The sequence below is a fragment of the Mustela lutreola genome, chromosome 1, assembly GCF_030435805.1.
Source record: "Mustela lutreola isolate mMusLut2 chromosome 1, mMusLut2.pri, whole genome shotgun sequence".
NCBI lineage: Eukaryota > Metazoa > Chordata > Mammalia > Carnivora > Mustelidae > Mustela > Mustela lutreola.
In genome coordinates, this window is record NC_081290.1 from 245,091,246 (window position 1) to 245,379,603 (window position 288,358).

At 44.8% G+C, this 288,358-nt stretch overlaps 2 protein-coding genes, 1 non-coding gene and 1 pseudogene across 6 annotated transcripts; 3 read left to right on the top strand and 1 right to left on the bottom strand.

Annotated features, from left to right (window-relative positions):
- Positions 1-2,633: 2,633 nt before the first annotated feature.
- LOC131822014 (calcitonin gene-related peptide 1) lies at positions 2,634-7,566 on the top strand. The gene is made up of 5 exons (XM_059158391.1): positions 2,634-2,845; positions 3,890-3,984; positions 4,233-4,379; positions 6,527-6,711; positions 7,173-7,566. The coding sequence occupies exons 2-4, from the start codon at positions 3,899-3,901 to the stop codon at positions 6,684-6,686; spliced, it is 393 nt and encodes a 130-aa protein (XP_059014374.1). The 5' UTR covers positions 2,634-2,845; positions 3,890-3,898; the 3' UTR covers positions 6,687-6,711; positions 7,173-7,566.
- Positions 7,567-30,434: 22,868 nt separating this feature from the next.
- On the top strand, positions 30,435-150,892 carry INSC (INSC spindle orientation adaptor protein). 4 transcript variants are annotated; one of them, XM_059137026.1, is made up of 14 exons: positions 30,695-30,713; positions 62,924-63,024; positions 77,710-77,840; positions 85,409-85,754; positions 86,754-86,806; positions 87,940-88,063; positions 101,666-101,779; positions 107,917-108,042; positions 126,633-126,804; positions 130,743-130,921; positions 138,431-138,497; positions 142,576-142,731; positions 144,221-144,297; positions 150,321-150,892. In XM_059137026.1, the coding sequence occupies exons 4-14, from the start codon at positions 85,419-85,421 to the stop codon at positions 150,447-150,449; spliced, it is 1,533 nt and encodes a 510-aa protein (XP_058993009.1). In that variant the 5' UTR covers positions 30,695-30,713; positions 62,924-63,024; positions 77,710-77,840; positions 85,409-85,418; the 3' UTR covers positions 150,450-150,892. The 4 variants fall into 4 exon arrangements, with proteins under 4 accessions (XP_058992985.1, XP_058993009.1, XP_058992993.1 ...); XM_059137002.1 differs by lacking the exon at positions 77,710-77,840 and having other exon boundaries at positions 30,435-30,713; XM_059137010.1 differs by lacking the exons at positions 30,695-30,713; positions 77,710-77,840 and adding an exon at positions 32,175-32,634.
- Positions 46,058-59,209, bottom strand: LOC131818812 (CGG triplet repeat-binding protein 1-like; annotated as a pseudogene).
- Positions 77,372-77,478, top strand: LOC131822853 (U6 spliceosomal RNA). Its single transcript, XR_009350340.1, has one exon. It is a non-coding gene; the product is annotated as a U6 spliceosomal RNA (small nuclear RNA).
- Positions 150,893-288,358: the final 137,466 nt, after the last annotated feature.

A 288,358-nucleotide genomic window follows, 5' to 3' on the forward strand; every position in this document is an offset into this window, starting at 1 on the left:
AACTTGGCTGCGGATTTACTGCTGATTCTGACTGTTATGAACCCATGGAACTCCACACTCTTTCATCCTCTTGCTGACTCCCCCTTCACCGAACATTGGCTGTACACCTACTGTGCGACAGACACTGTGCAAAGACAGGAGAGAGAAGACCATGTCAAAGAATTCTGGATGCTTACAGGTGAAATAGCCGGTCCCTTTGCAGTGCGCAAGAAGATACTCAAAGCGCGGACCCAGGTATTTTGGTGTTGTTTGCCTGTCGGTGGGGTGCACACCTTACTTGTCAGAGGCCTTTCAAGAAACATCCCCGGACTTTATCCGAGGTAGCAGCTGTTTGCTGGACTGTGGGCGACCTAGTTCGCGCCATGGGGGCAGAGGGCACAGCTGGGGACTCCTGTTGGTGGCTGCGCAGCTTGTCCCAACACTTCAGGAAAGCCCGGTCCTCAATCCCAAACTTGGAAAACTTGGAAAATTTTTCCCCAAATTCTTATTTGTGGGCCTCCTGGGAGGCCAAACCCCAACCTGAATCCACCCACGCGCCCCATCTGCTTCCCAGGCTCGGGGCGCCACTAGCTTCGTCCGGCTAGGCAGCTTGGGGCTTTAGGGTCTGAGGTCTTCAGGAACTGCTTTCCTACTCTTTCCTCCTCCCCCTCGTCCCCTAAGTCGGCCCAGCTATTTCCGCAAGTTCCCCAGAGCTCGGGGGAGATAGGTGCAACCCTGAGCTCCTGGAGCCGGTTACAGGCTCTGCCAGACTTCAGAGACCGTAGCAGCCGTCCGGGAACAGGCGGTGTAGAGGGCAGAGAAGTTAGTCAGGTGGTGCCTCCCAGCTGTGCCTTTCCATTCCTGCCAGAATCCGGGAGAGAGGGACACAGAAGTCTCCTGTTTCTGCAGGGCTTTGGGAGAAAGGGGCCGGCTTGTCCTAGCGGTCCTCTACTGCTCTGAGCTACTCTAGGCGCAGCGTACCGGGCTACGGGCAACCTGGGTCATGCAGCCACTGTGCACTCTGCTTGTTGGGGTAGCAAGCAGGCCCGGCAAGAGCCACCGGATTCCAGGATCAGGATTCTTTGGGGTTGTTACCTGGAGTTTAGTTGCCCAGGTGCAATGGCAAATAAGACCCAGAGGGCCCAGACAGGCAGCCCCTGAGCGCCCTTCTGATCTGCAGAAGCAGTAAGCACCGGCAGGTGGGATCCCGTGAGCCTCTGGCTTCACCCTCTGCCCTTCACCACCAGCCGAGGCTATTCGAGAGGCTTCTGAGCTCAGGATGGGCCAGAGGGCGCATTTGGGGGCACAGCCCTCACCCCTTAAAAGGACCAGCCAGAGGCCCCGAGGTGTGTGTGGGGGGGTAATCTTCACTTCTTCCTACTGCTTCTATCCGCCAGCCCACTCTATGGCCCTTCGCCAAGAGCTGAGGATCTCTCCGCGTCCAGGTGGGGCGAGAGCCCGCAGCGAGGGCTCCAAGAACCCGGCTCTCCTTAAAGAGATAAAGCTGAGACAGGGTGAGTGCGCGCGTGCTTAGGGAACAATGTGCACCCCTATGTGTGTAAAACGTGTTTGTTACCCAAAGCAGAAACTGGCAGGGTCGCTTTTGGGTTTGGGAGACGTTGGTTTAGCTTGTTGGGCGCGCGCTCATTTGCTAACAACGGGTGGAGGCGCGTTAAGTTGCAGCAAGTACTGGCTCTAACCGAGTGTCCGCGTGTGAATGCGAAAAGCCGAGCGGTGGCTGGGGTCCAGGTGTGTCAGTGCCGGACGTGCGCCCCGCGCGCAGCGTGAGTGCACTCACCAGCCCGCCTGTAGCTGAAAGAAGCACGAGTGTGAAAGTCCGAAGGCTGCCCTTTGGGCTTGCAGCACCGGCTCTCCTTTGTGGGACCGCGCAGGAGCCCCACCCGCTCCGCAATCAAGAGCTTCAGAGAAGTGGGGTCGGGGTGTGGTGCGACGCAGGTAGAAACCCGGACACAGTCTGTCCCAGCGCAGCAGCTAGGCAAACAGAATCTTGAAGCACAGGACAGCTGTGTAAACCAGCCCAGCGATGCAGTGGAGGGTCATGGGTTAGAGTGGAAGATGCTGAGCCGGCAGTCCAGGTCTCGGGAGTAGGAGGGAAATGCCAGCTTAGCCCCTTCCCCTGTCCTCCCTCCCACTCCCAACCGTCCCAGAGGAGTGAGGCCAAGGTGGCTTTGCTCGCCAGACTAGAAGCAGAACAACTTTGCGTGGCGCAGGTGGTGTGGGGGGTGAGGGGAGAGCAGAGGATATCTCAGGAGTACCCAAGGTGGTCCAAGGAGATCAGTCTTCCAAGTTCCTCCCCCCTGCCCCCACCAACTTCTTCACAGGGGACTATTTCAGCTGAGATTTCTTCATAGGACCCCAGCCTGCTGTTTAACTTCCTGGGGGTCTAGGCGGCCAGTCCGGATGATGGGGGAGGAGGGTCCCATACTGGTATAGTAGGAGGGGTTTCGAGATCGGACGGAGTTCAGGCACCAAGAAAGTGAGAGAAGCTCTGGCACCTCACCGTAGGTAACGCCAAACTCCCCGCTGGGCCCCCACTTTCTGGACGTCGAAAGCGCTCCACCCCTCCACGCCCTCCCGCTCTCCAAGCAATGACCTCATTGCAAAAGACAGCCAGAGCGGATGGTTCCCCTCCCTAGAGAACCAGTGCAGGGAGGGCGAGCAATGACGCAATTGGAGCTGGATAGGTCCTGGCCACTTTGGATTGGCCGCGCGGACTCGTGGGGACCCCCCTCCCACTATCGCTGGAATAAGAGCCCAGAGCTCCGCGGGGAAGACGCCCGCAGCAGGCGTTGTGTCCATCGGGGCGGACCGGCCGCTAGAGCTCTTCAGAAACTCCAGTATCCAGGTGAGGAACTTCCCACTCCGCTAACTCTAGTAACTTGCCTCTGGATTAGTTCATCTGGTTTGCTCCATCTATCTGCCTTTTGCCTCTCAAGGCCGTTGAGGCCCACCTGCAGGCAGGTGCTCCTAGTTCTCTGTCCGGCTCAGGGGAAGGAAGGTGGCTGTTAGAGCGTTGTTTTCTAATTAGCGCAGGTGGAACTCCAAGCATTCCCTGGGCGTCGCCTGGGCTCTGGAAACTCCGCCAGCCCGGGTAGGCGGGTCTGCGGCCCCTGCGTTTGTGCACCTTGGCGTGCAGGATCCAGCCTAAGTTTGGTCTGGGAGTACCCTGCGCGATCTGTGCCCTGAGGAATCAAGTTTGATTCTCAGGACGGCGGATCCTTGAGACTTCCTATGAGGGTCCGCCAGCCCACGAGCGTCCTGAGACGCTGGCGGGGACCTGGGCTGTGCAGTCAGCCGAAGAGGGCAGGGGCTCACCTCCGGAGGCTGGCGACCAGCAGCAACAGCTAAACTGCACTCCAGCACAGGGGGCTGGGGTGCCAGAGCCCAAAGGCACCAGTAACTGGCAGGTTAAAAATTTCGCCGAGTCCAAACTCACTGAGAGGTCAGTGCTCCTTTCCAAGGTACCCTTCCCACTTCCCTCTCCCACGCATTAGCGGGGAGGGGAAGGTGGTCGTGGATTTCTCAGTCCCTGAGAAGAGTGGCACAGTGGGAGAACAATTGTGTGTTAGGGTGGGCCCTGCTTGGTCACTGCAGAAGGCAGAAGGGTGTGCATGTATTTGCAGGCACTGGTGTGTGGTTTCTCCCTGATTTTCCACAGAACTCTACCAGCCCCAGGACACCTGTTTCTGCTCTACAACCCCTTTCATTGCTGGTATCTTTTGAAATTCCCAACAGCCCTTCTGGCAAGTGCAGGGAAGCTGGGGGAGGCGGGGCAACTTGACTGAAGCCACAAGGCAGTTGTGACTGAGGCAGCACAGGAACCCAGGTCTGTGGGCTCCAGGCCTTGCTGGGTCTTGGCGCAGCGTGTAATGTCTTTCTCTCCTTACAGAGAGGCATCATGGGCTTCTGGAAGTCCTCCCCCTTCTTGGCTTTCAGCATCTTGGTCCTGTGCCAGGCAGGCAGCCTCCAGGCGGCACCATTCAGGTGAGGCAGCCTGAAGCCTTAGAACCTTCCCCTTCTACTGTCCCTGGGATCAGGCAGTCCTTGCTTCTGAAGTCACCCCTACAGTTAAGATGCTTGGTGGACACTGAATTCAGCCCTGCAGCAGCGGTGGGGAGTAGAAGGCATGTCCTCAGGGAAAGTCACAGAGACCAGGAAGCCTTGCTGCTTATCCTGGGGAGGAGGCAGGCAGGGGCTCAGAGCCTCTGTTGGGTTTGCTTCCCCTCCCTCAGGTCTGCTTTGGAGAGCCTCCCAGACCCCACTGCGCTCAGTGAGAAGGAAGGCCGCCTCCTGCTGGCTGCCCTGGTGAAGGCCTACGTGCAGAGGAAGGCAAATGAGCTGGAGCAGGAGCAGGAGCAGGAGGAGATGGAGGGCTCCAGGTAAGCCTCCCCACTCCGCCCTGGCACATCCGGAAAGACGTATCCGAGAGAGGTAGGAAGAACAGCCTTTGGCCAGAAGGAGTCCAGCAGCCTGTGGTTGTTCACCAGGCCATGCAGTGCTGCCGTCCTCAGGCTCGTGGAATACCGGTCCCGGTGGAGCCGAAGAGACTGTGGTTAGACACATTAAAAAGGCCCATTCCTGAAAGCTGTTAGGAGATAGAATGGGGAAGTGTAGAACCCCTTACATGGGGCATTGGTCTTGCCCTACTGAGGAGAAATTCCAGCATCGGTTGGCTTGGGACTGGTAAGTGTGAAGCCAGGGGATGGACTTGGTATATCTCAGGATGTTTCAGAAATTGAACCAGTGTGTTCTTTCACACTGACAAGGAGCCTTTACTGCAGGTTGGCAAGGTGAAACCAAAGGCCTTTGCGGAGGGTAGGGTTTGTAGGGCACTGTCTGAGGTAGGTCTGGGGTCTTTAAATGTGTAGGCTGTGCAAAGATGCGCACGTTGTCGGGGGGCCACATGCCCTGCTCCTGCCTCCCCTCCCTGCGTCCCCTGAGCTTGGAGCACACACCAGCCCCGGCCTGGCCGTGGCCCTGCTGGCTCAGAGGCATGAGATACACAAGCAGCTACCCTGCAAATCTCAGTGCAGAGCATGACGACTGAGGTATTGCAGCATGAGGAATGCTAGAGAAGACTACCCCTTCCCCACCACAGTCCTTCCCCACCCTGCCCTGGCTCAAGAAACCTCTAGGTTCTCCTACTGGTGGATTGAGAGCTGTGTGGCTGCCTGCCCCTCCTGCCTCTGCTCCAACTGCCCCCCTCCCTGGCCCAGCCTTCTGCATGACTGCCCTCTGAGGCAGACCCTGGGCATGGTATTGTCTGGCATGTCTTTTCCCTGCAGCCTGGACAGCTTCCGAGCTAAGCGGTGCAGTAATCTGAGTACCTGTGTGCTGGGCACATACTCGAAGGACCTCAACAACTTTCATACATTCTCTGGCATCGGCTTCGGGGCTGAAACACCTGGGAAGAGAAGGGACATAGCCAGCGGCTTGGAGAGGGGCAGTTAACCCCACTTTGGGGCGCCCCAGGATGCCAACTGAACTCCCACTCCTTCCTGATTTCCCTTCCTTCTCCCACTGATGAACTTAGCGCATGCAGATTTCACTTCGGCAGCTCTTTAAGCTGGTATTGGCAGCTTTGCTTATGCCAGAGAATGCTGGGGATCTCAGGGTGGGAGGGAAGAGGGCAGGACTCCTAGACCAGGTTAGAGGTAAGAGCAAGGGAAGCTTTGTGAGATCCCAGAGGATTTCAAAGCAGAGCCCTCCCATTTCTGCTTCATCCCTCATGCTTCACCATTGATGAATAAACCTATTTTCTACAAGAATTTGCACTGTGGTGGTCATTACTCTGGTCCCTGTCTGAGGCTTGAGAGTGACCAGAGCCTATGTTCAAACGTAGCTTTAGCCTCAGGGTAGCCGGATACAGGCCTTGGTGAGTGGTCCCTATGAACCAGCTCCACCATCAAGAACAGGTGTGCTGAGGAGCAGGTAAACACTTCTGGGGGAGGATGCGGCATCCGTGCTCTCTGAGCCCCTTCCAGGTAAGACTTCAGGGGTTTTTATTTTCCCACGGAAAGTGGTTTTGTTGGTGTCTGTGGCTGCCGTCGGGCTGCTGGTTGCTCCTTGCATGTCTTGGGGGTAGGGCTGCGCCTTTGGTCGTCCCTTCCTCCTGGTTCTAAAAGAATTCGATGTAAGTGCCAATAACTGTAGGTTTTAGTACGTGTGTCCTGGAGTCTAGCTTAGCACTGGGTTTTTTCTTTTTCTTTTTCTTTAAGTTTTTCTTTAAGTTCCAGTTAGTTAAAGTGCAGTGTAACATGAGCTTCCTGCATACCCTATAGTGATTGTACACTTCCGTACCATTGGCGTGGGGTGTTTTTCATGAAGGTCTTTGGGCAGGGCTCCTAGCCAAAGCTGCCAGGCCATTTCTCCTAACAGCTTTGATAATTGCATTTAGGAGAAACCCTTATTCTTAAGTGGTATGTCAAAGAGCTGCAATTCTCTTTATGAAGGCCCCATGGGGCAAGCTCCTGCCTCTTGCCTCTCACTGACAGGACTTGTCTTCTTTCTCCATCCTGCAAATCAGCATCACTGCCCAGAAGAGATCCTGCAACACTGCCACCTGCGTGACCCATCGGCTGGCAGGCTTGCTCAGCAGATCTGGAGCTGTGGTCAAGAACAACTTTGTGCCCACCGATGTGGGCTCTGAAGCCTTTGGCCGTCGCCGCAGGGACCTTCATGCCTGAGCAGCTACTGGACTCCAGGAAGAAGGTGACCACCCTTGTATTGTTGAATGGGAGGGGAAGGAATTTGGAGGTTATGATCCACATTTTGAATCCACTGGACCTGGTAGGGTGTTCAGATCCCTTCCTTCCAATAGCATTCTTCTTTCTGAATAGTGAGTTTCTTTTGTACCTCAGCCTGAAATCAGAGCACTGGGATAGGCTGCAGACATGCAGTGTCATCTTTCTAAGAGGAGATATGAAAAAAAAAAAAAAAGCTTGCTGATTGATAGTTGCTTTTTTTTATTTTTGCTAAAAGCCTATTGATACCTCAGACCCATACTTTGTAAATGCTATTTAAGGAAGCACTCCCGTAAATTTGTTTTCTTTTTAGTAATAATTGTGAATGTTCCCTTCTTGTCCTTCTTATTCTCCAATTTATCTTTCTTCTCCTCCACTTCTTCCTCCTTCTTCCTCTTCTTTTTTTATTTTTATTTTTTCCCATCTCAGGTAACCATGAAGCTGAACTCACCACTTCTATTAATTTCTGTTGACAACACTGGTGAGAAGGCCCCATGGAAGATATACATGTTTGCATCCCAATAGATACTGGAAAAAAAAAAAAAAAGCACCTTTGTCACTTGAAAGGAATGAAACTGAATGCAAAATAAGCTAATTCCATATGTATTGTGTATTTTTTTTTAATATATTTGATTATGTGTGCAGTGTGATGGCATCTATTATTGGCTTATCTGATAGCAAATGGGTTCTCTGAGAGCTATCCTGTTGATCATGGTGGCTCTGTCAAGCCTTAGCGGGGGCAATAAATCATTGCCTTCATGGCCTTTAGGACACATGGGAACAGTGATGCTTTGCCTTGTTGTCTAAGAACATGATTGTATACTTTGTTTAAGGAAATCTCAATATTGTACCATTTGTGAACTTCATCAAGATTAAAAACATATTTTGGATACATGTGTTTTGAGACCCTGGTGGTTCATTTCAACTTGTTTCCCAGTGTAATAATAATAATAGTAGTCATTGATGTTTTTTGAGTGCTAACTCAAAATAGGCCAGATGATATTCTAAGACAGTGTTTTATACCTATTAATTCATTTAATCTTTATGACAACTCCATGAAGGAGATGCCATTATTATTTCCACTTTGTATCTGAGGAAACAGAAGCCTGGAGAAGTTAAGTCCAAAGTCACATAGATCGTGGCAGACTCAGGTGGTGGTTTCCAGAGTCTACGGTTGAAACCACTGTGTTGTATACTTCTCGACAGTGGCTTCTGACATGTTCCAGAGACCCATGCATTATTCTTTGACCTAATGGCCTGACATGGTAGATTTTGAAGACAAATGGAAAAAAAACCCAAAACATACAAACAACCTAGACTTTATATAATAAAATGCGTCCCCTCTGCCCCATTACTTGGTGGTACAAGTTGAAAGTTGGTGTCCCTACCCCCCCCAAAAATTGTATATTGAAACCTCACCCCCAAAGTGATGGTCTTGGGAGGTGGGGCATTGGGAAGGTGATTAGGTCATAAGGGCCATCCCTTGGGGAATGGGATTTGTGTCCTTTCAAATGAGGATGGAAAGGAATCCCTTGCTTTTTTTGCCATAAAAAGTCACAGTCAGAAGACTGCTCTGAGGGAGGAAAGGGGCCCCCACCAGACATGAAATCTGTGGGTGTCTTGATTTTGGATTTCACAGGCTACAGAACTGAGAAATAAATATTTGTTATTTAAAAGCCACCCAGTTTGTAGCATTTTGTTATAGCAGTCCCAATAGACTAAGACACTTGGCTTCAACCATGATCCTTTTATGGTCAATGTTGTTACATCTATGCATCATCTCTTACACCCCCCACATGTATTATAACATCAATGTAACCATAAATACTTCCCCATACATGGGAAGGACTTTTTAAACATAATCACAACTAAAGTAAATTAACAGTAATTTCTTAATTCCTATATCTTATATCCAGTCATGATTCAAATTCAAATTCAAATCCATAAGATAATGTGCATATATAAAATCAGGGCTCAACTTATATCTTCACACTGTTGTGGGTTTATATGTTTTTGTTTTTTTCTGGTCTATATGCTTTAAGGCCCTTTTGATCTAGAGGTTGGCTGTTCCATTGTTTTTTTCCCCCCTTGCAATTTTATTTGTTGGAGAAACTAATTATTTGTCCAATAGGGCTTTCCACACTTTGAAGTTTGATGACTACATTTCTGTGGTGAGGTTTAACATGCTCCTTTATCTGCTTTATTTCTTGAGAATCAGTGAGTGAGGAGAAAGAGAAGTTAGAGGCAAGGTCAGAGAAGTAATGAGAAGGGCAGATCATGTAGGACCTTATAGGGCACAGGAAAGACTTCAGCTTCCTGTCAGCTTCTCTTCAGTAAAGCAGAAACTGCATCAGTAATTTTCAACAGAAAGTATAATTTAAGAAACTGACGAAGCAGGTAGTAGAGTTCTAAAAAAGCAAAAGAGAACAAGAGTTAGCACAGAGATAGAAAGTGAAGGAGGCGGCTGCCATCCTCAGGGGCTGGGGAACAAAGACAAGAGTTGGGGTGCTGAAAATCTAGAACCTTGGAGAAGGACGCTCAGACCACTAAGAGGGGGGATGGGCTGATGCAGTATCTTTGCAAGGGTGTGACAAAACTGCTCAAGGAGTATGGGAAAACAAAATAAAACTGGAAACGACTTCCCTGCCAGAGTAAACTCTGAAGGTGATACTGACAGAGACAGAAATCAAAATGGGAAAGAGCAAGTTTCTTTTTCTTCATGCCTTCTTATCTCCTTTAAGTGTTCCCAACTGGCAGACTCTGAGATCCACCTGACGAAGGAAAACACAGCTCTCAGAGTCCCAGCTCCGTCCCTCTGTTACAGCATATTGTTTTAAATTGACGTAGAGAAAGGTCAATTCTTTTTGGTGTATAGTTCTATAAATTTCAACAAATACACCGAGTTGGGCAATCACCACCACAATAAAGATACAAAGACGTTTCATTGTTCTTCAGTAGTCTCCCACGCTTCTCTTTTGCCCCCTTGACCTCAACCCCTGCTAACAACTGTTATGTCTCTGTCCATCTAGTGTATTTTTTATATTTACCTTTTAACATTGAGATATAATTGACACATAACACTGTATTAGTTCTGTGTGTATGACATAAGGATTTGCTATTTGTAGATAATGTGAAATGGTCACCGTAATAAGTCTAATCAGCATCCATCACCACACATAGTAATAATTTTTTTCTTGTGATGAGACCTTTTAAGATCTACTCTCTTAGCAACTTTCAAATATATAGTAAGGTATTGTTAACTATAGTCCCCATGTGTACATTACATTCTCCAGGACTTACTTACCTTATAACTGGAAGTTTGTACCTTTGGACCCCCTTCACTGACTGCCCCTGCCTCTAGCGACCACAAATCTGTTCTGTTCCTTTGAGTTTGGTTTTTGTTGCTTGTGTTTTTTTTTTTTTTTCTTAATTCCACATATAAGTGAGACCATCCAGTATTTGTCTTTCTCTATCTGGCTTATTTCACTTAGCATAATGATCTCAAGGTCTACTCATGTTGTAACAAGTGTCAGGATTTCTTTCCTTTTTATGGTGAATAATCTTCCGTTATACCTATATCTATACATTTCTCCCCGTATATATAAATGGCATATATATCACATCGTCTTTAACCTTTATCTGTTGATAGTTTTTTTTTTTTAACATCATATCTTCTGTATTGTAGGTATTGCTGCAGTGAACATGCAGGTGCAGATACCTTTTTGAGATAATGATTTCATTTCCTTCAGATAAATACCTAGAAATGGAATTGCTGGATCATATGGCAGTTCTATTTTTAATTTTTTGAGGAACCTCCATACTCTTTTCTATTGTGGCTGCACTGATTTCCATTCCCAACAGTCTGCAAGGGTTCCCTTTTCTCCACATCATTGCCGACATTTATTATTTTGTATCTTTTTGATAATAGTCATTCTAAGGGTTGTGACATAATATCTCGGTGTGATTGTGATTTGCATTTCCCTGATGATTAGTGATGTTGAACACCTTTTCATGTTTCTATCGGCCATTTGTATATCTTCCTTGGAAAATATCTATTCAGATCCTTCTGCCTTCTCCAGAATGTCATATAAATGAAATTAGTACGTAGCTTTGAGTCTTTTACTTAGCATAATGCATTTGAGACTTATCCATGTTGTTGCATGTATGAATAATTTGTTTCCTTTTATTGCTGGGCAGAATGACATTGTAGGCATGTACTACAGTTGGATAATTCATTTATCTGTTGAAGGATACTTGGATTGTTTCCAGTTTTTGGCATTTATGAATTCAGCTCCTATAAATTTCTGTGAATAGATTTTTGAGTGAAAATAAGTGTAGTGGGATGAATGGAGCTCCCCAAAAATATATGTCTATGTTTTCTGATCCTTGCAGTATGTGAATATTTCCTTGTTTGGGAAAGGGTCTTTGGTGATGTAATTAAATTAGGAGTCTTAAAATGAGGTCATCCTGGATTATTTAAGTAGGTCTTAAATCCAAGGATATGCTTTTATAAGAGATATGCAGAGAAAATACACACAGAGTAGAAGGTGATGTGAAGACAGAAGCAGAGAGTCACAAGCCAAGGAAGCCAAGTTAGCCAGCAACCTTTAGAAGCTACAAGTGGCATGGAGTGGATATTCCCCTAGAATCTCTGGAGGGAGTAGAGCCCTGTTGGCCTCTGGAATGGGAGAATAAGTTTCTGCTGTTTTAAGCCACCAAATTTGTAGCAGTTTGTTATGATATCCCCAGGAAACTAATAAAGTATTTACAATTTTTTTTTTTTTTAGGTAAATACCTTGGAATGGGATTGCTGTCATTTGGCAAGTATATTTATTTTTTTCCTTAAAAAGTCTTTTATTTTTATAATTACCTTCTAATCTCTGTCCCCATACAGTTACATGCTTGATAATTGTTACCAAATAATCTACAGATAATACCTTATATTCTGCTTATTATTACATATACTATAATAAACATAATTATATTGCTTAATTAAGCAAAGTAAGAAAAATGAATTACAAAAGCTTGGAAAAATCCAGCCATGATAACAGATTTCAGTAAGTTTAATTCAACCATAACTTTTGTATTGTTTTCCTTTTATGGGTTTATTTTACATAGTTCTGTACTGCTGTATTTTATTTTATTTTTTTAACTGACCATTCTATTGTTTTCTTTCTTTCTTCCTTCCTTCCTTTCTTTCTTTTAGTTTTATAGCCATTATGTCTGCTCTAATCTTTTTTTTTTTTTTTTTTTGTCTGCTCTAATCTTTATTGTTTCCTTCCTTCGGCTTGTTTTGTGGGATTTGGGGTGGGGGGGCTTGGGTTCTTCTTTTTCTAGCTCCTTTCACTGTAAGGTTAGGTTGTATATTTGAGATTTTTCTTACTTCTTGAGGCACTTCTATTGCTATAAACTTCCCTTTTAGAACTGCTTTTCCTGCATGCCAGAAGTTTGGGGCCTTGGTGTTTTCATTTTCATTTGTTTCCATGTAATTTTAAAAATTTCTTCTTTTAATCTCTTGGTTAGCCCATTCATTCTTCAATAACATGTTATTGTACCCTCCATGTGCTCATTCCAGATTTTTTCTTGTGGTAGGTTTCTAGTTTCATAGAAAATATGCATGATAGGACTTCGATCTTTTTGAATTTGTTGAGACTTGTTTTGTGGCCTAATATGTGATCAATTCTGGACAATGTTCCATGTGCACTTGAAAAGAATATGTATTCTGCTGTTTTAGGATGGAATATTCTGAAAATATCTGTTAAATCCATTTGGTCCAGTGTGTCATTCAAAGCCACTCTTTCCTTGTTGATTTACTGTGTGGGTGATCTATTCATGGATGAAAATGGGCTGTTACAGTTCCTTACTATTATTGTATTACTGCTAATGAGTTCCTTTATATTTGTTGTTACTTGTTTTATGTATTTGGTGCTCCCATGTTGGGTGCATACATATTTACAATTGATATATTTTCTTTGAGATTATCCCTTTTATGACTATATAGTATCCTTCTTTGTCTCTTGTTACCATCTGTGTTTTAAAGTCTATTTTGTCCAGTATAAATATTGCTACTGTCTTTCTTTTGACATTCATTTGCATGATAAATGTTTCTTCATCCCCTCACTTTCAATCTGCAGGTGTCTTTAGGTCTGAGATGAGTCTCTTGTAGACAGCATATAGATGGTTCTTTTTTTTTCTTTTTCTTTCTTTTTTTTTTTTTTTTTTTTAGAGAGAGCTGGGTGGGTAGGGTGGGGCAAAGGAGAGTAAGAAAGAGAATCTTAAGCCGGCTCTATGGCTAGAGCAGAGCCTGATGTGGGGCTTGATCTCACAATCTCAAAATCAGGACCTAAGCTGAAATCAAAAGTCATACACTAACCAACTGAGCAACCTAGATGCCCCAGTGGGTCTTGTTTTTTTAATTTACTCTGTCACCCTATGTCCCCTTGATTAGAGTGTTTAGTCCTTTTGCATTCAAAATAATTATTTATAGATATGTATTTTTTGTCACTTTGTTACTTGTTTTGTGTTTGTTTTTGTAATGAGCTAAACTTCAGATTTTCAGTTGGACACTTAACATGTTCAATTTGAGAAATTAGAAAAGAAAAGTGGAAAAAACCTAAAGAACATGAAAAGGAGATGATAAAACAGAAATTAACTATGAGATGAGGATTAAATAAAGAAGATCAACAAAGCCAAAAGTTTGTTCTTTAAAAAGGTAGATGGAATTGACAAATAGTGAGGTTGAGCAGGAAAAAAAGAGAGCATACACAAATAATACCAAGAATAAAAAGGAGAACATGCCTATAGATAGAGCAGAGATGAAATTATAGTAAAAGAATATCACAACTATCTTTATGCCCCCAATTTTTATAATATTGGACAAATTCCTAGAAAATGGACAAATTCCTAGAAAATCTGAAAGTATTAAAACTCACTTGGTGGGAGTGGAAATCCTGAATATGTCTATAACTATAATATATTGAATCAGTTTTGTAAAATCTTATCACAACAACAGCATAGACTTGCTGAAGTTATGATGAATTCTCTCAAATAGTCAAGGCATCAATTCCATTTATATACAGAATTTTCCCAAAAATAGAAAAAGAAGAAATATTGCCTAACTCATTTTAGAAGGCCAGTGTGACAAAGATATTAAGAGCAGAAAATAAGTTCATGAGAAAGAAAAAATTCAATTCAATCCCACTCATGTACATAGATGCATATATCCTAACCGGAACTATAACAAACAAAAATAACAGTATACCTAAAACAATGCATCATGACCAATAATTGCTTGCTTCCCAAACATAAGAGTGATTTGACATCTGAAAATCCATTAATCCATAAAAAATTAATAAATTTAGTAATATTATGATTAGCTCAGTAGATAAAATGATCTGAGAAAACCTCAGAGTAATCAGGGAATGGAAAGGAACATTATTTTCTTTTTTTTTTTTTTATAAATGTTAGTGATTTTTTTTTAAAGATTTTATTTGTTTATTTGACAGAGATCACAAGTAGGCAGAGAGGCAGGCAGAGAGAGAGAGAGGAGGAAGCAGGCTCCCTGCTGAGCAGAGAGTCCGATGCGGGGCTCGATCCCAGGACCCTGGGATCATGACCTGAGCTGAAGGCAGAGTCTTTAACCCACTGAGCCACCCAGGCGCCCCGGAACATTATTTTCTTTTTAAAGATTTATTTTTTTACTTGAGAGAGAAAGAGACAGGGGAATGGCAGAAGGAGAGAGAATTTCAAACAGACTACCCACTGAGCATGGAGACTGATAGGAGGTTTGATCCCATGATCCTGAAATCATGACCTGAGCGAAAATCAAGAGTCATGCCCAACCAACTGAGCTATCCAGGTACCCAGAAAGGAACATTCTTAACCTGATTATAGACCAAAAATCTGCAACAATTATCAATCTTAGTGAATAACATTAAAAAGAATCCCTTTAAAATCAGGTAAAAAGTTAAGAAACCAACTATCACTGATTCTATGTAGCAATTTACAACAGATTCTAGCTAATTCACTAAAACAAGAAAGAGAAAAGAAGTTTTTAAAATGGGGGAGAAGTTTTAATAATTTTATATGTTGAATCCCCCAAACAATACAGAAATAAAATTATTAGAGTTGATAAAAATATTTGGAAAATGGCTGACCATGAGATTAGTAAACCTTAAATAGACTGACTTACAGTAAATGTTTTGAAAATATGGTAAACAAGAGATACCAATGACAATAGCAATGTGTATATGTGTGTGTATGTATATATATATACATACACACATATATATGTGTAGAATCTAGGAATAAATTAAACAAATATGTGCTGAGAAGCCATCAGACTTTATTGAGAGATGCTAAAAAAAAAAAAAAAGAGAGCAAAATAGTAGAAGAAACATCCTATGTGCATAGCTGAAAAAACTCAGTATCTTAAAGGTGTCAAATATCTCATAATTAAATTCAAAGCAAATTTGAGAAATACTAGGGTTTTCCTTAGAATCTGGCAAGTTGATTTTAAAGTTATATAGAAAAGAAAATGGTTAAGAACAGGCAAATGTTCCTGAAAAAAATAACATTTTTTGAGGATTGCTTACCTTATAAACCTATATCAACTAAAACAAAGGGGTATTGATCTAGCAATTACTCAATGGGAAATCATCAAGACCCCAGAAATAGATTCACACATATGTAAAATTTTGCCAGAAGAACTACCCAGTAAATGAGTTTGGACAATTGGTTACACCTTTGGGAGAGAAAATGAACTTGAATCCTATCTTGAACCTTGAAAAATACCAATTCAAGATGGGTTGGGATTCTACTGTGAAAAGAAAATACTTAGAACATTTAGAAGAAAATATAAGGGAAGTCTTTCTGACCTCAGAGTAAAGAAGTCATCTTAACCTCAGCAGTGCTAACCATAGAAGAAAAGTCAATAAATTAAAAAAACTCCTATTTTTTAAAAAAATGCAACAAAATGAAAAAACAATTGGCAAACTAGTAGAGGTATTTGTAACACATATGATCAATAAAGGATAGCATTGTATCATATAAATATAGGAGGTATACATCTATCTATCTATCTATCTATCTGTCTGTCTATCTATCTGCCTACCTACTTACCTGCCACCCATCATATGTAGTGGACATGAGAGAAATAGGCCCTCTCTTATAAAGTAAAAGTATCTTCAAGCAATGAAAAAATAACCTTCTGAACTGGGTATGGGAGGCTTATTTCTGAGGTATAAGAGCCTCAATAGAAGAGTAATGACTTTAAATATTTGAAATCCCCCTGAATCTATTGAAAGATCTCCTTTCAGAAATCTCAGGATCATCCTCATTCCTGATTAATGTCTTAATTTCATATAGGACACCTGGTGATCATATGATATAATTCCATAAAGGCAGGCTTAAACTTCAAGTTTGGATTTTGGTCATTTTGGTCCTACAACTGATGAGAAATTTCTTCAACATTATCATAGAAAACCCATAGTCCTTGAGTTTGAGAAAACTCAAAGTCTTTAAGTTCACACCTTGAGTTTGAGAATTTGGGGATTGTAGGGACATAAGTATCCACCTCGACCCTGAGATTCTTGGATTACCAATATCCTTGCATTTAACGGGAACTTGGTTCCAGGTAACCAATTTCTTACGAGTGTCATAGTGCTGTATTTCCGTTCTGGAATGTGAATGGGCTTTTATGCTATTTACCTATTTCAGCTAAATAAATATCCTAAATTTCCTAAATTTAAATATTCTAAGTTTAAATATCCTAAACTTGGGATTTAGGATATTTAAATATCCTAAATTTCCTTTTTCTGAACATTTCCCTAAGTATCTGTCTCCTGCATTCCATTCATGGCATCAATCTGCGTGTCAGTAAAAGTTCTTGGCTGGAAGCAATAACATTGGACTTGGGTACTGTCATGTGGGAAAGAAATCTCTTTGGAAGAATATAGGAACCTCACTGAATTCCTGAATCCATAGAATGTGGGGAAGGCTTAGCTGAATGAGTGGTTCTGGCTCAGGGTCTCTCTTGAGATTGCAGTTAAGATATCAGTCAGAGCTGCAGTCTCCAAAGACTTAAATGGAGGGTCTTCTCTAACCTCACTCATGTGACTGTTGACAGGAGGTTTCAGTTTCTTTTCATGCTGCCCTCTTCATAACATCATTCATGTTGTGGTTTATCCCAGAGCAATTGATTGAAGGAGGAAAATGGCTGGGTTGGGGGAGAGAATGAGAGTGCAAGATGGAAGCTGCAGGGTCTTTCATATCTGAATTATTTCTGTTATATTCTGCTCATCACACAGACCAACCCTAGTACAATGTGGGGGAAATTACACAAAGGTGTGAATACTAGGGGAAGAGATCATTGGGGGCTGTCTTTGAGACTTCCTACTGCAATGGAAGTGGAGGACAAAGCTAGGAAACAGGAAGAAAATAGGGATGGTCTTGAAGGCCAGCCAGTAAAACTTCAGAAAATGGCACAGTGGGAACAGAGATCTTTACATTGTTGCCACTGTGATGAATATAACCTTCAGTCATTCAGCACTGTTGGTCACTCATTCAAGATTTAGAATCCTTAGAGATTTTTGAGACTGCTGCATGTGCTTGCATCCCCACTGTGACGGGTTAAGGAGACATTCAGCTTCTGTTGGGAGAAACAAGAACCATCTTCCACCAAGACTACACCCAATAAGGAATTCTTCAGATGGGAGGTCAGGGTGCTAATATGAAAGAAAGTTTTAAAACTAGATGTCTCACTGCCCCCTCCAAAAAGACACTAGACACGTTAGTCAATAGACAATATTCTATATAGTCATATAGAGTTGAGGACTCCTACGTGGCTAACACAATCTATAGCTTTTATTGACCTCTGCTGGTAATTAGATGTGGTAGTCACTGGAATTTGAATACAAGGTAATGCAAATGTAGCAAGTGTCTTTCAGAGTTTGTTTTGGAGAGGAATAATCCTTTCTAAATAATAGCATCCATCCATCTGATGATTCTTCAGTTGCCTCAAATCTGAGCCTCAAGAAAAAGAGTAGAAGTCATTCTACTTTAATCTATTGCAGACAAAGAGACAAAATTTCCAATATTTTGTATGTCTTGTGTTAGGGAATGATATTCTGCTTGTATAACCTTTCATTCTTATTCAATGAATATTGTGTTTGGAGCTCACCTATAGGGATATAACAGTAAAGGATAAAACCAGAGCCCTTCTATTAGAGATAAGGTCTCTCCTATAGAGTAAGCTTATTCCTTGTTCCAGTTATCTAGGGAAGCAGGCCTGCTTCTCCAATAAAACTAATACTAGGGAGAAGTGTCCCAAGTAACTGGAAGGGAATTGATCTCATCTTTGGCCTTGATTTCAGAGAAGGGATGTTAGGATGGCTAGAAGGAGGTTCACTGATGCTGGGTGTTAAGATGACACTGACCACAAGGAGGCAGGCTGGGAATTGAGAAGGCAGGACCCCAGGAAGGTGGCCAACCTTTTGAAGCTAGTTGATGGTAGTCTTTCTGGGATGGAAGTGAATTGTTAAAGGCCTTTGAGCCCTAGGAATGAACTCCTTGTGGTAATCCCAGCCTTTGGCAATAAAGCTAGACTTATTATTCCCCCAGCTTTTATTTACCTGTTGTTCTCCGTCTGGATTCAAAAAAATCTGTGAAACTTCTGGGCAGACTCAGCTGGGTACCTTAGAAGAAGAGCCTGTGTTCTGCATGAGCTGGAGACGTCATATATATGTAAAGCCACAGTCCACTTTCTCTTGACTGTTGGGGTTATTTGCTTTGGGAATGCAGAATGAGGAAGTAAAGCTTAGTGAGAAGCATGAACATATACTATATCTCTCTTATCTCTCTTGAGGCTCATATCTGGAACATCATGAGCCAGACTGTGTGCAAATTCTGGTCCCTGCTCTGGCTGCCTTCTTGAGACCCCAAACTTGAGCTGATATTGACTGGAGCAAAGATCTGGACATTTTGTCACTAAGATACCAGAATAATGAGCTAAAGGCCTAAAAACTTTTCAAGGACCCATGACAATGCTCAAGTTTCCAAAGTTAAGTGATTAGCTCCAAAATATGAAAATTGTGAAACATTGAAAAAATGTTTATTTAAATATCTACATGGACATTGGTCTACTCCAACTCGACTCTTGTGTAGTTTTATATAAACCATATTTAATGTTAGGTGCAGGTGCATTTTAATATAATGTAGGGTGAGGATGTCAACAATAAAAGTGTAGGCCACCTGGCAACATCTTAAAATACCCTGTCTCCCCCAGGCCCTTCCTCGGAGTGCAAAGCAGCCCCTTCTCCACCAGAGGGCGCACAAAGCAGGCACTTAAATTTGTTCTGCCAGGACCCCTTCCACCCAGTCTCTCCAGCAGGTCTCTCAGATTGACCTCTCATTCTTCCCTCTCCGAGCCTTGGTTTTCTGGTCTATAAGTTTGGGATAATAACGACTTCCTCAACATCCTATCGAAGGTACTCAGAATTCTGGGGTAGATGGTAGTCCTTTAGGGAAGAGAGAGACTAGAAATTTCTCCTTGTCTGGGGACCTGGTCTGAGATGCCCAGGGACTAGAAAAAGGGCAGCCATAGTGAGACTTGTTTGGTTACCTTCTATGTCCCTCAAAGGACACAGGCTGAGACAGAGATGAAGGAGTAGTGGGAGCAGGGGGCACCAAGGACATGAACTCAGCATCATGCATTCCGACACAGGACTGGTCTTCCTCCTGAGTCTCTTTTCTAAGATTTATTATTTCAAAATGCTGTCTGAGCTCAGAGGAGGCATAACTATCTCCTGTCTGGAGTTGGGGGATTGGGTGAAGGCAAAATTAGGTTTTATGGAAGGTTTTTGGAGGAGTTAGTCTTGAACTCAATGCAGAAGTGTTGGCAGGGTTGTTTTTTTTATTTATTAAAAAGGTTTTTTAATTAAAAAAATTACTGAGAGGAGCCTGAGGAGACATGACAACTAAATGTAATGAGGTATCCTGGATGGGATCCTAGAATAGGAGACATTCGGTAAAATCTAAGGAAATTTGAGTAATATGGGCTTTAGTTAATAATAATGTATCCACAGTGGCTCATTAAGTGTAACAAATATGCCATACCAATGTAAGCTGTTAATAATAGAGGAAGCCAGCTACATGGTAAATGGGAAGTGTCTATACTGAAAATTTTCTGGAAATCTAAAACTGTTTTAAAATTAAAGGTTTATTTTTAAAAATTCAATAACTTCTTTTTGTAATTACTAAATAAAAATAACAGAAAATTTAGAAAATACAAGAAAGCAAAAAAAAAATGAAGAGGATGGACTGTGTTTGTTATTTATCTTACATGGCAGAGAAATCCACTATTAAGTCTGGTGTATAGTCTTTCTTTTATATTCTGTGTACATACTTCCTTGAAACCTGTCTTTTTCAATGTATATCTTTCTATATCATTCAATATTCTTATATTATTCTGTATGTCTATTTCACATTCCATTGAAGAAATGTGCCAGGGTCTATTTAATCAATCCCTTGTGTACATAATGTATATTGTATATTTTTACTTTTAGAGAGATTTCTATTATTGTAAAAAGTGCTATAATAGGGGCACCTAGGTAGCTCAGTGGGTTAAAGCCTCTGCCTTCGGCTCAGGTCGTGGTCCCGGGGTTCTGGGATCGAGCCCCGCATTGGGCTCTCTCAGCAAGAAGCCTGCTTCCTCCTCTCTCTGCCTGCCTCTCTGCCTACTTGTAATCTGTCTCTCAAATAAATAAAAATCTTTTTAAAAATGCTGTAATAATCAGCTTTAGAGCTAAATTTTGTAAAATATGGCTATTTCCTTAGAGGGAGTGTACATGGACACAACCTGGGATCATCTTAATCCAATTTTAATCTAATTGATATAATTATTTTTTATCTTTTCTGAAGTGAGATTGTAGAGTCAAAGAGTAAATGCATATCTAACTTTGCTAGATACAGGCACTGTACCATATTGCATTCCACCAGCCATGTGTGAGCATCCTTGTGTTTCCCAGTCTCGCCTCCTGGATATGTTGTCAAATTTCTGGATGACTTAACACAGGGAGAGATGGAGTGACATAAAACACAGACACAGAAGTTAAAATATAGGAGGAACAAACAGGAAGAGATAAGGATACACTTCTAACAATCGGAGCTAACAATAGCATAGGCTTCTCTGGAAGTGGTAGGCTCCCTGTCACTGGAGGTATTCAAGGAGAGGCCAGATGACCATTCAATAGAATTTGGTGCAGAAGATGTCTGCTACTTGGCATCAGGACTGAGGACCTTCAATGCCTGGAGAAAAACACACAGCTGTATTCATTGATTGCCTCATTTTAGATCCCTGAATCCATGAGCCTGAGCCTTAATTGGTTTTATTTTGTTTTGTTTTGTTTTGTTTTACTGCCAGGAAATCATATGTCTTTAGTCCATTCACTCTCCCATATACTTCTAGATCATTATTTCACACCTTCTCCTCAAAAATCCCAATACCTCCTCCAGCACCTGACCTTGCTTCCTACTTCATTGAGAAAACAACATCAATCAGAAGAGACCCTTCAAAGACTCCACCAAAAGTGCTATACACTGGTATCTGATTCCTGGTCCGCTTCTCCCACTAGTTGCTGTAGATGAACTTTAACTGCTCCTAGCTAAAGCCATTTCTTCCATTTGTGCAATAGATCCCATTCTCTTCCCATGACTCAAGGGCATTCCTCCAGTTACTCTCCATCTCGCTCTCATTCTTTCCTATACCCCTCCCTCCCACCCTTGCTTACTTTGCTCCAGTTCCCTAGTCTTTTGCTCTTGCTTAAACATTAGATTCATACTTGTCTTAGAGTCTTTGCTTGGACTGTTTCCTTTTCTTGGAAAGCTCTTCTCCCAGATAACCAGCTGAGTAGTAACACATAAACCCCTTACTTCTATATACATTGATTGGATTTAAAAAAGAGTCTAACTGCAGGTTCTTCACAAAAAATATCAAAATGTAGGAATATAAAATGGGCAAAGGAAAGAATGCAATTTGCCATAAAAAGAGTAATCAAAATAATGGTAATCTAGCTTTATTAATTTTGAATAAATTTGACTTTAAATCAAAAACATCACAGAGATAATGAGGCCCTTATAATAATAAAACCCAACATTTTCTGACAGGTTGTAAGAATTCTAAACGTATATGCTCCTAATAACATAACCTCAGAATGTATAAAGTAGAAATCCACAATTATGGTGAGACATTTTGATACACCTCTTTAACTCTTAGTATGGGAGTGCTTTATTTATGTTTCTTTCCCCACTCTTATACTGTGAAACATCCCAAGGTCAGAGACTGCCTTCTTCACTTGCATCCCAAGTGATGTGCATAGTGCCAGGTGCAGGGCTAGTCTTCATTCATTGTTTGCTGGACTAAATATCTAGCAATAGTGAGATGATTATGTTCTGAAATGGCACATTCTTTCTTTTGGAATGTTCTTTGTCTTAGAAGGGTCTTAGTCTTCTGGACTAAAACCTGTCCTCTCCCCTCTTTCCAGCTTTTCTAATGGGACTTGGGCATGGATGGGTTCTGGAGAATTTCCCTCCAGGAAGAATGGGTGTGTCTGAGGTCAGACTTTTTATTTCTTAAATTAAATTCATTTTTTAAATAATGTAACAGACACATACTTCCCATTTTACTTTAAATCCTAAGAAAGCTTATCATTTGAGGGGCACCTGGCTGGCTCAGTGGGTTAAAGCCTCTGCCTTTGGCTTGGGTCATGGTCCCAGGGTCCTGGGATTGAGCCCCGCATTAGGCTCTCTGCTCAGCGGGGAGCCTGCTTCCTCCCCTCTCTCTCTCTGCCTGCCTCTCTGCCTACTTGTGATCTCTGTCTGTCAAATAAATAAATAAAATATTTAAAAATAATAAAAAATTTAAAAAAGTTTATCATTTGAAATATGTATTTGGGGGGGGAGTATGGAGTTGCATATTTAAAATATTTTCTTGTAGAAATAGACAGAATGACCTGGGTTTATAACCAAACCCAAGTTCATCTCCCTAATGCACAAAAAGATAATCACTGAGGCACCAAGGACTCAGCAAAGAAAGGGTTTATTTGATTGGCAGCCAAATGAAGAGATGGGAGTGCAAACCTCAAATTTGCTTCTCCCTGGGAGAGTCAGGAAAATTTAAAGGCAAATGAAAAGGTCTATGTAAAAAGTTGCAGCTGAGCTTGCTAGTCTAAAACTGTGAACAGTTAGTCCCATTAACCCTTTGGTTGCTGGTTTCAGTCTCCACTGTCCTTTGATCATTCCTCATTCTTGAGGGAATTGGGACAATGACCATTCTAGTTACTTCTTGTTGAGATGGGGCGAAGAATGGAGTCAGAGGAATGGAAAACGTCTGTATGACTTTAGAAATATTCTTAGCTCCAGGATGAAACCCAACATTCTGCATGACCATTAGTTTTTCTACTATTTTTTATCTAGGGCCTTAGTGGAGGATTTGTTGTAACCAAATAAGGTGTGTTTGAGGCCAGACCTTTTAAACCAAAGGTGGGCATTAATTGCAGGAAATTTAAAGTAGATCTATTGGGGGATTTTTTCCCCTACAAAGTCCTAGGCAGGGTATGGTTTCTATCAGAAGGGTTCTTTCTAGCTAATTATCCATTCATTCTCAATAATGTATCTGGAGGTTGGCCAAGTTTTCATTTACTGGTGAAATTTTTCTGGAAGGTCTTGTGGCAGCTGTTGCTTGTGCTTGATCCATAGCTAAAGTTCTTGCCTCTGTCTTTGGCAAGCTCTTAGCCAAAAGCTGTAAATCTGGGTCTATCAAGACCATTATGGCAATTTAGTGGCTTCTTGGACAGTTTAGTGCTTCTATAGAGAGATTTAAATGAGAGGGAAGATGTGGAGATTGAGAGCATTTGTAGATCATGGTTATTTTCTGGGTCTGGTTGTTTTCCATTTACACTGTACACCCTCCCCAACAGCTTCCCCAACTTTTCTTGCCCTGTATTCTGAGGAGCTGGTCCTCAGATCATACCACCAGGCCTCTCTGGTTGGATTCTGTCAATGGAGGCAGTGGCTGGGGATTAGAAAAACGAGAAGAGGGAGGTTAGGGAATTCCTTCCTTGCTTGTTGCTATGGTTTTGAGATGATCTCTTTCATGGATGCATAGCCCCTTCCATGGTTCCACTGGAACACCTGTGAGCTATTTCCCCTCTGTTTCTCTAGGCTTAGAGGTGATAACAGCTTCCCCACTTGTCAGTACCTGGGTGCCTCACAGCAGGTGTTCTACTCTTAACCCTGACATAAATAGCCTTTCATTAAATTGTCTTCCATATCCCAACTGAGTAGATTTCTTTTCCTGCTGGGACCTGCCTGGGCTATGAAAATAAATAGAATATACATTCTGCCGAATGATAACTTTTTTCCTTAGTTCATGACCTCAGAGTCCTTGTCAGATATACCTGAGAGGACTCTTAGACCAAATATCAAATGGTATAGAGTTGGCAACCTAGTGAAAGCAAGACATTGAGTTATGGTCACAGCGAGAAAAGATAAACCTAGGAACCTTATCTCCTGTGCTGTGCTCTTCCCACCAACTGCTGGATCTTCTCTTGATGCCATATTCACCAAAGAGACATGGGGAGAATGTATAAATTAGTACTTTTTGACTTGTAAGCAAAAGAAAAAAAACTCAAGCCAGCTTAGGAAAATTTTTTTTAAAAGTGTCATCTCATGGAACTTCCAGGACGGGGAAGCTTTTGGGTCTCATAAACCATGGATGCAAATGCTCTTCTCAGGGAAAATTTTTGGAAACCCAAGTGTTCTTCCTTTTAGGGGCTGGGTGTCTATCTGGATCCCTTTATATTTTCAGCATCTGGTTCCTGGGTGATCTCTGCCACTTCTCTGCTCTGTTACATGGGGTTCCACCATGCTTGAACCATTCCACAGAAGTTTCTGGTACTTCTAATATGTGACAGGCACTGCACTAGAAGATAAGGCCTCTGTTCTTGTGGAGCAGAAGGTGAGAGAGGCAATAATCAAGCAAGTAAATAAACAAGAAAATTTCAGAGAGTGATAAGTGATATTAACAGGAGAATGGCAGGGGAAGGTTCTTTTTTTTTTGGGGTGGTCAGGGAAGATCTTTGACATGATCTGAGACCCTAATGGAGAGAAGAATCATGTAGAGTTTTATGAGCCAGAGTAAAGGGTCTAGAACTTTTATTCTAAGTGCAAAAATAAGAAGCCGTTGAAGACTTAGGTTGGAGGAGAATGTGATCTCATTTATATTGTTAGAGGATGACTCTGACTGCTTTGTGATTAATGGAGTCTAGGAGGTTATGGATTCAATATGGAATTAGAACAGATAGGATGGACTGACTAGCTGGATGTTAGGAGAGGGCAATGATGAGTTAAGAGGAACTAAAAAATGACTTTTATTTTGTTTTTTATTTTATTTATTTTTTTTTGATTAGCTGGGTAGAGGTGGTGCCTTTAATGACTTGCCTTAATTCCAAGTCACAACCATTTCCAGAGCCTTCCACTCTCTGGGAGGGGAAAGTTCTTTCCACCTTGACCACCTCTATTGACAGACCCTATTCCATCTGAGAATCTGGGCCGTGTTCTTCCAGGGCTGGGGACAAAGTTCTTCAGAACAGCTTGGGCCACACAATGCCCTACTTGGGACATCCCCCAACCATAGTGAGGCAGGGTCCCAGCCATTTCCCCTTCTGCCTTTAGACGGTAAGCTCCTTCCAATCCCCATTTAGGACACCTCTCAGCTCTTATCTCCAAACTCAGATCTAGAGTTACTGAGTTTTGGCTTGTGTAATTGCTCTCCCTAGCTTCATTTCAAATGTCTCTTTTTTAACTCTAGCCTGGCCATGATTGTCATTCCTAATTTGCTTCTTCCCCTGCTTCCTAGGGGAGCTGGCTGTTCCTTCCTCGACTCTTCAGGGCTCTGTCCCTATTTTGGCCTCGCACTATAGAAAAGGTCCCTCCCACCTCTCCTTTCCATCCCATCTGAGCTAGCTCTTGCTATCGGTCTCAGCAGCAGGTGTCCTTCTTCCTGCCCTGGGTGAACCTTTGCACTGTATTCTTGTGTTGTACCTTGTGAAGTCTGTAGGGTCTAGAGTCTGTCAGACCTGGGTTTGAGTCTTTGATCCTCCACTCCCTGGCTATGTGATCTTGGGAAAGCTACTTCATCTTTCTTAGTCCATGTTTCCTTACCTCTACAGTGGGGATAGTTATAATGATATCATTAGATCATGATGAGACATAAACTAGGTAAACCATGATACACAGAAAGAAGTCAATTCCTGTCCAAACAGTAGTAACTCTTTTTATTATTATTTTGTCCCTCTTCCAAAGACCTAACTTTTTTTTTTTTTTTTTTTTTTTTTTTTTTTTTTGCATGTAGCCCAATGTGGGGCTTGAACTCACCACCCTGAGATCAAGACTTGAGCTAAGTCGTACATTCAAAAGACTGAGCCATCCAGATGCTCCAAGACCTCACTTTTTAAATTACCCTCAATTCTCATCTTCTTCCTGAACCTGGGAGCAGAGAAGCAGAGAAAATAGTGGACTCACACTGAAGAGGCTGAAGCAGCTTCTAAGGCCAGGCTCTTGGCAGGCCTCTTTCTAGAAGGATTCCTGAAGCTGTCCCCAGGCCAGCCAGAGCAAGCTTCTGAGAATTCAGAGGGTCAGGCAATGTCCACTGAGTCACTCCCTCAACCAGACACCAAGACAGTGACGGGAAATTCTCTACTGTATCTCTGATGAGCTTGTCCTGCTCTTTTTGGAAATATGTTGACCCCTTAGACTTTGAAAAGAGGGTCGCTGTCTTAGCTCAAGATGCATGGCTACAGCTCTGATACCCCAAACTCCCAGGAGCATGGGGTTAAGGAGGCTGGCCAGGAGGGAGTGTGACTGGTCACATAGCTGGCTCTGGTCTTGGCACCAGGATGACCTTTCCTCTGGAGCCAAACAGCCTTTGATTCATTGTCAGGGAGACAGAAACTACAGCCCCTCCTTTAGAATGGCAGTCTTTGAAATTTAGGGGGGCATCAGTTTCACCTGGAAGGTTTGTAAAGCCATAGCTTTTTGGACCCTAGCCTCAGAGTTTCTCATTCAGCAATTCTGAGGGAAGACCTGAGAATTTGCATTTCCTATACAAGCCCAGGGTCACTGATGCTGTTGGTTGGGATCATCTTGCAAAAACCACTGCCCTGGGGAATTGCTTATTTTCATGTTCACTCATTCCTTTGCAGCTTGGACATAGGGGCAAGACAAAGGGGTGGGGATCCTGGATTCTTACTTCTATTAACTTGCTCTGTGGCTGTATTTCTGGAGGTTTTGGTTAGGAATAATGGCAAATAGCTTTTTACTTTAAGGCGGGGAATTTGTGGGGAGGATCTCTAAATTTAATGAAGAGATGAACAATTCAGGCTTGGGAAAGGCAGGGCGGCCCTGCAGCCCTCCATGCCTGGAATTCATGGATCTGCTCTCCAGGGCACTCCAGTTGAATGATCTGGCCATGAAGAACCTCTAGTCCAGCCTATTCAAATTCCAGATGCTGATAAGAGCATATGATTGATCCACAAAGGAACCCTTCCTGCATTGTCTCTCTTAACCAACAAACCACCACAGGTGTGTGGTGAAAAGGCCACAGGAAAAGGTCTAGAAAACAGGCAGGACTGCCCCAAGCTCCCACTGCTCTGAACTGAGAAGCCATGACCCCACAAGGGACCTACCACAGTGACGGTGACTGAGATTCTTCCCTTCTTTGAGTCTCAGTTTCTCTATCTGTAAAATGATAGGTTTGGGTTAGAACCTCATTCCTGGATCAGTGTTTCTTTCTCAAAATGGGTCTGCATCACAATTCCTTGGGATCCTTGAAAATAGAGACCCACATGCTTCATGGTGTACTAGTAAATGGTCCACCACAGAATTTCCAAAACAAAGCAAAACAGTGTGTAACAAAACAGAACACCCCAATTTGTAATGTTTGCCCAGTTTCTGTGATGTAAACAAACATCCCACCATGGCCAGTTTCAAGCTAGCAAGGTGAAAGTCACTGAGCAGGGAGTTGGGAAGAGAGGTGCCCTTGTGGCCCCAACTCATCACTGGCTAACAAAATCAGGATCTCTGAAGGAACCCTGGGCATCTACATTTCCCCCCACCCAGGTGATTCTGGTGGCTAATACAATTTCAGCACCCCTGCGCTTAGAGATCTCTGAGGATCTTTCTGGCCCTAATACTGCCTCATTCTGATTATATCACAAATTCTCACACTGGCTCTGGAAGTTGGGGCAAGTTTTCCCTTTTGAGAACATCGCAGAAGACATCCTGGAAAGATTGGTGGGCCTAGTGTGTCCCGGTCTGGGACTCTGGGGCCAGATTGAGCTCTTCCTATTCTCCCAGAGTGCCCTGTCATGCAATCACACCCAGAGGCAGGGCACTGCCTTGGCGTGCATGCCTCAGGGATGGAGACAGGGGTTACAGGACATGAGGGAACAGCCGTGGTTCCTGGGACCCTTTCCCAGCTCTCATCTCTCTGGGTGCCCTGGCCTTCCTGCTGTCAGCATGACCTTGTGATCTGATATCTCCAGCCACCTTGGTTGGCAGTGATTTCTGTGCAAGTCCCTCAACCTGATAACCTTCTCTGAGCAGTTGGAGTACAGAGTGGAGGATACTGTCTCTCACTTGGGAAGTGCCAAGGCAGAGGGGCCATCATGGAGCCCACAGGAGACACAGTAGTAATGTAGTAATGGATAGCAGGGCTTGCACAGAGGCTGGGAAGATGGAGCTCGGGGAGGGGGGGAGTGGAAACGACCCCTGGGATGTGAATTCTTTTTTTAGGGACCTTGCAGAAGGATCCATTTTCACCTAACTTCAGTTAGGTTGCACATTTACTTTTGAGCTGGAGCGACCTCTGACTTTCTCTTATTCTATAAAGCAGGAGTTCTCATAGCCTGACGCCCAAATGGGGAGCATCTGAGAACCTTTTAGAAAGGCAAATTTGCACACTCAGAATGTCTCCACCTCTTGAGCCCTTGCCTGACAATGTGATGGCAGGTTCCTTTGTGGAGGTTTAGCATTTGTCTCCCCTAAAACCCTTTTCCAATCCAGATGCTCCATGGGGCTGCCCTGCTGAGCTGTCCTCAGACCACAGAGGGGATGGGCTTGTGACAGCACACTGGGGATTCTGGACGGCGATGGGGAGGCGGTGAGAAACCACAAGAGCCAATGGATATAAGCCTATGACAGACCTTCCTGGGTGGTCTCTGGTGGAGCTGCTTGGGAGGAGGCCCAGGGCCAGGGCAGCCTCTGTTTTGGGGGTGTCTAGCTTAGCGTGGAAGCTTCAAACAGTGGACAAGTTCTTGGATGCTAAACTCTTCTGTCCTTCTGCAGGCCTGTTCTCTTAACTCCCTGGGCTCTGGACTTGGCTACTTGTCCTACATCATGGCCCTGCCTTGTCTTCTGCTCCATTCCCCCTCCCACCAAAGTCTTGCCATGTCTGTACTGTGGCTCCAGTTCCCTTGGGCAACATGTGCTCTTTTCTGCCTGACACTCTGGTGCTGTACCCGGTCTCTGGGGCTCGTCCATCCTCCTCTGGCCCTGGCAGCCAGAAGCCCTCCTAGGCTAGATCCTCCACAGTGCCCAGAGTCTCTAAGATGCTCCCGACGATCTCTTCAGGAAAGGACACATGGGTCTTCTTCCACTGACCTTGGAGTGGGTGCTGGGCAAACCAGATTCAGCACCAGGTTGGGGGGCTGACTGCTGACCTGGCTGGGTAAACTATAAACCTGAAATCTTCCCTCCATTTAGCTCTGAACTTGTCCTTCCTAAAGCAATTTGTGAAGCTGGTGGAGCTGGAAAGGAAGAAGAGCGTAGAGTTAGGCTACAGGGGACTTTTGCCTAAGGCAGCGCTGGACAATTCCTCAGGCTTCTTTTGGTAGAAGAAACTATGGTTGTGCCTCTATGTGTGTGTGCACGTGTGTGCATGCACGCATCTCCTTACCTGTGTGTCTCCATGCTCCTCTGTGCGGGTTCCTGTGCATATCTCTGTAAAGTCTCCTTGCAGCTTGCAAGCTGTGAGGCCACAGGCAGGTGACTTAAACCATTTGACCTCCATTTTACCTGTCTGTATAATGGGATAAGAGTAACTTCCGTGAAAAATGACCGCAGTGGCAAAATGAAATACACATAAGCCCCTTCCATAGTTCTTAGCACCCACTTGTCAGACTATTGCAACTAGATGCCTTATGCAAATGACTTAGCCTCCCTGTGCCTCAGTTTCCTCATGTGTACATTGCTGATAATAGCAGAACCCAGTGTTGTTGTGGGGATCAGAGAAGTTGCTATCTGCAAAGTCTTTAGCACCATGCCCTAACTATTAGTGATTAGGGTGCCTATTATCTTTCTGTATACGGTTGTATCTGGGTGAGAATTTCTGAATTTGTGAATGTCTCTGGGTAAGTCCTCTGCTCATGTGTGTATACACATATGTGCTTATGATGTATCTATGTTTATATGGTCAGGCAGGCTGCTTGTCTCTGGGTGGAGCTTGCTGTTGGCCCAAACCTGGATGCCATAAGCCAGCCAGGCCGGCGCTAGGGATGGAATTTCCATTAAGAATTAAACAGGACAGCACTGGGAAGCCAGGCAGACAGAGGGGAGGGGGTCGAGGGGGATGATGTTCCAGCTCTGCGCTCCCTTGGACAGCCTCAATTCTGAACTGCCTTGGAGAAGGTCTCTGCCACCTTTGCCTTGAGTTGCAGGCCTTGCTGGAGCCATGGCCCAGAAGGAGGGGCAAGGAGAGAGGAGTTGCCCACAGGGGCCTCCGTAGGGAGATTTGGAGTTGTTGCAGCCAGGACCGGAGCCATGAGATGTCCTCCTGGGAATGGAGAGGCGGCCAGCGAGGGTAGAGGCAGCTGGGGCCTATGGGGCCGACAGGAGGCCAGGAGGCTGAACTGTGCCGTATGTATCTGGGAAAGTGTGTGTGTTTGTGTGTGTGTGTGTGTCAGGGAATGCAGGGTGGGAGACATTCATACAAGTGCACTAAAGGAACCTCTAGCAAACCACGTCTGTTCCTCTCTTGCTTTGAAACCCAGGCACAAAATTTGGTCCTGGAAATAAAAGATTTCTGAGGCTTTTGCCAGTAGTTATCCTGTTTATGATCTAACCTCATCCCATTACTTGCATACTAAAAAATATCTTGGCTTTCCAGGTAGTTTTACATTCCTGATCTCATCTCATACTTTTAACACCCTCTGAGCTAGGAGAATTATTATGATTCCCATTGTAAATACAGGAAAATAGAGTCATAGAGAGGTTAAGTGACTTGTCTAAGGACACACATCTAGAAAGCAGTAGATGCAGGATGCAAAGTCAGATCTCTTTGAGGAGCAAGTCCAGACTACTTTTATAATACAACCCATTTACCAGAAACGGACTCAGAGAAGATTCTGCAAACCATGCCCATTGGAGGAAGGCTGGGGCCTCAGAGTCAATGCCCAGCTGGGTGGCTGGGGCCCCAGTTCTGTTCCCAGGCCCTGAGACAGACATGACTGAGATAGGAACTGAAGCCTTCAGGGGACTGGGAGTGGAATCAGGCTCTCCTGGAGAGATGGATGCTGCCGGCGAAGCTGGCTCGTCAGAATGACTCCAGCACCCAGAGCTGGGGTTGGGTTCCCAGAGAGCTGATGCAGTTGAGTTAATGACAGGGTAAGGGTGTCCAGGGTAAGGGTGCATTTGTCCTTGTTAGCCCAAGGCTGGAAAAGGGAACAAGGGTACTTGCATCAAGGAAGAGGAGGCTGAGTTGGGACCTGAGAGCAGTCCTTCTGGCGTGGAGATGGAGCTGGCCTTCTTCCCTCTGAATGCCTAGTGTGAGCATATTGATACAGTTTACACATGTGGGATTTAGGTTAGATGCCAAGGAGAACTTCCTGCCAACTAGAGAGTGTGAGCTTAGGAACGGGGTCCCCAGGGAGGCTAGGGGCTGACTTACCTTGGTGATCTCCCAGAGTGGGTAGAGGCCCTTCAGGCCCCACTGGATTCCGGGCAGGGTGGAGGGACTTGGACGGAATGACCTTGCAGCTTCCTTCGAATTCAGGAATGCAACATTCCTGAGCTTTTGGGTAGGAATCAGCCTTCTTTTCTAGACTTAGCCATCTGACACAAAGACATCCAGAGGGGAAGACTGATGTGCTCCAAGTTAGAAGGAGGCTCAACAAACAGGTCTGTGGGTTTTGGCAGGTCGGTGGTCTGGAGGTCGGTGATCTTTTATGGGTGACTTAGCTTCCAAAGGGAAGCACCTGTGGTCAATAAACCCAGGCGCATTCCAGGCTTTTGGGGACTGCTCAAAGCTTGGCGGCTCTGTCCACAGAGCCTGTGAACCGCACCCAAACCCCTCCTTGTTTTGTTTCAGCTCCAAGGGAAGCGCTCGCCTCTCCTTCCCTTCCCCTCTCCAGATGTTGGCCTATGGGGCACACGTGGGCACCCCTGCCTCATGGGCTCCCGGGTGCTTCCCAGCCCCGACTCCTGCCGGGTCCCGGGGTGAGCCGGGCTCTAATTCAGCCTGACCGCGTCCCCATTCCAGCGCTCCCCGCAGACCAGAGAGCGACGTCTCCACCGCGGGGGCACCAAAATAGCTTCGAGGCCGAGGCCGGGTGGAGACTCCGGCGGCGGTGGCTGACACGGGACCGGGACTGAGGCTTGGCAGGGGGCGCGCAGTCGTGGAAGGTCCTGTGGCCGCCGGGGAGTGGGCGGGCTGGGGCTAAGCGGGGCGGGGGCGCAGGGCGGCGGGCGGCCCTTGGGCTGGCCCGGCCTCTGGAGCCCCAGCTGCGTCCTGCCACCGCCGGCTGCCGCGCGCACCCGGCTCCCCGCCCGCTCCCTCGAGGTGAGTAACCCCCCTGGGCCAGCTGATTGGGGCCCTACCAGGTGGGCCAGCCTAGTAGGGGGTGCAGCATGCTTGCGACTCTTTGGACAGTAGGTGTAGGAGTGGCAGTGGGCAGTGGGAGGGAGTGCCTGGGTGGATGTGTTAAGCCTGTGGAACTTTCTAGCATGCGTCCCAGGGTAGGAGTATGAGTTCTGAGAGAGTATGTCCCTGTGTGTGTGTGTGGGGGGGGGGGGGGACGGGGCGGAGAGGAAAGTATCCACAGGTGGCATGGGTGTCCCTTTCCTGTACTTACATTCGTGTGGGGTAGGAAGCCTGCAGGTGGGCTGAGAGAGGGCACCCGTGGGGACGGTTGACTCTGTGTGTGAGTGAGCCCATGAAGACAGAATAAGGATAAAGAGTGTTATCTGAACTCCGACTTTCTAGGGTGACCAAACTTGTCCCCAGCTGGGGTGCCTTCTCTGTGGGTCACTTTGGCGGCTTTGGTTTCTCAGGGCTGTGAGCAGGGAGCGAGCTCAGTGTCTTCCCCTGACACTGGAGTAGATGGGGCTCTGAGGGACCCCAGCGGGCTGGCCAGGGTGAGGAGACAACTTGGGGTACCCACTGTCACGACAGAAGGAGCAGGAGGACAGAGAGAGAGGATGGGCAGACCACATAGTTGTGCATACTCACAAACACAGAGAGGGCACTCACACCCACACACTCACAGCTGCCCATGTACATACATTCCTACACACACACACTAGCTTTGCACGCGCTTCCAGTCAGGACATCCCATGCAGATACTCACGCACTTCCAATACATACACTTGTGGACAGTGACATGTATGCAACACATGTAGAATGTGCATATGCATAGATATGCCCCCCTGGCTTAATGTACTCTCAGCCTCCAGATCCCCTTTTTGGGTCCCCTTTAACCTACCCGTAGGACCATGGACAATGAGTCCAAGAAGCTGGCCACAGTAGGGATGATCTTAAGTTAGGGACTTTGGCTGCGGGTTCTTCAGGGAAGATGGTACCACAGTGTCTTTGGGGTTTCCCATTTGGTCTAGAACTGAGGCTGCCCACATAGCCTGGGGCTTAAGGGTCTGGCCTTAGAAACAGCTTTTACCCTCTTATAAATGAAAAGGCCAGGCTTGCAGGCTGAGGCAGAGCACGGCACCTGTAATTTGTACTGGGCTCTAGTTTGCACTCTGGATTCTCCCTGCTGTAGAAAAACTATGAGTCTTCTATGGGCTGGGGCCACGCAGTCATTTGACAGAGAGGGACAGTGAGTTGAGCTGGGCTGATTCTTTGTCTTTGGTCTTAATCGGTCCTGTGTTGAGTCTCTCATCTCCGCTAGGCTGGAAGGGCTGCCTTTGGCTTTGCTCCTCCCCCTTCCCCCAGTGGTTATCCCTTCCCTGGACAGAATCTTTTTCTCCCTGATCTCCTTCCTCTGCGGACCACTGGGGACACACTAAACTGTGCTTGGAGGGGTAGGTGACCCCAAATCAGGTTGTTGTTGTTATTGTTATTATGGCTTCTAGACCTTTTCCATTCAGGTCATTCTCCTCTGGACAGGCTTCAGTGGGGTGCCCAGACTTATGTGCTCCTTCAACTGGGAAGTTAGAAAGATGACATTAATTTACCCTTACTTAGGGTTTATGGTTTAGTCCAAGGAGCGCCTGAGCTCTCACCCCACCAAATCTCCTTGTATGCGGGGAGAGATGATCTTCAGCCATTTGTTGAGTGGGGTGCAGGGATCTATTCTCCCCTGCCCTGGTCCTCAGCCTAAACCCTGGGGATGGTTCAATGAGGCAGGCTGAGGTCAGCCTGGCAGCCTTCTTGCACAGTGAAGAAGTCTGCCTACTTTCTCCGGCCTTACCCTTTGTAGGGCCCCAGCCACCTTAGGACTCAAGACAAGACTGGAAAACTGGAGGACTCATAGGGACTCAGTCCTGATCTATCCCCCCCCCCCTTAATCAAATACATATACCTGCCAGTCAGAACTTCAGAACAACAATGTGGAGCATCAGGGCAACCCCACTAAGTTCACATAGTTCCAGTTTAAAAAGGAGAAATCAGACAACAAAGTAATGGTAATAATCACATGTGTCATAATGGTAATAGAAACATACGGACTGAATCTTTAAATCTGCTTTATTTAAAAAAATCTGCTTTATTTCATTTACTTTTCACAACAACTTTCTTAGGTTAATAGTCCCATTTTTTTTTTCCTGATAAGGAAACTGAGGCAGAGAGCACTCAAGGGATTTCTATAGGTCTCCGTGACTTGAGCGCATGACCGAACCTGTGGGTTTCTCTTCCTACTCTAGCTGCCAGGAGGCTCTTAGTCTGTCATATTGCTCCAGCCTAGTAATTGTGTTCATTGGAAATCTGGCTTGACTTCTAATTTCTGCTTTAACAACTACATAGTACACACATCTTTAAATGTAAACTCCCACATCCTTTGTAGAAAGAGATCAGAATAAATAAATGAACTAGCAATTAAGCCTTTTATTTGCCTGTGAGGATGGGAAGTGTGCTGCCTGGATTTGTGGGGGGACAGCTCCAATTTCAAATATTTCGCATGGTTTCCAAGCCATGTTTCAATTTTGGCTTCTGTATCTTTGGCCTTGGATTCATGACTGTGTCTTGGGGCTATTCTTTCTAGTCGCTCTGAGTGATAATGCCTATCTCTGTACTGGCTCAGACAATGGGGATTGTTGAGAATGAATTGGGCCATTGATAAATGCCCCTTGCTCTGAGGACTTCAGCTGCCAGTGCTTCCCTGTCTCAAAAGAGTGAGTGTCTGGATGCCCAAAGGAGTTTGACCCCTGCCCTAAGCCTGGCCCTGACCCCATGGCCACCCCTTCTTCATATGACCCTGTCTAGGCCCAGGGCTCTGCTGGGAGGTCTGTGTCTTTTGGACTTGAGCTCTGCCTCCCCCACTGTGGACGACATGGTCTCCGATCATGATGGCTCTTCTATAACCAGAGCTCAGGTTGAGGAGTCTGGGCTCTGAAATGTGGAGGCTTTTCTGCCCCCTTTCCTGGACCTGTGCAGGCATAGATAAATGCTCACTTTTTTCTCCTTCCCAATGAAGGGGTTTCAAGTCTATCAGGTGGTGAGGGCATCATTTGTCACCTCTTACCCATAAGAGATGTTGGTCACCAGGGGCCTCTGTATGCAGGGCAGGGCTCGGGCTGCTTTGAAAGTTGATGAGACTTCTACTAACTAACTGACTCCAAGACTGACTACTTTTCCCTGCCCTATTAATGTCTGACAGGGGGACCACTTGTGGGGGGGCGTGTTTAGTACTAAAGAATGATTAGAAGGACTCTAATGGCAGGCTTTCAGATACTGTATTGGGATTCTGCTTCTCTGTGTATTAAGTCACCACCCTGCCCCACCCCCCACATGCTGGTGGCTGTTGTTAACCACATTTAAGACTGAGCCTCCCCAAAACATTTGGTTTCAAAGTGGGAAAGAGGAGTCATTGGCCTGAGGCGTTGGGAAATAAATACCTGGTGCTGGGAGATATGCTGTGGGGGCAGGGGCGGGCAGGGGGCAGGGTGAGGCGAGTGGTTTCCTCCTTCACTGGTAAATGTCATCTCAAAAAGGTAAGACCGATTTGATTGTGTCTCTGGTAAGGATTTGGGGTGTTCTCAGGACTTTTAGCTCAACCAAATGAGAACAGGCTTAAAATCCAGCAAGAGCATGTGGCCGGCCCAGCAGTCAGAGTGGCTAGGGGAGGACTTACGCAGGGTTGCTCCCATTTGTTTACTACCTGCTAAAGGCCAGCCCCTTGCGGGTTCTTCGCATCTTTTGTTTCATGAAACCTCTGGAACCACCTTGTGAGAGAGGCGCTCCTGTTTTAAAGATAGGACAACGGAAGCCCAGCGAGGTTAAGTAAGAGCTGGCCACAAGTCCATTCCAGGTCTGTCTGCCATCAGGGTCTGTAGGGAATGTCTGCTAACCACTCCCCCAGTTCTAAAGCTCTGAAAACAGGAAAATCCACCCCTTAGGACAACTGGGGAAGGGCTAAGGGCTTGACGTCTCTGACTCCGGGACTTGAACATGAGCATCTTCAGCCTTACCAGTCACAAATGGAGACTGCCATGCTGTGGGAAGCAGGGGTGGGGTGGGGACGTCTCTTGGATTTGGCAGGGATCACCCCCACTCTCTTGGGGTGGGCAGTGCTGGGCCTCTGTGTTTCCACTTCTCCCCTGGATCAGTCTCTGCCCAAGGAATGGAGGCTCCCCCAGGACTCTGTGATCCAGCCAGCTCAGTCTCCCTCCCCCAGTTCCAGGGTCCCCTTAATGCCAAGCTCTGGGGGAGTCTAGGATCCGCCGAGGACGTCTCTGGGCAGACCAGACCCTTTTCGGCATGATGCAGTGTCTGTAGACATCAGCAGTTTGGCTGGGTAATTATGTGTAGTGTTCACTTTCTGCTGGAGAAATGGAGGTTTTGTCTTACAACCCAAATATCCTGGGTTTGGAAACCATGTAAAATACAGCCTGTGGTCTGGGAGTGTGGGCTGCACTATGACCCTGTGTGTGGTGCTGGTTTAAAGGACATGGTTGAGAGACAGAATGATGGACTCAGGCTGTCTCCCTGCCTCTGATGGAGGGTCAGAGGAGGGATGTACATTCCAGCCATGTGCAGAGAAAAACAGACAGATCTGACCTGGAGTCTCAGTTTCCCCGTCTGTAAAATGGGGTTCCTTATAATGTTAGGGTGTTGCTAGCACTAGAAAGTTTACTGAAGTATAGTATCTCTCATAGAATAGGGGAACCATGAATGGCATATCTTTCCTCTGTATCCCCCTCCCTTTCTGGGGGAAGAACACCAGACTGATTGGCAACAGCCCTGGACTCCTGCTCTAACTCAGACTCTGTGTTATCTTACTTTCTCGGGGCCTCACTTTCCATGTGTGTAAAATAAGGCAAGAACAAATTTCTCTCATACTGTGGTTTTTGAGAATAATGAAGTCAGGGGGATCTCTCAGAAGATACAGAACTCTCAGTTACTATTATTCATTTATTCATACCACACAGATTAATTGAGACCCTGGGGTGTGCCAGGATCTGTGCAAGGCACAGGGAAATGTGAGCAGGGCATATTCTGGTCTTCCAGCTGCAGTCAGATCACGTGGCTTGTGAACAGTAAGCAACAGGCCTATCTGTGGGACATGATTCCAGCGGCTACAGGACTCCTTGCCATATCAGAAGAGGACCTACCTATCTTCTCTTACTAGGGCAAATCAGAGAGGCCTTCCCAGAGGTGAAAACTCTTGGTCTGGATCTTGAGAGATAATAGGAGGTTTCTAGCCCTGGAACTAGCCATTTCTCCAAGAAGCTCTGGATCCTTTTAGTGGAGAATGGTGTTTAGAAACCAAATTCTGGGGCAACGTGTGCTCCTTGCTTTGGGTGTGTCATTGCTTTTATGCCCTCTTAGCAAACAGAGCTAAGACATAGACCTGTATGTCCATATTTATTTCTATGATTAAAAATACAAGAAATTATTCTCTATTTTTAGAAAGGAAAAAACCCCACATGTGACTGAAATAGAGAGTAGTAGCTTAAGGGTACTTTTAATTCAGTGGTCAAAGAGGGCCTCGTTGAGGAGGTGATATTTCATGAAAGCCTGGAGTTTGTTTTAATGACAAGGACCTTAATTAAGACAAGGCGGAGAGGAGGTAGAATCAGATGACCAGTCAAATGCAGAAAGGGAGGGAGACAAAAAAGTCAAATGGACTCTCAAACTCAGCATGTCTGAAACGGGATTTCTGGGCTCTTTCCCGGTACTATCCCATTCCTGTGGGGTCCTCTTCAGATATGTCAGATCTCCTTGACCAGCTCCTTCTTCTATGCAGCTGCATACATCAGAGAGTGCTGGCAATCCTCCTCAGCACCTCTCTTCCCTCAGAGCCCACGTCCCATCCCTCACCGAGTCTGGTTGATGTTCTCTTGTAAATATCTCTGAAATTCATCACTTCTGTCTGTCCATCTCCACTAGGATCACTCTGGTTCAAGGCACCATTTTCATCTTTCTGGAAAACCACCGGAGCCTCCTAACCGGTCCAGCTGTATCCATGCTAGCTCTCTCCAATTTGTTGATTGCAGAACAGCTAGAGTGCCTTTCAAAACACAACTTGTTAATGTCATTTCCGTCCTTGAAAATTTTTAAGTTGATTCCTGTTGACCTTAAGATAGAGACCAAACACTTTAGTAAGTCCTACAAGGTTTCCTTTGTCCAACGCTACCACCATCTCCTGTGTCTTCCTATCCAGCAATCTCCTTCTGCCATGCTAGTGTAGTCTCAGTCTCTTGGGCTTGTCAGACTCCCTCCTACCATTGGGCATTGCATTTGCTGTTCCCCTGCTTAGCACACTCTTCCTTCATATCTTCACATCCTGAATTTGTACTTATCTCTCAGTCTGTAGCTCAGCTGTCATTTCCATGACCTCCACGACTATGTCAAATCCCATTTTGTAAGGCTTTAAAATACCATTTACCTCCTTCAAGGGTTTATCACAGTTGTAACTTCACCTTTATTTATAATTATCACATGATAATGTCTTTTTTTCCTATTAGATCATGAGTTCCATGAGGGCTGCTCATTGCTTGATCCTAGCAGTTAATATGTTACTGAGACATGCTGAAAATATTTGTTGGGTGAATGAATGAGTGAAGTTTTATCAGCTGAGCACCCAGGTAGATGGTGGTGCCATTCAGTAGAATAAAAATTTTAAGGAAGAAGTAGATTGTGGAGGGAAGGAGATAATAATTCGTTTTAAGACATATGGCATTTGAGGTGCCTATCAGCCCCTCCCTCTCAAAGATCTTACCATCTTTTGGGCAACACAAATTAGACTTGTCATTCAGCAGCTTCTGCAGGGGGGACTGGTGATAGATGACATCTAATTCTTAGAGGATTTTAAGGAACTCCCTGGAGAAGGGAGCTAAGTCACAAGGCATTCCTGAGCTGTGGCTCACCCATCTACCCTGGTTTGTAGAGGATACAGGAGATCTGAGAGGCCTCCAGGTGGTCCTGACTTGGCTCCATGGCTGCTTTTATGAAGGATCTGAACAAACTTATGAAGCCTGCTTGGAGCTTGAGAGTTATTTGCATGATACGTGGAACAGGAGCTGACAGTCTTCTTCCCACCCCTGAGGTTGTACTAGACTTAGGTCTACAAGAGCATTTGGAGAGTCTTACTAAGCCCAGGGAGCCATCCTTGCAATGAGGCCATTAGCACTGGGACAGATAGCCTATTCAGTCACTGTGGCTCACTGACTCTTCCTTTCCTCACTCACCCATTCAATGATCTTTTTGGTGTTCACTTAAGTCACTTACTCCCTTCACCCTCCTTCAACACTCACCTGTCCAGCCACAGACAAGAATTTGTATTGGGTTTGTAGAGGGACTCAAGAATGGTGAATCGCAGTCCCTCTTCTTCATCCTTCTTTCATATGGTTCTCACACCCCAAAAGCTCAGACAAAGAGACCATTGGGGTGGAGAGATGTCAACTGTGCTGTTTGAGGGCCATGTGTGATTGTAGGTAGTTAACAGGAAGAAAGGGAGACCAGAAGCTGTCACGACGATTGCCCTTCTTATCCCACTTTCTATTCTTCTAGTGTCCTGTCCCCCTTTTCAGTGTGATATGAGCTTAGGAATTAGGCTCCTTGATCAGATAAATGGAAGATAGTAGCTGGGCTCTGCAGAGGTGGTTGGGCCTGGGGTCCAAAGGGCCAAGAGAAACACAGCCCCCTCAGAGTTCCACCATGGGAAAGAGGACGCTTTTGTTTTCTTCTTCATCTTCTACCAGAACTGTGCTTTTAGCCTTGTGGAATTTGCAAAGAGGCTGGCAGGAAGAGGGAAAGCAGGATTTTACAATGTGGCCTTAGGAAGCAGGCAGTAGACTAATTCTGGCCATATCCCCTCCAGAAGATGTCGTTCAGTTCTCTTAAGTTTTCCATTTACAAAGAACCCCTAAGAATGTGTGCTGTCCATCTGTTGTAATATTAGACAGGGCTAGAACTGAGCAGACACAAGACAATGTCAACCACATCAGACAAAAACATCTTAGAAAAATGCCCAAAGGTGTCAGGGATCTCAGTTACAGACTCATTCACTGAATCCCTCACTGATCCAGCCAGCAGCTATCCACCTAGTATCTCCTCTGGGCCATGCATTGTTCTAGACACTGGAGATACAGCAGTGAGCAAAACACATGCTCTTGTAGAATCTGCTTCCTGGTGTGGGAAGATGGACAGTAAGCAGGTTGATATACAGCATGTAAATGGTCCTGAGCATTGTGGAGAAATACAACAAAGGCAAGGGAATCCCAAGTGTGGGGGAAGGTTTATGTATCTATATAGGCTCAGGAGGGTTTTTTCTGATGAGCAAATATTTAACCAGAGGCCAGGAGGAAGTGAAAGGGCAAGCTGTGTGAATATTTGGGGGAAGAGAAAGGTGGAAGTCCTGATGAATGCTTGAGGAACGTGAAGGTCCATATACCTGGAATGAAATGAAAGTCAAAGAGTTGAAGTCAGTGCAATCATTTGGTGAGGTCATGAAGGCTATTGGAGAACTTTGGCTCTTAATCTGGGTGATACATGTGGACATTGGAAGGTTTTGAGTAGAGAAATGACATGCTCTGGCTGCAGGGATGGCAATTTGATGAGAGTAGGCAGGAAGGCAAGTTAGGAGCCTGTTGTAGTAATGCAGCTGAGTTATTATGGTGGCCAGGACCGAGGTCCACTTACTTATTTATTTCTCCATCCATTTCAGTCTTTCTTTTACCACTGTGACATGGCCTCTGTCTGAGGTTTTTCATCACTGTTCATCCATTCCCTTGTCCCTCCATCCTCTGTCCAGCTATCTTCAAGGCAATTCTTTACAAGTCTTTACCGGTCTTTAGTAAGTCTTTACCTGCCGCACATAGAGCATTATGCTAAAGGCTGGTTGCTTGGAACGTATTCTTCAAGGACTTGGACCCCAGCAGGGGGTGCTAGATACACCCATGGGAGATCACCAGTCAGTTAGAAAACCAAGTGGGCCCTGGCAAGACCAGAATAAATCATGTCAATGCTTCAGTATTTTGGATGCCTTGTGGTTTGGGGAGTGTGAATATACTTCCAGGAGGAGGCCACATTTATGCTGAATCTTGATGGGCGGGGGCAGCAAATCAGTTCTAAAGAATAGCAGGAAACTTGCTTTGTGGCTTGAACATAAAGGATGGGGGGGAATAAAGGGTGGTAATGCCAGTTGAGGTGGGGTGACCTGGACGCAGGGTCTGGGGAGTCATGAGAGCCAGGCTAAGGAGTTCAGACTTGAGTTAAGAGATAATGGGGAGGGGCGCCTAGGTGGTTCAGTGGGTTAAAGCCTCTGCCTTTGGTTCAGGTCATGATCCCAGGGTCCTGGGATCGAGCCCCACATCGGGCTCTCTGCTCAGCAGGGAGCCTGCTTCCTCCTCTCTCTGCCTGCCTCTCTGCCTACTTGTGATCTCTGTCAAATGAATAAATAAAATGTTTTTAAAAAGAGAGATAATGGGGAGACGTAAGGGGTTTTCAAGGAGATGTTATGAAAGCTATATTTTAAGGGGCTGAAACTAACACCAGAATGCCTGGGGTAGGCTGGAGGCCAATAAGAAAACAATTGCCTTGTGCCAGCTTTCTTAGCTATATGACCCATAGGTTCTGAGAGTGGAGAGACTGTTGAGGTGGCCCCCAGGTGCCCAGTGAGCAGGAATGCAATGCTGTGGGGGCTCTAATGGCCAATGATAGCAGCAGGTGATGTGAACAGCTATCACTGGGACAAATTCCAAATGTCTTCTGTAACTCACCTTTGAGCAAAGAACATAGAACAAGCTGAGTTGTGGGCAGAACAATCTGGAGAAGAGTTTGGGTCTGGCCTCTGGCCATGATGACTTTTGTAGAAGCTTCTGGGGAGGGAGTCATGGGATTGTGGGAACATAAATTTCAGAGTAGAAGTTCATTTGATCCACTCCCCTCCTCTTCTAGATAGGACAATTGGCAATTGGTCCCCAGAAGGGACATAAGATGTTTAAGGCCATAGAGAGAGCACATGTGGCAAGAGAAAGGTCAAGCATCTTATTTGAACTCCTGTTGGGGGAATTACTAGATTGAATTATACATTTATATATTTCTTTCAGTGGAAGAGGAAATTCTAAGAAAAAGAAAATTGTTTGATTTATTTACTTCTCTGTCATTTAGCTGGGGCCTGATACAGAGCAGATGCTCTGTCCACACCCCTGCCCCAACCATGACCATGCCGTCTTCCCTCTTGATCCAGACCAAGAAGGTGTTAGGTCTCAGGCTGGGCCAGAGGTGGGCTGCCTGCCGATGTGGATAGAGCCTGGTTCTGGATCCCTCATGCACTCGTGTGGCCTGGCCTGTGACCATTTCTACTGCAGTTATACTCAGAGCTCTTAGCAAAGCCTCACTGGCGACCATGGGTGTGAGTGAGTAAAGGAGGTGGCTACCCATGAAAGTGACTGCCAAGACGGTAAGGAGATGGATGTGTAATAGTCCAGGGTGTTCCGTGCCTGAGGTCATTGCAAGAGACAAAGTCCCTGCCCAGCAGGAGATAGGGAGCCTCCCCTGTGGGAGGCAGCCCCCACATAGATACCTGGGATGCATATTTGGGACACAAGTCCAGAGTTGGTCTTGTCTGTGAGGCTCAGCCCCCAGAGACTTCACTAGATCCACTTCGTTGCTTTTCTGTTGTCCCAGCCAGCTAGAAGCCCCTTCCTTAAGAACATGTCCTCTCACCACAGCATGCAGAAGTCTGCAACTTGAAGACAGGATTACAGATGGAATTGTCCTTTGACACATCCAGGATCCTAGTGGGGAGGGCTGAACAGGAGACAGTTTTCTGAAGAGTCTCAGGGATTTGGGCCGTAGCTCCTGCCAGCCCAGGCCCTGTGGTCTGGGTCAGTACTGGGTTTGGAATTGGTTCTTAAGCTCTTGGTCAACACTTTCTGTTTGTCTTGTACTGTGGATTTGGCAGAGGGATTTCCACATGGAGGAGAGTGACTTATCCTCATGAACAAGCTGAACTTGCAGATGCAGGAAAATAAGTGCCCCCAAGTTCAGCATCCCTCAGTGAGGAGGCAGTGGCATTTTTTTCAGGTGACAGGTCATTACACTCTCTCTCCAAGTGGGCCAGAGTAGACCAGCATAGCATCATGGGCCAGTATCAGGACAGAACTGAGAGGGAGGGAAGAAAGTACTTGAGTCCTAGTCTGGGTTCAGCCACGAATTCACTCTGTGATTTGGATAAGTCATTCACCTTCTCCCGGGCTTGGTTTCCCTTTGCACAAGTTGCAGGATTGGAAAAGCCAATTCTTGAGTACCTGTCCTCTTATAACCTTCTGGGTTTCTTGCTTACATTATGTTAATAGAGATTTTTGGTTAGGCCCCAACTTCTAGATTTCTATCTTGGTCCTGGGTTCATTTTTCGCTTTGCCTGAAATCCCACTGTTTTAGATTTATTCCTTCGGGTCTTTTAAGAGACTCTTATTCCACAGACCATATTGCCTAACAAAATCCCTCTAACTTTCATGACCTCGTGTAGCGATACAAAGCAGTGTCCACTCCATTATTATATTTCAGTCTTTACAACAACTGTGCCAGATTAATCAAAAGTGTATTATTATCTCCAGTTTGAGAAAAGAGGTCTGGAGAGGTTAGTAACTTGACCAGGTTCACAAGGTTAGTTATTGGCAGAGCTGAGGGGAGACTGTTGGTTTCTTAACTGCTAGTCTGTTTTCTTTTTGTGCCACATTTTGGGTTTGTCAAGGAGTCATAAGGACTGTATGAGATGCGGGCTGTGGGTTTTTTTTTTTTTTTAATCAGGTGGCAGAAGTATCAGGATAAAAGCATGAGACCCCACACATGGGTGCTCCGTAAGGTTAAAGTATCCTAAGCTGGGGAAGCCCTAGGTGCAGTGCTGAGGGGCTGTCCCTGGATATGCACAGGCTGCCCAGGCAGAAAGCAGGCCCTCTGCTCTCTGTCACAGACTGTTAGCGTGGTGGTAGGTATCTGATCAAGCCTGGGCCTTCTTGTTTTTTCTTCTCCCCGAGCTTTATGAAGATATAATTGACATTTAATAATGTGTAAGTTTCGGGTATATAGCGTGATGATTTGATATATGTATTGGCTGTGAAATGCTTAGCACAGTAAGGTGAGTCAACACACCCATCAACTCACAGTTAACTTTTTTTTTTTTTTTGTAACTGTGGTGAGAATATTGAGGATCTACTCTCAGCAGCTTTCAAAGATGCAATACAGTTTTGCTAATTATAGTCATCCCCTGGGCCATATGCTAGATCCCTAGAACACATTCATCTGCAAATTTGTACCTTTTAACCAATATCTCATTTCCCCCAACCCCCAGCCCCTGGCAACCCCCATTCTACTTTCTGTTTCTATGAATTCAGCTTTTTTAGATTCTACATATAAATGAGGTCATATAATAGTTCTCTTTCTCTGCCTTATTTAGTTCACTTAGCATAATGCTGTTAGGATCCATCCATATTGTTGCAAAAGGCAGGATTTCCTTTTTTATGGTTGAATAATATTCCACTGCACGCATATATATATATATATATATATATACACACACATATATGTGTATATATATATATGTATGTGTATATGTATATATTATATATATGTGTATATATTGTGTTCCATATATATAGAAAATGTGATATTTCCATGCCTCGGCTCTTCTGAATTATGCTGCAAGGAATGTGGGGATATGAGTAGCTCTTTGAGATTCTGGTTTCATTTCCTTCGGATATATATCTAGATGTAAGATCGCTGGATCGTATGCTAGTTCTATTTTTAATTTCCTGAGGAACCGCCATACTGTTTCCATGGTGGTTTTAGCAATTTATATTTCCACCAACATTGCACAAGGCTTCTCTTTTCTCCATATCCTCACCAACATTTGTTTTGTCTTTTTTGATGCTAACCATTCTGACGGGGGTGAGGTGATATCTCCTTGTGGTTTGATTTACATTTCCCTGATGATGAGTGATGCTGAGCAACTTCCATGTATGTGTTGGTTATTTGTATGTCTTCTTTGAAGAAACGTCTATTTGAGCCTTTTTACATTTTAAACTGATTTTTAAATTAAGGGGGTTTTTTGTTTGTTTGTTTTTTGCTGTTGAGTTGTAGGAGCTCCTTATATATTTTGGATATTAACCCCTTATCAGATGTGTGGTTTGCAAATATTTTTCCCATTCTACAGGTTGTCTTTTCATTTTTTTGCTTGTTATAGTCCCATTTGGTTTTGTTTTTTATTTTTGTTTTTGTTTGCTTCTGTTGCTTGTATTTTCTTTTGCTGTTGTCAACTCAAATACTCCACATTTATCTTGATAACATGGTTAACACAACCTCCTTGTCAACAGTCTTGTGAGTTGAGGAATTTATTCTCATTCTCATGTCCATGAGGCATATATGCTCTCCTCAGCAGGTCTGATTTAGGTATGGAGGCTCCGTTCTTCGCATGGCGAGACAGGAAAGCATGGACTTCTGGGTGATCAGCCTTCTCAAGTGGGATGTTGGCTTCCAGGCACATTTTCACACAGTCCTGGATAGCAGTGACTTTCTGTTTGTGCAGTACTTTAGCATTGAAGGGATGCAGTTAGAAGCCTCTGCTTCATTCTCACATTTTGCTCTTCATATGCTGCCTCGCTCTTGGTGTGAGTCTTGGACTTGAGGTGGTCGCTAACGGCAGCCTTGCGAGCGTGATTCGAAACCGCATTGCAAGAAGGGCAGACGGGTTTTCCTCCCTCTCTGTGCAGCTCACCTCCAAACTCAGTGACTGGATTCAGGGGAATTACAGCAAAGCAATCTCAGAACAGTTTCAGCCAGGTAGTGCTGTCACCGTAAATCTTTCTATTCCAACTCTGAATAAGGTTTTGATCAGTTTCCAGTTTTTTTCATCTTCATACTTAGCAGGGAAGGGTCTCCAGTGCAAAAACAGAGACACTTGAAATCCTGGCACTGCCTTTGTTCAAACCCAGATAGGCGTTCAAATCAGTTTTTGCACAAGTGATGATGGGGAAATAGTCTGTGGGCTTGCACCCTATTTTCCTGCGGTGCTGGGAAGTCTTGCCTTTATGTAGCATTAGAGTGCCCTTAGGGGAAATGGATGAGACTTGGCCAGAAAGGAGAGGAGGAGGAAGAAAGAAAGGCACAAAGGGGTGAGGGAGGAGGAAGACCCTTCCTCTCCGTCACAGTCTTTTCACTGCCTCATGAGCCCAGGGCGGCCACCATGTCATTGTCGAGACCAATTTCAGAGAGTTTTTCTCCCATGCTCTCTTCTAGTTTTATAGTTTTAGGTTTGACAACAAAGACTTTAATCTATTTTGAATTAATTTTTGTGGACACTATAAGAGAAGGATCCAATTTCATTCTTTTGCATGTGAATATTTAGTTTTCCCAGCACTGCTTATTGAAGAGCTTTTCTTTTCCCCATTGAGTATTCTTGGCTCTCTGTAAAATGTTAGTTAGTCATATTTGTGGGGGATTATTTCTGGGCTCTCAATTTTCCCCACTGGTCTAGGTATCTGTTTTTATCATTTTCCCACACAGTTTTGATTAGTATAGCTTTGTAATATAGTTTGAAAGGAGAAAACCTCTAGTTTGGTTCTTTCTTAAGATTGCTTTGAAGGCTTTTGTGGTGCCATATGAATTTTAGGATAGTTTTCTTTTTCTTTGAAAAAATGTCATTAGAGAGGTACCTGGGTGGCTCAGTTGTTAAGCATCTGCCTTCAGCTCAGGTCATGATCCCAGGGTCCTGGGATGGAGCCCCGCATTGGCTCCCTGCTCATGGGAAGCCTGCTTCTCCTGCTCCCACTCACCCTGCTTGTGTTCTTGCTCTCGTTATGTCTCTGTGTCAAATAAATAAATTAAATCTTTTTATATTTGCTGTGAAGTGTGTAAACCCGGTGATTCACAGACCTGGGGATAAAAATATATGTATATAAAAAATATATGTTTATAAAAAATAAAAAATTAAAAAAAAAAAAAAAGTCACAGAACCCAAACAGAAAAAAAAAAAAAAAAAATGTCATTAGAATTCTAGTAAGAATTATATTGGGTCTGTAAATTGCTTTGTGTAGTATAGACACTTTAACAATATTAATTATTCTCATCTATGAACATAGTATGACTTTCTATTTATTTTTGTCTTCTTCACTTTCTTTCATCAGTGTTTTATAGTTGTTAGTGTACATATTTTTCACATCCCTAGTTAAATTTATTCCCAAGTATTTTATTATTTTTGATGTTACTGTAAATGAGATTATTTTCTTTATTTCTTCTTTAGTTTGTTATTAATGTTTAGAAATGCAACTTTTTTTTAATATGTGGCTTTTTAATCCCGAAATATACTGAATTCATCTATTAGTTCTAACAGTTTTTTGGGTATTTTTAAGGGTTCTTATATATAATTTTTTATATATATTTATTTTCAGGGTTTTTTTATACATAATATTGTGTCATCTGCAAACAGAGGCAGTTTTACTTCCTCCTTTCTGCCTTGGATTCCTTTTATTTCCTTTTCTTGCCTAATTGCTCTAGGTAGGGCTCTGGTACTGTGTTGAATGGGAGTGTTGAAAGTGGGCACCCTTGTCTTGTTTTTAACCTTAGATATTATTTTTCTTTTTCAGGAATAATCTTGGTTATACATTTCAGATTTAACTCATGAAGTTCTAGGACAAAATCCTATGGGGATTTGATTGGGATTACATTGTATCTATACATCAGTTTACAGTAAATTGACATTTTCCTATCTATATATGTGAATTATCTCTTCATTTATTTTGGCCTTCTTTAATATATTTTAATAATATTTGTTCTCATTTAGGAACTTGCACATTTTAAGATTAACATGTATATACCTTACATATTTTTGTTGCTCTTATTAATGCTTTTTGTTCTACATTTCACTTTACATTTGTGTCAATGTCTAGGACTACACTTGATTTTTGTATATTCATTTAACGCCAACTTCTTAAGCCATTTTATGAATTAGAATAGTTTATATTATAGATATTTTTGAGTTTTCTATATTCACAATGAGAGTGACTCGCTAGTTCATGCTACATTTTAATAAGAATTAGGGAACGACATCTGGAGAGATGTGAATCCCTGGAGACTGGGCATGCCCAGGGGACTACAGGTTTGTGTCTGTGTAAGGAGTGTGACTGGGTGGTCACAGCAGAATGCCAAATGCAAGCTCCTCTCACTCCCTTGGCTGTGTGCTGTTGTGCATAGGCAGATGTGGCAACCCTGTGGAAAATCATATTAATTGCAAATAATGACAGTTTTGTTTCTTTCCATTCTTATAAGTTTTCTTTCTTTCTACACTAGCTAAGATCTGTAGTACAATAATGAATAGAAGTTAGTGGGAACTGGGGATTTTTATTTTGCTTTTGGTCTCATAGGAAATGCTTTCAACATGTCATCAATAAGTATGTCATTCCTGGTATTTTTTCTCTTGGTAGATGCCCTTTAATCAGTTTAGAGAAGATCTGTTGTATTTCTAGTTTACTAAAAGGTTTTATTATAAGTGACTGTCAAATTTTATAAAGTTGTTTTTCTTCATCTATTAAGATGATCATAAAGTTTTCCTTTTTTAGCGCATTAATGCAGTGAGTTTCATTAATCTGTTTTCTAATGTTAGAACAGCTGAAACATTAGGCTAAAACCAACTTGGCCATGGTGTTAACCTTTTCATATGCAGCTGAGTTGTTTGATGGTATTTTGTTTAGTGTATTTTCATCTATGTTTGTATATCATATTGGCCTATAAATGTCCTTTCTTGTGTTTTTGCTTAGTTCCAGTATCAAAATTATGTCAGCCTCATAAAATGAATTGAGGTGTGTTTTCTGGAAAAGTTTCGGTGAGTTTATTTATTTATTTTTTTTAAGTGATAGAAACTCATCTGTGAACTTCTCTGTACTTGGTTTTCCTTATGGGAAAATTAGTTTATTTCATGGTTGTAGATATATTTCCTACTGACTCAATTTTGGCTAACACATTTCTCTAGAAATTTGTCCAACTTATTTATGAATAATAATATTGCATTTATGAATAATAATATTGTAGAATATTCCTGTCCATATAATATTATCCATAATATTCTTTTATCTCTGCTGCACTGTAGTTATAAATTCCTTTTTATTGTTAATATTGTCTGTGTTCTTTTTTTTCTGATCTTTCTTCCCTCTGATCATCTCAGAGTTTTGTCTATTTTTTTGTGTGTGCTTTCAAAAACTAACTTTGACTCTACTGATCCTTTCATTTATGTTTACATTTTGTTTTGTGTCTTCATTGTGTTTTGCTTAATGTTTTTTCTCCTATCTTAACTATTTTTCTTCTGCTAATTTCCTTAGAATTATTCTCTTCTCTGAATTGTTTTATGTTGGTATGCCTGGATGGCTCAGTCAGTTAAGTGTCCAACTCTTGGTTTTGGCTCAGGTTATGATCTTATGGGCCATGAGATCAGCCCTGCATGGAGCTCCAGACTCAGCAGGGAATCTGCTTGAGATTCTCTCCCTCTTTCCCTTCCCCCCTGCTTGCATGTGCTCCTTCTCTTTCACATAAATAAATATTAAAAAAAAAAATAAAGTGTCTTCATGAAAAAATGTTCATTACTAGCCATCAGGGATATTCAAATTAAAACCACATTGAGATACCACCTTACACCAGTTAGAATGGCCAAAATTAGCAAGACAGGAGACAACATGTGTTGGAGAGGATGTGGAGAAAGGGGAACCCTCTTACACTGGTGGTGGGAATGCTAGTTGGTGCAGCCACTTTAGAAAACAGTGTGGAGATTCCTCAAGAAATTAAAAATAGAGCTTCCCTATGACCCTGCAATTGCACTACTGGGTATTTACCCCCAAAGATATAGATGTAGTGAAAAGAAGGGCCATCTGTACCCCAATGTTTATAGCAGCAATGGCCACGGTTGCCAAACTGTGGAAAGAATCAACATGCCCTTCAATGGACGAATGGATAAGGAATATGTGGTCCATATACACTATAGAGTATTAAGCCTCCATCAGAAAGGATGAATACCCAATTTTTGTAGCAACATGGATGGGACTAGAAGAGATTATGCTGAGTGAAATAAGTCGAGCAGAGAGAGTCAATTATCATGGTTTCACTTATTTGTGGAGCATAACAAATAACATGGAGGACATGGGGAGATGGAGAGGAGAAGGGAGTTGAGGGAAATTGGAAGGGGAGGTGAATCATGAGAGACTATAGACTCTGAAAAACAGCCTGAGGGTCTTGAAGGAGCAGGGGTTGGGAGGTTGGGGGGACAAGGTGGTGGGTATTAGAGAGGGCATGTATTGCATGGAGCTCTGGGTGTGGTACAAAAACAATGAATACTGCTACGCTGAGAAGAAACAAACAAAATAAAGTGTCTTATTTTAGAAGTTAAAAATCTACTTTTTATATTTTCTTATTTAATGCTGTAATTTTTGCTTTTAATTTTATCTCTTTACATGATTTTTGTATATGTATTTTTATAATAATTTGGATTTGTTTTTTAATTTCTGTTCTGATTTCTTCTTTGACTTCTGATTTATATGTTTAAAATATCCAAATTATGGGGGTATTTATATTGGGGTAGAGATTGCAGTCTATAGGATACCAATCATTTGAAATTTGTGGAGGCTTGCTTATGCTCTAGTATCTAGTTGTTAAAAAAAAAAAAGAACAATTCATGAATCCTTGAAAAGAATGTGTATTTCTGTTAAGTTAAATGCAGTGTTCTGTTTATAAATACTAAATCTAACTTGTGTCATTCAAATGTCCTATATCTTCACTGATAATTTTTCTGCTTGAGCTATCAATTAATGGCAAAATTGTGTTGGCCTCTCCATTTGTGATTCTGGACTAGTTCATTTTTCCTTGAAATTTTATCATTTTTGCTTTGTATATTTTAAGATTATTGTTGTTATTATGTACATCCTCACTATTATATTTTCTTGGCGGGTCTGTCTTTTTATTTTTATGTAACAAATTTCTTCATTTCCATAATGGTTATTGTCTTGAAGATGTCTTTAAGTAAATATTTCTCTGGTTTATCTTTTGGAGCATTTAACTTTAAGTTGTTTTGGGTCTTTTTATTTTCAGGATATTGTTGCCAGAACATGGCACACTTTCTCATTTTTTTCTCTACTTTTCTTTCTCTCTTTTCCTGTGTGTGTGTGTGTGTGTGTGTGTGTGAGTAAATGTGGTAAGTGGAATGCACACTTTATAATCTTTGCTTACAATTAGCTCGTTTAATTTGTCCTCCCCTTACTGTGATTACTATTATTCACCAATAATAGCCTCCCAAACTTCTTTTTTCTTCTTTTTTGTTGCTTTTTTAATTACTCATTTATTTTTTTCCCCTTTTAACTTATTTGAGTGGTAATATTTATTTTTATTTTTATGTAAATTATTTTAGTTATGCATACATATTATAGCATTTATCATAACCTAATGAGGTAACCCTAGATATTAAAGCATTAATCATTACCTAATAAGGCTAAAGTTACATCTCTATTTTCCTTCTCCTCAAATAAAAGAAATTTAGAACACTTTCGTCATCTTTGGAATTTGCATACAGTATTTTGAATTTATCTTTTTTCCCCTTACCTCATAGGTGAGGTGTAATTGTTTCTTATAATTAAGGTTTGTTTAGATTTACTCAAATGTTACAAGTAAGTTTGCTCATCATTCTTACTTGTATCTCAAATCTTCCATTCTGGCATTATATTCTTTCCGCCTGAAATCCTTTATAATTTCCTTTGTGGGGTTTTACCTGTTTGAAAATTTCTTTATCCTTACTCTTGAAAAGAGTTTCTACAGATATAGAATTTTAGGACAATTATTTTTTGTAATCAGATATTTTCTCATTGCCTGCTAACTTTCATTGTTGCTCTTAAGTGGTCACCTGTTGGTCTAATTCTCTCTGTCTCTCTGTCTCTCTGAGTCTCTGTCTCTCTCTCCTCTTTTGCCCCCTTTGGTTGCTTTAAAATCTTTATCTTTGGTGTTCTTTAGTCTTAGGAGTTTTCTAGGGTGTGTATATATTTTGTATTTTTCCTGCTTGAAATTCATCGGCATTCCTGGATTTGAAAGTTGCTTTGTCTTTCAAAATTTCTGGGAAAAAATTCAGCCACTGTTTCTTTGAATATCACTTTTTCCTCTGTTCTTTATATTTTATCTGTCTTTGGAAATCTGATTAAATACTTGGTAGACTACTTAACTCTTTATTCCTTAGCTTTATTTCACTCACGTTTTCTCTCCCTTTGTCTTTCTGAGCTATATTTTGGATCATTTCTTTTGTCCTTTTAGTACACTAATTCATTCCTTAGCTGTGATTAATCTGTCCAGTGAGTTTTTCATTTTAATTATACATTTTTTAATTTATAAAAGTTCCATCTCAAATTTGGTTCTTTCTCAAATCTGCTTGGTCATATTTTATAGCCTTTGTTCCTTGAAAATATTTCCAAGACTCTCTTTTATTTCTTGAAACTTAATTCTCTAATTGAATCCCTCCCTTCCAGATAGTGTGAATTCAGGCCACAAACCTATATGACGGCCATATTGTGGTCATTAATTCTTGGGAGAGATTTTACTTCCCTTTACTCAATGCAAAATTTGGGACACTTTTCTTGCCTCTTCTGTATGGAAGATTATTTCTCATTTACTCTCAACATTGAGCTTCCGATCTTTTGGACCCCTATTTGATTCCTTCCCTAACCCCTAGGCTTTATGCCTAGTTTTCCCTGCCCCATACACATGTGAAACAGAAGCTTAAGGAGTACAGTAGCAGATGTTCTTAGAGCAAAAACTCCCTTCAGTTCTTGCTCCTTCAGTTCTTGCTTATTACCTCTGGTTCCTGCTTTTGCTTTCTTCCTGGCCTCTCCAGATTGCTTATCTTTTTGTGATGCATTTTAAAAACATTGAGAACACTTTTACCAGTCCTTCCAAATTCTTCTTATGGAGAAGTATTTTAGATATGTGATCCACCATATTGCCAAACATAAAATTCATGTGTGATCTTTCTCTATAAGAAGGGGACTCTATTTAGTCACCTCAAAACCAGGAGCTAAAAAACAGTGGCATGGTATGAAATTCCTTAAAGAGAGGGTGTCATCTTTATTGCCACTCAGCTTACTAGCTGTGTGCCTTGGCAAATTATTGAATCCCTCTGGGTCTTCATTTCCGCATCTTTAAAATGGGGATAATAGTGGTACTGATTATTTTGGATTTTTTGAGAAATAAATGAATTTATTTCTGGGAAGCACTTAGAAGAGTGCTTGGCATATACTTAAGTGCCCAGTACTATATGTCATTGAATTTAAGATGCTACAGATTATAAGATGACCTGTTATTTCTTCAAAGAGAAAATACGCTTTCAATTAAACTGTGACACAGTGCCAAGAGACCATTGACTGAAACATGCATCCTTATTTCAGTTGCTAAAATATGAAAAAAAAATGCATCTGAGAACCACCTGAGTATAATAAAATTTAGCTATTATTGTGAATGGATGCATATGAGCAGAGAAGGCAGTGGCTGAGAAACAATCTTAGTCTTGGAACTGATGGGACTTCGAACGTTTGTAGGTATTTATTCCATCCTACTCTCACTCATCAACTTCTGGACTCTGGCTGTGTGGTACATGAACTAGGGTCAGGGTCGAGAGGGTTCACTGTCAATAGACACAGTATTCCAGGACATGTGACATATCAGAATTAAAAGAGTCTTAATAAGACAACATTCTGTGAATGGGCTGTTCATGTTTGACTCCTTCTATGCTCCAGATTGCATGGTTCTCTCCCCTATGTCTTCTTTCCCAAGGGTGTATAGAACCCCTCAAACTGGGGCCTCATCATGACTCAGAGAGGGAAATAGCTTGCCCAGTGTAACCTCTGAGTGTGATTTATGAAACAAGATGTATCCAAATTTTCACCACGCTGGAGCTATTCAATTTTCTCTAATGGCTTTTATCTGAAAATTATGTCTCTTTGTGGCAGTCACGACCAGTAAGTCATTAGCTTAAAGTATACTGGTTGTTAATTTTAGCACCCTGGGATCTGGGCCCAGGGAGAGAGAGCTCTCACTTTTGCAAATCAGAGCTAAGGAACGTTTGAGCAGTTGGCTAACATTCACATCAGGAAAAGTTAGAAAGTAAGAAGGGATAATTAAAAAGTTAAAGAGTAAAAAGCAGTTGACTAGTTGGATATAGTTCAGGAGGCTGTAGCATGGCCTCCATCTGGCTGTTCCCCGACTGCGAGGTACTTGTCCTCACCAGGAGAGAAATAGAACCAGTCTTATATCAAGCACCCCATGTGCTGGGTGCACACAGGATCTCAATGATCCACACCATAGCACCCTGAGGAAGGAACCATTGCTTCCATTGTCCTTCTTATAAACCCAGCATTACAGATAAGGACACTTAATGCCCGTGATCATACAGCTAGTAACTGACTCCGAATCTATAATCTTAAGCAACAGAGGTGTGGACTGGGGTGGCCAAAAGGTCCAGCCGAGTATCTCCCAGGGGCTACGCTCTGCCAAAGGTCCTGGAGGTCTGGGGCGCCACTTGCTCACTTCTGAGCCTTAGAAAGTCAGCAGCTCAAGTCCAGCTCCCAAATGCCTGCAACCACAGTTTCCTTTTGTGGTTCAGGGCTGGGCGCTCATCTGATGGGCAGCTGGGGTGTTGGAGTCCTGGAGCCAGGAAGAACCCATCCTGGGGTATAGGATGGGGGTCAGCATGGCTTTCCAGTCTCCAGGAATTTGGGCTTCCTCCAGGACTGTTACACATGCTCCTTCAGGAAAGGCTGCCTAGGGCTTATCTTTGACAAGTTGGAGCCATTTAGAGGATGGGCTGTCATATTGATTAGGGACTGGGGCACATAGAACTTTGTAGGGAGATCTTGACTCTGGTTCCTTCTCTCAGACCCCTGGGGAGTCTGCATCAAACTGCCTGGCTCATTCCAAAACTGGGCCTAATTAGACTAGGAATCCCTGTAATTTCTCTCTCCACTTTTCATTTCCCTGTGTTGATAGCAGCAGCAAAAGAGAAAGAGCATGAATAAGTATCCCACTTTGTAGATGGCGAACTGCCAGAACCATTGATTTCCCAGGGTAAGTCACTCCGAGCCTGGGTGGGTCTCTCAGTGCTCTAATCACACAAAAGCCTTCCTTGGATTTCCCATGGGGAAGTTGATGGCAGTGAGGAGACCAGGGTTCATGTCCCAGATATAGCTCAGCTGCTATGTGACCTCAAGCAGATCTCTTCCCCTCTCTGAATGGGTCTCTCCATCTGCCCAGGCTCATCTCTGTGCCTCAGTTTCCTCATCTGAAAAATGGGGATAACAAGAGTATTTTGAAGATGAAATTTAAAGCACTTACCATAATGTCTAACATAATGTTTGTACCCTAAATATTTCTCTCTCTTCTCCTTCTCATTATTATCATTATAGTTATTATTACAAAGCAGGAATCCCTAAGGCCTCCTACTAATTCTAATACTCTAGCTTTATGATGTGAGCTCCTCCGGGAAGGCTACCTAGATTGTGGCTGGAGGCTGGAGGCTATAGTCTTACCCTTGACATATTTGTGCAGTTGGGATTCTTGTTACTTTTCAGGTAAAGCCTAGAAGATAGATGTATCCAGTTAATCAGGGGGAAACTCGGAGCCTTGCCTGTGCTTTGTTGAAACTGTTCTAAATCTGGAATGGAGGAACAGAGCTCAGGTGTAGGTGGCCCCTACCTGACACATAGTCATTCTGGGCTGCCTAGCTCTGGGAGCCCGGAGGTCTATTCTGTCCACTTACTGGACCCTGTTGCCTGACAGCTGTAAAATGTCACTCGGGCTTCCTCTAGAGAGTTGCTCTGTCTGTATTTCATAAGGCTCAGTCCATTCAGTAGGTTCCAGTAGTCCATTCAAGCTAGGTGACCGCCTCCTTAGTTTCTTGTGCCTCCCCTGGAAATGAGAGTCAGAGAGTCAGATATCTGATTGCTGCAGGATGCTGACCACCCCAGCTTGCAATACTGAAATGTCTCGATGACTATTGCCACCCTCCTGCAGATCAACAGGGCCTTGAGAGGGGGCAAGGAGGGAAGCTCATTGTCATTACCTCCTAAAGCTCATTGTAACTGCCCTCCTTTCTACTGCAAGTCCCCATGGCTCTAACCCCAGGACTTTTGTGGTCCCCCGTGGGAGTAGCATCTGTCTCAAATGGACCCCTGCTGCTGGCCTCACTCCCTGGAGTCCCTCCACTTACTGGTCACCATGGAAGCTGAAATTCCACTCTGATCATTTCAGTCCCCTACTCAAACAACCTTCAGTGACTCCCTATTACCCACAGGATAGAGCCCAAAGAATCTGGCATCCAAAGAAGGTGCCACAGAGGCACCTTCCCTTCAGCCCCATGAAGGAATCTGGGTCCCTGAATACTTGCTTCATTTTCTGGTCTTTTTGCCACTTCTCACACTGCTCTCTTGGCACTGGATGTCCTTGTCTTATCTTCACTTGGCAAAATCCCACCCTGCACATAAGACCCAGTTCAGCTGAAAGTGGTCACTCCTTCTTCTGCATTCCCATGCCACTAGGATAGTTGCCCCTAAACCCCTCCCCCAGCCTGAAGTGCTCACTACAGCCTTCTAGAGACACTTGCAGTTCCTTGAAATTCCCATGCTCTTCTCTCTGCCCCTGCACTCTTCCCTTAGCACCTTCCCCTTTCCTCTGTCTTCAAATGCCTCTTGCAAGGGTCACTTTTAGGGTCATGCCTTGAGAAACTTGCCGTGACCCCTTCTCCCCACCTTCCATTCCCGCCTAACACAGCTGGAAAGCCTTCTGGACATCCCTTAGCAATCCCTCTTTTGTCCCTCAGTTTTTGCAGCTGTCATGCAACTGTCTCTTGTCTGTCTGTCTGTCTGTCTGTTTGGGAGAACCTGCCTAGCAGAGCAAAGAGCTCATGGTGGGGAAGGAGCCTGCTCAGCCAGGTATGATTGAACAGTGAGGACCACAGAAACTCAGGAGGGGCAAGTGGCTTTGTCTCAGTGGGTGTTAGGATGCCAAGCCCTCTCCCTGCAGCATGTATGGTTGGAAAAGGCCCTCCCACAACCCTCTCAACCAGTACTGATCACAGCGTGACAGCATAGGCACCTGTCTCTTACCAGTGAGGAAACTGGGGTTCCGGTAAGAACCCACCCAGTCAGTCAATAAGAGTTCATCGATCTGATCACTGTGCACCAGGCACCTGTCAGAGGGGGTGTGGGGGATACAGCAGTGGGCAGGACAGACCTCCAGTCCCTGCTCCCAGGATCCTCAAGGGAGAAAACTTAAAGCCACTAATTTCAGTTGTTTAATCACAATTGTGATAAATTCTAAGAGAAATATTGAGGGGGTGGGGGATCACATAATGAGGGACTTGATTGAATCCCCACCTCTCATTCCTCCCCCACCCACTGCCCCAGCTGCCTCCTCTCTATACCTAGCACAGAGCGGAACTTAACCTCTTTCCACAATATTTACTGTCCTGCCTTGTTGACAGCCCTAATGGATTCTGCAGATTAAATATTCCCAGCCCAGCCTTGAACCATACCAGGATTGGTCCATCAAACAATGGCAGAAGCCGCTCCCATCCTGGTTCTAACTGAATAATTTACTGTAAATCGCCCACCATTTCCTTCTGAGTCCATGCTGGCTTGTTTGCCAAATGGAGGTGAGCAAGGTCTGCCTCTAAGAAGAGGCAGGAACAGAAATGAGCTGTCCAAATGAGCAGTTGTCACAGCAGGCATTGAATTAAATCAGAGGCACTTAAGACTTCAGGTTTGTCTTGTAAACTACCCTTTTCTGGTGGGGGAGGCATTGCTGAGAGCCCCCAGAGAACCAAGGCTGCAGCCTCGAGGGTGAGATTGCCGATGAGTTAGGAAGCGCCTTGGGCAGGGTTGTGGGGTGGGGACGGAAGTGATGGAGTCTCCTCTTTCTCACGCACTCCTGCCTGTGTCCTTTCCACTGTTCCCAGGGCCAAGACAGCATCTCTGCCCTGAGACACATTTCTCAACTCCTCCTTCCACGAAGAACACTTCCTCTTTGAGGCTGCCATGTGCCAAGCACATGATTCGTTCCGTTCTGTTCCCCTCCCTTCCCTTCCCTTCTCTTCTCTTCTCTTTCCCGTTATCACCCCCTTTCCTTTCCTCTCCTTTCCTTTTTCCTTCTCTTCTTTTTTTCTTTTCTTTTCCCTTCCCTCTTCCCGTCCTTTCCCAACTCTTAAGGGGCTTTTGCAAGTGATCACATTTAACCCCTATGAGGCTCCTAGGAGGCAGGTATAATTGAGGTAACCTCATTCATGGGGTTTCATGATTTTCTCAAGGTCATGCACTAATCTGGTATAGAGTCAGGATTTGAATCCAGGTCTGTCAGATCCCCCAATCCAACTTCTTTTTGCAACACCATTGAGGACAGACAGTGGGGAACAAAGGGATTACCTTGATCCATTTTCTGACATGCTGTCAGGAGGCATCGTACTTGGGATTTCTGCTCACTAGAATGAACCCAGCATAGGGCTTAGGGAGGGGGCTGCCAAGGCAGCAGGCTGTGGGAACTTCCATGAGCGCTGCATGCTTGAAACAGGTCTCTCTGTAAAGCTAGTGACACTTAAGGCCTTAGCTGGGATTGTGGTTTCTTCATCCCTGATTCCTTTAGGGCCCACAGCCGTTCACATGACTCTCACAAAAGGAACCAAGAAATGAGGGACAGAAGAGGTGTGCCCCTCTTCCTTCCTCCGTTTGAGTGGAGTGTTGGCGATCTGCTTCATTTTTCTAAGGACTGTTCTTCTGTCCTCTGGCTGTGTCATAGAGGGCCAGCACCAGACGAAGCTGGAGGACTCCCAGTCAGGGAGGTGGGAGCAGAAGGAGGCACTTGGTGTGAAGGAAGAGAGTTGGAGGGCTAGGTGTGGTTGTGACCTTGGAAGGGAGTCGGGCTTCCGGTTAGCAAATGCAGACACCTGTCATTTGTTTGTTGTCTGTTGTCGTCATCCCTCCATCTGCTCCAGGACCTCCCCTCAAAGTCCTAAAGCCTGGACCCTAGTCCTCTGTGTGACCCTGAGCAATGCACACACCACCACTGAATTTCAGAGTCTCATCCATAATGGGCATGATGATCGTATAAAATGAGTTAATACTATATGAGGCATTTAGAACAGTGCTTGGTTCATGGCACGCACTCAATAAATGCTAGCCATTATTATTATTAGAGATATTTTAAAAATATCAGCTGGGTTAAACTCTTGGTACTTCCTATCTTACCTTCCAGATGTTCTCTCTTACCTGTGCCCCATCGCCAGCGCCTAAGAGCGGTGGCTCCTCTGTGAGCTGGTCTGATTCACAATCCTGGTTTCTACCACGCAGGTCATCATGTAGGATCTTGTGTCCAGGCTCACACTGAGCAAGATGTGCTTTCAGGGATCAAGGAGCCTTGTCCCACTGGGGGAAAGAGGCAGGCATAAATAATACAGTCAGTAGATAGGGCAGGAATGGAAATGCAACCCACACGTCCTCACGAGGCTTCCCCAGCCCCTGGGAAAACCTGCAATCCCAAGAACCAAGGTTTTGTTTGCTGGGTGTCTCCACTGGCACAACTGCTGGGAGGCCAGGGGTGAAGTGGATGAACAAGGTCATCTCACCGGGGCATTTTAACGAAATCAAGATATACCAGGTTTACTGTCGTAGTTCCCCTCTGCTAGGAGCCCACGGTCCCTAATGAAAAGGAAGCCGATTGTCTGGGCCTGATTTGTTCCTCCTGGGCTCTGGCTGGCTTCTGCCTGCGGGGCTTATGGATCAGCAATTAGGAATCTGTTCTAGGATTTCAGGGTCACTGAGCTGTGTTTCTAGAATCTACCTCTTAGAAATTCAGGTCATCCTCTTGCATCCAGGTTTCTGTTCATGACAGCTATCCCTTTGTCTGGGGGCATCAGATACAACTTGATCGGATCCAAAGCTCCCCCAATACCAAGGACATGCTTCATCTCCTCACAGAACCCTGACTAGATCACCCTTTGAAGGGCCTTGGAGCCCATAAGTTTGAATCCTCCCTTCCCTGTTTGTACGCTGTATCCCTTTCTGCTTGATGATGGAGTGGAGGTAAAATAAGATTTGCTTGCGCACTGCTGTCTGATGACGTCGTAGCATTCACTCTGCGAAGCTCCTATTTCCTGTTGGGTTTCTTTGGTCCCGCGCGTCAGAAGAGGAACAGTTACCTCCTTTTGTTGTTTCTGGCTTTTTCTTATGTGCCATCCTTTTCAGACTGCTGACTCACTGGCTCTCCAAAATACACTTTTTCAATCATGATCATGACACTAGAGATAACAATGGCGATACTGCCGGTGTTGATGGGCTCTCGTCAAGCACGATCAAAGCGTTCTGGGCTTTGTCTCATTTTCTGCATCGCCTTCAGCGGACCACAGGGCTGAGCGTACAGCAGACTCTCAGGCATAAGAATAACAAAGGGCTACTGTTTATCACACTGTCACCCTGGCCTGACACTTGCACAGTCCTTAAATCAGGTCACTGTTATCATAGATAGCATTGACAATAGATACAATAGATAGTATTATTCTCAGTTACAGAAAAAGAACTCGGGCTCAGCATAAAGGTATTAAAAATGTATTCCACTCATCTTTTCAACAGATACATAGAATGCTGGCTGCATGGCTGGCCCTTGGGTTATGGGGCTTATAGGGTGGTGGGACCCGCAGACCAGGAAATAGGCAGTGGGAGTGAGTCTCTGCAATTACATAATGCCCTAGTTTATTCTGAGCTCCTGGCTCCCATACTTTCCAGATCGACTGTTTTCTTCTTTATTCCACGCATCATAAAGGGTACATTATGTCCAACGATGCCACTGTTAATTAAAGTCCTCCTCCGTTCTTTTCTCATAAGGGTCATTTGTAATCATGGAGTAAGAGTTTACTTTTTCTGGACTCATCTTACCCTTCCTAGCTATTCTCTTCCCACAAGTTCATACTTGTGTTTTCTCAGAAAGTCTTGAAATCTGCTCTTCTTCAGCTCAGGGCATGCCAGATGATGGCCAGTCCTCTCCTGGGTTGCTCCACCCAGGCAAAAGCGACAGAATCTCCTTTTTCCTCGGGGAGGGCTTCTTCCCTGGCTTGGAGAAGGAGGTGGCAGAGAGGGAGGAACAAGGAAGGGATAGGTGACAGGAGGAGTCCAACAGGTGGAAGGACGCTCTTGTCTTGGTCCAATCTGTGAGACACAGGCACACCAGGTAGGTCCTCAGTGCTGGGATTGTAGGCCCCTAGAACCTGGTTTACCATTATCAGTTAGGCTGCTTTGGGCTATCTACCAACACAATCTTCACTTAAACAACAAGAACTTTATTATCTTACATAATAGGCCTAGGGGTGGGCCAGACTCCAGGGATCACTGATTGATTCAGTGGCTCAGGGATCAAGGACCCAGATTTATTATTCTCTGTGTGGCAACTTTATTCTCCCAGCTGGGTCCTCTCTTGATTGCAAGATGGTCTCCAGCAGCAATGAAGTGACGTGCTTCCTTGCTCAGGTCCAGCGGGACAGATACTGTCTCCTTGTGGTTTGCAGTTAGGAGAAAGAAAACTTTTTCTGGAAGCAATTCTGTCATGGCTCATTGGTCTGAATTGAGTCCCATGCCTATTCCTGAACCAGTTAGTAGCAGTTTGGGTGAAATTATATCATCTGAAGTGGAATGGGTTTGGGGATGCAACCACCATGCTCATTACAGAGTCACATTTCCCGGGCATAATCGAAGTGAATAACCCAGTGCTCTGATGGTTATGGAGAATTAGCATGTGGAGTTTCCAGATTTAGCAAATAATACACAATGCCCATAAATATGAATTCCAGATAAACCATAGATACTTTTTAAGTATAATTACGTATTATGTAATATTTGCTGGTCTATGTGTCCCGATGTTTGGAACAAAGCAAGATGGGTCAGGCAAATATTTAGTAATGGGAAATAAAAGATTGTAGGGATTCCTAGCAAGCTTGGGACATAGGACTAAGTCCTACACTACTTGTGTGAGGACAGTGGAGTCTAAGCTGGTTCAAAAAGAAGAGGGTGAGGGGGCCTTTCCTCCACACCTGCCTTGACTCCTTTGTAGCTAGGAACTGGGAGAGAAAATCATTGCACCTCCTCTCTCAGGGCATCCCTTGACCTTGGCCTGCTCTCCCTTTTTCCAGGGTCACGACCGCTGTGGGAAGGCTTTGCTGCAAATTGGGATCAACATGATGGCATTGCCTGGAGGCCGGCATCTGGACTCCATCCCTCTGCCTGGTCAGCGGTAAGTCCCGTCTCTTAGGGTCAGGCCTCTGGCTGAGGCCCAGCTCCAGGATCTTGAAGTTGCAGGTAGTCCCGCCTCTCTGTGCACTGTCCTGGACAGGAAGCTTAAGGCAAGGTATTGGGGATGCCATGTTGACTCAGCAGAGCCTGATAGAACTGGACCCTGAGACATGGAGGAATCAGGCATGTCCAGTCCCCCAAGGAGCTGGAATGGAGTCTGTGATGCAGGCAGACAGTGAAACAAATGATTGAATGGGATGTTCTCCTAAGAGAGGGGATCCCAGAGGAGGCTCCCGATCCCACCTGAGCCAGGAGGCTGGAGTCCTTGGGGACCCTCGGGGTTATGGAAGCCTCTCTCAGAGTCTCTTGAAAGGGACAGCCTACCCTTAAGTGTCCTCTCCTTCTCCCAGGGCACCAGACAGGGAACAGAGCACAGAGCTGATCCTTGGGAATATTTATTGTCCTAAGATGGGTTGGGGGTGAGAGATGGGGAGGAGGAGGGGGAATCCACTGAACAGAAATTGAAGCCCAGATGATGAGGTGGAAACGAGAGACGGGGGCACCAGAGGTGACTTCACACGCTGAAAGACCTGGGGACCTGGCTGGTCCTGAAGGTCAGAACGAGAACCAAAGGGGAATGTACCAGAACAATGAATCTGTGGTGACCAGCTGCCCCAGGACTGTCCTGATTTTGGCCCTGAAAGGTTTGTGACTTTGGAAATGCTTCAGTCGTGGGAAGACCAGGCTCTTTCCTCTCTCATGCAGGTTTGATCACGGAGGACCTGTGCAAATGAGTGTTCGAGGCTTCCATCTTGCTTTTCTTTTCTTTTTTTTCTTTTCTTTTTGTTTCTGAGACATTTTGATGGGGCCATTTTGAGGTAACAGAATCCAAGTAGCCCTCGTAAGACTGTTAAGTCACTGTTGTGTTGTTTGGTTTTTGTTTTGTAGGTTTTGTTTTGCATATCAAAGGCATCATGGACAACTGAACTTTATTTTGTCCTTAACCACATCCACCTGAGTTATCATCATTCATTTCTACATAGCTTGGGTTTTGAGTATATTTATAAGTGTGTGTTGCTTTTAAAATCAGGAAAAAAATGTTGACTATTTGCTGAAAGTCTACTAGTACTGGGTTAACCTTTATGAGGTCATCTGTTTGCTCCCCCAAAGTGATCATGGCAGCAAGGCTTACGGGTATGACATATAGCTTGTGTGTGCCATTTAGAATAGAAAACCCTGTTAGAGATATAGGTGGGAATTTTCTGTGCAGCCTGACGCTGAGAATAAGAGATCCTATGGGGGCCCAAATATCTTTCCACGCGGTATGCCTTAGGCCAAGCTCAGAGATTATGAGAGGTAGACCCGTTGGGATCCATGTGTGTTGGAAGAGCTAATGGCCTTTCACAGGGTGGGCAGTGGCCATTCGGCTTTGAATTCATGGCAGCCTGGTTTCAAAGGCAGGGTCTACCTCTAAGACTGTATGGTCTTGTGCAACTTCTCATACTCCATCCACCCCTGGGTTCCAGTTCTCTCATGTATGAAATGGAGATGAAAAGAGTATCCACTTCATAGGGTTCATGTGTGAATGGAAGGAATTAGTGGGTACAAAGTGTCTGTAGTGCAGGGTATGCTATATAGGGGGTGCTCTTGTTTATTGAGTGCCTGCTGACTTTGGAGGTCCACCTTGGCTCTCAGGGCAGTCTTCTAGAAATTCCTTCCTGGACCCCTCTTGGCCAGTGACCTCAATGAGAAAGTAAGAAATCACCCACAGACACTCCCAGTATTTTAAACCAGGAGGAAGTGGAACTGTTTTAGATGAAGTGGAATCACAGTCTTCCTGGCTCCTGTCCAGACCAGGCAATAGGTTGGTACCTACGTACCAGATGGGCGGTGTGTTGGTTCAGAAGCATCTGGGGACTTCCCAGGTGCAATCTGAAACCAGCCTCTGTAAGGAGATGGCAGGAAGAGACCAAAGACAGAGGCGGACCACTCCAGACTGGTGGGCAGCAGGTTTAGCCGGCAAGGGAACTTACATATGGAGCTTGTCTTCAGTGGTAGCAAGACACATGGATTCTGCACCTGCCACCAGATCTTAAAAGTTTATACGGAGGCCTTAAGTGGGTTCAGTTGTGTATATTATCCAGATGGTCTCAGCATCTCATCACTATCTCAAGGTTGTATCCCTGGGGCAGCCTCTGGGAGTGGGGAAGGCAAATGGAATGCACATCCCAAGGATGGGGTGGGTGGGGGGAGCCTCTGATGGCCGGGGTCATGTGCACGGGTCAACTGGCGCCATGTCCTTTTGACGACTTCACCCAACACAACAGGGCTTTAGGACCCTTCCTCTGAGCCTCGTGGGTCCTGGGATGGTCCACCAGTCCCTGTGCTTGGGTAGGAGAAGCTGCTCTCATAGGGCACGTTAGGACTGTGGTTAAGGACCAGGACAGTCTCAACTTAGTTCTTGGTTCTGTTGCATGTTAGATGTGACCTGGGGCTTCAGTTTCTTCATCTATAAAAAGGAGATATTTACACTTACATCACTGAGTTGTAAAGAGAATTTAAGATAATATGTATAAAGCACCTGCCTAAACATGGGAACAGCCCCATCAGTGTTAAGCTGTCCAGATGAGGACTGGGTCCCTGGGGTAGCAAATTGGGGCAAAGATAGATGAGACCCTCGCACCTTTTCTGCCTTGGGGAACCTCTCCCCCAGCCCCCCTCACTTCCAATTTTCTCAGAAATTTTAAGAATACAGAAATTTAAATTACATGACAATGATTTAGAAATTGGATTTCTCTTCTTTCGGAGGCAGGCTAGGGTTTCTGGTTGATATTGCACACACACGCGCCTTGGGAGGAAGGTCCTGGTCTAACGTGACCATGAGAGTTCTGGCTGACCACAAAGCTGCAACCTGAGAAGAGGTTTGCTTAGACAGTCTTCAGCCGTAAAGTTCTGATGGGGCAGGGTGGGGGAGGGACAGAGAGAAGGTGCTAGCTCCTTTAGTATATTCAGAGCCTGGCCTGGCCAGAATATTGGGGAAATGCGATCTCTGGGCCTAGCAGCCTATTAATTTCATGTGTTCTGGGGGCAGGTGCATGGATCATGTTCCCAAAGAAGGCTTATGTGTATTCACAGGATGTCAGGAGGGTTAATTTACCCAACCCAGTCTGCACTGTGGACAGATAATAGCAGCTACCTCTTCTTTCCTCTTGTTCCGAGCTCTAGAGGCCTCGAGAGTGAGGAATATCACCACAGTTATTGTCCCCACATACATAATTAATGCTGGATAATTGACTTCTCTCTGCTGTGTTCTGCTGAAACTGAATTTCACTCTAAAGTGCCATTGTTCACTTCAATATGCAAAATAAATCAATATTGTCGAGTTGCGTGGGATTAGCCAGCACTTGGGTGACTCCTATGTGGTAGGCCTTTGGTATTGGAGACCCTTAGGAATAAATAGCACCAAAAAGGACCTATCTAGGCGTGGACTCCGGGGAGATGAGAGAGGGCAGGGCACCCCAGCGTGTCACATCAGGGGCTGGGATCTCATGCTGAATTGGTGTGGGCAATCGAAGAGGGAGGGTCAGGGTTCTCAACTCCAACTTCATCTGAAGCTCTTGGAAAGCTTTCAGATTTAAAAAATAATGAACAAGCCAAAGAACAAAACCCTACTGTTGGAAGCATTAATGTGGGCCTAAGGGGTTGAAAGCATACAGGCCTTGGAATTAGACTTGGACTCAAGTCCCAATGCTCCTCCCTACCCGCCGGGTGACCTTGGCTCCCCCCCAAACCTGCCTGTCAGATAGCGCATCTGTGGGCTGGTTATTATCTCTATTTTGTGAATGCTGGGTCACAGGTTGGGTTCTCTGGGAAGCAGCCTTTGGGATGGAGTTGAGAGTTCAGGGTGGTTAATAGGGAGTGCCTTTGGGTCCAAGCCCCTGGGGAAAGAAGAGGACAGAAGCAGGACCGGCGGAGGGAGAAGGTGAGCTGAGTGATTTCAGCTATCCTCACAGGGAGCTTTGGAATCACAGTTTTGTGCATTGGCCAGGGTGACCACAGCCTTTGGGAAGCAGCCTTTGGGATGCCCCACTTGATATGTGTTTCAAGTGGGCAGCAGTGGACAAGGCATGACCTTAGGTGAGGTGGCTTTGAGACAGTCTGAGGGCCTGATGGCTGGAGGCAGTTAGTTAATGATACCCCCAGCAGCTGGAGGCAACAAGTCCTTCCTTAAAGGGGAATCCAAACAGCACATACATGTGCCCCATGAGGAAACAGAGGCTTGCCCAAGGTCAGAGCTTATAAAGAGCAGAGCTTAGACAGATGTTTCCAGATGACGCTTGAGCCTAAGTGCTAGCCAGTACCCTAACCAGTCTCTTTCCCATAGTCTCTTCCTTCTTGGGGGCATCACACAAACAAACCACTCATACATTATTTCAGATGGTCATACTCGTTAGCCTTCTACAAATTTTACTACCTGCTCATTTCAAATGCAGATCATGGGCTTTGTATGATGCTTGTGTGCTTAAGGACATGATGGTGACAGAATTGGACATGGTCCCTTCTCTCGTGGAACTCACTGATTTAGCTCTTGACCTGATCAGGACTGCATGTGTACAAGGATACAGCCGGGGTCTTTGGTTTGGGATCACTCACTGTCAGTGACTCACTTTCTCCCCTGCTTTCTGTTCAGCCTGGAGTCTGAGACGATGGGATGGGGGCTGCTGCCCCTAATGGCACGCAGCCTCCCGGATGGCCTGGCCTGTTGGCAAGGAGCCGTCCAGCTTCTGAGCCACTGGGGGCCACCGCAGGCCTGCCTGTCTCCGAATAGATAATGGCTTGCATGTGTGCACCCCTGGGCTGTGGCTGGTTTTCTGCTGCTGGCCTGTTTTCTATGCCTGCGGTGAAATGTGCAGACTGTAATTGTCAATGGGATAATTGGATATTTTCTTCTCTTGTTTAAACAGAGAGGAAGGCCAATCAAAGTTAGAATCGAATTCCCTCACTTCTCTCATCTCCCAGGAGAAATCCACAGAAACGCAGGCATGACCTTGAGAAGGCAGAGGGACAATGATTCAATAGTTATTTTTAGGAAGAGAGATTGGGTTTAAACTCCCATAAAGTGCCGGGAACTGGGCTCAGAGAATAATCAAATGTTAGTGCTGGAAATTTCCTCAGATCCCATCATGATGGTGGGGAAACTGAGGCTCAGAGAAGTGAATGGAGCTCTCAAAATACTCTTCAGACCCCACCTGCCCATTTGTGAAGTCCTGCCTTTTCTGAACTGTTTCTTAAGCTGTTTCTGGAAGTGCTGTGTCCTAGTCCCGGTGGAATTCTCATGGGGCAGTGATCTGTAGTAAACCCTGATTTCATTCATTCACTCATTCATTCAAACGAGATTTACTTTGGGCTAAGAATTTACTTTGGGCCAGGCCCTGGGTTGTAGGGTGATGATTTATGTAAACGTCATCACCCTACTCAATGACAAATGTCCATGTCTTGAGGGCCAAATTACGTTCTGATTCATAGCTATGCTCCTGTAATTAGAATGCACACAGAAGGAGCTCAATAAGTGGTTGTTGAATGAATAAATACTTAATAGATGTTTGATGAATGAAGGACAAATGGCTGAGGAGTCTCAGGTGAGTGTGAGAAGTTAAATTAAATGGCTTGGATTTTGTTTTTTTTCCCCAACACACTCCTGTCTCCAGCAAACTACTCTCATTCTTCTTGGTAGAAAGTTGCTGCTTGGAGGGAAAGAGTCAGCTAGTTTTATCTTGATTAATTTAAATCCTCTTTCTGAGTGGAAGCCAAAGATTTAATTGGCTGATGGAGTCAGAGAGCTGGAGAGACATTTTTTTTTTTTCTTCTAAAGAAAAGTAATTCAGAAATATTTTTAGTCTTTGGTTTTATGTTTACTGGAAAAAAAGTCTGCAATTTCATCATTAAATCTCTTGCAGGAAAACACAGTGCAGTGGGGAGTATGGACTAGAAACTAGAGGCTTCCCTTCCTCCTCTCCTTCCTTCCTCCCCGCCCTCCTCTCTTCCCAACCCTGGCCTGCACTCACCTGCTGTGTGTCACTGGACAGTCCTTCTTCCTCTCTGAGCTTGAGTTTCTTCTTCTGAAGACGAGGAAGTAGGCTAAAGCTTCCCCAGGGACCTTTCTAGTTCTGGCACGCTAGGAGTTTGTGAATGAGTTTTGGATAGTCAGTCCCCTTTTCTGGATAAAAATATCACACTTTCATGCCTAGGGCTGGGAAAGCAATCCCACTGACCAAAACAAGGTCTTCTCATTCCTTCCTGTGACATGCACAAAGAGGTCTAGTGTTTGCCTTGAAGCTGGGATGGAAACTGCAAGACCTACTGGCATGGGAGCCCCTTCCAGAATCCGAGGGGATGCCTTGTTCAGTTTTTATGGAAGTCCCTTGGTGTAACCAGGAGAAATGTTCTGTAGGGGAAGAGGGTGCCCTACTTTGATGGGATAGAAGACGGATAAATCCATGACCCCTAGCACTTGAACGTGCTTTGTAATTTAACATTCTTGCTTCTGACTCTACCTCTACACCTCCGGTTGTTCTTAGGACTTGCCATGTTCCCGGTATGTGGTCCCGTGCCTTCATTCCTTCGTACAGGCTGTTTCTCCCATCAGACTCCCCATCATCTTCCAACTCTGGTTCCTCTCCTGAGGAACTCAACAGCCCCCTTCCGGTGTTGGCCTGGTAGCTTTCTCAGATATCATAGCTTGGACTAAACATCCCTTCTTCCACTTGTCAATGCCTGAGGTGTGCCAGGTGCCACTCTGGGTGGAGGGAATGTGTCAGTGTGCAAGGTCCTGCACTCCCGGAGATCCTCCTCCCACTGCCTCCCTCTTAAATTGCAGCACTCTAGCCTAGTGCTGGCACAGTGGGGGTGCTTGGTAAAGTTTGGAGGCCATTACAAGTGTTCTTGGCATAGTGGAGTGGTTTTTGTTTGTTGTTTTGTTTTGTTTTGTTTTGTTTTTACAGAAAACACTTCACACAACGGGTAGAGTACGGTAGGGCAGAGGAATCCAAATTTCAGACTTTGAAGGAATTAAGTTCCATTCTAAGTGAATAGAGATTAAAATGGATCAATGAGGGTGTCAGCATAGATTTCCATAAACTGTTGACCCCCAGTGTTTTGGGGGAGCGCTGGATGCCAGGCCAGTTGATGTAGCTGGGGATGAAAAACTGGTACGAGTAGCTGGGTGTCAGGGCGTGGGTCTGCTGAGCTGGGAATAATTGTTCCCTTTGGCATCTAAAGGGTCAGGAGCAGTGACCTTTCCCCAGTGATGGGCTTTGATTACTGAAGGGGACAATCCAAGAGATAGAAGCAGAGGCAGGGCAAGGAGCTGAAGTCCCGAGCAGGTCACTTCCCCCTCTGTTTGCATGGTCTCCCTGGCTTCCCTCCTCTGATAGTTTTTCTGGTGCAAACAGAGGTATGTGAGGATGGGGCCATTAGGCCACAGCTCAGTCCTGAATTCAAACAACACACATCGATTCTCTCCCAGAAAGAAATGGGGTAAGGGTTTGAAAAATGACTGGACACGCCATAGTCTTTGATGATTCTAAGTTTTAAAAAGGTATTGCTATGTCATGGAAGGGCATTCTACCATAGTAGAAAGGGTACTGGCTGTGCATCTGAGGGTGTGAATTGAGCATCAGCTCCATTGCTGAAGACTTCCAAGAGCTGCAAAATCATAGAAAGGCTCTGGTCTCAGAGTGCCTGGATTCTTATTTCCACATATTTCTACTTATCCACTGTGTAACCTTGGCCAAGTCACTTAGCCTACCAAATCTCGGTTAGGTGGACCTCATGGGATTATTTTGAAGGTTAAGTGAACAATTAAGATTGAATCAAGCCCTTAGCACAGAGCCCAGAATGTGATAAACCCTTGATCCATTCAGCTTTATTACACTATTAGCAGTGAGGTCTTAGCCAAGTCATGGCATGCTTCTGAGTCCCTTTCTACACCCATAAAATGGGGGTGGTGATCTCCAACGGCAGTGGTGCTATTAGGGGCTGAAGGAAAGAGCACTTGGTATACAGAAGGCGCTCTATTGTTGATAAGCCTCCCTGCTTGCTGGATGGGTGCTTAATTCCCCCCTGACTTTAGAAACAGGTTAGGGGCCCCATTGTTTCATACTGTAGTTTCTTGGTATGAGAATACACTCTTCTCTTCCCCTATTCCAACTCCACCCTGGATAATTCCAGCTTAAAAAAAAAAATCATACTACCAGTACCCTGGTATATTGAGATGATTGTGGTTACGTCTGGCTTTGTGTTTGAAATCTGTCAGACTACAGAAAACCCAGATTTTAGGCTTTGGTCACATTCTTCCAGATGTCCAGGAAAGCTGCCATCAGAGAACAAGGAGGTTACTCAGGGAGCAAGCATCTGCTTGTCTCCAGGGCTCTCTGCTGAGAACTGGGCAGGCTCCTGGGAGTCCCATTCACTGTCTGTCGATGGCTTCCCTGCTCTCCAGGGGTGGGGATAATCTTGACAGTGTTAGACTCAGATTCTAATTCGTGCCGGAGACTGAGAAAATCCAACCCCAGTCCTGGGCCCTGATCCCTGGCTCCTCAGGCTCCTTGGCCAGAGACCCTACCCTGTCCTGACTGTGCTGGTTTTCCACCATGAAGGGAATGTGACTTGCTGCCAGCCCATCTGCTTTGACCTCAATTTTCAATTCCCTTCTTCTGTGAGTAATCAGATCAGTCATTTGGACGTGCAAAGGAAAGAGGTCATGTGTAGGGAAATGGTAGCTCAAAATTTATGGCTGAGGATGGTCAAAGCACCGGGAGCTGCGAGGTTCAGGGCCAGCAGGCAGTCCTCACTGCACGGTGAGAGCTGCCCCGTGTAGCCAGACTTTCTGTGTTGGGGTCAGTCAGCAAATCCAATAGGAGAGGTGGAGCCCAGAGAGCAGAGAGCTAATGACAGAGAGTCAGGCGAGCTATGCAATTATGGGATGCTGAGCACTAATGCAGTCCAAACCTTAATGAGTCGCGGTCCCTAGACTACAAAATTGAGAAGAGCAGCTTATTATGTGGCGGCACGGTGGCCGTGGCTGGGGGGAGGGGGGGGACCGACTTGTGGCAGGGCCATGCCGGGTTCACTGGGCCTAGTCTCTTCCCTGAAAAAGTTTGGGGTGTCCTTGATAGACCTCTGTCTAGGTCTGGGCCCCCCATCTGCTGTGGCCTTGTGTACCCCACTTGTTATCATGCCTCGCCCTAGAACAAGCAAAATGAGAACTAGCTCTTCCCTGTGTGGGTTTTCTGTGTCACCCAGGCTAGACACCCAGGAGCCAGGCCTGTCCCTTTCCCTTCTTCACCCTCACATCCTCTCCTCTCCCTCCCAGACCAGTCACTTCCTCTCCCGTGTCACTCACTGCCAAGTTCAGGCTTCCATCCTCTCTCTGCTTTATGCCCACCAGCTCCTGGTAGGTCAGCCTCTTGTACTTAACCTTGCTTTGATCCAGTTTCTACTAACTCTCTGCACAATGATAGCATTGCTCTGCTCTACAGCGTTTTTGTGGCTCCAAATTATCTTTAAGATTAAACCCAAATTACTAATTAAGTCAGGGTCTTTGATCACCTGGCCTCTATCTCTCCCTTTAGGTCCTTCCTCAGCCACTCACGCAGAGCCCCCCAACCCCCATGCTGGAGTCCGGTGAGAATCCTTGGTGTATTTCTATTTTTAGGCCTCTTGGGCTTTTCCACATTTGTTCAGAGGTCTTTTTGCCCTTGTCATCCTGGCCAGCTCCTCTTCTCTAAGAACCGGGGCAAATGTCACTTCCTTTGTATACATATTCCCAGGCCAAGTCAGGCCCTCTGTCTCCTGTGGCCCTCAGCCATCCTGCTCACAGCTTCTTGATGGCTTCATGATAGCAGTCTGGTGTTTAGTTGACAGGAGCAGAGACTCAGACTGGGTCTGAGTAATGGCTCTACCACTTAACTCACCATGTGGCCTCTTCTGACAGAAGTCTCCTCATCTATAAATGGGGGCAATAATAGTTTTCTCTTTCAGATTGCAGGGGTGGGGAGAGGGTGGATTAAAAGAGATAATACATAGAGAGGGCTTACAACACTGCCGTGCTCATTGCATGTTAGCTGCTGTTGGAATTACCACTGGAGTGGATTCATGGTACTTTCTTGCCTGTTTGGGGTCTTAGCTGAGCGCTGTGCTTTCTGGAATTTTCTTCTGGTTGGTTTTGTCCTCAGCTCCTAGCACAGGCTGATGAGCAGGTACACAGAAAGCTCTGGAACATCAGGGCCTCAGGCCTGGCCCCAGCACACACACTGGCTATGGGACCTGATGGGACAGTTAACTTCTGGCTGCTGCTCGTAGGGGCTCTTTTGGAGGGCAGCATCGCATGTGGAGCCCCAAGGTGAAGGATCTTTCATCCTCGGAGTCTGCCCACAACTGAGGGATAGAGAATCTTGACCAGAGCCTGAGGCTTGGGTGTGGTAGAGGAAAGGGTTCCTAGGGGTTGGGGATGGGAGGCTTTTACTTCTATGGAGTCTTGGCCACAGTGTATACCAGGTCTTGAGAACCCACTAGTGGTGATTTATCTACTGACAACTGCATTTTCCAGAACTATCCAGAGATACCAGGATGACAACAGACACATTCAGTATGTGAATTCTCCTAAATGTTCCACTTCGGCAAATGAAAAGACTCTCCTTAAAGGAAGGAGAACAGAATGGGAAAGACAAAGCCTTTTTAGTCTATCCATTAGGCCCTGTGGGAGCACCCTGAAGGTGGAGGGCAGCCTGATGCTGACCCTGTGTGTGTGAGAAGGCATTTGTACTTTTTACCTGACAGTGCTAAACGTGCCATTTGGACAGGGCAGGGCCGGAAGCAGCACTTAAGCATGTGGGGTCTGGAGTGTGATGGGCTGAGTTCAGAGTCAGACTCTGCCCCTTACGAGCTGGGGGATGTCAGATAGTTCACTTTCCCTCTCCAAGCTTCAGTTTCTTTAACTGTAAGCTCGAGGCAGTGGGATGGCCCTCCTTGTAGGGTCATTCTGAGACACAGATAAGGTAATATCCATGAGCCATCTGTGTGAGGGCTGGCATGAAGCCCAGCCTCTCTAAAAGTCAGCAGTGATGCTTTGGGGTTTCATCTTGCCCCTCACCCTTAGCCACCGAGGCTGCGTCACGGTGCTGGTTAATATTATTCCCATTTGATTCCTAGCTCAGCCCCCTAGACACCGAGCCTCCTCAGCACACCAGGACCAGGGCTGGGTGCCATGTTGGGAGCTCGTGACAGACGTGAGCCCTGCCCTTGGGTCCGGTGGACGAAGCAGATGTCAATCCAGTAGTGAAACAGTCAAGGCTGGTGTCCCGGGTGGGGGAAAGACGGGGTGTTACAGACACATGGGACACCTGGGACATAAGCTCCCCTCGGAGTTGGAGCACCCTATTTCAGCAGAGATGTTCAGACAAGATTTCAGGGGTGTATGGGCCTCGGCAGGGTGGAGAGGAGATGGGAGAGGGGAGCCAGCCTGTGCAAAGGCTAGAAGGGCCGGAAGTGACGGCCGAGGGGCTGAAAGAGCTCCACGTGGCTGGGACAGAAGTTGGGAGTGAGGGGGAAGGCAGGTCAGGGATGTGACTCTGGGGAGGCGAGAGTCGTGCGCACGAGCCTGCAGCTATGGAGAGGCAGAGGCGGGAAGGGGCCCCGGGGGATGGTGTGTCATCAGGTGTTTTTGCTGTTATTACCGTCATCCCGGCTCTCCTACGTAGGCTGCTAGTGCCGAGAGACACGCATGGAGCCTTTTAAGAGGTTAAGAATGAGTCATTCCTTAGTTAATGAAAGGCCAGGGAATGTTAATCAGCATCCCCCTCTCCCCGGGGCACATCTAAAATGCCCGAGTTTGACAGAGCTAACAAGATGGGCTCTGAGTCATCCGAGAGTGGGCAGCTGTCAAATGAACATATTGGTTTATTGGATTGGAAAAAGTTACCTGGAGCCAAACTCTTGTTCCTTGGCTTTCTGAAACAACAACACACTCCACTGGGGTCCTGGACAGACCGGGGGGTGGTGAGGATGTGGGCTTTGGAGTTAGCAGAACTGGAGGGATGCCTAGGCTCTGTCATTGACCTCTCTGAGCCTCGGTTTCCCCTCCTCTGTAAAATGGGGATACTAGATAGCATTTCTGTGAATCCAAACGGGGATCGTATGTGCAAGCACTTGATATGTGCTTGGCTTATGCAAGGTACTCAACGTTTTCTTTATAGCATGCTTGGAACGAAGCTAGGTTCTTTTAAATTGATTTTTTAGAGTGGTCCGGCATAGGACTAACTCTCTCCCACCACGTTATACTGGACGTTTTAATGAACAGAGAATGCTATATATCCAAGTGGGTAGGGTAAATTATGAAAGTGGGGGTTTCAAGAAAACAACCTGAAAACTCTTTCCAGTGCAACAGCATGGAGCAAAGGTTGTGCCCCAGAGATGGCAGAGGACATAGAGATCACACAGGGAAAGAGACCAACCCCAGCATAATAGGTGGGTGCAAGAGCCATTTTGCACAGTCTGCTATAGGAGAGAAAACCTCCTTCCTGGTTCTGGGATTGCCCACATGGGTCAGTTACAAGTTAGCAACAGAACTTCTGTGAGCTGCCCAACACCACGTGTCATGAAGGCTCAACACTGGCCATGTGAATTTGAAGCAGTCCAGGCTGGAGTGTTGCAAAGTCCCAGGGCACGGAAAGGCCAGGGCCAGTGCAGCTCATCATGGGCTTCTGGGTGGATCAGAAGCAGGGCGATGTAAACACGGGAAGATTCAAACAAGATCAGAGAAGCAACATTTCCTCTAGCCCCAAGTGGCTGAGGCCTCACCAGGGCCTTAGTGAGGAGGGGTTAGAAGTTAATATCGTAACCACACTGTAAATTATTTATAGCTTGTTGCATAAATAATTGTACTTAAATTAACTGTTTAGTAAACAGTTTACAATTCACTGCATAGCGAGGTTAAGTCACTGTGTATGAATCTGTGTGTTGTTTTTACAAAGCCCTTAGTGAGAGAGAGCCTTCCAGGTTGGGCCATAGAGAGGTACAGGGGCTAGGCAGATCCAGCTGACATCTGGTGACAAAATTCCTTCCATGCTTCTCTTTACGCAGTGGCTCCCAAGGCCCTGCATGATCTAGCCCAGAGCTGAGCTCATGTCCTACTCAATTCCCTTGTTCCAGCCACGCTGATCTCCTACCCTTTCTCACACAAATCAGGCATACTCCCAAGGTGGGCCTTTGCACGCTCGGGTCCCTCTGCCTGCATGGCTCTGTACCCATATGCCAACATGGTTGACTCTCCCCCCCCCACCCCCCCCCCAAGCTTCTGTCGAGGCCTTACTTCTTCCGACAGCCGACCATTCATTCATTTTCAAATGGCAGTTCCCTCCCTGCCTCCCGCAGGAGCAATCTCATCCATACTTATTCTAACTCAGAGAGAAATGATCCGCTTTTAACATATTCTATCCTTTTTCATTCATGGTATTTTCCCATATATTATTCCTATATTCCTATATTGTTAACAATATGAATATTCCTATATTCCTATATTGTTAACAATATGAATATGTAACACTATGAAACAATATATTTTTTTTCCCAAGAACATTTTCCCATATATTATTCCTATATTTATTGCCCCCTGCTCTGGGAGAGAGGCAGAGATATGTTTGTTTTGCTCACCAGTGTGTCCCAAGCAGCTAGACCCATTCCCGCACATAGGGGGCACCCGGGAAATGTGCACTGAGCGTTCAGGGTGGAATTTGTGGGAGTGTGTGGGCCGCACACCCCACATGGATGCTAAGAGCCCTGGGTGGTTCTGAAATTAGGTGCTACGTGAGCACAGTCCAGAGAGAGGGACTGGACCCCAAGGAAGAAATGGGCCCACTGCGCTCAACATGCCTCAGACTAAGCCGTCTTCTGAGCAGGTTTCTCCCGTTGGTCTTGTGCTCAAGTGAAAAATCGGGGGTTCTCTTTGTCCCTTTTATTCATCATCTGTGTGCATCAGCGTCCAGGATCCAAGATCAAGGACCATCTCCAACGACTGTCCTCCAACACCGCGGCGCTGGTGTCGCTTCCTTCTTACCTCACACTCAAAAGACATTTTGGCTGAATATAAGGTTTTTGGCTCACATTTTATTTCTTGAATATATTAAATAGGTTATTCTACTTTTTTTCTAGTATGAAATGTTGCTATCACAAAACAAACAAACTGATCATGGTATCATTTTTTTTTTTTTTTATCCCTTGCAAGTAACATGCACTTATTTCTAAATGCACAAAGGATTTCCTTTCTTTCTTTTTAAAAATCTAATAATCTTGTGCTCGCTTTGGCAGCACATATACTAAAATTGGAATGATACAGAGAAGATTAGCATGGCCCCTGCACAAGGATGACATGCAAATTTGCGAAGCCTTCCATATTTAAAAAAATAAAGAAATAGAAGTCTAGTAATCTTACTAGAATATGTCTTGTACGTTTGTTTTCATGTACAGAGTATGCCTTTTCGATATGTAACAATATGAATATGTAACACTATGAAACAATATATTTTTTTTCCCAAGAACATTTTCGCAGCTCATAGCTTTTCATATGCATTTTGTCGTGTGTTTTGGGTTCTTCCCTAGGGAACTCTCTTTCTCCTTTTTTTTCAAGTAGGCTCCACACCCAGCATGGAGCCCAAGGCAGGGCTTGAACTCATGACCCTGAGATCAAGACCTGAGCTGAAATCAGGAGTTGGATGCCCACCCGACTGAGCCGCCCAGGCACCTCTCTTGGGAACTCTTACTGTATGTATGTTCGATCTTTTTTGCCCATCCTCAAACTTCATCACTTTCTTGCAAACCTGTTTTTATCTTTCTTCATTTTTTAAAAAATTTAAAACCGTTTTATTTTTGCATTTGATTTTCTTAAGGCATTATCCCACACTTTTCTTCTTGTTTAATCTGTTTCAAAGATGACATTTCCTGTTTATGTCTAATTCTTTTCCTAAGATATCTCTTTTCTGAGGTTTTGTGCTTCTCTTTCACAACTTACATCATTTTTAAAAATTTTAAGTTCATTTTGAACTAGTATATTACATTCCCTTCTGTTTTGTGAGACCATTTCCCTGGTATTTTCTCATTGTAGGGATACTATTTTGTTATTTATTCTCTTTTTTAAGTGATTATGCGTGGAATGAGACTTCAGTATTTTTGTGTTGCTTATTTTTACGTGAAATTCGTTTTCATGAACGTTTAGAGGGAGGCAGGGATCAGGAAGGTGGTTCTAAATTCATACAGCTCCTTCCTCGTTTTTGTGTAAGGGTCAACATCAGGTGATCTGCTTTCTGAGAGTTCCAGCTCTGCTTCCACCCCTCCCATGGACCTCTCACCTTTGTCTCTGAGGTCCCAGTCCTGCTCAATTCTGATTGTGCTTCCAGAAGTTTCTTCTCCATGTGGCAGTTTGTTAGAGAAGGGACTCCTGCTGGGTTAGTTTTTAGAACTCTTGGTAGGTGCCTTGCATGCACCTGATAATGGAGAGGCATGTTCCCTCCTAGTTTCAGCAACAATTGAATGGTCATACTGTGATTTCCAATAAATACCAGTGGCTATGGGGCTGGGGGTGCTCCTCCCTCGTATTCCTCAGACACCACCCTATTGCTTCGTCCTTCTTCCTCTTGGACAGATGATGTCCAGCAGGTCTTGTAGCTTTAAGTGGTCAATCCCATCTGCTTGTATTTTGAGTTTTGTGGGGATATTTTATCATCTAGTTTTGTTGTAAATTTTATCCATCAGGTTTCAGTTTTGTTATCTTTGTTGTTCTGCCGGTTTTTCACCTGGGAATTTAAAGCAATTTAAAAACTGCTGTCACGGAGGCCGTCTTCCCAGAGTTTTCCTTATTTCTCTCCTTCGAAGTAATTAAATTTATTCTGATACAGCTGATTTAGTTGAAACCTCTCTAATAACAACTGACATGTATAATACTTCCTGTCAGGCATTATTCTAAGCAAGTAGATATACATATTTGCATAGATGCATATGTATGTATGTGTATATACTCTCTTCACTTAATCATCTCAAAAAACCTGGGGGCTGGGTAGTATTTTCATTTCTTTTCTACCAACGAGGAAATTGAAGCACAGAGAGATTCAATAACTTGCCCACAGTTATGCAGGTGGCAAGTGGCAGATGTGGGATTTAATCCAGACAATCCAGCTCCCGAGTTCACGCTCTGATGGGAACAGTGATACCCCACAAAAGCCACATGATGCCTAGGAGACCCAGTGGTGTGCCTGGCTCTGATGGTGGCACCATGGTGCCTAGAAGACACAGCAGCAAGAGAAGTGGTGACTGTGATCAGCGTGAGATATTTAGTGGAGGTGGACAGCAGGAGAGCCCCCAGAAGGAAGGGTCGGCGTGCCAGGGGGCCTGGCAGGACCTGACAGTCAGGGTAATCCCAGTGTAAGGGTGCTCTAGGGATTAAAGGTGACAGATTTGGGGGAGGATCTACACTTGACCTTTGAACGGCGCAGGGGTTAGGGGCACCCACCCCCCAACACAGTGGAAAATCCACATGTCGCCCTTGACTCCAAAACTTAACTACAAATAGCTTACAACTGATTGGAAGCCTGACTGATACCATAAAGTCAACTAACACATCATTTCTGTGTTACGTATGTCCTATACTGTATTCTTACCAAGTAAACTGGAGAAAAGAAAATGTTACTGAGAAAATCATAAAGAAGAGAAAATGTGTCTACAGTACTGCACTATCCACCTCTAAGTGGACCTGTGCAGTCCAAGCCTGCATTGTTCAAGGGTCAGCTGTATATGAGATGAACTCTGGGGACTTCTGGAAATGCTTGAGGTGTATGGCGCATGGTGTTGGGTTACATTTACTTATGTCTGTCTCTCCCCTAAATGGGGTGAGTGTCCTGAGGGCAGGGACCAGCACAGAGTGTGTGTGCTCAACATCGATAGTGCGTCAGTGAATCAGGTCAAGTAGGGGTTGTCTGACAGGAATGGCTTCAAATTTTAAGCCTTATTGAACTGAGTGAAGATATTTTGTGTTTGTTACAGGTGTCCTATGGGGACAGCACTTCCCATAGGAGCTAAGATCTCCCTTTAGCCACTTCCTATCCACCCCCCCCACCCAACCCCAGGCTTGAGTATCCATATCCATACTTTACCATTTGCTTGGAAATTCTGAGAATTGGGACAGTGGTTGCGAAGGGCCCAAGCTTTATGGCTTAGTGGAATCGAGGAATGTTTGTGACTTGTACAAAAGGTTTCTCTGATTCTACTGACACCTGGTCACGTGTTTCTATTTAACACAGAAGTTTTTATTATGATGTCTTTTGTGGAATGGAGTTACTTACCCAGCTCTTAAACTTGAACCACGTTGCAGGGAACTCACCTAGACTTTGTCTGACACGCCAGCCAGAGATCGAAACCACATTTCCTGAAATGTAATTCAGAACAGAGGATTGCGTGAGTTCAAGGGTTTCCCATGTGTCAGGCCGGAGCACTCATGCTTATCTTGTAACACCCCTACAAGTCCAGAAAATATTTCTAGCTGGCGTGGCAGGGCTTACAATTCATGCTTCCCAGGCAATTTCTGATTTACTTGATCGCTTAAATATTTACTGATCCTGACCATGTGTCAGGCCTTGTGCTGAGTGCTGGAGATGCTGAGGGAGGTCAATGCCTGCCTTTGAGGATATCTTGAAGTTGGTAGGAGAGAGAGACAGGTGGAGAAACTGTAGAGTATGGTCAGTAGGTAAACAGTCTTTGGAATTGGGTTGCCTGCAGGGAGTCTTGGCTCTCTTAAGTCATATAAGTCTTCCATACCTGTGTATTTTCATCTGTGAAATGGAGACTCGGAAAGTGTGTACTTAATCAGGATATTCCGAGAATAAAATGATGTGTGATAATTATACAATCCTTGGGGTACTATAAGGGTCCAATATATATTAATTATTATCCCTGATAAGTTTTGTCTATTTTCCCTTTTCCTCTGCTTTCAGAACTGCTTTTCACCCAATTCGCTATTTTTTTTTTTTTTTTAATGCCAAACACAGTGCTTGCTTCGGTAGCACGTATACTAAATGCCAAACACAATTATATTGTAATCTCAATGGTTTCGTTGTAATTTGGGCAGCATGGATGCAGAGCATCCTGGGTAAAATCAGGCTGAGTGGGAGATAGATACATGCCTTGAGCAGCCGACTCATTTTCCCCCTCCATCCTCAATAGGTCAGAACCTCTTGAAGTCCTCCCAGCCCTCCTGGAGTTGGCCCTGGACCTAAGGAGACTGTGCCTACTTGATGGGGCCTGAGGCCTAGTCACTGAGCGAGGTTAAGAGGAGGTGGGGGTCTCTGCGCTTCCTAACCTACCCAGTTTATTCTTCTCCGTATGCTTGTTTGCTCCTTAGTGGGAAAAGAGGAGGTCTCTCTTCAAACAATCTCTAGAAATGGAAGTTATTTTAAGCTCATTCTTAAAGAAAACCAGATTCTGCTTTCCCGAAGGCGCCTCTGTCTGTCCTTGCCTCAGCGGCTGTCACCCTGGCAGGCACTCCGGCGGTTGGACAGCCGGGAGTGGGTTTGGCCTGGAAGCAGCAGCTGCATCTCTGGAGCTGGGTTCCCAGTCCGCCCTGTACCCCAGAGCTTTAGGCAGAGCCAGGGGCTCCCAGCTTCTCTTCTTCGTCCTGTTGCTTATAAGCAGCCCCAGAACTCTTTGCTTGGGAAAATTGTCCTTCCTGTCTCCCTGTGTCAGGCTGTCTTATCTTGCTCTCTGCTCCTTGATGTGGTGTTTTTTTTTTTTTTTTCTTTTTTTTAAGGTTGTTAGAGTGGGAAGCAGTAAAGCAAAGAGGTTAAGGGTTAAGAGTGAAAGAGACCGGGCGCCTGGGTGGCTCAGTGGGTTGAGCCGCTGCCTTCGGCTCGGGTCATGATCTCAGGGTCCTGGGATCGAGTCCCGCATCGGGCTCTCTGCTCAGCGGGGAGCCTGCTTCCTCCTCTCTCTCTGCCTGCCTCTCTGCCTACTTGTGATCTCTCTCTGTCAAATAAATGAATAAAATCTTTAAAAAAAAAAAAAAGAGTGAAAGAGACCAAAGTCTTAATGTCAATGCTACTACCTTCTACCTGGGGGATTTACCTCTCTCATCCTGGCTTCCTCATCTGTAAAATGGGGATAATAATACTACTAAGGCAGACACTTGTCTTGATGGGTAAATTAAATGATTCGTGTAAAGCACTTAGCACAGGGCTCAACATGTGGCATGTGCTCAGAAACTTCTAGCCATTGTGATGGTAATTATTGTAGGTGCTGAAGCATTCCATGGGGGACACACAGCAAAGAGAACTAACATTTTTGAGCATTTCTTTAGACTATGCAATGTCCTAAGTCCTTCTTGTTCACTGTTTAATGTAATTCTTCCATCTCTCTGAAATTACTACCTTTATTTTCAGATAAAGAAATTGAGGCTCAGAGAGGTTAAGAAACTTAACTACAGAGACTAATGTATGTTGTTAAAAAGTCAGGATACTGGATATCCTCGTCGGGGAGTGACCAAAAGGGGGCGCCAGGGAGACCACCGGGATGCAGGCAATGTTTCAAAACTGGTTCCTGGATACATGAGCATGTCGACCTTATGAAAATTCATCAGACTGCAGCTTGATATTATAATTTGTTCACCTTCATGTACATATGTTATTTCAATACAAATTTCAGAAAAGGGGGAAAAAAGCAACAATAGCTTTCCTTCAGCCACACAGATTGTAAGTAGCAGAGCCAACCCTTCACGCCCCCGCATGCTAAGGTACAAGCCTTCTTGGCCTGGGCCTGTAGTAGCTTTTCATAAGCTCAAGGACCTTCCTTACAGTAGCCTTCCTTACACAGTAGGCTGTTTCATCCCCGGGAAGCTTGGGTTCAAAGCCTGTTCAGGCAACTAAGGAGGGAGCAGGATCATCAGAGAGGTGTCTGAGGGCCTGACTCTGCCCGAGGGGGCCTCCCTGGGCAGGTCCAGGAGGCCTGCCTGGAATCAGCCATTGGTGGGCTCCAGGGCAGATCATAGGACCAACTGGAAGATGAAGCCAACTAGGCTTGCCACATTCCTTTCCTCTGAGAGAACAACTTTCGTCCTCTGGTCCAACCAGGTATACCCTCTTTCCTTCCACTTCCAGGTTCTTTGAGGAAGCTTCCACTCCTGGCTCCTTAGCTAGGTTCCTCCTACCTGTCCGCTGGGGTTTGGATTGCTCCAGTGGAGGATGATACATTCTCTAGGTTTTCCTCCCTTGAGGCTCATGACACAAGGCCGGACAGACAGTCAGTTCCAGCCTGGGCTTCTATTTGGGGAAGAGGCAATGGAAATGCAATTCTTCCTGTGGATAATGGAGTAAGGAACCCTCAGCTCTGTCAGCTGGATTCTACCTCTCTCCCCGGAACCCCATTTCTTTAAAGAAGCATTCAAACTTTAAAATAGTTTTAGATTTACAGAAAGTTGCAAAGATAGTACAGACGGCCCCTGTACGCTAACCACATACCTAATTACCTTGATCGTTAGCATCCCCTGAGAGCATGGTGCATTTGTTACAACCGAGGAACCATCATTAGTCTGTTGTATTAACTAAACTCCAGACTTTATTTGGCTTTTACTAGTTTTCCATGAGGGTTCTTTTCTGTTTCAGGATTCCATCCAGGAGATCCTTCTGTAGTCAGTCATCATGTCTCCCTTGTCTCCCTTGGCCTCTGACAGTTTCTCAGCGTGACCTTGTTGGTGAGGACACTGGCACTTGTGAGGAGTATTGATTAGGTATTCTGTAGAATGTCCCTTAGCCGATCCCTGGGGCCTTTCGTTTGATTAGACTAAAGTTTGGTGTTTGGGAGAAAAAAGTCCTGCTCATCATGTCCCATCCAAAGCCCACGCTGTCAACAGAGGCTGATGAGCAATGAGGTTCCTTTGGATCACTTGAGTAGGATGGGGTTATGTCAGGTTTCTCCACTGCAAAGTTACTTGTTCTCCGTCCCCTTTCTGTACTCTTTACTTTGGGACTGAGTCATTTAATGCAGCCCACGCTCACGGCCCACCCCAGCTGTTCTTAGTCATCGAGTTTATCTGATGCAAGGCTTGTAAGCACCCGCAATCATCGGATGATTCGTGCAGGTAGAGACACAGCAGCTCCGAGCCAGACATCCCAGACACGAGCACACAGATAATATAGACAGACACCTAAATGAGTTCATATCCACAAACACAGACTCTCACAGAGAAATCAATAGCTTTGTCATTCCATGTCTCTTACCCGCCAAGTGATAAATCAACTAGGATTTTAATTAACACAGCTTCTGAAATCCCACTTTCTTTCTAGTTCTAAAAGATTTTAAAGGACAAGAATGGAGTATGGCTCGGTGCGAATGGGGGCTAGTGGGGGTGACAGAATGGTGAGTCTGGGATCTAATCAGGCCTCCCGGGAAGGGCCCAGGACAGGGGCAGTTTGGTGGCACTGATTCCCTTTTGCTCCCTTTGTGGCTTTTCCATGGCCCTTTCCATTCCAGGCCTGAGGTAGGGAGTGGGAGTGGGTCCCGCTCAAGGGTCCAGAGCTCTTCCCTGCATAGTACAACAGGCTTCCTCTGTGCCAAATGCTGGTTCCCAGGTACCATGATTTAGCTGCCTTGCAAGCCCTATGTTTGGAAGGAGGGAACAGCAGTAGCTCACGGCAAGAAGCCACACCAAGGGGCAACGGTATCACTTGCCTCTGCTATTGACAGGAGGAGGAGGAAGGATGCTAGAAGGACAAAAATGACAGCTGTCCTCTGCAGTGTTCATGGAGTAAATGAGTCTGTGAGTGAGGGTCTAGTTCCTTTCCTCCCTCTTGGATGCTCTTAGATCAGTCTGCTTCAGCTCTCTATCTCTAGAACATGATGATCAGAGGCTCTTGTATTCTCTTTATCCCCTTTCTAACCATGTTAGTCTTGGGCCACTCTTTGTGAAAGCATGTTTAAAAATGCTTTCATTAATAAAATAAATTTTAAAAAGGTTCACACTCGGTAACCACACAGCCGACCGTAGCTCCTAATCACATAACCAGGATTCAATATTTAGGCTCCTTCTGTTTTCTTCTTCTTGTAAATACAGTCTGCTAATGTGCCTGACTTCATGGCCTGGTGCTTGTCTGGTCATCTGCTTCCAAAGCTTCTGTGCCTCCCTCTTATTATCTGTGAGTTGGAGATAACAGAAGAAAAGAGGGTTAACGTAAGCGAGTGCAAGAAACAGTGATGAGCCTAGAGCAGGTGCTTCATAAAAGTCAGATGGCCCAAATGGGAACCTCTGGAAGTTGCGGGGCGCTGACCATCACTGTGGTGCTGCTCCCCGGATGCAGGCTGCACCTGATGCAGGCGGACTCAGTCCAGCGCTGGATGGAGGACCTGAAGCTCATGACGGAGTGTGAGTGCATGTGCGTCCTGCAGGCAAAGCCCATCAGCCTGGAGGAAGATGCTCAGAGTGACCTCATCCTGGCTGGCGGCCCTGGCCCCGGAGACCCCCTGCAGCTGCTTCTCAAGAGGGGCTGGGTCATCAGCACCGAGCTGCGCAGGATCGGGCAGAAGCTGGCCCAGGACCGCTGGGCACGTGTGCACAGCATGAGTGTGCGTCTGGCCTGCCATGCCCGCTCCATGGTCAGCGAGTACAGCACTCTCAGCAGGAGCTCCTCCCAGGAGATGGGCCAGGTCAGCTGCCCCAGGGTGGGTGCGGGTGGGCATTTGCAAGGGGGATGCCTTCTAGAAGCATGGGTCTGAAGTGCTTGGAGGTTGAACTTTTCCTGCTCCAGCACTTCCCTTCTCTTCCAAAGAGCAGAGAAGATAATAAGGGCCTTTACTGAGTATGTACCATGTCCTGGGCATTGAGCTAGGTGTTTTCACTCACCCATCTCATTTAACCCGCACTAGATACAAAGCAGACAGAACCACTGTGAGAAGCTGTCCAGGGGAGCAGTGCACTCACTTTAATGCCAGACTGTCTGGGTTCAAAGATCAGCTCTACTTTGTGACGTTGGCAAGTTACTTACCTTTTCTGTACCCCAGTTCCATCCCATTAATGAAATGAGTAATAGTATTTTTTTCATGTTATTTACATGTTATTTACATGTAATGAAACATTAAAAATGGTTATTGAAAAAGTATTAGCTAGTGTGAAGTCCTCACTGTACTGATGAGGAAATAGAAACTCAGAGAGCCTAAGTAACTTGCCCAAAGTTATGCAGTGAATGGTATAAGCAGGATTCAGCTTAAGTTTTTCTGATTCTGAAGCCCATGATTTCCAATCTTCTTTTCCAAACCCATAGCGGAGCACTGAAAATCCCCTTGTCATTGTTTTTCTTTCTTCTGGCATTCACTTCCCAGCTTACAGCTTTACCATTTTCCTTGCTCCACTTCACAAACAGCAAACTTCTATTCATCCTCTGCAGCCCAGCCCAAATGCCCCTTCCTCTCAGAAGCTTCTCAGATCCTCCAGCACAACTAAGGGCTTGGTTTTCTTTCTGGAGCTCTCAAAGAAGCTGACGATGGTGTCTTGCCATCCATACAACACTGTGTTATAGTTGATGGGCCTGATTCCAAAATCAGATGATTTGATTCTTCATCTTTATACCCCAGAGAGCCCCACGCAGTAGTCGGTCCTCAACCAGTGCTTGTTGAATTGAATAAACTTTCTTCTGTTTTTTTCCACAGATTGAGAAACTGTTAATGGAGAAATGCTCAGAGCTCTCGGCAATCACAGAGAGGTAAACCTGGCTGCTGGATGAGACTGGACAGCCTGTCCTCAGTCAGGGGAAGGGGCTGGTATCTTCTTCCAGGGGGAAAGAGGGAGTGGGGTGGGGGACTGGTGGTAGTCTGGAGCTTCCTTTTGCTGACTTTCATCAGCATCCTTGGAAGACTCCTTTGGGCTTTTCTGCCCCATTTTCAGGTCCTAGAGAGAATGTAAAAGAGGAGAGGCCCATGCAGAGGAAAAAAGAGGATTATTGAGCGTTAGTAAAAAGGAAAAGGTTTCGTGCAGCTTTGGGAAACCCCCTAACCTGATCCCCAAAGTCAAGACAAAATGAAAGCAGACCCTCACAGCCTATTCTCACAGACGCATAGACAAGGATCTCACAGACACACTTGCCTGTACGTAGATATATAAACATACACTCATATATTCACAGAAATACATTCACACCCTCCTCTCTGTATCTCGCACACGTCAATATGTACATGTTCACACTCAGACACATACAGAGGCTCAGCCTCACATGTATACACACCCTCTGTCCTTACTTTTTCCAGCCCCCAGGCCCTGTAAGAGAAACACAAGACTTGGTTTCCCTTAGGACCCTGTGGCGTCTTTGGCCTTCTAGGAGAACATTTTCAGGCCCCTGGGGTATTTTTTAAACCTGATCCACCCCCCTGTTCTTTCCACCTGGGGAGAAAATTTTCAAGGCTCCCTTCTGTAGACCACCACTGTAGATGGCCCTTTCCTCCAGGGTTGTGAGTATTACCGTGCACCAGCCGACCTGGCAACAGCAGCAGCATCCCCCTTGCAGCTCCCCACCCCACCCCAGACCCTGGTGCAGCGATGGCGGGTCCTCTCAGGGCGGAGCCCAGAGGAATGGGTCTGACCACTGGCTGCCGGCCTGTCTTCCTAGTGACGTGGACTGTTCGCTCCCATTTTGACCAGCCCTTCTCTGAACACTAGAAGGCCAGAGGATGAGCCGGTTGTGAAATATTCCATCTCTGACTCCCCTGGAGCTGATGACGTCCTCCTAGGCCCCTCGCGCCACCCACAAGCCTGCGGCAGGCCCAGATCTGGCCCCTGCAATGACTCTGGGCTGAATACCTGCCCATCCCAGGGGCCCACACCATGATTTCTTTTCCCCAGGTGCCTCCAGGTTGAGAATGAGCATGTCCTGAAGTCGATGAAGGCCTGCGTGAGTGAGACCTTGAGCACGCTGGGCCAGCACTTCGGCCAGCTGCTGGAGCTGGTGCTGACCCGGGAGGTGCAGGTCGGTGCAGGCTGGGCTATGGACAGGGGCGCTTGCGTGGACTCCTGGGGTGGGAGTGGGGGTGGGACCGAGGCACTGGGCCAGGCTGGGGGAAGCTCTCACATGCTTTTCTTGGGGCACATCCTCAGGCTACCAAAATGAACCCCAACACTTAGCAAACAGGACTGTTAGAGCTCGATGCTTCCCAAGTTAGCCCAAATCTGCATTTTCTAGATGTGAGAACTGGAGCCTAAAGAGGAAAGAGACTTACCTAAGGTCACATGAGGCCATGGCAGAAGCATTTCCCAGCTGCTGTCTCAGTACTGTCCCTAGTACCTTAAATCTCTGTTGCTATTGTCTACAGTACGCACAACAGATCTGTATTATCTGGAAAGACTTGAGGCATCTGTGGGGGAACAAGCCAAGTCCCCAAATCTGGCAATAGAAAAGAATCTAGAAAGGTCATATAGTCTAGCCCCTGCCTTTAAGCAGGCTCGTGTCTGATTCTAGAAAGAATGAGGGCTTTGGAACCAGATCTACTTTCAAACTATGGCTCACCGTGAGACCGAGATCAAGTTCCGTAACATCTCAAAGGCCTCATTTTCTTCACCTACAAAGTGAAAACCTTCCCCAGAAGAAAAAGTGAGAGGATTAAGCAAACAACACAGTGTGGGTTAAATATATGTGATTTCCCTCCGTTGCCTTTTCCTATTTTAAAAGCCTCCCAGAAAAGCAGATTCCATAAGGTTTTCATTATGAAAGGTATTTACGTGTTATTTATAGTTACAGAAATATTGTGTTACATATTTGCCATTCTTTTCCCACCACCAAATAAAAGCCTTCCACAAATAGCGAGTCTCTTCCCCTATCAGCTTCTCTCCAGACTCAGCCTTTCCATAGAGCCCGGAGCTTTCCTTTTTCTCCTTTTTATTTTTCCAGCTCATTTTCCACAGGGTACAGGGTCTTCTGGTCTGGTTCACCTGCTTCGTCAGCGTGTCTGGCCCCAGGCTTCCTCACCCTTCCCACCCCAGAGATCTGCAGAGGCCGCTCTTGTCCCAGGAGCCTGGGAGGAAGGGAAGGAAGGGCCAAGGGCGGGGTGGGGGGTGCGGGTTGCTGCTGGGGCTGGCCTTGGAGTTGACACGCAAATGCTGAGCTGTGCATGTCTGGGCGAGTAATGGCTTAAGCTGGGGCCAGTGTCCCACACTGAGCTCTCAAGTCCCAGAGGGACCCTGTGGGACATGGAGCCGAAGTGGGTGAAAAAGCCAAGGGAGTGAAGAGTGAGAACATTGAAGGTCGCCGTGGGGACGAGGGGAGCCTGGAGATATTTTGGAGAAGGACTGCTGGTGCTGACGATGCTTTTTATGTGAATTTTGTGTCCTCTCTCCTGGAACTATCAGGTTCAACAAAAGGGCTAACCTTGAAGAGTAATGTTGAATTATAAACAGAAGTCAGCTGGGTTTGGAAGTAGTCTACCAGGAGTCAAAGGGGTAGAGAGCATGGTCTAGGTCAGAATCCTGGGGAGAGCTCCCTGGGCTACAAAGGAGTCTGCCTGGACCTTGTGGGCTAGGTAGCTGTTTTCCTGGGGTTTCTGGGTCTATTCTGGTTTTTCCCTCATCCTGATCTTGTTTGCAGTAGAATTCCTGCTCTGGGTCCTTTTGCTTCCCCAGCTAAATCCTGCCCATCCCCAGGTCTGGCCACCTGGGTCACTGATGCTTGGCCTGGGAGCTGAGCTGGATCAGCGGCTCCTCTCTTAGAATTTGCACCCCCCACCCTCCACTAGCCTGAGTGGCACAGTCAGTTAAGACTCTGCCTTCAGCTCAGGTCAGAATCTGGGGTCCTGGGATCAAGTCCCACATCGGGCTCCTTGTCCAGTGGGGAGCCTGCTTCTTCCTGTGCCTGCTGCTCTCCCTGCTTGTGCTCTTTCTCTCTGACAAATAAATACATAAAATCTTAAAAAAAAAAATTGGTGCACTGGCCTCCCTCCCCTTGTCTGCCCTGCATTCCTTAGCTTTCCAATAAGCCCCCCCTTTCCTCCCAGTGAGCACCGTGGTGTCTGCTACACCCTCCTATTGTTTGGGATCGCTGTGCTCTTAATACATTTTGGCTGATCTTTAGTTGTATGTGTGTGTATGTTTCCATACAGATGGCAGTGACATGAGGAGATACATTGGCTGAAGGCAAGGTGATCTGTGTTCAGTGTTGTAAGCATGTGTTTCTTAAACTGGTGAACAGTACATTCCCTAGGATGTTAATAATTATATGAGGATCCTATATTTGAGGTCTCTTGACATACAGGGACTTAAGCCTGTGTCCTTGCATCGGTACTTCCCCTGTGATGTGTTCTTCTGCACTGAGAATCTTCTAAAAGATCTTCACACATTCGTAGTGTTTCTTGTCCAATCTGTAGCTCCCATAGACAAGGATTTGGGTTTGTTTTGTTTATGGGTATATATCTGGTGACCAGGGTAGTACCTCTGCTACAGTAGGCACTCAATAAAGACTGAATACTAAGCTGTATGTTCCAAAATTACATAGTCACAACAAATCTGTTTTCTTCTTAAAGCACCTGATCACTTATTCCGGGATGCTGGTGTTTCAAGAAATGCAATTTGGTCAAAATATTTTTTGTCCTTGGGAAGTTCTCAAGCAGAGCCTTGCCACCTCCCCTATCCCCACCTTGCACAAAAATAATCTATGGTAGAACAATGCTTATGATAGGGCAGCAGCAATCTAGCACTACTTTGCACTGGTTGGCTCCATCCTGGAATGTCATGTCCAGTTCCAGACCCCAGACGCATCACTGGCAGTGGCAGTACTCTGAGGAGGCTCCTGAAAGGGTGGGAGAGAGGCTGAAGATCAAGGTCTGTGGGAGTGGGTAGAGGAGCAGAGAATGTTTTGTCCAGAGATGGACACTCTGTCATCTCCAGCGTTCTGTGTTTGGGGACCCCAAAGGAAAGAAGGTGCTCAGGTCAGCCATCAAACCTAGAGGATGTTCTGTGTAGAGAAGCGTTTGTGAAATGACAGGGCTGTCCTGCAGGGGACTGTGTTTTGAAGTCCCGTCCCTTAACAGGCCAAGCTAGGCTTGGAGGACACTGGCAGGGGATGAATGAGTTCCAAGGTCTCTTCTAATCTTGGTAGTATGGCATTCTGTGATATGGGGATGGTGAGGTAGGGGCCTGAGCATGGAGTCTGGAGGCATATCAGGGTTCACATCCCGCTAGTGCTGCTCACTGGATATGCAGACCTGGGTCAGTTACTTCCTGTCCTCACATCTGCAGTGGGTTGTCATTAGGATTAAATGAAATGACCCATGAGGAACCAGTGGCCTTTTCTGACTCAGTGAGCTGCTTTCTTCAATCAAGTCTTGCTCTACCTTAAGAGAAGCTCGCAGCACGCTTTGCTAAAAGAGCCCCCGGCCACCTAATGAATTGTTTTAAGATAATTTAACTATTTGGCGAGTATGGAAGAATTTCAAGTTAAAATGTCAGGAGCCACCGATAGGAAATTAAAGAACCTTGATGATTAATCTATTTGGGAATAAAGGATTAGCTGTGTGGGAGGTAAGAGAAGACTTAACTTGTAAAAATTGATTTACTCTAAAATAAAGGGGACTCTATTGAATAAGTTGACTCTTAGCTGTACCTTTGATTCCTTGACTCAGCTTCATGTGGGTAGATGTTATATTAATTTATCCTTCCATTCCCTCTATTACTTTTGATTTTAGTTTCAAATAACATCTTTATTCTAATAAAACTGATTAGGGAATATATCTTTGGCTCTGTGGCTAAACGAACTAGTTCAAACTATCTCACAACTAAATTTCCCCTCCCTGTCCTAGGCAAAGCTGGTCAGCTTCAGGCCTCACCTGAGGGAAAAGCACCTAGCTTGTGACAGAACTCAGACCTGAGGGACACTTCCTAAGAGAGAGACAGGTGCCATGTCCTCAGTTCCTTCTTCCCAAACTCACAAACTCATCCCTACCTTCTCAGTAGGGTGACCTAAAAAGGTAGGGAGTGACGCTAGCAGGGGAGTGTTGCTGAAATCCCTACCTAGGGAACAGGAGTAGTGGGGACCAAGTACTGCCCCTTAGTAGTGATAGTTTCTGTCCTACTGTCTCAGTGGCCTTATCCATTGGGCTGTGGTCAGGCGGGAGTGCAGCTGAGCGCCTTGGGGGAGGAGGTCAGCTGCCAGTGGGAAAGATACTTCCCACCTTCATGAAGCCATTCTTCCAAATAATAACCCCTCTTTCTCTGTAGATCCTTCTGGAATCATAGTGGGAAATTTACATTCTGCTCCCAGAAGGCTTGAAAATGACTCATGATATTAGATCCATTAAGTTAGCTCTAGGAGGTTTTGTAACTAAAGCTCAAAATTTGCTTTCCTGTCCTATTTCCCACTGTCAGATTTTGCTCAGCTATGTTGTCCTATATAGGTAATCAGAGGCTGCAATGCAACTAAATTGTAGCATAAAGATAATCTTTACTTGTCAGATGAGAAATATAAAGATGTCCAAAATTTAGAAATACTGTGTCTCATTATAAAGTTCCCAGAGAGAAAATAAAGTTAAAGAAAAAGGTTTAAAAAAAAACCAACCACCACCACCGCAACCAAAAACAGCATGAAAAACAAAAACAAAACATAACAAACAAACAAAAATCCCCGCATCCCTTTACCTGTGGGAATAATTCAAAGTCCCAAGTACTTAGGTTAATAAAATTCTCTCCCATTTACTTACTGTGCTCATCTTAGCCAGAAGGGTCTCATTCCAGTGTGTGTGTGGTCATGTTTTCTTGGGAAGCTACAGTCTGGGCTGTCTCTCCAGCAATGGGACGGGGTTCTTTCCAGGATTCTCAGTTTGTACTGGACTTTCCCAGCCATACTTGGAAGAGTTCATACCTTGGATATGCAATAGAATAATAGCACTACCCCTGCACTCACAGAAAGTCAAAACAGACCAATCCTTGGTCCCTAAGGCAGGAATTCCATGCGACATTTCATGCTGGGACTCTGTCTTAGGGTTGCTGAAGGTCTTCACAGGTACTTACCTGCTGCTGAACAAAAGAGGGTTGGCAATGGGCAGCATCTTGATAGGGTCTGTGGTGGGACATCAGTTTATCTCAGGTGTCCATCGTCCACAAGGTTTTGTGGAAATTCACTCACTGGGGGAAAGCATCCACCCTAGGTTAACTGTGGCATGATGTTTACTATATATAGGGAAAAATGTCTTCTTCTTTATAGAAGGACATTTGATATGTTTACTTCTTCCTGCAAAGTCAGGCACTTAGTATCTCTTCCCAGTAACTTGCCTGGTTTGCATACTTTCCCATCCAGCATTTTCAACATTTCTTAATTTCTAGCTCTCCTCTAAACACTGTCTTTCTGTCACCCCGGGCTGCATTGGTGTGGGCTGCTCGAAGTGACTTAGACTAGAAGTTTCCAAACCACTTCAAAGACATAGCATTCTCCAGGTTCTCAAAGATTTACCAGAAGAAATGCAAGCATATATACTTTTAAGGAAATCAATGCCCAGATCTTTAATTTTTGTTTCTTTCTCAAAACGATCCTCCCAATAATATGCAGTTTCTAACATCCCTTCTATTACTTTCCAAAAGAAGGACATATGCCCACCCATCCCAAATGTTATGGTACATTGCCCTGCTGTGTAAAACCTTGGAGTAGCAGTAAGACTGGGGAGATCAAAGAAGAAGCCTTCATTCCTGAACCATAAACCCATAGGCCTCCATGAATTATTTCTGTGCTTTTTCTTACATATTTCTGTTGAGAAAGGCATTAGAAATTACGTGTTTTGCCCAGTATGGAGATATATGGTAGAATGGTTGTGTGCGTGTGTGTGTGTGTGTGTGTGTGTGTGTGTAGGAGGAGTGGATTTGAAAGTTTTCAATTTATCATATCCCTTCTATCTGTATTTACTCCCAGATTGTGAATAGCTCTTAAGGGACATTCTCCTTAGACAACGCAAAGAGTGAGCTGGTCAGACACAGCAAGCACTCAAAATGGCTTTTGGGGGCACAAATTTAAATGCAAGCAATTCCTTTTAACTATATCTCATACTCAAACCTAGGATATGTCATTCACTGGAAAGAAAAACATCTTTGAAGAGCCAAAGATTCTAAAAGTTAATGATACTGATTCTTTTAAATGCTGGAATACTTTTGAGAATGACTAAATTTTTCAAGGTATATTGGATAAAATCCACAGATGCAAATTTTACATGATTTTTTTTTTTTTTTGGTCAGATTTGGTACACATTATTTAAGGAAGCAGTTAAAGCTTATTTTGTCAACATATTTTTGAGATATTTATACTAATTTCTGCTTCTTGTTAGCAAAAGATAAAATTAATTGCTAGCAGCTGGACTAATTAGATTTAAGCAGTAAATACCTTTTTCCTTTTTTAAATATGAGGGAAGTCTGATCATCAGAGTCCTAAAAATAATCAAATGATTTCTAATACATATATATATATATATATGTATGTATTTATTTGTTTGTTTGTTTGAGAGAGAGCACACACACACAAGTAGGAAGAGGGTCAAAGGGAGAGGGAAAGAGAATCTTTCCATGTTCAGCATGGAACCTGACATGGCGCTCAGTCCCACGACCCTGAGATCATGATCTGAGCTGAAGTCAATAGTCAGACACCTAACCCACTGAGCCACGCAGGTACCCCGATTTCTAATATTTTTATTCTCAAATTTTAATTATTCCTTATACTGAATACCAGATTTCAATATATATACCCACCCACCTATTTGCTGAAAAAATATAGCTACATATTACCTTGCATTATTAAAAGTTTAGTAAATTGCTTTATCTTGGCTTTATAACATACACAAATAAAACCAAATTTTATTTTAGCTTTTAATATTTACAGTTTTTAGCATTTTCCCTTGGAGAATGATTTCTATAATTATTTGTCAGTGTTGTTTTAGTGTTTCTTGAAACATATCAAAACACTTTGCAATTAAAAACAAAGTCAGTTCTATATTGAGAAAAATTTGTCTTGGCTGATTGGCTTGGCTGAAAGAACAGTCTGCCGATTAGTTTATAGGGTGGGCGTTTTCCATAAATTAAGTAAGCAAAAGCTGTAGCTTCAAGGTTTTGATAAAACATATTTGAAACAAGCACAAATATTTTACTAAAAATTATATTGGCAATGAAAGTAATAATATTTTGATTTTCCTAATCCTTTCTGAATAATTTGGATAACCCAAGGTACTCCAAGTGAAAGAGCAGTGGGTATAATTAAAAAGTATTTGATAAGTCTTGGTAAAGTACTTTTGGACTTCTTCCCAGAAACTGAGATAGTGAATGAACAACTTTAATGATTGGGTGACAAACGCTTTTACAAGTCAAGTGGTTTCCAATTCTTTGCTTTTACCAATTTAAAGGAGTTATCAACTGGCAGATCATTAAAAATGGTGTTTGATGATGGATCGCCATTGTGATTGCGTAACTCAGAATGTGCAGGATTGAGCAACTTGGCTATGTAAACTCTTTCTATTCCTCTCTATGGATTTATGGGAATGAGATTTTTCAGGGTTTACATCTAAAAATATAGCATTAGGTCAATATTCAATCATGTATAGATCAATTAATGAGAAACCCTGAAAAGGATACAGAGCCTCATTTATCTCATTAAGACGTATATTTATAATAACATTTTAATTTTTATAATTTATGGTTATTAAGCAGAATTTACAATTTACATTTGGACCAGTTGTACTGATAATAATTATAACAATAACTCAACCAAGAAGAGAGTATTTTTTTGAGATTTTAATTATTTATTTGTTTATTTATTTATTTTGAGAGCAAGCAGTGGGAGGGCAGAAAGAGAGGGAGAGAGAGAATCTCAAGCAGACTCTGCTGTGAGTGCCTAGTCCATGTGGGGCTTGATGTGATGACCCTGAGATCATGACCTGAGCTGAAACCAAGAGCTGGACTGAGCCAACCATATGCCCCAAGGAGAGAGTGTTTTTAAGCACTTAGAGCCTGATAGTCACAGGAAATAAAATGACATTTCAAATGTCAGTGATAAATATGACAAGGATGATCCCTAAAACACTTTGAAACTTAAATATATTACATTAAGATAAAATTCGCAGGAGGGATTAGATTGGGAACATAAAGGATGAAAAGAAAAGATGCAAAATGCTCACAATGTTAAAAAAAGAGATTATTCATACATTTTTAAGGGGATGATGAGGGCATCAAGTTGTTTTGGTATTTAAATTCCACTGAACACATCCAAAAGAGTGATGTAATGGTCTTATTTTATGTCGATATCTACAACCTACTGGAAATTACATCCTTTCCAACTTTGTTCTTGAAACTTATGATGAAAAATTTTACTTTTCGAATTAAAAATGTGTAAGGGGTCATGTGTTTTTCAAAATTCATTTAGAGCTAAATAAGAAAATAAAAACTGCATTAGAACACACAGGTGTTCTAGTTCTATATCATGAAGGCTATCTTCCCTGCCTCTTCCTGGAGAATTGCTTCAGCCCTAAAATCCCTGTCTATAAGGAGGGTTTTCTGTGATGCTCCTGAAGTCTGGACTTTTATAGCCTTGTGAAGACCAGTCCTTCTGCCATGTGCTTCTCAGAACACAGTCTTTCCATATTTTTTTTTTTTAATATTTTATTTATTTATTTGAGAGAGAGACAGTGAGAGAGAGCATGAGCGAGGAGAAGGTCAGAGGGAGAAGCAGACTCCCCATGGAGCCGGGATCCTGATGCGGGACTCGATCCCGAGACTCCGGGATCATGACCTGAGCTGAAGGCAGTCGTCCAACCAACTGAGCCACCCAGGCATCCCTTTCCATATCTTTTGAGTATGTTAACTTTGAGTACCATTTCCTTCTGCTACATCTCCTTTTTTTTTTTTTTTTTTTTTTTGGCATTAATGAACTACGCTTCCAGGATTCTCTCTCCTGTTAATCCTCACCTCCTTTCAGGGAGACTCTGCTGAATTTTTCTGAAGTTTACCCTGGGTCTCATGTTGGTCTCTTTCTTTATCTAACTCATAGAATGAGCACGAGTTGCTGGATTTGAGTAGCTTTACCACATTGACTTCTCTTTCCTTTCTGGAACATTCTTTTGTTTTGTTTTGTTTTGTTTTGTTTTCAAAACAAAACAAAACAAACAACTTCTAGATGTTGGAATTTGCCTTACTGAGAACAATGAAATCAATTAAGGTCTGTGCTTGCCCCCAAACCTCCAATTCTAAGAGACCTTATTCCCATTTGCCTTCCTAAATTGGATATTCCAACCCAGGAGATATTTTCCCATCAGAACAATAACTAATCCAAGCCTGGATTCAGTTACCATCTCCTCTTTAGTATGTGCAGTCTTTCTGTGCCTTTCCTGTGACGCTTGATTCACGCATTTCTCCAATATATTCTCTGAGGACACCAACAATACTGTATGCTCCTTTTCAAAACCTTTCTCCTAGAAATTTATCTAGCAATCCTTTAGATATCTCATGCTGTTCGCTGTAGTCTTCTGTTTTCCAGAGCTCTGTTGGAGCGTAACAACCATTTTTATTATATCTTATCCTCTGAAGGATCAAGAATGTGGGCAGAGCCTGGCTGAGTGATTCTTCTGTTCTGTGTGGCATCAACAGAGGTCACTTGGTGTTACTAAGTTAGCAGATGGTTCGGGAAGTCGTTAGAAAGCTTCTTCGTATGTGTAGTGCCTTGGAGGGGATTGGGGAAAAGCTGGTGTCTGCTGAGAGCACTGATACTCTCAGCAGACAGATCCTACATATGACAGCCTCAGAGTTCCCAAATGTCTTACATGGTAACTTGGGACACTGAAAAGAATGTTCCACGAAGCCTGGGGGCAGCTTCAAGGTGTCTGGTGAGCTAGCCTTGGAGGTTCTGGAACATTCCTTCTATCAACTGCTGGCTTTTATTGTTCGAGCAGGTCACTGAGGCCAGTCCAGATTTAAATAGTGGTGGTGGGGGTGGGTACCAGAGCCTATCTGTCTACGGGAGAAGTAGCAAAGAACGTGTGGCCATGTTTAATCTATCACACCTGTCACATCTGCCCACATTTATGTAATCTCTTGGCATGACTGGGCTGCCCTAAATGTGCCCAGCTATGGATTCTCTATCTGAATCTTTAGCTAGAGCATGGCTCCCTCTGAGGAACTCATTCCAGGCTGATGTATGAGACTTTACCTCTCCTGATCAGTTTCCCTGGGCTGCAACTGCTCTTTCTAATTGGGAGACAATTAAATTTTTTCTTTTTTTCCTTTTTGGATTCCTTATTTAGAGAGGCTAGGTGGTGTGCATCTCCCTAATTCTGTTTATCCCTTTCTCCTGGTCTTCAAGATTGTTTTTTTTTTTTTTATTGTTTCCTCTCTGCCTACTCTGTCTTTAAAACAATATTTCTGTCACTCCGCTTCATCAATCTTTGTTCCTTTATTTTGTCTCTTTTCTACCACTTTTCTCACAATACAGGGTAAAGCATATTTTTGACACTTCTTCAGTTCCTTCTTGATTGCCTAACAAATCTTGATTTTAGAGACTGTGGTAGTTTGAAGCTGACACCAAGATAGGATGGGATAAATGCCTGTCTAGGATAAAGTGGGGGAGCTGCCTGTCCAGGATACAGGGTTGGGCGGGGGGCGGAGAAGCAGGGTCAGGCATGAAAAACCATGTTGCAGGTCTGAAAACAGAAATAAAAGGGTGAAGGAGGACATGAATTGGAAGAGACGTGAATTTTCAAGCCGAAGTCTATTAAAGGAGTCCCCCCAACACCCCTGGGTGGCAGTAGTGTCCCTAGTCACAGCTGGAGTGGGTGGCAGTAGTGTCCCTGCTGTGAGCAGTCACAGCTGGAGCGGTTCAGGGGCTATGGCCTCAACAAAGACATGGGATGGATCCAGAGGGGAAGTTGCTGGGGGCTGTCTATGAATGCTGCCCCCCCGCAGGAAGAGCTCTGGCTACGCCAGGGCAGAGGGCTGTAGATGCTAATGGGAGCCAGGAAGGAGAGCTCCTCTCCAGTTTGGTGAGAGCTGCTAATGAGGCTGGATATTCTCGTTGTCTTGAGACCTCTATCTTGGCTGGTCCAGGTGAGGTGCTGCCGACTTTGAGGGAGAGGAACTCACTGACTTTGGAAAACAGAAAGTTGGATTCACAGGAGTTAGGGTCCAACTAACTCCACCACATACCACATATGTCAGGTTTCTGCATCTCAGTTTCCTGAAGTGTGAAGTGAGGGTTGGACGAGACTGCTAAGGGCCCTTCTGGCTCTCACATACTGTGATGCTTAGGGCCTTGATGATTTCAGTGGAGCCTTTGATCTCATATTCTTCCAAATTTATCTTTGTGAAAAGGATGATTACAACTTTTCATTGTCAGAGAGCTGATTCACCAAGATGATTTGAGGTATAATTACGGTGTATGTGTGTATAGGCATTCGCAAGAAATTATTCTCAGGCATAAATGGTCTAATGTGAGCAGATGATTGCAAAAGACATTGGATTGAATTGTTTAACATCATGCTAATTTGCTTCAAGTGCAAACACTAATCAAGAACACTGAGTAATTATGATTTAGGTACAGGACCCCAATATATGAAATCGGCATTTTCATGTGAACATCATTATCACTTATGTAGCTGCTTACAGCATGCGGGGGGAGGATTCTAAGAAATGCATTCATTACACAGCTCTGCAGTGACAAATCTTGGTTATTAATTTTACCTTTTGTTGAATCCCTTACATGAGACATCTATCAAATCTTAGAGAATAATTTTTACATTTAATGTAGCTTGATTAAATACCCACTTAATCCTAGACTGCTTTATGTAGGGGATTAGCGTATTGCGTGTGTGAAAAATTGTAGGAGTTTGGATAAAGAAAAGGAGAGTCCAGTTTACCTGGAGCCCTAAACCCACTTAATTTTAATCATTTTACAGATAGGGAAACTGAGGCCTAGGGTGTGTATTGCCCAAGATCACAAAATAATAACAGCTAACAATTTTATTTTGCTTCCATGTGCCGAGTACCTTTAAAAGTCATATATATATATATATATATATATATATATATATATATATATTTCCTATATATAAAAAGTTCTCTCTCTCGGGCGCCTGGGTGGCTCAGTGGGTTAAGCCGCTGCCTTCGGTTCAGGTCATGATCTCAGCGTCCTGGGATCGAGTCCCGCATCGGGCTCTCTGCTCAGCAGGGAGCCTGCTTCCCTCTCTCTCTCTCTGCCTGCCTCTCTGACTACTTGTGATTTCTCTCTGTCAAATAAATAAATAAAATCTTAAAAAAAAAAAAAGTTCTCTCTCTCTGTATATATGTATGTGGGCTCTGTATTGGCTACCTTGTATTGGCTACCTTAAGAAATGGGTACAGCCACCTAAGAGACAGGCAGTTATTTCTCCCCCACTTCACACATAAGGAAACTGCAGGCTAGGAAGGCTGAGTGGCTTGCTCTGGGGCACATGGAGAAAAAGGGCAGAGGGGGCAAAGCCAGGATTTGCACCCGGGCATTTTGGCTCCAGAGTCCCTGCTTTCAACCTCAGACACACTTCCTCATCAACACACTGTGTAGAAAAGGCGAGCTGGCATCAGAATTCCAATCTCCTCATTTCCTTCTAAGTGTTTTTTTTCCCATAACGATAGGTTTAATAAAAACAAATCCATTTTGATATTTTGAAATAACATAGCAACGGAAACCTCCCGAGTAGCTGCCCAGAGCTGCTGCTCGGGAGGTGTTACTTTCTCGCATGAAGCCCCCCAAGGCGATCTTTCTGAATCACTATCTCCACATCTCCCAGGAGAAGCGCAAGCAGCTAGAATTAATTAGCAGGTAGGAATCTTTTATAATCAATGAATCATATGCTTCAAAGCAAATGGCTGATTAGGAGGTAGTTTCAAGATATGTGAAAAAGCTTTTTCCCAGAAATAAGCTAAACTAATCTTTATGTCTCATTTGTTGATGAATTTTCCATTTGCTTTTCTTCCTGGTTCTCCCTGGGTCCTACGTTCAGTCATTTCCAGGCTTCTTGCCTCAAGCCTTAGCTCCCAGAGCCTAGAGCAGTCCGATGTTCCTGAGTTACCCACTCTTTGATAGAGAGGGTTCCTGGGGTTGCTGCATTTGGCCTGGCTATACCCATGATGGAGATGTGCCCTGAGCACTAAGCCACTGGGGACTACTTCTCTTGACTCAACCCCGGAACCCATTACCCAGCTGGAGTTTGCCGTAGGCAAATGAACCAAGTCTTTGGTCAGAGCCGTAGCAACTCATTGGTTTTCAACTTGATGGCTTATTTAACTGATCATTTCTCTTCTCATTTGAAACCAGTAGAACAACAAAGCATACTTGCTGAGACCATCAAGATTGAGAGCTGGTTTTCTGATCCACTGGAAAAGAGCACATTTGCTGTCCATGTCCCAGGGGGTTGAAATTATCCCATATTCCTGAAACGTAGTTTGGACCTCATGCAGACTCGTGTCTTTCCCGATGGGGTGGGATTATCGATTCCCGGGGGCTTCTAAGAGCATGTACCCACTGGTATTCCGTTAAAGAAGATTAGGTGGGGTGCGTGACCATCAACCATCAGACTCTGCTCTCCTTTCTTAGGCGCTGGTGAGAAAAATCAATGCCTCAGACAACATCTACACCACGGAATCTACCACAGGAAACCTGTTCAGCCTGACCCAGGAGGGGGCTCCCTTGTGCCGCATCATAGCAAAGGTGAGCTGATAGTTGGTGGCCAAACTGAGGGACCTGGGGAGAGGGGGAGGAACCTACTTTGGTGGGACTAGCTTGCTCAAGAAGTCTGTCTTGCCTCTAGCATTTATTTGCCGTGCGATCTTGGAAGAGTCAGTTCCCCTCTTTGGGCCTTGATGTCTCCATTTTTAATAGTGGCTAGGCCCTCTGCTTTCAGTTTCCACTTTAGAGAAAAGCTTAGGTCCCCAGAGTCTCTATAATTCTCTTCATGTGGTATCTGTTAGAAATGTCAGCCACCTCTCCCACCAAACCCAAACAAAACACATCCCCTAACTCAGGTTCTTGATGGTTCCCCAAAATACTTGCAGCAACTACAATACTATATGAGGGAAAGACAAAATTGAGAATGACAGTGGTTTTCATCAATTACAATGGAAGGTTCTCTTTAAAGATTTATTTATTTGTTTGTTTTATTGAGAGAGAGAGCATGGTGGGGAGGGGCAGAGGGGAAGAGAGATTCCTGAGCAGACTCCTCACTGAGTGGGGAGCCCAGTGTGGGGCTTGACTCCAGGACCCTAAGATCATGGCCAGAGCCAAAATCAATAATCTGATGTTTAACCAACTGAGCTACCCAGGCACCCCATGGTGGAAGTTTTATTTTGCTAGCTTCGTGGTTAATTTGCCCCTAAACTTGGAGTCCAAACACTTTGGGCAAATACAGACAATTGATAACCCTAGGACTCTATTTCATTTTTACTATTTTTTTTAAACTTGAGAAATGACATTGCCATGGAGATAGAAGCACTGATCTAATTGGAAGCAAGTTATGTCTTTCAGTCGACTTCACGTGGCAGCCCCAGGAAGACACTGTAGCTCAGTGGTTCCCTGTCTTGGCTCTGTCACCATCCCTCAGGGGGTTTTTGGAAACCACAGATAATTTTTTGCCCCACCTAAATTTACTGAGGTCCTGGGGTAAGACCTGAGACTCTGCATTTTAACAGTCCCTACAGGTAATTCCAAGGTAAATTCCAATTTACCCTACAGGTAATTCCACTCTCAGAATCACCCATCTAAGTCCTTAAAGAAATCTGGAAGAGGAGAGTAAATGCTTGTCGACTCTGCATAGGGGAGAAGTAAATTGTACAGAACAGCAGTAGCTGACATTTGAGTGTCGCTGTCCAGCATGCTTAATGCCTTACAGACATTATTTCCTTTAAATCCTAAAACCATCCTAGGAAGTAGGTATCATGTTTTACTCATCTATGATTGAGGACATAGTTTAAGGGTCTTACTCAACTGATAAAGAGTGGAATCAGAATTGGAACCCAAGTCTCTTTATATCAGAGCTCATGATCCTCAAGCCCACAGTGGTGACTTCTTGTTCTATCCTGACCCTTTAGACTCTTGGGCCAAAGAGTGACTCAGAAGTTCTCAACCCTGATGAGTATTGGAATCACTAGGGAGCTTTAGGTGTCACACAGCTAGTAAGTGGGTGAGCTGGAATTTGATACTGCCTGCTTGGCAACAAAGGCTATGATCTTACTTACTATTCTGAGCTGCCTCTTAGCAGTCCTTTCTCCTCTTTCTCCTTCTTCTCCTCCTCTTCCTCCTTCTGCCCTTCTCCCCCCTTCTACAACCTTCATCATTTGCTGCCTCCTTTATTTTCACCAAGCACCGCACTAAGCTTTTCATTTACGACTTCACTGATCCTCCCAATGGCCTTCTGACGTGTTATAATTCCCATTTTTAAGATGAGGGAATAGAGGCTCAGAGAAAAGGTAAACAACATGTCCGAGGTCATGTGCTTTCAGGGCAAAGCTGGTATTTTAACCAGACCTACTGACTCCAGAATCTTAATCTCTGCTTCTTATGTCTCCAACCCTTGGGAGAGAGCAGACAGAAGGCTGAAGGGAAGAGAAAATTCAGTGACGACTCCTGTCTTTCTGGCCTGGAAGATGGTGACACTGGTTCATCCAGTGGAGTCACTGTTCTTGGGTTCTCAATCCTGACAGTGACGCAGGAGCTGGGAGTCCCTCGTACCGCTTACGGCGCCTCTGCATGGCAGCCTCACTATCAATGCTCATTGAGTGTGCCCAACGCTGTGACAAATGTGGGATGGCTGCTCTCAGTGACCTTCCTCACCCACCTTCTTGGGGCCCAGCATGGTCTGCCTTTTGGACACTTCACCCATCTGAGCTGCCTCCAGAAGATGATTGGAGCAGCCTATCTGAGGTCTGTCCTCTCAGCCCCTTGAGTTCCGTTGAAGGCCAAGAACAAACCTAGTCTTCCCTGTGACGGTCATGGTCAGCCCCACCCCTTCCTGAGGGCAGAGCTGAGCAAACTCCCCTGTGCTTTGTCAAAATCACCCCTCTCCTGCTCCTCTATTACTACCCCCCCCCGCCCCCGACTAGCCTACACCCCACAAGTGGCCTCCTTAGCTTTCTGACAGTTGATCCTAAGCCTGTCTGAATAATACCTACCATGATACACTTTGGCTTTGAGCCCAGCGCTTTCTACAAAATTAAACAAGCTCCAGCCAACAGTGCCATTCCACCGGCACAGGCGATTCCTGGCTCTGCTCTAAGCTGAGTGCTGCTCTTGGGTCTGGGAGGGGTCTCCAGGGGTGTCCACACAACTAGTCCATCTCACTTTCTCGGCAGCCTCCCTCCTTCTCTCCCTTCCACATACCCCAACTCTTGGGATGCCTTTCATGAGGAATTGAGACCCTCTTCCAACCAGGAAGCTTTCCACAGGCTGACCTCCCCTGGCTATCCAGACCTGGGAGCTGGGCCCTTTCACATACAGTAACTCAGTTGTTCCCCCAACAGCTTGGCTGTGTAGCTACCATGACCCCATTTTTAGTCAAAGTTAACCAGCAGCAAAGCCAAGGTTTGAACCAGAATCCCTGCAATTCGGGTTTAGGATTTCTTCCCTTTAGCTTTTGCAGTAGCTAAAAATGCAAAGAGAGCTATTTTTCACAGGCTTGGGAAACAATGTATTGAGAATCCAATGCAGATGGATACAGAGGCTTAAATATATAAATATGCTGGCTTCACTGTCTCCTGAGCCAAAGGAAGCCTGCCATATTGATCCCGGCATTCAGTCTGGCATTCTTTGGTATCATTTCTTTGTTGTATGCTCCAGACGTAAATACCTACCCACTTATTGATCTACCTGTCATATCCATGTACTTATGTATCTATGCATCTATCATTATCCATCATTTCTATCATTGTACGTAGGAATAATATTTATGCTACATATGCTTAAAAATGAGCATACACATATAAAAATATATATACATATAAAAAATATATATATAAAAATATATATAAACACATATAGATGTACCTACATATATAAGCATCTATAGGTATATAAATACTTGTATGTGGAGGGAGGTCCTTAATAACCAGCCAGGCTGGCTCGGGAGACCATAGAGCTCCTGTTCCTTTTCTTCTCCCTTTAAAAAGCAATTTGATTTTCCTTCAGTGACTCTCTGAATAAGACCTTTATGTGCAGCCCTCTTCAGCTGTCTCAGAGACCATGAGAAAGCAGGAAGACAGGGATAAAGGATTGTGGAGTGACAAGTCAGAGAGGGAGCGCCTTGTCACGCACTAGTCTATCTTTATCAGAGTCGTGCCGTGCATTTACAATCAGAGTACTTCTGTTTGACCTTTCCACAGTCCTCTCTCAGATGACGTTAGGAGCTCCTTCTCTGTGTTCCTCTAACCCCGCACACCCTCATTTCATCGCACTCCTACCTGGATTTCTTCCCGCTTTAAAGATTAGCTGTCATCCCATGACTCACAGGTTGTCGGACCAAGAGTTCAATATGGACCGGGTCTGAGACAGTGTTGCTCAGTGCTCAGCACAGCGTCTGGCTTATAATACACCATTAATAGTTTCTGGCTGCATGAATGCATTCATCAGGTCTATATAATAAGCTGTTTCCCCATCAGATGAACTACCCCAAAAGGGAGTGGGAAGATGAAATTTAAGGACCGCTCTCAGCTGATGATAAAATGTTGGAAATGACGAACTCATCTGGGTTCCTGCAGTGACAGGCAGCAGAACTCTCAGAATGAAAGGGCTGCTAGGCTGAGTTTTGTGGGATGCTGGGTTGGGAAGATTCAGGACTTGTTGCAACAATTCTGTGCCGGGTTGTCATGGTCTTGGCTGCTTCTCCTTCCAGTTCCTCGCTCATTATCTGTGCCGTCAGTCACAGCTGCATCCCCAGAACACGAAACGGTGCCTGTTGCTAGGTATATTGTTTCTTGAAAGAGTTCACAAAGATCTGACAGGGAATGGTATTTTTGCCGGGCTCAACCTTCTTCCTGCAGCATTTTTTTTGTTGTTTTGTCTTGTTTTCCAGTTTGAGGAGCAGAGTGCAACAGGTTTAGTTAGAGCCAGGAGGAGTAAGGTTAAAGGCAGGTGCCCTGCCAGACCGAGTTCCTGTCAGTCTTCACGCATTCCTGATTGCCGCCATTCCCACGCACCCTTGTAGCCATCAGGGGAGGGCAGAGGGAGGAAAGAGGGCAGAGCCAGTTGGGGGTGTCCAGAGTCTCCTGCTCTGGACATTCATGGTGGTGTTACCACTGGTTTGCTGGGCACTCTGGTGGATCTGCTTTGTGATCTGTTGGCTCCCTCACTTTGGTCGGAGAGCCCGGGCTGAGGGGAAGCTCCAGTGATTTTTTAATAGGGTAACTATGACCACCTAGGACGTGTGCCTCACCCCAGGCTTATTCTCAGAAGTCCTCCCAGACTGCTGTGAAGTCTCCACAAGTAAAACGTGTTTCCATGACCAGCTATCACAAAAGAAGTCTACGTCCACACTCAGCTAGGGTGATTGCTCCTGAAGGTTTCTTTTTCTTTTCTTTTCTTTTTTTTCTTTCTTTCTTTCTTTCTTTTTTTTTTTTCCTTTTACAAACCAGGGTGAAGAAGGGAGAACAAGGATGTGTAGATTTGGGTGAATTATTTCACCCATCTGGACTTGGCATTTTTTTCCCTCCCAAAATGAGAATAAATTCCAGTATTGATATAAATAAGACTCCTTTTTTGTATGCCTGCCATGGTTGGGAGGATTTGAGGAATGATGGTGGTTGCTGGAGGAGGGGGAACCCGCACCGGCCTCCTAGGCTTCAGTTTCCTCCACCTGCCTCAGATTTGCTTCTTCTAGAATCTCTTTCTGAGGGCTCCAGGCTTGTTCTGAGGCAGGCACTGAGTGGAAGCGGTATTGAATGGCGTTGAATCTGGCCCTCTCAAATATGTCTGGCCTAGACCCTACGACCCTAGCCCCAGAAGCATCTGGGGAGTCCCTCCTCCAGTTTGGACTATTAGAGCGATGTTCCTTGTGGAAGGAGCATTTCTTTGCAGCATGTGTGTGAGCATGGAAGAGAGAGAGAGAGAGAGAGAGAGAGAGAGAGAGTGTGTGTGTGTGTGTGTGTGTTTAGGAACCATAGGAAAGGAAACGCTCTTTTCTTTCTACCACCTTCTTAGTTCTCTGGCTGGTGTCCTGAAAATTGAGCTGACAAAAGATAGATTAACAAGAGAATAACAAACCAAACTTTCTTAGTACGTACATCAGTACATCAGGATGACACAGGGAGCTCTCAGAGACGAGTGAGTCAGAGGGTTGGTTAGAACTTGTACTTATATAGCAAAGAACAATTTTAGAGAAATAACAAAACAAGGAACAGGAAGCCTGAGAAGAACTTTGAATCTCTAGGGCTGGCAGATCGTGATAAGGCAAAGCTACAGAAAACTAATAATGGATGAAGGATGGTTAGTCAGATTTGTTGTGAAGATTCCCCTGGGGCCATCTCCGTGCTAGAAGGTTCTGACGTTTTCTCTGATGATTAACTTTTTTCCTTCGCAGTAGAAAGGGGAAGGGGATAGCTCTGTACATGTGCATCCTCCTTTTAGGCAAACAGGAGGAGGGCAGAGATCTCTGGTATCTCTTTCTTTCCAATTACCTTTAGTTCAAAATAATCTTTATGCCCCAGTAATGTATTTTGGGGGGACATATTCAGCTGCTTTCCAGACCTGAAAAAAAAAAAAAAAAAACATCACAGCTGGGTGAGGGATGCCAGTTATTCTCACATTAGCCCCAGGACGGGGGACCCAGGGAGGTCATGTGACATTTTCTCTTTTCTTGGCAGGAGGGTGGGGTTGTAGCCCTCTTCAAGGTCTGCCGCCAGGACAGCTTCCGGTGCTTATACCCCCAGGCGTTGCGCACGCTGGCCTCCATTTGCTGCGTGGAAGAGGGTGTCCACCAGCTGGAGAAGGTGAGAGAGCAGCTACCTGGCTGGGGTGGGGGGTGAGGTCCCTGAATCAGGGGGGCAGCGGGTGGGGCCCGATCGACCTGGTGGCCCCCCCGGGCCTCTTCCCTGAGAACCTCTTTCCCCAGGCATCCCTCTGAAGGGGTTGCTGGGATCTTGACTGTGGGAGATAATGAAGAGGACAGGGATTGAGGAGTCTGGCCAGGTAGGGCAGGGCTCATAGGGGCACTCAGCACGTTCTGGGTGGAGTGGCCAACAGTCCAGTGGGCAGAACAGAGCAGGAGGTAGACAGATAGGGTGCAGAGTGGTGTCCAAGGTTAGGGCTTTTGATTCTTCCCACATGGCAGGACCCAAGTGGAAGGTGGAGGACCCTACTCCCTGGGGAACTGAGTGGGCAAAAGAAGGATGTGCCTTGGCCGGGGCAAAGCAGGTGGGGCTCCGCCAAGACAGAGGGATTGGGTCAGGGAAATGGAGCCGAAGTCCAAGCGTATGTTGGGTCCATATGGCATGGGCTGGGCGGGGCCAGAGGGAAGTGAGTGATATGGTAGACCCAGGTGCCTCAGGCCCAGACACCCCAAGGCAGTGTCACTAATTCCATCGATCATACCCCCCCCCACCCAGGTTGTAAGGGTAAGTTTGCTCTTCAGCTACCCAGACCTGAGTGGCCGTCAGGGACTTTAACCAGGAGGGTTAGGGAGGCTGGGGCTGACATTTGGAAATGTCTCAACCAAGTTTCAAGGAAAGATGTTGAACACTTTTATGGAAGAGAGGCACAAAGGCTAGGAATAGCCTGGCGACAGTTGTGGTACTCTCAGGATGAGGGGGTAGGTGCCTTGAGTCTGGTCTGTATGGGGATGGGGCAAACCAAATGTTCCCCTCCCTCTGTACCCATGTCCCCCAGTCTGGTGCTGGCTCCAGAAAACCCATACCCTACCAGCTTCTTCACTTTGGTCTGGACTCCTAGTCAGATGGTTATCTCATGTCCTGCCTACCTCTTTCCACGGGAAAGGGATCATGGGCTGAGAGACGCTTTTGGCCAGGGTTGGAGAATGGTAAGGGATTCTGCTCATTTTACAGAGGAGAAGGCTGTGGGTCGACATGGGGAAGTAATTTGTGTGAGGTCACAAAGCAAGATGGTGGAAGAGCTAGTACCAGTCCTCTGGGCAGAGCCTCCCCTTCCTGCGGGGGTGGAGGCCTTTGTATGTGTGTGCTTACACGGAGAGCAGAATGGGGAAGGGGGAGGGACAAACTTGATGGACAGATGGACTCCCTGAGGCAAATGCATTGGACGTCTCCAGCTCTATGCGCTGAATAATCTTCTCCCTTCTCCCATAAAATGCTCTTCCTGGGACAGTGGAAACACAGCCAAACTGGTTTTGTTTTTCATTTTCTTTCATGCTGGTTAGTGGGAAGAACATGAAAAAATAGAAGGGACTGGAATCACCAGTTCTCCAAAAGCAGTGGATTTCTTGGCTTCGGAGATTTGCAAAGCAGCAGGAAATTTCTAATCCAGGGAAGAAAAACAGCAGAGCTTTTTTGTTTAGAGCTGAAAACCTGTGTAGCTAGGGAGTCTGGAGGCGATTTTTACTTCCACCTTCCTGCTGCTGCTCCAAAGCCAGAAGACATGAAGGCACCTTTACCAGGCCAGATGGTCCGCCCAGGGCCTGTGTTGACCTAGCCCTAACACACATCCCTTTTTAACTCACTAGAACCCTGTGAGGTGAACCCTCTTTTTTTTTTTTTAAAGATTTTATTTATTTGACAGAAAGAGAAAGAGAGAGATCACAAGCAGGCAGAGAGGCAGGCAGAGAGAGAGGGGGAAGCAGGCTCCCTGCTGAGCAGAGAGTCCGATGTGGAGCTCGATCCCAGAACCCCAAGACCATGACCCAAGCCCAAGGCAGAGGCTTAAACACTGAACCACCGAGGTGCCCCGAGGTGAACACCCTTTACGTCTCCATCTTAAAGACAGGAAACTGAGTCTCAGGCAGTCTTGGCGACTTGCCTAAAATCACAAAGAACATTCTAGAGCCAGAATTTGGACCCCATCAGCCTGAGTCTGACGTCTAGGCTTCCTGACCGACTTGCTGGTTTTACAGATTCTCTCAGAGTGCCAAAAGAGTCCCTGCAGCTAAACCCACGGTCTCCTTGCTGCTCCTGGCCAATATGCCCCAGATGGCCCAGGAGAAGGTAGTCCTAACTGGGCATTCCCCTCATCCGGGGCAGATTACTTTCCATACACAAAGAGTCCAGAAACACCTCTATGCCCGGCGCTGAGCAGGAGGGAAAACAGCCAGAGAAGAGCCCCCTGGTGGTCAGAATAGCAACTACATGCTACAGCCGTGGTGCTTTGCCTAGCGGTTCCCAGGGATTTCTACTTAGATCTGATGCTTGCCTGAGTGTGCAAACATCCCCATTACACAGATGAAGAAACCAAGGCTTAGAGAGATTAAATGACTTGTCACCCAGAATTACACAGCATGTATTTCATTCATTCAGCAAATATTTTTTGACTGCTCTTTGCCAGGTACTGTTTCAGGTACTGGGAGCTTAGTAAACAAAACAGCCAAATCCCTCATCCTCATGGAGATTCCATTCAAGTGCAGGGGGTGGCAAGCCAAGACCTGTCAAATTCAGCCTGCTGCCTCTTTTGGTATAGCCCGTGAGTGGAGAAATTACCCCCCACCCCCTTTTTAAATAGTTAAAAAAAAAAAATAGGAAGAATAACATTTTGTAGCCTGTGAAAATTCTGCGAAATTCTAATTCAAATTTTTGACCCAGAAAGTTGTCGTGGAACTGGCATGCCTCTTCATTTAGGTGTTGACAGTCTACCTTTATGCTCCAGCAGTGAGTTGAGTAATTGCATGAGACCATAAGGCCCACAGAGCCAAAAATATTTCCTATCTGGCCCTCGGCAGAAAATGTGTTCTGACCCCAGTTCTAACAGGTAATCAGATCATTGTGACAATGATGAACAGGACAGTTAACAGCGAATACTTGCTTTGGGCAAGCATTTTGCTAAGCCCTTCCTTTCACTGTGTCTTGTATAATCGTTACCACCCCGATGATACTGTGATTATCCTCTTTGTTTACAGAAGGATGGAAGGCTCAGGGAAGTGAAGCACCTTGCTCAAGGGCACACAGCTAATGGGTGGTCCAGGAGACATGTAGTCAAGCTCTACCAAGCCAGAGCCAGCCTGAGCTGTGAACCCTCATGTGGACCCAGGACTCATATCTGACATTGTGAGGCCTCACAGTACACTGCTTCCAAAATCGAGAAAAATTCTAGACCCAGGAAGAGCTCGGGGTCTCTCCCACCCCTGCCATGCCCTCTTCCTCAGGTCGTGCCCACACCTGTCCCAACTGTGTGGTCTGAGCTGCTGAGAGCTGGCCTCAGAGGCTCTAGTGAGGTTGGCCATTGTTAGTGTTTAGAGCGCAAGGTGGAGAAGCCCAGAGACAGGCTGGATTATAGAAACCGCAGCAGGACTGGGGAGGTGAAGACAGGATAGGGAATGTGATGTCCAGGGGGTCTTGCCCGCCGCACAGTCACAAGGCCCAATTCATGCACTAGTCACAGAATGTCAAAGTCCCAGCCTCGGCTGATTTGCTGGCCTGGGCTTCTCACTGAGGAGCCCTTGACTAATTGGCAGTGAGAAATATGCTGGATTTGGTGAAATTCATCTTTGTCATGCTGCTCCCCCACGTTCCTCCAACCCCAGAAAGGTCTGTTAAATCACTCAAAGACCCTAGTGACAGCGGCGCGGGTCTAGCCAGGACACCAGACAGACTGCTGTGGGATGCCTGGGCTCTGTCGGGTGTGGGGCACTCACCTGGTCCTCGATTCAGGCGTGGATCCGCTCATCCACTCTGGGAAGTCACTTCAGCACCGGCGTCCTCCTTGCTTCTGTCATCCAGCCGTCCGCTCACTCATCCATTCACCTGCTCAGTCCATCACGCAGCAACCGTGGTCTGCACCCTTCCCTCCTGGTAATCTGCTGAGAAGCCGCCCAGCACGGTGGGGAAGCCATGGCCTCTGATGGTCAGACTTTCCTGGTTGGGGGCACAGGGTTCTCCACGACAAGTTTGGGCACCTTTCCCTGAGGACTTGGCTTACCTTCCCAGAGGGGCCGCGTCCTCAGTTAAATGGGCATGAGGAGATCTAGCCCCGAGGACCGTCAGAGGAGACTAGATGCACAGGAACGTGGTGCTGTTCGCATGAGGGTACCCAAGAAAGGGTAGCTGTTATGATGGCATTTAGCGAGACAGTCACCAGGATTTGACCATCAGTGGCCTGGGGAAGATTACCGTCGGGTGGACCGGGGGAGTGCTGACCTGGCGGGAGGAGGAGGCTGACATGGTGCCCATGCTGCTCAGGGCTCAGTATGGAGAAGCTGGGTGGGGCTGGGGCACGAGTCCTCGAATCCTTTCCATTTTACAGATGAGGAAACTGCTTGGAACTGGAGAGCTTTAGAACCAAGGCTGGCTCTGAGGTGGGGATTGCAGAGGAACGGCTTCCTGGGAGCCAGGCTGCGCATGTTAGCTTGGGCAGCGGGAAGACTTGGACACTCCCTGAAGAGGGTTGGTGGGGCAACACGTCAAAGCACAGTGCAGGCCTCTCCAAAGGTGTCTGTAAGGTCTTTTAAGAATCTATTCTTTCTTTTCAGAGGCCTGGTTCATCCTGGCCACAGCCTCTCCTACATTGTGTTTCCCCTAAACCAGTGAGTTTCAGGAAGTCTGTCCTACGTCTCTTGTGTCTTGGCAGACAGTTGCCCCTCGCTCCCCAGACTCTGTGCTGGGCTCTGGAGAGGAGGGACAAACAGCTATGTTCTCTGTCTCCCCCTGGGGTTGGCTGGGGCAAAGCCAAGAAATTCAGACAGTGGAAAGCGGCTGTCCCATGGCCATCAGAGGCCACAGGCCAGTGGCACCACCTCTGCTTTCGGTGCTGGTGCAGGCAAGAGTAGGGAGGCAGTGGAGCTTGGCTCAGAGGGTCAAGGAGGAGCTCCCAGGCAGGCCAAGGGCAAGAGGCCTCGGCAAAGGCAGAGGTTCTCCACAGCTGGCTAGTGGGTGGTGGAGCTCTAATTCTTTCAGGAGCTCTATGTTCAATGAACTGGGGGAGCCTAAAAAAAAAGACAGTGTTCTCTGGATCCTACCTTGGAGAAGACTGGAGGAAGAAAACAAGCAGGAGGGAGTGAGGGCCCCAGAGCCACACGGTCCAATGAGAGCAGACAGACCCAACTCCGTCTGGATGGCCAGATGACCCAGCCTGCCTGGCCTGGTCATGGCAGCCTTCCTGGAGAGAGCTGTAGGGTTTAGATAGGCTGACAGAAGGCTAGGGGACAAGTCATTCCTCTCTGAACCATGGTTTCCTCTTTATAACACGGGGACAACTCTTCCTTGGTGGAGGGGCCACGATGAGGTGGTGGGATAGTGGGCGGGGCTCGCCAAGTGGTGCCTGCGAGGAGGGAGCACTCCGCCTGGGTTGGCTTCCACTCCCTCCTTCTTGCCCATTTGTCTCCACTATTTCAGGTGGATCTGGGGAAACCCTGCATACCCCTAAAGAGGCTGAGTCCTGGGATTTTTACAACAGTCCTGGCAGAGTCCCAGATGTTCTGCGTGGTGAGAGGCACAGTCAGGGCACTGCTGGTGCAGGAGCCCGGTTTGGACAGGGCCAGGGGCCAGGATGGAGTTGCGGGGGGGGGGGGGGTGGGGCTTGAGCGAGACTGGGGCTGTGGTCCAGGCAGGGGGATGGGGATCTGACGGGCACGAACCGATGGGTCTAGGGCCATAAGTGGGGACATGGGGGGCACCCAAAGCCCAATGCTAAGACAGCCTCAGACAACCTCAGAGACAGTTCTACAAAGTACCTCTTCCAGCCTTGCGACCAGACACCATCTTGCTTTCAAAAGAGCTTCCTTTTATTCCCACCCCCTCCCTCTTGTTTTATTTTTTCAAATAAGGAGTTCACCCTGTGCTGGAGCCAAAGGGAGAGTTTAATGAAAATCGATGGAGAAATTAAAGATGGAAGGAAATTAAAGATGAGCAGGGGGCAGGGAATGAGGGTTCAATTTCAAGTCCAAGAAGAAAATTGTCAGTGGCAAGGGTTGGGAAACCTGCTGCCTCTCTCCACACAGTTCTGCCACCTCTCCCCTGTCTCCTGGGCCCACTTCTTGGGATTGAGATGCCCTGACATCTGAAGGGCTAGGCTGGAGGCGGGGGGGCGGGGGCGGCTGAATCCAGCTATTTAAATCCCAGAGACACTTGGCAGGAGGGGGCAGGGTGCAAGGGGGCCGCCACTAGGGCACGATCTGCCACTTCAGCTGCCATTTCACAGGACTTTCTCTCCCTGCTTCTTCCCTGCAGAGTTGCAGATGATCATAAATAGATAATATTCACACACAGAAAAATCCGGTTTTTACTTTCTTTTTCTCATTTGATTCTCACAATCACATTGTAAGGAAGGCAGAGAGAGATGGTCCCACCCATTTTACAGAGAGCAGAGTTGAGGCTGGAAGGCATCCGACACAGTGAGGGAGGCAGAGCCTGGGTTGGGGACCCCATTTTTTTTGCCCCCAGCTGTAGATTCTATTTGCTACAGTCTTCTTTGCATACTTCGCTAGCTAAAAAGGGTGTGGTGTGCAGACCCCAGGGCAAGGAAGCTATTCTATCTTGATATAGTCAGTTCTAGTTTGTCAGTGAGGTTTGATGGGGAGAGTGGGGCAGGAAATCTGCTTAATTTAACTTGCAGCCCCTTCTTTAGCCAGGAGTAGCTGTTAGAGGGAGAGGGAGAGAGAGAGATAATGTCTCTGGATGGAGATCCCAGATACCTCTCCATCCCAGGGCTCAACCCTCCGAGGCTTATGAGCTTCCCCCTCCCCTCCAGCCCCCAGGTGCAGGCCTTCTCCTGCCTTGGAAATGGGCTGGAACAGTGCAGAGAACCCCAGGGTTCGAGGTCAGTTGTCTGTGCTGACTGGCAGGTGGACAGGGGTGGGGACTCTAAGGGGGCTGCCTAGAGGGAGTGTGGTTCATTTCCTTTCCTGAGTTCCAAGTCTCCCAAGCTTCTCCCTCTGCCTTGAGAGTAGGGGGTAAGGGGGCTTGAAGGAGGGCAGGATGTGAAGAGGCAAGAACAAAATTAGGCACTGTCCCACCTCCCTGCAAGCCCTCCCTCCCCCAATCCACCTCCCCCACCCCCGCCAAGAGTTCGCGCTGAGATGACAGGCCAGTATTGTTCAGACTGAAGGAAGGCCCTGCTGGCTTGGGGGGCTGCAGCCCACGCACAAGGCACAGCCTGAGTTTGGACAAGGCAGGGAGCCCCCTGGCAGCGGGAACAAGTGCAGCAGCGGAGCTCAGTCGGGGCTGCCGTAGGTTCCCGTGCGTTGTGCGGCAGCGCCCCCTGGTGGATAAGAGCGGCAGCGGCAGGCCTGTCTCAGCGCCTGAGGCTGTCCTCTGGAGCTGTCTGGGCCAGTGGGCTCAGGGTCCAAACCACCCATCCAGAAGAGTGTGTCCTGTGTATGTCACGTGTGTGGGAAGGAAGGAGGGAGATTTGAAAATTCAAGGCAACAGGAGCTTCTTCCTACCAATCCAGCTTCCTCCAGAAGAAGGATGCGGATACAATTTGTAATCTAACATGTGTCCGACTCCCAAAAACCTTCCTGAGCCCCCCAGTTCTCACTGGACCCCACACCGCTTGGCCTGACACAGAGGTGCCTGTGAGCAGACTGCTTCTGGCACATTCCCCCTTTGGGGCGCAAGTCTGGGTTCCATGCCCGGTTTCAGCACGTAAGAAGTGTTGACCTGGTAGTCGTCTAAGTCCTGGTCCCTTCATATTCTTGTAAAGAGGAGTGACAGTCCCTACCTTGCAGGCTGTGAGGATGAAATGAGTGCATGTGCCATACATGTGAGGTTTTTTCCCCCTTTCCTGCCAGAGTCCTCCACTGAACGTCTTCAGGCCTTCCTTGCTTTGGTGCACCTGCCTAGGCTGGGGAGGCCTGGGAAGGCGTCTCACATGCCCTTGCTGAAAGGGCTCTGGTGTCCTTCTCTGGTCAGCCTTCCTGACTGCTCTCTTCCCTCCTGGCACTCACACTGTACTCGCGGCTGCTCCTGGAGCGTGTCCCACGCTGCCTGGCCTCGGAGCTCTGCCTCGGCTTCCTACCAATAGACACCATATCGTCTACCGCGTAGCCCATCAGGGAAGTGGCTTGCACACCCAGGTGAGCAATGCTTGCCACATGGCTGGATAAATATTGTTGGAAGAGTTCTAGTGCATTCTTCCCCATTGCAGAGGAGAGGGTAGAGGCCCAGAGAAGGGAGGCGATGTGCACACCCCCACACCCCCACTCCTACTGTGAGCAGCAGGCCTGAGGCCAGAAGGCAGGTCATGGGAGCTCACTGGGCTGCAGCCTGGCCTCTGTGAACTGTTTCAGGCCCAGGGGTGGGGTGGGCGTGGGGAGTGCAGATAATGAAGCATCCCTTCAGTAAGCACAGAATGCCCCAAAATCTGCCTGTGGGATTTTCCCTGAGCCCCCTTTTATACCATCCATCCCTAGTAATTTGTTCCAGCTTGCCCTCCCCTTGCTTTCACTCCTCTGGTCCCGAGCCCACATTCTCGGGTCCCCAAACAAACCTTGTCCGCAGCTTAGGGGTTCATGGGGAGAACCCGGGCCAGACTGTCCTTTGTCGCAGGTTTGCTGAAGACCCACAAGCAAGTTTTCTAGTCCCCACGAAACTCCGTTTTCTCATTTGGCGGAGGGAGGCGTGTGTTCCCTGGGGACCGTGTGACATATGAAATAATTTTGGAAGACAAATGTGATGAACAAATGTCCGAAGCGGTGAGCAGGCCGGGCTGGGAATTCTCAGGCCTCTTCTCCAGGGTTGGGTATGTGGTGAGGGGGCGACATCCCTTGTTCCTTGAGGAGTTGCCTGGGCGCCTGTCCCCCCTGGGAGTTCACAGATGGAGGCCTGCGCTTCTGTGCAGGTGGGTGGTGGGCTGAGGAGGCACAGACTCGGAGAAGTGCATTTCCCGCCTGTCCCCCAAGCAATCTGGTGAGAGGAGAAAATAAATAAGTCCGATGTAAACACAATGCCAGTGCTGGGGAGGCAGGAAGCTGAGCCACGGGGACGCAGGGGTGCCTGGAGGTCCTGGACAAGGTGTAGAGGAGCCTGCACCTCCCACGCTGCGTTCCCCTTTGGCTTCTGAAGTCTGGAGGTGAGCTGGGGAAAGGCAGTTGCTGGGGCAGGAAGGGGAGAAGCTAAAGAGGCTGAGGGGGTGGTAGAAGGTGTCGGTGTGGGGCAAACCTGATTAGGGAGGACCCACTCGGGGAGAGTAAGTTCTGGCTCTGTGCTGTGAGAGCGGGAGAGTAAGCCCCCTCTCACAGCACAGAGCCAGAACCACTGTCCAGAGCCAGAACCACTGTCCCGCCCCGGCCAGCAGGTGACCAGCCTGTGGGAGAGGGAGGGGGGATGAGGAAGAGGAAGAGGCAGGGAAGATGGTTGGACATGCCCATGGACAAGGAACAACATGCAGGGGAGTTTCATTCTCCTCTGGGCTGCTTCAGAGGTAGGAAGCACTTTGCCACTTAGCCATAGCTGGATAGGCAGTGCCCCCAGTGTCATCTGCTCAAGGTGCAGAGTGGCCTCGTAGGGTGGGTTTCATTGTCATTCTCCTGATGAGCAATGATTTTGAGCATTTTCCCACATCCTTATTGAAATGTCTTATACTTTGGTCCGTTTTTAAAAAAAAAAAAAAGACTTCTTTGTCTTTTTGTTACTGAATTATAAACTTGGAAAAACATATTCTACGTATGAAACTTTTGTCAGGTATATATCTTGAGAATATACATTCTCAGCCCGTGGTCTGCTCTTCCATTCTCTTAATGGCGTCTTCTGATGAATAGAAAGGCTTAACTTAGAGAAAGTCCAGTTTATTGATCTATTCTTTCATAGTTGGTGTTTTTTGTGTCCATTGAAGAAGTGCTTATTTAAATCATAAGAGACTCTTAATCTCAGGAAACAAACTGAGGGTTGCTGGAGTGGAGGGGTGTGGGAGGGCTGGGGTGGCTGGGTGATGGACATTGGGGAGGGTACATGCTACGGTGAGTGCTGTGTATTGTGTAAGACTGATGAACCACAGACCTATATCCCTGAAACAAAAAATACATTATATGTTCATTTTTAAAAAGTATAAAAACCCCTAAAAAAAAAGTGTTTGTTTACCCCCTAATCATGAAGGTATCCTATATTTTCTTCTAGAAGCTTTATTGTGCTACACTCTACATTTAGGTCTCTGATCTATTTCAAATTAATTTTTTTAGTGGTGTTTGAAGTTCAGTGTTTTCCAAGTGATATCCAGTTGTTCTAGCACCATTTGCCAAAAAGACTATCTTTCACCATTTAATTAAAGAGGTGGTTTTGTTGTTAGTAAAGTGAGTCTGTTTCTGGAGTTTTTTTCTTTTTCCTGTTCCATTAGTCTTTCGTTTATCCTTGTGCCAAGATGACACTGTCTGAGTCCCTGTAGTCTATAACAAATTTTAGCATTTAGTAGTATAAATCCTCTAACTTTGTTCTTTAAGATTATCTTGGTAATTCTAAGTTATTTGCCTTTTTCTGTACATTTTAGAATCCACTTGTTAATTCCCACAGAAATACCTGCAAGAATTTTGATTGGGATTTCTTTAAATTTATAAATAAATTTTGGGATTATTGACATCTTAGATAATATAGGTTTTTCTAATCAATAAATGTAGTATAATCTCTTTATAGAGACTGCCTTAACTTCTCTTAGATATGTTTTGAGTTTTCAACATCTTGCATGAGTGTCAACATCTTGCATATCTCTTTAAGACTTATTTCTGGGGGTGTTTTATACTTATTAAGTCCTATCTTAAAATTCTTACTTTCTAGTTGTTGCTGATACATAGAAAATACAATTTTGAATATAATGGTATATAGACTCTTTTGGATTTTATACAGATTTGGATTGTGTTCAGATTGTGTACACAGTCATGGGATCTTTAAATTATGAAAGTTCTTCTTTTCTGGTGATTTTATCTTTGTATTTCTTTTTCTTATCTTATTTCATTGGCTAGGGCCACTGTAAAATGTGAAATAAGAGTGGTGATAATGGATATCTGTCTTTTTCCTGGTTTGGGGGAATTCCTTCAAAATTTTATTTACTATTTCATTATTAACTGTGATATCTTTATCACTTTAAGGATTAGATAACAGGTTCAGAGAAGGTAAGTAACCTGCTCATTTCACCAAGTCAGCAAGTAGCACAGGTGAATTGTGAAGCCACACTTTTCTCTCTCCTAAGGTTGGGCAGCTTCTATGATACCACAGGTACATCTGGGACAGGGGTGCTCAACCTAAGATCCCCGTTGGAATTAGTTGAGGAGTCTTTAAAAATATTGATACCAAGACTCTATCCCAGATCAATTAAATCAGATTTTCTGGTGGTGAATCCCAGGCATTAGTAATTTAAAAACTTTCCCAGATGATTCTAATCATCTGAAAACCCAGGCTAAGAATCTCTGGTCTAGAAGCAGTTTTGGTACAATTCCCACCCAAGCTGTGCCCAGGAGTGCTTTGCTGAAAACTTGGTGTTTTTACATCAGCACAGTCCTGCTAACCCTAACTCAAAGGGAAGTGAACTTTTTCTTGCTGGTCTTTTGATATCTTCTCCCAAACTCCTCTCCTTCTACCTCCAAATGCCTTCAGAGCATCTGTTTGACAGTCTACTTTAAGGAAAATCATCTGCCTGACAGGGAAATTATTTTTTATTTGTCAGTAAAATAAAGTGATTCTATCTCTGGTTTTCTTCTACTGCAATAAGTCATCTCTCTGTACCTCAATGACTTCCTTAGCAAAGTGGTTATAATCCCCTTCATCCATTGTCCCCTTCTCTATTACATATTAATGTTTGTTTTATCCATTTTGACACTGAGCTTTTAATAAAAAAATTCTTGTTTGAATTTGGTAGCAAAGGAAGTTGAGTGGTGACTGGGACATGTTAGCCTGGAAGAGGATAATATGACCCTCCCAGAGGCCTGTTTTACTTTCTGTAGCTTTCTACAGAGCTGTCGGCTCTAACAGCACTCCTTAAAACAAATAGCCCATTTTATAAAGTGAGCCTTTAACCCCTTACATTGTGCACAGATTCTGTGTTGGAACTTGCCCCGATCTGGTTTATGCCCTGCATTCAGATCTTGCTTCTGATGGATGGATTCATTTATTCCACCCAATGCTTCTCCCTGTCCCTTGGCCCACACTTGTCTTTGCTTCCTTGGGCATGACATTTGCTTCCCTCGCTATGATTGACTTTTCCCTCTGGCTATATCCTGGACAAGCAGATCTGTCCTGCCTGGTCCCATGAACAGAATTCCCACTGCTTTGTCGTCCCCACTTGTCTTCCCCCACCCCCTGCAGACTTCAAGTGTCTGAGTGGACAGACAGATGAAAGAGGAAATCCGGGGGTCTTTAGGTGTTCTTCCTCCCCTGTGGCTGAGTTGCCACCACATTCGTGTGATTCTGTTTAACTGTTACAACCCAGCAACCTTCTGCCTTTCCCTAACATGCAGAATGGAACTGGAAGATAGCAACCCAGCACCGTATATATGGTGGGTCTTTACGTACTAGCCAGTATCCTTTAGATATGTGTGTTAATGCCACCAGTGATGCTTTTCTAATAATTAGTAGTAGGAGAAGTTTGCTCATAAATCTGATGTAATGTTTACTGTGCATTTTGGGTTCCACCAGCTCCCTCTCTGTCCAGACTCCAGGTGCATCAGCCCTGCTGCTCAGGTGATGACCAGGCCATACCATCCTCATCACCATTTGCATGCCCTCCCATGAGGAAAGCTTGGCCTTGGGCCCAGGCCCATCCCATTCCATGTAAAAGCTAATTACATATAAGTGCTTCCAGCAGCAATTTCTTTAGAGATGTGAAAGTGCTTTGATTAGATTGTTCTCCTGGCATCATTAAGTTTATGTCCAGGGATGGGAAGTGGTGATGTGAGGATGGAGACTTTCCAGAAATGGGACCAGTGTTTGAGGAAGCTGGCCTCACGCTGGGCCACTCCTGGGGCCAGTGTAGGAAATAAGCTAAGCAGCCCCCATTGACCTGACCCTTTCACTCGCTTCTCCCTTCATTGCCTTTCCCAAAGGCTGTCCAGAGGGGCACAGGGCAAAGGGTGAGGAGACCAGGATGGGAATTTCGGCCCTGGCACTAATGTGTTTCATGGCCTCGATGAACTCTTTGCTTCCACAGTGCTCCATCTCCCCCACCACTCAGCCTGCTGTGTTAACTGCCATGGGTCAGGCTTCAGCGGGGTGCTGAGGACCAGAGATGATTCAGTACAGGAGCTGCCCAGAGCAGCTCTCCTCTAGTGCAGGGTGGACATATAAACTTATGCGGACAGCCTGACACAATAAGTGTGCTAGTTGTGATCAGACCAGAGTGGTATGGCAGCTGGAAGGACAGAGACACACTGTGGGAGGCAGGCATGTGTTCACAGAGGAGGTGACATCTCACCTGAATCTAAGAAGGGAGTTGGGGCAGGGACTGGGAAGATGACCACTCAAGCTTTAGGCGAACTGGGTTTGAGGTGCCTATGGAATATCCAGGCAAATTAATTTGGGAGCTAAACATAAAGTGATTGAGTGGCAGGTTGGAAATGTAGATGTGGATCTCAGGGAAGAAGGTCAGGGCTGGAGAGCTGGGTTTGGGAATCATCAGAGTGAGTCACTGAGGCCAACTGGCTTGGGCACTCTTGACTGAGATGGTACAAAGGGGGCTAATGGGGGAACCTGGGGTAAGCTACCTTAGGTGCATGCAAAGGAGGGCAGACTAAAGGAGCAAACGATAGTGGTAGTTAGCTAGGGAAGAGATGAGCCCCCCAAATGGGGTATCATGGAGTCCCAGGCAGGAGAGAGCACCAAGGTGGAGAGGCCAAGTCAAAGAGGGACTGGGAGGCTGCCAGACAAGTCCCCAAATCCTTTTTAAGCATGTGATTTTTTTTCTCTCTCTTTTGTCTTTTATTTCTCTGTGCATCTCTCTGTCTTTGTTTCTCCATCTCTTGTTTCATCCTGATTCATCTTTGTACCAGTGCCTAGTTCAGGGCCTGTCATAAGGTAGGTGCACAACTAATGTTTGATGAGCTATGAAGAGATGCAGAGACTATCCTACTTTTCTCTTTATTCTCCTCTGAGGGATTGTAGTTATTCATCTTATTGGTGCTGGTCAGGAATTGAAATAGGAGTCACTCCTCTTTTAAAAGTTCTAGTTCTGGGCTGCATGAGTTGGTGCTCAAACAAGTAGGAAAACCTGTGGGCCCCAACCCAGAGGGCTGAGGTTCCCAGTGGGGTCTCAGTCTTGGGGGGGCCCTACAGAAAGGTGAGTAGGACTCAGGGCCCCAGATCTGGAGATGTCTACAATCATCAAGTGTGGAAGAGATGGGATGATGGAACCACCATGTGGCAGATATTTTACCTGCATTATCTTTGTTAACTTCCAATATCCTCTGAGGTGGGTATTTTTACCCCCACTTAGAGATAAAGCCTCAAAGTAAGTACAAAGATTGTGCGGCTAGTAAGATGCAGAAGCAGAATGCAGTCCCAGGTAGGTGTGACTCCAGAGCCTGTGCATGTTCTGATGCTACAGGAATGGGTTCAGGCACTGGGAAGCCTAGAGCCCAGTGATATAGTCCCACCAGGCCTCTCACTGTGATGAGCTGGCTGGGTTGGAGTTGCTGAGAGGGTGATGCACACAGAGATCAACTTGGGCTAGTGGCATCTTGCTGACAGCAGGCAGAGTGGCACATCATTATTGTCAGAGCCAAAGGCCGAGGAAATTGGCCCAATGTGACAATCTCCCAAATAGAAAAATGGGCAAAACACATGAACAGGCAATTCATAGAAAAAGTCCAAATGGCAAAAACCAAAATCAAAAGCCAAACCTAATCAAAGTAAAATGGAAGCATGAAAAGGCTCTGAGCTTCTATGTAGAAAGTGAAGACATGCATATTAAAATACAAATTCTGCATATCCACCAAACTGGCAAAAATTTAGAATCTGACAGTACCAAATGTTGGCAAGAATATGGAGTTAAGTGAGTTTATACATTACTGATGGGAATATAGATTGCTACAGCTGTTCTGCAGAACAAATTGACAATACTAATAAAATTAAAGATGCGCAAACCCTGTGAGTTAGTAATTCCACTCCTCGATGGAGACCCCTAGAGAATCTGGCATCTGTGCACCAGAAGACACTTAGAAGAATATTTACTGTATATTATACAGCATATACAGAATATTATTATATATTATAGCAAAAACTGAGAAATGACTCAAATGACCATCGATAGGATAATACATAAATGAATCACAATCAGTTTATACAATGAAATACCACCCAGCAGTGAAAATAAATGGACTTTAGCCACAGGCACCAACAGGTAGGAGTTTCCCAAACATAATGCTGAGTGGGGGATAAAGCAAAATGCTATATACAGTATGATACCATTTATGTCAAGTTCAAAATTTTGTAAAGCAATATACATGCAATCAATCTCTAAAGAAAACAGGGAATAATAAGCACAAAATTCAGGGTAGTGGCCCATCCACCAGGGAACAACAGAGGTATGAGATCAAGAACTGCATACTGGGGGCTTTCTGATGTTATTTTATTCCTAATAGTAGAATTTCTGGATATTAGGCATATACATACACACAGAGAGGTGTTTGTTTTGATATTTTTTTGTATGTCATACATTTGCAACACACACACATGTATTCTCTTTGGAAGGGATGGTATATTTTGTAATTAACAAGGTACCAGAAGAGATCTGAAACATAAGGGAAGCAGGACAGCGGGCAGTTGCAAGGACAGGACACCACAGACATTCTTCTCTGGGAAATCTAAGGGCAGAAGAGGAATCAGGCTCAGTCAGAGTCACTCTCTTGAGGTCAGGAATCTGTGGACTCCAGGAGCTGCTCTTTCTTTCTGGAGCTGCTCTTTCCTGTGGTGGCCTTTGCTCCCAATATCTCCTCTGTCTGTGATGCCGTTCCTCTCCCTTTACTCATCTAAAGTGTGTGTTCAAGTCTTTGGCTAACTGTCACTCGCTTGCATTTACTCCTCCTGTGCCCAAAGCCTGCTACTACATGTGAGGCCTGAATGAGCTGCCGTCCCCAGGCATGCAGTGTCCAGGGCGACAGAGGACTCAGACAGGGGAGACAGAATCACATCACAGTGGTGCTGCTCCCAATTGCTGGGGCATAAAGTCATCTGTAAACCTTGTTAAAAGGAAAATTCCAGGCCTCCCCAGAGTCTGAGTAGGTCTGGGTGGGGCCCAGAAATGTGCTTTAGAGAAATCCTGAGTGAATTTGGTGCAGCTGGTCCTCAGACACCTCTTGGAGAAACAGTGTGATGAATGTGGTGTTGCTAGTAGAGCTCTGAGGGCCCCCACCCCAAGCTGGGATGTGGGCATTAAGTCAGGGTGCTTCCAGGGGCCTCCCCAGAGGGTACCTTCATGGGAAACCACACTGTAAAATGGTTATTTGTGGATGAGCCTCCTGCTTCACTGCAGGGGCTACCCTGCCCTGGCTTACCTCTGTTTCAGGGAAATCACACTCGGCGGGTTGGCTGAGGAGCATTTTGGGTTGGGAAGCAAGCCTGCCGTCCAGCCGTTGATGGCCCAAGCCCTTGGAGACCATTGGCCCCTGGCCTCTCTAGTGTGTTTAGAGTGGCCCATCTCCAAGCAGGTACTGGGGACTAGGTTTAGGTCTGGTTTGGGCCTGACCAGCACTCTCAGATGGGTTTGGGAATGCAGTTCCATTTGCCTCCAAGATCAGACTAGGAGATCAGATAACTGAGACCCTTAGCTGTCGCAGTGGATAGTGCTGGAAGGGGGAAAGGGATAAGGGCCAGGCAGGTCTAAGAGGTTTCTTACGTTGGCAAGCTGCAAATAGGGCTGCTTCCTGTTTCGAGGCCCAGAGCAGCCCCCTTTGCTTACCTGGGCCCCAGTGAGGGCCCCTCTGAAGGCCCCCTAGTCAGATGTCTGGCATGAGTCCAGTCCTGCCAGTGGCCGCCTGGCTGCTATTTGTTCTTTTTTATTAGGCACTTCCAGGTGAGTTTTATTGTGGACAGCTCCCCCAGCTCCTGTTCCCACGTTCGTTCGTCTCTTTCTGAGTCTGAGATTGCCAAAGGCTTTTACAGCTAATGGGCCTTACAGCTCCCAAGAGCCATTTAAGGGAGGCCCAGAAGTCAATGGTGGTAATTAGTCAAGAGAAACACTGACCTCTGGAGAGCTGCTTGAGCTGAGTGGCAGGAAGTGAAGGTGTAGGGACAGGAGCCCCGGACCTGCAGCAGGCACGGAGAGCATTGGCATGGGGGTCCCCTCACTTCACCTCTCCCTGGTTCTTCCCGGCATCATCCCTGCCCGCCCCCCACTCCTAGCAGGGGAAGGACTTCTGGGTTCTTGATGACACGGTCTTCAAGCAGGCTGGTGTCCTGGGGCATCTCAGGGGCAGCAGGCACCCTGCTGAGCTAACTCTGATATGTTACTACCCACCACCCGTCCCCTGCCTTTCTCCAGAAAGACTCATCTAGTGATGCTTGATGAGGCGGGGGTCTGAGCTCAGCTGTGACTTCTCAGGAGGCCATATGATGTCCTGATAGAAACCGTGGGCTTTGAAGCTAAACAATTCGGGTTCAAATTCCAAACCAACTTGTTTTAAGGTTTGTAATCTGCAGCAAGTCAGTGAACCTTTTTGTGTCTCGGTTTCTTCATCTGTAAAGTGGGGAGACTAATCACACTGGCCTCCCAGGCTTCTGACAAGGAGGAAATGGTATGCATACTGCACTTGGAGGGATGAGCCCTTGATAAGTAGAAGCTATTATTGTGCCATGAGTAAGTAAGTCTGATGGAGGCAGAACTGGGAAGCTGAAGCCTTTATCTGGCATTCCTATCCCACCACACCCAGGTTCATTCCTCTCTGGTTAGGCAGAGGGAGCAAGCCTCTAGGGGAGCAGCCGTCTTTCTAGAGGGCAAGGATGGTGGAGGATGGGATAGGGAGGGAAGGAGGTTGAGCTCAGCCTAGAGCTAACCCAAGGAAGGGAGGAGAGAGCCAACACTTGTCAAGCGTCCTGTCTGGATTTGCATCACCTACTTCATCACCTTAACCCCCAACACCCTGTTGGTGGATGAGGATACCGAGTCTCGGAGAAGCTGTGACTACGGCCAGGTCATACGGTGCAAGTAAGAGGGGGCCAGGGCTGGAGCTCGGGGTATGGGAGTTCTAAGTGACTGTTCTTTTGTACTGTATTTTGCTGTGGTGCATGGTCAGGGGCTAGCCCCTGGGCACTTGGCTTGATGCCTGCTATCTAAGAAGCTCGTGGGAGGTCACCAGTCTCTGCTGAAGCCAAGGGTAAGGCTTCAGATGCCAGACTTGGGGTCCTTCTGGGGGCCTTGTCACCAGGTTTTCCTGGCTCTACACAGAGTCCTGGACTGGCTGGACCCTGTGGGGGGCTTGTGTCTATCTCCACACTGTCGTGAGCAGTGACGCTCTTCTGGGATGTACAGGGCCGTGCCCTCTCTCCCCCTGCAGGTGGACGGCGTTCTATGCTTGGCCGACATCCTGACCGATGACAGCCACTCAGAGGCCACGCGGGCTGAGGCTGCGGCTGTGGTCGCCCAGGTCACATCCCCACACCTGCCCTTTACTCAGCACCTCAGCAGCTTTCTGGAAAGCATGGAAGAAATCGTGACAGCTCTTGTCAGTGAGTCCCCCTGGGCGGGAGGGGACTGCTGCGTGAGTGGGACTTGTCATAGTTGTCTTCAGCGGGGGCCAAGGACGCCTTCCTGCTCTGCTCCATCACACGCCCACACTCACTGCACCCCATGTAGCTTGCACTGATGTCACACTAGCTGAAATCCCACTGTTCATGCAGCAGAGATGGGAAAGAACTTTCTTTTTCAAATCTCCTATTAAAATGTATGCAGCCTTCTGAGAAGCTCTTTGAGTTAAGGTCACATTGGGATTAATGGACCTTTCAGAACAGAGACCAGGACAGGCCCCGTGGAGATGTGGAGGACCTTGGATTTTGAGGTTCAGATCCTTGACCAGAAAGACTCTGACGGGTTTTGTTCCTGAAGTCTCAGACTATTATAGACAATGAGTGGGACAACAATGAAGGGGCACGAAGCTTCTCGGAAGGCACTGGTATATGCCAGCCTACCACCTGCAACCCCACCACTGGGCCCACAGCCCAGGGCCTTGAAGGCTTTGACTCTTCTGGATTCCCCCATTCAGACTTGTGTACTCCTGGCTGGAGAATCATAGTCTGAGATCTAGAATACTCTCTTCCTCTAGCTGCCCTTTCCAAAACTGCTGAAGCTGAGACTTCTCTAGATAAAATCCTCAGGAAACTGGTTTTGCAAACCACATCCTTCTTTTATAAGTGCTGGCAAGGGTGTGTGTTTCTACTTCTGCCCCTATCCCTGTCACTGTCTCCATGTCCACTGTCTCCATGTCCATTGAAACTGAATGAAAATTAGTCTCATCAGAAAATCCAGCCTTCACTCTTGGGACCATCAAACCAGGCCTGGGAAGATTTGGAGTAGCATGAATATAGGAGCAGCACAGAAACTGGGTTAGGAGTCAGAACATTCAAGTGTGACTTTTGTCTTTTCATTCATCTATTCAACAAACAGCTGTTGACCAGCAGTCCTGGGGCAGGCCCTTCACAATTTTCCTGATATAGCAAACATGAGGTTGGAGCCATTTCTCTTGAGTACTTCTAGCTCTAGAATTTTCAGATTTGCAAGGACTTTGAACAGAAGAGTCATCAGTTACCCTGACTTTATGGCTGATTCTAGGTATGGGGGCAGTGGCACCCACAGGCCAGGCTGGGATACCTCAATTTGCCAGGATCTACATTTCTTCAAAGTTGAGAAAACCTAGAAGCCAACTCTTGAAAGTCTTGGCTGGAGAGAACTCAAGAGAGCAGAAAGTTCAATGCTCACTCAATTGGAGAAAAAACCTAGGTCTAGAGAGGTTGAGGAACCTTCTTAAGGGAACATAACATTGTGAGGATTCACTTATGCCTTGAGTCTCGTCCTCAGTCTTCCACCAGAGCCAGGCAGGAAACACAAATGGTTGAAGAGGGCCATATGGAAGAAGAAAATAAGAAAATTTGAATCCTGCCTGAAACTGAAAATCACTTATATTGATGAAGGGTGGGTGGTGGTCACTGTTAAACTCCCCATTGATCAGTTGCCATGTAGGAAAGGCCAATTTTTAAAGACAAGACAAAAATCCTAAATTTTATTGAAAATCTCCCAATGTATAAGCAAGAAACAACTAAACATCCCCAAATCTATATAGTCTAAATAAGCTTTCCAACTATTGCTGTATCTCCATCCCTACTTTTTGGTCCAGGTTGGATTTCTCCCTGAAGAAGAGGAACTTCTTTATTTCTTTCCCCCTGATGAAGATGCATTGTAGAGTCTACTCCAAGAGTCAGCAGATGGGATGAATTTCCTGGGCAGGACGCCAGGGCTCTGTTCTTTGGTGGGAAATAGCCCTCTAATTTCTTGCTATTCCCTGGAAACATTTATAAATGAGTCATTGAAATCCTCAATTTAATCTTCCTAACGCATCCCAGGTGACTCAGACTGTAGTTTAAATAAATGTGCACCCAAATTAAAAGGCACTTAGGTGGTTGTGTTAATAATTGCTGTGTTGGCGGCATCCGTGACTGCATGAGAATTAGTGTGGGTGTTTGGATCTAGAAGAAATCTTTACAGCAAAGTGGGCCAGTGACTCATGTGGTCTCACTTCAAACTTTGGGTAAAAGGAGGTGGCCTGGAAAAGGTTGGCTTGTCCCTAGGGGTTCCTCCAAATTAGAGGAGAGGGCAGTCATTGGAAATCAGCAATCACAGAGTTCTGAATTTCTGGGCAAATCCGCTGCTTTGCCCTGGAGGATTAGATCAAGGTGCCAAGTTGCTTAGTTGGTCCCACCTAGGCTGAGGGCCACAGCACTGCCCAAGGGCAGAAATTGCCTCCCTGGTAGGACTGAAAGCTAAATATGGAGGAAAACCATTGGGGCAAAGTCAAAGAGGCCTAGTGACAAGAGGCAGCCTGGGATGCCGAAAGAATGGAGACTGAGATCGGGCCGACCTGCCTTTGAGTCTAGATGGTAACAATGACCCCGTATTCCTCAATTCCCCAATTTTGGGAAAATTGCTTCATATTTGAATCCTCAGTTCTCCCACTATAAAACTGTGATAGAAAGTTGGATCATGGTGAATGTGGAGTGGCTTCAGGAGATCAACGGTACACAGCAGTGCCTGCACCAAGTAAACACTCAACAAATGGGAACATCACTGCTGCTACAAGATTCTCTGAGCCTCGGCTTCTACACCTGCAAAGAGAGACCAGTCTTTGCTGTGTTAAGGGTGCTCAGAATTTAATGGTGCAGGGCAAGGCACATAGCAGGTGGCCCAATGAATATTACATTCTGTTCCTGTTTAAGAAGGGACCAGTTAACTGTATTCACTCAAAGGGACAAGAGGTGCCAGCTTCAATGTCAGAAACTGGAAGCACATTTTCCTGAAGAGTGGCTTCTCTCCCCATGTTTTCATAGAGGTGTGATCAGTAGGAGAGTAACCTAGACGCAGCAGCACCTTGAATGGTGCTCCAGTGGGAGCTGAGGGTCCGAAGTTGAGTCCACTGGAGTGGGTGGCTGGCACACCTTCTCCTGGGGCAGGAGGCCATTTGGGGTCAAGTGGAGCCCATGGGGAAATGTGTTAAATGGTAGAGAATTACAGGGTGTGGGGGATGTTCCCTCCTCTGCAAAGACCCATCAGATTCATCACTTGCAGATTATACTGGGGAGCTCTGGTTAGGTTTGGGTCATGGCCACTAGGATCCAAAAGAAAGAGCCTGGCATCCCAAGGCTTGGTGTAGGAATTTTCCACAGCCATGTGACCCTTTTCTTGGGACCAGAGGAAATCCTGAAACTCTGCTGATGGCAGCTGGAAAGGCAGAGACCTTATGTTTTAACTTCAGCTTCTTTCTTAAGGCAAATTCAGGAGCAGTCCTGAGTACATTGCTGGAGACACAGATGGACTGGGAGCTCTTTCCTGCTTCAGGGCCTTTGTACATGCTGCTGGTTCCTTGGGCCTAGAACATGTTCTTCCCCAAATACTCTCATGATTGCCTCATTTTCTCCTTCAAGTCTCTGCTGTCACTTTCCTAGGGGAACCTTCCTTATGCACCCCACTGGGCCTTTAGTTAATCTCTTAGCTCTTGTTCTTTTTCTTTCTCGCATTAGAATTTGCAATAATCTTATTCATTTTTTTAAAAAGCTTATTTTCTCCCACCTACTACTAGGATGTAAACTTAACAGGAGCAAAGCCCTGATCTGTGTTATTCACCATGCCATCCCAAGACACCAGCAGGGCCTGATGCACTGTGTTCTCCCGGTTAAGGATTAAATGGACACGGGAGTAAATAGAAGGCGTACACCAGGATTCAAATCCTAGCTCTGCCACTTATGTAGACACATAAATTTCCCTCTCTGGCAACTGCTTTCCTATCTCTAAAATGGGTATCCTGCGCAGACTTTCCCCCAGAGCTATTGCGGGACCCGAAGGAGATAACGGATTCAGGGGCCCTAGCAAGGAGGCTGATATCTTCCTCTCTACCATCCAGAACTGTGCCAAGAGGCCTCCTCTGGGGAAGTGTTCCTGCTGGCTTCTGCAGCCCTTGCCAACATCACCTTTTTTGACACGATGGCCTGCGAGATGCTTCTGCAGCTGAATGCCATCCGCGTCCTCCTGGAGGCTTGCAGCGACAAGCAGCGAGTGGATACGCCTTACACTCGGGATCAGGTGAGCAGGCCCAGACGGGAGCAGGCCAAGAGCCTGCAGCCATGAAGACAGAGGTCGGGAGGCCAGGGCAAAGGTTCTGGGGGAGACAATGTGGGCGGGCAGCACAAAGCCCATCCTGCTAGTCACATTCTAGGTCAAGGAAAATGCTCTAGACAAGCCTTGTTGCCCTTGAAGCATCTTTGTGAGCCCACTCCCCACCTCACTTTTCCCTCCTGACCACTGTGAGGCCCTCCTCTATATGCCCACCCATGCCGGCATAGCCCAGGAAGCAGAGATGCCAGCGGGAGATCCCTGGGCTTCCTCTAGAATTCTGTGTCCCAGTCTGACATTGTTCCCTGCAGAGAGTTTCTTCCCTTCTCTGCCTCCAGAAAGGCAGGGGCTGGAGCAGAGCCTTGATTCGGGGCCTCAACCCCTCTCTCAGAGTTTTTGTATATTTGAGCTCCACATAAAGTTTTGTTTGGGGAAAAAGGGTTTATGGCTAAACGTGTTGGAAAACATTGACTGAGGGGATTTTTGGAGCCCTGAGCTCTAAGGTGATAGAATTCTACCCTGTCCCACCCCTGTCATGCTCAGAATCCTATTTCCCTACCAGCAGGTGGGGGTGGTGGATCAGGTGGGTGTTAGGCCCCTGTAACTTCCACCAGGTGCCTGAGCCGATGGTCCCCCCAGCCTCCAACCCCATTCACCCCTATCTGCCTCTTAGCTCCAGTCTGTTTCTCCTATCCCCAACACCTCGTCAAAGCTGCCACAGCTTCCTGTTGGACCCCTGCCCCCAGAAACTTCTGGAAAGCCTTCCCGGATGGCTTCAGCTCTCTGGAGGCCAAAAGCTTTTCCCTATAGGCCAAAAGCTTCTCTACTATTCTATTCACGGACCTTGGGGACGATTCACTCTGAGCCTCATCTGCCCATGGGGTCGAAAACGACATACTTCACCAAGTTGAAATAAGAATGAACTAAACACATGAATACAAATGTGAGGCACGCAGCCCCGAATGGGGAACCTCCAGACTAGAATTTCCTTATCTGTAAAATGGTCATGGTCTCTTCCAGCTCAGACATCCTGCAGCTCTAGGGGCCAAGGTCCCTTTTGTATCATGAGGAGCGACCGGCCCCCTCCTGAAACCTCATGGATTCCTCGGAACGAGGGGGTTCAGGGCCAGGAGAGAAGGTGGTCAGACTCTATGCAGGTGGCAGTTCCTTCTGAATCTGGAGTCTTCCTGCCACACTCTCTCTGCTCCCCCCACATCACCCCCCACCCTCCCCTCTTTCCCCCCAAGTCTGGGCCTGGCACGTCCCCAACCCTCTCCATCCTCAGGACAGCTTCACCTTCTGCCCACCTACTTGGTGACTCAGAGCAGCCACTTAGCTAGGGAAAGCGCACCCATTAAAGAAACAAATGGCTCTTTCCTGTGGCAGGGGGAGGATTAAAGTGATCAGAGAGCTCTCTGTAATGAAGACAACGAAGATGAATTAGGCACTGAAGTGCTCACCGCCCCCTGAAACACTTAGGAAATTAAATGCCTCGAGGCTTCCGGTAATGCGTCTGCCAGTGACGCCAGGACTGTGCAGAGCTCCCGGGTCTTGGATCTCTATTTTGTCCACCTCCGCATGGCCATTTCCGTGAGAACCCCTGTCACCCCAGCAAGCTGAATTCCCTTCAAGAGCCTGACAAAAGCCTTGATTGCCATGTCATCTTGTACCCAGCATTGGGTTGTGGACAGGGCTGAGGGCTACCTTGGGTGTGCACTCTTCATCCCCGCCCCACCCCCACCCCTGCTGCTAATGTGGGGGAGGTGGACATGGTCATGCATCCAGAACCCCCTGCCTCACCAGACAGCTGCATGGCCTGTTTTCATTCCCGGGAACTATGTTCTAGGGGCCACGCTGCCCAGGGAATCCAGCCACAGCCACGACCTGGGGCTGCTTCATCTCTGCTCTGCCCCAAGGCAGTGGCAACCTAAGATGACAGGGACCCAGTTATCTGATCTAGGCCACCACAGAAGCTTTCCCTGAGCATGACTTTCTGTGACCTTTCAGAAATAATTGCTTTCATAGAGGTGGAAGGTACCGGTTTCTGCTTCCCATGAAAACGCACATTGCATTGGTTTGTATTTTAGAATGTTCAGATTTTGTGGCATTTCTGAAAACTCATTGTGAATACTATCATCGGGAACCCATTATCAGAAATGCCAGTTAGTAGGGATTATAATCGACTCACGTTGCAAAGGCCCCTCTCTACTGTATAAAACCCTTCTATATACCTATGTGACACACGGAACATAGTAGTAATGGTAGAGGCTTTGGGTTCAGACAGACCCAAATTCAAATCCTGGCTCTGCCACTTGCTAGCTGTGTGACCTTAGACAAATCACTTAACTTCTCTGAGCCATAGGTTTCCTCATTTGTGTAATGGGGATAATCTCTTTCTTCCCCCTTCCTGTCATTATGATGATTAGATGACAGAAGGCTCATCAAGTAGTCGGAAGCAAAGCAGATACTCAGTGATGAATGGAGCTGGGGTCTGTGATAGAACCAGGAACTGGGATGGGTCTGAGATGGAATGTCAGCTTTGGGGAAGGAGGGTGACGCCAAACATGGAGGTGATGTGGGGGTGGTGCGTGTAGTGTGGAGTCAGGCAATGCATGTGTTGCTCCAGTCTGTGTGGGTAAATGCAAATTGTGTGTGTGGATCGGGGAGTGGGGTTTCGGGGGTTTTTGATAAAGACTAAACCAGCATCACAACACCCAGTCCTGACCTGCCCCTCTTACAGAGCCAAGGGAACACTAAACACAGAACCTGTAATCTGGCATTTACCCGTTCTCGATCCTATGAGGCGCACACCCCAACCTCGATGCAATCCCCGAGCACTGTCCTATGGCTTAGTTCACCAACAGCCTGGGACCTACATCCAAGACAGTGTTATGGCCTTTGTGGTTCTCTCTCCTGAGTCCAAATCCCAGCCCTCTTGTCTTGTCTCTCTGGTGGTGAGGAGGGAAGGCTGGGTCTGGAAGATCCAAGTTCCTGAGAGTGGGATCTGTGTTTTTCTCGGGCCTAGGCAGGTGCTCCTGGTGTCTAGGCCTGCCCAGTTCCCAGCTCCCTGGCCCCTGACCATGCCTAGCAGATAGAGTGAGAGGCTCAGGAGAGAGAAGCAGAGGCTGCGCCTTCCCTTGCACTGCCTTGTCTCCCTGGCATTGGGGAAGAAAGTGCGTTCAAAGAGACCACATCCTTCCGCTCTTGGAAGCGGAATTCTTCAGACCAGTGTCCGGTGTCCTGTGTCCTTGTCTTGACTGGTTTTTTTTTCCTTTATTTTAAAGATTTCATTTATTTATTTGACAGGGAGACACAATGAGAGAGGGAACACAAGCAGGGGGAGTGGGAGAGGGAGAGGCAGGCTCCCCACTGAGCAGGGAGCCTGATGCGGGGCTCGATGCCAGTACTCTGGGACCATGACCCAAGCCGAAGGCAGACACTTAATGACTGAGCCACCCAGGCGCCCCTTGACTGTTTATGTTTTGTTTTGTTTTGTTTTTATTTGTTTGTTTGTTTTTGGTTTTTTGGGGGGGGGGTAGAGAAAATGGTAAGGAGGGACGAAAGCAGGACAGAGAGAAGCACTGGGCTCCCCCTAGAGGCTGAAAGAGATTTTGCTGGCTGCTGTTGACACTGTTGCTCTAGCTTTTAGAGAGTAAACACAGTGATGGTAGAAATCTAAATATTCCATCTAGCAATTAAAGAGTAATTCTAATTACAGTCATGTGAAATGTTGGCCTTTTTGTCCTAATTACTGCACAGCATAAAAGCAATCATAACTTTTCATTAAATGCATCTCAGATTTTCTGTGTTGTGAATTCTCTCATATGAGCACACCTGTTCCTTTTATTCGGGATCATCCTCACTTGATTTTTATAGGATATGGTCTCCCTAGTTTACAATGTAAAAAATGTTAGTTTACAAGATAGAAAATGAAAGGGACAGAGATAGAGTCAGAGTGTGATCACAGGCAGGCTTTGTTGAGAATGTAAGACCAGCCTGGTTCATGCCTTGGGATCAGTTGCAGACAAATGTTCCAGGGGCATCTGCCCTAGGCCAGCATGAAGTAAACCTTTTTCTCTCTGTGTGTGCTGACATCAAAAGGCTTTACCAACTTCCTTCTTACCACATGGGGCATTTCTTCTTGAATCAGTGACATGGGAGGTCCCCTGCTAATTGGCTGGGCCAATTTGCTATTCCCCCCAGTTTTTCTAAGGTAGGCAGTCTTTGGGAGGCCAAAGGAAAAATGCCACAGAGGTAATGAGCACAGAGTTTTTTTGTGGTGGGGTGTGGGGGTTCTCCACTGGGAAGGGCTCCTTCTGTTCTGGGATCTCGCCTCCCTTCAGGAATGATTTCCCATTAACAGCACATTTGGAAACAGGGGGTGCTGCATTGGTTAGGACTCCTTTACATAATCCTTGAAGCTCTGGATACTTTCAGGCTCTGTTTCCCAGAAGGAAGTTATGCTCATTTTGTTTAGCAGAAGTTCTGGGTGTTTGACAAAATATTAGCTCATTGAATGCTTGTAACTATCTTACGAATCATGTTATACATTTATCCTGTTGTAGACCAAATAATGACACACACATCCCCAAAGAGGTCCACATTCTCATCCCCCAAGCCTGTGTTCTATGTCATGTGGTCAAAAGGATTTTGCGAGTGTGATAAAGGATATTAGTAAAGGAATATTACCCTGGATTATCGATGCGGGTCTAACCTTACCACAAGGGTTCTTATACAATGAGGCAGGAGGGGCAGGGTCAGAAAGTGAGCTCCGAGTGAGGAAGCAGAGGTCAGAGAGCTGAGAGCCAAGTAATGCGAGTAGCCTCTAGAAACCAGGAACGGCTAGGACGTGGATTTTGCCCTAGAGCCTCCCGAAGGAATGCATCACTGCTGATAGTCGGGTGTTAGCTCCTCGAGACCTGTGGAAGGCTTCTTACCTTCAGAACTACAAGGGAAGATTGTGTTGTTTTAAGCCTGAGCCTGTGGTAATTTGTTATAGCAGCAGTAGAAAACTAATACACCTTCATCAACCAAGGAAAGGCTAAATACCATGGCCGAGATCCTATGGAAAAGAAATGATAAAGCCAGGATTTGGAACTAGGCTGATCCCTGTGTTTAGCCATTACGCTGCACTGCCTCTCACCTGGGGCGTCTCTTGAGACTGATATCCTCTGTATTCACCAATTAACTGCAGAGGGAATAGTGCCCTTTCACTCAGGAGGATTAGAACTTAATTGAAAATCAATTAATTAAGACAGGATTAAATCAGCCTGGGCCAAGGGGAAAACTTCCCAGCTCTTGCACTATCCCCTGACGGCATTGTTATCATGTCTCCAACAAGGTAAACCATTTGTTCCTAAAATCCCATTCCTGCACTTGACTTCAAGAAGTATTGATTCGCTTTCCCCACTACTTCACAGGGCACATGCAAGGATGTTTCAGAAGGGGGACTCAAAGCAGGGCATAATTGGCATTTATTCAAATTGTGCTTAATTGAATACTTCATCTGAACCTCAGAAAACCACATGGGGTACAGGCTTTGCAAAGAGGAAGTAATTTTCATTAACAGGATCTAAATTAGTCTGGCACAAAGACCTACCTGGGCCCGTGACACAGCTAGTAATTGCCGCGTAATGAACCTGGTGCTGCAGACAAAGGTTTCCTTTTCCTTTTTTATTTTGTCCTTCCTTCCTTGCTTCCGACCTTCCCACTTGGATCTGTGTGTCCAGGAAGTGTCTTTATTTGGAATGGCTGGCTGGTGACGGTTGGGGCATGGTGGGTCTGGGTGGTGGGAAGAGAGGTTGAGCACCCTGCTACTGTTAACGGCCCATAGAAGGCCATTGAACCACAGTCTGACCCAGACTTGGCCTCTCGTTTCCTTGCTCATAAGACTGTGCACTTTAAGCCTCTTGGGGAACCTTCCATGTTTTAACTGTATCTGTGACCTATATTTTTCCTTTAACTCCTTCCCCTCAGCCCATACACACTCACTGTCTGAGAAGAGGAAGAAAAAGAGCTTCTAGGGACGAAGCCTTCATAGAACATCTGGGGGGAGGGGCAGAGTTGTCTATGGGATAGAGCTTTGGGGGTATTCTCTCGTTCCTCCCCTGGCAGCCCATCCCAGCATGCTTAGCCAGGCCCCTGACCAGGGCTGAGCCTCAGGGATGACACACAGCAGCCTAAGCATACATATCCACATATCCTTTTTCAGCATGTTTAGTGGGGATGGGGGTAGATACTCTATTAATATGGCAAACTTTTTCTTTTCTGTGCAGAAGAAGAGCTTTGTTATATGCATTTTTTATGCAGAATAATATGCCAGTATTGAACCAATTAAAATCTAGATAATACTCTTTCTTGGTAAACAGCACATTACTATGCATTATCCAGTTCTAGAACTGTCCTCCGTAGACTGTCAGCTGCTGCCTCAGAGGTGGGGACATGGCCTCCAGTTATAATGTTTCACAAGCTTTGAAGAACCCTTTGGAGAGAGATAGGACTGCACCAGTGAGAAGTGTTTTCTGTTTTGTTTTATCATTTATTTAAATTACCACTCAAGAGTGCTGTCTGCTTCTATGGCAGTGGGTGGGTTTCATTTTGCCATTTATGTCTGGAGCAGTGTCTTGGGTGGTATCTGAGTTAATAGGCACCAAGTTTCCAACATTTTCCAGTGGTGTTTTGGCATCTTACAATTTGGGGGTCTATAAGCGGTCCCTTGATGGCCCATTCCTTAATCCAGTTTTGGGCCGTGAGTTGTCTCTGCAATCTTGACTATGCCAAGGGGTCGGGGTGGGGTGGGCTATTGGCTACCCAGCCCACATGGTTGTAACCAGGCTCGTTATCCACCTGACTTCATCATATCTTCACTACAGACAGAGCCCTTCAGGGATGACCAACAGGCAAGGATCGTAGACTGCAGACTCGTAAAGTCAGCTGAGCAAGAACTTTCTCACCAGATTCCATACAATACATGACACTTGTGGTGTAATGCTGCCCTGTAATCTTACTCATGTCCTATAACTTGACGTTGATACCCATTAATTTCAGGCTGAAAGTAGGTGGGGTTCACTATCAGGGGAAGAAGCTAGGATGAGTGAAACCCAAGCCAGGGGAGGGGCTAAGAAGGAGTCAGCCGGTTCTGTCTGCATTTCAGGATCTGGAGCTAGGTATACCCAGTAGAAAGGTGATGGGCCCCCCATCTTCACTCAAGCCACACTGCTTTCTCCAGTGGAGTCTTGGGGCCCCCAGGGGCCACCCCAGTGCCACATGCTGCTGAGTGGGAACCAGTGACTGGGGGAGGCACATGTGGGAGGCAGGAGCCCATGGGGACGGAAGGCCATACCATGGGAAGATGGGTCATGCAGATGGAAAGACCCATAAGCTAAAGGAAAGCTTCGTAGCTCCGGGCTCCCCTGTCTATAGAGAGCACCGTCCGGCTCCAGGGTGCCCGTTTTTCAGATTCCCAATTCTCTTTTCCAGATTGTGACCATCTTGGCAAACATGTCTGTCCTCGAGCAGTGTGCCTCTGACATCATTCAGGAGAATGGTATGTCTTTTCAGCACTGTGTACCTTGCATGGATTACATGGCTCTCCAGGACCGTGTGCCTTTGTGTTTGTGTGAAGGCCTGTGTGTCGGTATGAGAATTGGGGGTGTGTGTCTCCACACTTACATGATCATGTGTGTGTTTGTGTGTATGCATATGTGTAGAGCCAGGCCAATGTGTAAGTGCTTGTTTGCTTTCAATGGACTTCAGTCCTCGTGGGACACAGGCACTGACTGAGAAGACAGAGCCCGTCAGATGACGCCGGTGGCATGCTGGAAATAAAGCAGGGCGGGGGTAAAGTACACCCAAGCTGAGGGGTTAGCAGGTGCTATTTTAACTAGGGTGGTGAAGAGTAGACACATATTTCATTATGATCCAAAAAAGGAAAAATCTCTCCCTGCCAGAGGATATGTTTGAACTTTCGATCGTTCGTATCATATCGGCCTCCCTCAGAAAACCGGAGCTCCTGAGGAAGGTGAGGGTGGGGGAGCAGACCTGACCCCCGGACCCCTCCCCCGAGAGCATGGCCATCCCCCTGGCTCCCTGGTCCCGCTTGCATCCAGGGTGTCCGCAGAGTCCAGGTGAGGTGGACCGGGTTTCGCTGTGGGGGGAGCAGCCTGCTCTGTCTTTGCCTCTGTGGGAGGAGAGGACAGGTCTGCCGCCCTGCAGCTGGGGTAGCAAGGGCTTCCTGTGACTGGGAAATAAGGGAGCAATTAGCAGCTGGTTGGAAACCCGAGATGCTAATGAGGACGAGTGAGCTGAGAGCCCGGGGCCAGCTGCTTCTGCTCTTGTTAAACCCCCTTCTCTCAGGTCATCCTGCTGTTTTAACAAACACACACATTCCCCATCCCCCATTGCCCTATCATTAATTGAAAGACATCATTTTGAGTTAATTTTATGTGATTGAGCTAATAATGAAAAACTTTACTGAGCCAGCTGAGGCTAAGAGACTGAGGGGTGTCATTCGAGGCCCGTTCCTTCCGCACTCAGAGCCTTAAGTTCAAGTGGTCAGCAGCGGCAGGTCTCCAGAGGCCTATGGATTTGGGGTCAGAACATCTGGCCTCTGTAGGGGGTTTGATGGCTTACAAAGGGCTATTGACAAGCTTGTTCAGTCAGCAGTTAGAGACCTACTCCAGGCCCAGCATTGTGCTGAACAAATGCACACAGAGGTAAAGAAATCCTTGGCTTTGTCCTGGCAGGAGAGCCCAACTGGGTCAGAGTGATAATGTGAGATAGGGTGAAATTGACAATAAAACATTGCAGCCGAGGGAGGGGCGTCACGGGGGGGAAAACTGGAAACAGGCTGGGCTTGAATGCTGGCCCTGTAATTTACTAGCTGTGTGACTTCTGATTTTCTGTTTGCAAAATGGGAATGTACCTAGCTCCCTGACCGATGTGAGGATGAATAGGCAGCTTGTTAGAAGACTATCTGGCAAAGAATGGACGCGGGGCCAAGGGTGCCTGCTCTTTCAGGAAACAGTGGCCGTCTCACAGGGCTCAGCTAAAGAGTGTTTGATGGGGCAGAACTGGAGGGATGGGCTGTGGTGGTGAGGCAGCCAGCCCCAGCGGGAGCTCAGTGGGACCCTGGACGGAACAAGACAAGGCTATTGTGGGGACTGGGCTTTGAAAGGCAGTCCTCTTACTAGGAGTGCCTGAGACTCTGACGTGGCAGAGTCTCTGTCCTGCCTGAATTGTGTGTGAGTGTTGGTGGTGTGGGCTGGAGGATGGGTGCCAGACGGGGGGTCAGAGACTGTGTTGCTGTCACCCCTATAAGGGGAGGCAGGCCAGGGCAGCCCAAGTTCTTACCTGTCAATCCACTGACATCAGTATCCCTCTTGAGTCTTCTCCCGTAGGGGCTGGGCTGAGATGGAGAGAGTGTTGGGGAGGGAACAGGGCCTTGGGGTCTGGTCTCCGAAGATGTAACTCCCAACCTTCAGGCAATTTTTTTGGCATTGAGCCTGTGCAGGACTTCGAAACAGTCTGGATTTTCCTAGGCAGCCCCAATTTTATGGCATCTTATCTTTTTCTAGATAAGACTTACAAAGTATATATTTAAAGGAAACTTAGATTTTATACATTTGTAGGACTTTTCACGTGAAGGCATTCATATTCATTCATTTGATATTTATTCAACAAATATTTGAGTGAAACACTATTCTAGATACTTCAGCTATTTCCATGAAGGAAATGGACACAAATCTTACCCCTTGGGGTTTACCTGCTAGTAGATGAGAAACTATTTGATTCTTTATCAGATCCCAGGTACTAAGTGGGGGTAGGGAAAATGGCTTCTTTGTTAGGAACCTTAACCAGGAGTTAGTAAAATTTTCTGAGCCTGTGGCACTTCTCAAAGTTGTCATTGTGGTGCCCCTTGTTCATGTGCCCACAGGCTATAACATACACACCTCAGGACATTCATGGTTTTGACCTTGTCTTAGGGACATTGTGGACATAGGGAGCCTGAGGACTATGTTTCATTCAGTGGTCCGTGGGAGGCTTGGGAAGAGAAGCACCTTGCCCTAAGGTTAGCAGGTGTGGTGCCAGAGGTAAGAGGGACTGGGTCCCTTGAGCCTGTAGGAAGGAGGAAGGGGCATTTATTTACGAAGCTCATCAGAAAGATAAAAGGCTCATCCCTAGGACTGAATAGTCCCAGGGCCATAACTAAGTGACCTATAGCCCCTGTGCATTGGCGGGATCTAGGAGAGTTAGAAATCACATTTGGCTCAAGTATGATTCAGAGAGGCATGTGGCTAAGGTCTTGGACTGGAACAGACTCCTGTGTGAACTTGGGAAATCATTTTCTCTCTCCAGACCTTGGGTGCTCTTCTGTGAAATGGGGGTTAGGGGGGTTGGGCTAGATCTCTAAAAATCCTTCTGGTTCCATGGTCAGAGGTTCCAAACTTAGATGCCTGTAGACCCAGACAAGTAATATGAATGGATGACGTAGACTCAGCAGGGACCAAGCCAGCCTCACTTAAAAGAGGGAGCTTATAATAAGCTTCAGCAAATTGTCATGAAGAAATGTGGGCCCAGTGTGAAGTCAGGAGGCATTTTTTTTTTGGAAGCTGGATTTTGATGGAAATCTGAATTTTAATGGAAGTCTTCCAATTTTCATAATAGAAAAAAATTTTAAAAATGTTTAGACAGTGTGTGGAGCAACAAAGCAACGTAAAATATATCCGTAGGCCATGTCTGGTTCAAGTTCCAATCTGGCAGGTGCCACTGGGAGTAGGGAAGGGGATGTGGGCTGGGGTAGGTAGGAAACACCTCTCCTAGGAGAAGGACTTTTACTACAACCTGCAAGATGGGAATTACTTAAATAGAGTATGAGAGGGAAAAGGACATCCATGCAGAAAAATTAGGTGGCAGAGGCACAGAGGTGGGAATCAATGTGGAGATGGGCTTATGGGGCAATTAGAAGACAGATCTGGATTCAGGGGAGGGCGGTAAGTCCTTTCAGCTGACCCAGTTCAGGTGTACAGCTCTTAATCCAGTTACCTTCCCTCCTCCTGGGCTTGAATTCCCTCTAAAACATTTGCTCTGTTGGTTATCCAGCCCAGGTTTGGGTCACCTCCCCTGGCGCCCCATCCCCTCTGGATCGATCTCAGGTGCAGCTGAATCAGAGATGGAGGAGGCTTGGAGAATAACCAGATTACCTGAGTTCTGATGCCAGCTCCCCAGCTACTCCAGGTGTGACCCTGGAGAAGAGACTTCCCTTCTCTCTGGGCCTCACAGTAAACTATACTAGTATCTAGTTCATGGGGCTACTGGGAGGTTTTAGGGGATCATGCATTTATTGTGTATTCAATATAGTGTCATGCATATAATAGAAGCTCAGGAATCACATTTTAAAAATGAAAAGGGATATCTTCCCTTGTCCCTTCCAAGTATAGTGACTTAGTACGTGGAGTCAGAGATATCCTCAGGGCAGAAGGAGGAGAAGCGATGGCCTCATCCAGCTTCCTTCCTGGGGTGGAGACCCCCTAAGTCTCCAGCTCTTGCAGCTTTCTACCCAGCTGGCTCCCAGGGGAAGGCTCCCTGCTGGGGCAGGTGCCACCTGTTCTTTGCCTCCTACCCAGGGGTCCAGCTAATCATGGGCATGCTGTCCGAGAAGCCAAGGTCTGGAACGCCTGCCGAGGTGGCGGCTTGCGAGCGAGTCCAGCAGAAGGCTGCGGTGACCCTGGCCCGTCTCAGCCGAGACCCAGAAGTGGCCCGGGAGGCTGTGCGGCTGAGCTGTAAGTGGTGTTGTCTGCGGCAGGAGTGGGGGGAGGGCGGGTGTGGGGAGAGGAGTAGCCCCGGTTTCATGGCAGCCGCAGATGACTCGGAGTCAAGCCTGGCAGAGGTGAGCCGTACTCTCCCAGGGCCAGAAACACTGGAAAGGGGGGCCAGGTACAGTCCCTCGTCTAGCTTGTAAGCTGGGGCCAAAGCTAGAGAGGAGAAGGCCCAGAGAGGCTAAAGTCGGATGGAACCGTGACTCCCCTGCAGACTTCCCATTTAGAACCCCGTTCCTTCATTCACTTGTTCCATTCCATCCTTTACTCCCACACTCGATTATCCGCTTCCTCTCGTGTCTCCTTACCTGCTCATTTGTTGATTCACTCATGACCTCATCCTTTTGTTCATTCATTAACTCATTCGTTGCTTCTTTTACTCACTTTTCGCTCATTTATTAATTAATTCACCCGTTAAATCACTCATGCATTCAGTTCATCACATTTACTCAGTGGAGGGGTTCAGAGCACCCACTGCCTGCTCGACTCCGTCCTGGCCCCTGCAACTGTCACCCTGATGGTAACATTGTCCTGACCACTGGGGCTTACAGCCTCACGGCGTGGCAGATGTGGGAAGGAAAACGTGCGCTTGAAGACCGCAGAGTGATGTTCAGAGCATGCCCCAGTCTCGGCGCAGAGGGGAGGTAGCTCACATTTATCCGGGTGGGTCAAGGAATGTTCTAGCAAGGAGGTGAGGCCTCAGCCACGGTTTGAGGCCTTATTGCAGTGTGGTGGTTGAGAAAGGATGCCCCAGGTAGGGGCACGGGGACAGGCATGGCCTTGCTGCCCATCATGCAGGTCCCTGGCAAAGGACATGAGGTGGCCCATGCTTCCAGCTCCAGAAAGGCTTTCTGGAAGGTAAACATACAAAATGTGTCTCTATACCTTTTTAATTAATATCTCATGAGTTGACTTTTTGTTTTTGCTTTTTGAAGTTTGTAGAAAGTCCCCTTATATTGAAAAGCACAGGCCTTTATTTACATTTCTTCTGTAAGGGCCAAGGAAACATTAGCCTCCTCACTCTAAAGTTTTCTGTCATCTTAGCAGTAACATATTTTCTGACTGAGGTAGACATTTGGGGGAAAGCAGTATTGGGCAGTCCTGCTGATAATGACGTAAACATCTGATAGAGTTCCGGCAAAATCAGAAATACCCACACAGGAAGTTCTCTCCCCGAGGTCCCCCATATACCCTGTTGCAGTCTTCCTGAGCTCAGTGCGGGCCCTGACCCGGGTCTCCTCCTACCCGAGGGAGCAGGAGGTTTCCACCACAAGCTCCTCCAGGGCGGTTCAGCTCCCATTCCCCAGCTGGTTGGTGAGCTGGTGGGGCCCAGGAGTCACCTCCCTCTACAGCGCCCCACGTAGAAGGCGTGAGGGAGAGGGAGCATCTCTGGGTCAGACCTGGCCGGGTCCGTCCCCTTCCTGGGCTTGACGTTCATGTGTGTCTCACGCAGGTATGTCCCGCCTCATCGAGCTCTGCAGGTCGCCCTCCGAGAGGAACAGCAGTGATGCTGTGCTCGTGGCCTGTCTGGTGAGTTCTCCAAGGTCCCCTGGCTTCCTCCCCAGGCTTTCGGAACTGCAGGCCAGGGCCAGGAGAGCAGCTGAGGCCTCAGTTGCCCTGCATAAGCCATAGACTACTCTGCAGTCAATTTTTCTCTTCAAAATGGTGATAAGGGTGTTTCACTCATTCACGAAACTGTGAACAGAAAAGGGGCACCTGGGTGGCTCTGTCAGTAGGGCATCTGACTCTTGGTTTCAGCTCAGGTCGTGATCTTAGGGTCTTGGGATCCAGCTTGCATCAGGCTCCCTGCTCAGTGGGGAGTCCACTTGTCTTCCTTTCCCTCTGCCCCTCCCCCCAGCTCATGCACACACACTCTCTCTCTCAAATAAATAAATCTTAAAAACAACTGTGAAGAAAATGATATGGGGTAATACATATGGGAACCCTCCCTCCAACCTGTGCTTTTAGGAACCATGAACCTTTGAGGTTTTGAGGAGTCTTAAGAGCACACAGAGAGCAGGGTGTCTGGCGGGTGGAATGCTGGGAGCTGGCAGTGACACCATGATGCTTGCAGCAACAGGAGCTAGGGTGTGGAGGTCTCCTGCCTGTTCTAAAGGGGACACTGGGAGAAAAGCCTTCCATCCCCTTGGACAGAGCCCGTTTACTGGAGCCCTTTCAGTTCTGTAGCTCCCCCCTCCTTTGTGGAATAGGACTGGAGGCAGTAGGACAAGACAAAGAGTGTTATTCACCGGGATCTTCAACCTGAACCAGACAAGTGCATCTCACAAGGTCCCCACCCAACTTCTCCTTGCTGCTTGAGGCCACCATGAATGAATCCCCTGTACCAGCTGGGGGTGCATGTTTTGTCTCTCTTCATTCCTCCATGCAGGAGCTATCCTAAATCCCAAAATAGAACAGCCTCCAGTTGGAAGCATGAGGGGGCAGGGAAACCAATGTATAAACAGGTCATTTGGCTTTCAGAAGGGAGTGCCAGATTCTTGGTTGGTCCTCAAAGAACATGGGGGTAGTAATGGATCTGGAAGACCTTTGAGCTGGGTCACAGTAAAGCCCGCTCTGCATCCCATTATTTTCTAGACTAAGCTCATCTCATTTTTAGGAGCTCCTGATAGACATTGTATGTTGTGAAGACAGGAGGGCATTGCAGTAAGACACACCTGTCTTGGTTTTGCCATTAATGAGCTGTGTGACATTGAGTAGGACACTAAGCGCTTATAAATCTTATTCAGTACATATTTACTGAGTGATTCTGTGTGCCAGGTACACTTCTAAGCTATGGGGATACAGCTTTGGAGGGAAGAAAAGACAAACATCTCTGTTCTCATAAGGTTTTGATTCTGGTTCATGGAGAACCTTAACTGTTTTGTGCCTTTGGTGATCTGGTAGAGCTTCTAGATCCCTTCTAAGAATAATTTTTAAATGCATAAACCAAAATATATAGGATTAAGGAGACTAATTCTATTAAAATAATCATTAGAGTATTTATACATGATGTATTAATATATGTACTTTTAATGAACACATTCAATAAGAGAAAGCATGGGTCTAATGAGGATTATAATCTTGACTAGCAGTAAGCATAAATGGTATCTGACAGTACCTTCGACAAGAGTTACTCTGTGACTTTTATTGGCTCATGAGTTGCAGGAATTGTTGAGACTTCGCAGTCTAGCAGCACTGGCAACTGAAGGAGATGCTAATTTTCTGTTGGAGGTTAGTAGGTGGAGCGATGTAATTTTCCCCTCTAAGTTCACAGAACTTCTTAATTCTGTCTGGCTTAGGGAGTCAAGTGGAGAGAGCTAATGGGGGGCAAACACAATCATTGACCCCAACTGCCATTATCTCCACAACTCAGCGGGCCCACAGTGCCCAGCACTATGAGGCCCCGAGGCAATAGTGGGGAGCCATAAGTCTCCAAGCAGTATGTGGGCCTGTCACAGTTCCTTGTCCATCGCCATACTTAGTTTGAAGTAAAACATGCAGAAGGGCTTGGCCACCATCTTTAATCACTCGAAGGTCTTCCTGGTGGAAAGGGGATTACATTTTTCCTGGAGGGTGGGTCATGGGATGCTGAAGAGAGCTCCTCCCTTCCTAATCCACCCTCCATGTGGCTTCTGGGGTAACCCTAATTTTACAGTTACGACACTTCTGTCACGGAAGTGGGCCCTTCCATGATTCCCCTTATTGATGGCCTACCATCTCCAGCCCTACACAGGCTGGCTGGAGCACACCGCCGGAGTCAGAAAGCCTCCCACTGCCTCCTGGCCCTGTCCCGCTTGGCCAGGCCAGAGTGCTGAGAGCCACCCTGACGTTGCCCTGGCCCCTGTCCTCAGCAGATGCCCTTTCTCTCCCTCTGCCAGCAGCCCCTTCAAGGTTTAGACGAGACTTCCTCTAGTCTGTGAAGTGTCCCAGGAACCATCTGTGGCTCAGAGGCAGGGAACACACAGTGTGCACCCGGGCCTACAGGCTGGGATTTTGTTTTCTTTAGTAGGAGGCAGGTTATGTGATCCAGGATACCAGGTGTTAGAAAGGGAGGTTCTTGGAATCCAAACCTAGGCCTGCCTGATGCCGAAGGGCTTGACATTATGGCCAGACCTTGTTTTCAGCCATGTTTTCTCCCCCATGTCTTATGGCCCTGGTCTTGCTACCTCAGCGCCTGGTGGGTTTTTGTGTTTCTCCCCAACTAGTCAGGAACCTCCTTAGGGCTGGGGCCCTCTTCCGGCTCTTGGTGTCTCCATAGAACCTTGGGTTTGGGGACTGTTTCTTGCCTGGCCAAGGGCTGTTTAGACTTGTCTTCCCATCCCAGGCCCCAGAATGGGCAGGTGTTGCTGATTGGGCTCCTAGAAGGGGCTCCACATTTGAGTGTAGGCCCCTGGCTGCTGCGATGGGGGCAGCTGGGTGGCTGGGCTGGCAGATGGAGTCGGAGGCTACCTCTCCTGCCTTCCCCATGGCCTTCTCCCAGGCTTCAACTGCTCTCTTCAGGTGGAAGGAGGACATTTCAATTATTGTCTCCCACATCTGGGAAAGTGGCAGTGCAGATTGCCTCTCGCAAACAGAATTGATTTTTCCTTAATGAGGCGGCTGCCAGTGGGCTGCTGGGCTTGGGTGTTTTCAGACTGTCTGGGAAGGAGATCCTGGGATGACTGGCTGTTAACCCTCCGAGGGAAGCAGGGGCCCAGAGACAGTCTTCAGAAGGGGGATGGGTCCTTTGAGCTCTGGGATGCTGAGGAGGGGGTGCTTTGAGTTGGTTTGGGTTCCCGTAGCACAGGCTTCCTGGGGACCCTGGGGAGATGAGGGTGTCTGTTTGCCTTTGCGCTTTTCAAGGTCTGTTTCTAGTTCGTTCCCTTTCCCTCCCCTCTTCTCCCTTTTTTTTAATCACCTCTTCTCTCTCTTTCTTTCTCTCTCTCTACCCCCATCTCTTGCTCTCTCACCCTAAAAAAAGAGAACTACAAGCCAGGGAGTGCCTGGGTGGCTCAGTCGGTTCAACGTTCAACTCTTGATTTCAGCTCAGGTCATGATCTCAGGGTTGTGAGATCAAGCCCTGCTCTGGGCTCCAGGCTCAGCCAGGAGGCTACTGGAACTTCTTTCTCTCTGCCCCTTCCCCCACTCTCTCTCCTTCTCTCCTTCCCTCCCCCCGTTTTTCTCTCTCTCCCCCTCCCTCTCTCTCCTTCTCTCTCTATCTCCCTCTCACCTGACCCCTTTCTCTCTCATTTTATCTTTTTCTCTCCTCTAGAGCTTGCCTCTCTCAGAGGTTTTCCTCTCTCCTTCTTTCCCTTTACTCCTTCTTGGATCCCCTCCACCCTCTCCCTGCTTCCCACTCCCTCCCTTCCCTCCCATTCTGGCTCCTCACCTGCTCCTACCTCCGTCCTGGTCCTGTCCCATTAGCTCCCCATCCCCAGGACACTTTCTTTATTTTTGTCACCATTTCTCTCTCTCTTTCCATCTCCCTCTCATGCCTGATCTCTTTTCTTTCACCAGTTCATCTCTGCCTCTTTGTTTTGACCTTTCTTCCGTGTTCCATTTCTCTGTTGTCTCTTTTTCTCTGTCTATTTTCTTCTTCTAACTCATTCTCTTTCCTCATGAGTCTATTTTCTCCCCATTTCTTTTTCTTGGTCCCTCCCTTTTGTTTTATTTTCCTCCCGATCATGTAAAATACCTCAGTGGCCTCAGAGCCTCCTCTACTGAAGATCTCAGGTTCCATTTTTTTTTCTGTGACAAGCCAAGGGTTATAGAGTTATTTCTCCCGGTTGGAGCCAAGAGGAATCAGGAAGTGCCACGGAGTTCAGCCTCCATAGCTCTTAGGGGAACTCCTACCCCAGGAGAGGCAGGACACACTAGAAAGGGATAGTCTCCTGGAGTCCACTTCTTGCCACTGGTGTTTCAGACCCTGCTTACGTGCGTAGAGACATAGGTCCCCTCTCCTTGATCTACCTTGGACATGGTGGCATCTGTTTGTCTGACAACCAACTTAAGCCTTCTTTTCTTTTTACCAACTTGGTAATTTCTCAGCAATAGGTGTAGGTAATGGGCCTCTGCCTGCCTTGTGCTCAATATAACCCCTTGTCCTGGGCTTGTACTAGTCTTCCTGTGTGGATGAGTATGAGGGCCTTGAAGTGGGACTGCTGTGGGATCTCAGGAAGGCCGTTTTCCCTTACAGAGCCTTTATCTCCTCATTTCCAAACCGAAGATCATGATACTTACCTTGTAGTAACCTATAGGGATTAAAATGAAATACTACGTGTAGATACTGAGTAGTGTTGGTATTCTTCTTCTTCTTCTTCTAATTTTTTTTTTTTTCTGCTTCTGCCATTCCAGATATTCCCCTCTCTTTGTTTCCCAGGTTGTGTGGGGGGGCGGGGGAGGGCGGTGAGGAGGGGGGTGCTTAATCTCCCGCCTTGCTCCCTGCTGTGTACAGGTCCAAGAAGAGGGAAGGAGTGAAAATTCACTGAGCACTTAGCAGGCACTGTTACAGGTGACTGATAGGCGCACAACCCACATGGAGTTTCAGGCTGCTCTAGCAATAGAACTCTGTTTAAAGCATTTCGTTTGTTCTTTTTTTTCCCCCCCTAACAGACATTTATTGGGCCCTATGCCAACCCCTGTCTTACCTGCTATAGATGCAGAGAAAAATAGAACAGAGTCTCTCTCTCTGAGGAGCTCAGAGTCTAGTGTGGCAGACAAACCCCTCAAAACCAGTTGCAGTCGAGGGTGAGAAGTTTGAGATCCACCCAGGGACCCAGGCTGCAGAGAGGAGGGAGGGACTGTCTCTGCTTCAAGGAATCGGGGAAGGCTTCCCAGAGGAGATGACGGTGGACCAGGCCCACAGGATAAATGTATCCGCTGGCTCAGAAAAAGTGGGGAGGAATTTTGTGTCATGGAGAAGAGCTGAGCAGGGGTGCGGGGACCTAAAACAGGATAGAGCTCTCAAGGAAGAATGAAATGCCCAGCGCAGGGGGACCTGGCCAGTGGCATCATCCATCCGTACCTCTCTTCCCAGCTCAGAACCTCAGTCTCCTTCAGTTTTATGACCTTCCTTCCTCTTTCTTTTCCCTCTTTCCCATCCCTTAATGCTTTGTCAGAACCTTGCTGAATGTATGGATCAATAAATAGCCCTTGCTATACTCTAGGGATCCAGAAACAAGGATATTGTTCCACTCATGCTCCTGTTAGTAACGGTCCTGGCATGAACAAATCTTGAACCTAAATACGTCAGCAAGTGGACCCGATTTTTTTTAATGACAGATGTTTAGAACGACCAAGTTCCTAAGCTGATTGAAAAACCAAGATGGCAGAACCATTATTAAGACCACGAAAGCGGTCAGATGACACCCACCATAATGATCAAGGTACACATGACACCAGATGGCCAAAAGGACCACATCACAACGGTGTCAGCTGACCGAAGTGATGATTGACTCAAAATGACTGCTACAGGAGCCACTTCCTGGAATGCACTTCGCGGGGCAGTGGAGGAGGATGCATGCACCTGAGCAGAGCCTGGTCTGACCTGTGTCACCTCTTCTGTTTCCCGCTAGGCTGCGCTGCGGAGACTGGCCGGGATCTGCCCTGAAGGCCTGCAGGACTCTGACTTCCAGCAGCTGGTCCAGCCCCGGCTTGTGGACTCCTTCTTACTCTGTAGCAACATGGAGGAGAGTTTTGTGTAGTGAGTGCGGGAGAGGAAAGGCATTGGGCCCCATTCTCATGCCCTCTCTGAGTATGTACCCATGAACACACCTGAGTACACACCAGCTCCCTCACCTCCTTATTTATACTTAATTTATTTTTTACAGGAAATGGACAGAGGGATAAATAGTCTAGCAACAGCATCAGGCAGTCTGTGGGCCTGGGAGTCTTTTGTATTTTTATCTTTGACTTCTGTGACTTTTCAGTTACCGATGTTGAAAGGCACAGTGCCTAACATCACCTATTATCATGGGCGATTTCCCTTCATCTTGCTTTTTCTACTCTCACTATATAATCTTGCTTCATTATTTCCCCTTTTGGAACCAAAGTATGTTTACTGCCCAGTAGCCTCTGACTTTTTTTTTTTTAAACATGTCTTGTTCTTTTCTAAAAGATTTTAAATAAATTTCATAGTTGGACAGAATATACTGGAAGGAAGGTTCTATTCTTTACCAAATGAAATCATACAGAATGTGTCTTTTATTTTCAGGTTATATTACATCTTAGACCAAATTCTTCAATCATAAGGTTTCATGCCCCCAAATCCTTTCCAACTATTAAAACCCTGTAGGGAGTTGTATTGCTTTCATAAGTGCACAAATGGGTCAAGTTCTGAAGGATTTAGTGAGAAATCAAAGAGATTTCCGAAGTCTCCAGAACCTCAGTTTCCCTAGACTTTTCTGCTCTTGTGTAACTTCCTGGCAGCTGGGATCCTCAGTAAATGATATCTTTTCAAAAGTGTACTTGAAAGTAGTAGTGTGTCAGAGCTGGTTCTTGCCAGCTTGCAAGGGACAACCGTGAGAATTTCTCTCCAATTCTGCATTCAGTGATCTCATTTTGGTAGCTTGAAATTGGCAATGGTGGGAGTATTTACATCTCAGAAATTAGATGATGTTATAACTGAGAGCTTTTTTTTTTTTTTTTTCCAGAGAGCTGGTTTGCCAACATCATTGCTTGAAAAAAAAAAAAAAAAAAAAAACAACTATAAATCCTTCTGAAAGGCTTCTTATCATCAGATTGTTATATGATTTTACACGATTCAAGAAACATGTCTCAAACTCCTATTACTAGTCTAAATGAGTTAACGTCATGTATCCTGTCCTGAGCTGTGCATTTCATATGCATGATCTCATTTATTTCTGATAATAATTACATAAGATGTCACTGTATTATTAAATCCTTTTGCCCAAGATCACTAACTAGTAAGTGGTGCTAGGATCTGAACCAGCAATATCTATTCCTGGAACCTTTGCTCTGAAGTCCTATGCTATAGAGAAAGGTGATATCAGGGTCCTTCCACCTAAAATGATGACAAAGATAACAGTGATAATCACTACAAGAACAAACTTCTTGTACAATATTTGCCATGTGCCAAGCCTTTGTTTTATATATTTATATATTGCCTATATAATATATGTTTATATATTCTTATGAGTATACATTAATATTTATTACTATATATTATTTATTCAGTCTTTATGCAACTCTGCGAGGTAGCTACGATGCCCACTTTACAGATGAGGAAACAGAGGAAACTCATTATTTTCACATGAGGCAATGGAGCTGAAGTAGCAAGGAAATGGCAGTCCCTGGATTTAAGTCAAGGTCTTCTGAGTGCTTGTACCAAGCTTCTACTTTTAGGAATAAGATTTTTGATATATCTCACTGAGTTATGCAAATTATCTAAATGTTGACACCATTCCCTGTATGGCAGCAAATTCTATTAAGATCACTTCTGAGCTCATCAACGGCTTGAGAGCTCAAATTTTAGCATTGGCTGCAAACACCATCAGCTGTTTTATTTGGGGCGACAAGCTCGCTTTGTTTTTGTGACAATGACTGCCAAATACTTCTTCAGTCTCAGCAACCATAGTTTTTCTGTCACTTATTCTCTCAAATAAAAACCGTATTCCATGGGAAGCAAGGAGTTCTCTTTGCGATCCAGACAATCACACAAGTGCTTTTCTCTTGAAACTGACACCCATCCTAGTCTGGCACACCACAGAGGTGCCTGAAGTGTAATTCTCCTGTTAGCACCCTGAAGATAGAAAAAAGGTGTCTACTAAAGGGTCAGTACTTAATGGTGTTCATGATTTGTCCTGTTTCATCCAGATCTTTCTAAGTGAAATTGGTAGTTGACAAAAGTACTTTAAGCGTGGCAGTAAAGCAAGCACACAATGAGGGTAAGAACAGTGTGGTACTGCTACCTCAATCAGATCATGTATGATTTTACTTACCATTGGTTTTGCACGACTAGTACAAATATCAACAAGTGACAGAAGGTAAATAATGCACAATACTGAAGACCAAAGTTGGAAGACTGACACCACCTACCTTCAAGCTTCCTATAAAGCTACAGTGATCAAGACCTTATAGTACTGCTGAAAGACTAGACAGATAGATTACACAAACAGAATAGACAATATGGAAATAGGTTTCCATAAATATAGTCAGCTGATCTTTGACAAAGGAGCCAAGACAGGAAAGAGAACCAAAGGTAGTCTTTTCCACAAATGGTCCTGGGACAATTGGATGAAAAATTGAAACGAAAAAATTGAAAATGAAAAATTGAAACAAAAAGAAAAAAATGAAAGAAGATGTTGAATGTAGACACAGACTTTATATCTTTCATGAAAACTCAAAGTGGATCACACACTGAAATGTAAAACACAAAACTATAAAACTCTCAGAAGGTAACATAGGAGAAAATAGATATGACTTGAGTGTGTTGATGACTTTTTAGATATTACATCAAAGTCATGACCCATGAGAGAAATAATTCATGAGCCAGGTTTTATTGAAATCAACAATTTCCGCTCTATGAAAGATAATGCCAAGGGAATGAGAAGACAAGCCGAGACAGGGAGACGATTCTGTGAAAGACATGTTTGGTAAAGGTCTCATCTCCAAAATATACAAAAAATTCCTCGAATTTGACAATAAGAAAATAAATAGCTTTATTAGAAATTAGGCCAGGGGTGCCTGGGTGGCTCAGTGGGTTAAAGCCTCTGCCTTCGGCTCAGGTCATGATCCCAGGGTCCTGGGATCAAGCCCCACATCGGGCTCTCTGCTCAGCGGGGAGCCTGCTTCCCTTCTCTCTCTCTCTGCCTGCCTCCCTGCCTACTTGTGATCTCTGTCAAATAAATAAATAAAATATTTTTAAAAAAAGAAATTAGGCCAAAGACCTTAACAGACACCTCACCAAGAAGATATATAGATGGCGAATAAGCAAATGAAAGGATGCTCTGTATCATGTCATAAGGGAAATTTAATTAAAGCAACAATGAGATACTACTACACACCCATTGGAATGGCCCAGATCTGAAACACTGACAATGCCAGTTCTGGCAAGGCTCCTGAGCAATGGGAACTTTCCTTCATTGCCAATGGGCATGCAAGCAGGACTAGTCACTTCATGAGACAGTTTTGGTCTTTCCGGTAAAACTAAACATACAAGTATATGTCTTAGCACATGTCTTACCATACAATCCAGTAATCATACACCTCGGTATTTACCCAAAGGAGTTAAAACCACATCCACACAAAAGCTCGCACGTGGATGATCGAGGCAGCTTTATCCACTATTGCTAGAACTCGGAAGTACTGTGACCTTCCACAGGTGAGTTGATAGATAAACTGGTACATCCAGGCAATGGTTCTCTTCAGCACTAAAAAGAAATGAGCGGTTAGCCCAAGAAAAGACAAGGATGAAAGCATATTACTAAGTGAAAGAGGCCAATCTGACTAGGCTCTTTACTGTATGATCCCAGTATATGATGCTCTGGTAAAAACAAAACTATAGAGTCAGTGAAAAGATTTTCAGGAGTTGGGGTGGAGGTGACGAATGGGCAGAGCACAGAGGATTTTTACGGGAGTGACGATACTCTCTATAGGATCCCGTATGGTGGATCATGTGGTCATAGCTTTACTCAGACACCAAGAGTGAACCCCAGTGTGAACTGTGGACCTCAGGCGATGATGATGATGTGTCATGTGGGTTTATCCGTTGTAACAAATGTGCCGCTCTGGTGGGGGACGGTGATAGTGGGAAGGGATAAGGTGTATGTGGGAAATCTCTGTACCTCCCCCTCAATTTTGCTATGAGCCTTAAGCTAAAGAGATTAAGTCTTAACAATAAAAATAATAGGAAGAGAAGATCAAAGACGGAGGGAGCCAAGAACCTAGTCAAAGGTGCTGGGATGTGCTTCTACTGTAAGATGCTGGGGGACAGCACTCTGCCCCTGGGAGACCTGCAGCTTCGTCACGTCGTTCTCTGGCTTTACTCAACTTCAGAATAATTACTGTACCCCTAACATCTTTTGTAACACCCACAGATGTATGATATGACACAGAAGGGACACGTTATCAAAAACGAAAAGAGAAGGAAGAAAAAGCAGCTGGACACAAAATGGAAAACTCGGGCCAAAACATTTCTTTTTAATAATGTTATTCGGAAAGAAAAAGACAGTTTGAAAGTAGAATGAAAGGGTGACATCAGGCCTTGATGGAATTTACAGTCACAACCTGTTGGTAGCAGGTGAACGCCTTGTCCCTGCTCTCTAGGCTGTAAGGGGTGGGAGGCAAGATGGCAGGACGTGGTCTCAGCTGAGGAAACCCTCAAAGTCCCTCCAATCTATAGCAGCCTGCAGTGTGAACTGAAGGCTTGGCTGTATCTGGGACAGCTTGTGGGCTCCCGTGGCCAGAAATCCCACTCTGAGACTCAGAACAAGGTGGGCAGGAAGGAGCCTTTCCTTATGGCTCAGTGGCTCCACCTGCTGTTTGCCCCAAGGTGGGAACGAATGCTGATTCGAATTTAGTGACCTGCTCCTGCCTGTAGTCATTGGGCCATGCATGTACTACCTCTCAGAATTCTCACATTTGTGAATTATTATTGTCAATATCCCTTTTTATACCTTCCACGGCAGATGGGAAAAGGAGGCGTGGGGAGGTTAAGCAATGTTGCCAACATCGAATAGTTATTACCGAGGTGGAGAGTGCAGCCACATCTGTCTGACTTAGATGTTTACTGGGAAGAGAGCCGGCACATAGCACGAGGCACCTACTAGAAGGTAGACATAGCTCTGGACTTTTGTAGAACCACAATCCTCCAGCCAACATACTGTGAGGGTCTGCCCTGGGGCCAGGAAAGAAAAGTAAAAATGAGAAAGTCCTGGGATTACTTGGGGTTTTAGTTGTCAATAAGCCAGTGCCCTTAGAAAAGCTGTAAAAACATAATGGTTAAAAATATATGGGCTCTGCATCCTAACTTATTTTGAATCCTGGCTCTACCCCTTACTCATTCTGTGACTTTGGGCAAGGCACATAATCTCTCTGTGCCTCAGTTTCCTCCTCTGTAAGATGGGATAAGGATAGTGCCTTAATCATAGAGTCATTGTGAGAATTAAATGTGTTAAGACATGGAAAAAGCTTAGAATAATGCCTAATGTCCAATGTGCAATAAGTGTGGCAGCAGTTACTGTCCCCCAAATCCCACCTTTGCATCTATACAGTTGCCTGGTCACTCTTGATGATGCTTCAAATACAAACCCGTAGTCTATTAGGACAGACTTTAACCCTGCAAATGATGTAGAGACTATCTAGTCCCATTTTTACGTTCTACACATAGGAGCAAGAAGACTTGCCTAGAATTGCATAGCAAATTAATGGAAGAGCTGGCACTTGGAACCAAGAAATAACAACTACAATCACCATAGCCGCCATTTTGGGGAGCATGGGTTCCATGCCAGGCACTGTAACAAACAGGACTTCATGAAATTTCTAAAATGACCACATTAAGTAGTCATTATTATTCCCTTCTTATGGATAAGGAAACCAAGGTTTAGAGAGATTTTACATTTTGCCCAACGCCACATCAATGGTAACAGAAAACAGGATTTCAGCAAAGACTACCCAGCACCAAAGCCATGATCATTTCGCTTTGGTGCGCATACCTCTTACTGCATCCATGTGCACGTAAACCCAAATGTAAGATGCTTGACCTGAAAAATAGGAGGACAATGTTTTGGCAAAGTCTGAACATTCTCTTTATTTGAAAAAAAAAAAGTTTTCATTTTTAACTAATTTTTAAGCATTGATACATGAGCTAGGATATTCACTTGTTAAGATTTCAGTAATAGATATGAAGATTAATTTCAGGGAGAAAGAGAATAGGAATGAAACAATGAAATATGACTTAATCAAAATAGAAATCCCGAGTAGTTCCTGATCAATACCAGTAAAATGTCTAAAACAGATACTCCTTCATCTAGTTTCAGAATAAAGCATCAAAGACAAATCAAAGTAGATGTTCCGTGTTATCAATTCCATTTTTAAAGCCATGACAGCCTTTGAAAACAATTGTTTTAAAATTCCTTCTTGTTGGAGATTTCTGATGGCCCCTTTGTAGAGATATTATTTAGGTCTGTACCTTTATAGTCTCCTTCCCCATGATGTTTATCTGTGGTTTCTCTGCAGCGTTTGGGGCTATATGTGACTAACCAAAGCAGAAATTAAAGATGTGGCCAGGGGCGGGGAGGGGAGGGGAGAATCAAAGGGAGAGAGAGATAGTCTTTGACTTGAGACCGTCAAAGTAATAGAAATCCACAGAAAAATCCATAAAGGGCTATTTGCCTATTTTCAAATTTTCGATTATATAAAAACAAGACTCTCGTCAGTTTACCTACATCATTTACATGACATTTTCCTTAAAGTCTGTGGCTTTTCTCTTCTTCACTCTGAATCAGTCCCATTGAGCCATGCCCCACCACTAGCCTTTAAAATATTCCTGTCTCCCTTGGGGCACCTGGGTGGCTCTCAATTGGTTAAAGCCTCTGCCTTCAGCTCGGGTTATGGTCTCAGGGTCCTGGGATCGAGTCCCGAGTTGGGCTTTTTGCTCAGCAGGGAGCCCACTTCCCCCACTTCTCTCTCTCTGCCTGCCTTTTTGCCTACTTGTGATCTCGCTCTGTCAAATAAATAAATAAAATCTTTAAATAAAATAAAATACTGATGTTTCCCTTTACTGCTGGCCACAGTGACCACTTTGACAGCAAGGGATGTTGGAGTGACTACTTGTGAGTGAGGCTTCTCCAGGTTTCATTCTCAGGGAAGGTCAGTTGAAGGAGAAGCTTTTAGGGTGATTTTCAGCTCCATCTTGCAGGCTTGGCTGCCCCCCGCAGCCCCCAGCTGTGTTGTGCTCTCTGCTAAATCCAGTCTTGCCTTGGGTACACAGTGGTGGGGGGGAGCATGCCATTTTCAATGGTCTTTGAAAAATATATTCTTTAGACTTCAGACATGTTAAAATGTAATAATGAACTTACCTATACTTTTAGAGAACTTCTAAAGTTAGAAGTTCATCTGGGGAGTTCCATTTAGATGGTCTGTTTTGAGAAATGCTTCATATGACCCACCTGAGGTAATTCATTGCCTTGTACCTGCTTAGCACTCCCCTTAGGGAGGTCTTTAGAGAGAATTTCCAATTGCGAACAAGACATTTATAAGGCATATAGCAGGCAAGGAAAGTGGAGTTCTTTCCTTAAAATGCACATCCAACCTTTTTTCTCACCTCCAGAAGACAAATCCCATCTGATTTCCCAGCATTTTCCTCAAGGGGCCTAGTATTTGGGAATGATGTGTAGTTCTCTCATGGGGCCCTTCAGACAATGATATAGATGTAGGTACATGAAAGCAGAAGGCGTTCATGGAGGTCAGATGTCACACCATCAAACAGGAAGAAAGTGGGCCTGGATGAAGATATCAACCTCTTCCTCTGAAGTCACTCCTCATGAAGGTTCCTATCACTCCATCTATGCTAGCACCTCTGAGTCAAATGACCAGCGGACGTTTTCACTTTCTTTAAGAGCTTGACCAGGACAGCCATGTCTTTGTCTATCTCCGGGCACCTGAGTTTGACTGCCATGTTGGGTACTCACAGATGCTGGTGGGCCTTTCTCTCCTCCCCACAGGGATGCATGTGTGTCCCTCAGCTGCCTTTAAGATCAAGGCTTTCTTCACTTCGATGAACCTCAGGTGAGTCATGGCTTGGACAAGGGAGACCCCAGAGAAGTAGGTAAGGATCAGAGATGCTTCCTCTCAAGAGACTTTGGGAGCCATTCCATAGCATCCATGTTACCATTTAACCTCCTTTTGAAGGGCTGGCTCCTCACCATGATTATTGATCAAATGACAGTAGGTTCAATCTCCTTCCCCAAAGACCAGTTCAGGAGAGTCAGGAAGTGGGATACAGAGCTCATTAGCAGCATCTGCCTTCATCCTACTGGCACATCCCACAGGCTGGGGACCCCCAGCTGTCACCCCAAGGCTCCCTCAAACCAAACTTAAAGTTTTAATACTTATCCATCAATTAAAATATCTTCCTTTTCTCCTTTGTTGCTTAGTGATATTCCCCAACAGTTACGTGGCTCTCTTCTTCAATATGACTGGAGACCTTACCAAAAGTGGAAATTTTGGACACAGAGACAAACTCTAGGAAGTGAATACCTTATGAGGATGGAGTTATGTGGCTCTAAGTGAAGGAACTACCAGAAGCGAGGAGCGAGGCCTGGAACAAATCCTTGCCTTATCCCTTCAGAGGGAGCATGGTGCTGTCGACACGTTGGTCTCTAATGTCTAGACTCCAGAACTGTGAGACAATACATTTCTGTCGTTGAAGCTGAACAATCTGTGGTTCTTCATAGTGGCAGCCCCAGGCCACACACAGGTGGGAAGGATACACGTGAACTCCAAGATAATTCTTATCCTGGGAAGGAAGAGAAAGGGATGGCATTAAGGAACCATATAAAAGACCTTTATTTCATTAATAATAAAATAAAAGATCTGTCGTATTTATGGTAAAATCTTACTGTTGCTCAATCTGGGGAGTGAACATACGGGTGCTTGTATATTATTCTCTGTACTTTTCTTAATATGTGAAATGTCCCAAAATGAATTAAAAAGGTTATTTAGAGGGGTGCCAGCGTGGCTCAGTCAGTTAGGTGTCTGCCTTCAGCTCAGCTGATGATCCTAGGGTCCTGGGATCAAGTCCCGAATCAGGCTCCCTGCTTCTCCCTTTGCCTGCCGCTGCTCTTCTTGCTTGTGCGCTCATGCTCTCCCTCTAACAAACAAATAAATAAAATCTTTAAAGAAAAAGCTATTTAGAGGAGTATGTGAGCACACCTACCACAAGCAGAGTCTGCTGTCTTTGTCTATCTCCGGGCACCTGAGTTTGGTTGCTGATTCTAAAGCTGCAATAAGCGGATGGCTCTGCGTTGTCTTTAGTGCTGAAGGGAAAGCCTGCAGGGTAGGAGGTTGAAGATGCCGGGGAGCAATCCAGGCGGGCTGCATGGGAACTGGAGAGCTGGCCCACACTCGATTTATATTTAGAAACACCACCTATTCACTTGTTTGTCCCTTGAACATTCTTTATAACTGATACTGCCCCATTCATCTTGCCTTGGGGTTGAGATGTAAGGTCAGAGATTTACCAATTAGAGGAGTAGATCCTTATGGAAAATACAGTCTCTGAAGCTAATGTTCGCACAATACCCCATCTAGAGACAGTTCTTCAGGCCAGTGCATGATGTTATTTGATGTGTTAATCCTCGACTTGGAAACAGTCAAGAATTCATACTGACATCTGCTAGACCTTTTGAATACTCCCTGGCCTGAGTTAGAACCAGGAATTCTGGAACACAGCTCCTGACCGGCTGCTTGCAGAGCTCTCTGCCCTGGGGCGGGTCCAACATCATGCTGGATATGCAACTTGAAATCAAATTTAAGATCTTTTGCTCACTGTACACATTTAGCATAATGCATCCATGACAGAACGAGGCAGGACATCTAGGGTATAATTAACAATCACTATTCTATGACAATCTCAGCAACACAAATGCCAATTTGCTTGTCAAATTCCAGCGAGAGAGGAAGGGGCCATGCGGTAACCATACAAAACAGAGTCCTTTTTGTTTTGAGGCCCCAACTCAGCAATCGCTCTTCCTCTTGTGTAGGAGGAAAGGATATCTTGTCTGATTCTGGGCCCCTGGGCTCTGACCATCTCTCCAGAATCAAATTCCAATCCTACTGGGTCCTATGGGTCCTTGTAGGAGTCAGGAAAGATATGAATGGAGGTCCAAGAACCAAGAAGAGGCAATTCAGAGAATGAACACCCAGCTCCTTTGCTTGTGGCATACAGGCTACGTGGGAATTAAAAGTTCTAATCGTCATTGGATTTTGTTGTTGCTTAATGAAGACATGAAAGTGAATTACTACTCGAGAACTGTGGTTTGACAGGGAGATGTCTATCTAAAAGTGGGATCATCTTTGAAAATTAATGAAAAGAATTCCCTTGTGGTATAAATGTTAAAAGCTTATTCTAGAGATAATAATGAAATTACTTTTATTTTCCTCCTGAAAAGGAACTATGGATCATGACTCCAATAACTATATTTTTATCCCTTCCACCCCATAGTCTCCCAGTAGAAGAAAGAGTTGTAGGATCTGAGTTAAAATTAAATTGTAAGGCAAATTTCACCCCTATTTTTCTATTATTGGGTGAAAGTCAGTTCTCAGATTCTTTCTATTTAAGAGACAAGATGGAAGAAAAGGGATAAGATTTATCAAGGTGCTTAACACCTTACATGTATCCTTTGATTTTATTTTTAGCAGATATTATTATATCCATTTTACAGATGAGACACTTTGTATCAAAGAGGTTCAGTATTTTGCCCTCAATTTCACGATGAGCAACTAGCAAATGCAGGATAGAAACCCAGTTTTGTGGGACTCAAAAGCCCATGCTCTTTCCCTTCTAGAATATTGTCTGGATGCAACGAACGCTGGATGCAAACATTTACTAAATTCTACTGAGGTCTCTTTTGAGTACTTAAGCAATGGAAATATGCATATTCTCAGTGTTCAGACTCAAATCCTTTCTCTGTACTCTAATGTGGGAGAGAAGCAGAAGGTGAAAACAGCAGAGTGAGCAGTAGGCAAAAAGTGATGACAACAGACATGGAAGTTTGGTTTTATGGTCAAGGCAGGCACAGATCCAACAGGCAAGGGGCAGAGGAGCGGACCCTTCCCAACCCAGCCAGGCTGGGGGAGGCCTGGCCCACACTCCCAAAGCCCCGAGTCCTGCACCATCTCTAAGCTGAGATGCCAGAGGCCAGTTTCTAACCCAGTATTCCGTCCCAGGACACAAGGCAGACATCGCCTGGGTCACCACCTACTGTGCTCTTGACTGGGTTGTTTAAAGGACGACCATGGCAGAACGCACCCGAGAAGCACACTGATCACAAAGTGTGCGATCAAGTTTGTTCATTTCATAAATGTTCATCTAGCACCTGTTCTTGATGTCCTAGGACAGAAGGCAGGTGTACGGGCCATCTAGATTGGATATAAATCCCTGCCAAGTCACTTACTATCTAATCTAGGACTATCATTTTCTATCAAGGCAGCACATTCATAAAATGAGACTAACATCAGCTCACGGGGTTGTTGTTAAGAATTTGACGTAATAGATGGGATGTATCTAGTTCGGGGCCCCGCCCATTGAAGGTATTGAAGGACAAAATGCTAGTTATTATTGCTTTTTATAATTATGTATTTGAAATGACTGTCCTGTTCTATTGATGCAATAGAGCCTGGGATAGACCCAGGGACACCCCCCACCCCCAAAAAAAAAAAGAAAGAAAGAATAGGGAACTTTGCCCGTGAGCCTTTGAGAAGTGCACACCTAGGATTAGAGCCAGACATGGAAACTCGAATGGATGATGGGATGAGGTATGTCCTCTGACTGAGGGAAGGGCAAAGTTCTCTGGGAGCACATTTTACAGTTTACTCTTTGATAATGTAAATATAATTTTATATTTTTTAAAAAGCTACATATCCTATAGGGTCTAAAGACGTCGGGGGCCTCTTGCCTTCATCATCGTACTCCACTGGAGTAAGGTTCTAAGCCAGGACTCTCTGGGCCAAAGATGGAAATTAGACGTTATTTCACATACCCACTCTGACCATTGAGGGTGGCTTCCTGCACAGCTATTTTGGTGGGAATCTGGAGTAGAGCAGCATAGCACACTCTCCTTCTAGCAACAGGATATCAATGTGGCTAAGGGCTTGGATTCCGGAGCCGTGCTCTCTGTTCCCTGCTTACTCTCGGGTAAGCTTCTTGACTTCTTCCTGCTTTCAAGCCTTCATCTGTAAGATGCTGATAGGAGCCTTACCTGGATTGCAGAATTCTTGTTAGGAATAAATTGGTTAATTTAGTAAAGAGCTTAGAACAGCAACATGTTTAGCTGCTATTATTATTATTATTATTATTATTATTGTCACCAGCAGCAGCAGCATGAATTAGTAATCCCCACCAGGGCTGAGGGAGGGAGGAGTGCCGTAAGAGACGTCAGTATTTGCCATCTGTTTCTGGGGCATTGTTTACTAGCCCTGATCTAAGTTCTCTCCTTCTGCCATATGCTGAGTTTTGAGTTTAGTTTTGTAGTTATCATTCCTTCCTACACCCTGCTAGTCCACGTTCCCTTTCAGCCTTAGCTAGTCCGCTCCACGTTCCTCTGTCAGAGCCAACACCCAACAGCAGACTGCTCCTTCTCTGTGCACCAGCTCCAAGTCTGGTCTTCAAAGTATAGAGGAACACAGTCCCCACCACAGACATCTCTGTATTCTTCCAGCCATTTGGTGTCTAATGAATCACGTATTTTGTATTCGATTTTCTTCACACATCATCTCTGGTACTTCAAATAATCTGACATAGTTGTAGTTACCAAGGAGGAAATGAAGACTTGAGAGAATTTGAGTGACAATTCACTTCTGGGATAAGACCTTGGATGTAGGGGTGCCTGGGTGACTCAGTGGGTTAAAGCCTCTGCCTTCGGCTCAGGTCATGATCTCAGGGTCCTGGGATGGAGCCCTGCATCAGGTTCTCTGCTCAGCAGGGAGCCTGCTACCCTTCCTCTCTCTCTGCCTGCCTCTCTGCCTACTTGTGATCTCTGCCTGTCAAATAAATAAATATATAAATCTTTAAAAAAAAAAAAAAAAAAAGACCTTGGATGTAAATGTTGGTATTTTGGGTCTCAAAATATCTTCTTCTTTTCCTACTACAGGCCTCGTTCTGGAATTTGCTGTCATCCACACTTGGTTGCAGCACAAGTTAGGATATGGAACTCTGCAGTGCTTGTCCCGAGGAGTAGTGGCAGAGATGGGCAAGTTAGCAGGAGCTCCTAGAAAAGAAATGGGCAGTGATAGGCCAAGTGCTGTCAGGAGCTATGGTCTAACCCACTTGTGCTCCAGGTATGGGAATCAGGCTGCACTGAAGTAGGTCAGCAAAACAGAGGGATGAGGAAGATTCAGAACTGCGGAGCAGGCATGGTAGGAATGGCAGGCACAGTAGGGACAGTGGGACTGGGCCTCCGTGGAGGGGATGCACAGGGCCTGCAGCTTGAAGCAAAGTAAGACTATCCTAATTTCCAGAGTATAGGATGAGGCTCCCATCCTGCTGGGTCCTGTTGCTTCACAAGATACCCGAGAGAGAGAGAGAGGGAAAAAAGCAGGTGGTAGCTGGTGCTCCCCTTGGAGAATTAATCTTGTGAAAGGACGAGAGTGCCTGGAACTTCCATTTCCACAGTGTGCCAAACATGGGGTACCCTGAACGGCCCTCACTGAAAACAGGGCATCAATTATAGACAGCATCTTATTAAAGACTCTAATGAGCTGGCAAGAGAATAAGAAGCTCGGAACTAAGTGGAAGTAGAAACCGTAGAAACCCAAGAGGCAGGCTTTTACCAGGAGGGCATTTGCTAAACCAGATAAAAAGGAGCTATGGTTTTCAGAGCCTCACAGCCTGCTGAATTAATACCAAGTCCAGAATGGGCCTGAAGCAGAGAGTCTAAAGAGAAGCCTTCCAGCACAAAGTTGGGGGCTCTAAAGGATCGCACCCTCAGTATAAAGGTGAGCTTTTAAATCCAAGCTTCCAACCCAGAAGGCTGGAGGGAAAGTGGTCTCTCTGGGTTCTTGACACCAACACAGAGACATGTGTGCCACAAGAGGGCGCTCACGCGAATTTGCAGACTGAAGTCACATTATTTGGGTGATTCAAAAAAAACAAACAAAAAAACCCTCCAGGTCAAGGATTTCATTAATGTTGTTCTTGAATCAGATAAAAATAGAATTCTCTGTGAAAGAAACAATTTCAAAGGCCTCAGAACATTTCCACAGATAAAGTTCTAAGATATATGAACTCAGTTGGAAAAAACCCACGTGACACAAAAGGAAATAAAATACTTTGAGAAAGGACCAAAACAACAAAAAGAACCAGATCTACATTAAATATAGAGAGTTGAATCATCAAATCCAGAATATAAGTAAGAATATTTCTTTTTTTAGAGAAATAGAGTATTCACAATATTTGAAAATATTTGAAGAGTAAGACTTGTTTTTTATAAGATTTATAAAACTTACAAATTTATGATTTATAACTGCTAATTACATTTGCAAACTCCTTCTTGCCATGTATCATAATCTTCTCACTAGTTCCCAGCACTGGGGCATGGACATCTTTGGAAGGGGTATTATTCTGCCTACTGGGTACCCAGTGAGAGAAAGTGACTGTTGGTTTGGAAAGCTTTTTCAAATGGATTATAAAACCAAATGGATTTAAAATAGAAACAAAAAAACTTCTAAAAATAATTTTAAAAATAAAGTAATTGAAATGAGAATAGATGACTTTTTTTTTTTTTTTTTAAGTAGGCTCTACACCCAATCTGAGGCTTGAACCCATGACTCTGAGATGAAGAGTCACATGCTCCATGGACTGAGCCAGCCAGGCACCCCTCAAGGAATGATTTAAAAAGCCTGTTAAAAGCTGCTGAATAAATGTTCACAATAGCCAAACTATGGAAAGAACCTAGATGTCCATCAACAGATGAATGGATAAAGGCGTGGTGTATATATATACAATGGAATACTATGCAGCCATCAAAAGAAATGAAATCTTGCCATTTGCGATGATGTGGATGGAACTAGAGGGTATTATGCTGAGCGAAATAAGTCAGTCGGAGAAAGACAACTATCATATGATCTCCCTGATATGAGGAAGTGGAGAGGCAACATGGGGCATTTGGGGGGTAGAAGAAGAATAAATGAAACAAGATGGTACCAGGAGGAAGACAAACCATAAGAGACTCTTAATCTCACAAAATAAACTGAGGGGGGCTGAGGGGAGGGGGGTAGGGAGAGGGTGGTGGGGTTGTGGACATTGGGAGGGTATGTGCTATGGTGAGTGCTGTGAAGTGTGTAAATCTGACGATTCACAGACCTGTACCCCTGGGGCTAATAATACATTATATGTTTATATTTTTTTAAAAAGCTGCTGAATAGGGGTGCCAGGGGGGCTCATTGGGTAAGCATCTCCCTTTGGCTCAGGTCATGATCCCAGCTTCCTGGGATCGAGGCCCCCATCAGGCTCCCTGCTTGACGTGAGACCTGCTTCTCCCTCTCTGACTTCCTTTGGTTGTGTTCCCTCTCACTGTCTCTCTCTATCTCTCTCAAATAAATAAATAAAATCTTAAAAATAAATAAATAAAATATTTTTTAAAAAAGGTGAATTGGAAGATATGTCTGAAAAAAGTGTACATAGAAGAGTCTTTGATAGGGGTGCCTGGGGGGCTCAGTGAGTTAATCCTCTGATTCCTGGTTTCTGGTCAGGTCATGGTTTCAGGGTCATGGGCTTGAGTTCCACATCAGGCTCTGCACTCAGCATGGAGTCTGCTCGTCCCTCTCCCTCCCCGCTCTGACCCTCTCCTTTTATCCCCACCACTCTGCCCCATGATCTCTCTCAAATAAATAAATAAATCTTTTAAAAAAAGAGAAAAGTCTTTGAGGGACAGTGTGGAAAAGAGGTTAATAAAAATGAGACACAGTCAATAGGTTCAACACATGTTAACTTGGAATTCTAGAAGAGGAGGAAAGAAAGAGTGAGGCAGTGATTACATTCAAAATCAGAGCTTAGAGTATTCCAACACTGACAAAAAAAGACATCACTTTCTCACTCAGAAATGCTATTGATTTCCCAGCAGGACAAATAAAAAGAAATTCACATGTAGACATATAAAAATAAAACCACAGAATTTCAAAGACAAAGACAAGATCTTACAAATAGGGAGGGGGGAAGAAAAAGATGACTTCTAAAAATAAAAAAAAATATGATCACTAGAACAACATCTTCTCAACAGCCAAAATGAAAGCCATCAGTGGAACGCTCTTATCAATGTATTAGTTTTCTACTGCTGTCACGACAAAGTACCAACAAATTTAAAACAACACAGATGTACTGTCTCACAGTTGTGTGGGTCAGAAGTCCAGGCTGCCAGCCGATTTCACTGCCCTGAGTTTTATAAGACTGAAACCAAGAGACAGGTGGCCTCTTACCGAGAGGCCATGGGAAGAATCTATTTCTAGGCACACCGTGGTGGGTTGGGATAATTCAGTTCCTTGCAGATATAGGAGTGATAATCTGTTTCTTTGCTGGCTGTCCTCTGGGGGCTGCCCTCAGACCCTGGAGGTCTATCTCTGCTCCTTGAACATGGGTCCCTAGATTCCAGAATCAACAACAGAACTTGCATGAACCTGTCTGTCTTCCTCTTTGTTACATCTCTCTTCCTCTTCTACTGCTCATCTCTGACTTTCTCTGCTTGTGAAGGATCTTGCAGTTAGATTGGACTCAGCTGGACACTCCAGGGTACTCTCCTTTTTTTTTTTTTTTTTTTTTTTTTTTAAGATCGATAACCTTAATTACATTTGCAAACTCCCTCTTGCCATGTAACATAACCTACTCACTAGTTCCCAGCACTGGGGTGTGGACATCTTTGGAAGGGGTGTTATTCTGCCTACCAGGTAGTGAGAGAAAGTGACTGTTGGTTTGGAAAGCTTTTTCAAGGATAAAGGGAGATTGGCATTCTTAGATAAAAAATATCTAAGAGAATTTGTCACGAAACAGATTTCGCAAAAGGGAAATCTAAAGAATGTGTTTTAAGTGGAAGGAATGTAATCCTAAAAGGAAAATCTGGAAATGAAGAAACGAAAAGGAAAGAAAGAGACGAAACCTGGGTAAATCTTAGGGAACATTGTGTAAGAAGTGGAGCAAAAACTAAGAATCTACCTGAGTCAGTTTCATCCTTAGAGATGGATTATTTGTATTTTTGGAGAAGGGAATAAAATATTTAAAATAAAGAACTTTCTAGAATGAGACCAAGGACCAAGCAGTTTGTTGTATAGGTTCTAAAGTTATTTGTCTATGGAAAGGTGGAGTCCAATCCACAGCCTCATGATAAATATAAGGAATGGCTCTTTGAGTCATAGAAAAAGAGAATTGCACATCTGTACACCATTCATGCAGGGATAGTGCTTCAATAGTAATAAAAGGGATAAAAGAGATATCAAGACCACTGTTCTTCAGTGAAACATCATCTGATATTCTTCAAGGCCCATCTGATGTTTTCAAGGCTGTATACAAGCATTTCCAGGCACACTTCTACTACGAAAAGAAGAGAGAAACATGACAATTTTACCATATATCACACCAAACTAAGGCCAAAAGTAGCACCTTACCAACGATTCATCAAAGAGGAATTATCGAGGCTCACATCAATGTTTTAGAAGGTAGTTTATCTCCATAGGACCAGAAGAAGATCCTCGTAAGAACGAGACTTCACAGTTTTTACATCGATGATACGGAATTTTGGAATATGGTAGGGATATTGATTATCCCTTCGTGAATGAAGCTACACCAAGAGAAGACTAAATAAATAATAAATTAAAATATGCCCCTTTTATGTAGGGGCATATCTCTTAAAGGCCCCAGTGGAATAAATGGAGGCCCCTACCAGCCTCTATTTTTGGACATGTATGCTTTAGAAGGAAAGTTCAGAGCTGGATCCAGCTTCAGTAAGAGATGCCATATTCATTCGCAGGGAGTGTGCCAAAGAAGAAATGTGTATAACGGTTATCAAGGAAGCATTGAAATAGACAAAGGCAGCTGTGGATTCATATACTCCAGATGTTTCCTAGGAAATAGTGGAGGCATCCTGCATTCTCCACACCAGCCCCTGACCCACATTTTAAATGACAGATCCAAAGAATGTGTCACACTTGTATTCCATCTTTGGTCAGGGATGAAATTCGAACAATGGATGACGTGATGGGATTTCAAAGAACCACTTTGCACATGATTCAAGATTTTGAATGTCAGAGACACACATTAGAAGAGGAAACTTACAGATGCCTTTGGAACTGCACTGGCCTTTATAGGGGTCTGTTAACAATTTTCAGAGCAATTATTATTACATGTATTTAATTAAATTGAGACTTCTTGATGATTAAGACCATCATCTGTGAGGAATGGATCACTAAATTTTATAGGGAGAAAGCTAAGAAGGGCAAGTGGAACTTTCTTAAAATGGGTAGAAATGGGGCCAGAAGAGACCAATATTTTCCCCATATACCTTGGTTACCATTGCAAACTGTGTAAAATCTCATGTTCCTTTATAAGTTATCTCAATACACACATCCCACTAATATAAAAGTACTCTATTACAGTTACCAAGACTAGTGAGCCATGGGATGTTCTAGTATACATAGCAGCTGGGTAATTTGAACATGATTCATTATGAATTGGAAAAGGTCTCAAAAGAAAGGTTCTTTCTGCATATATTCCAGAAGTCCCAATTGTAACTTCCAATCCACTCTCCAAACCACTTCATATAATTTTTAAAGCAAGTTTAGAAAAGAAGTATTTTATGAATGGGTCCAAGAGTGGGGGAGGGGTGGTCCTCAGCAGTGATGGGCTTCATGTTACTGCAGAGTCTTTGTTAAGTAATTAAGTAGAAAATAGATGCCATTTCCAGTCATTTCCAGGGTTGGTTTTTGTTTTGTTTTGTTTTGTTTTTTGGTATGTAAATTCAGATTTCTATCTAGTGTCATTTTTCTTCTGCCTAAAGAACTTTCTTTAAGGTTATCTCGTAGGAATAATCTACCACTACTGAAGTCTTTTAACTTTTGTATGTCTGGAAAAGGTATTTTTGCAAGTTATATAATTCCTAATAGACAGGTTTTCCTAATTTCATTTGTTTTTTCTCCATTTTTGCTCTACCATCTTCTAACTTGTTTTGTCATCCTTCTCTTTGTTCCTCTTTATTTTTTTAAAATATTGTTCTTATTTATTTATTAGAGAGAGAGAGAGAGAAAGCATGAAAGGAGAGAGGTCAGTGGGAGAAGCAGATTCTCTGCTGGGCAGGGAGCCCAATGTTGGATTCGATCCTGATACTCCAGGATCATGACCTGAGCTGAAGGCAGATGCCTGACCAACTGAGCCACCCAGGTGCCCCTCTTTGTTCCTCTTTATATAATTTCTTTTATCTCTAACTGTTTTTTTTTTTTAAGATTTTCTCTTTATCATTTATTATAAGCAATTAGAGTATGATATGAAGTTTTCAAAATGATTATTATGATTTGGGTTCCTTCAGCTTCTTGGATCTGTTTATTATTATCATCAATTTTGGAAAAATTTTGGCCATCATTTCTTCAAATACATTTTCTGTTCTTTTTCTCCAAGGGCTTCAGTCACATGCATATTGGGTTGCTTAAAATTGTCCCATAGCTCACTCATGGTTTGTTAATTTTTTCCTAGATTAAAAAATAAGTTCTGTTTCATTATGGATAGTTTTCACTGCTGTGTCTTCAAATTCACTAATATTTTCTACTGCAATGTCTAGTCTGCTGTTAATTTCACCTAGTCCATTTCTCACCTCAGACGTGGTAGTTTTTATCTCTTTATATAGATCTTTTTTTGGTATCTTCAATGTTATAACGTGTTCCATCTTTCCTCTACCTGCTTAACTTAACATGCTTCTTGAATATATGGAACATATTTTCAGGAACTATTTTAATATGAATCTCTACTACTTTGATCATCTCTGCCATTGATAGATCCATTTCTATTGATTGATATTTCCTATTATGGGTCCTAGTTTCATCTTTCTTTGCATGCCTGGTTATTATTTGGTTGAATTAATGCAAGTCATTGTGAATTTTATTGGGGGGGGACACTAGATATTTTTGCATTCCTATAAATATTCTCGAACTGTGTGCTAGGATATGGTTGAGTTACTTGGAAACAGTTTCGCCTTTCAAAGCTTGCTTATAATCTTTGTAGAGGAGAAAGAGTAGCCTTTAGTTTGGGGAAAAATTCTTCCCCCTACAGAGACAATGCTTTTCTGAGTACTCCATACTCAAAGATATGTGATACCTTGTGATTTTTTTCCCCATTCTAGATGGTGGGAACACAGAATATCCCTCGCTCTATGGAAGTACTTGAAATAGTTTCATCCTTTCAAATGATTCTTCTAGCTCTTGGTCATTTTCTCACATGTCCACATTGGTCCCTTGACCAAAAACTCAAGGGACACCTGCTGATTTATAGATCTCTCTCTCTCTCTCTCTGTTTCTGTCTCTCTTTTTCTCCTCTCTGGCAATCTGGCCTGTGAACTTTAGCTGCCTTGTACTCCAATTCTATCTTCTCAATTTAGGAAGACAACCAGGCTCTGCTTGCCTTCCACCTCCCTGCACTGTGGTGCGGCAAATCTTATTAGGTAGTAGGATGGAAAAATCCAAGGTCTCCCTCTTTTTGTTCCTCCTCTCTCAGAGAATCTATTGTCCTACACTGATTGATGTCCAACATCTGAAAAGAGTTGGTTTGTATATTTTGTCTAAGTGTTTGTTTCAAGTGGGCATCGAGTGTAATCCCTGTTAGTACATCTTGATCCAAAGCAGAAGTTCCCTCCCCATTGAATAGGACATTCAATATTCATTGGCGACAAAGGACTTGATGTATTCAGAAAATGCATTCTTGCTTTCATGTCCTCTTTCAGTACATAATAAAAATACAGTTGACATGGGATGCATTCAGAGTGTTCCCTTTAAGTAGATAGGATCTGATCAGTGAAGGATTATTATTAATTCTTTCCAAGTTGAAAACAATTGGATTCAAGAGTCTGAAAAGCAAGATGGCAGACATGGTAGCCTCTAAAATATCATATAATATTTTAAAACAAATGATCTGAAATGTCAGCTTACGAGAAGTGTGTTTTCAGCCATCCAGAAGCAACAATGCTACAAAGAAATTAGGTACTTTAAGCTCCAAGCTATTTAGCATTCACACCAACATTGAGCAGGTTACTGGATCCTCAGGCTCTGCCTATTCAAGATTTCAGGCACAGCATCTGAGGACAGTCCTGTGACCTCAACCTAGTCCTTCTGAGTAGTGGTTTTGAAAGCTGAAGTTTTATATGATTATTTGAATAGCCTAGGCACTATGGCAGTTTTTCTTACAGTTTTAGTTCCTCGAAAAAAATGCCTCTTGAAAATAAGAATTACCCTAAATACCTACATTCCTAACTTCAGATTGGTACAAAAAAATGTAACATCTGTTATTCATAGAGAAATACAGAATAATCTGCAATTTTTACATTTTTCCATTCATTTGAATCTGAATTCCTTGCGATAAAACATCCCAATTAACTATCAGTCACTGCTCCGTGAAACAATGATACTGTACTCAGTCTGTCAACGATTTCATCTTCAAAGGTATAGATATTTCATTAGCAGTTATTATTATATCAATACAGCAATACTTTTCCCCCTCCAGGTGCTCAAACATTTAGAATACTCAGTTATCCTTTTGGAATGGGTATTCTGATTAAATCTTAACCTATTATATATTAAAGCAGCCTATTAAATATTCAATAACCCACAGGTATGAGACTTCCTGGTTTTTTCAACATGTTCTGAGCCTCCCTTTGAGGTGCTGATGTCTGATTCTCTAATCTGCAGTCAAACGGCCAAGGCCTCCTGACCCTGTTAGGCACCCGTAGTGTAAGGACACCAGCTGCTCCATTTCCGGAGGCCCTTTTTCCTTCCTCAGCTGTGCTACGGTGCTTCAGTCCAGCTGACTGGACTTCCTGGTGCTTTTTGGATTTTGCTTCTTTTTCTTCAAAGACTCTCATGGAAATTTCTTTAGTAGCAGCAGTGAGAAAGACCCTGCCATAAAAAGAAGATGAGTCGCAAGCGATGAAACAAATCATCTTTTGAAGAGCATCCCACATGACCTCTTCTTCTCTGTCTCCTTCGTTCCAGTCTTCATTGTTTATCTCCACGGGAGCCAGTTTTGCCCACAGAGCTGAGATTCGTGGTTTTCCAGGAATAAAAGAAACAAGTTGTCAATATTTACAACTTGTCTACATTCCTGGTCAGACTGGTTTCCTCAGCCAATCCCAGACTTGATTCCATGAGGAGGTCCAGGGCTTAACAGTTCTCTTTCCACCAAAGGAAGCTTTGCATTGCAGGTACCTCCTGAAGAGGTTCATTCTCCTTTCCCTCCCCAACTCTTCAGGAAGAATTAGATTGGTCAAGTCAGGGACACTGTGTTGTACCGTTCCCAGGGGTAGCGTTCAATTGCAACAGAGTTAAATAGTGCCCAGGGCTTAGCTGATACTGCATCCTTGGGCCTGATTATCCTCAAATTTTCCCCAGGGCCAAATTGTTGATTATCTGTATGCATGCAATTTTGCAAAGTACCACGGTTCTTTTGTATAATTAATTAACCTTGAGATCTTTCAGAACTTTCAGAGTACTGGCTTTTTCATTATTCTGAAATTCTTCACCTAAGACTTTATATAAACGTTTTTCATGAGCTGTTAAGTGTTTATATCAGATGGCCTGGCTGCTTTTCCACACCGGGAGGGTTTTGTCCTGTGCTCTCACAGGACATCTCATCTCAGATGGCGACAAATCATTGCCGCAGGTGCTCAGACTGAAAGGCTTTGATCCACACGTGATTCTTCCCTTTTTCATAACCCGGTTATTGAACAGCCCATCTGCTTTTCTCCAACTTCCATTTAAACATCCACCTTCATTCTTTGGGGCCTATTTTTTCTTGAATACATCTATGAGCAAAATTTATAAATCACATCAGATGGCTTGAGAGCTGAGATGGGACTAACATTTAAAGAAAAAGTAAATCCAGTGGTGCCGAAACTATTTCAGTCCAGGAACAAACAGGGAAAGCTCACAATTTATTTCAAGAACTCAGTATAGCATTAATACAAACTCTGTCCCTGGAGCCTTGAACCCACAGCCTGAAGGAACTAGTCCATGCAGGATAACCCCTCAGTTCCAAAGAGGGTTGTGTGAGGACTTTGCACTTCTATGGAGATACCTTCTCATCTGAGAGGCCATTTGATTAAAAAAAAAAAAAAATCAATATAAGAGGGGCACCTGTGCGGCTCAGTCAGTTAAGTGTCTAGCTCTTGATTTCAGCTCAGGTCATGATCTCAGGGTCTTGAGATCAAGGTCCACGTTGGGTTTTATGCTCAACCCAGAGTCTGCTTAAAGATTCTTTTCCTTTCCCTCTGCCTCTCCCTGTCCCCCTGCCCCCCCTCAAACCCGACAGCCTCTGCTCTTGCCCTTTCTCTCAAAACAAAACAAAAATTACTGTGACAATATTTTTCTTTAAATAGACCCAGTTTATTTCTATTATTAGAACTATTTCTGTTCCCCTATTTGTGTACTTCCTAGGTGTCTTACCCTTTCTTTTTCTCTTTCTTCTTGTCTTTTTTTTTTTTTTAATGAATTGAGTATTTTGCCCCCCATGGGTTATTTTTCTCATCTTTACTGATTTCTCTTCTTTTTGTGACTAACTTAGAAATGTATTATGCATAGTTAACATGTCAAAGTCAAAAATTAAACATATATGTATCATCCTCCCAAATATTACAAGGATATTTTAGCTTTAATCGTTCATTTGAGTCTGCATTGCTTGTGATAAAATATCTCAATTAACTATCCACTTCTTGTGACTAAAATATCTCAATTAACTATCCACTTCTTGTGACTATATACTATAGTCAGTATATCAACAGTTTTGTCTTCAAATATCCTTGCCAGACAATCGTTATTGTTTTGGTATATTTATCCCTGTTTTGTTTTGTTTTGTTCTTAAGTAAGCTCCAGGTACAGCATGGAGCCCAGTGCTAGACATGAGCTCATGACCCTGAGATCCAGATCTGAGCTGAGATCAAGGGTGTTTGACTGACTGAGCCACGCTGGTGGCCCTTCTTGTTTATTTTTTAACTCGCAAGACATTATTATGTTGTTTTATATAGTTAGAGTTTGTTTAGATTCATGTAATTGCCCGTTTCTATGCATATCGTTTCCACTCGCATCTCAGATACCCCATCTTAGATAACTTTATGTAGAGAAATTTTTGCCCAAGCCCACCAGGAGATATGTTAAAAAATGTAGATAGCAGCACCCTCTCTAAGATCCCCCATCGAAGGTAACCTAAATGTCCATACAGCAGTATAATGGATAAAGAATTTGTGTCATTTCTTCAGTGGAAATCTATAAAACAGCAAAAAATGAGTGAATTCCAGCCGTGCAGAAAAATGTAAAAGCATGTTTTACAAAAGAAGTCAAACCACCAAATACATGCACCCATTCCTAGGAAATTAAAAAAAAAAATGCACAACTGAATATTGTTATTGAAGGACGCATTCATATGTGGTGAAACTCTATAAAGAAGAACAGGAAATAATACATACAAAATTCAGGATGGTTGCTACCTCTGGGGTGAAAGGAAAGGGGCTGGCATGTGAGAAGAGCACACGGGGGACCTAGAACGATAATGTTCTTTCTCTTACATTTGTCCGTGAGGTCAACAGGGTTCGCTCTATGCTCATAGGCCGTGACACAGACGTCCCATCTGTTCCCTCCCAGAGCCAACCCCCTTGAAATTAGGCAAGGCCATGTGACAGGTTCAAGCCAATGAGCTGCAGGCTACGGGCGCGTGAGTGTTTGCATGCGCGCATGCGTGCACGTGCGCGCGTTTTCTGGATTGAGGCATGAAAAAGTCAGTGTGGGACCTGCGGTTTACTCCCTGACTCCGGGCGGTGGTGGAGGAGCCGCGAGAGAGCAAAGCAGCCTGGGTCGCGCCGTTTCCTTCTCCTCCAAGCCTTACCTGGAGAGGTGTCTGGATGGGCTGGGGATTCCGTAGAGGTAAGAAGTCTACGTGTGCCGTGTCAAGCCCATGATACTTCAGTTGGCTACTTCACTTAGCCTAGCCTCCGGGGACGAGTTCGCACGCTTTTACAAAGCTTATTTTGTGCTTCCTCGATATTTAATAAAGTCAATTTTGCAGGCCCACATTAAACATTTCAAACAATGCTGACAACTAAAAAAAAAAAAAAATAAATAAAGTGCCCCTGAGGACGGGTGTAAGTCATTAAACATTTCAAACAATGCTGACAACTAAAAAAAAATAAATAAATAAAGTGCCCCTGAGGACGGGTGTAAGTCAGTCATGACTACTTCCAAATTCTTCAGGTTCGAATGGTGATGAAAACTGCTCTGCGGGACCGCTGGCCTCGCGTTAGTTGCAGAGAAGAGGGGTTGGGGCAGAGGTAACTAGCAGACATTAGGGTCAGCTGGAGGGGGCTGGGTTGGTCATGGCCTTGCTGCCTCTGGCCCTCTTTGCATCACTGGGTACCTTGGCCACAGGCGTAGGTCTGGGCTCCCCGCTCCCTTCCCCCAAGTCGAACATTCCGTAAGTCTGGGATCCTGGTGTCTCCTGCCTGGGTTAGCCACCCCTCTCCTGGCTCCAGGCCCCAGACTGACCCAGAAGTACTTGTTGCTCTGAGCTCTGGAAGCCTACCTTCCACTGCCACTGAAATTCCTGACAGCCTACCGGTACTCCCTGCCTTCTCCCACCTTGCTGTGCACCTTTGGCCCCAGGGGGCCTGCCAAACAAGACCCCGGGGATCCAGTTTTCTAAGAAAAGCTGACTTCTTCAGCAGGGGGGATTTGCCAGCCGGTGGATGTCATGCGAGACAGATTGCGGATGCCTGGCCTCCGTGGCCATCAGAATCAGAAATGCTTGCCTGCCAATCAGCATTACGGTGAGTAGCTGTGACATGACAGTTGTCTGACTTGTGTTAATACGTCCTAATCTTGCAAACTAATTTTTCCCCCACTTGGCTGGCCCCACATTGTGTTGGGCCTGCCAGGGCTCGAACCATCCATCAATCTTAGTTAGTGGCCCGCGTCTTCCCTACAGCAGAGAGGATCCTGGATGCTACCGAGACACCCTCAACCCTCCTGACAAAGCGTCCTTTGCAGATAGTTCTGTAAGAATGCGGTCGTCTGGCTCAGAGCATAGATGACTGTCGTGGTCTAGGCGGGTCGACAAATGGCCATTGTCTGCACATGTTTTTCAGGACGGCTTTTCTGGGGGGAGAAATATCCCCATGGCATAAGTACAGTATTGTGAGCCTAGTTGTCATTTAGGGTCCAGTGAAACGTTAAATTTGTTGGCATCAAACTCAGTGACCTTTCTTTGGACTTAGTTTCCCCAACTGGACATAGAGGTCTAGGCTATATGGTCTCTGAGGCATTTCTTGTCTCTCAAATTTGGGACTTAGTCATTCTCCAGTGCAACCTCTTCTCCTGGTGTCTGGTCAGAAGGGCTCTCCTGGTTCCCTTTAGGTTACTATTTTAACATTTTTGAGGGACAAGGGATGTTCCAAATCTGAGAGTCTGATGAAAGATACTAACTTCCTCCCTAGAAAAAGCACAAATAAGCAGCATTCATCCTTACAATTTCCTGAGTTGTGTAACCCTTAAAGCCCCTTCTTGGCTTCTAGGTTGACAATATTTTTTGTGTCCTGATTTTATTGCTTACTCTGCCACATGCTTTATTTTCAAACTTGGCAATGATTTTTAAAGACCTTTTTTGGTCTTTTCCCCAACTTTTTGTTTTGAAACATTTCAAAACTACAGAGAAGTAGAAAGAGGGATACAATGGCTATCCATTCGTCCTGCAGCTGGAGTCACCAACGGCGACATTTGCCATCTTCCCTTTCCCCTCCTCCTCTCAACCTCGTCTTCCTCCCCTCCTTCTCTTCTTCTTTGTCTTCCTCTCGTCTTCTCCCTCCTCCTCCTCCTCCCCTCTTCCTCCCTGCCTCCCTTCCATCTTTTTCTTTGGAATCATTTAAAAAATAAGTTGTGGAGATCATTTAAATACTTCTTAAATGCAGGTGGGCTATAAATTTGAGATGGGGACATAGAGAACTCTAACTGTCTTTGTCTGGGAAGTCCTGGAATGGAATGCATGCACTTTGGGACTAGTGTACCCTCAGACCCAGCCTCACCTAGCCCTTCGATCATGGAACAGAGACGTCCAAGTGTGTGACCAAAGAACATTCATCAAATGCTTCCTATGCACCTCCTTTGCTGCAGGCCTAAAGCTGGAGTCTGGCTCTTTGGAGATTAATAAAACCCAGCCCCTTCCCTTTCCTCTTCACTGTAACTTTAGGGGTTATGACAAGGACACATACGATTGCAATAGAAGCAGACCCGACCAGTGCCGCATTAGAGTCTGAGATAAGCTGCTGTGGGGAGGGAGAAGAGAAAACACCTTCACTGGGGTAAGGGGTCCGGGAGAGGCTGGTAAAAGTATCATGAAAGGGGTGCCATTTACCCTAGTTCTAGAAGGATGGGCACTTGGTGTAGCGCACAGTGTGGGAAAGGCGCCAGGATGTCGTGGAACTGGGAGCTGTGAGCAGGGAGGGGGCCACTTCTCCTTTGGGCTTACTGGTATGCTTTCTTTCTTCTACTGGCTTGTCACCGAATAAGCCCATGCCCCCCCCCCCCCATCCCCAAGCCTTTTGGGAGGATTTCCTAGAGGAACTGGTGTTTGTTGCCTGAACTCTTCCGTCTTCAGTGGTGTGACAGAGGAGCCAGTGCTTTGTCCTCCTGTGATTGGCTGAGAAGCAGGGGATGCGTGTGGCTACAAACCTGGCCTCCCCTCCCTGGGTTTGAACCAGCTGCCTTGGCCCGATCTGCCAGGCTTGATTGTGCACCAGTTTTGAAATCCACTGGCAGGCGTGGAGCACTTGTGATTTTCTGATGAGCCACAAGAGGGGGAAGTATGAACACAAATGAAAAGAAGGACCGCGCCAAAAGGGGAAAAAAAAAAAAAAATCAAAATCCAACAACCCAGCTGGGAAATGAACAGCTTTTCTGAGACCCTCATTCCTGATGCCGGGCTAGCAGTTTCAATCTGTGCTGTTTCTCTAGCTCTGTCCCCCTGTCCCTGTTCTTCCTCTGCCCCCTCTCACTTTGTCTCTCACTTTCTCTCTGGAATTTCTTTGGGAAATACACAAATTCATCTTGCTGCCTTTAGTCTCAAAAATCAATTGCGTTATTCCATATTGGGGACACCCCCAAGGTCTGAGGGGGTTCGTCTTTAATCTTACTGTCCGTCAGTGTGGAGTTTTGGCAGCTATACTCCTCTCTTCTCACAAAAATCGGGACAGAAGAACCTGTATGAACGCCGGTGCAGTTTCAGGCATAATAACAGTCAATACTGGCATCACTCCCCAGTGTGACAGGGAGAGTTCTAAAGACTTCACCTGGATGAGCCCCGTCAATCCTCCTAACTACCCTTGGGGGTCAGTACTCTCATTACCACCCTTTGTCCTGAAACACAGAGGTGGCCAAGAGTCTGGTCAACATCGCATAGTTAGTGTCAGAGCTGGGATTCGAACCTGGCAGTCTGGTTCCAGACTCTCTGCTCTTAACCTCTCTGTTGTAGTTGGATCTTGAGATTAGTCAGTGTACAATGTTCCAAGCAAGGGTAGTGTTGGCCCTAATACAGCCTGTTGCAGTTGAGACAGATCTAGAGGCATATTTTACTTATTTTTATTTTTTATAAAGATTTATTTCTTTGAGAGAGAAGGAGAGTCAGGGGGTAGGGAGAGGGAAAGAGAATCCTTAAGCAGGCTCCCCACTGAGTGTCAGACCTGTCATGGGGCTTGATCCCAGGACCCCAAGATCATGACCCAAGCTGAAATCAAGAATCTGACGCTCCACTGACTGAGCCATCCCAGCGCCCCTGGAGGCATATTTTAAGAGAGATGGTTGGTATTGGCAGTCGCGGTAGATGGGAGTAACCAGGGATGGAAATAAGTTCATATGAGTGAGATTGGTTAAAGCAGAGGAGGGAGGTTTGGTCTGGAAAAACAGAACAAAACAACCTGAGAGTGGAGGCCAGGAAACCTGTTCTCAGGTATTTTCAGGGATTCTGAGAACTCTCTCTGCTTCCAGAAGCTCAGCGACCTTCTCCTGAGGCTCAGAGCACTTTCCCGGGCAGGGGGACCATCTCCGGCTTCTTTGGCCCAGGCTTTCAGATTCTAATCTGTCCCCAGTCAGGCAGGGAACCCATGATCTTAGAAGGAGGTCATTTGCACTTTCCTTGCCTTCCACTCAGCTGTCCAGTAAGGGGTTCCTTTCCTAGGGTGCGGGATGATGTCCATGTGTATTAGTGAGGAAAAGCAGTTTGAAATTTACACATGCACCAAGGCAGACATACCAGGACTTTTTCTTTACAAATAATACTGTTTTATTATTATGAATACAATGCATGTTGATTATTGAAAATTTAAAAAGGACGGAAAAATATAGAGAAGGATTGCTTACACCGTCCTACCATCCTGCGAAAGTCAGTGCTAACACCTCATGATATTTCCTTCTGGTCCTTTCTTTGCTGCTGCTTGTATTCTTATCCATGCTCTTCTTAATGGTCCTGAAAGGGCTCCTTCCTGGAAGAACGATAAAGAAATGTCACAGTCCATTATGGGGTATGAAAAGAGTTTCCTCCAGCCTCAGAAGAATGGTCTCTGGTGGAAATATTTCAAAATCATTCTGAAAGAGAGCAGTGATGTGATTTCTTCTAGAGTCTCCTGTAGAGGGTGCAGATTTTTTAGGTACAGAACAGAGTGTGGAATATTCAGATTTTACGATACCAGAGGAAGAGAACACATTGCCTGGAGGCTGGTGTGGGCCAGGCACTAGGCTTGGCACTTGACTTACCTATTCATTTAGGCAAGAAATACCTGACTGCTTACAGTGACGAGTCTTGGGGCTGTAATGCAGAACACATTGCCCATGCATGTATCCTGCCCCAAGGGAGAAAAACAGTCTTAGAAGGGATGCTGGAAGGGGAGGGCACAGCCGGATGATAGAAGAGGGGCCCGGTCTATCCTGATGCAAAGGTGAGGGTGGTCGAAAAAGCTTGCTCTACAGAAGGGTGACAGGATCTGAGTTCTAAAGACTCCCTTTAATCTTCCCACTCTGCCCTATAACACACAGATCGCCACATCAGCCATGGCGACCAACTTCTCACGAGCTCTCTAGCGCCTAAGATCCCAATATCATCTTTGGAGTTGCCCCAGAATAGTGAAAGGAACATAAAAAACATTCAAGATGAGAGAAGTTACATGCTGAAATTGTAGCATAAACAAAGAGCTGTGGAGCTCCAGAAGAGGAAGCTGCCATGTCTTGATAGGTAGAGAAAACTTCACGGAAGAGATGATGTTTGTTTTGAGTTTTAAAGGATGAATAAGAGTCTGCCAACTGAAGAGTGTGGAGAAAGATAGTTCAGTAGTATTGAGGAAAACATATAAAAAGGCATACAGGTAGAAGGCATCACGACATATTGAGGGAAGAGGCAGCACTGGTGTGGAGGGGTGGGGATGGTGAGGTGGGGTAACAGGACCGCCACCTGGAAAGGTAGTCTTCCTCCAGGGCCAAGATGTTTGGATGTCAGGCTAAGAAGCTTGAACTTACATCTTCGAGGAAGGGAGGATTAGCGGAGTTTTTATATTTAAATCTTAATTTCTCTATTACACGAGCAAATATATTTATTTTTGAAGAATTATATAAGAACAGATAAATTTAAGAAATCATCTATAATACCACTGAGGACCCACTGGTAACAATTTGATCTGTATGTTTCCTGAATTCTGTCTGTCCATCTGTCTCTCAATCTTTGTATCTTTCATCCATTTTTATTTTATTTTATTTTATTTTTTTAAAGATTTTATTTATTTGACAGACAGAGATCACAAGTAGGCAGAGAGGTAGGCAGAGAGAGAGGAGAGGAAGAAGGCTCCCTGCTGAGCAGAGAGCCCTATGTGGGACTCCATCCCAGTACCCTGAGATCATGACCTGAGCCGAAGGCAGAGGCTTAACCCACTGAGCCACCCAGGCGCCCCCATTCATTTGTATTTCAAATAAGACCATACTATATATACCATTACTTATTCAGCTTTAAAAAAAAAGATTTAGCATAGGATAGGTGTTTTTCATTGTCAACAAACATATTCCCTGGTCTCATCCTTCTTAAGGCTATACAGTATTTTATTGCTTGGCTGCATGTCTAGATTTTAGTTACCAGTGTTCTATTATTGGGGAGTTGTTTGATTTTCAGTTTTTGCTACTGTAAACAATTCTGTAACAAAAATCTTGTTTCATTTTCTGTTTCTTTCCTTTGGATAAACTGGCAAGAATGTAATTTACAGTTTCTTAGAATGTTGGATTTTTAAATGTCCAGGAAAGGCTTTAAATAGACAAATGGCCATAAGATTTTTATGTAGAAAGATCATTCTTGCAACTGGATGTTGGTTAGAAGTGAGGGCAAAAGCTGCTGGAAGAATCTAAGTGAGGGATGATGAGGGCTTGAAGCAGAGAAAAAGAGAGAAATTTAAGAGGTAAAAAATCAATAGTAATAGGGGATTAAGAGGTACACATGTCTGATTATAACATTTAAAAAAATCAGTAGAAATACTTGTAATTTGATCTGGGTGACAGATTCAAAGTATAAATGTGCATATTTAAGGGGAAATTTTTTAAGGCAGTGGTATTTTCTCCTTTGAAAAATGGAGAAAGGAAAGGTTTGTTTTTACTAATGTTATGGGCTTAATTTTGTCCCCCCCCCCCCCAATTCCTATTTTGAAGTGCTAGCTTCTAGTACTTTTGAATGTGACTCTATTTGGAGTGGGGTCTTTAAAGAGGTGACCATAGTCAAATGAAGTCACCTTGGTGGGCTCTGATCCAGTATAACTGGTGTCCTTGTAAGAAAAGGAGATTTGGACACAGACAGAGAGAAGACCACATGAAGACATAGGGAGAACCATGTAAAAGCCAAGGAGAGGCCTCAGAAGTAACCGGCCCTGCCCACTCTTTCAGCCTTCACAAACTAATATTATTAAAAAACAAGAAGAGACAGAAGAGCAGGTCATAATTTTAAAAAGGTATTTGAATCCTCCTTCTCCAATTTCTTACCTACTAATGGGTTTGGAATAGTTCTTCAGAAAAGGTGCACAGTGGTATAATCAAATTCTGTTTACTAAAGATATAAAAATAGTATAACTAATCAAATCAAAATGGTGTTATCAAAGGAATTCCCATCAAGTTTCTAACCACTTACTAGATAACTCTCTCATTTGGTTAATTTCTTTTCTTTTCTTTTTTTTTTTTTAATGAGCGATTGATCTTTGTAAATTTTCCACGTGTTACCAAGGTTAAGTGTTTTAGTGTATAATTATCCTACATTGTGTTTGTGAACCTCCAACAAGCTGCCCTCCATTCTTTGTAGACAATTTCAGCCTTGGGTTTGTTTACCTATGATTATTAACATATTTAAATGAAACTGCAGGATTCTGATGATTTATTTCCAGTTGATATGTTGAGATGTTTTCAAGAGGAAATTAACATGGCCAATAAAAGAATTTCTATAATCTTCTGGCACTATAATAGTAAGAATGTTATAGAATTTTGTTCATGAGATTATCAGAAACTTATCTGCCCCAAGTGTTTCTACTAAAACATTCTCTAAAGTGTTAGCAGTCAAGGAAATCTGCTAATCACAGATGAAATTGACCCGACATTTTCCCTGTGTAATGGCTACTTGGGGGACTCATGAGCTGGTTGGTTACTTCGGTTGTAAAAGAGGGTCCATAGGCCGTGACCATTTCAGAAGAATGTGATTCGATCATTTCTCAAGGAGCTATAGCCTTTATTGGAAGCTGATAGGACAAGCTATTTAAATTTCTTGGGAAATCACTGTGTTCTAAATTGAGCTCAGTTGGAATCTGGAGACTGGAGAAGCTTATCAGACTTCTCTGTACCTTCTCTGTCCTGTAGACAGTCGTTGGTGGCCTGAGGCTATGATATATCTGTGACTTACTGCTCAGGACATCAGCGTCTTGCCTAGGTTAGTTCCATGCCTGTATGCCAGGTTATCTCATGGGCACTGGCAGTACCAGAAGAGATGAGTCACTCTTTGCTTGAAGATCTCACAATATTACCAATACCCTTATCATTATCCACACAGAACGTGAGAGCTGGATGATAGTCTGTAGGAATCATGTTTCCTGATCACATACATGTAAGATATTTAAGAAATGCTACATTGTCTGTTCCTTTCTAAAAGTCATACCATGTAAGAAACGCCATGAAAGAGTCTACTGTAAAGACACTCACATGACAATTTCTAGGTGAAATATCTAGAAATGTCCCAAGGAATACAGTTAGGAAGATGCTGAGTTTCAGTTCTGGGATTTCTGCTGCCCTTGGTCCTCCTGGTAGCCTTGTCAAAGTTTCATCTCATCTAGTCTTTTGCCCAGTGCGCTCGGGTACTCAATTATGCAGCAAGTTTTATATACGCCAAACCGTTTTACAAGGATCCCAGGGGTTTCTTTGAATTCTTTTCCTGTTACTGGAGGTTTTATTGTTTCAAGTATTACTTACATTCAGTGCGTCACTGGCTGGGAATCTTTGGTTAAGTTGAGATTTCACAGTAATAGGAACTGATTGAGTCTCTCGGGTTCATTGTGCACTTTGTCGGTTGGGTTTTCACTCAGGTTTATAAGGATGATTACGGTCCTACTGGTTTTCACCTCTCATTAGACGATGGGCTCCCTGAAGGCAGGGACTGAGGCTCCTTTTTTCTCTATATTCGTTCACCTGTGCATCACTAAATCCCTCCTTCCCTCCGTGACACAAAGAATTTTCCACATCTGGTGTCAAAAGAATAATTTCTTTCAAGGCAGTGAACTAGTAGTTCCTGCTTGTATGAATGTGTTCATCAAGGTCATAGCATCTTCTCTTCTACCGCTTTTATCTTCAAGATATTCTCCTTGACTAAAGCCTAGGCAGAAGAAAGTTCTAGAACACCTCAGACGTGGCTATCTTTCTGTTTTCTTAGCCCCCTTATGACTTGGGAATTGCTACAATAACATCGTCCCAATGTTATTTCCTGTTGCGTTTCTTGGGTCTCCAGGCCCCTTCCTGCCTCACCACCACCCACTCCCTCAAACCTCACGTGAATAACTTGATAGCAGCTCTGAGAACTATACTAAGTTTAGCTAAAGACACTGAAGAAGGAGAAATGAGAGTTTGAAACCCTTAGAACTAATAATAGTGAAAAACCTCTGTGTGGATATCAAGGTAGTTCTTCCTTCTCTCTCATCACCACATGTTTTGGAAGCTATTTCAGTCTGAAATGGCTCTGTCTTGGGAACCACAGACAAGAGGTCAGATAATGCTCAGGCTTTCCCTGTAAATGTTCCAGCAGCTCCCCCTCATTGAGCAGGGTCTGCTTCATCCCCAATGAGGCAGCATTGCTCAGCTTACTAAATTTGTGCTTGAGTCTCTCTGGGGCTCAGGGTGTTCCCTTCCTCATTCAGCCATTATTCATAATTTGTTCACCGTGACCGGTGGGAGAAAAGTAAATGAAGAAAAAGTGGCTCCTTCCCTCGAAGGGCTTGCAGTCCAACGGTGGAAACAGATACCACAGCAGAACCCGGTGGTGAAAGGGAAAGGATGGGGGGTAAGGATGGAGCCTAATGCACTCGGGAGCTGTTAGAGGCAGCGTCTTCACGAGCTGTTCAGCGAGGGCTCAACACAGTTGTTCTGTCACAAGGCAGATAGCATATCACTTGGGGGTCGTAGTGTCACTGTCACAACTCTCAGCCCTGGCAGGAAGTGAGCTTGGATAGTATATGAACAAATGGGTGTGGCCGAGTCCGTGCTCCAGTAAAACTTGATTTATGAAAGTGGGTAGATGGAGTCAGCCTGCAGCCATAGCTTGCTGACTTTTATAACAACGAATAGGTAGGTATTGTATTCTGGGTGCCAAACACAGGGCACGCACACACAGATACGCACACACACGCACGTATGCACACACACGCACACACATAAATACTCAATCCTCACCACAGCCCTGTGATGCAGGTGTCATCATCTCCATTTGATCATTGAGGGGTCTGAGGCATTAGCAGGTTAAACTTACCCAAAGTGAAACAGCTGCTGAGCTCTAGGAGCTAGAGACCTCTAGGGAGGTCAGCTCTAGGTTGGCCAGAGGATCCACACCATAAGGCAACTGTACGCCAGGCAAGAAAAGGAGGGGTGGGTCTTGGGGCTGAAGGAACAAGAAGACCAGAGCCCCAAAGGCATGAGATGGTAGGAAGAGCACGTGGAGGAAATGTGGGAAGCGGAGACTGGAAAGAAACTGAGTAAGAAAGGGACAGATCTAGGGTGGGGTGGGCTTTGAAGCCATGATGGAAAACGGGGCTGTGAAACATACCAGGCCACACCAGCCCCGGGCCAGGCACTAACATGTGATTTTGAGATTAGACTCTTCTTGCTTACATTCCTAAAAGCGAGGCTTTAGTTGGAGGGAGGTAGGAATAAGTGTCAGGTACCCGCGGAGGCAAGGAAGGGGAGCAGGAAGGAGAGTCTTTTGGCAGATTCTGGTTTTCCTGAGGGCCAGTACTGGTTAGGGGATAGCCCGACCCCAGAAGCTCTTGAAAGGTTGGGGGGGCAGTTTCAGCAGGTCCCACCCACCTCCGTCCTGTTGCCCGCCTGTTTGGGTTGGCAGAGGTGAAGAACACAGTTTGCCCATAAGGCCAGAATTCCTCTGCCAGATGTGAAGTTTAATAGCCATCAGAGCCCCGTAGCTGGGAGAGTTTATAAATTCCCATACTTATTACATGCAAGGCACAAGACTGTTTATTGAGATTTTTTTTTTTTTTAATTAAAGCTCCAGCTCAAGCCCCTCCCACACTGTTACCTTAGTGAGTGAGTTATTTCTCTCTCCATCTTTTTAATGGGCTGCAGTCACCCTGGTCCCTTGCCTGAGGCACAGGGAGAACTCTGCTGGAAATAAAAGTGTCCAGCTTGGAAGCGGCAGCCAGCTGCAGGCCAGGCTGGGCCAGTAATTGGCCGAGATGATACTGGAGGCTCAGCTAACAGGCCCAAATTGGTCCCTAATCAAGTTCAACCTGAGAGCGGCTCACTTCCCAGGGCTGCCAATTTTCCTCTCGGAGAGATGAAGCTATTGGGCCGAGGTTTCCGGGCGGCCTGTACAAATGGCTCTACACTGGTGAAGGGCAGGAACACAGACCCTCTTCAGAAGCCATCAGAGCATGTCACCTGCTTTGTCCTGGAAGAGCTTTGGCTTCACTCATCCCTTTGCTTCCTGGTTCCTAGGCCTCAGCCTGGCTTTGGGGGACTTTGGAGAGGCTGGAAGCCTGTGATGCCAGCATTGCTGGCGATTCTAATCATCACCTCATCTCCCCTTGCACCTGGTGTGTCTCAGAGCACACTTCCCACACGGATCGAGGATAACTGTGTGTCTTGGCCTAGCAAATGTTATACTCCCTCATTCTGCAGGCGAAGGAAAATCTCAGTTGTACAGATGAGAATGAAATCTCCATTGGGAGATGAAGACACAAAAACTCAGAGATGTCAAGCTACCTGTTCAGGGTCCTCCAGCAGCTGGTCCTCTGGGAGCTGAGACTTGAGTCCAAGGCCCTTGGTCTCTGGTGCTTTTTTGCTATGAGAACAAGCAGACTTTTGGATTTCTGGCCTAATGTACTCTGGGGAAATGGGCCCTGGGCCTGGCTGAGCCAGGGGTCAGGAGTGGCAGTAGAGAGTTGGGTTGTCCCCACAGGCAGTGGCCTGTGGGGAGGGGATGTCACTAGAGGTGAGGGCCTGTGGGTGTGTGCAGGAGTGGAGAGGTGGGGCATTGTTGCCAGGCAACTAATCCCCTGCCTAGGTTACCTAGGTGATGGCGGAATGAAGAGGTTCTGGATGATACCAAGGCTGGGCCGGGTATGAATTCCAATCCTTCACGGTGCCCCAGGGTTGGAGGGGGGAATCCTCTTTCTCCTGCTGATTTTCTTCCTCTGTATCTGGTTCTCACCTCAGCACCAGGATGCTCCTTCCCTCCAGTCATCACCTCTATTTCCTTTACCCCAGGAAGGAATCTGTTTATGGATTTCCCTTCTGTGGCTTGCCTCGGTGTCTGCCTCAGATTCTGGAACTTGGAGGACAGGGCCCAAGTGAGATAAAGTCCATGTACATTTGTTGATTTCCTGGTAAATGGAAAAGCTGTCCTGAGTCTTCACATTCATCAAGTCCTCTAATATGAGAGGCAGGCTGGCACGGGCTCAAGGCTGGCTTTCAGGAGCCCAGTGCCCCCGTTCAGCATCTAGCAATGCAATGTTGGCAACTTGAAGGGGCTGGGGTGGAGTATTGATACCATGGGAGTCAGCAAACCCTATAAACCAGGGCTTTTTTCATTCAGAAACCTCGTAAACATTTACTGGCACACCATTGTCGTCCTTTCTTCAACACAATGAGAAAAGTATTGCTCTTTTCAATTGCTTAGTTTTTCAAAACTGAGACTCTGCTGGCATAATTAATTTGTTCAAGGGCATTCAACTAGCAAGCAGTAGATTGGACATTTGAACCAGCACCAATCTGATCCCAAAGCCTTTGCTCTTTTCATGCTATTCCATTTATGATCCTGGTAATGCCTCAATTACTTGTATCAGAGGTTGGGATTATGTTGGGCCAAGTCACAAGCACAAGACACAGCTAAATGTCCCAGATACTTCCATACTCATATTACTTGAGCTTCACACCTTCTGGTGAAGTAGGTAAGTATCATTAGTTCCACCTGAAGTTGAAGAAATTGAGATTCAGAGAAGTTAAATAAATGTCCCATGGTTACACCCGTAATAGTGAATTTGAGGCTGGAATCCTTGTTAATGAGTTCTTGGTTTAGAGTTCTTTCCATCATATAGCATGGCCCTTAACCTTGACAAAACAGATCCTAGCCTATTCATTAAAATAGAATTTTTATTTTCCTTCTGCCTTTTTTTTTTTTTTTTTTTTTTTGAACATGGAGTACAACACAATGAAGGAGACTCCTCTTACGGATTTATTAGGAAGAAAGGAAAGATCCATGCTAGGATCAGCCCACATCTAAGTCTGCCAAGTCCCTGACTCTTTCTGGGTCCTCATCTGTAAGATGGGGGTGGAACAAAAGGAGGGAATGGCAGGAAGACAAGGGCCGATTAAGAGAAATTGCACCTTCAGAGATTCTGGGATCCCTACCACTCATGGTCCTGGGTGGTGAGAAGTATATTCAAAGATTGTCTGTGCAAACAGTTCTTAGAAAGACTCTTCGTTCACCATATTGTTCGTAGAGGCCAATACAGGAAAGGAGCCCCGTCTAGCTCTGGGAGCAGAATCGAAATATACAACTACAGCTCTGCCATAGATTGCCTCTGGGATCATGGGCACCATCTTGGCTTCTCCGAACTCCAGTTTCAGCCTTTATGAACAAAGGCAAAGGAAGTGGGACATATGTATTTGTTTGGACAATTCAAGGAAATGGGATTACTAGGATGTGAAAGGGCATAGGGGGCATTCAATAAATGCGTTCAACACGTGTTTCTTGAATGAGAAGGCATTCCCCAGCTGGCTCTTGAATCGTTAACTCTTGACCACTCTTTGTCAAAAATCCACTCAATGTGGCACAGAAAGGGTTAATTTTGATTCAGCAATCCCACCGATTGTCCTCTTTTCTGCAAGCCTGTTTAGGGAATGAGGCCATTCTGCTGCCACCTCCCTGGTGGCAGGATGCCCAGCTGCTTTTTGTAGGCAATGGTGTGAAAAAGATTTTAATAGTCAGTCATGCCCTAGAGTGGGCAGAGCTTATAATTTTCCATGACTTACTATGCTCAGCCCCAATTACTCTTGATTGAATATATATATTTTTAAATCACCTCATTAATAGTGGTGCTTGTGATTTCGCCTTCTCTTTCTAAGAGAAAGCTACCATTTTTCATGTGATGGTTTCCTAGCCAAGTAGGGAAAAGACAGCCTGGATAAAAATGGATCCACTGAAAATAGTTTATGGAGAACATGGGCAGAAAAATGTTTTTGAAACTAGTGTCAGGAACACCCCTAGGCCATTCTCTTCCTTTTTAATGAGTCACTATCACGCCTGTCTGTCTTAGCCATTTTGTTCATCTTTCAGCCTGCAAATTAGTTTATTGGTGCAAACTCGTGAGCCCGCGAACTGCAGGATAAAGAGATTAAGAGAGTTCATGGGAATGAAGTTGCTCCCAACTGTGTGCAACATGCAGAAATTATTTCATCAGTGCTCAGACACGAGGACCTCCACTTGGAGCGAGTGGATAGGCCTGCAGATTGCCCTGATGGTACAGTTTGCTGGACTTGTTGCTGGCTGTCTTTGTATTTTCACGTTCTCCGCCTCTCCTGCATCTTAGCCAAGTCCCTTCTGTGATCCTCACAAAATCCTGCTCTCGAGAAAGGCGCTGATGGATTTAGTCAGAGTGAGGCATCCAGGAAAGATACTGTTTGTTCTGTCTGGTACCTAGGTGAGGATGGGGTTGGAACCAGAGATTTCCCTCCAGATGGCACATGCCATTGGAATTTCAAGCTCAGTCGAAGGAATTCAGTTCTTGGAAAGGCAGACATGGTTTGAGAAATGGAATGGAATAGGAGTTAACCACACAATTCTGCTGGTCACTGCAGATAGCCCCATGGGCTGGGCAGGTCTCATTGGACCAACAAGGAAAGAAGCAGCATGAAACCAGGTCAGCACTGCCCCCCTCCCAGTGCTGCACACCCCAGTAGCCTTAGCCCCTGGTGAAATAATACATTCTTCTTCTAGGCCTTGGCCAAGTGAAATGCCCTCCTAGCATCCTTTGGTTGCCTCTGGAATCTTTGCCAGTAGAGCTTTAGAAGCATACAGGAAATGTTCGACCAGGCTGAATCTTCTAAGACTTCTGAATTCTGCTTCAGCCTTAATGAAACACTATGATAAAACAATTCTGTGTTGTCAGTTCTCTAAATATGATCAATCCCAAGAAACCAAGAATCTGCCTTCCCAGTATTTATAAATTACACTATTTTCTATGATCATAACTATAAAAATCACCACACAGAAACAAAGGTGAGAAGAAAATAAGTAAAATTTTCATGGAAGTTACTATTCCATATAACAATAGGTAATATTTTTCATTTTGCTGATTTTCTATTTTTTTTCCTACAATGAAAAGTTTTGCCTTATGAGGGAAAACATACCAAGTTTATACCAACTTGTATAAATTCAAGTGTAGGTTTGTACAACTTAGAGCTCAATGCCCTTTCTTCCTACCCCAGTGGACTCAAGACCACTGGCAGATGAGATCTGAATTCACTCCTGCGACCACAGGCTCTGTGTGGCAATGGATGCCCATCAGGAGGGTTTTGATGGGAGAAGGGAAGTGAACAGTGTTGAGAAAAAACGATTATGACATCTACAGAGTCTAACCAGGAGGGCTATGACATTCTAGGAAGGACACAGGCTCTAGAGTCAGGAGAACTGAGTTCAAATCCAACTGCTCCCCACCCATGTGACTTGGACAAGTGTTTTCATCACTGTGGACTTCGGTTTTACTTACCTGTGATGCAGGAATCATTATCTCTGTCCTGAAGACATCCAAAGTTTGTTTTGAGCATCAGATGAGATCCTGCCCTTTGGCTAAGATGAAGGGGGACCTGGCCCTTGGTCTTGGGTTTCGGTTGTCCAAAAAGTTTCAGAGAATCAGCTGACATTGCCTGGAGAGCAGGAAGGAGGTAAACATGACTGGCTGCCCTTCTCTCCGCAGGCCTGTGAACCTGAGCAGAAAAGCATCCAGAGAAAGTCTGCCCTGGGCCCCAGGTGAAATTTGCAAAGATGAGGCCCTAGGGCTGAGTATAAACCCAGATTGTGGAGGGGAAACTGATAGAAATTACAACTGACAGGTCACAGATTTAAACATTTATTGACTCCTGCTAACTATGCATTCTTATTCCGGTGCTACATACACTTACTTTGATCTCACACACACACACACTCTCAAGATGTCACAAACGCTTGGCTGCTACACACACTCAGCCTGTTACACAAACACACCCATGCAGATGTTACACATAATTTCTCAGATGTAACCCACACTCACTCAGATGTCGCAGACACTCGATCATAGAGTAGACACACTTGTTCTGTTTGGCTTCACGCTGTCTTAGGTACTATTTGGTTATATGAGACCAAGACCACTCAAGCCAGCCTGGGCCAGAAGAGGATTGAGTGGAAAGATTAAAGCTGTGTCACAGAACTCAGCAGCGTCCCCTAAGGGAGTCAGGAGCCAGGGCGGGATTTTTTTCTCCAGGGAGGAGTGGCAGCCTAGGCCCTGCTCTCTGCTTCTTGCTTGGCTTTCAGTTCTTTCTGCATCTCCTCCAGTCAGCTTTCTTTTCTCTGCCTGTATTCAGGCCACCATAGACTTTCCTGCCTGCTCACCCAGCTTTTATCATTTGTTAACATCGTGATACCGTCCATTTGTCCGAGAGACTTAATCATGAGCTGCCTGTTCGTCTGCCTTGGTAATGTTTGGTATAAACTTGGTATGTTTTCCCTCATAAGGCAAAACTTTTCATTGTAGGAAAAAAAATAGAAAATCAGCAAAATGAAAAATATTACCTATTGTTATACAGAATAGTAACTTCCATGAAAATTTTACTTATTTTCTTCTCACCTTTGTTTTTGTGTGGTGATTTTTATAGTTATGATCATAGAAAATAGTGTAATTTATAAATACTGTTTTTACATCTTCTGCAGAAATGTGATGGAAGCTATCTTCCTTCAAGTATTTACTCTTACACGGGCCAATCAAGGCTCTGGTGCCTGGACACGGACCTCGTTCACCTTGGTCTTAGTGAAATACATGGGGGTCCTTAAGCATGTCGGGTCAACTGTTGGACCAGGTTGGAGGCCACTGTCTCTGCCATCTTCCTTAACTCTCACTGACACACCTACATGCCCAGAAACCCCATGGACCTTCATCTCCATGATATTTCTGATTTGAGCCATTCCTGTCTTCCTAACCTGGAGTTCAGGGCTGAGTATTCTTGAGAAACACTCCACGGTTGTATGCCACATTTTGTAGATTTGCTTTTTTGGGGTGGGGGGGAGCGGAGATAGACTCCATAGTTTTCATCAGATTCTCAAAGATATACATGATCTGGACATTCACCAACCCTTTGTCTACCATTAGTGACGGAGAGCATCCCAGCCAGCAAGGGCCTCTGCCTTTCTGATTTCCACCCAGCCCAGCCCAGCCCAGCCCTAGTCAGCGAGAACAACCTGCCCCCCCCCCGCCCACCCTCCGCCCCCGGCCAAAAAAATCCCTTCTTGGCCCATTTTTTTATTTAAAACTTCTGTTTTCATTTTTGAGGTCTGATGCACATTATTCTAAACTGTTAAAAGGGGTGAGAACCTTCCCACACAGAAGAAAATGGAATTGGTATGCAAAGTAGACCCAGTCTTGAATAATTAATTCTGATTTGCATGTTCAGATGAGCTTGAGAGCCACCCTGGCAGAGGGGAGGGAATTCAGATGCAGGAGGGTGGAGCTTGGCACGCCCAGTGGGAGAGATTCGGCTTCCCCAGGAACCTCCACTGCCCTCCTCAAGTCAGTTCTTTGGCTTAATGGTGCTATGAAAACCCAGGGCCAAGGGGGATTGAGGCCTAGGGAGGGAAGTGTCTTGCCTGAACTCACCCAGTAACTTAGGGACAGGAAATACCACCTCGTGGTTAGTAACAGGGGCTCAAGGACTCTTGGACGATGGAGATTCAATCCCATTGCTTACCTTACTTGATAAGGTACTTAACCTCTTAAAACCTCAGTCTCCTCATCTTTAAAGTGGGGGTAAATAAAACCTCACAGGGTTATTGCAAGTATTCAATTTAATGTGCCTGGTGGTTATAAGCATGGTGGAAATGGTGCTTGCCCTTGTGGCCCTTGTTCTCAAAATCTTTCTCTTCCTCCTCATCTTTAATGGTGAAACTGTAATTAGAAACCAGGCTTCCTTATCAGCACAATTTATGTTCATTAAAGACAGTGTGGTGTCTTCTGTGAGCCTTAGTTCCTGCTGCTGCTAATTACCCTAGGATCCTATGGCTAGGTAACAACAACAAAAGTAGTAATAATAGTGCCATATACTCAGTGGGCTCCTCCCCAAGTACTTTGCTTAAACACTCAACATATCTTAGGTTTAGGTTCCTAGAGGTGATGATTCACAGGGGTCCTAGACCCCAATGTGGAGGATGGAAAAAAGGCTTTGTGGGATAGGATTTTCTTGGAGGTTCAGATAAGCAGAGTCAATAGAGACTAGAGCCTGACCAGAGCACACCCTCCCTCCCGCCCCTCAGCCTGGCTGCAGAGAGCCACTCAGATCCTCTAAGAGCTCAGCACCAGTCTAACCGACTGATGGTCTGCAAGTCAGATCCACTGAAGCTCAGTGAGGAGAATGAAAACCACTAACAGACTCCAGGCATGCATCCTGAAAAGGAGCATATGTCCTTACTGATTTCATTCTCTGAATAGAAAAGGGGTCCCCTGGAGGAAGGACTCAGTGTTGGATAAAGGGGTTAAAAAAAAACCAAACAAACTGTATAGACAGATTTTAGCTCTAGTTTAATTCTGAAGAATAATTCTCTATAAAGATGGAATAAACCTCATTGAGATGAATTTGGAGACATTGATAGTTTTTGTTTTAAGATTTGATTTTTGGGTTAAATTTGGAGACACCAATAGTTTTTGTTTTAAGATTTTATTTTAAATAATCTCTACACCCAGCATGGGGCTTAAATTCACAATCCCGAGGTCAAGAGTCACATGCCCCACTGACTGAGCCCACCAGGCACCTAAACACTAATAGTTTTTTAATACAGGTCCTTGAGATGTTGCAAAGAGGTTAGATAAGATGATGTTTGAGGTCCATAGACCCCTTAGGAGTCTCTGTCCTAAGTCTCTAGACTGGCTGATGAGCCCCTTTTGCCTTCAGGAGGCACAGAACTAGATCTTCTCCCCACATTCTAGAAGTTTAGGAAACTCCAGGATCAGAGAGCTGAATTGCCCACGTACACTTGATAAAAGACAATCAACCATTTTTTCTGTACCAGGAACCCCAAACTGGAAGGACCTTCACAGATGTGCAAACCCCTTGGGGCCCAGGGACTTAATTCTCAGAGGGAGCAGAAGATAAGGGAAAGAATACTGTATTTTGAGTCAGATATGCTCCATTCAAATCCCGACACTACCACTCAGGTTTTATAACTTTGGGCAACTTTCTAAACCTCTGCATCTCAGATTTCTTGGGCTCCCATTACCCACTTGTCATGAAAAGCAGACCATAAGCTTGTGTGGAGTCAGACACAGTGTAGGGGAACTCAGTAATGTGCATGTTATGGATGCACATGTTTTTGGGGAGGTGGTACAGACTGAGCAAACACAGGGTGGGAAGCAGAAATATCAGTTTCCATCCCCAGGCCCTTTTGGTGCATCAGAGGTGTCTGTGTCCTCTGATACATCATTCCAAGTAAACTAATATCTTTCTTCATGAAGTCCCTATCTCTACTGCTCCTCAAAGGAAGGCCAAGCTGGGACCATGATGCTGACAGAGGATTTGGGTAATGCAAAGGGAAGAGGACCTTCCAAATAGTGATGACATTGTCTGCTGATTGAATATGGGGATGTTGTAAGTATGTTGTAAGTATGGGATCTGTTGTAAGACCTCTTGCCTCTGGAACCCTTGGCCAATTTGTTCCCTAAGAAGTACTTAGAGCAAGAACCAAAGTGTCCCTGCCCTTTACAACCTAACTTCTCTCTGCTTCAATTTTCTCATCTCTAAGATGTGGACAGTAAATTCTGCTTCTTAGGATTATAAGGACTCTATGAGATCAACTGGTGGAAATATCTAGTCCAGTGCCTAGTTGGCGCTCAGTATACGCTAGTGAATCTGAACCTGGATAGTTGGACTTTCTGGATAGTCAAGGGTTAATACTTTAAATATTCAAATCTTTTTTAAAAAAATATTTAGCTCCAGATCTTTCTATCTTTCTTCACCAGAGGAAACAGTATGATTTAACCTTGTCATAGGGACTTGGGGTCTTCATTATGAACAGCAACCAGTGCTCAGAACTCCCCTGGGAAGGTGGGTAGGACTGTTTACCTCCATGATGAATAGAACCAGAACACACATCTACCTCATCATTCCTGTTGATGCATCTTGGAATAGTAGCTTCCTCTACGATTTTAATTGACTGCCTCTCTCCTTCTGTAGCTTGGGAAATGAACATCCAAGAATTTTGTGAGTAAAATGAGTTTCCGAATGCCAGAGAGTTCCCCATGGATAAAAAAAACATGGGTTTGTGACAGCTCTCTTGGCTGGTTCCCATCTTGATTACCTTCTTCTGTGTACCTGGATGCACTCAGGACACACATTATATAAGTTAGGGCCTACCGTTCAACTGGAAAACAAACTGTAGAATCTTCCACTGTTCTATTACAGCGCTTGTCTTAGAGGCACAGGAGCATCTGTGTAGCAACCCTAACTTCTTGACTTTTTATTTTAACCACACCTAGTGTCAAGAGTCATGCTGTTGTGTCCACACACATGTGCACACTTGTGTATGGCTGAAATACAGCTAGGTTCTGGAGTTACAGTCCTGTGGTTGACTTTTCTATGGCTAACACTCTTCCTTCTAGCATAAGGTTGTTTGGAAATCCCTGACCTGAAAGTTCCTACACTACTGAGCTTGTGTAGTCAGAGGATGACTCTGTCTTCCATTAGCCTTTGGGAAGTTCAGTGTGTCTGTAAAACCGAACCTCAAGCAATCATGGGGATGTGAAAGCTTGACTTGCAAACTTAGATTAAAGTAGACATGAGGGTAACAGTTCTTTAAATCCAGAGTTGCTGTCCTGAGCCCTTCCAAGGTCATGGCCCTTTGCTCTCTGGTTGCCTCATTTACAATCCAGAGTAGTGGTGCCTGGTTTTGAGATATTTCCTGCCACGGAATGCTGTGATTCTCAGGCACTGAGACCTGGGCATACAGAAGTACATGCACGCATGTGTCTCACAAAGCACACACACAGGCGCATGTGCACAGACCCCAGACAAGATCCAGCTGCCGTGGGCACAGTACACACATGCGCACAAAGGCACCTAATGCAGCTTCTTCCTCTGGTTCCCTTTCTTTGCCTGGCTAACTCTTCCTTATCTTCAAGTCCAGCTTAAGTTCCACTTCTTCTGAAAAGTCTTTCTTAATTTCCCTTAATTTATGTTCTGTGCCTTTGCTTTACACACCCCAGATACCCTTTCCTTTTCTCGTCTGAGCACTTGACATGCTTTACTGTGATTGGATATTAATGGGTGTATAGAGTCCCCCATCAGACCATGGTTCCCTGAGTAGAGATGCTTTTAGAGATTTTATGAGCATTGTAATTTCACATTGTCTAGTGTAATACATGCTCAATAAAAATCATTGAATGGATACAAGAAGAGTCCTACAAACTCCAACAAACGCAACAAATCATTCCCCCATGTACATTCTCAAAGATAGAAATGTGTACACAACCATAAATGCACAGAGAAATGAGTTCATGCACGGTTACACCTACTATCTCCTCACCCCAGAGCCACGTGCATAAGGCAGACACACTCCCCCAGCTACAGAGATGCGAACATACAGAACAGGCAGGCCCGCCTGGGTACTACCATACCCACAAGCAAAACACACACACACTCGCACATGCACACACACACACACACAAGCACGTGCGCATACATCCACCTCAAGGAAGCTATTTTCTTTGCACTTGTACTCACAACCTGTGCATGCAAATTGGATTTTCAGAGCGTTCTAATCCTTTGTTGACATTTATTAAGACAAAACAGAGGTGGGCAGACACAGCCTTTTGGCTGGGCGGATGCGTCTTTGCCGCGATGTCGTGTCAGAAACTGTTGATGCAGAATTAATGCTCACTTTTACGAGTTTATCTTATGTCATAGAGTTGAAAAAAACCTCGGTGTAAATATTCATCATACAGCTTAATTGGTTTGATGTACCGTAGCAACAAGCACAGCGCCAGACGTTTGCTGTGGAGGCCGCCGCGTTGTTTCAAAGTCTTTATTATTATGACAGCAAAGTCTTGTTCATTAAAGTTTCACAATCCATTTTCATTAGGTCGAAGCTGAGTCTGTAAATGAACAGTTGCTCTGAAAAATCAAGCCCTCACAGTTCTCGCTGGGGAGGCAGCGCGTCTGTATTAATTATCAGGACGCTGGTGTCGATCGACGATGTTAATTGCACTGATGGCTCGTTATTTGGGGAATTGCCATGCATTTCATGCAGGGATAATAAAAATGAATTTTTAAACAAAGAGACTTAAAATAATATCGAATCTGCAGAGAATACCAACATCAAAGGCGTATCTCAAAGCTTTGAATTTTATCTTTGTGGTCCAAAATGTTAAAGAGGCGCCCGCGATGCAGTTGGTTCCAGTTTGCAGTGAAGGAAAACAAAACAAGAGTTAATTAACTGTTATTACAAACCTTTTCAACTTTAATTTGACTTTCAAATATTAGCATTTATCTATGAACTGTGCTTCTGGGTTTGACAAATTAGTTTTCACAGAACAAGTTTAATTAGGCGTCATTGTGCTTTTATGTCAGTTTTCAGAGCTCCAGACAATGAATGGATTAACTTATTAAAAGTCATCTGTTTAAAAGACTTTGTCGAATGGCAAATGGGTGGGCAAAGTTGCTTGGCTTTGCGGGGAGATGGGGAAAATGATATTGCCGGTTGGGTGTCGGGGGGGTTGTAGATCAGATGAAAAGGGGCTTGGCATCCCTGCCAGCCGGAGACTGCTTGATCGGCACCTCCACCTTCTTGCCCCCTCAGGAAGTGAGGGATCTGCGATCATTTACCAACATTCCTAGTGCCTGGGAAGACTGAGTGGCAGAAAGCGTGTGTCCCTATTGCTGAGGAAGGGAATGACACGGAGAGAATCTCTACCATAGGATTTAGGGTCTGTTCACATGGCAATCTGCAATTGCTTATGTGTTATATGGCAAGAGTCTCTAATTCAGAGGTCAGCAAACTTTTTCTCGAAATGACATACAGTCTATGTCACAATGCTCAACTCTCCCATTGTAGTATGAAAACGGTCATTGACAACAGGCAAACAAACAGGTTTTGCTGTGTTCCAATAAAACTTTATTTACAAAAACAGAAGACGGAGGCCATCCACGGCCTGGGGATGTGGTTTGCTGACACGTGCAGTAGTTGAAAGTCACATGTGGGTCTGGCTCTACCTAGCAGAACACGTCCATCAGAAGGAAGTCTCTCTTCTACCAATAAGATCATTCCATTTAAAACAGTGTGCCTGAGTCTGTCTCACTGTCTCTCTGCTGGGCGCTGTGCTCTTAGCACATATTATTGTGTGGTGTCTTATGTATGTAATTTGTATTTTGTTTGTATCTCCCAACTAGAGTGTAAGCTCCATGGAAGCAGGGCCTTGTTGCAAGTCCATTTTTGTAGTATACCCACCACATGGCATAGCCATTGCTCAGAAGAGGTACTCAGTAGCTCATAAGATAGTTATGTGCCAGGTACCGGCAAGGGAGTAATGTTTGCCCTGGAGATGGTCACCATCCAGTCCAGTCATACGGTAAATGGTCATAATAGAGTATGATAAAAGCCAGAACAGACAATGACCTTCAGCGCCAAGTTAAGGAGGTTGGCTGTGATCCATGGGCGATGAGGTTGCCGTGGAGGCCTCCTGGGTGGGGAGGAGCAGGACTGGATTTATGCATACACATCTCTGCTTAGTACCGAAGGGACCACAAGGAACCAAGAGAAGGTGTTCCTGTCCAGATAGGGATCTGAGTGGCTCTCCTCTTTCCAGTTGTGTCCTATTAGGGCAACAATGTGCTGTGGTCCTGAAGATTGCCCCCAGGTCTGCTCATTGTTGCCACCCCAGAACTCCTTGCACAGGCCTGGGAGCAGGGAATGGTGGAGGTTCAGGGCCAGGACTCGGTGGCGGGGGGCAAGGGAATAAAGTAGGGTGCACCATTGAGGAAGCACCTCCCGTCAGGTGCCGGGCCTCTACCTGCATTCTTCTGAGAGAGAGCACCTCCTTGTAGGTTGTGCTCCAGGCTCTCTGGTGGTCTTGCCCTAGTCCTGGCCCTGGGGAGACAGCTGGTCCAGAAGAGGAATGGGCTAAGTGGTCAGGCCTTTTAGCTGCTGTTCAGAATGAAGAAGCAGGAACGGGAACCTGGGAAGACCAAAGGCCCAGGCAGTGGGGCTACTAAGGAAGGAGAAGGGAAAGGAGATGGATTTCAGGGGTCCAGATCCCAACCTCAGGGCTCTTGCTGCTCTTCTACCTTTAGATTCTGCTTCTCCAGCTTCCCCCTTCTGGACTCTGTATTCTTGTGTCCCCCCTATAGATTCAGCCTGCCTAGGCATCCAGACCAGAAGATACACTGGGCAGAAAGGTTCATGGCTTTGGTTCACCTCTGACTGGTAGATGTGATAAGCTTCTAGGGGCTGTGCCTGCTTCTCCTCCTGGAGCTCTTTACTAAGCTTCTGTCTGTTCTTCCTCTAAGTTCCCCTCCTCAGGGGTTGTCTATGCTCAGAGCTTGGCTTTGCCTTAGCTGGGGCCTACCCTTGATTCCCTTGGAATGGGCTGTCATCCTTGGGTCATCCTTCTTGAGGATGGTTGCCTGACCCTTATGCCAAATTTCTCTCCTCAGGGCCATGTTTCTCAGTAGGAGTTGTCCTACTTACTGGTTCCTTTAATGTTTGCACACTTCTGAGTCTCTCAGAGCCTGAGTCTTATCAGCCTCAGAGACCAGGCCCTGGCTGGGTCCAAGATTAGCCATAGTTCCCTAAAGGACTTGCCAGCCCTAGGAGGTTGCTGTTAGTATTACACTCTGGTGTTATACCCTGGGTGTGAGAATTATAGTTTGGCCATAATACAACAGGGAGTGTGAGACATTGGGTGGTATCTTGTGAATAGAATGAAAATAGACAAAATCACGGTCACAGGCAGTTATTAACTGTGCTTCAGATGATCAGGATGGTTTTCCTCCAGACCCCCACTGTTTAAGAGTGCTTCGGGTACGTCTCCTATTGCCACTACCCATGAAGCACCTCAGGAGAAGAAAAACAAAGCAATCTCATTTTATCTTTACGGCAGTCTTTTGAAGATAGATTCATCATTCCCATTTCACAGATGTGAAAACGTTGGTTTGGGGAGGCGAAATGACTTGGATCAGAGAGCTGGCAAGTTGTCAGTCTCATCCTAAGACCATGCTCTCTCATGGATTCCCACTCTGATCGTACCCTGGGACTCATGCTGCGGGGATCGGAGCCCAAGGCTGTCTAGGGGAGCTAAGAACATTGGACACCCTCTTCTCATTACCTTATCATTCCAGGGAAAGACAATGATGGCTGGGTGCATACATGCAAATGACACCCCGCTTCTCACTGCCAGATCCCCGAGCATAAGCACTTGTTCATTTCTATAAATGCTAACGTATCAGGATGTATTTTGACACGCTACTAAGATAAGTGCTAGAACTGACAATAATAATGTATAATTTATGTCTCTCATATTACCTTCCCATCACTGTGCTTACATTATTACATAAATTAGTTTAATGTATCTGACATTCATCAGATAATTTAAGCATTTGTTCTTTTGTCTCTGTCTCCTGCTCGCAGGCTTCTAGGCTGGAGATCATGGCACCATGGTGGCACTGATTTGTGGGAGGGCTGGCAAAGTTATGGAGGACTTTCCTGACATTCATGGAGGAGATTTACTTTCTGTGTGAGTTTCTGGGTCATGGGGTGCAGACAGCATGAGAGAAGCACTTGCCTCTGAGGGCAATTGCAAGAATGGCCATAGATCCTCCCCATCCCAGTATGTACACCCCATGCAATGTGACACTGGAGCTTCTCCCGTCCAGAAGCAAGGTCTGTTTCTCCACCCTTTGAACCTGGGATTGACCGTCATCTGGCTTTGGCCACAGAGGTATTACTTATGCATAGTGACTTGTCCTCTTGCTACTCTTGGAAATATACACTTACTGCCATGTGCATGAGCCCCAAATAGCCTTCTAGAAGTTGAGACCCGTGGCTCAGTTATTTTCTTTGTCCCTGGTGATATGCAGCCAATTACCAGACATGCGAGTGAGGCCATTCATGGCTCACTGACTGCAGCCACATGGATGAGCCCAGAGGAGGCCGAGAAGAACCAGCCGATGGAGTGCTGACTCACAGCATTTTGAGCTCTATGCATGGCTGCCATTTGAAGCCAGTGAGTTTGGGGTGATATGTTACACCAAAAAATGACAGATAGGAAACTGAGATTGATTGTTAGGAAAGTTCTACTTCTCATGGTTGGAGAAAAGGAGGTATTTCTTGAGTTCCTGCTGTACCTCCAGCCTGGGTCAGGCACTTCTGTATATATGATCTACTTTGGGCCTCACACTGGGTATCTGATTTCCATTAGTTGACCCTATTATCTTCATGTTACAGTCAAGGAGACTTGAGATTCAGAATATTTGGGTTAGTTTCCCAGGATCACAAAGCTAAGGAGTCGTAAGGCCAAGATTCCAATTCAGATCTGTTTACAAACACCCTAACCCTGATCGTTGATTGGGAGCTTTAGAAGGAGGAGAAAAGTTTGAAGCAATTCTGAATTTGCGTTTTTGCCCTGGTGAGGGACATCCATAAAACAACTCTCAGTGTCTACTAAGAGAAGAGTCCAAGAAACAGGAGTATAATACTTGCCATTTGCAAGGCTTCCTCAATCGCCTTGTCTCATTAATTAATTAAACTAGCCTTCTGGAGTCAGTAGTCATGTCCTTTTCCCCCACCCCCCAGAATAGGCAAGTAAATTTAGAGATGTTAAGGAATTTGCCCAAAAAAGCAGGGGACCCAGGTTGTGAACTCAGAACTCCTAAAGGCAAACCCTAAGCCTGCTCCCTTAAGGCAGGTCATCACCCTTTCTGGTTTTTCCGGAGGAACCTCAGGCTGGACGCTTTTATCTCCAAGATCTCATCATTGACAGAAATGAAGACAGTAGATTCAGACTTATCACCTGTGTGCAGGGCTCTGCACGAGGCTCTGGCAGATTGCAGAGACAAATATAGCTTAGATCCTGTCCCTTGTTCTCTGGCCGGGGAGGCAGCACTCTACAGTGTATAATATCTGGGTCTAGGCAGTGCTGTTGCATGGGGAAGTATCATCTCCTGAGGTGGTATATTGGTGCCTTCTTTTCAAGTGATGCTAACACATGTTCACTTGGATAAATAAACAGGTCCATTTTCACAGGCAGTGCCTGTGATGCATGGGGTGCCCCAGGGGGCCCCTCCAAAGTACATCCCTCTGCTTTCCTGTTCATAAGAGTTAAGAAAACAAAGATTTAAAACTGCAGTGTCCAATATTGGCAAAGATCTAGAGAAGCTGATAGAATTGGTACGTTGATACAAATTTTTCTGGAGGGCAATTTGGATTAGGTAACAAAGCCCTCAAAGTATTCATATATTTGACCCTCAAATTCTGGGAATTTATTCTAAGGGAATCATCTACCATGAAGAGGTGCAAAGTTTCAGTTATAATATTTTTTATGATGATAACACTTCATTAGAAAGAACCTAAATGCCCACTAGTAGTTATTGGTTAAATAAAATATAATACATCCACACACGGCCCTGTGAATCAGTAAGTTAAAGTGACGTTGTAGACTGGGGGTGCCTGGGTGGCTCATTCTGTGAAGCATCTGACTCTTGATTTCAGCTCAGGTTGTGATCTCATGGGGGTGAAATTGAGCCCCATAGAGGGCCCCATGCTCAGCAGGCAGTCTACCAGAAATTCTCTCTCTCTCTCTCCCTCTCCCTCTGCTCTCCCCTCATTCACTTCCCAGCTCTCTCTTTCTCTCTCTCAAAACAAAAAAGTAATGCAGTAGATGAAAAAACGTGAGGTATCATGAAGGAAAAGGCAGATAACAAAAATAGATTGTATTGCAGTGTGAATTCCCTGTGTAAACAAAGTCCATACGGAAAAGATCTGCGAGGGAACATAGTCACTGCCCCTTATCCGTGGTTTTGCTTGTCACAGTTCAGTTACCTGTGGTCAGTCTTGGTCTGGAAGCAGATGATCCTCCTTCTGACATGTAGTTGGAATGTCACAGTCAACATAACGCTACATCACAACACCTACATGATTTGCCTCCCTTCATCTCAGTCACGCAGGCACTTACCATCTCCTGTCATTCTCAGAAGAAGGGTGAGTACAGAACAATGAGATATTAAGCAATAGTGACTGCATTCACACAACTTATTGTAGTCTGTTGTTATAATTGTTCTATTTTATTATCATTTATTGCTATGACTCTCTGACTGTGCCTGATTTATAAATCAAACTTTATCGTAAGTATGTATGTATAGGAAGAACTTTGATTGTGTAGGATTTGGTACTGTCTTTGGTTTTCAGGTGTCTACTGGGGGTCTTGGAACATATCATCCCCCAGATAAGGGAGGCACTCCTGTATCTCAGAGTATTAGCAATGTCTATATCGGGGCAGGGGGGATTAGGAAATTGGGCGTATGTCTTATTTTTTTCTGTATGTTTATTTGTATTTTTTCCATTTCTTTCAGTGGTGATGTAATGCTTTTGTGGTAAGAGATAAAAGAATGAAAGTCTTAATAAAGAGCATTCAGAAGTTTAAATAAAATTTTCATAGTATCTGTTTACCAAATCCTAGACATCTGAGTGGTATGCATGCGTGAGCTTTAAATTTGATAGAAAAGTAGATACATAATTTAAGAAGTAAGGGATGGAAGAAACACTATCAAAATTTGGGTACCAGGGGCGCCTGGGTGGCTCAGTGGGTTAAGCCGCTGCCTTCGGCTCGGCTCGAGCCCCGCATTGGGCTCTCTGCTCAGCCAGGAGCCTGCTTCCTTCTCTCTCTCTCTGCCTGATTCTGATCTCTCTCTATCAAATAAATAAATAAAATCTTAAAAAAAAATTTGGGTACCAATATCCCATTTGTTCTGCTCCCATCCCAAAGCTATATGGAATTTTTATTCATAGAGACCATGTTTTCTTCTATTTTCATTCAAAACATATCTAGTACAAAAAGGAGAGGTTTTGGTGTCAGCCAGAAGTGGTCTCAGATCTTACTGGTTTGCTACCTGATTAGGATACTGGGCAATGAATGATACTGGGCAAGTCAGATAGCATCTCTAAGTGTCCTTTCTTTATCTGTCAAGTGCAAATACACAGCCTCGCTTGCAGCAATGTTGAGAGAATTGAATATAGTTTGTATAAAGAGCCAAGCACAGTACCTGACACATAGAAGGTGCTCAGTAAATTATTATTATTATAATGTGGTTGTTTTGGTGTTATTTCATAAAGGAATCATATAGTGTGGATGCTACATCCATTTTCTTCTTGTGTGCAAACTGAATTGGCAATAGAAATGTGCCTTTGCAGGGTCCCAAGGGCAGGAAGGAAGTGCTGGCTGCCTGCTTAGCCCAGAACTTATCTCCTCAATGGTTTGGGTGTTGTTATTTTTTTTCCACCACTTACTTTACTCATTCCCACACCCACCACCCCTCTAATTTTGTTTTTGTTTGTGTTTTCTCCATTACTTATTATACAGCAGTGGCATTCTCTCTCTCTTTTTTCCTTTTATTTTTAAAGAAAGAGTGAGCTGAAAGAGTGAGCTCACATTAGCAGGGAGAGGGGCAGAAGAAAGAGAGAAACTTTGCAGGCTCCACAGCCAGTAGGGAGCCCCATGTGGGGCTCGATCCCTAACCCTGAGATCATAAATGGAGCTGAAATCAAGAGCCCAACGCTTAACCCACTGAGCCACCCAGGCGCCCTGAGGGCAGTGGCATTTTAAACAGGTTCCTATATGTCTCCTGAGACTCAACCAAAAGCATCTTGACTCTTGGGCAAAAGCGTATTTCCTGTTCCAGACTGGTAGGGATCGTTATCTTGCATGTGTAGCAAAGTGCATCATTCACCCTCAGTATAAACATGGCTAGAACGAGGCCTGGGCTGGCTCTGCACACCTGTGCTGATGGCAGATGTTGGTAATTGATCATGATACCCTTTCCTACTGAGCCCGGGCATGGTCGTGGGGAGTCTTCTCAACATGATGTTTTGTTCAGCTCTTGCCAATTGATCAGAAGTTGCAAACAAGATGAAACCAGCTTGTCTTTTTTGGATGAAAACAGGATGGGGAGGGAGAAGGCCAGGGCTGTGGCTTTCCCTGTTTTGACCTCCAAATTTGCTTCCAGGAGATTAGGAGAAGAGTTTTTTCTCTCATTTTCTTTATCAATGTAGCAAAGTCCTAGGGTTAGATCAGGGCTGGTGATAGGTTTCCTTTCATGAGTCTACATTGACAAATTAGTATCTCAACAGAGTATTTTGTGCACAAGTATTCCCATCTGGACGCAGCTACTGTGGAGTCATGGCGGGCTAGTGATGCCGTCCATGGTGTGGAGGAGTTTGGGCCATGGGAGGTGTTCCGGGTGTTTGTCATTCCTGGACTGGATGATTCCTAGTAGGTCTAAATTTCTACTTTTCTAGGAAACTGAGGGCCAAAGGGGAAAGTGACTGGTCCAAATGAGTTGGTGACAAAGCCAGGATGACGACCCAGGGTTCAGCTCCCCTTTTGGGACTTTTTCACAAAGTCTCAAATCCATCTTCAAGTCTGGGCAGTGTGAGTGTTCCCCAGGAGGAAATACAAGTCCTCAGTGAATGGGTGGGGTCAGTCCTTCCTTCCCTGGCACTGAGGAGGGAAGGACTGTCCGCTCTGCCTGAGAGCCCCAACCCTGGCCCTAGCCTCTGGAGCTAGGGACCAGCAGCTCTTCCATGTGGCCCAAGACTTCTTTCTGGGTCCTTCCTAAGTAAGTGATTAGATTCCAAGCCTTTCCCCTGGGGTGGAGTCGGGGGGCATGCATATCCCAGAGTGGGGCTTTGGCTAGGCAGGGGGCTCAGCTTGAGAGCTCCTGGGAAGCAGCAGAGACTCCTTAAATATGCAACCGGAGCAGCTGCCTTTGATGTCTCCCTCTGCAGAAGCAGCCACTCCCTGCTGAGCCAGAGTGCACACGTGTGCGTGTGCGTTTGGGTTGACATGGAAATGAGAGCAGACTGGACCCCAACATGAGCACGGTGCATGTATGTTCATGCACACAGGTTTGCGGGCCTTCATAGGTCTGCATATGTGTGCCCAGGTCTGTGCACACGAGTTCGTCACTGTGTGTCTGAGGGCCCACCATGTGGTTTTGTGGGGCTGAGCACATGTCACCTCATGAGTTCGTCCAAGATATCGCTAAAACCCAGTGGTCTTGTCTGCCCAGCAGTCCCCATTCAGGACAACTGAGTCACACCATGGCTACTGGAGCCACCACAGGGGCCCAGCCTGGTCCTGCCTCCTGGCTCAGTTCAGTTTGTCAAGGGATGAGTCCGTTCTTCAGCTGGTCACAGATGGTGAGGAGATGGTGTGGTAGTTGGGCTCACTACAGAACTTTCCTTGGCTCTTTTTCCCCACTGATGTCAGGAATGGCAGAATGGCCTTCCTTGGTCAATGGAATGAGAGCCCAGGTGACTCGAAGCACACTTGCACAGGAGTTCTAAGAACCTTTGCATGACTTGCTACTTCTTTCCCTCTTTCTGTTCTTTCCATTTGCCATGTGACATTCAGATAAAGGCGATTTTGTCATCCCGAGACCCAGAAAGGAGATAGCGTGGAGCCGAGCCCTAGCCAGCCCACAGTGAATCCAGAGCACAGTGAAAGCGAATCCTTCTGGAAATAAACTCTAGCAATCTTCAGCGTTTGTTCCCGTTTTATGACTGCAGCCTAACCTATCCTGTGCTGACTAAAACAGATGGGCACAGGAATCAATTGTCATATCCCTTGGACTTTTGGTCCTAGAGCCAGAAAACACTTGTTGTAATTTCTGTCTGCTGTGATCTGTGGCCAGAGAGCAGGAAATGTGTAGCCTGGTTCCCTCATGTGTCTGTAAGTCTTCTTTCCCACATTTGGCTCCGCACATGCTTTTCATGAGAAACGGGCACGTAGAGAAATAGAGTCCAGAGAAACTGAGACCACAGTGGGTGACGAACGTGATGAAGTCTGTGGTTCTGGGGTTAGTTGTCTTTGAGGACCAGCTGCATCCTTGCTCTACAGTTGGCTTTATAGTTCTACCTCTTGTTGCTTTAAGCCATAAATTCGTCTTTTGACTAAAGCCCGTGTGAGTTGGGATTCTGTCACTTGCACCGACACTCTAATGTAATAAGCATGCTTTTGTAGGACCGTATCTATGCACATAGTACACTGTGGTGTGTTTGCACGTGTACTTGTGTGTATTTACATGCGTGCTGATGTCTGGGGAAGGTGTGTGTCTGTGTGTGTTTGCATGGGCTGGTAATCCTCTGCAGCCTTCTAGGTACGTTTAGGGCATATAAATATGTACATAGACTTGCAAACACATAGTAGGTGTTAAATGTTTTTTGAATAAGTACGCTGTACTGTACCTGTTTGTTGCACAGTCAGTGACTTAGAAGGAACCAGGTGGGAGGAGGGGTTGGGTATTTGTGGCAGTCTTCTGCTGGGACAGCTCTGGCTGTACTTGGACTCTGGAGAGGGACAACTCTCATACTTTATTCCTCTATAGAATTTATGCGCCGGTGTCACAGGTTGTCTTCCTCCTGGCTGTGCTTTATCCAATCTTGGTCCCTTGACAGGAAAAAAACAAAAACAAAACAAAACAAAAAAAACACCCAGGCCTGCCTGGGCAGTCTCTGGTGGTGCTGGGACAGCCACCATGAAGGAAAGGCCGTGGCTTCGGGAGGCATTTCCAGAAGATCTCTTAGATCCAGCGTCCAAAGGGCTGGTGTCACTCCCAGCCATCTGTGGAAGCTTGAGGTCAGGTGCTTATTGTTGTACGAGGGACTTTTAGTCAACAGACTGTCTGCATTGACTCTGGCCATTTTATGATTAGGTGGTTTGACAGAAACTTGGGACTTGATTTTTGCTATTTGCACTTTGCTGTCATGTGTTAGGAAAGTATTTTGAATTGCTGAGGTGGAAGGATTGAAGAGACAGCAGTGAAGGGCAGTGGAGGCGAGATGGCAAGACTACTACAAAGAAGGCAAGCATTGCACTTGGGGGCCCCCTGAGTGAGAGCCAGGGGCTCCCGGGGCCTCAAGGAATTTTAAAGATTAGCCGGTCCAACCCTGCCCCTATGCTCAAAATTCCCTCCGTAAATCGTAATTGTCATGACTATAATAATAGCTACTCCTTGTTGAGCCTCTATTAGCCTTACAGGAAGTCGGTCGAGTCAGGCTTGACAGGGTGCAGGGAACGGAGACCCACCCAAGATAGCTCTTTCTCATCTCCCTTCCGATTCCTTGCTTGTTTCCTTCCTTCCCTCCTCTTCCTCCATGCCTTTCCCTTCCTTTTCCCCCTTCCTTCTTGTCCCTCCTCCCTCCTTCCTCTTCTTCCTTCCCTCTTTCCCTCCCTCCTCACTGCTAACTAAGGAGCTCTTTATTATTACTGACCCTCAGCCTGTGTATTTTGTTCTTTGTTAGTTTCTCGGGTCAGGACAAAACATGCCCAAACCATCTTCTGTGGGACTGCTCTGCAGAGATGTGAATTCAGGTGTTGTGGTCCCTGGAGTGGCATCTTCTCCAGACCCTTTAGCTTTCACTGTTGTTCCAAGCCCCTCCTTGTCCTGTCTTCAAATCAAGGCGGCTGAGTTCTCTTTTCAAGTATGGCTTCCAATTCTTGACCGTTTCCTCCCTCGTGGGGGTTTAATGAGAGTTTGGCCGCAATCCATAGATGAAAACACCCTTCAAGAAAGACTTGTCATGCTCCAGTTATGTCCCCAAAGTGCCTCACAGCCCCATGGGAAAGTCACTGGAGGCCTGGAATCCAGTCAAAATGACCAGTTATCATCAGTTCTGTGAGGTTCAGTGCAGCTCGACGAATTTGGCAAACATCTCAAGCATAGATTTTGGAGTCGAGCAGATCTAAATTTGTCTCTGGGTCCATCATTTTGAGGTTATCTGATTTAGTGTCAAGGAGTGATCACTCTGAGCTCCAGTTTTTCTCTTTTGTTTTACAAAGGGCAGTCATACCTGACTCATGGGTTTTCCATAAGGATTAAGTGAAGCCACATGTGTGAAACCCTTAGAACATCTTAGAACATGGCTTCAGCCATCCCACCATTCACTCATCCATTCTTCCATTCTGCATGCTCGGAGCTTTGGGGATTTACTGGGAGACAGACAGGGTTCTCACCCTCACAGGGTTTCAAAGTGGCACGTACTTGCCACGCACTCAGCAAATATTGCCCTGGCGGCCCCCTACAAGCCTCTGCGTGCCCAGCAGTGCTGGACGACTGGGTGTGGACAGAGCTACAAAAATAAAGGAAACAGGACAACTCCTTTCAAGGAACTGAGGTTTCAGGAGCAGCACAATGTCATTGTGGGGTTGGGAAGGGGGCTGACCAAAGTTTTCAAGCCTAGAAAGAAACTAAAACCCTTGGCTTTCTTAGTGACTAGAATGTTGATAGAAGACAGTGCTCCCAGCTGGAGTAGAGGCAGCCTGTAATCAGAGAAGGCCAATTTCTCAGAGCTTGGCATAGAGAGAACCTGGATCAGAAGGAATAGATAGTTCTAGTCAGTTCAGACTAGTTCTGAAGGGAAGTATGGGGTGGTAAAGTTCATCGACTCTGTTCCTGAAGGTCTCGCTCTGGTTCGTGCATTCATTAATTCATAAACATTACTTGAGAGACTGCTGTGTGCCACGCACACGTAATGTGCTGGTATGGGTCCTTCCCCTCGTGCTCTCACAGTATAATGGGGGACAATTGCTGAACTGAACCCAGTATGAGGAATGCTAAGATGGGAGAGGAGTGTCACAGGAGGCTTCTATGTTTTGGGGATAGAGGAAAGGATGCTCCTTTTCCAACAAGAACAGTAGTTCTCAGCTGGGGAGATTTTACCCCTCAGTGGACCACTGGCAATGTCTGGAGACACCTTTGGTTGTCACGTGGGTGGGGGTTTACCACTGGACTCTAGAGGATAGATGCTGGAAATGCCATCGAACTTTCTACAATGTAAAAGACAGCCCCCACAGAAAAGAATAATGGGACTCAAAATGCTGCAATTGAGACAGCCTGACCTAGAGGGATTATAGAAAGCTCCTCAAAAGAAGAGATACTGAGTTGGGTCCATTAGGTTGAGAAATTAACTGGATAAAGAATGCACCTGAGACAGACTCTCCAGAATGAGAGACAGTATGTTGAAATCCTTGGAAATGGAGCAAGTGCAGGAAAGCAAAAGGAAGAGCTTGGGGGGAGGGGGGAGGGGGCTTCTGGGAACAGTTTACTGTGGTGGAAAGACAGGTCTCAGGCAGGGAAGGATAAGAGGTGAGAATATATCAGTAGTAATCTGTGGTCTGAGAGGAATAGTTCACTCTCAGAGTAAAGGCTGGGGCATGTGGTTTGGATTCTCACACAGTAGCATTTTCAGGCTATTTCTGTTGCTTGTGGAATGGATTGTGTGTCTTCAGGATATTTGGAAGTCATACTTCCAAGAGTTGCAGCCCACAGCTGCCAGTGGGACCCTATAGGGCACAGGAAGCTTTGGTATGAACATCCTTGGCAGTGGACACTACTCCTTTCTCTCTAGCCTGGACATCGTCTGGGAGTTTGAGAATTTCTCTAGGGTAATGCTGAAGTTCACTTCTTCAACAAATGTCGTTGGGAATGTCCCCTCCTGTTTAGTGACGATGGGGAAAGACTTGCTAAAAATGCTTCAAGGTGGATCTAGAAGCAGCCAGTTCTTGGAAGAAACCTGAGGGGTGTAAGGGCTGAGCTCTCTGAAGGTGATCAGGTAAAGGGGGCCCCTCTGGGCCCCAAGGGCTGGGTGGGTCTGGGGAACCCTTTGCTGAGGTTTCTGGTCTAGTATGAAGGGGCTCATTAGGAATGGGATCCCAGGTGTCCTCCCTGAGTCAGATGAGATGAGATCTGCCTCACAATCCTAGGTGGAGAAGACCTCCTAGTCTTTCAGGAGGCACCTGTCATCTGGGGCTGCAGGGGCAGAAGGTCAAAGAGAATGGAATGACACAGGTCAAAGCACCCCCTGTCTGTGTTCCCTCTCCCTCTGTTTCCCTTTTCTGTCTCTGACTCTGAACTTTTGTCCTTGTCTCTTTCCCCTGCTCACTGCCTTGACCTTCTTTCTTTGTTGAAGGTGACTTGAAGCCAGTCATCAAATATCCACCAATTTTTAGTTCCTGGCACAGTAACACATCTTCAATGCACAGGAACTGTTTGTTAAATGAAGGTGTAGACGTATGAATTTAAGCCTCAGTTTAAATGTCATGTCCTTGGAGAAGCCTCTTTCTGACCATCTTATGGACAAAAGTCTTCCATTCCAACTCAGTCTCTATACCTTGCCTCATTTCATTTCCTTCAAAATACTTACAAGTTTCTGAAATTATATTAAGATATTTTTTGTTTGTATGCTCTGGTTCGTGTTTCCCGCTAGACCATATGCTCTGGAATTTGTCTGGTTCACCCGGTCTCCCCTGTGCCTGTGGGAATGTCAGGTACACAGCAGGTATTCTGAAATATTTCCTGGATGAAGAGGTTTACTCTGGGTCAACCCCTGTGAGAAGCACTGGGGGTTCAGAGCTGAACAAAACATGGCCTCTGGCTAGAAGACTCTCCCATGTGGGAATGAAAATTCCTGGTAACTTCTGGAAGTGATTTTGCTGGAGTTCCTCTAGAGGGTGACTCATCTGTCATCCTGGAGAGGGTATTAGAACAAGTAACCACTAACTGCTGTAACACACAACGCCCCCAAATCAGTGACATGGTCCAATAAAAATTCTCTTTTTTCTTTCTTCACAGTTCAATGTGGGTAGTCAGCTCTTTGCCAAATGGTGACTCAGGAGCCTCAAGTCTTCCACTTTGTGATCCCATTTTCAACATCAATATATGGTCACTCTGAACCTCTTGGGGGAGGATACTAAAAGATCACAAGTTAGGGATTTTTTATGGGCCACACAGGAGTTGGCATGTGTAATGTTGGTCTACATTTCATTGGTTAGAACCCAGTCATATGATCCTAACTAACTGCGAAGCGCTGCGAATGTTATCCATCTATGTGCCGCAAAGGAAAAAGAAATGAATTTGGTGATCACACAGCTTTTTGTTTTCACCATAGGTGGGAGGGGAGGGAGAGGTCATAGACTGAGACAGGGAGACTCCGGTTCTTGAGAACCAGTACCAAGGTAAAAACAATAGGCATGGCTGTTGTACGAGACTTGGACATGACTATTATCAAACCCAGAAGTTAAAATCACATAATAATGCACTGGTTTGATGGATTCTTTAATACAATGACCTCGAAACTTGTATCACAGATGCCTTCTGACCCTGCTCTTGCATCTTCGTCAGAAGTCATTTTGAGAATGGCATTGTCTGCTGCTCTGTGAGTTTGCTGTTGATACAAAGTGACAAGGTTCTGTCTTACTAAAGGGATAAGTGGAGCATGGGCAAAGGGTGAGAATTTCAGGCATGAGGATTGCCCAGGTCTTCTTCTGTGGAGTCTCTGTCCTTCAGATTTCATATAAAGTCTTCACCAATATGGGACAGTGTCCATTACATGCTTCATTCTGTGCTAGATGCTTTGGGGCGATAAGAAGGGAAAGATAGGAAACTGGCTCTCAAGTAACTTAAATTTGTCTCCAGGAAGCTGCAAGTAATGCAGGTGGCACGGTCACAGAGCCCGAGCTCTTGAGATGCGGGTGCTAAGTGTCACGTGGGTTCCCAGTGAGGTGGAGTAATTATAGGCAGGTGTGGATGGAAATGTTTCTGAGGGAGGTGGCACTTGAGTTGGATCACCTGGCGTTTCCTCAGAAGTCACCATTCATTTGGGAGTTTGTCTGTTTCTGGGGGGGCTAACAACATGACAGTGGGGTCAGATTGGCCTACATTGGGATCTGGGTTCTATTCCTTACTAATTCTATGATACTGAGTAAGGATGGGCAAATGTGATCCCATAAACACAGAGTTCCTGGTGGAAGAAACGCTTAATAAGTGGTAGATGTTAGATCATTAAAGAATGGTAAAAGTATGGTCTCTGAAACCATGTTTTTTTGGATGTGAGTCCCAGCTCAGTGCCTTACTTTCTGTGTGTTTATGGGCAAGCCACTTACCCTCTCTGTACCTCAGTGTGTAAATCTGTAAAATAGGTATCATTGGTATCATAACCAATATATATATACCTATATAATAGGTATCATAACCCTATCTTGTAGGGTTGCAGTGGGGGGGGGATAAATCCATTAATTAGTATAAGGAGTATTTAACAGTGCTATGTAAGTTGTAGCTATTATTATTGACTGTTAGAAAGGTATTCATTTTTGTCTCCACACAGGATCACCCCTACACTGAGAAATAGTGGTGGTTTTTTCCTTGGAGACCCACAGAATAATTCAGCTACATGCAGTGTGTGTGTGTGTGTGTGTGTGTGTGTGATGGGAAGTGATGGCCCAAGTGATGGTGGCACCTTTCTCACATTGTGACATTGACATATGTATTTTCAATTAAATTGAGTTCCCGTTTTGCTCTCTTCATTTGGCAGCAACCACAAGTTCACAGAAAAATATGAATAGACAAGGGGAAGGTGCACAAACGGGGGTGGGGGTGGGAGAGGCAGAGAATCAATTTACAGTTTGTCAAGACCAGAGTATTAATGCCTCCCTTTTATTAAAAAAAAAATTAATGCACTGAGTTCTTGTCCGTCATGGATCATAACAGCTCTAGCCATCACTTACTGAATACTCACTGTGTTTGGGCATTTTGCTAAGTGCTTTATAAATGCATTATCTCATTTAATCTTCATAATACCCTAGTGGGTATTTTAGTGGTCGTACCCTTTGAAAGGGCTTTAAGAGATTAACTGGCTTGAGGTCACACAGTCGGTATATGATGGGACCAAGATTAAAACACAGGCCTTTCTGACTGCACAAGGTCAGAGTCTTAACTCGGCCCGATGTTCAGCCAGGACATGCCAAGATGTTTGTAGAAGTTGGTAGCCACTGTCCTTCCTGATGTGTGTGCCCCGGCAGTCCTGGCTATCAAGTACTTCTTCTATCCTCTGCTCTCTTTTCAATCAGGAGGCGATGTCACATTGTTACAGTTGGAGGTAGGAGGGTAAAAGAAACAAACGTGCAGTATCTTAGAATCTGTAACACACTGATCTGAATTGAAACAGAAATAAAAGTAAACTTTAAAATGCACAAGATCAGGACTGCCTGGGTGGCTCAGTTGGTTGAGCGTCTGCCTTCGGCTCAGATCATGATTTCAGGGTCCTGGGATGGAGCTGCGCATCGGGCTCGCTGCTCAGCAGAGAGCCTGCTTCCCTCTCCCTTCCCCGCTCATGCTCTCTCATTATCTCTGTTGCCATCTCTGTCTCTCTCTCAATCTCAAATAAATAAAACCTTTAAAAAAATAAAAATGAAATGCCCAAGATCTTGGGAATAAAGTGGTCATCAGGTGTGTCCGCATCACCTGATCAGCCTGGCAGAGGGATTGCACGCCATGACAGGAGTCCGGCGGCTGGCTTCCTAACCTCCCTTCCCCAGGAGAAAGAGGCTTTTGACAAAAATACATAGGTGTATACAGGAAAAATCACCCCCACTTCTCAGATTCTTATTTCCTAAAGAAAACGTCAGAGAACTGTGGTTACCAATGTGGTGTGCTGTGTGTGTGTGTGTGTGTGTGTGTGTGTGTAATTTTAGAAATGTATTTATATATTCCTCCAGCTGTAGGCTGAAGAGGTCGATCTTAGAGGTCCCTTCTCTTGGAAAGCATTCCGACAATAATTCAATAACTCTTTAAAAAAGGTGTCCAATGGGAGAAGCTGGGGGATGTGCCACTTTTGACTGGCTAGCTGGGTTCTCTTTCATCCCCAGCAAAAAAAAATTGTCTAAAGGGAAAATTTCTTAGTGTGTAAAACTGAAAAGCAGAACTCAGTACAGTATATAAACCTAACAATGCCGTATGAAAATGCAGTAAAAATAGAGTCAATTATACACTGTCAAAGCTTTTCTCTAAACAGCTGCCTAACAGAATATGACAATTTTTCCTACAATGTAGTAAAAAATAAAAAGAAGTTCTCTCACAATGCCAACTACGCAGGGCCGAATTCATTAACACTTTATTACCTTAAACTCCATTGTAAGAGAAAAATAATATGACGCAACTTGTCACTTTTTCTTTTCCCGGTTTTGTTACTGTGACACATTAAGATTTGGGCGCCTGCTAGTGTGTTGTGATCTACGTTTAATGATCTTAACAGGGACTTAGTAAGACATTGTTCGTTTTTCTTGCGCTATCCCTGAGCAGGGTGTTACATGAACAGTGAGACCCAATTATATCATAGTGTAATTTACAAAGGAGATAAAAAAAAAGTTCTTTTCATGGCGTGTTCCCCAAGGAGACTAGGAGTATTGTAGCAGTTTCTTGGCTCTGCTTTGCAACAATATAATTAGCTATAATCTGAGCATTTGCATATAGTACAGAGAGCAGGAGTAATTCTCCACTTGCTGGGTTAGGATGTAAAAAGGTCTTTTATAAGATAGTCGCTCTGATACACCTAATTTTACTTAGCACATTTGCATCTATGTTGTGGCTGATCATCACAAATGGAAATTGTCACTCTCAATATGGAAGAAAAATGAGCAAATGCATCATAATGAAAGGTAATTTTTTTTTAACTAACAGATTTTAATCAAGGGCCTGTTGGTAGATTCAGAATTGGGACAGAACGCTTATGCCTTTGTGATAAAAGTCCACACTTTATTTCAGGCCAAACTTTATGGCTTTGCAGTTAGGTTTAGGTTTTTTACACCTTGTAAGTTAAACTTGTAGGTGTCAAATCCTTTGGCACTGTATCTTGAACTTCTACTCTAAGCACACGTCTTTGTTTCCTTAAACAAACAAGAAAACACCAGTTTGTGAGATTGAGGAATTGAAAGGAGAGTTTATTCGTTTGCTATCTCTTTCATGTATATTATCCACTTTCTCTCTCTCACCCTTAACCACCAAACTTGGTGATTGATCACAGTTCCATAAACTGGGCATGTTAGTTGATCACACCTTACGGAATGTATATGGATAATTCCAAAGTGTAAGGCAAAAATCTCAGTCGAAATCATCCTTAAAAATCACATACAATCACACTCAAGAAACTTGAGAATCTCCAGTATAGAACAGTGGGAACAGAGCTCATTGAGGGAGTCGTAGACTCAGAGAAATTTCTCATTTCAAGCCCCCTCCAAGGAACACCTTGTGAGTGGAATAGCCTTGCGTTGAGGTAATTAACTCCCAGGGTCCTCCTCTCTCTTCCTCGCCATTCCATCCAAACAGAAGAATTTAGTTGGCAAAAGCATGGCCCTCTTTCACTCTCACTAGAATGCAAGCTCTACGGAAATGTTGGTCTTGTTCACCTTGGCCTCAGAACGAGCACCGGGCCTGACACATAGAAGGCCTTCGGTAGGTTTGTATGCAAAGAATGATTGAAAAGATTTGCTAATCTTTCAACCATCAGCCACAGGAAATATACTAAAAACACTGTTGTGGATGGCTATCTAGCCCCACTGGTCTTCCTAAACACTGCCATTGTACTATGAAAATTTGAAATACGGCAGAGATGGGCTGCTAATGTGTTTTCTCCAAAGTTTGATTTATTTTCTCATTGCAGGTCTTGGGCATGTGAAGTTCTGTATCTTTGGAACAGGTCAGAGTGGAGCTCTGGCCAGCCATATGCATTGATTGGATGTTGGGAGTCTTGGACTTATAGAAATGTAAAACGTTAATGCTACATGGGCTCGCAGAAATAATGGAGTCTAGGACTGCAGATTCACAAGTGGGTGTTGGGGGTTGAATTGTGTGTGCCCCCAAATTTGCATGTTGAAATCCTCATCCCTGATACCTCAGAATGTGACCTTATTTGGAGGTGTTCTTTATGAGGTAATCAAGTGAAAATGAGGTCATTCAGGTGGGCTCTAACCCAATATCACTGGTGTTCTTATAAATTACAGAAAAGTTTCAATAATAATGAAAGGACTCCCCTATACTGTACACCTGGGTTACCATTTGTCAATAATTTCCACATTTTGCCAAAATCCATTATTGATCGATCTATCTTCCTAAGTATTTCAGTGTGCTTTTCCTAAAAACAAGGGAATTTCCTTATGTAATTAGAATGTAAATACGAAAATCAAGAAACTTAATATTGATAATAACCTTCAGAAATTATTCAAATTTTACCAGTGATCCCAACAATGTCTTTTATAGCACTTTGGTTTTTTTTCCTGGGTCAGGATCCAATTCTAGATCTCAGGTTGCATTTAATTTTCATGAACCTTTTAGTGTCCTTTTATCTGGAAAGATTTTCACCTTGGACATATTTTTAAGAGGGTAAGCCATCTGTTTTGTAGAGTATCCCTCGCTCTGGGTTTGCCTGATATTTTCTCATGATTAGATTCAAGTGTGCGTCTCTGGCAGGAAACCACTGATGTTCTGGCATGTTCTCCTCAGTACATCACACGTGATTCTGCTTTGTCTCATTGGCTTCCTCTCCCCCAACACACTCTACTTTGTAGGTAAAAGCAACAGGGCAACACTTAGGATACTAAGGATAACTTTCAAGAGGAAAAATCATTTCTTTACCACACACAGGAATTTTATAATCTCCAGAGCATCTTTTTTTGTCCTTTTATGGAAGACTGATTTATTAGTTCTTAATGTTGTTTTAGTGAATTTCAAAATACTGTTCAGGTTGCAGAATGCTTGGATTTGGGGCCCTTTTTAAAGATTTTTGAGAGATCATCTTTCTAAATGCAAATACCAGAAAATAAACTGTAAAACCACCCCCATGTCTTCAAGTAAAACACAAAGAAAAACAAACTGTTGCACTAAACATTAGTCATTGTCTCTAAGTTCTCCTGTTGATAACTTGTTCCTGGCCCATTTGCTCTGTTTCCTTTGAGCGCAGTCTAGCAGTTTAGGGTTAGCTGGATCTGAAGTTTTAAAGAAAAAAAATTGTGGGGGCGGAAAAGTTCGCTTAAGAAACGTTCCTCATGAATATCACGTTATTTGACAAATTGGGGAAGAATGGACAATGTGGCATTTTAACTGCAGAATCCACGTTCAACTGATGGAACACAAATGAGCCAAGGGGAAAGCTATGATTTTCTTCCAGCATGCCTTCTGAACAGGTACAGGGTGAGTGGATTACTAGCGGGTGGGGGATACTGGTTCCCTAATCCTGTGTGGTGATTTGGTGGGGTCTGGGGAGTTGGAATCCCAGGGCTGATCGCCTCTGACCACTAGCAGCCTTGTGAATTTATCTTAGTTTGCCCTTAAAATTGTTACTACTTTCTATGCTTACCTTGAAGTAAAAAGACTGGGAAATGCTATAGTCACCTGCTTTCCTTTCTCTGTCTCAGAAGCCAGGTGCCTGAAGGCGGGACCTGGTGTCACTCACAAAATAGCACAAAATAGTTGCTCCAGTGTATTGATTGCATCAGAATTGCTGAAGAGCTGCTTCTTGCAGACACCATGAGACGAGCTGTGGTGGGGAAGTCATAAGACGCTGCTTGAGGGGCCACTTCCCCAACAGCTGTTGACTTGGAGGAACAGGGCGCCTGGCAAAGCACAGCTTCAAGGACACCTTGAATCTAAAATAGAGCAAATGACAAAGTGGTGAAAGAAGAGACACCTCACACGTCTCTGGAGGAAGAGAGTGAACCCAATCCCTGACAGGATTAGCAGGTTAATTAGAGACTCTACCCAGAGGAAGCTGGCACATCTTCAACTCAGACTGATGTTAACTCGAGGCCCAGGCCCCAATCTATCTTTCCCACCAGCTGCCAGGACGCTGACATGCTTCCCAGACTAGTCGGTTCTTAAAGGACTTTCTGGGCATGTGTAATCATCTCCCAGGTGGAACCCACTCCAGGAGAGCTTGGGGAGTAGCGGGGACAGGGTTATCGGAGTAACTCTTAACTACCTCGTGGGGGCCAGTGGGGGGCATGGGCAACAGGAAGGGATAGCGCAGGGCGAGTTACCGAACACTCTCCGAGCATCATAATGCATCTGGCACATCGCACCACTTCTTTTCCTTGATGTGGTGAGTAAGAGAGGGGCCACTGCCTTCAAGTCGACCTGGGTTCACATCCCAACTCTCCTATATTCTGGTTGAATGACTCTGGGTGGGTCACTTTTCTGTCAGTGTTGGTTTTCTTTCCTTTAAAACAAGGACTGTGATAATATTATATTAGTTTTTCAAGGCTACCATATATAATTAAAACAAACCTCGTGGCTAAAAATGGCAGGAATGTATTCCCTCACAGTTCTAGAAGCCAGAAATTCAAACTCAAGGTGTCAGCAGAGTTGAGCTCCCTCTAAAGACTAGGGGAGAATCCTTCCTTGTCTCTTCCAGCTTACGGTGACTTTAAGCGTCCCTTGGCTTGTGGATGCCTCCCTCCAAGGTCTGCCTCTGCCTTCACACCTTCCCCTCTGTGTCTTCGCCTAGTCTGTCTCTTACAAGGACATTCTGCATTGAATCGGGGTTTACCTGGGTAATGCAGGATGTTCTCATCTCAAGATCATTAACTTAATTACCATCTGTAAGACCCTTTTTCAAAATAAGATCACAGGTTCCAGGGGTGAGGACTTGGGCATATTTTGGGGGGGGGGCACCATTAGCCCCCTACAGTCTTCTCTGTACTTTTTGTTTGGTGTGAAGGTCAGCGATGAGAGATTATATACCCGGCATTTATCTTAGCACATAGTAAACGCTCAGGGAATGTAATTGTGAACACACAACTTTATAAAGTCTGGGAGGTAGGTCTTAGCAACCTTTTGTTACATGTTGAAGTAGGTTCAGAGAGGTTTATTACCTTTCCCCAGTTCACCAAACTGGCTTTTCTATCCAGTGCTGCGTAACCACGAGCTCTGTAGTTTGACCTCTCACCATGGAGAATGAGTTGGATCCCTTAATTACAGAGCCTGAGACAAAGATCTGGGTACAAGTAGATTATTTAGAAAGTCATCCCAGGAAGCAGCGAGAGAGTGGGGGAGAGGACAAGGAGAGGTGAGAAGCCAAGGAAAGCCGCATTAGTGAGCACATCACTGTTGTGGGCACCTGGGCCTCACTCCCACCAGGGCCTCTCGAGAAGTCAGTGGATATGAGAACTGTCTGCCAGGGCTCGTGACCCTACTCCCATTGCTGTAGACCCCTCTAGAGTATCCCGTATCCTCATATTTGTCCTTGGTGGTTATCTATAGCCACTACATAGATACTTGTAGGACCAGAAGGCTCACCAATTCCTGAGGCGATATGATCCATTAGAGGGATTCAGCTCTTACCATGAATAAGATCCCATGTTGAGACCAGGTCTTCCACCAGCAGAATTCAGGTCTTCTCCCTGGCTGCCCCTCCTCCCCAAGAGACCCGCTTTTGCTTATGTGATACTTTCATCTCTACAGTCCTACCCCATCCCCGCCCTAGAGCTGTGGCTCTTCGGAGACACCGCGTTCTGCTCCTGTAGGACTCCTGCCGATAATGGCGTAGGAAGTAGCTTAAGTGGTTTTAGAATAAAATGTAACTGCACCCTCAGGGACAATTAGAGCATATGGTGCAGTAAGGAGAAGGTCCATCCAACAAATGCCAAGTAAGCACTGGCATTGTGTCCTACCCTCAGATCCGTGGCCAAGAGTCTGTTGGGAGCGATGGACATAAAAACCACCAACTCTGATGTCCAGTGTAAAGGTCTTTAAAGGTCATTTTACGAAGGGCAGAATGAGGTGTGCCATGCTTACCAAAGCCAGAAGGACTGTGTGCTCTGAGTATAGCAGTTTCATCCGGGGAATTAGGGAAGACTTTGTGGAGGTGACATTTGAATTGGGTTTTGAAGGTTGGTTAGGATGTTAACAGATTCTGTTACTGGCAGGAAAGGAATCAGAGTATGGGAACGGCAAAAGAAAGTTTTAGAAATAAGACCATGTGTGTTTCCTTCATGGAATGGCACGTTGTTAAGAGTTTTTAGAGTTTAGGGTGTGTAATATATGTGTGTTTATGTGGTTAGTAACACATGAGACTGGTGTGGTAGACGAAAGACTCCATTGGACTATATGGTAGGATAAGCGGTCTTGACTTACTCATTCGATGATAGGAAAGTCTTCAGGTGTTTATATACAGGAGATAGAAGTACTCTGTTTTATTTGTAAAGGGGATATTCTAATACCACTGTAGAGGATAACCTGATTGTGGGGGAAATTGGAGACAGGGATATTAGGTAAGAGGTGGGTGCAGAAATTCCATGTAAAAGACTTCACTCACCCATGCTTCTATCCCTTCCCTTCCTCCCTATCTTCCTTCCTCCCTTCCTCCCTATCTCCCTCCCATCCATCCATCTTTCCATCCATCCATCCATCCATCCATCCAATCTGGAGCATTTACATGCTAATCATTGTGCTGAATGTTAGGGTTTTGGACAAAGGAAAGACATTTCCTATCTTCAAGGGGCTTATGGGAGAAGTTGAGAAAGAGGAAGGACAAAAAGATGGTTCTTTTTGAAGTAGACTCTCATCAGTGCCTAACTTCATGTGAATGGAAAAAAAGAGGGAAAAGTGGGAAAAAGTCTTCACACTGACAAGTTTTCACACCCATATTCTAGGCTCAGCCATACCATTTCTCGGCTGTGTGACCTGGGGCAAATTATAACCCTTCCTGGTCCTATTTTCCTCATTCACAAAGTCTGGACTCAGCTTATTCCAGGGCTTGACATTATAGGATTCTATTATTCTATTACTTTGTCTATTACTTAGTAAGAGAAAGAGTGAAGGTTTAGAACTGGTAAACTAGGGGGTGTAGGAGGTGAGTGTGGGACTGTGTGAATCTGTGAGGAAGCAGGTGGAGACAGGTGTTGTGGTAAGCAGTTATTATGAAAGCTTTGTTCTGTCACCTCATCTTCCAGCTTCTGACATGCCTCCCTCTTCCACTCTGACCTCACTGGTGTACCCCCAGAGGCCTCTGGTGTGGCAGAAAGGGCGCCTACTCTGAAGCCAGATAACCACAGTTCCTTTACCTCTCTCCTCAAGTGGATCTGGGCCCTGGACAGATGTGAGGCACTTTCAGATTCACCAATCACAGACTAGCAGGATGTGGATTTGGGGACTCTTAGACAAGGACACCGACCTCTCTTCTGCTCTGTGGAATGGCTACCTTATTCCCCCTGATCTACAGCCCGTTCACGTTCCCCTCATTGGCCTCTCCTCAGACAGGGTCTTGGTCCACCTTGGCAAAGAAGAGCCACTAAGGTTATAGAGTCAGGAACCTAGGAGGACACAAGCTGTCATTGATTCTAGAAGACTGGGACCTCCTCAAGGGCAAAGGTCACACATTGGGTACTTGCTGAATATCAGCCCCCCGCATAGATCCTGGTCCATAATTTAGGTACTCAGTCAATGTTCACCGAAGGAATGAATGAATGAATGAGTGATTGGAACCGGGCATATACAAAGGACAAAATTGAGGTCCGGATTGGCCAAGTGGCTGTTGAATTAGAGCTTGAGTCCTGTCTTAGTGCCCTCCCTTCATGGTTGTAAATCTTTAAAATGAAGATGGTACTGTATGCCCTGAAAAGTCAGCTGTTGTGAGCATTAAAATGATAGCATACATAAAGCTTCTAGAATGGTGCAGAACACACAGATCGTACCCTATAATTTAAGGCTGTTGTGCAAGGCTGCCCAGGGTGTCAATGTCAGATCTCCTGATCTTTGGAAAAGAACTAGAGGTGTCGAGTAAGGAAATCCTTTTTTGAAAGTTTTTAAAGACCGCGGAAGCCTCCTCTGTCTAGGGCAGCTCTGGATACAGCCTTGTTAGGAAAGGAACAGACCCGTTGACCCGGTCCCTTCCCAATCCCTTCTTTTTCTTGGAACCGAGGCTGCATTTCTGATCCTGACCATTGGGTGGCACCAGCCCATCAGGTTAGGTAGCTCAGAGAGCCAAGAGGGCGCTTAGCTTCCCAGCAGGGGAGTTGGAAAGGGTTAGAGGGGGGGCAGGGAGCAAGCAGGAGTGGGGTGGAGGAGGGAGAGGCTTAAAGAGTCCAGGTGTTTGTGCCTCTGTGAGCCTGTGTATGTGTGCCTTTGTGCACGACTGGGGTGGGGGGTGGGCTGTATAAGCATTATGAGGGTGTGTGTGCATGTGTGTGAGTGTGTGTGTGCCTGTGTGTGTGAGAGCTAACAACTTGGAGAAAGGGGGCCTTTGTTTCACTCCTGTTTATGTGCAAGGAAATCATTTGACCTAAATGAAATCACTCTGCCCCAGGGATATTAGTATACGATTGTGGTTGAAGTCAGGTTTGGAGATGTGAAATTTTCAAGATGTTAGAGCCGTTAGAATTTGTTTTATTGACACTCTCATTTTTCGGATGGGAAAAACTGAGGCCAGAAGGGGCTCTAACTGGGCTGGGCTATGCCACAGAGCCTGGGTGGGCTGGGCCAGAATTCCGGCTCCTGGACCCTATCTACGAAGGGCTCCACGTTGGAGCTTCTGGCACAGACAAGGAAGGACAAGGAAGCTGGACCATCCAAATGAGATGGGTGACCTCCAGGAAGAAAACTCAGCAAAAAGGAGTCCACACTCCCTGCTCAGTCTAAGTCACAATTTAGTAGGAGCGTTGTGGACTTCTCTGCCCTGCATTTCACTCGTCCTCTCTGGGCCCAGAGCCAGCCTGGCCATGCCCTGCTGGCCACTTGAGGGCAGCTGACGTTGCTTGGGTGCCATGGTAGGCAAGTGATGGTCAGGGACTGGAATCCAGATTTCTGATCTTCTACCCTGTGTCTTTATCCTGCTGTCCTTGTCTCTGCCTCACTCCCTGGGCTTTATCTGGCCCCTCGGTGGCCCAGGGGGACCCTCTGGGGGCACCAGGCAGCTCTGACTCTGTCTTGTCAAGACCCCTCAGGGTGTCTCCATCTCCTTTAATAAGGGCCTAGAATCAGACTCGAAGACTGCTGGTGGTCATAAAGATTTGCACACTCAATTGGCCCAAAGCTGGTAAAAATGATGGTATTTTCTTTTCTAGTGTATGCTGCAGGCACTGTGCTGGGTTCTTTGGTTCCGGTATCGGACTGCCTGAGCTTGAAGTTTGGCTCCATCAACCAGCTCCATGACTTCTTATAAGTTCGGAGTCAACTCCCTAACTGAGGAGCCTCCTATCTTCTCAGTGGCTACGCTGGCAAACTGGAGGTGTCGCTAGTGCCCACTGCAAGGGTCTTGGGAGGTTTGAATGAATCAACACCTAGAAAGTGCCTGAAACTGATGAATCTCGGTACCCATTGTTCTGGTTTCACCCTCAGAACAACGCTGCCAAAAAAAGCCAGCTCTGGTGATCCCACTTTATGAAGGAGGAATCTGAGACCCAGGGGTCATGTGTGTGAGTGGGACAGCTGGTAAGTGTGGAGATTACAACAGAAGCCAAGTCTGTGGATTCAGACCTTAATGCCCATCCTCTGAAATCCTAGTGGTCCCGTCACCAAGCCCAAACACGAGGAGGGGGTCTCCTTTCTAAAACAAAATACAATAAAGGCAGAATCCAGTACTGCATATGTTATACATTTATAGATAATTGTGAGAGAGTAACAGGGAAGTTAAGAGAAAATAATTTTTAAATGACCCTCTTCTAAACCTAATGTTTTCATCGATGTCTTGAATACTAATAGGTTGGTATCAGGGTGTTTTAGGAGAGGGTTACATCCCAGAAACCTTTCCTCATCTGTCAGGACTCCTGTACTCTTGGAACCCTCCCCTCCAAACTACCCCTCCTTTGTCACTCAAACACATGGCACGGGGTGGGTCTGGACTGGGTCGTGGATGACGGGTGCCCCACGGACTCCCAGCACAGTTCATAATCACTGCCCCTTTACGGGCTCTGTGCAAATGCATGGTCGGCTTTATATAAAACATAGTTATGAGCACTCATTATAGTGGGAGGTAGTAGTTAACATAGAAATTACCCACTTGCAGATGTGTGATGTCAGGCCACTAATGAACCAGCCTGGCAGCCTAGCAGGTCCCACCTGATCCAAGAAGGGGCCTCTGGGCCGCTTCACCCCAGCCAGTGGGGAGCCCTTAAGATAAAATCTGCAGCCTCCTTCTGACCTCTTCCCAGAATTCCTCCATCAGCGGAGGCTCCCTCCATCCCAAACTGACAATGAACTCCCGGCCCATCTCTACCCATCTCTTCACACAACCTGCATCTTCAGAAACCTCCTCCCACACCCCCCACCCCACCATAGGGCATTGGAGAAATCGCGAAGAATGGTATCAACACTGTTCTTTACTTTCATGGATCTTACAACGGGCACCTTTGGATCTTACAAGTGGCATTTATAGACTAACCCAGTGCCTTTGGGGATCCAGAAGGCCTGTCCCCACCTGTGCAGAGCCAGCTGGGCAGGTGGGCTGGTGGCTGAAGTGGCTAGAGGCAATAGTTTCCCATATTGAGGGGCAGGGAGAGGGGGTGGAGGGGTAGGGGTGGAGGGTGCTAGAGAATGGGAACGGCTCCATAGGAGCTCTGGGGCTGGAACCACAAGCCGCATCAGCAGACCAGATCTCTAGTAGGCTGTGAACTGAGACTCCAAAATTCCATCTGTTACCTGTGACTTTTTTTTCCCTCAGCAGCCAGGGTGATCTTCTAAATACTTAAATCATACTGCATTTCTCTTTCCTTAAAGCCCTTCAATGTTACCCTTAGGCTAAGAATAAAATCCAGACTCTTCGCCTGGATGGTCTGTCCTTTGCCTGCCTTGTATCTTACAGTCCTCCTTGCTCTCCGCTTGTCCCATGCACACTGGCCTGCTTTCTCTCCCTGCAACTCCGTCAAGCTTAGTCTGGCCTCAGGGACTTTGTACTCCCTTTTTATCTGCCTGCCATACTACTGTTCTCCCAAATTTTGTAAAGGTTGGCACCTCTCATGACTCAGGTCTCAATTTAAACGTCACCTCAGAGAACCCTTCCCCAGCCATCCTTTCAAAACTAGTTTCACCCTGCAACTCCCTTACTTCCCACCGTACTTCCCTGCTTTGTTTTCATTGTAGAAATGATCATGAGTTGAAATAACGTCATTTGCGTATTGGTCATACCTTCTCACTAGACTATAAGCTCTGTGAAGAAAAGGAACTCATCTGGCTTGTTTATTGTTGTATCTATCTTTGGAGCCTAGAACGCTGCCTGGCCCACAGAAGAATCCCAACTACATTTGTTGAATGAAAGAATACATGCTTGCATGAATGAATGAATGAGTATAAAGTGAACAACTTTATATTTATAACAACTTTATAACAACTGGGAATGAGAGGAGCGGCTTCAATATAATTTCTGTCGAAGAGCCTCTCTGGCCATTGGCTCATTTTGATTATTAGCTGGACAGTGTGTATAAGCTCTGCTTATCTGACTGTCCTAGTGGACAGAAGGTCTACAGCACTGGGAAATACGTCCAGTCATTAGGTTCACTTAGAAGTAGGCTTAAATGGCCACCGAACTATTCTTTATATCATTGCTGGATATCAATCACTTCTGAGTTGAAATGATGGGGATTTTGATCTTTTCATCTTAGAACTGATTATGGGATTCTTGGGAAAGCATCACACCATGTGGTGATGCCTGAGATGTGATCTGGGTCAGATTCCCAGAGACCTGGGGAAGCCCTCATTCCCAGCGGCGATGCCATCAGAAATTTAATAGATGTCTGCTCTTATGACATGATAGGAAATATAGAGAAAGTTTGCCATCATCCATCTGAGCTCCTAAAAACCAATGCCTTATCAACATCCAAATGGTAAAAAAAAAACAATAGCAAAATTCACTCATGGTATCAGTGTCTCCACAGAACTAAAAGATTTTATTCGTCTGTCTTTTCTTCTAGGCTTTGTCCATACACATCAAGTCAAATGATTTTCAAAATGTTCATGTGTAAGGCATCATTTGGTTGTTCAGGAAAATTTTACCAAGAGCTTAGTATATGTCATTCGCAGGTAAAGCACCAGAGTGGAAAAGATGAGCAAGTCTTGATCACACTCTCCAAGTGCTTGCAGACTAGAGGGAGGCAGATGCGACCATTATCACCCCAAGACGGAATAGTATAATATCAGGAGCCAGATTGCATGGGTTAACTCTAACTGGGTATCTCTGGGAGAGTTATGTAATAGCTTTGTGTTTTATTAGCCTTTTCATTGGCAAAATGAGGATGACGAAAATAATACCTTCTTGAAATACTTCTTGAAAAGATGAAATAAACTAGTGTCTGGAACGTGCTAGAACAGGGCCGGGGATGTGGTAAATGCTACGTAAGTGTCAACTAATGTGACTCTTATAGGGCAAAGTGCTGTAGGCTTTGAAGAGAGAGGCACAGGTGGTCTGGGGACATGTGACTGCTAGAGGAGACGAAGGTAACAGCAAGACCCACTGGGAAAGAGGGGACTCTTCTTCAGTTCTGCCTTCATTAGTTATCAGCTTTGCGGTTTGGACACATTATTTTATTTCTCTGGGAAATAGGTATCATCACACAGGAATACTGTGAAGAGCAAATAAAACAACACTGGGAGGTTTCTGGCCCATGGTCTGTGCTGGGAAAGGGCACTCCTCAGTAGGTTCCTAGGGATCCTCACTGTGGTGGAGTATGTGATTCCCTAAGTCCTGCCAGCCTTCTTGGGGATTGCCTTGGTGGGAAGACATTGCCTCTTCAAGGGCAGCCTGCTTCCAATGACTGAGGCCCTAGAGGACCCTCCCTCTGACTGGAGATGACTCTGAAGGGCCAGGCCAGCTCCAGAGCTTCTCATGGGTTCACTTGAGGTCTTTATCAGGCCTTCACTATAGCTCAGCATCTGCTGCTGAGCTCCCTGCTTCCTTCACCTCCTGTATCAGTCAGCTCAGGCTGCCATAATGGAATGCCACCAACTGCTGGCTTCAACAACAGAAATTTGTGACCTCACAGTTCAGGAGGCTATACAGCCAATGTCCAGGTGCTGGCATGGTTAGTTTCTGCTGAGTCTTCTCGTCCTGACTTCCAACGGTTACCTTCTTGCCGTGTCCTCACATGGCCTTTCCTCTGTGCTCACATGGAAGGAGAGAGCTCCAGTGTTTCTTCCCCTTCTGATAAGGACACCAGCCTTGTCAGGTGAGGGTCCCACCGCCATGACTTCATTTAACCTTAAGTACCTCCTTTAAAGCCCTGTATCTAAAAACAGCCCCATTGGGGTTTAGGCCTTTAACATATGAAGTTTGGAGGGACACAATTCTCTTTTTATATAGGTGTGGACCTAAAACACATTCTGTAATAACCTTCTTCTACAGATATCTGCCTCAGGGTTTGCTTTCTGAAGAACCTGAGCAGTGGACACACTCCTAAATCATCTTAGTGCCCCTAGTACCTAGAACATAGTAGTTAATCAGTATTTATTGAATGAATTCATAGTGTGAAGGATTACTTAGCTCCACTATTTGTAATGGTCGGAAAGAGTAAAAATCCATCTGTTCTCATACAATGGGTTTTTATTTAACTATTCATATGCACAGGTACAACAAACTCCAGCACAGTGATTGCGGGGTCAAATCCTTTATTTATGGAGTTAGGAAAAAGGTCGTCAGACTGGTGTAGGTCCCAGTTAGGAATGTCTGAAAGGAAGACTCAAGAAAGAAGTTCCTCTATCAGTTGCTTTCTCTAAGCCAGTGTTGTGCCAGAAATCTTGTTGGCGTTTATCTTCCTACATACTTTGTCCAACTGCCCTAGAAAGTAGGAACCTTTGTTAACGCCGCTTGACAGATCGAGAAACTGAGGCTTTCTTCCCATGGCCAGCCAACAGCATAATTGAGAGTAAATGCTTGCCCGGCACCAAAGCCCCTGAGAGGAGATTGGGACCCCTCCCCCCACCCAACAATTCCACTGCCTTTCATCAGAGGCACCTGCTCCCAGGCTGCTCCCATCACCTCCTGCCTCTCCTTGTTGGTAGTGACAGGCCTGCCCACCCTCTCCCTCCCCATCGTCTGTGCATAGGCCCCATCCCAGCTGCTGTTTCCCAGAGGCCTTTGCAATGCTGAGGAACTAGACCTCTGGGGCTAAGTCTGACACTGGAAGTTAATGATTATCAGTTGAGACAAAACACTTGTTTACATGTTGCCATCATTAGAGGTTCCAGCCTTACCTCTGCTGGGCCTCCTGCCAGATGTTTGGAGGGGGTTTTCACAAGCTGTGCAGTTTACTAAATACAAAAGCACTCACATTAAGGCATTTTAGTATTAGGCAGTGCAATTCTGATAATGGGTAATTTGAATTTCTTTATGTGGAGCAAAAGGGACCAAGACATTCTTAGAATTTGCTCAGCTGGGACATACAGATGGTTGTGGGACACATGGGGATTGTCTTCTTGAACCCCCACCGAGGAAAGCAATTTCGTTCAATGATCCTTTGAGCTTTGTGTCTGGCTCCTGGGGGATGCTGAAGCAACTCTTCCTGGGGAAACCAGTGGTGGCGGCGGGGGTGGGGGGTGGTTCCTAGCACAGAAATATTTGTACTTGATGCTGGAGGATAGTTTTTGTTTCCCAGGTAAAAAGAAGGGTTGGGGAAGAGCTTTCCGGAGGAGAGAACAGCACAGGCAAAGAACAGAGGCATGGAAGTCTGTCTTGTTGAGGACAGACAGCAGCTCCCATGACACTCAGTACTGGCTAGTGTCTGGCTAGTGGCCCTTCATACCTGTGGTTCTCAGCTCCACCGAAATATCAGGATCATCGGAGGAACCTTAAAAAATTGTCCCGTCCTCCTCTCTAGGTCCTAATTAGGATCCAGATTTAATTAGTCTGGGATGGCATTCGAGCATCAGTTGGTTTGAAAAGTTCTCCAGATCCTTCTAACATACAGCCAAAGTAGAGGGATCCTTACCTCCCGGTGGTTTCTCACTGTCCCAACATTGAGACAAATGTATTGGGGAGAAACTTTAGTCAACTTCTCGAATTTTGTTGCTGAGAGTGACTGAAGTGTAAGCTGGGGCTTCCCGAGTGCTCAGCCTAGAGGGCAAACATTTCCCTTTGGGCTAGAGAGGCATATGAGGCCCCTTCTTTCCTGTCAGAGCCCATTAGGGGAAGAACAACTTGCACAAAGAGCTCAACTTTGACCAGACCCAGATTGCATCAATCAAATAAGTAAACAAATACTGATAGGGCCCCCGTGCCTTTACCTACAACTCTCCTTCTGCTCACTTTTCTGGATGAAAAAAAAAAAAAATGGTAAATTATTCAAGGTTGGGGAGAGCAGGTTTTGTAACTGTGAATTGTAAGACGGCTGAATAAGAAACTATAGTAGCCTATACATATTTTATCCCTATTTTTTTCACTCCCTTGCAGAAGAAGATTTCAGTTTTCGTTTCTCCCAAGCAGGACTGCTCACTTTGACATTCCCCGGGTGTCTGTAGTACTAGGCAATAATTAAATATCAGGTGCATAAGTTGGTCTTTAATTTGACATATGTGCTCCAGGCAATACGGCACGCAGTGCCATGTGGGAGTGTAATTGCTAAGGAATAAAATCTTGTAGCGAGTGAGATCATTGTATCAGGTACGGTGTGACAGCTCATTTGATCATTATGCCCAGGCTAAAGAGTTTGCCTAATTAGTTTCCATTAAAACTCACCCTTTAATCAAGAGTTATTCTTGCATAAAGAATGTCACTCGGTCCAGATGAATGAACAATGGTTTCCCCTCGAGATTGGACTCTCGGCTGCACGGGGATGCCATATGTCTTTTCAAACAATTCACACCCGGCCCTCAGCTGGGAAGCCCGAGCTGGAATGGCTGGTATGAATGGAGAGGAGGAAAGGCATTGGGAGGGGAGAACTGGATGCTGCCAGCCCCGGTAGATGGGGCTTAGGATCTTGGGGAAGAACCCTGCCAGTCACAGGGACCTGGGGTTCCAGAATCTTCTATGTGTGGGGAGAATGGGGACCTCAGAGGGGAAATCACTTGGTCATGGTCCCACAGTGAGTTGTGGCAAAGCTCCTGCTGGGACCCAGTCCTTCTGACTTGCAGGCCAGAGCTCTTTATTCATCAAACAGCCACCTTAATTCTTGGCACAGAGGACACAGACCTTTCCTTCCTGACGCACTCTGAGCACCAGGCTTTGAGAGAGCAAGAGTGAGAATGAGTGATGGCTACACTTGGCACTCAGTGTTGTTTTATTTCCCTTTCCTGGGCTCTGGGACCAACCTACTATCCATAGAAATCCTGGCTCTGTTCTTTAATAGTTATATGACCTTGGGCAAGTCTCTTAACCTCTTTAAATTTTTTTTTTTTTTACCTACAGGGTAGAAGTAATGATATCTTCTGGATAAAAGGATGCTTCTCTGCATCCCTAGAATTTAGGGACACCTCTTCCCAATTTGGGTTTCCCTGGCAACTGTATTACTCCTGTATTCTTGCATTCCAGGATGGGCTGAAACTCCAAAGAATTCAGACCTTTGACGGTCTGGGTCTAAGGGTGGTTTATCTTCACCAGGTGATTGACAGAAGCAACTCAAGATGGGATTCAGATCCCATCTGAGGGTAGCTAGTGTGTCAGCAGTGTTTAGGTACGAGAAGATGCCTCAGCTGAACTGGGGGTCTAATGGAGGAAGAAGCAAGTCACTGTGACCATGGGCCTTCCAGTGGTCTCTCCCGGCCAGGGATGCCCCAGTTCTTCTTATTCTTTTTTTTTTTTTTAAGATTTTATTTATTTATTTGACAGACAGAGATCACAAGTAGGCAGAGAGGCAGGCAGAAAGAGAGGAAGGGAAGCAGGAGGCTCCATGCTGAGCAGAGAGCCTGATGCGGGACTCGATCCCAGGACTCTGGGATCATGACCTGAGCTGAAGACAGAGGCCTTAACCCACTGAGCCACCCGGGCGCCCCAGGATGCCCCAGTTATTCAGGGAAATATTTCCACCAACATTGCAAGAGGCCTTATTGCTGCGACTCCGCCCACTCCCTTGAATGCCCCTGCCTCCAGGTGCTGATGATTGCCAAATTCGTGTGATTGGCCTTGGTCGTCTTCTTTGAACCCTGAACTTCTAGTAGTCAGCCCAACACTCCGTGCTTCAGAACAACCCATTGGATCCTCAGCTCATGGCTCACCTACTTCTCAGCCTCATTTACGTATTGTAGGGTTGGTTTTTTTTTTTTAACCCACTTTGCCAAACCCTGAGACATCCAAGCTGAGTAAACTCAGGATGTGTGTTGCAGTGAAAGAGAGTGAGCCTCCCCCCCCATTGGAGGCCTGACCCGGGGCCATTCACTCAAGCTGCTGTTGGAGCTTGACTTGGTTTCCCCAGATTTAAAATGGGACACAAATATGTTACGTACCTCCCTGGAAGCCTCCCAGTCTGACTCTTGGTTGTCTTTCAACATTAGCCTTCATTACTTTCCTCCAAGTAGCCTTTGCTCCAGACAAACAAGCCTCCCTGCTCTTCCCAAATCACAGTGATTATGTTCCTTCACGCCTCCATGCATCTGCATGCACCAGTGTTTTCTGCCTGAAATATTTCTCCTTTCCATGCCCACCTGGCGAGCTCCTACCATTCTTTATGTCCCAGTTCAAGAGTTCTCTTCCTTAAGCTTTTCTTGGGTTTCCCAGGTGAGGGTAAGGGCTCTCTTGACTGTCTCATGGTACTTTTCTACCTAGATCCCCCCTAGTCTATTCTATTTTTAATATCTTTTAGCATTACTTTTATGTTTTCTACGGTTTCCTCAGTCTGATTTTCTAATTTACCGCTCGATTTTTCTTCAAATTTATCTTGCCATCTATCTCACTGTTTACTTAAGTTATTGAGATTTCTTATACTTCCATTTCCACTTGGTATCTCATCCTGAGTTCTCGTTCTTGCTTCATTTTCATACTATGTCGCCCCTGTCTCCTGGAGTGTCTTTGGCATGGTGATTTTACAGTTTTGGATCATTTGTTTCAATAAATCTGCTTTCAGTGTTGTTCTGTGGGTTGCCTTTCTTTATAGTAATTATATCCTCAAATCTAGTTATTTTGGTTTATGAGTTATGTTTCCCTGAGGCTATTGCTCATTGACTTTCTTTCTTAATGTGCAGTAGGGAAAGAGGGCAAGTTCAAGTGTTTGTCTCCGTGGGTTTAAGGAGGGGGAACAGATGAGTCCCAGGGCAGAATGTCAGGATCCCTTAGGCCCACTGGCTGGAGTTCTACTGTTAAGCCTGTAGGCTGAAGAGGCATGGAGAGACGGCAGTCTCCATAGGTTGTGTCCACCCGGCCTGGGTTTGGAGGAGATGGCTGGAGGTGTCAAAGCCTAAGGACTGCAGAGCAGACCCAACCTGTTTTTAGCAACTCTTTTTTTTTTTTCTTAAGACTTTTTTATAGCAGTTTTATGTTCACAACAAAGTTAAGAGGTTTCCCATACAGAGATACAGAGATTTCCCATAAACTGCCTACCCCCACATATGCAGAGCATCCCCCGTGATCAACATCACTCACCAGAATGGTGCACTTGTCACAACTGATGAACCTACATTGACCCATGTTAAGGCCCGAAGTCCATGGTGTACTTTAGGGTCCACTCTTGGGGTTGTACATTCTATGGGTTTGAGCAAATGCATAATGACACCTATCCATCATTACTGTATCATACCAAGTATTTCCAATGCCTAAAGATGCTCTATTTATCCCTTTCCCCTTCCTGCCCCACCAGCAACCAGTCATCTTTTTCCTGTTTCCCTAGTTTTGCCTTTTCCCGGAGTTCATACGGTCAGAATCATACAGTACGTGTCCTTTTCAGAGTAGCCTCTTTCACTTAGTAATATGCATTTAAAGTTCCTCCGTGTCTTCTCATGACCCGATAACCTTATTTCTTTTTAGTGCTGAATGATAGCCCATTATCTGGATGTACCACACAGTTCATTTATCCATTTACCTAATGAAGGACATTGTGGTTACTTCCAGGTTTTGGCAATTATGAGTAAAGCTGCTATTAACATCCATATGGAGGTTTTTGTGAAGACAAAACCTTAGATAAGTATTGAGTATAGTTGTTCAGTCATATGTTAAGAGTATGGCTAGTTTTATTAATAGACCACCGAACCCTTTTCCAAAGTGGTTGTACCATTTTCCTTTTTCCCACCAGCCATGTATGAGAATTCCTGTTGCTCTGTGTTCTCATCAGCACTTGGTGTTGTCGGTGTTCTGGATTTTGGCCATTCTGATATGTTGGCTTGGCTGGGATATGAAGGGCAGATGATGGCTTGTCCAAGGCAGGGCAGAGGGAGGTGAGAGCAGAACTCCAAAGCTTTCTTCCTACATATTGGCTGTTACCATCTCTGGGCGCTCTGAGCTTCAAGCTGCAGCGACCCACCTTCCAGATACGTGACTTCCAGGCACCAATCCTGGGGAGCTCATGTTTTGATATTATTTCTGTTGTTAGCTCATGGACTCTATATTTTTCTCTTATTTCTACACATTTTTCTGTGTTAATTATGGTGGAAGGAGAGGAAATGAGCCAACCAGTATAGCAGAAACCAAAATTGTATGTATCATGACACTTGATATAATATCTACAAATGCACATATTGCATTGGTTGGATGGCCTTATGGTTAAATACAAGGACTCTGAAGTTAGGCTGCTTGAATTTTATTTTACTTCAAAAAAATTAAAATAAACTTCACAGAGACATCATTTACATCAAATAAATTCACCAATTTTAAGGGTATGATATGGTGACTTTTAACAAATACATATACCCATGTAACTACTACCACAATCTAAATATTGAATATTTCCACCACTTCAAGATTCCCTTGTGCCCCTTCCCAGTCAATATCCACTCTGTGCCCTAGCCCCAGGCAAATGCTGATCTGCTTTCTTACACTGTCCATTAGTGTTCTTTTTCTAAAGTTGCATACAAATGGAATCAGAGTGCATTGTGCTCCTTTGTGTCTGGCTTCTTCTGCTCAGCATGAAATCTTTGTGACTCACCCTTGTCCTATCAGTAACTTATGGCTCTTTGTTGCCAACTGGTATTCTGTTATGTGAAGGCAAAACAATTTGTTCATCCATGTTCCTCCTGATAGATAGACCTTAGCGTTCTTTCCTGCTCTTGGCAATTCTGAATTCCTGGTCTACACATTTTTAGCTTTACAACCTTGAGCAATGTACTCCTTTTTGTTTCAGTTTCTCCATGTGAAAAGGGGATAACCATAGTCCCTAGCTTATACAATTATTGTGCTGATCAGATGGATAATAATACAAAATTCTGTCTCTGGCACAGAGCACTCAACGAATGCTACTATTGGAACTGTGTGTTGTACTTTTGTCTTCCCACTGGAGTGCTAGTTCTTTGAAAGCAAGAACTGTTTTGTTCTTTAGAACCCCCGATCCTAGATCAGTGCCTAGCATTCCTTCCCCTCTCAATTCTTCAATCAGTCTCTGCTCAGGAGGTCTTAACTGAGACTTACTGCGTACCACATGCCACGCTGGTTGCAGGGGATGATAGCACCTGGTATCACAAGAGCTTCAAGCCTAAAGTGAAAGACAGACAAAGCAGGTCACTACAATGGGGCAGAGGAGGGGAGCCCAGGGGCTGAGTGTGCCCTAACCAGAGCTGGGAAGGAGCAGGGGAGAAAGTGGTGGCTCAACAAATGCATAAGGGATTAATGAGAATTCCCTCCCTTGGGGGCTGTGGGGAGAGAGGGAAGAGGCTGAAAGGTATAGGAATGGTCTATACTAAGGCTCAGAGCAAGAAAGGGCTGAATAGAAAAGGTATAGCATAAAGGTTTGTTGATAGAGTGCATAACAGAGCTATCGCAGGAGGCCAGGAAAGAGCTATCCAAAACCATGGTGTAGGGATGGATGTGGGGCTGTAGCAGATGAGAGATATTGATGAGATAGAAATTATGGCATAACGGCATGAATGCAGTGGGAAGAGGGTGTGGTCAAGGTGATTGGGAAGGTGGAACTGTCATTAAAACCTGATATTAGGAGAGAAGCAGTTTATTGTGGGTAGTGATGGGCTAACTACATTTCTGGGGGAAATTGAGGCATTGATGAGTTCCCTACATTGAGGTACTGGGGGAACTTAGGGGAGAAGTCAGAGATGGAGAAAGCTGAGTGGAGAGAAGCAAGCGCTGCCCCCCTCCCGACCCCAATGAAACACCTGTCCAGGTATGTCTGATGAAATAGGGGGCAGCGGGCTCATAGGCTGCTGTTTGCACACATTGATTCCTGGCATATTTGTAACATATTTGAAACATATTTGTAAGGAGAGGAGAAGCAGCAAAGCCACCCTTGTTCCACATCTGCCAAGACCCCTGAGCTCTGGCCCAGCCTCAGTGAATCATACCCAAGACCTGCGGAATGACAGACAAGGAAACTTGGTCTTAGTAACCAGTTTATGAGGCTTAGTTACAACCAGCACTGTTTGGAGGTTTGGGAAATGAAGAATGAAAGAATGGTGAGAGGGGCCTTTTAAAAAAAAAAAAAAAAACTTTTAAAGATTTTATTTATTTATTTATTTGACACAGAAAGAGAGATCACAAGTAGGCAGAGAGAAAGGGGAAAGCAGGCTCCCTGCCGAGCAGAGATCCCAATGTGGGGCTCAATCCCAGGACCCTGAGATCATGACCTGAGCTGAAGGCAGAGGCTTAACCCACTGAGCCACCCAGGTGCCCCGTCCAAAAGCTTTTTATTTTGAATAATTACTGATTAATAGAAGAGTCGCAAAAATAGTATCAAGAACTGTCTATGACACTGAATTCAGCTCCTGGTTAAAAATCTGTGTGTGATTTTTCAGACCAACCACAAAGGATTTCTTGGGGCTACATCACAGAGGATGGGGGGTGGATGGGTACAGCCCCCACCAGACTTCTGGTGCTCGGCCAGTCACCACCATCTTTCCCCTATTTTGGTTCCTAGCCCGGGCACCTTCCTTCCCAGTCAGGAAAGTGCTCTTTATCCCAGGGAGGAGGGAGAAACTTGAAGACACTTTTCCATTCTGACTCAATACCTAGGATTTTTTTACTCCTAACCCTCCCTCGGACTCCAGAGTCCGTAAAACTGCCTGGGACTTTGGCTTCAGGCTCCCTCAGTGGTGAAATGACCCCCACTTCTGCACTGATTCCCCTGACCTTCAACCAGAGCAGTGTTCCACAGGACAAAATGTAATGTGGAAGTCACTGTTTTCTCATCGGGGCCCTTACACCTGATGCTCAGCTCTCTCCCGCAACTCAGCTGAGCTCCTGACCCATGCCTTTCACCCTGCTTCCTAGATGCAGGGCTAATCCATGGGCAGTCTCCCTAGACCCCCAGTGTCCCACCTTGGTTTTATTTTCTGCTGTTGCTGTTTTGAAATCTTAATGACTTTGACTCCACATTGTCATGTTATACTGGGCCCAGCAAATTAAGTAGTCAGCCCCATGGTGAGGTTCACACCTTTCAAAGCCATGGTACTTTTATCAAAACTCAGAAATTAATGTTAGTACAATACTGTCAACTAAACTATAGACTTTATTTTGATTTTACCAGATTTTCTACTAATGTCCTTTTTCTGCACCAGAAATCCAATCCAGGATGCCGTACTATATTTAGTTGTCCTGTCTCCTAGTCTCTTCTAACCAGTGGCAGTTATTTGCTTTTCCTTTGTCTTTGACCTTGAAAGTTTTGAGTGGGTGGCATCTGGGTGGATCAGTGGGTTAAACCTATGCCTTCAGCTCAAGTCATGATCTCCGGGTCCTGGGATCCATCCTCACATGGGGCTCCCTGCTCAGTGGGGAGTCTGCTTCTCCATCTGCCTCTGCCTCTCCCCTCTGGTCTCAAATAAATAAATAAATTTGGGGGCACCTGGGTGGCTCGGTTGGTTAAAGCCTCTGCCTTCGGCTCAGGTCATAATCCCAGGGTCCTGGGATTGGGCCCCGCATCAGGCTCTCTGCTCGGTAGGAAGCCTGCTTCTCCCTCTCTCTGCCTGCCTCTCTGCCTACCTGTAATCTCTGTCTGTCAAATAAATAAATAGAATCTTTAAAAAAAAAAAAAATAATAATAATAAATTTTTTTTTTTTTTTTTTTTAAAGAAAGTGTTGAGGAATCCTGGCCAGTTATTTTGTTGGATGTCCCACAATCTACAGTTTGGGCTATCTTTTCTCTTGATCAGACTGAGGTTATGGGTTTGGGGGAAGAATACCGCAGAGCTGAAATACCCTCAGCACCCTGGGTCTGGAGGTACACAGTATCAGCATGACTCCTCTCTGGTTTGACTGTGACCGCTGGATGAGTGTTGTGTCTGCCAGGTTTCTCCTCTGTGAAGTTAACGTGTTTTCCTGTTCCATAGTCTTTGTTACTGAGTCATTAAATCCAGCCCACCTCCTGGAGGGAAGAATAGCAAACAATTTGTGAACAAATGTTAAAAATACACCAGCAATAAATAAATATTTGGAGGAGAAACTTTGAGACTATGCAAATATCCTATTTTTCCTTAATGTTTCACCTGCTATTTTTAGCATTTATCAGTGGATCTTGCCTGCAGCAGTTATTACTGTGACAGTGGTGGTGTTCTAAGGGCAATCTTTTATTTTAAGAGGGGTCTTTTAAAATGATGGTGCTCACCTCATTTGTGTATTGATTTGTTAATTTTCCAGAACTAGTAAAGCCTGCAGGCTGCACTTTGCACCCTGCCTGCCCCCTTTATGTTCTCAATGAACCTTTGTACAATTGAGCAGAGTTGAGTCGCTTTTATTGGAGGATGATTAATTTAGCATCAGGCTTAACTGGGTCGGGGTTCACACAGTGTGGTCCAACCGGCTGCATGAGCGTGACCTGGGAACTTTTTGAAATGAGAATTAGCAAGCCCCACTCCAGAAGTTCTAGTGGTGGGTCCAGCAATCGGGGTTTTAGCAAGCCCTCCAGGTGATTCCAATCCCCACGAAAGTTTGAAAGCCACTGATCTAGGGGAGCCTTTAATCAGTAACTTCATATTACATATTATTAATTCTTTATAGAGACACAATCCCATTGAAACCGTACTTTCCTGGAGTTGTGAGTGGCTGTTTTACAGACAAATGAATGAACTGATTGGTTGTTTAAATCAGTATGGACGAGTGTCCACTCTGTGCCAGACATTGTGCTCCATCCTTGAGAAGTTCGTGGTTCAGTGTGTGAAATGGTATGAAAACCCGAATGAATGACATGTTAGGTCTCTAATAGGCATTTGGGCAAAATTCTATGGAATTTTGCTCATCATCTCCTCATGCCCATCATATTTTGAGAATTTGTCATATTCCAGGAGTTTTATGTACAATATATTTAATTAATCTCTACAAAATTGAGAAAGGAAGATACCAGCCGCATTTTATAGGTGCTACAGCAGAGTACGTGAGAAATAAAGCATTTTGCTTAAAGAGCTTGGAAATGTCAGGAGCGGAGGTTGGCCACTCATCCTGCTGGCACCGGGCATTCTCTTTTCTTCGCCAATCTGCTCTGCCCTGGGGGTGGGGGGTAACTAGTTCAGTTTAGGGGAGGTGGGAGTGCAGTCTGTCAGTGGGGCTGAGATCAGTGGGAGTTTTTCAGGTGGCAAAAGTGGGCAAGGAACTCCAGGCAGAGGGAATCTCTTAAGAAAAAGACACAGATTTATGAAAATAGGGAGCCTGCTGACTCCAGGTAGGTGGTGCCCGTGAGCTTGGAAGATGAAGGAAGTGGGGGCTAGAAGGAAGCCAAAAGGTGAGCTGAGCCCCGTGAGGAGAGCAGCTCTGGTGCCTGGGGATGCACTTCCTGCTCCTTGCTGTGGATTGACTTCCCAGGGGACGCAGAGCACCAATTACACCCGAGTGTCCCTACAAAGCAGTGGTCTAGAAGCCTGGTTAATAACCCAGGCTCTGGCATCATAGGGACTGTGTCTCCTTTGGCTCACTGTGCAGTGCTGAACTTGTTGCTGTTAACCTCTCCTTCCTCATCTGTACGACAGACAGTAATGATCACACCATTGACCCAGTACTTACCATGTGTCATTCGCTTTCACACGAGCTCACCCGTTTACTTGTCAAGACTGTGTCATGGAATCCGTAACGTTATTGCTCTCATTTTACAGAGAGAAGGCAGACATGGGCAAGAGTAAGTCCTCAGAGCTATTAAGCAGGGCAGATGGGATTCAAATGCAGCCTGTCTCTGGAGCCCACCTTTTAACCTGTCTGAGCTTGTAGGGTTTCTGGAGGATGAACTTAGACATTGTATGGAAAACACTCAGGGCCGTGTTGCAGCCACAGGAAGACCTGGTGGATGGTAATGGTGAGTTGTGGTAACCCAGAGGGGTTCCCTGGGGATCTGTGGGGGCTGGGAGCCCTGTGTTGGAGTGGTAAACTTTCTGTCACCTGCAGCAATCTGTTCAGGTCTCCCACATGTTTTAGGGCTGTGATAGTCTCTTGTCACCTCTGTTCAGGGGATGCTCAGAGGGACCTACCTTCCCTAGGATGGACCCATTCTAAGTGAACACCGGGTGTGAAATCCGAGGATCTGTGAAGAAAAGGAGGCACTATGAAATGACTCAAGAATCAGGTGGTCCTGGTTATAGGCTGAATTGTGTCCCGAAACCTGTGTGACTTTGGGCAAAGGTTCTTCTGCCACCAGGATCTCAGTTTCCCTATTCATGACAGGAAGGACTCGGGTCTTATTTCCTCTGAGTTCCCTCTTGTGTCCATTTCTCTTTCTGAGCTTGACTGTCCTTTTCACTGAGGGATTGGCCCCCAGTTATTGGGGCAGTTACTCCTTCCTGGATTATGTGCCAGCCTCATTATACTTAATTAACACTTCGTGAACATTCCCAGCGATATTAAACCTCTCATTTATGGGACTCCTGTGTAGCCATCACCAGTGTACAGGATGCTAGATGTTATTCACTGGGACTAAGAAGTTCAGAATTGAATTGAACTTACTCTGCCATCATGCTAACTTTTGCATCTAGAATGTTTCTGAAGAATGACCAAGCGCATAAAAATAGTGAAAGGGATCAAGAAAAACCCATGAACCACCTTAAAAAGATCCAGTTTCATGATTTGCAACTCTTTTTTTTTTCCATTTAAGCAAAATACTAGAAGCCACTTCAAATTCTTATTTGAAAAAGGCATAGTAATAGAATTAAATCAGTGAACTTATTAAATATGTTCTTTGTCCTTTAAAGCAGGTTTTAAAAGGACTCATGCTAGGCAAGCCTTAGTTATCATAGTTTGGGTTTTCTCTAAATTCTTGGAAGAAATAATAGATTTATTCTCATAGCCTCTGTAATTGCAGTTTTGGCTGAAAAAACAGTGGCCATCCCTGATGTCAGCAGCAGTTAAAGAAATTTGGGGCCTCCCTAAGATGGGCTAGACTACTCGAACGTCCCATTATGGCCACACTCTCTTCCCAAGTCTGTCTTGGCCCTCACAGATGGCAAGGCCCAGCCACCCCTTGGAGGTGGGCAGTGGTGGGAGCAATTTTCTCCCCATTTATCTCTTCAATATCAATGATTTCTGTGTGTTCCTGACAGCGGTGGATGTCATGCTGGGTAATCCTCTTCCTGTTGTGAAGGGATCTAAGCAATTATCAGTGAAGTAGTAATGAAAGATCCAAGGGGAAAAGAACTTTTATCAGAAAAAATAATACCTGAGGGGGGAAAAAAAAAAAACAACCCAAAACAAAAACCACACTTTGAGAAAAAGAAGACATTTGTTTCTCTTTACAGGTTAGTTGTGGTTTTGAATGTGGGTGGGAATGTATGTTTTTAAAAGTCTTATTGCGGGGGGGACAAGATGGCGGGGAAGTAGGAGGAGGCGCCTTTTCAATCTGTACCCTAAAGTAAGCTGATACCTACCAAAGAACTCTGATCACCCATGAAATCAGTCTGAGATCAGAATGATACACATCTGGATCTCTACGGGGGCAGAAGACGCCAGAGGGCAGAAGTGTTCCAGGGTGCACCTTGACTGCACCACGGTCGATACATCCATCTACATCTGTTCAGTCATCTCTCACCAAAATGACTAGGAGGAGGAATGCCCAACAGAAGAAAAATACAGAGGATGGACCTTCTGCAACAGAGCTAACGGCTATCAACATAGACAATATGTCGGAAAGAGAATTCAGGCTAACAATTATCCAGGCAATAGCTAGGTTGAAGAAAGTCATGGATGACCAAACAAAATTGATTAGGGCTGAACTGAAAGCGACCAGAGATGATGTCCACAATGTTAGGGCAGAGCTAAAAGCTACCAGGGATGAGGTTCACAATAAAAGTCTTAACAGTATTGATATTAATGAATTAGTTTTACTTCAAGGGCAACCCTTGTCTCATTACAGAGTTAGGGGAGATGATTAAAAAAATATCACCTTTCTTCTTGATCTTCCACTGACCCTCACAATACTAATATCCCCTTTCCTCACAGCAACCGGAGTTGTCTTTTTTTTTTTTTTTTTAAGATTTTATTTGACAGAGAGAGATCACAAGTAGTCAGAAAGCAGGCAGAGAGAGAGGGGGAAGCAGACTCCCCACTGAGCAGAGAGCCCGATGTGGGGCTCGATCCCAGGACCCTGAGACCATGACCTGAGCCGAAGGCAGAGGCTTAACCCACTGAGCCTCCCAGATGCTCCATTTTCCTCTCTTTTTCCATGTGGGTGCATTTGTCCCTCTTTCATGCTCTAGGGACACACATTTGTCGGAGGTCTGGGTTCATTCTCACACAGGAAATTAGGCACAGAAGTTAAGCAGGTAAGACTGCAGATTTTGAAGACAAACTGATGATTTGATGGTGAATATACTCAGTGAGTGATCTTGAGTCAGTTGTTTAACATCCCTGTGTTTCAGTTTTCTCTTCTGGAAAGATGGGGATGGTGATGACATTTATCTTGTAATACCGTGAGGGTCAAATGAGATGAAATGTGTGTACTGACCATAGCAACTAGCTGTAATTATTGTTATCATTGGTAATGGCAACAACAACGATATTTTTGGAAGCTCACTTAACTCATAACATATATTTCCATTAAAAAACATGTATATTTCTGAGAACTCTGCATTTAGTATTTTCTAAGAAGACCCTGGAAGTTCTTTCTTTTACTGCAAAGCACATACTTCAAAATCTACTTGCTTAGGGAGGTTGATGTGTGGTTTTGATGGTGGCTATGCAGTGGGAAGAGGGACCCTCTTGCAAAGGGGGACTTTCCTTCTCACCTCCTGCCATTGATTACTCTCTCTGAAGAAAACAAAATGAATAATGCTTAGTCTGGAGGGAAAAAAAGGAAGAAACATTTAGATTCTTCTCTCTCAAGCCAGTAGCTCAAGATACCATCTTAATTCATCTTCAATCCACTTTTTATGTTGCTCAAAAAGTTCCCATGTCAGAAGTCTGTAACTCTAGTTCTCCAAACTCTGCTCTACTCTGTGAATAACATGCAGCCCAGCAGAAGAGAAGCAGCCCTTCCCATATGTGATTTGTGAAGGCAGGGTGGGCCCACGTGCTTCTCCCGGGACGTACTGGGCTCCACTCTTGGCTCCTAGGTCAGCTTGATTGTATCCTAAGGGGTCAGCCTCCCACCTGGAGAAAGGCTTTCAGCCTGAAACCCTACAAAGAAAATACACACATTAATGGCTGCTCATGTATAAGGGTTGGATTATATTTAATTTATAAAGCAGGTAGTTTAGGCCCAATTGCATATTTATCCAGCAAATAAATACTATACTGTAGTCCAAGTATCTAGACCAATGCCCGGCAAATAGTAGGCACTCATACGTACTTTTTGAATAAAGAGATATCAAATTCAAAACTTGCTACCATTTGTGAAGTATAAAGGGGAAATCAAACCAAACAAGGGCCCTAAGCCCCCTGTCCAGATCATTCCTACTGTCCCCATGTGAGTAGTATGCAAATAAGGTGAAAAAAGTCAAGTTAAACAGGAGCGATTGTAGGAAAATGCTGCCATTTCCCCCTTTGGCTTTCATCCCGCCTCCCCAAAGGAAATGGCTGAAAACAGTGCATTTTGTGATTGTTTCTGTAAAGTGATTATTTATGTAAAAGCACATACACAGGGGCGTGTTACAGATATAAGATGACAAACACAGAAGAAGAGAGGTTTTCAAGGTGGGGTCTACCAACAAGCCACATGAAGTCCAGCTGCTTCAGAAACACGTGGGTTGCTCATTAACAAGTTAGATTCCAGTAGACACTCTGATCTCATCATCTGGGCAGGCCCTGGGATTTGCCTCTCTTCAAGCTTCTCCAGGAGTGTATTATGGGAACTGGGGTGTCCATAAGGATGAGGAGTCCTTAAGATTTTTAAGGTGGTTCAGGCTTTGCTTCTGATCCTACCTCATCATGGTATTGGTAGAACCCTTAGCTAATAGTGGGCAGAGCATAGCTCTGGTCTGCTGCCATGTGTACCCTCTGATCTTATCCACCTGCTTCTCTTTTATTGAATTCTTTTCAGCTTTTCTTCCTGATCCGTATCTTTTACCAAATCAAATTTGCTGAATTTGTTGCTTCACTGGAGCCAACATGGGTATTAATTGCAGGTAATTTGAAGTCTTTCTGCCCTCAACTTCTCAGCTTATGTGTGCCTTTCCACAGCCTCTGGCTGTCCTTACTTGGGATTGTTCTGCTGCACAGATCTGAGCAATGCTAGAACTTCAAGTATATTTGTTCTTCTGTAGGAATCTCCTTCTGAAAAATGTCTGCTAATGATGATCACGAGAGTATCTCTGTCCTTCCTTCTCTTCCACTCACTCTAATCAGCTGGGTCCAACCCCACATCTGGGCTTGGGTCTCTCTGCACTGTGCAGATGGACTTTCTGTAGGTTTTTCTGGATTTTTAGGCAGAAAAGGACACCCTCTTAGGTTTAACGGTATTGGAAAACTTCTCTCCAGAGTATAGATGCCATGTGCTCCAAGGATGGCACTGTTGAATATGGGTAGAAAGCTGGAGCCCAGGCCTTGCCCCTGTGTTCAGGTCATTGAGGACAGTCTCTGCTCTCAGGCAGCTTACATGTGAAGGGATGAGCAGGAGGAAAGCAAAGGAGCCGACTCTGCCAACTAAGGCTCAGAAAGCATCTGACTTTTACATGCAAACTACCACCATAAAAAGGGATAGATCCTAGTAAAGGAGTGTGTCTATCACCAGGGTATGCATGACCATAGCAGAGTGCTCTTTCTCCAAGATTCTGGGTGGAGGAGTGACCTAGCTGACCCTGGTTGGAAAATGACGGCTCTGATTACTACGTAAAAGATCAGTTGCAGGAGGGGCGGGGCCAGAGCAGGGAGAGCAGTGCAGTGGTATTGTCATAAGACACGAAGGCTAGAGATAGTGGCGACTGGCACCAGGGTGCTAGCATCAAGGTAGGAAGAAATGGTTGGAGGCAAGGCAGAAACTGTCTGACTCCTGAGGTCTGGGGCCTTCTGAAATACACAGACTAACAAAGTCACACAGTTCACCTTTTAGTTTCACCTCTAAGGCCTGTCATCACAAGATGACCTGAGAACTTCTGCCAGCAAGTGGACAATATCTGGCCAAGAGTGAAACATCTGGAACCTTCATGTACCCATATGGTTGAGGTCATTTGTTTCACAGTGTGCAGTTTTTGAGCTATATCAGTGCAGCCTGAGAGGCAGGGTGGTGGGGCTGGGAGACCCTGCCTCTCCTGCAGGTCCTGCCCCTGATCTGCCCTACTCACTGTGTAAGTCGCTGCTCTAGCCCCAACCTCCCTGCTCTAATAGGAGAGGTGCAAAGGAGGGGCTTTCCGAGGACATTTCCACCTTTGGTAGGTGATGGTTCTTAGTTTATGGAGGCCCAGGCTCTGGGTAAGTATTCCAGGAAGGATGTGGGGCAACTGTTTTGTTTTCTCTTTTCTCATTTATTTAAATTCTTATTTTTAAAATGACACCAACATCCCTGAGAACCTGTATGTCAAGTTCAAAAGCGAGTGACTGCACTCAAACTTGTGTCCCTCTGGAAGCTTCTATTCTACCTTCTTGCTTGGAGAACAGTCGCCCCAATTCTCCTTGACACCCCGTGGCAGCAAGCTGCTTGGGATGGGGGGGGACATTTTCCTAGAATGTTTCATTTAGTTCAGGCCGTGGACGACTCTGGGAGTCTGGGAGGCTGCCTTAGGACGAGCCTATTTATACTGCTGGGTTCTCCTTGGATGTGATTGTTAACAATCCTTAAAGATTTTGGCAAACACCCCACCCAGTTTCCGCACAGCTCGCCACCACTGCTCGAATGGGGGATGCTAGCTGCCCTCTTCCTGTGTGTGTGCCTGAATCTGACCAGAAAAGATGCATATGGCCTGGTGAGGTGAGATAGTCAAGAATAGACATTATGGGAGCCTTCCTTCCTTCTAGACATTTCTTGGGAGGGTTTCTTCTTATCCATTTAAGAGAGGCAGTAGGCTATGAGGTTTGCACCAGAAAACAATCTTTGTAAATACATTCTGTGAGCTCTATAGGCCAGGGTCCGCCAAGAGCAAAGGCTGTGGTTAACAAGGCTTCTTTAGCTATAACCAAGGCCCAGCACTGCTTAAACGTCCCATAACGGGTTTGTAGTAGCGGTCTAGCTCATGCTGAGCAAAGAGTTAGAGGACCAGAAAAATACTGTAATTCAGACTTCTCATCACCTCCTCCAGATAGTTTGCTGGTCAGACCTTCCCAGAGATCACAGGCCTATGTTTTTTTTTTTTTTAATTAAGAAATTTTTATTGAACAAATTTGATAGCAACATGGTTTAAGGTATACATTGTGTTACCTTGACACATTGATTGTAGTATGATTGATGAGATTGCAGGATTTATCATGCGTTGTAATTACAAGGCACTATTGTTGTCCATACTCATCAAACTGTGCATTATTAAATCCTTATGGCTTATGTACTAGGAGCCACAAGTTTATACCATTAAACGCCAGCACTCTTATCTCCTTCCCCCCCATCCACTGGTAACCACCGTCTTACTCTCTGTTTTTACAAGTTTTGCTTTTTCCGATGCCACATATAGGTGATATCAGGCAGTACTTGTCTCCCAACTAACGTTCAATGAGCACAGCCCTTCACCTGCACCACCTCACCGAGCCACACCTGCAAGGCAGGTGTTAGTATTTCATTTGCAGATAAGGATGCTAAGATTTGGAGATACACCTGAAGTCATGCAGTTAGTGGCAGACTGCGGACGGCCTGGCCCAGGAGCCTGATGGAGATGCTCCTATCATGCATCGCCCAGTTTAAGACAGCGGCTACCCTAAGCTCCCTCCTGGGTCCACATTGCAGAGATGGGCCCAGGGACCACAGAGCAGAGAAAAGCCAGAGAGAGACAGCGGTTAGGAAGTAGGTCTAAAGAATGTACAACCGAGTGGGGGGGTTTGTGGGTCAATGGGATTCTGTGTTTTCAAATATGTTTGTCTCATAGAGAGCAAATAGTGTTCCTATAATTAAAAATGTTCCCATCTATCTATACTAATTTCCCTAATTTTCATTTCTAATTTTTTTCTATTGCTATTTTCTATTTTATTCCTTTTATTCAGGAATAAATAAGCTGGTGAATTACTTCTTTCATTATTGTTTTTCCCCAAAGAAATAGCTCTTGAACTTATTTGTTACTTCAATTCCTAGCCTATTTTCTAATCTATTGCTCTTTTTATCAGTTCCCTTTTTCTGTTTTGCTTAAGATTATTTCATTTAATTTTTCATTTCTTCAAGTCAGTGTTTAATTCATCCAGCTTCATTCTTATTTAATAATACAAGTTTTTATGAGTATGAGTTTTGCTATGTGCACTGTTCTGGCTGTGTTACATAGGTTCCAATATGTAGATATATCATTATCCGTCATTCGTTGGATAACCTGGGTTTATTGAGGACATAGGTTGTGCTGGGTTTTGTGCTAGTGGCTAGACATAGTGTTCCTAAGACATTTCTGCCCTCAGGACTTAACTCAAATGGGAAAAGAAAATGAGTAACTGAAGAAAATAATGTCACTGATGATAGATGCTGTGATGAAAATAAAGCAGATGAAAGAGTGATGAAGAAGGAGGTGGTGTTATAAAAAGGATGTTGAGGAAAGTTCCCTTTGATGTGCTGACAGTTAAATAGAGACCTGGGAGAAGTGAGAAATCAACATGAGGGGGAGGACCATCAGGCAAAGGGGACAGCACCTGTGAAGGCTCCAGTGTGGGAATATGCTTGGTGTGTTCTACAGTCCCCAAGGACGGTGTGATGGGGCAGAAAACAAATAGGGTGGAGTGGTTGGAGAGGCTGGAGAAGTATGCAAGAGCCAGGTGATGCGAAGCACTGTAAGTCAGGGCAAGGACAGGATTTCAATATAAGTTGGGATGGGAAGATATTGGAGGATTCTGAGCATGAGAATGATGTGATCTAACTTACCATTATTTGATTGGTTGATGATCATCTTTATTGAGGTATAAAACTCACCCCATCTAAATGAACAGCGTCATGAATCTTGACAAATGTATACACTGTGTAAACACCAACACAGTTGATATATAGAGCATTTTTCATATCTCATAGAGTTTCCTTATGCCCTTAGACAGTCAATCCCCATTCCCACCTCTCAGCTCAGGCAACCCCTGATCTTCCTTCAATGCCTGTAGTTTTAACCTTTTCTAGAATTTCATAAAAACTGATCAAACTCATCAGTCTTTGCTCTCTGATTTTTTTCACTTCACATAATACTTTTGAGATTCCTTCACATTTTTGCATGTATCAGTAGTTCCTTCTCTTTATTGCTGAGAAACATCTCATTGTATGGATATACTACAATTTGCCCGTCCATTTGCCAGTGGATGGAGATGTCAGGATTTTGGTTATTACAAATAAAGCTGCTATGAACAGTAATGTACAAGCCTTTGTGTGGACATATATTTTCATATCTCAGAGGGAAGTACAAGGAATAGTACTCCCGGCTCATGTAGGAAGCGTAGACTTACTTAATTAAGAAACAACTAAACTAGAGACACCTGGGTGGCTCAGTCAGTTGGGCATCTGCCTTTGGCTCAAGTCATGATCCTAGGGTGCTGGGATCAAGTCCTGCATTGGGTTCCTTGCTCAGCGGGGAGCCTGCTTCTTCTTCTTCCTGCTGCTCCCCTTGCTTGTGCTCACTCTCTCTCTCTCTGACGAATAAATAAATAAAATCTTAAAAAAAAAAAAAACTGCTAAACCGTTTTCCAAAGTGGCTGCCTCTTTTTGTATTTCCACTAGCTGTTTGTGAGAGTTCTAGTAGATCCACAACCTAAAATGTGGTACGTCTTTCTAATTGTAGTCATGCTAGTGGGCGTGTGTTGGTATCTCATGCTTCTATTTTGCATTTCCCTAATGATTAACTATGTTGAACATCTTTTCATGTGCTTATTTGCCATTCCTATAGATTCCTTGGTAAAGTGTCTGTATAAATATTTAGCCCATTATTTTATTGGTTGTCTCATTCTTACTAACATTTCTGAGAGTTCTTGGGGTGCCTGGCTGACTCAGTCAGTGGAGTATGTGACTCTTGATCTTGGGGTTGTGAGTTCAAGCCCCACTTTGGATGTAGAGAGTATTTTTAAAAAAGCATTCTGAGAGGTTTCTTGTATATTCTGATACATGTCATGTATCAGATATGTGACTTATAAGTGTCTTTCAGTCTGCGAACTGCTTTTTCAATTTCTTTACAGTGCCTCTCAAAAAGCAAAAGTTTTTTAAGTTTTTAAATGCAAATGAAATCAATTCATTGGGTTTCTATCTTTTATATTTGGGTGTGACTTTTATGTTCTAAGACATGTTTGCCAACACCAAGGGCATGGAGATGTTCTGCTATGTTTTCTTTTAGAAGTTTTGTAGTTTTAGTTTTGACATTTATTTTATTATTATTATTTTTAAAGAATATATTGTCTCTCTTGGGGGGAATCTCTAGGAATACACTTTAAATATGTGCTCCCGGCAGATCCAGACCGTTTCTTTTTTTTCCTTCCTTCTTTTTTTTTTTTTTTTTTTAAGATTTTATGTATTTATTTGACAGAGAGAGAGAGAGCACAAAGAGGGAGAGTGGCAGGCAGAGGGAGAGAGAGAACCAGGCTCTTCGTTGAACAGGGAACCCCATGGGGGGCTCAATCCCAGGACACTGGGATCATGACCAGAGCTGAAGGCAGATGCTCAACCGACTGAGCCACCCAGGTACCCTTAGTTTTAACATTTATATTTAGGATCCAGTTTGTGCCACATTTTTGTGTGACATGAGGTAAGGGCTGAAGTTCTTTTCTTTTCTTCCTCACCCTGCCCCTCCTCCTTCATCTCTGCCTTCCCTCCTCCCTTCCCCTTGCCCTTCGCTGGATCTCTCCCACTACCTGTCACCTCCTTTTCTTTGTGTAGGAACATCTGACTGTTCCATCCGTGAAAAAGGTTATCCTTCTCCATTAAGATATTTCCACAGCTTTGTCAAAAATGAATTAAGGATATACCTGAGCTCTTTCTGGACTCTATCATATTTCACTGATTTACATCTCTATTCTTATATTCAGTGTCCCAATTACTATAATTTTATAATAAGTCTTGAAATCAGGGAGTATAATATTGCTCTTCAAAATCATTTTGGCTAATTGGGGTTCTTTGCTTTTTCATATGAATTTTAGAAACAGCTTGCCTAAATAAATATATTAAAAAACCTATTCACATTTTATTGGTACTACTTTGAGTCTACAGATTAAATTTCAGGAGAATTTATGTTTTAACTTATTGCATCTGCAAATCAATGAATAAGTATAATTTGTCATCTAGTTTGGTTTTCTTTATTTTCTCTAAATAATGTTTTTTAGTTTTCTCTATATGGATTTAAACATATTTCTTAACGTTATCTCAGGTTTTCAGGGTTTTGCTGTTACTGTATTATATTCCTTTCAATTTTAATTCCCAATTATTCATTTCTAATGTATAGAATTATGATTGATTTTTGTATATTGATCTTGTATCCTGCAACTTTGCTAAACTCACTTGTGATTTTCAGTGGCTTTTTTTTTTTATAGATTGCTTGAAATTATCCACATAGATAATCATGCCATTTTTTTATAAAGATGGTTTTGTTTCTTTCTTTTCAATCTATATGAATTTTATTTGTTTTCCTTTGCACTGGCTTGGAACTCCAGGAAAATATAGAATAGAAGCTGCAAAAACAGATATCATTACTTTATTCCTGATATTAGGGAGAATGTATTTAGTTGTTTTCATGGAATACTCTGCTAGTTCTTGGTATTTCTGTTGAGTTCTGCTTTTATCCTAGTTCGGTGAGTACAGTAGACTAAATGTTTATGTCCCCCCAACATTCGTATGTTGGAATTCTAATCCCTATTATAAGGGTATTGGGAAGTTGGGTCTTTGAGAAATGATTAAGTTATGAGGGAAGATCCCTCATGAATGTGTTTAGGGCCCTCATGAATGAATCCTGGAAAACCCTCTTTCGTCCCTAACTGTGTTAAGACCCAGGGAATAGGTTGCTTATGAACCAAGAAACAGCTGGTACCTTGATTTTAAACTTCCAGACCTCCAGAACTGTTGAGAAAGAAATGTTTGTTGTTTAAGCCACCAAGTCCATGGAATTCTGTTATAGTACTCTGAATAAATGGAAACTGGAGGTACTTTTACAAATCAGGAATGGTATTACATTTGGTTAAATCTGTGCATCCATTGAAGTTGTCATATGGTTTTTCCATTTTAGTATGTCAATAGGATAAATTGCATTGATTAATTTCCAAATGTTAAGCCATTATCACATTTTTGGAAATATCTTACTTGGACATGATGGATTATACATTTTATGTATTACTACATTTGATTTGTTAGCTTTTTCAAATTAAGACTTTATTTTTTAATCAATTTGAGTTTCACATCATTATTGAGGCTATAGTATAGAGATTTCTCATATATCTTCTGTCCAAATATGATGAGCCTCCCTCATTAGAATGGTACATTTATTATAATTGATGAATTCACATTGACACATCATAATCACCCAAAGTTCATAGTTTACTTTAGGATTTACTCTTAGTATAATAAATTCTATGGGTTTGAACAAATGTATAATGATGTGTATCCATCATTATGGTATCATACAGAGTATTTTCTATGCCCTAAAAATCCTTCATGCTCTGCCTATTTGTCCTGCTACCATCACTGCCACCCACTCTGACAACCACTGATCTTTCTACCATTTCCATAGATTTGCCTTTTCTAGGATATCATATGGTTAGAACCATACAGTATGTAGCCTTTGTAGATTGACTTTTTTCACTTAGTAATATGAACTTAACTTTCTTCCATGTATTTCTGTGGCTTGATAGCTCATTTCTTTTTAGTGCTGGATGATATTCTATTGCCTGAAACATACTACAGTTCTTTTACCAGTTTACCTAATGAAGGACATCTTGGTTTCTTCTAAGTTTTGGTCATAATAAATAAAGCTGCTGTAAATACCTGTATGTAGGTTTTTGTGTGGATGTAAGTTTTACCAAGGAATGCGATTGCCTGATCTTACAGTAAGAGTATGTTTACTTTTGTGAGAAACCATGAAACTGTCTTCCAAAGTGACTGTACCATTTACATTCCCATCAGCAACATATTGGTATTCCTGTTGTTCTTTTTTTTTTTTTTAAAGATTTTTTTATTTATTTGTCAGAGAGAGAGAGAGCGTGAACACAAGCAGACAGAATGGCAGGCAGAGGCAGAGGGAGAAGCAGACTCCCTGCCGAGCAAGGAGCCCAATGTGGGACTCGATCCCAGGACGCTGGGATCATGACCTGAGCCGAAGGCAGCTGCCCAACCAACTGAGCCACCCAGGCGTCCCAAGTATTCCTGTTGTTCTTTTTTTTTTTTTTTTAATTTTTTATTTTTTATAAACATATATTTTTATCCCCAGGGGTACAGGTCTGTGAATCACCAGGTTTACACACTTCACAGCACTCACCAAAGCACATACCCTCCCCAATGTCCATAATCCCACCCCCTTCTCCCAAACCCCCTCCCCCCAGCAACCCTCAGTTTGTTTTGTGAGATTGAGAGTCAGTTATGATTTGTCTCCCTCCCAATCCCATCTTGTTTCATTGATTCTTCTCCTACCCACTTAAGCCCCCATGTTGCATCACCACTTCCTCATATCAGGGAGATCATATGATAGTTGTCTTTCTCTGCTTGACTTATTTCGCTAAGCATGATACGCTCTAGTTCCATCCATGTTGTCGCATATGGCAAGATTTCATTTCTTTTAATGGCTGCATAGTATTCCATTGTGTATATATACCACATCTTCTTGATCCATTCATCTGTTGATGGACATCTAGGTTCTTTCCATAGTATGGCTATTGTGGATATTGCTGCTATAAACATTCGGGTGCATGTGCCCCTTGGGATCACTACGTTTGTATCTTTAGGGTAAATACCCAATAGTGCAGTTGCAGGGTCATAGGGCAGTTCTATTTTCAACATTTTGAGGAACCTCCATGCTGTTTTCCAGAGTGGCTGCACCAGCTTGCATTCCCACCAACAGTGTAGGAGGGTTCCCCTTTCTCCGCATCCTCGCCAGCATCTGTCATTTCCTGACTTGTTGATTTTAGCCATTCTGACTGATGTGAGGTGATATCTCATTGTGGTTTTGATTTGTATTTCCCTGATGCCGAGTGATATGGAGCACTTTTTCATGTGTCTGTTGGCCATCTGGATGTCTTCTTTGCAGAAATGTCTGTTCATGTCCTCTGCCCATTTCTTGATTGGATTATTTGTTCTTTGGGTGTTGAGTTTGCTAAGTTCTTTATAGATTCTGGACACTAGTCCTTTATCTGATATGTCGTTTGCAAATATCTTCTCCCATTCTGTCAGTTGTCTTTTGATTTTGTTAACTGTTTCCTTTGCTGTGCAAAAGCTTTTGATCTTGATGAAATCCCAATAGTTCATTTTTTCCCTTGCTTCCCTTGCCTTTTGCGTTGTTCTTAGGAAGATGTTGCTGCGGCTGAGGTCGAAGAGGTTGCTGCCTGTGTTCTCCTCAAGGATTTTGATGGATTCCTTTCGCACATTGAGGTCCTTCATCCATTTTGAGTCTATTTTTGTGTGTGGTGTAAGGAAATGATCCAATTTCATTTTTCTGCATGTGGCTGTCCAATTTTCCCAGCACCATTTATTGAAGAGGCTGTCTTTTTTCCATTGGACATTCTTTCCTGCTTTGTCGAAGATTAGTTGACCATAGAGTTGAGGGTTTATTTCTGGGCTCTCTATTCTGTCCATTGATCCATGTGTCGGTTTTTGTGCCAGTACCATGCTGTCTTGATGATGACAGCTTTGTAATAGAGCTTGAAGTCCGGAATTGTGATGCCACCAACTTTGGCTTTCTTTTTCAATATCCCTTTGGCTATTCTAGGTCTTTTCTGGTTCCATATAAATTTTAGAATTATTTGTTCCATTTCTTTGAAAAAGATGGATGGTACTTTGATAGGAATTGCATTAAATGTGTAGATTGCTTTAGGTAGCATAGACATTTTCACAATATTTATTCTTCCAATCCAGGAGCATGGAACATTTTTCCATTTCTTTGTGTCTTCCTCAATTTCTCTCATGAGTACTTTATAGTTTTCTGAGTATAGATTCTGTGCCTCTTTGGTTAGGTTTATTCCTAGGTACCTTATGGTTTTAGGTGCAATTGTAAATGGGATTGACTCATTAATTTCTCTTTCTTCTGTCTTGCTGTTGGTGTAGAGAAATGCAACTGATTTCTGTGCATTGATTTTATATCCTGACACTTTACTGAATTCCTGTATAAGTTCTAGCAGTTTTGGAGTGGAGTCTTTTGGGTTTTCCACATATAGTATCATATCATCCACGAAGAGTGATAATTTGACTTCTTCTTTGCCGATTTGGATGCCTTTAATTTCCTTTTGTTGTCTGATTGCTGAGGCTAGGACCTCTAGTACGATGTTGAATAGCAGTGGTGATAATGGACATCCCTGCCGTGTTCCTGACCTTAGCGGAAAAGCTTTCAGTTTTTCTCCATTGAGAATGATATTTGCGGTGGGTTTTTCATAGATGGCTTTGATGATATTGAGGTATGTGCCCTCTATCCCTACACTTTGAAGAGTTTTGATCAGGAAGGGATGCTGTACTTTGTCAAATGCTTTTTCAGCATCTATTGAGAGTATCATATGGTTCTTGTTCTTTCTTTTATTGATGTGTTGTATCACATTGACTGATTTGCGGATGTTGAACCAACCTTGCAGCCCTGGAATAAGTCCCACTCGGTCGTGGTGAATAATCTTTTTAATGTACTGTTGAATCCTATTAGCTAGTATTTTGTTGAGTATTTTCGCATCTGTGTTCATCAAGGATATTGGTTTATAGCTCTCTTTTTTGATGGGATCCTTGTCTGGCTTTGGGATCAAGGTGATGCTGGCCTCATAAAATGAGTTTGGAAGTTTTCCTTCCATTTCTACTTTTTGGAACAGTTTCAGGAGAATAGGAATTAGTTCTTCTTTAAATGTTTGGTAGAATTCCCCCGGGAAGCCATCTGGCCCTGGGCTTTTGTTTGTTTGGAGATTGTTAATGACTGTTTCAATCTCCTTACTGGTTATGGGTCTGTTCAGGCTTTCTATTTCTTCCTGGTTCAGTTGTGGTAGTTTATATGTTTCTAGGAATGCATCCATTCCTTCCAGATTGTCAAATTTATTGGCATAGAGTTGCTCATAGTAGGTTCTTATAATAGTTTGTATTTCTTTGGTGTTAGTTGTGATCTCTCCTCTTTCATTCATGATTTTATTTATTTGGGTCCTTTCTCTTTTCTTTTTGATAAGTCAGGCCAGGGATTTATCAATTTTATTAATTATTTCAAAGAACCAGCTCCTAGTTTCATTGATTTGTTCTATTGTTTTTTTGGTTTCTATTTCATTGATTTCTGCTCTGATCGTTATGACTTCTCTTCTCCTGCTGGGCTTAGGGTTTCTTTCTTGTTCTTCCTCCAGCTCCTTTAGGTGTAGGGTTAGGTTGTGAACCTGAGACCTTTCTTGTTTCTTGAGAAAGGCTTGTACCGCTATATATTTTCCTCTCAGGACTGCCTTTGTTGTTTCCCACAGATTTTGAACCATTGTATTTTCATTATCATTTATTTCCATGATTTTTTTCAATTCTTCTTTAATTTCCCAGTTGACCCATTCATTCTTTAGAAGGATGCTGTTTAGTCTCCATGTATTTGGCTTCTTTTCAAACTTCCTTTTGTGGTTGAGTTCTAGCTTTAGAGCATTGTGGTCTGAAAATATGCAGGGAATGATCCCAATCTTTTGATACCGGTTGAGTCCTGATTTAGGACCGAGGATGTGATCTATTCTGGAGAATGTTCCATGTGCACTAGAGAAGAATGTGTATTCTGTTGCTTTGGGATGAAATGTTCTGAATATATCTGTGATGTCCATCTGGTCCAGTGTGTCGTTTAAGGCCTTTATTTCCTTGCTGATCTTTTGCTTGGATGACCTGTCCATTTCAGTGAGGGGAGTGTTAAAGTCCCCTACTATTATTGTATTATTGTTTATGTGTTTCTTTGATTTTGTTATTAATTGGTTTATATAGTTGGCTGCTCCCACGTTGAGGGCATAGATATTTAAAATTGTTAGATCTTCTTGTTGGACAGACCCTTTGAGTATGATATAGTGTCCTTCCTCATCTCTTATTATAGTCTTTGGCTTAAAATCTAATTGATCTGATATAAGGATTGCCACTCCTGCTTTCTTCTGATGTCCATTAGCATGGTAAGTTCTTTTCCACCCCCTCACTTTAAATCTGGAGGTGTCTTCGGCTTAAAATGAGTTTCTTGGAGGCAACATATAGATGGGTTTTGTTTTTTTATCCATTCTGATACCCTGTGTCTTTTGACAGGGGCATTTAGCCCATTCACATTCAGGGTAACTATTGAGAGATATGAATTTAGTGCCATTGTATTGCCTGTAAGGTGACTGTTACTGTATATGGTCTCTGTTCCTTTCTGATCTACCACTTGTAGGCTCTCTCTTTGCTTAGAGGACCCCTTTCAATATTTCCTGTAGAGCTGGTTTGGTGTTTGCAAATTCTTTCAGTTGTTGTTTGTCCTGGAAGCTTTTAATCTCTCCTTCTATTTTCAGTGATAGCCTAGCTGGATATAGTATTCTTGGCTGCATGTTTTTCTCGTTTAGTGCTCTGAAAATATCATGCCAGCTCTTTCTGGCCTGCCAGGTCTCTGTGGATAAGTCAGCTGCCAATCTAATATTTTTACCATTGTATGTTACAGACTTCTTTTCCCGGGCTGCTTTCAGGATTTTCTTTTTGTCACTGAGACTTGTAAATTTTACTATTAGGTGACGGGGTGTGGGCCTATTCTTATTGATTTTGAGGGGCGTTCTCTGAACCTCCTGAATTTTGATGCTCGTTCCCTTTGCCATATTGGGGAAATTCTCCCCAATAATTCTCTCCAGTATACCTTCTGCTCCCCTCTCTCTTTCTTCTTCTTCTGGAATCCCAATTATTCTAATGTTGTTTCGTCTTATGGTGTCACTTATCTCTCGAATTCTCCCCTCGTGGTCCAGTAGCTGTTTGTCCCTCTTTTGATCAGCTTCTTTATTCTCTGTCATTTGGTCTTCTATATCACTAATTCTTTCTTCTGTCTCATTTATCCTAGCAGTGAGATCCTCCATTTTTGATTGCACCTCATTAATAGCTTTTTTTATTTCAACTTGGTTAGATTTTAGTTCTTTTATTTCTCCAGAAAGGGCTTTTAAATCTCTCGAGAGGGTTTCTCTAATATCTTCCATGCCTTTTTCGAGCCCGGCTAGAACCTTGAGAATTGTCATTCTGAACTCTAGATCTGACATATTACCAATGTCTGTATTGATTAGGTCCCTAGCCTTTAGTACTGCCTCTTGTTTTTTTTGTGTGTGTGTTGAATTTTTCCGTCTTGTCATTTTGTCCAGATAAGAGTATATGAAGGAGCAAGGAAAATACTAAAAGGGTGGCAACAACCCCAGGAAAATATGCTTTAACCAAATTAGAAGAGATCCCAAATCGTGAGGGGGGAGAAAGGATATAAAAAGTGGTTCAAAAAGGAAGAAAGAAAAAAAAAAAGAAAAAAGAAAAAGAAAAGAATTTAAAAAAAGAAAACACATAAGAAAAATATAAAAAAGAAAAATATATATATTAGATAAACTAGTTTAAAAATGTTAAAAAAGAAAAAGGTAAAAGTTAAAAAAAAATTTACCCGAAGGCGAGAAAAAAAACAAAAAATGAAAAAGAAAAAATTTAAATTAACTGCAAGACTAAAAAATATCACAGGGAAAAAGCCATGAGTTCCGTGCTTGGCTTTCTCCTCCTCTGGAATTCTGCTGCTCTCCTTGGTATTGAAACCGCACTCCTTGGTAGGTGAACTTGGTCTCGGCTGGATTTCTTGTTGATCTTCTGGGGGAGGGGCTTGTTGTAGTGATTCTCAAGTGTCTTTGCCCCAGGCGGAATTACACCGCCCTTACCATGGGCCGGGGTGAGCAATCCGCTTGGGTTTGCTTTCAGGAGCTTTTGTTCCCTGAGCGCTTTCTGTAGAGTTCCGGAGGACGGGAATACAAATGGCAGCCTCCTGGTCTCCAGCCCGGAGGAGCCGAGAGCCCAGGGCCCCACTCCTCAGTGCGCCCTCAGAGAACAGCACCCAGTTACTCCCGTCTGCCTGACCTCCGGCCGCGCTCCGAGCTCACCGAGCCTGCGACCGGTTCAAGGTCACCCCGAGCTGCGAGCTTACTGTCGGCTCTGTCTCTGTAGCCGGCTTTCCCGTTCCAATACCCGCAAGCTCTGTGACACTCAGACACCCCCGATCCTTCTGTGACCCTGCAGAACCTGAGGCCACGCTGACCCCGCGTGGGCTTCGCCCCGGTTTAGCCTCTGGAGCGATGTCCCTCAGCGGAACAGACTTAAAAGTCCTGATTTTGTGCACCGTTGCTCCGCCGCTTGCCGCTAGCCGGCCCCTCCCCCCAGGGTCTATCTTCCCGTCGCTTTGGATTCACTTCTCTGCCGGTCCTACCTTTCAGAAAGTGGTTGTTTTTCTGTTTCCAGAATTGCTGTTCTTCTCTTCAATCTGTCAATGGATTTTCAGGTGTTTGTAATCTTTAGATAAGCTATCTAGCTGATCTCCGGCTAGCTGAAGTAGTCTCAGCCTGCTACTTCTCCGCCATCTTGACTCCTCCTGTTGTTTGTATTTTTTGAGGTATCTTTCCCTTTATCTAAGATACAGAATTTATTTGCATGAATCTTATTCTCTTACAATATTTGACAAATATGTAAATCTTCTTATAATATTTGACAAATGTGTAGATCTAGTCCCTCTTTCATTCCTGTTGTAGGTTTATCTTGTCTTCTCTTTTTATCTCTGGATTGTCTAGCTAGAGATTATCAATTTAATTGATCTTTTCAAAGAGTCAGCTCTTGATTTTATTTTCTCTCTTTTTCCCCTCTGTTTTAGTTCATTATTTCTACTTTTATATTTATTATTTTTTTCCTTGTGCTTCCTTTGGTTTGATTTGCTCTTCTTTTTTCTAGGTTCATAAAGTAGAATCTTGGATTATTGATTTGAGACTATTCTTATTTTCTAATTTATGCATTTAATGCTATACATTTTCCTCCAAGCATTGCTTTAGCTGAATCCCACAGAATGTTGTATATTGTATCTTAATATTTGTTTCACAATATTCTGTATTGACTCAAGGAAGATTGATCTTTATCAATTTGCATCACTTAAACCAATGAGGAATCTGAAAATTGTTCACATATACCATCTAAGAACAAAATATTCAATGATTAATACAAATCAACCATTTTTTAATAAGCATAAACATTATAGCCAAAAATGGTAAGTGCTGCATTTTATACTCAAGTACTTTGAATTAGAAAAATCGTCAGTTTTTTTAACATAATGATGGCAATAATAAAGAGGAAACATCTGAAAGATGAGCATAGGTCACTCCTAATGACAGTGAAAGTGACAATTATAGAAGGGAGAAAGGCATTAACAATTAGCAAACACCTGTTATGTTTCCAGATTTGGGTAAGGAATATCTGTTACTCAAATTCCATGAGTTAGATATTTAGAGATTAGGAAGCAGAAGCTCAGAGGGTTGAAGTTACTTTTCTTTCTTTCTTTTTTTAAAGATTTATTTAGAGAGAATGAGCAGGGGTAGGAGCAGAGAAAAAAGGAGATGGAAAATCCTAAGCAGACTCCCTGCTGAGCATGAAGCCTGTTGTGGGGCCTAATCCCAAGACACTGAAATCATGATCTCAGCTGAAATCAGGAGTCAGACAGACACTTAACCAGCTGAGACACCCAGATACCCCAAAGTTACTTTTCTAAGATTATATGTGATTCATTTTCATGACGGTTTGATTTCAGAGGCTACTTTTTAAAATACTGATGTAGAGGCAAGAGAAGAAAATAGAACAGAATTAAGAATTGTTTGCATAATTCTATGTGCCATTCTTCTGAAGTAGCTCATGGCAGAACTATTCACAGCTTAGTAAAAAAAATAATGTTGCTGGTATCATGGCTTTTCAATTGCTGGTGTTGGCTCTAAAGGAATTTCTACTCCTTTGTGGCAGAATAATGAAGGAGGGAAAATAGAGTGATCTTCATGATGCAAAGCTTATTCAATATAAAACAGTATTTTTTTTTCTAATATTTTCTTCATCTTAGATTTTGGTATTTAAAAGGACTTTCTGCATAAAATGTTGGACGTGGTATTTGGATGTTTATTTTTATGACTAAATATTAATGTACTAAGTTGAAAAATAACTTGCTTCCAACCTCATTATTTATTTTTAATGGTACACAAACATACAACTTCTAACTCTGTGCGGCATTAGTCTCTCCTGAACATCTTAAAATGGTTAGAGAATCAGGTACTCTCAGAATTTTAAGGACCTGAGCAACGAAGTGCAAGGTCTTTGCGAGGTCATCTCCAAGCTCTGGTGAAGAGTATCAGGCTCCAACCAAGGAGGAGGCTTATGACTTCTCACAAAGCATCCTCTTCCATTTCTAGACATTTCCACTGGGAACATTTTCCTGTGGGACAGCAAAGAACGTGATTTTTTTCTTTTCCAAAAGACAACCCTTCAGATACTTAAAAACAGCAGCCATATCCTCCCCAAGCTTTATCTTCTCCATGCTATGTCACATCTCTTCTCATTTTCTTCAAACTGCCATCTGCCAGTGGCCGTCTCTGTGGATAAAAATACCAACAGACTTGGATTATTTGGCAATCACATCATGTAGGTTTTGCATATCAAACTTGTAACTAATTAAAACAGCTTAAGCTTTTGTTTGTTCCCACAATGGCTGCTATTTAGCCAGAGATCTCCCATGTCTATGTATGAGAACTTGACTTTTTGAGCCTGTTGAAAGCATGATGTTTATCCTTGTCAGGTTGATACCTACATAGATTTCATTTATATCTAACAGCACTCTCCACTTCTGGTTGTCTGCAGCTTTCAATGGATATGCTGTCTTCATCTGTTACAAGATTCTGAATGAAATATTAAATAGATTAGGGCCAAGGACAGTGCCCTATTACTAAGGATGGCCATAAAAGCCAGAATCTTTTTACAAAGGTTCCAATCACAAATACTCTCTTTTAATATCTTCAGTTATTACTTATTTGCAACAAGTAGCCAATGGACCCAGAGCATTATACTAGAGTTGTTTTTTAATAATTTTAAAAAAATTTTTAATTTATTTTTTATTTATTTTCGGCATAATAGTATTCATTATTTTTGCACCACACCCAGTGCTCCATGCAATCCATGCCCTCTCTAATACCCACCACCTGGTACCCCAACCTCCCACCCACTGTCAGTTCAAACCCCTCAGATTGTTTTTCAGAGTCCATAGTCTCTCATGGTTCACATCCCCTCAAACTTCCCCCAACGCCTTTCTCCTCTCTAACTCCCCATGTCCTCCATGCCATTTGTTATACTCCACAAATAAGTGAAACCATATTTTAAAATTTTTTATAAACATATAATGTAGTATTAGCCCCAGGGGATTTTTATCTAATAGTCATTATTTATCACTTTCGATACCAATGTTCAACCAGTTATTCTGCAAATTTCCACATTTTCCCAATGGCAGACAGATTACATACACTTTGTCAAGCACTTGACTAGAGATGAGGTATAACTGGTCTGACAACTCAATGCAAAAAAATTCCTATTAGATTTATTGGGTAAGATTTCTCCTTATGGGACCTGATCATTATTGCTTATTTTCTAAGCTTTCAAAACCACAATTTAACAATGATTGCTTTGCTAGTGGTTGAGGTGACTAGTGTTTAGTGTTAGGTCTGCCTTTGTCTTTTTTGAAAGTCAACACAACTTTATTCATTCATTCACCCATTCATTCATTAACTCATTCAACAAATATTTGTGGAGTTCCCATTATATACCAGACACTATTCCTGGTACTAGCATACAAGAATTATCTTTATATGCATTCATCTTATCTTTAAGCACCTTTCCTTTTTTTTTTCATGGTTTTTCAAAAATCCTTTTCCGGAAGCAGTCTCATGCACACATTCTTTCAGTTCTGGAAAGTTACTATCACTCTGATGACCAGTTTTGATACCGGTAGCACCCTAGATTTATATACATTTTCCCACCCTCTTCTTCCCCTTTTCATCTTCATGAAAAATGTGTATATACATTTTTTTCTGAACTCCTTCCAGGCTTATAGACCCCCATCCCCTTTCAAAGGAAAAAAAAAAAAACTGTAAAAAGAGCTATTTCAGTTGATTTTGCTGGAGTTGGCAAGTGACGTCTGGAGATTGCATGCTTGTTGGAAGTTGGAGGAATATGGCTGGGATTGAATATTGGAAGTCCCAGATCCTACTTATTATTTACTTATTATTCAGTTGGTCAGTACAGAAGAAAAGGAATGTGAGAAAGGGAATAATAATGGTCTTATGAATGGATAGGGCCAAAGCTGAAGAGGCCAGACATCTGTCTCCCCATTAATTCCTAGAAGGGTCTGTCATCTCCCCTGGTTCTCTACAACACCAGCACTTTAACCATCACTTCACAGAACAAATAACCACTTTCCTCCCTGCACTAGTGTGGCAAGGAATAATAGCAATTTACAGTGCTTGACCCCAATGAATTAATTCTATGGCATTTTATGAAAATGTAATTATTCTGTAAGTAGGAACTCCCAGGCCACTGATGGAAGTGATGGGCTTTGCATACTTGCACGAGTTCCATCAGCTAGGAAGGAGGACTTTTTCTATTTGTTCCATCCCCTTAGCACACTGAACAGGTTGGATTAGGGTTGACTCTGGTCTTAGCTTTCCGTGCTTTGTGAGGAGATGGATGGTTCATCATGAGTGGATTTCACCAACATTTGCAACTTTCTGAAAAGGAAAAAATATGCTGCTTTTCTAGTAGTCATTTTTGTTTTGTTTTACTCCCAAATCCTTAACCTTCTCATTGGAATAAAATCCATATCCACATGTGTGTGCACATGTACAAGTGCACACACACAAACACACACATGCACACACACCATAGCTGTTGGGTTTGGAGAACACCATCAATAATGTAACCAAGTCTGGGTGCTTTTTAAAAGTCTATTTCTTGCTTATAAATAAATGGTAATTTGTTTAAAAGCATCATTACACACAGTGTTCAGCCAGATCCCATGCATTCGATTATTTTAAATAAATGGACCATAAATGGAACAAGTTCTTTCTAATTTACAAATGATAGGAAACATTTTTCAAGAAAAAAAAAAGGAAAAAGTGTAAAATTTGTTCTTAACTACATCTCATTAATGTAGAACTGTTCAATGACCTGTAAAGATTAAAGAATTAGTGAATTGGTGGAATTATCAGAATGAAAAATCTGTATAATTTTGGTTTCAATTTAAAAATCTACTAAACAGTCTAGCGACTTTAGTCTCGGATATTACTTTTTAATATCAGTTTCTACAAATGCAGTGGCATCGGAGTTACAAATGGACTGAATGGAAAGCAACAAATAGTATGTTTAAATTCACAGCACAACAGAGGAGCTAAGTGGGAAGGAGGGATGCCTGGAGGGGGAGGGATGGGTTATTTTTTTTCTAATAAAACAACTGAAGACATCTAATTAAGTGACCACTCTGCTAAGTGGAGCAAAAATTAATATACATAAATGCATTTATGTCCAGGCAATGGTGCCTTAATTAAGAAGTCAGCTTCCAATGGAGAACCAGAGACAGCTATTTAACCAACATTGCCAGAACATCTTTTTCTTCTGAAAATTTTTCCAGCGATCACAAAGAGGAAAAGCGACAGCAGGAAGGAGTGCGGAGGTCTTACACACTGGCTATGGCTCAAAAGATGGGGCCAGCCCAGCTGAGGAGAGTCTGCTCATAGGCGAGGAAGGGGTGGGTGGCTTAAGGACCCCTTCCCAGCCAACTGCACACCTGCCCACATCCATCTCCACCACCTCATTATGACTCGTAACTATCAGATGTCTCTCTTCTGCACTTCCCTCCACTGGTCCCTTTCTGCTGGGAATCGATTTAAACATTTTTTTTTTTTTTTCTTTTAACCTTTACTGCTGGGCTATAATCCTTTGAGGCAACAACAATTATTTCTGAGGTCTCTCAATGACACCCATCATATCAAGCTCAGCACAATAAATGTTTTTAATTTGGGATTCCAGACACAGGCAATCTGTGCTAGGACTCTAGCCCCCTTCTCAGGCAAAGAAATCTTGGAGAGGGGATTCCTGATGAGTGGTCTCTGGACAACTGGAATGTGCCCCAGGAGGCTGGTGTGGCCCATGGCCAGGCTTGTTGCAGGAGTCAGGGCCAAGGGAAGCTTGTCACTCTTGGGAGACTGGGTGTCCTGGTGCCACTGAAATGGATTGGTGTTTAAAAAACAAGGTGCTGCTATTCTAGAGAAGTACACTTCTGTCTAACCTCCTACCAGTGGGATCAGCCGAGATTATAATGCCCACTTTTGGAGGAGTGGCTGAGTGTCCTTTCAGACTATGGAGCTTCCAACTGTGGGCTCAGGTGACCATTTGTCTAATTTAGGGGATAAGAAACATTGCAACCCCAAGTTCCTACTCTTTGACCCACTGGTAGGTGCTCTGAGAAACAGAGGCTGGGTGGGTAGGTTGCTGGGCCCTGCTTGGACTGAGCACACTTTATGGGAAGGATTCTCCTTTCTGCTGAAGAGAGAGAAAGAATAACACATGTGTGTGTGTGGGAGGGGGGATCTGTTCCCTGCCACCCTCCATTATTGAGGTGTAATTAACAAATTACAATCATATCTGTTTAAGGATGTTTTGATCTCTTCTCACAAATGGTGAACTATATGGTCCAATAACTGAATCCCAGAGCATCTACCTTTAGATTCATACTCAAAAGCTCCACAAAGGATTGCAGGGGTTTTTTTGTTTGTTTGTTTGTTTGTTTCGGTTTTTTGATTGTTTGTTTGTTTGTTTGTTTTGCCAGGCACTGTTGGCCACTGGGGAATATACACAGACAAATTAGACAAGATTCTCACCTTCAAGAGGTGTAGAAAACTCTCTTTTGGCCAGATAATTATAAAATAGGATCAAGAAACTCTGAGCCAGTAGCCCAAGTCTGGGTGGGAAATGTCTTCCTCCATTCCAGCCTCCTTCCAACAAACCTGCTTCTGCCGAAGTGAGCTTTGCAGCTAATCCAGAACCACCCCTGCTGGTATGAGCTGTTCCAAATTTGGCCAGGTTACTTTTCACCACTCACTTTTGGCTGGTTCTTTAGCCTTTTGTGTATCTGGGCTCTGCCTCTAAATGTTCTCCAAATTTCCTTGACTACGTCCTGGCCATAGCAGCAGCCCAGAAATCATCTGTTGTACACTGTTTACCTCTTCTTTTCACCTGCTCTGGATGTTTTCTACTGCCCTGGATCCCTCACGCCCCCACCCTGACTCTACTCTGGTTTCTGGGGGTCTCACACCATGAGAGCTGCCTCTGTGGCTCCTTTGCTTCTGGAATAATGAAAGAGGTTGGGAGGATAAGGGTCAGGGGATTTCTTTTCTGCCCCTTCTGGATCCCTGTGGGTTGGCTGTTTTCTGCAGGTTCTCCCAGAAGGGGTCTCTTACACAGCTTTCTGCTTTATTTATTTTTTTTTTAAAGATTTTATTTATTTAGTTGACAGAGAGAGATCACAAGTAGACAGAGAGGCAGACAGAGAGAGAGAGAGAAGGAAGCAGGCTCCCCGCTGAGCAGAGAGCCCGATGCGGGCCTCGATCCCAGGACCCTGAGATCATGACCTGAGCCGAAGGCAGCGGCTTAACCCCCTGAGCCACCCAGGCGCCCCACAGCTTTCTGCTTAATCACTGTCTACCAGTCCCCTTTGAGCTTGGGTTATAGTGACTCCCTAATGTTCTTAGCCCTAGAGCACTGTACTATCTCTCCTTCCCTTAGACCCTGCTCACACATTAATACATAGTTGTTTTGTTAAACTCCCTTACATTACCTGTTCAGTGTTACCTCTGCTTCCAAGTCCCTGACTGATGCCACTCTTTCTAGTTCATGCCCTTTGGTAATTTTTCTCCAGGCTTGCAAACCTTGATTATGGTTAAGAGGGACATGCTTAGACCCTGAATCCCCACATTGAGTCTCATGAGAATAGCCAAATGGGTCTGTAATTCACTTAGTGTGAATTCACTTAGTGTGAAGACGAATAGGCCAGTGATGCTGCTAAACATCCTACAATGCACAGGACAGCCCCTCCCTACCAACAATAAAGAATTAGCGGCCCAAAATGGCAATAGAAGAGAGGCTGAGAAACACAGCTGTGCCGAATTGTTTCTGCTCAAGAGATCCAAAGAAATCCACAGGGGTATCATCAGGAAGTGATCTATAAGGTCCAGGGATCCAGAGTATCAAGGATCCAGAGTACCCTTTTCTAAGAGAGACCCTAATCAGTATAAATAGAGCAGGAGTCCAGAAAATTGAACATTAGACCTGAGAGATGAAGTCCATGGGCACTGAATGTTAGCACCACCCAGAGCCTCATTGGCATGGGGGCTAGAGCTTTGTGCTCGGCCTTGAATCTGCTAGCCTGCTTTTCTCACATTCCTTGGCCTTGCGCTCTCAGTCCCTCCAATTGTCATTTGAGGTTGAGACATGAGTCTAGCTGACCACCAAGTCCATACTTGTTCTGCTACTGTAGCATGTCTTCCTACTCATAAGGGAAAGAGGAGAGAATTTTGATGAGTGTGAAGATGTTGGCTTTTGTTAACAACAGAAGTTCCCGAAAGAAGAAAAAAGGGTAGATATGACATTGAAAGATCTAAAAAGAAAAGAGGAAGCCAAGACACATTGGACTGACCATGGCAAAAGCCTCAGTAACTGAGGCTGGGCATGAGGAGTGTGATTTCAGCCCACAGAGATGTAATGAATGGATGAAATTGATTTGCCTTTAGTATCCCAGATTTGCAAAGGTTGTCTCGATGTCACAGGAACTCTGCCCTTTCAATAATGAAAGTGTTGCTTTCTGAGAATTTCCTCAGTGGACCCCCAGCTTCTGCCTTTCTCTGTGGAGAGCACTGTCAGTAATCATGCCCAGTTGGCCAAGGAAGAGGAATGATCAGGTGCTTGGGACCAGTTGACCTAGAAGTCAGCATGGAGGCTGGTTGCAGTGGAGAAGATGTCCACAGATGCATGGCTCCCTCTGAGCACGCAAGGGCATCCAGCATCCTTTGAAATCAGTCAGTGGTCTGTCTGTAATAATTGATGTGCACAGTCCCCTAATCAGAGACCAGAGTCCAATGCCAATTGTTTCTTTTACTTTTTAATGGATTCGAACTCCATACCCAAGCTTAGAAAATCAAAGCACTTCTGGAAGATATTTATTAGCGGCCAAATTATAAAAACACATAGCAAACCTTTAGTTTGCATTACAAGTGTTAATATATGCAGAGCCCCGTGAATAGCTCATCTTTCTGCCTCTCTTGTATCTTAAATTTTTCATTACAAATTTCCAGGGCTTCAAAGTAGACTCTCACAGCCAGTGCCTTTCTTCTCCCTTGCATGACAAAGAGCTGTCAAAAACGGTTCCTGGGCTGGCTAGTTTCTTCCCCTTTTTTCTCTCATCTAAATGTCAAACAACTTAGCTTAAATAAAGCCCAGCATTCTTCGTCTGGTGCTTCTCAAAAGAAAAACACCACCACAGAAGGCATCTACAAAGGCCCTAATTAATGTTTCTCATTGATTTGGTTTTAGTGTGATGTATTTTATGAAAAAAATATGAATCCAGAAGGCACTCTCATTAAAATCATTAGCGGCTCAACATTGGCTGCGAACAGCCTGGTGCGTGGTAGGGCTTAGGAACTCAGATTCACACAAACACACCGAACCCCCAAGGGCTCTTGTACATGTGCATGCCAGGCCTTCCGGGTCACACACAACACACCTGGGTGTGTACACATAAGAAATTGTGTGCCAGGTGTGCACACGGGCATCTATTAATCACTGATGCACGTGCAGACTTCCAGATGGCTAGCTATTCCTGGGGTGTGCATGCGAGCACACCAGCAGCATCTGATTGCCTGTGCATGCTCAGAGTGCAGAAGGCAGTGAATGCTCACACGCAGTGGACACACACATGTGAACAGATACACATGTATTAGGAGAAAGGAAGAAAGCTACCTCTTATGTGGCTTATATTCTTGGGAAGGATCAAGAAATACCAGTGCCAGGAAGATGTTTTTTGTGTTTTCGTCCTCAGCTGGGCTGCTAATACCGCAGGCCAAAGCTGTCAGGGACTATCAGAAGCACACACGTGTTCACCTCTTTGCTGAGACGAAGTTTTCTTTGGGTGGATGAAAAATTTCCTGAAGCTTTCTCTTCTGACAGGTCTCAGACTCCTCATGATGGGGATGGAAGGGGGAAGAAAAGAGGGATTCTCGATCTCGATGGGGCAGGAAGGAGAACTCTGTGCTTGGAGGCTCCCGAAGCTAGATTTTCAATCCTTCGATGACAGTTATCACCAGTGCTGGGTTTTGGCAAAATCCTACATTCCCCCCCCCATCTTTCTAGCAGTCGGTTCTTGGCCAAAAAACTCTGTCTCCCATTCAGGTGCCCTTTATAAAGGACCCTTTGTTGGTTTCCAAGAGTGACAATTTTCGAAGGGGCTTTCACAACTCAAAGAGGGAGCGGAAGGAAGCCTGCCCCTCGACCTCACCTCTAGGGCGCACGCACTCTCTGCTCCCCTCGTGTGTGTGCACATGCACATGCACCTGCCCTTTCGCCCGGTCCCGAGTCAGTGGGGTCAGGAATTGATGCGTTTGGTCCTCCTGCCCCGACAGCCTCACTGGCTGGCCTTCCACACTAGGCACTAGGATTGGGAGCCATCAATACTGCGCTTATCAAAGCAGATTAGCTCTCAAGACACTTTGCCATTGTTTCACACACACATGTATTTTTTTCAAGGACTTGGTAGGGAGGAAGTTACTGAGCCAAGGCACAGATTATGTACATTTTAGAGCCCACACGTCAAGATGTTATCTTGCCCCAAGTGATACAGGAAACTTGGACTGGGTGGTGGTGAGATGGACTGCAAATCCTTGGAAATGAGACTCTATGGTCTTCCAAGGTTTTCACCCCCAAGCCCATGGGGAGTTCAAGCTGGCTGTCAAGGACCCTTTTTCTCTGCTCCCTCAGGACGCTGGTGGGAAACCGGTGGTTACAACCACGTGTCCCCAGAGAGAAGCTGAGAAGACCAGTGTAGAAAGTCTTACATTTGAAGGCCATGCTGCCCCGGGGTGGGAAAGGGACTCAGAGGTCAAGGTCAGAGCTCATGCAAATGCCCTCCTAACCTCTGTCCTCTCTTGAGCTTTCTGCCTGCTCCTCGCCCACGTGGCCCAGTCAGTAGACTGGCAGAGGGGACATTTCTCTCTTTTACTCTCTTAAGGTGTGGATGACTGTGAGGTCCTGAGGTTCACATTCAGAAGGAAGGAGGAAGACTCTGTTTAGCCTCAGTCCTGAGCCATGTGCAATAATCCATTTTTGCCAAACTTTGGGTTTTTGGGTGCTTGCTGGCCATTAACAATGTGATTGAGAGTTTGCTTCCTATTTGACTGGTGATCAGTGTATATACCCTCATCCAGAATCTTAGAAAGGTGTAGGAATGAAGGCAACTTCAATCCGTAGCACATATGAAAACAAACAACATTCAATAGGGAGGCATGAAGATAGGATAAGTAATGGCTACTTTAAGCGTGAGAGAGAGTTTTGGTGGGGAGGGGGAGTTATGCACCAAGGCCTCTCCAAGTAATTAAAGCACAGCCTTCGTGTCTTGCCATTTGTCAGAACAAAGTAAATATTGGAATCTTATACTTGCATCCTCTTGGCTAAATATCCTTCTGTGGCTATTGCTCAAATATTGAAAATACTTGTGTAAGGTCTAGTGCAAAACTACCATTGGAGTGATTTATGAAGAGACATAACCCGCTGCCTCCCTGAATTCATGCATCTACCATTACAGTTCATATCAATTTTGCTCTGGTCCCCATTAGCAATATTGTCAAAAAAAAATCACAGAAAAATAATGACCCTGCAAGCTAAGAAATTTAGATCCGGATATGAGCCGTAAATCTGTATTAATTTAATAGTTAAAGTGCGTTAATGCTTTGTAATATTTTTTCTTTATAGAGAACACAATAGTGAGGTCATCTGTAATAAAGATGTTAATCCTGAGCCACCTGCTGGTTTGTTTTGCCTCTTGGGGCAAGAGGACGTTAATGGATGAAATATGGTTTCAAGCTCCTTAAAATAGTGTTTTATGGCAACCTCTATGCAGGGCAGTAAAACACTCACTCTGAGTGATAAAGAGTCTCAAGAAGGGATATACACTCTCCATCATGCCTGATCTGACATTAGCTTTGCTTAACTTATCACTCGTCCACAGACACCCACTGGGCTGGACCGCAGAGGGAGACCAGGAGCAGCCCTAGGGCTTAGACAGGAGTAGAGAGCCTTGTCTGGCTTTTTGAACCAGGCTCAGCCTCTGGGAAGGGTGTCCATTCTGGAATACATTGACTCTCTCTTTCCCTGGCTCTGTGGCTCAGGAAAATCATCTACTATTCCGTCATGGAATTTCCAGGCAAGTTTTGTTACAGATTCAAGAAAAGAAAAGTCATCCACCTATCTGTGAAAGTATTTCCGTTTTCACATTGTGAAGAATACCATTTGTGTAAGGTTCAGTGGTTCCTTTCCAGAATAAACAAATAAGCCCATGCAGAGCCTTCTCATTCCCCTTTTAAATACTTAGATTTCTTTCTTTTTTTTTCAGTTTGGAACAGGTCTTTTTCACCGAAACACCTGACATCTTATTCAGATGGCACCTATCTTGAGGTGGGAAAGCTTTACAACCTCCCTGGAACTCACAGAATTAGGGGTGAACACTAAACCTTGACATGCAGGGTTCTTGAACCATAGCCGAGCAGAGCGAAGCTGCGGGACATGGGCAGCTTCTCGAGAAGTGGGCATCCAAGGGAATGGCTCACATATCTGCCCTAGACACACAAAGTGAGTCTATTCTTGGTGTCTATACTAAGAGAATACAGCCTCTGGGTGGTCCAGGGAAGAGAGGGGCCAGGTTCCCTAGAAAGTCAGTATTGGTGAACTTACAGAGGCTTTGTTACACAGTCTCGCTCCTCAGTCATTGTGGGGTAGCAGGACATGGGGTACAGCACTTAGGAAGAGGGATGAAGTATATGTATTATATACTAGAGTGAAGGACAAGGGATTCATACCCACTTGAGGGGTGGGCACAGGAGTCAGTTCTGCCCCCTCTCAAAGTCACCTCCCTGCTGTGAGCAGAGCACAAGAAACCCAACCAGCAAATATAGCTTGGCAGGTGCTTTTCAATGTCAATGATCTAAGAAAGTGAGAACAAAAAAAAGATTTTTGGAGGGGACAAGGGCCTGAGATCCACAGGTGGACATGAGGCACTGGCACTGCTTCTAACAGCACCTATTTCCTAGTTGGCACCAAGACCTTCTAGCCTCCCCTTCAGTGATTGTGATAGAAGAAAGGTGCAGCTCACTGCTCCTGTATGCCACTTTGGAACACCGAGACTGGACCAGGCTGGACGTATGTGTGCATCTGTAGTCACAGCCCCTCTGAATGGCTGAGAAATCCTTATCTTAGCCAGAGAAGCAACTCACGGGCTGTGTACAGGTGAAAAACTATAATGGTGGAGGTTGTCCTTGTCTTAGTTCTTCTTCACGTTGATTTGAAAGTCCTGTCTTTGGCTTTGTTGGTACTTACTCCTAATTGAATGTCAACACAGACCAGTGTGGAGCCCAGATTCCCTCTCCATCTTTGTTTATTTTAGCTACCATTCATTGTTCATTGACTTGCTACGCCCATCACAAATATGATCTCATGAATCCTGCAAATACTTGAAGTAAATTGCTGTTGTTAATCTCTTTTCCCAAGGAGGAACTTGAGGCTAAGGAGGTGACTGAACTCCCCCAAGATCACAGAGCTAATCCACAGGAGAGTTAGGGGCAGAGCTAATCCCCATCAACCTGCTTCCAAGACCTCACCACCTCCCACGACACCCCATTGCTTTGGTCCTACAGTGTGTGACAGATGCATTTGTTGAATGAAAGAGCATCGACTTAATAGCATTTACAACTAGCACTGCTGGGATTGACAGGGAGACTTCCATTCTCTTCTGTATTTCTCCTCCCTAGGGCTGAATCCCTTGTGTGTTGACTCTGAGGACTTGAGGGACCTCAAGGAAAGATGTTGGTTCTCCTGCCTCTTTTCCTTCTTGCTCTCCAAGGATGGAGGCCTCCAGTAGCATCTGATCGTGCGTTCCTTTTGAAATTTCAGCTCAGCTCCAGGCTCAGGAGCACGATTATTGTGATGTGATAGTTCTGTGTTATTTTGCCAAAGGCCAGAGGGAGATGGGGGCCCTGGAATGTCGACTTTCTTAACGCAGCCCTGCTGGCCATCACCAAGGAGAGATTGATTTCTGGGGTCTCTGGGCTGCTTAGGGCCAGGGGAAAGTCTTATAGGAATGAACACCTTCCGGATACTACTTTGTGTCAGATACTATGTTAAGTTCTTGGTTATTTACTTGATCCTCAGATGAAACCTGTAAAATGGTTATTTTACCCCTATTTCATGATGAGAACACTGAGGGTCAGAGAGCTTTAATCAATCAAACATGACCGATAGCAATTGAGAAATGAGCAGTAGAGTTATTTTCAACCTAGATTTGACCCTCAAACACATGTTTTTCACCATATCATGTAAGGAGATTTGGAATAAGCAAGGAAGATACTAGATGTAACCAACAGAAAGTTATGCATTGTCTAGAGCACGCTTGCTCGAGGCTTATCTGATTTTAGCCTTTCATCGTCCTTGAGCTATTTTACAATATAAGTTGTGGATCGGTGGTAGCAATGCAAAATCATTCTTGTCAATGGAAATGCAAATAAATTCTGTCCAGTGTAGGTTTAATTAACTCTCTCCTTTCACACCCTCCAAAACAAAACAAACAAACCAGTTTAATAGCAGTTTGTAAATTTATTTCAATATTCCTTTACTCTTTATCAATTTATGGTTCTTTGATTTCTCCTTTGAAAAGGTTGTAGCCTCTTTTCCAACTCTTTCTTTCACACATGTTCATTACATATTTTATATCTCATGTGTATCTAAAAGCCATGATTTAGCCTTTTTAGAAAATTAGCTTTTAATAGTCATGTGACCAAAAGACAGGGTTTGAGATAGCTCAGGTACCCAACAGACCCAGTCTCTGCCCAGCTGGATTTTGTAAGTTCAGAGCAGACAAGGAGAATCAAGAAACAAGAAGGCCCATCATCTGTATCGTCCAAACCAGGCTAGATAGCCTAGTTATTGATTAAAGGAATCATACACCACTGCTATTTATAAATCCAGGGCTCCAAAGAGAATGTTTGTTTTTCCTGCTTTTAATTATTGAACACAAGATGCCAGTGTTGTTTTGCCAACAGCGGCACAATAGGTCTCTGATGAAACTCACTGAGCTACTAATAATTAAACCATCAGGCAGAAAGAAGTAACCAGTGCAGTGAGGTATCAATTCACAGTCTTCAAAAGTCAAGAGTCAATCTTTGTTTTGATTGTTTAAAGGAAAACTGTTTTTGCTGTGATTTCTTCAAATTTATCACCCAGAATTTCCACCTCAGATGAGACTCTTAACAGGCCTGAGTGCGGAAGTTAGATACCCCCCAGTTCAAACTGTTGCTCTTCCACTGATGGCAGGATGACCCAGTTCCCTTTCCTGAGTCCGAGTCTTTTCCACAGGGCAAGAGGAAGTGGTCATAGCTATTTGGAGGAATTACGGTGAGGCCAAAATTGGATGATGGACGTTCCAGGGCCTAACTTGTGCTTAGTACATAGCAGAGGTTCCATACATTTTAGTGGTATTTCCTTCCTTCCTTCCTTCTTCCCCCCTTCACCCACTCTCCCTTCTCTCCTTCCCCTTTCCTCCCCTTCCTGCCGTCTTCCCTTTCTCCCTTTCCTCTTTCACCTTCTTCTTTTTCTTCATAAGCCAAGACGTCTCATCAGAGATTCCTACAAGTATCTCAGACTCTGTACTCATACCTTCATCTTTGAAATAGTAGTGCAGCCAGGACCCCCACCAAACGGCTGAGTCTAGGCACCCCCACCCACTCGCACCACAGGGCCTTGACATCATGAGCCAGTCATTGGCCCAGTGATGGTCGATCCTGGACCTGGGTCAGGCCAGCCGGGTTCTCTACTGTGAGGCTCTGGAGGAAGAGAAAGACACAGACGGAGAGTAGTGGGGCCTAAAGTGAAAAGGTCACACAACGTTTGGTCAAGAAAGGTGCCAAACCAGTGTTCTCTGTCACTGTGGTGGGAGAGTGGGAACTGAAATAAATACCCGAGGAAGCCAAGATGCAGTGAGAAGAGCCCCAGGCCGGGATGAGAAGCCATGTGTAGAGAAAAAGAAAGTGACACACAAAAATCTGCCAAATGAACTTCTGGCCTCTATGAAGCCTAACTGTACTTCCTTTAAATGTCTTTTTGCTAAAGCACACAAGAAAGCCCCTACCTGAGCAAACTAGTTAGTCTGGGCATGGGGCTAAGGGAGAGCAAAGGTAAGAGGAAAGGAGCATTTTCTTCAAGAATATGAAGATTGTAAAATGACAGCAGCAAGAGTGGGACAACAAATGTGAAAGTGAAAGGAACGTGACTGACCCCAAACTTGGAATGCCTGACGCCAGGACCCCTTTCCTCACTTAAAAGAGTGAGGCTTCCCACCATCGGGAGGAGGTGTGCTAGGCATCATTAGCTCAGGCTTTCTGGGGCATGACAGTGAGGGGTCAGCTTCTCTTCATTAGGGATGGGAGGTTCAGATGGCACCTTCCTTGGGAGGCAGGAGAAAGGCTCTTCCCAGGTTCAAGTTTTCAGTTATCCCTGAACTTATGTTTTATTTTCAGGGATCTGTTAAGGGCCAACTTGGGGAGGGGGGTGGGTAAAAAGGATCTCTGAGAGAGAGAGACATCAGGGAGGGAAAGAAAATATGGATGGGATAAGGGATGTCAAACTTTGCCTAGTTTACAATTTAGGAGAGGGGGCTTTCCTGACCTGCCACTAAATTAAACTAAATAACTGTCAACTCTGTTCAATTCAACAAGCCCTACTGAATGCCTAAAATATGCAAGGCATGTCAGGAGCAATGGGAAACACAGGCATGATTCTCAGCTCTCAAGCAAGGATATGAAATGCTCACAAATAACATTAAGATGAGTCAGAATATCATGAGAATATCAGGAAAAGGGATCTAGGGCCTGAAATCACACCCAGCTGGGGCGCTTCATGGAGAAAGTGAATTACAATGATCCTGGTAGGATTAATGGCGGCCTGGCAGGTGCCAATGGGAATGTGCAGAAAAGTGTTCCAGGAGGAGGACACATCATATGGAAGACTATCAGGTTGGAAAAGATGGGAATGTTTGGAATGCAAGAGTAGTTCTTCTTCCGGTGGAGTACAAGGGGTGTAAACCATGAGAAGACCGGCCTGTTCCAGGTCATCAGTGCCAGAAGAGGAATTTGTTATCAACCTGGCAACAAAAAGAAACCTTCTTTGAGCAGGGAACAACATGATGAGAGGGGAGATTGAGGGAAGTTAATTGGGCAGCTAAGTAGAGCTTGGGTTGAGAGACTTGACACAAGGAAGCCAAACAGGTGTCCATTTTGTGGACAGGAGCGAGGGGTTCCAAAATGGGTCAAGTAGCCCTTGGGGTGATGCTGTTGGGGAGAGGAGATGGTCAAATTTAAGGGTCCATCCTTGTTCTAACCAGAGCTATCTGAACAGAGGAGCTTTTATTAATTTTATAAAATGGGGTCAGAGTAAGATGATATTTGCACAGTGGTCTGGACTGCCAATTACAACAACCACAATAAAAACAAATTAAAAAAGAGCATGCCTTTACAATTCTGGTATAGAAGAAAGGATACTGGCTTGCTTGTCAGGTCAAGGTTGAAATCCTTGTTCTCAGGCAACACAGCATTTGTCAAGTTCCTTGATCTTTATTGGCCTTAGTTTTCTCATTCTTAAGTATTTGGATACTAAAGACTACCTCTTGATATTGTTATAAGGACTAAATAATACAATGAATGGAAAAATTACCACAGGGCCTGGCATAAAACAGGTAATAAATGTCCGCTCCCTGTCTCTCTTTCCTTATGGAGGTGGGCTGGGCAATTATCACAGTCTTTGATGGATGCTGTGCGTGCTTATGTATACTTAAATGACGATAAATACGAATATTATATTCAAACTATGCTGTATCCCAGCCACTTTGTCTATCAGTTGTGGCCTAATCAGAAAAAAAAGAGAGTTTCAAGTGTTTATGGTAGATGGGTTTTAATGCAGGAAATTTTGGAGGAGCTGAAAAGTCAAACAGAAGACAGCATTGTGACCAGAGCTTAGCAAATTAAGAAGGCACTGCTGAGTATACTGCTCTGGGCCTGGTGGGACAGAAGGAAGAGGCAGCATTTTGGGTCACCCAGTGAAATGTGGAACTAAGGCAGGCCTGTCCAGTATGACCCGGAGCCAAAGAGGAAAAGCAGTCGCTGCTAGAGAAGCCACCTGAGGCAGAGAAACACCTTCCTTCTGCCTCTGGTCTCCCTGTGGTGCCTCCTGCTGACTAAATTCATCTGGAGGCTAGATGATAAGGGAGCCTGGGAAGATAGCTTGCAGGGTCAGGACCCATGGGATACAGGACCAGAGCACCCCCCTCCCTCACAAAAAGCAAGGAATCAGATCTATATCTGAGAGTAACACAGAGTGTTGATAGTGGGAAAGAGTAAGCCACAGGCTTCTGACCCCTGGGTTAGAGCCAGTGACAAATGAAGCCTGAGTCATGTTAGTTTGCTATCTTGAGAGAGTTCTGCAGATCCCTTAGCAGTGTTTGGGCAAAATTGGTAATTTATCTGCAGAGTTTTCTCTACTTGCCCCTTTCAGGCCTGGAATTTACTCAGAATTGTCTCTTTATGCAAGAACGACATTGGGCAGATGGTCTCAGGACAGTACGCAGCCTCTCTTGGTTCTGGAGCTCATTTTTGTGGGAAAAGAGAGATGGTTAAGGGTTCAAGAGACTGGTTCACTAGCTGGACTCTCTGGACTCAGAAGACTCTATTCCTTCGAAACGCTCACTTGGGAATTTTCCTTCAGAAGCTTTTGCCGTTTTGTCCTGTTCTTAGCTATTGGGTCCATAGGAATATGCTAAGGGAGCTCTACAGAGACAGAACTTCAGAATTGGGGGTGTCCCTAGAGATTATGGAGTCCAACCCATGTAGAAGCAGAGCACAATCCAGCATCCAAGTTGGTGCTGCCTCAGTTTCTCTTATCAGCTGACTTCCCAGATAGGGGAAGGGTAGAGTTCCTGATGAAAACTCCAGACTGGATGAAGCAGAGCAGATTTGTGCCTTGGCTCTGTCTCACTCTCACTGAGCAACCTCAAAACAGCAGTCGGACTCTGGATCTCCATCTCCCCATCTTGACAAAGTTGTCTTACGTCCCAACAATGGATCCTTCCAATTCTGTGTCGATCCAACGCAGAAACAGTAGAGATCTTGGTCAGTGCCAATGATTTCAGTAGCTATGATTTATCAAGCATCGATAGGCTAAGAATTTGTCCTGCTTTGTTGTGCTGAGTCTTGATCCGGGAGACTCTTCTAAGTTGTGGGATCTTATCAGCAGCTGCCTGTTGTACACAGTACCTCTCCTGCAGGCTGCTCTCAGCTTCTGGATCTCTCAAAGCACCTTGGGATTTCAGGTTCAATTGCTTTCTCAATCTAAATCCTGTGCCTGTTTTATTCAAACATTATAAAGTCAACTCACTAAGATGCAAACAAAAGACCATCAGGCGCCTCTTTTGTTCCCCTAATTCAAACAGCTATACTGCACACACTCCTTGAGCTCAACTGCTGTGTGATTCTGTGTACATGATTCCTTCCTTAGTCTCTACAAAAAGGAGGCTGGCCTGGCAGAGAGCATCTCGTTAAGAGTATTTGCCTGTTGTTAACTTTCCTTGTAGAGCTTGTCAACGAGGAAGTGGTAGGACTAAGACGCCAGGTATCTGAAGGATACGCCGGACTGAGCAGATGGGTTACAAGGCTCCTGATGTTCAGCACACACTCAGGGGTGTGTGTGGTCCCCTCTGTCTGCCAGGTCCCGTTCAGCACCTCCTAGCAGCCCTAAGTACGTGCTACTGTCTTCCCATTTTTATAGGTTATGTAACTGAGGCGTACCAAGTTCATTAACTTGCTGCAAGTCCTCTAACCCTTGCCATGGCTGATGAATTCCTTACTGGAAGCTCTGTCTGGGCAAACAGCTCTCAGAGATCTCCATGGGCCAGTGTGCCTCCTTCCTGACCCCTTCCACCACCCAAGCACTGCAGAGGGAGGTGATGTGAGTCCCAAAGGTGGACATCTGGAGCCACACTAATGGGGAAAAACAATTCCCAGAATGAAATATTGTCTACAGAGACTTGGGCCCCAAAGAGAGTAGAATGTATACATGTATGCCAGCAGCGTCAGAACCTTTTTTCCTTTGTCTTGGGCTAACAGAATGTATTTTGGCTCCTCTGCACCTCACAAATGTTAACATTGACCTTGCTATATGTCATCACTTTTTGTGGATTAACTCATTTAGTCTACCGAAGCGTATCCTTATTTTATAGATACAAGTGAGACTTAGGCTGAATGGCGTGGCCAAGTCACCCAACTAGTAAGCGGTGAGGGACAATGTGTCCTCAGCCACTCTGTCCACTGGACAGCAATCTGCTGACTCAAGGCCACACAAACTGTATGCAGAAGTCTTGAAATGAGCACTCAGTAATACATCTTAGCATAAACTGCATTTCTAGGCAATGTCCCGTATCCTAGGCCCCATAAATGGAAGGGAGGCCCTTCTATTTTCTGTGTACAAGAGGGACTCATCACTGTGTAGGAACTTAGGATTGGACATGGTCCATGTGCAGAGCCTAGGAATCACCCCAGTGGAGAGACGGGTAGGTGATGGGACCACAGCGTGAGAGTCTGAGGAATGGAGCCAGGGAACCGGTGGTGGATATGCAGCCCCTCATCCTGGTTCAAGCAGGATGGGGGAGCTGCCATCAGTTCCTCAGGCCAGAGGGGACCTGGTCTGCATTTTGCTGCTGAGATCCAAAGGGAGTACAGCCAGGTTTTAGAGCCCACACCAGGTCACCCACAGGCCACTCTCTGCACACAGCTCTGGCTTTCTCGGGAAATCAGCTAACAGCTTTTTCTTGGCTTTCCTTGGACTGCTAATGCAATAGTACTTATTTTCAGAATCTTTGGGAGGCTGGGGGAAAGCATCAGCGTTTCATTGTAAATCCATTATGTCTTCTTTGGTTAGAAATTATCCCTGACAAGCAGTCCCACAGCAAAGAAAAGTCAGTATTATTTTGCAGAATAAAAAGAGGGATTGGCCACTTCTTCTATTATTTTTTTATTATGACTGTCCTCCTTTTGGTTATGACATTCGATGTATTATTTAGCTTAAGTGCTTGATTAAGGAAGACCTGGTGGGGGGTGGAGTAGGAACTCAAAGGGGCAATTGCTCAGACTCTGGGCTTCCTGCTCTTCATCTTGGTAGCTGGGATGGAAATAAATTGTCATGACCCTTTGGGGATCCAGACTTGTACCCTCGGCTAGGAGATCACGTTCTGACTAAGGGACCTTCTGGACGTTTCTGGGTCAGCAGAACCTTGGTGCCTTTCTTTCATATACCGGAACCCTTATGTCTTTATTAAATATTAATTTGCTGTCAATAATTAAATGCTGATTATTTGATCTCTAATGGGGTCAGGATTCCCACAGTCCCATATTAGTGTAATAATGCAAAAGTAAAAATTGCCTGTCAGATGGAAAAAAATGTACTTATTATTCTTTCTTTGTTCGGAGTAAAATGGTTTGTCTTAAATTAAAAATTAAAAGCAGAATTTTCTTTAATCTTCGAATTAAATTAGTGCTAATTAGTTCTATTTTCTGTACAACATTCACATGCTAAAATCTCGGCCATTCCTTCAGCGTATTAATGGTGCCCTTTGGCTGTAATCAAGATTGTCTTACATTAAAAATGATACAGTTAACTCAATTATATTAAGATTCATTGTTCTCAAATCACAGGGTTATGACTAGAAGCTGTTGAAACTGTTAGAAGGGCTGAGATTGCCAGGGCACAGAATAAAGTCACCCAACATTTTCATTTCAAAGTCCTAAATGCTGGTATGAGGCTCACAAATCATTGGGGGTTTCCAGGTATCCCTGGGATGGGTGAAGGGCGTGGGGACTGGATGCAGATTTCGTGCCCATCCTGTGGAGACCATGAAAACATTCACTGTTCTCCTTTGAGAGAAGAGGAGGAAAGGGAGAAAGTCCCAGTGAGCCCTCATTCTGGGATCATAGAATAGTTAGAGCTGCCTGATTTCCTCCCCAGCCCTCACTATCTACGGAAGTATTGCTTAGATCTCAAGTCAGATGGTGACCACAGCAGCAACACCAGCAAAAACTGTGTGTACTGGCATGCCTGGGTGGCTCAGTTAGTTGAGCATCTGACTTTTGGTTTTCGCTCAGGTGATGATCTCAGGGTCCTGGGACGGAGCCTCAAGTTAGGCTCTGTGCTCAGCAGGGAGTCTGCGTGAGGATTCTGTCCCTCTCCTTCTCCCTCAGCCCCTCCCCACCCCATGCTCTCTTTCTCTCTTGCTCTCTCTCAAAATAAATAAAGCTTTAAATAGAAAGAACTGCATCTACTACTACAACTACTACTTACTGAGTATTGCTATGTGTGTCAAGTACCATAAACCAACACCTATGATACCACTTCATTTAAACAATAACCCTATAGAGTTGGTATTATTAGCTTCACTTGATGTTTGGCTGAGGCTTGGAGAGGTTGACTTATTTTCCTGACATCATATAGCTGGTTAAGTGGCAGAATCTGGATTCAAACCCACTTGTATCTGTCTAAAGTTCACAGTCTTAACTATGCTCTACTATCACAGAAATTGATTTTGAAGAGTCATCTTTGTTTCTACAACTGCTGACGTGCTGTGTGTGCGTGCATGTGTGTGTTCTGAGAGGGAAGAGAGAGAAGTCTGGAATTTTCCATCCAGGCAGCACAGTTACTCACAGGCCCTTGACAGAAGAATGATCCTTCTTCTTTTGGGGCATCCTGTTTGTGAATTTAGTTGGCAGGGAGGAAGGGGAATTTCCATCCCAAATACTTACCACTGTGTAGCAGATGTGGTGTCCGTTATACTATCCATATTTGTGAAAGAATCTGAAAGGCAAACTCTTACTATCCCACGGTCCGACCAGACACCATCACATTACACAGGATCAAACTGTAATCTGAACTCAATTGTTAGGTCTTCCTAGACACAGTACTCATTGTTGTGATCTCTGGATACAATGAACCTCAACGTTTGGAGTTCTTCGATCACATTGTTTAGAACCTACACTGGTTATAATCTTTTTTTTTTTTTTCTTTTTAAGATTTTACTTATTTACTTGACAGACAGAGATCACAAATAGGCAGAGAGAGAGAGGAGGAAGCAGGCTATCTGCTAAGCAGAGAGTCCGATGCAAGGCTCAATCCCAGGACCCTGGGATCATGAGCTGAGCCAAAGCCAGAGGCTTTAACCCACTGAGCCACCCAGGTGCCCCTACACTGGTCATAATCTTTAAGAGAGGAAAATTCTCTCAGGATTTATTGCAAAGATATTTATTGTGGGATTTATCATTTGGGAGGCCAAACCAATTGCTTGAGCATTGTGTATACCTTAATCTCATTTGATCCCCACAACAACGTGTGAGGTAAGTTATGTTCATTTCATAGATGAGAAAATGGAATTTGAGAAAAGTAAAAGAAGGTCCCAAAGTCCTATAGTTGGAATTCCATCTTATTCCACATTCTACACTCTTTCCACAACACTAGACACCTTGACTGAGAAGGTATGTATTTGGATTCTAGACTTAGGACAAGACCACATGAGAAATACAGGAATAGATCAAAGACTGTTCTGTGGAACCGAGGATTCTATGTCCAAGTAGGACCACTAGGGGGAAGGGCAGTGTTTCCTCAAGGATATCCTTCACTAGTTTTAATCACACATCGAAATAGACTGAGGTACATGGGTATTTTGTTTTGATTCCACACTTTAATAGATTTTTGAACAACTAATGCAGATTCTGAGAACAGCATTTGTAGTGTATGCCCCCTCTATGTCTCTTCCTCAAAACTTCAAGGCCAGAATTTTAGGTATTGAGCCCAAGATGCTGATCTAATTCTGAATAAGAGCGCTGGGATATTGGATACAGAGGAGGTGCAGCCTGGCTTAACAGTGGTTTACCAGAAAATGCCTGTGGGTTCTGACTGAGTTTGTGGTTCCTCAAAGACTGCATTGTTAATAGTCTGCTACTCACGCATCATTAGTCATTCTATGGTATCTGAAACAAGGGACAATTAGCTGGTGTCTGAGGGAGGAAGCGGGAGAAGAGAAAACACACAAGTCACATACAGAGAAATGCAGAGCAAATGTAACAGAATCAGTGACAGAAAGAGTGTGAAAGATGGAGATGGCGATGAAGGGAAGGAACAGAGAGAGAGAAAGGCAGAGAGAGAACCACGCAAGAGAGAGACTGGTACAGAGGCAACTACCTTCAGACTCTCTTACCCTCCAGTGGTGAGAGTCAGCAGAATCAAGATGCATTAGCTCCAGAGCACAAGTGTTCGTGTCCCCCCAGAATTCACATGTTGGATTCATTGTCCTCAAAGGGGATGGTTTTAGGAGGTGGGGCCTTCGGATGGTGCTTCAGTCACGAGGGTGGAGTCCTCGCAAATCGGACTCTTGTCTTATAAAAGAAACTCCAGGGAGATCCCCAGCCCCTTCCACCATGTGAGGACTTCCCGGCTTCCAGAACTATGAGGAATACATTTCTGTTGTGTATAAGCCACTCAGGGTATCATGGTATTTTTTTATAGCGCCCGAACAGGCTAAGACCATTAGTTTCATCATTTCCATGAGAAGACCTTTCTTTTGTATGTGCTCATTGAACTGGATTCCCAAATCATCTTTCTTGCACAAGTTGTTCCCGTAGTACATTGTTCTGACACGCAGTTTTCACTGCCTTGAAGTGGATATACAACTTCAAAGTACTCTGAAAAAGGAGTCCTTCTAGATTTTTACTATTTAACTTTCTGGATCTGTTAGCGTTGTCTTGTTCTTAATTCACAGCTGTAAATATATGTTTAACAACTCTCATTCCCAACTTTTCTCCGAAGTGTTTCACTTTGTTTTTGTAGAAACAAAATTCTTTCTTATGTTTGCATTTAATTGTGTGATTTTTTTAAAAAAAAAGTTTATTTTTTGAATTTCTTTTCAGTGTTCCAGAATTCATTGTTTATGCACCACACCCAGTACTCCACACAATACGTGCCCTCCATAATACCCACCACCATGCTCACCCAACCTCCCACCTCCCCGCCCCTCCAAAACCCTCAGTTAGTTCCTCAGAGTCCACAGTCTCTCATGGTTCGTCTCCCCCTCCAATTTCCCCCAACTCCCTTCTCCTCTCCATGTCCCCATGTCCTCCAGGTTATTCCTTATGCTCCACAAATAAGTGAAACCATATGATAATTGACTCTCTCTACTTGACTTATTTCACTCAGCATAATCTCTTCCAGTCCCGTCCATGTTGCTACAAAAGTTGGGTATTCGTCCTTTCTGATGGAGGCATAATACTCCATAGTATATATGGACCACATCTTCTTTATCCATTTGTCCACTGAAGGGCATCTTGGTTCTTTCCACAGTTTGGTGACTGTGGCCATTGTTGCTATGAACATCGGGGTACAGATGGCCCTTCTTTTCACTACATCTGTATCTTTGGGGTAAATACTCAGTAGGTATTTACAGGGTCATAGGGAATTACAGTGTCATAGGGAAGCTCTATTTTTAATTTCTTAAGGAATCTCCACACTGTTTTCCAAAGTGACTGCACCAACTTGCATTCCCACCAACAGTATAAGAGGGTTTCCCTTTCTCTACATCTTCTCCAACACTTGTTGTTTACTGCCTTGTCAATTTTGGCCACTCTATCTGTTGTAAGGTGGTATCTCAATGTGGTTTGGATTTGAATCTCCCTGATGGCTAGTGATGATGAGCTTTTTTTCATATATCTGTTAGCCATGTGTATGTCTTCATTGGAGAAGTGTCTGTTCATGTCTTCTGCCCACTTTTTGACATGATTATCTGTTTTGTGTGTGTTGAGTTTGAGGAGTTCTTTATAACTCTTGGATATCAGCCTTTTTTCTGTAGTGTCATTTGCAAATATCCTTTCCCATTCTGGTTGCCTCTTTGTTTTGTTGACTGTTTTCTTTGCTGTGCAGAAGGTTTTGATCTTGATGAAGTCCCAAATGTTCATTTTCTCTTTTGTTTCGTCTGCCTTTGGAGACATGTCTGGAAAGAGGTTGCGGTGGCTGATTGGTCAAAGAGGTTACTGCCTATGTTCTCCTCTAGGATTCTAATGGATTCCTGCATCACGTTGAGGTCTTTTATCCATTTCAAGTTTATCTTTGTGTATGGTATAAGGGAATGATCAAGTTTAATTCTTCTACACATAGCTGTCCAATTTTCCCAGCACCATTTATTGAAGAGACTGTCTTTTTTCCACTGTGTATTTGTTCCTGCTTTGTTGAAGATTAGTTGACCATAAAGTTGAGAGTCCATATCTGGGCTCTCTACTCAGTTCCATTGGTCTATGTGTCTGTTTTTGTGCCGGTACCATGCTGTCTTGGTGATCACAGCTTTGTAGTAAAGTTTGAAACCAGGCAATGTGATGTCCCCCATTTTGTTTTTCTTTTTCAACATTTCCTTATCAATTTGGGGTCCCTTCTGGTTCCATACAAATTTTAGGATTGTTTGCTCTAACTCTTTGAAAAATGTTGGTGGAATTTTGATTGGAATGGCATTGAAAGTATAGATTGCTCTAGGCAGTATAGACATTTTAACAATGTTTATTCTTCCAATCCATGAGCATGGAATGGTCTTCCATCTTTTTGTGTCTTCTTCTGTTTCTTTCATGAGTGTTCTGTGGTTCCTTGAGTACAGATCCTTTACCTCTTTGGTTAGGTTTATTCCCAGGTATCTTATAGTTCTTGGTGTGATAGTAAATGGAATTGATTCTCTAATTTCCCTTACTGTATTTTCATTGTTAATGTAAAAGAAAGCAACTGATTTCTTTTCCTTTTTTAAGATTTTATTTATTTATTTATTTGACAGAGAGAGATCACAAGTAGGCAGAGAGGCAGGCAAAGAAAGAGAGAGGAGGAAGCAGTCTCCCTGCCAAGCAGAGAGCCCGATGCGGGACTCGATCCCAGGACCCTGAGATCATGACCTGAGCCGAAGGCAGAGACTCAACCCACTGAGTCACCAAGGCACCCCTGATTTCTGTACATTGATTTTGTATCCTGCCACATTACTGAATTGCTGTATGAGTTCTAGTAGTTTGGGGGTGGAGTCTTTTGGGTTTTTCATATAAAGAATCATGTCATCTGAAGAGAGAGAGTTTGACTTCTTCATTGCCAATTTGAATACCTTTTATTTCTCTTTGTTGTCTGATTGCTGTTGCTAGGACTTCTAACACTATGTTGAATAAGAGTGGTGAGAGGGGGCATCCTTGTCGTGTTCCTGATCTCAACGGGGAGGCTGTCAGCTTTTTCCCATTGAGGATGATATTTGCTGTGGGTTTCTCATAGGTAGATTTTATTAAATAGAGGAATGTTCCCTCTATCCCTATACTTTGAAGCATTTTAATCAGGAACGGATGCTATTTTATTAAGTACACAGTTCAAGACAAGTGGATGTAGATGTCCACATGCACCGTGACATGCAGCACACCAGCAAGCAGACTATGGGCTATGGGAGTTCAGGGTGTGGAGTAATCAGTGATTCTGTTTCGGAGGGACTGGAGAGTGTCTTAATCCAGTGAGTCAGTTAAATGGAGGTCAGAAAAAAGCACTTTACACGTGGGGCATGGCTGGGACAGGAGCTGGTTGGGGATCTGAGCATCTCTTCTCACTGTGGCAAATCACATTTTTATCACAGTTATCACAACAGTGCTTCCGGTTCTCATCCGGACACCATTTCCTTCTCTGATTTGTCACCTAAACTTTGAATCGTGCATGCCTAAAAGCAGGAACAAATTTTTGAATTAGAGGGAGTTGTGAAATTAGACACCGGCTGTCCTATTTTCAAGTACCGAGTTAAATGTTTAAACTCTAGATTCAGTGGTTAAAAAATAATAAGAGAAAAACTTATACTTAGAAACCAGAGGGAGGGTCATCTACAGAAGTTTCAAGAAATTTCTCCTACATGTAATGAATGGACCTGGAGCCAGGTTGAAGGAAGGCTAAAGTTAAATCCCCACATACCCTCTGAAGGAAGTAACGTGGTGGGTTGGCAAGGCAGTATTGGAGAAGGTTCTGCTGTCTCCTAAGTTAGAATGGCAGTGGCTAACTGTGAGGATGATGTTCGTGACAGTCAGGAGCACTGAGCTGCCATCACATTTTGCTGGAATAGATCACCAGTTTGTTAATAAGCTGCAGAAGCCTCCCACATGGAAAACTGGAAGGTACCAGGACTTGTCTGGTTCAAGGCTAAAAGTCAGGGGTGCCTGAAACATAGGTGAGTCCAAACAGAAGCCTAATACGGACTGGTGGCCTTGCAACACCTTCCAACAAACACCAGGATGTGCAAAGATACCTCCTCCCACTGGGAGTGCTCTGAGGTCAGGTCCTCCCTCTGAGGCTCCCAGGCTGCTGCATCTGAACAAATCATACAAAATGACATCTGCCAGACCTACGTCTTATAATCTGAAAGGAAAATTCTCACCACATCAGGTGAACAGTGAGACAATCCAAAGGGAAGGTCTTCAACCACCCTCTCTTTTGCTAAACATCTGGTCTTGAAAGAGCTTTTGTCATTCAAGAATAAGAATATGGAA

Bases quoted from the DNA above. Each gene is read 5' to 3' on its own strand.
- LOC131822014 (XM_059158391.1), top strand. From the start codon at position 3,899: ATGGGCTTCTGGAAGTCCTCCCCCTTCTTGGCTTTCAGCATCTTGGTC. The intron at 3,985-4,232 runs GTGAGGCAGCCT...CCCCTCCCTCAG, and splicing joins CTCCAGGCGGCACCATTCAG to GTCTGCTTTGGAGAGCCTCC. The intron at 4,380-6,526 runs GTAAGCCTCCCC...CCTGCAAATCAG, and splicing joins GAGGAGATGGAGGGCTCCAG to CATCACTGCCCAGAAGAGAT.
- INSC (XM_059137002.1), top strand. From the start codon at position 30,618: ATGAGATGTCCTCCTGGGAATGGAGAGGCGGCCAGCGAGGGTAGAGGC. The intron at 85,755-86,753 runs GTCAGCTGCCCC...TTTTTTCCACAG, and splicing joins CCTCCCAGGAGATGGGCCAG to ATTGAGAAACTGTTAATGGA. The intron at 138,498-142,575 runs GTATGTCTTTTC...CCTCCTACCCAG, and splicing joins TGACATCATTCAGGAGAATG to GGGTCCAGCTAATCATGGGC.